The sequence below is a fragment of the Hyperolius riggenbachi genome, chromosome 11 (genome assembly GCF_040937935.1).
Source record: "Hyperolius riggenbachi isolate aHypRig1 chromosome 11, aHypRig1.pri, whole genome shotgun sequence".
Lineage (NCBI taxonomy): Eukaryota > Metazoa > Chordata > Amphibia > Anura > Hyperoliidae > Hyperolius > Hyperolius riggenbachi.
The window spans coordinates 20211204-20499561 of NC_090656.1; the positions used below are offsets into that span (position 1 = coordinate 20211204).

At 45.4% G+C, this 288358-nt stretch overlaps 4 protein-coding genes across 30 annotated transcripts in view; 2 read left to right on the top strand and 2 right to left on the bottom strand.

Moving 5' to 3' along the window:
• LOC137538785 (neural-cadherin-like) overlaps positions 1 to 49469 on the top strand; it is a 242347-nt gene extending 192878 nt beyond the window's left edge. The window contains exons 23-33 of the mRNA XM_068261105.1: positions 5430 to 5635; positions 6831 to 6961; positions 9099 to 9226; positions 11082 to 11199; positions 13843 to 14020; positions 15829 to 15995; positions 22196 to 22454; positions 25316 to 25496; positions 29221 to 29459; positions 45249 to 45403; positions 48705 to 49469. Coding sequence (XP_068117206.1) covers positions 5430 to 5635; positions 6831 to 6961; positions 9099 to 9226; positions 11082 to 11199; positions 13843 to 14020; positions 15829 to 15995; positions 22196 to 22454; positions 25316 to 25496; positions 29221 to 29459; positions 45249 to 45403; positions 48705 to 49124 — 2182 coding nt within the window. The 3' untranslated portion in view covers positions 49125 to 49469. The remainder of the gene's footprint in view (positions 1 to 5429; positions 5636 to 6830; positions 6962 to 9098; positions 9227 to 11081; positions 11200 to 13842; positions 14021 to 15828; positions 15996 to 22195; positions 22455 to 25315; positions 25497 to 29220; positions 29460 to 45248; positions 45404 to 48704) is intronic.
• Positions 49470 to 86972: 37503 nt separating this feature from the next.
• DPY19L3 (dpy-19 like C-mannosyltransferase 3) lies at positions 86973 to 202636 on the bottom strand. 2 transcript variants are annotated; one of them, XM_068261281.1, is made up of 19 exons: positions 202355 to 202636; positions 198197 to 198336; positions 195029 to 195153; positions 185309 to 185399; positions 182943 to 183064; positions 181368 to 181513; positions 175558 to 175681; positions 172564 to 172698; positions 166089 to 166220; positions 165245 to 165343; positions 158513 to 158583; positions 155614 to 155772; positions 152258 to 152380; positions 152053 to 152164; positions 123718 to 123774; positions 117227 to 117309; positions 100651 to 100783; positions 94553 to 94711; positions 86973 to 90212 (listed from the first exon to the last, which is right to left on the bottom strand). In XM_068261281.1, the coding sequence occupies exons 2-19, from the start codon at positions 198309 to 198311 to the stop codon at positions 90042 to 90044; spliced, it is 2157 nt and encodes a 718-aa protein (XP_068117382.1). In that variant the 5' UTR covers positions 198312 to 198336; positions 202355 to 202636; the 3' UTR covers positions 86973 to 90041. The 2 variants fall into 2 exon arrangements, with proteins under 2 accessions (XP_068117382.1, XP_068117381.1); XM_068261280.1 differs by having other exon boundaries at positions 165245 to 165346; positions 202355 to 202635.
• Positions 202637 to 223339: 20703 nt separating this feature from the next.
• On the bottom strand, positions 223340 to 279711 carry ZNF507 (zinc finger protein 507). Of its 3 annotated transcripts, XR_011024941.1 has the most exons (7): positions 279639 to 279711; positions 246100 to 248093; positions 236810 to 236927; positions 235601 to 235715; positions 231135 to 231269; positions 224033 to 224439; positions 223340 to 223952 (listed from the first exon to the last, which is right to left on the bottom strand). XR_011024941.1 is itself a non-coding variant. In XM_068261673.1 (6 exons), exons 2-6 carry the CDS (start codon positions 248086 to 248088, stop codon positions 224115 to 224117), a joined length of 2682 nt encoding a protein of 893 aa, XP_068117774.1. In that variant the 5' UTR covers positions 248089 to 248093; positions 279639 to 279711; the 3' UTR covers positions 223340 to 224114. The 3 variants fall into 3 exon arrangements, 2 of the variants coding, with proteins under 2 accessions (XP_068117774.1, XP_068117775.1); XM_068261673.1 differs by having other exon boundaries at positions 223340 to 224439; XM_068261674.1 differs by having other exon boundaries at positions 223340 to 224439; positions 279620 to 279681.
• A 138-nt stretch (positions 279712 to 279849) lies between these two features.
• Positions 279850 to 288358, top strand: part of LOC137539170 (uncharacterized) — an 892710-nt gene continuing 884201 nt past the window's right edge. For 20 of the 24 annotated variants that reach the window (XR_011024946.1, XR_011024947.1, XR_011024948.1 and 17 more), the window contains exons 1-2: positions 279850 to 280176; positions 282276 to 282470. Coding sequence is in view for 4 of the 24 variants with exons in the window: in XM_068261677.1 (XP_068117778.1) it covers positions 282304 to 282470 (167 nt within the window). In the remaining 20 variants the exon portion in view is untranslated. Of the gene's footprint in view, positions 280177 to 280406; positions 280450 to 282275; positions 282471 to 288358 lie in introns of all 24 variants that reach the window. The other 4 variants (XR_011024945.1, XR_011024944.1, XR_011024943.1 and 1 more) reach the window with 4 other exon arrangements.

Sequence of the window (288358 nt, forward strand, 5' to 3'; positions counted from 1 at the left end):
GTTCGCGTCCGCCGCCGCAGGGACTTCGGAGGTCTTCGGGAGCACTCGGGCTTCCGAAGACGGGCCACTCCATACTACGTACGTGCGAGCGCATCATAGAGGGCGCTCGCGCATGCGTAGTATGGAGCGGCCCGTCTTCGGGAGCCCGAGTGCTCCCGAAGGCTTCCGAAAGCTCTCTTCGGCATGCGGAAGTGGCAGTATTTGACCGAACTGGTCGAATACTGCTACGGGGGATCCTGCGCGGGACCGGGCACCAGGAGGACCGAGCCTTCCCTCTCCTTAGGTGAGTATCTGACTTTTTTATTTTTAAAGCGGTACATTCACTTTAAAACCGCAAACGCATTTGCCGCATAAAACGATTTTGTGAGCGTTTAGCGCTCTTCCTATACCTTTCAATAGAGCAAAATCGCCCCAGAAATGGTACAGGCACCGCTCTGCGGAGCGCAAAGCGGAGGAAAGGCGCAGATATGAACCTTCTCACAGAGAATCATTGCACAAGCGTTTTGTGGGCGATTTTGAAAATGATATTTCCCACCTCCATGTAGTATGAGAGCTTGCCTGCACAATCTGTTCATAGTATTCTACATCTGCTTGCCTTGTGTGTACATGCACCTTTGCTCACAGACCTTATAGCATGACTGCAGAGTTCTCCCCCTCTCCATATAACAGAGCAGGCAGCTCACTACTAGAGATGGACAATAGGACACTACAGTATAATCTCGTTATAGTAAACTCTGATATAGTAAACATTCAGGTATAATAAACTAAGGGCTTGATTCATTAATCAGCGAATTGTAGCCTGCTGGCTATCAGCAGCACAATACTCTAGGCCTGCATGGATTACCTCAAAAGCACCAGCTGGTGAGACCACCTATGCTTCCTGTGTAAGCTGCTGCCTGACTATTGTCATTTGTGACTTGCTTGTGCATGGCTGCAATGCTACAGTATTATCCAGGCTACACAGAAATGTGGACAGAGGAGCTCACTATATGTACTGTACCTGCATTACCTGGTGAGACCTATGCTTCCTGTGTAAGCTGCTGCCTGATTACTGATGGAATTGTCTGTCATCCGTGACTTGCCTGTGCACGGCTGCAATGCTACAGAATTATACCTGTACTGTACTGTACCTGCATTAACTGGTGAGGCCCATGCTTCCTGTCTGTGCAAGCTGTTGCATGAATATTGCATGCAAATCCCTGCATATTGAGCCCTGTGCATTGTGATCTAGCTTAGATGCTGTCTGTGCTCACTTGCTGAAGCATTGAAAAGAATAAATGACTCCCAATTATTGACTGAATTAAGATCCACTACCATAGTATTACTTATGTGCTTGAGTATGACCATTTCTGTTATAGTAAACCTCTAATATAATAAACCACTTTTCTAAGTCCCTTGGAGTTTACTATAAAGGGATTCTACTGTAATAATTACAATCCACATGCAAATTGAATGCAGATTGTATGTGGCTTGGAACTGGGCCAATTAAATTCACCAGGAAATGCAATTGATTGGCCCAGTTCTAAGCCGAAAAAATTTGCATCCACCACTCCCTTTCTCTCTTGTCCCTCTACCACTGTCACACTCTCCCTCTAACTCTGATCTCCCTTCACCTCTCTTTCCTCTCTCTTCCACTCCCCCTCTCTCACATTCTCTCTCCTCTTCCTCTCCCTTTCCCACTCTTCCCGTCTCTCACATTCTCTCTCTCTCTCCTCTCCCTCTACAACTCTCCCTCTTTCACCTTCTCTCTCTTCCTCTTTTTCCTCTCTCTCACATTCTCTCTCCTCCTCCTCTCCCTCTACTACTCTCCTCCTCTCACATTCTCTCTCCTCTCCTTCTCCTCCTCTCCCTCTACCACTCTTATCCTCTCTCACATTCTCTCTCCTCCTCTTCTCCCTTTACCAGTCTCCCCCTCTTTAACATTCTCTCTCCTCTTCCTCTCCCTTTCCCACTCTTCCCGTCTCTCACATTCTCTTTCCTTCTCCTCTCCCTCTACTACTCTCCCCCTCTCTCACATTCTCTCTCTCTCTCTCTCTCTCCTCTCCCTCTACAACTCTCCCTCTCTCACCTTCTCTCTCTTCCTCTTCTCCCTCTCTCTCACATTCTCTTTCCTGCTCCTCTCCATCTACTACTCTCCTCCTCTCACATTCTCTCTCCTCTTCTTCTCCTCCTCTCCCTCTACCACTCTTAGCCTCTCTCATATTCTCTCTCCTCCTCTTCTCCCTTTACCAGTCTCCCCCTCTTTAAGATTCTCTCTCCTCCTCCTCTCCCTCTACCACTCTTCCCCTCTCTCACATTTTCTCTCCTCCTCCTCTGCATCTACTACTCCCCCCTCTCTCACCTCCCCCTCTACCACTCTCTCACATTCGCTTTCCTCCTCCTCTCCTTCTATCACTCTCCCTCTCTTCAACATTCTCTCTCCTCCCCCTCTCCCTCTACTATTTACTATTCTCCCTTTCCCCCACATTCTCTCTCCTCCTCCACTCTCCCTCCCATTCTCCCTCTCTCTCACATTCTCTCTCCTCCTCCTTCTCCCACTCTTCTCTCCAACCTCTCACATTCTCTCTCTCTCTCTCTCTCTCTCTCTCTCTCTCTCTCTCGCCTTTATTTACCACACTATCTTCCCTATTTCTCTCTCTCCTTTTTCTTCTCTTATCTCTCTCCACTTTTTCTTTCAAACTCTTTTCCGCACCTCCCTCTATTTCAACTCTTGCACTATTTCCAGGACCTCTTTCTCTGCCATTTGAATTCTCTCTCCACCACCTCCTCCTCCCCCTCACCTTTCTATACCCCTCTCTCTACCACATCTCTTTCCCCACACTTGACTCCATTACCGCTCTCTCTCTCTCTCCCCGCCGTTTCCATGACCTCTCTCTCCCCCTCTCCACTATCCCCCCCCCCCCCCCTTCTCTCTCTCTCTCTGCAACCCTTTATCTGTCTTCAGACAGTTATCTAGCTATCCAGCCTTGTTCATTAAAAACTAATTACAGCAATGATATCACATGATATCTGCCTTATGTTGTGAAATTTACCACGTAGGCATGATTGGGATTTCACGCAGCGGAAGGTATTTTATTTTTGATTTTTTTTTCTTCCTATCCTGGCAGCCAAATAGAATTTATTAATTTTATTTGATTCTCTTTCTTTGGTAAACCAGCTTGTGTCTCGGCTGCTGCCGCGGCCCGGACGGATTAGACCCCAGTTCGCCTCTTATCCCGCCAACCTGTAATATTCTTAGAAGCTCTTTAAATAATTTTCCCGCAGACGTCTTTTGTTCATTTTTTAGCGCGCCTTCCTCCCGGCCGCGGCTTAGCGATATATTTTATAGAAATCGGAGCGAGGAGAGCGGATTAGCGGAGAAGCCCCAGCAGATGGAGGAGTCATTTGTATTCATTAAACGCCGTGCTGCCGGAGAGAGATGTTTGTATGATGTATGCGTTGATGGTATTTATATAATCCCAGCCTAAATCTGATTACAGCTGCTTAACCGTGTTGTCAAAGTGTACCTGAGTGTCACGTGCGCAAAACTGACTAATCCTTCAGAGAATGAGGCCTATTACAGCCTGGCTGAATAATAGACCCTCTGACAGCTGTGTACGCTGTGGGTCCAAATGTTACCTTTTTTCGTGCCAATCAAGGCTTTCGCAGCTAAAAATCCTGTTTTAAAAATCTGGTCATGTGACCAGGAGCAGCCCAGCTGAATGAGATCACAGCAGGCTCCATGGGCATGGATGTTGCTATTCAGCTTAGCATCATGTTGCTTAGGCTGCTAGAAGGCGGGGCATAGACAGGGCTGTCTGAGGGGACAACATCCTGGAGCTCTGGAAGTCTGTACTGCAGGAAACGTTTTAAGTACAACTAAACTCAGGATTTCCTCTGTGCTATAAAAGATTAGCTTCAGCATGATAGTCTTTAGGAAGAAAAAAAATTCATAACAATTTATGAAAATCCTAAAAAAACTGAAGTTTTAACTTGGTTTAACATTCCTGAGAGCACTGAAAGAGTTAAGCCTCAGTATTTACTTATGAGCTGAGAGCCTTGGCAGAGCTCATGGCTAGGATTCACAGCTGCTGATGAGATCAGATTGGAAACTGATCTGGCCAAATAAGAACAGTTACAAAGTAGTGAATTTCTTAAGCCCCATCTACACTATACAATTTTTTGTCCGATTCATTGATTCGATTCGTTCAATCTGACATGTCCGATCGGGATTCGATTCAATTTGCCATTGTTTTGCAATGGCAAATTGAATCGAATCAAATCCCAATAGGACATGTCAGATGAATCGAATCAATGAATCAAATCAGACAAAAAATTGTATGGTGTAGATGGGGCTTTAAGAAGCCAACTAAATGTGGAATAAAAACTTTTCATTGTGAGCTGTGCTAAAGTTCTGGTCCGATTTTAAGGCACATACACACACTTGACAAATGTGGCCGATAATGACCAACGCTGATAACTGAGCGTGTGCCTGGTGGATCAACTCGACCCTGCAACAGCTGATCGTATTGTCTGCACCGCTCCCCCGCCCACCACATGACATCATGCAGGCGCCGCTCCGTCGTCCCTCCCCCTCCTTACCCCGTATAGCAACAGTACATGTCGCCAGCTGCATAGCTGACACGCATCTGTACACAATGGCCAGTGATCTCGCCCTAGGGGATCGTGCCCGGATACCAAACCGGCGTCATAAAATCAAGAGGTGTGTACCTTTAGAGGTTACCTCCCAGTCACTTTAAAATTGATTTATATGACATCAGTTAATAAAGAAAAGAAAAGAAATAGAAAGCTGCCACTGAGTGCTTACATGAGAATAGAGAAAGAATAGAGAAAGAAAATGTTTGTGTTGGAGTTGGAATGTGATGTGACAGACATAAAAGTGTAAAAAGATTAATATGAATACTAATAAGAGCCATAGTTTCTTACAGACTCTCACAAAAGTTGTACTAAAAGTTGTACTAAAACAGATCTGAACAAAGAGTTCATCTTTTTGTAAAGCAGGTGGGCGGGGTTAGGTGAACTGCTCTGTGTTCACAAGAAAATACGGAATGATGATGATGGGATAGAGTAGGAGTTTGGACAGCAACCAGAGATTTATTCTGTTGTTCATTATACAGTTATTTAGTCTTCTTACTAGGAAAAAGGACCCAGTCAGTCGGTTATTTTTAATGTATTTATTTAATTGATGCAAATTCACTATGATATGCACTGAGAAAATGGGATGCCAAACTAAGGCTTTAACATAGAATGGGTGGGGCTAACACAGAGAAGGGAGTGGCTTAGCTGAATACAAGACCTATATGTGTTGTGCACCTTATAATAATTGGAAATCTAGTCTTCCTTATCAGTTTAGAAAGTATTTTTAATCTGCACAAAATCAGTAAAAATTATATGGATAATAATATTTTGTTTTCTTGTCTACACATCAGGTGCCAGTGCCTGTCACTGTTCCATGGACCACTCTGTCAGCTGACCCTCCGTAGTTTCCATGGCGATGGATACACGCGGTTCCCACCAATGCGATTCTGCTCTGAGAACCATCTGTCTCTAGAGTTTATCAGCAACCGACCTAACGGGACTTTACTGTACCACGGGCCTGCGTCCAATCAGCATTCAGGGAATTTCATATATATAGGTGAGTGCATCAGAAAAGTGGCGGGAAGATGGAATCTTGCTGTGTGCATGCTGATCTTGCCGGGAGTAAGCGGTAAACTCCTGGGAGTATGGATACCATATGCATATTTTCCATATTTTCCATATACTTATGCCTGCTAATTGGCAATGACGAGAGCTCCACTCGTCCTGCCCTGAGCCCCAGCGGGTCCAATCACTTTAAAGGACATTATCCCCGCACTTTGATTGGCCCAAAAGGCTGCCTGTCACTTGGCAGGAAACTTAACAGGCAGCGCAGAGCGTACTCGAACATACGCAGTACGGCACCACTGGTACAAGGAAAGGGGCTTGGCTGCGAGAAACCTATCTGACAATATTTTTCAAAATTGCTTAAAGGATACCCAAACTGACATGTGACATGATGAGATAGACATGGGTATGTACAGTGCCAAGCACACAAATAACTAGGCTGTGTTCCTTTTTTTCTTTCTCTGCCTGAAATAGTTAAATATCAGGTATGCAAGTGGCTGACTCAGTCCTGACTCAAACAGGAAGTGACTACAGCGTGACCCTCACTGATAGTCACTTCCTGTCTGAGTCAGGACTGAGTCAGCCACTTACATGCCTGATATTTAACTCTTTCAGGCAGAGAAAGAAAAAAAGGAACACAGCCTAGTTATTTGTGTGCTAGGCACTGTACATACACATGTCTATCTCATTATGTCACATGTCAGTTCGGGTATCCTTTAATGGGACCCAGCGCTGAAAGGGGTGTAATAAGATTGTGAGTACTTTGGACTATCCTATTTCAACTTGGCCACTTCCCACTTGACTGGGCCACCCCCCCAGATTTATGTGTGGCATGCTGAATGTGCCTCTCCCCACCTCACACTTCCCCACCCACCCCATACACACCTTGTGTTTGGCTTTCTACAAAAGTACCCAGGTATGCCATTGACTGCATCCAGAGAGGAGAGGAAGCAAGCTTTTCTAGTTGGCCAAGCATTTTTGACATGCATGACAGTTGTTCTGTTTGCGTTCTTCATTTTTAGATTCACTTATTATCATCCTGATAGCAATTACAATTTGCTCTGTTCAATTTGGGCGTTTCGTTGTGCTTTATTCGGTCTGTGGTATAGTGCTCTGCCTGCTGGTCAAGAAGGGTACTACAAGCGTTTATGCCAGCTGGTAGTAATGACCTCTTTTCACCTATACAGACATCGTGCAGGGCGCACCAGGGGTGAGGATCGGACAAGCCAACGACAGCATGTTACATCTACGGCTACCCGAGGGGCAGAACGTGACAGACGGCAGGTGGCATCGACTTGACGTTCGGCTGAAAAACAAGGTGATTTTTTTTGTTTTAATTTCACTTGGGTTAACATGTAAATATCCGGGGAAGTCACGTAAAATACACAACAACCAGAGTGATTTATGCACCAAGCAGACACGGCCGATAACAACCAATCTATGCAGATTGCGCCCGTGTCTGGCTTGACATGTTTGTTCTCCATGGTAAATGTTTGCAGTTCATGGTTTGAATAAATTTCACTTCCTACGCTGAAAGAGAACCGGTCACAAATGTATAACTTCAGGCGAACTCTACTGCGCATTAAATGAAATATTTCTTCAAATAATATGAATTTTTGCTGTTTATTTTTAAAGGATACCCGAGTTAACGTGACATGATGAGATAGACATAGGTATGTACAGTGACAAGCACACAAATAACTAGGCTGTGTTCTTTTTTTTCTTTCTCTGCCTGAAAGAGTTAAACTTCAGGTATGTAAGTGGCAGTTCCTGTCTGGGTCAGGACTGGGCCAGACTACAGTGTGACCCTCCATTAGGAAGTTACAAGTATGTAACACTTTTCTATCAGAAAATGGCTTCTTAGAGCAGGAAAGAGATAAAAAGTGTCAACAGTTCAAAGGTTTTAGCTCTGGCATACTTCAATGAATGTGTCATTGAGCAAAAACAATAAAACAGTAAAAACGTAAAAAGCAGATGCAAATATAAAATCAAACCGTGGAATATCTTTAAAAAGTCATTTTTTAGGAGGAGGAGGATAGATACAATTGTTTATTTCATTCTTTTATTTTCACCTCGGGTGTCCTTTAAAGAGAATCTGTATTCACAAAATGAAGTATAAGCAAACATCCCTGCCTGTTTGGGGTCATCTCCTAGCCCCCTCTGTAATATTTTTGCTGCTCTCTGCTGCAATAAAGAGGGTAAAAAAAACTGTTTTATAAACTGTTTTGTAAACAGAAAAGATGGCCACCAAAACAGGAAGTACATCAGCAGAGCAGTGAACTCAGTTAATACACAGTAAGTACACAGAGAATTCAGTGAGTTACACATTGAATTCAGTCTCCAGAGGTTATGTGCAAGTTTTGAAAGAGCTCTGTGTCAATGTAGCATGACAAGCTGTGTCTTTAGAGCCTGGAGTCTTGGCTCTGCACTGACAGGCAGCTTCCTCCTCAGCCAGCTATTCTTTGTTCAGTTTATCAGTCTGTGTTTATCAGCCTCACAGATAGCAGACAAGCTGACAGTGTGAGCAGGGACATTGTCTGTGAGGAATAATCATCACAGGAGCACTGGAGGGGCTTGGAAGGGGTTAACTTGTTCACATTACTGAAGAGTTGGCAGCCTTCCAGACTCAGCCGATAAGTTAAGGGAAAGATAAGTTGATTTATTACAGAGATGGTGCAAGTAGAAAGTGCTGCAGTAAGCCAGAGCATAATGGAACAGCCTTAGGAACTTGTAGGATAGGAGAAATACTGCTAAAATTTTTGTTACAGAGTCTCTTTAAATACCTTTTCCCTATTGGTCATTGAAGCCAAATGTCGTATCAGGATCAACAGAGGAGGGTGGAGCCATGTGCAATTTTTAAGGGAAGGAATGAAAATGAGCACATTGCTATAGAATCTCTGACCTCTGGAACTGCTGATGATGCTAACACTTTCTCCATCATATGCTCAGTTTCTATTGCTCAGGGTTGTGAAAGATGTTGCTGTCAACGTTCTCAGGATTCCTTTTTGGCATTTAGATCTCCAAATAATATTTTTGTCCAATGACTTTGCTGTTACCTGGTCCAACCAACCAGACTTATGACACACTGAATACTACAGTGGCATCAGAGTAGCTGTTGTAAAGCATGATGGGAGGTGAGACGCAGGAGACGAGAGATCAGTGCTGTGATTGGTAGTATGCAGCAGACTTAAAATTCTGTCCAGCACCCAGCCTAAAGCAGATGCTGGACCTGCCAGTTAGCTGCAAACACAATCTCTTCTACTTGGCATTTGGCAGCATCATATGAATTAAAGTCAGGAGAGCGTATAATGCATCACTATAAGGCATAGCGGCTGTTTTATTGTATCTGATATAGATGAGCTGCATGAAGAGTTTTTTCTTACTTGGCTGGACTAAAACATTCAGTTTTACAACACAAGCCATATTTAAGCAATTGAAACAATTATCTGTTTTAGGTGTTGATGATGACCCTGGACCACTGCAGTACTGCCGTTATTTCTGAGAAGGAGGGAGTCGGCAAGCGATTGCTGTCAGAGGATCGTACGGACTGCGAGGTTCAGGGACCGATGGAACAGGAGTGGAGGTAATGAGGATCATTGTCACTTCTGGACTTCAGAATATCAATTAACCGACAGACTGGCCATGTCTCCTACAGAGGTGTATCTAGAGGGGTGCAGACATGGCTCATGCCATGGGCGCCACAGTGCAGCACCCCCTGGCTGCTTAGTTTATGTATATAAGATGCATCTGGCTAATTAATTATTTTTATTGGGGGGGGGGGGGTAGTGACTACTTGATTATATTATCTGAAGGCATAGAAATATTTGATTCTTTTATCTGGAATCGGATTATTCCAGTGACTATTTAATTGTTAGGGACATGGCTACTTAATTCTAATCTCAAGGGGACCATGGCTTCTCAATGTATGTACTCGGGGGCATTGGGAAGTCCGGCTGGCTTATTCTGGTACCTTGGGACAACACAATTGGTTTACAACAGTAGTGCAGCCTACAGTTAAAAGTTAAACTGTCTCTCTGGCAGTATTGAATTGTGGTCTCCATTTCTTGCTGGACTGAGATATTCCAACTTGCCTTAAAGAGGAACTCCAGTGAAAATAATGTAATAAAAAAGTGCTTCATTTTTACAATAATTATGCATAAATGATTTAGTCAGTGTTTGCCCATTGTAAAAGCTTTTAAATCCCTGATTTACATTCTGACATTTATTACATGGTTACATTTTTACTGTTGGCAGGTGATGTAGCTGCTACATGCTTTTTTGGCAGTTGGAAACAGCTGTAAACAGCTATTTCCCACAATGCAGCAAGGTTCCCAGACCGGAAACTGCCAAGAGTACCTACTTTTCTTGTTTGTTGTGGGAGGGGTTTCACCACAATATCAGCCATACAGCGCCCTCTGATGGTCTGTTTGTGAAAGGAATAGATTTCTCATGTAAAAGGGGATATCAGCTACTGATTGGGATAAAGTTTAATTCTTGGTCGGAGTTTCTCTTTAACACCCTCTCAACCAATACACAAGGAGGGCGGGGAAAAGGAGGGGACACATATTAATTGGTCTTCCTGGCCCTGTATGGTCTTAATTCGTATGTGATGCTCAAACAAAATAGCTGTAATGGTGAGGGAGGTGGGAGGTTAGTGTTAGGAGTCAAGAGGGGAAGGTTAGAACCGAAGTAGGAGGTTAGTGTTAGGTGTTAAGAGGGGAAGGTTAGTGTTAGAATCAGTGTTGTTGCTATTTTTGATTTGGAGAAAATTTGGAGAAAAATTAGCTTGCATAGCTTCTAAAATCGATATTTTACCATGAAAAGAGCCAAAACTTGGAAAAACAATAATTTTTACAGCACACATTTTAACTGCGAAAATGCCGAAAAAATCTATATTTTTACCGCAAAAATTCATGAAAAACGCGAAAAATGTGCCTCAGAGGCGCTAAGCTTGATACCAGACTTGCATGAGTTATATGCTCCGTTCATAGCCTGAGGAAGCTGGATGTGCCTGTGAAACGTGTTGCACTTTCTGGAGTATGTAAATATTTTCGTTGAATAATATCAACAGTATCTTGTGTCTGCTCGGATTTTTATCCTTTTGGCGGCTCTTTTTTGCCTATATATTACTGTTGCTGTTTTTGGAGGGTAAGGGGGCTCTGACTGGGGGGAAGGGGGGGAGCATAGGTGCTATATTACCCAGACACACTCCTGGTCCCCTCTTCAACATCAGCCTAACTTTCACTAAAATGACGTTTTCAAAACCGATGGATAATGAGATGCTAATAATATGGAGCTTATGTAAATTTTACGATAATTTTACTTTTAAAGCTTTTCTTACCTAGGAAGATTACAGATTCAAGTTTTTATGCATGGCTTTCCCCCCCTAAATTTGTGTCCAAAGTTTCTTCCTTAATCCTAGTGATTTGTCTTTGAAGGAACTGGGATCCCCATCATGTCCTGCAGCTTGGAGGGATGAAAGATTCACTTTCTCATCCGCATCTACAGTCCAGTCCTTTCAAAGGATGCCTGAGGAATCTCGTCGTCAATCGGCAGGTGAGTATCGGAAACCGAACAGAAGTTGTGGCAGAGTTTGGATATCTGTGGCTCCCTTTTAAATAAATACACAACATAAAACACTGTGGACTCAATTAGCCCAACCAGCCAAGGAGTGTAGCTGAACTGTGTGGATGAAAGGGTTTCCTAATGGCTTCAGACTAGGAATATGTTTTCCTCTGAAGCATAATGAGCTACATACCTTTACTTTGTCTCAGTGACTTCCCATTCTTCCCACATTGCCCGCAGAGTTCCAACAAGTCTGTAGGCTGGAAGGGGGATGTCTGAGGAATGGGGTTTCCAATAGTGTAAACGTGTGATCCTATTCCTAATTGTATTTCAGAGAAGAACAATAAAATTGCCTTATTTTCTTTTAAAAATTCATCCTGCTTAAGGCACTTCTGCAGTTGCTCAACATATTTTCATCTAGGTTTTAAGCAGTCCTCACTGTGATTAGTTATGACCCAAATGATGGTTTCAAATTCATGCTGAATCCAGATTTTTTTTTTTTTTTACAGAGCAGTATTTGAAATTTATTATGCGCAAAAAGTAATAAATAAATAATAGCAGTTTTTGCAGCTGCCTGCTCAGTATACCCAGTGGTGTGCCTACCATAGGGCTGCAGGTGCTCACATCCCCGGGTGTATCCATGGCTAGGGGTGCCGCTGTGGTGCTCAGTCACTGTGTTCTTCCATCTGGGACCTTTTTTCATAGTTCGGGCAACATTCAGGAAAACAGCAGCAGGCAGTGCAGGTACTGTACTACTTCCTGCACTAGATGTAGCACCGCTTCCTGTCCCGTGGGCAATGTGTCTCCTCCTCTCTCTACACACAACCTGCAGTGAGTGAATGTGCAGAGCAGCAGGGTGAGTAGAGAGAATGATTGCTGTGCTGCAGCTGAGACATTAGCCGGGAGAGGCAGCAGGATGTGGTTAGTGCTTCAGAAGTTGTCTGTCATTAGTAGCCATGGGCACTGGCTGCTGTAAGACCAGAGTGTCCTAGACTATTGATTATTTATCCTGATCAGAGTAATTAATCAGCAGGGCAGTCTGTTGCTGAGTACAGAGTTTCATAAGAGTTAGCTCGGTCCACATCCTGATGATCATCCTCTTCCCAAAAAATGTGCAGCAACATGCTTGGTGCCCCTACCCGTCAACCTTCCCATCCCAAAAAAATTGGGGGGGGGGGAGCCTTCATGTAGATTTGGGAAATGTTGTTACCAAAAAACATTGTATCAAAAATAATTGTAAAAAACACGTTTAAATCTGTTTCTAGGGGAAGGTGAGGCGGGTGTCCACCCGGGGTGCGGTGAGGGTGGGGGGAGCAGCAGGCACAGAAGGACTCAGCTGTAGAGAAGAGGGCCCGACTGCTATCTCCTTGGGAGCCCATCAATGCTCCCTCCTCTATTGCAGGAATTTATGGGCAGCAGTAGCAGTCTTTTACTCACTTTCCTGGCTCCATGCGAAGATCACGTGCCACCGGGCTGCTCTGTCTCCAGCACCGCTCACTGCTTCCTGATTAGTGGAACTAGTGAGCGGCGCTGAAGACAGACAAGACCTGTGGCACGTGATCTTCGCATGTACCCACTGCTCCCTCCCCCCCCCCCCCACACCTATACCTGGCTAACCTATACTGGGGCACCTATACCTGGCTAACCATACTGACGACACTTATACCTGGCTAACCTATACTGGGGACACCTATACCTAGCTAACCTATACTGGGGACACCTATACCTGACTAACCTATACTGGGGACACCTATACATAGCTAATCTATACTGGGGGCACATATACCTGGCTAACGTATACTGTGGGCACCTATACCTGGCTAATCTATACTGGGGGCACTTATACCTAGCTAACCTATTCTGGGGACACTTATACCTGGCTAACCTATACTGATGACACTTATACTTGGCTAACCTATACTGGGGACACCTATACCTAGCTAATCTATACTGGGGTCACCTATACTTGGGTAACGTATACTGGAGGCACCTATACCTGGGTAACGTATACTGGAGGCACCTATACCTGGCTAATCTATACTGGGGGCACTTATACCTAGCTAACCTATACTGGGGACACCTATACCTAGCTAATCTATACTGGGGTCACCTATACTTGGGTAACGTATACTGGAGGCACCTATACCTGGGTAACGTATACTGGAGGCACCTATACCTGGCTAATCTATACTGGGGGCACTTATACCTAGCTAACCTATACTGGGGGCACCTATACCGGAGGCACATATACCTGGCTATCCTATACTGGGGTGCCTATACCTGGCTAATCTATACTGGGGCACCTATACCTTGGCTAACCTATACTGGGGGCACCCATACCTAGGAAACCTATACTGGGGACACCTATACTTGGCTAACCTATAGTGGGGGCACCTATATCTGGCTAACCTACACTGTGGGCATGATCACCTGGCTAACCTATACTGGGGTCTCCTTTACCTGTCTACCTATACTGGGGGGCTAAATACCATATCGCAAATGACGTTCTCAAGCCCATGGGGGAACAATTTATACTTTAGTCTAGAAACTGCCCTGTACTCTGTTGTATTGGAGACAAACTGGAAAAACCTTAAACTCTCTTCTTATGTATTTTTATGTGTTCCCCTAATAAAGATTGCGGATTTTGGAACCCAGCTGGAATCCATTAACAGCTCGGCTGGTTGCGGCCTCTGTGATGTCATCAGTGCCCAGTCTGCTGCGTGCGAGACGCCATCGAGGTGTATGGGAGATCTGGGGGGCACCCCAGGCTGTGGCTGTCTACCTGGCGATAACAGGCATGAGTGCCAGAGAGGTAATACTTGATGAGGCTCCTAATGGCCAGACTTCAAACCCGAGGTGGTTAATTAGGTGCTAATAATTCTGGCTTGCATTCTTATTGGCCAATGAAATACATTTGCACTTTCTGCTGAGTTTGACTGGCCTAATTCAAAGCCGTATCCAGTTTGTATTAAATTTGCATGCAAATAAGAATTATTAGCATCTTGTTGACCATTGGTGCTGTAATCCTTGCCCAGATGTAACTTGCCCTGGTATAACTAAGGGTTTCAGTTGCTAAGTGCTGAAAAGTAATTTTTTTAGATAAGATGAAAAATTACCTCCTGTAAGAAAATTTAGGAGAAAGGTTGATTAAATAAGGGCCAATGGGGTTGATTAAAGTGTAACATCACAGCCTGTGTGAAGGAAATACTTTGTTTATAAACTGTTGTAACAACTTATGTCAGCGACGGGGGAGAGGGGCAGAGCTGTACTATGTAGATAGGTGTCACTTTTCGTCACTATTCACAGAGGAATGATTTACTGTTTGTTTCTGCCCTGCTTACACACACACTGCTTTCTCACAGATCATGTGAGAACAGCTGGGTGATTTTTTTTAGATACAGAGAAGGATCTGAAGAGAAGGAGGCTTACTCTATTCCTGTTCTTGGATGGTTCATTTAAAATGAGCTGTTTCTGGCTCTGTTTACTTTTCCACTGCCAGGCTCAGAGAGAGAGAGAGAGAGAGAGAGAGAGAGAGAGAGAGACAGAAATACACAGAGCTGCAGCTGATGAGTTATGTACACTCTATTTGAAGCTATGTTTCTGCTTTCTATCATTCTAAAGAGTTTCCAGTCACAGTTTTACTTCTAGTGAGGACTGTTTCTGTATGCAGGAGGTGCTGGACATCCATAGTAATGCCCACAGTGAAAACTGTTCTTCGTAAATGTCATATTTTCACATAAAAATGAAAAGATGAAAAAAAAAAGCCTTTGTATTGCTATTTGCTAGTAATGACTGGAAAATATGTGACATTTAGAATTTTAGTTAACTTTGATAGTTGTCCTTTAAAGGACCGTTATCGTGAAAATCATAAAATGTAAAATACATGTAAACACATACACACATAAGAGGAACATTTCTTCCAGAGTAAAATGAGCCATAAATTACTTATCTCCTGTGCTGCCGTCACTTACAGTAGGTAGTAAAAATCTGAAAGAACCGACAGGACTAGCCCATCTCCTTATGGGGGATTCTCAGGGTTTTCTTTATTTTCAAAAGCACTTAGTGAATGGCAGTTGATCCGCCAAACTGCCAAACTAATGTGCAGCGAGCAGGGAGGCTGGGCAGCATCTTTGTATAAATCGTTTTTTGGGGAGTGCCTTTATTAAGACTAAAGGCCATGGTGAGAATCCACCATAAAGAGATGAACTAGTCCAAAACCTGTGTAATGTCAGATTTCTCCTATCTACTGTAAGTGACAGCAACATGGGAGAGAAGTAATTTATAGCTCATTTTACTCTGGAAGAAACATATTTCTTATTCACATGTATTTTAAATTTTATTATTTTCGCGATAGTGTTCCTTTAAGGAGAGAACAATTGTGAGTTATTGAGAAAGGTGAGATTATTCAACAGAAAAGCTCTGTGAATCAGCCTCAATATGTGACATTGGTGCTCTCGGTATATCTTCATTTACATCAATTCCCAGGTGGGAGGATGCACTATTTTATCCTTATGTGTAGAGTAACACCACACCAGACCCATCACCCAGTACATGGATATTCTTGTTCCTGTGTTTATGTTAGGAGGTGGCCTTTTCAGTGATGTTGAGTGTATTCCACAGACAATACAGAACATCTCTTCCAGTCGGGCGGCCTCATCAGGTACAGGTTCACCCAAGCGTTCCACCCTCAGAGGACTCACTTCCAAGCTATGGTGAGGACACGTCAGTCTCACAGCACCATCCTCAGCCTGTTCTCCAGTGACAGAACGGAATACATCTTCCTGCAGGTAACTGGGGGCGCCGCTGATCCTCTACACACTGACATGGCTCCATGCATAACCATCTGCACCATCCCGGGATCAGGCCAGGAGTTTGGCAGTTTTGTCATTTGACCGGTACTCTTATTGGGCCACCTAATATTGCTTAATTTTGAGTTAAAGGACTACTGTAGCGGGGTAGGGGAAAAAAGAGTTGAACTTACCCGGGACTTCTAATGGTCCCCCGCAGACATCCTGTGCCCGCGCAGCCACTCACCGATGCTCCGGCCCCGCCTCCGGTTCACTTCTGGAATTTCCCATTTTAAAGTCGGAAAACCACTGCGCCTGCATTGCCGTGTCCTCGCTCCCGCTGATGTCACCAGGAGCGTACTGCGCAGACGCAGAACATACTGCGCCTGCGCAATGCGCTCCTGGTGACATCAGTGGGAGGGAGGGCGCGGCCGCGCAGGTGCAGTGGTTTTCCGACTTCAAAGTCTGAAATTCCAGAAGTAAACCGGAGGCGGGGCCGGAGCAATGGTGAGTGGCTGCACGAGCACAGGATGTCTGCAGGGGACCATTCGAAGCCCCGGGTAAGTTCAACTCATTTTCCCTCGACTCCCTAAAGTATTATTTCAAAGGACCACTCCAGCGGAAAAAGAAAGCAGTTAAAATCTGACAGAACCGACAGGTTTTGGACTAAGGCCTCTTTCACAGTAGGACGTTGCGTTTCAGTGCGACGTTAAGGTCGCACAACACAGCCCTAATGCAACGCATATAGACTTTAACGTGGACGTTATTGTACGTTCTTTAACACTACGTTAAGACGTCTTTCTTTATGTGTCTGTTGGTGCGCAGTTTTCGTCGCACAGTGATGACTATAAACTTTTTTTGGCTTAGTATTGCGCATGCGTTACATAAAAAAAAACATTACTGAGCATGTGCAACACAAATAAAGCAGCAGATTCATTGCTAAACGCACAGCATGCAGCACTTACTAATAACGCTACACGTTACACACAAACGCAACGTGTGCACTGTGAATGTCGCACAAACTTAGTATTGCTGTGCGTTAGTCTGCGTTGAAACATTTTCTAACGTGCGACTTTAACATTGCTCTGTGAAAGAGGCCTTAGTCCCTCTCCTCATGGGGGAATTTTTTTTTGTTTGTTTTCAAAGGCATTTCCTGAACCTCAGATTAACTGCCAAAATAGCAAGATACCAGCCCTACTCACTTGCACACTATTTTAGCAGTTAGGCCACGTTTATATTACCAAACGCAGATGGCCGTGCGATCGGAACGCAAAGTGTACAAACGCACGCCATTTGCGTTTGCATGCGTTGCGTGGCTGATACCCATTTACTGAAGTGAATGGGTCAGCCGCGCGTTTCGGGAAAAAATGTGTGCAGCATGCGTTCACGGACCACACTGATCCAGAACGTATGCAGTGTGAACATCAGACAGTGCAGTCTATGCACTTTCTGATATCGTGCTTGTCGGCCTCCTGCACGCGTTGCGGACGGAAACGCGTGCAATGTGAACAGGGCCTTAGACTTAGCAACTGATGCTCAGGAAATGCTTTTGAAACCAAAATACATCCGGAGAATCCCCCATGAGGACATGAGAAATAAAGAAATGTGTTGTGCCTGATGAACCACACCTTATCTCATTCAGTCTCAACAGTTTGAGCTGTGCCAAAAATGTGTGAGGACCTCGGCCCCTGAGGACCGGTGTTTGACACCTGTGGCCAAGGGTATTTAGCTATGCTGGATTCTCCTCCCAGAGCATTCTGAGAGACCAGGCATGTTTTCTATTGGCTTCAGAACTCTCAGTGGACAAACATTCCACTGAGATCACCTGACAGGACTAAAGTTATTGCCACCTGAGATAGATTTAAGAATGTGAATCAGGGAGAGGAAAGATTTTACAGTGAGCAACCACTGACTACATCATTTATAAATTAATACTGTAAAAAATTTTAATTTTATTCATTGAGGCTAAAATCAAAATCATAAACGCAAACGGTTTTCAATTTTTTTGCGCGTTTTTGTTTTACCCCCTCCTGGCACTCCACGCTACGCTTTTGTACAAAGTGCTTTTATAAGAGCTTTTGCAGAGCGATTCCGATTTTTCATTTCCTGACATCAGCCAGGAAGTGAACTCTTTCACCCGGAAATGAATAAATACAATGTATTTATTCATAAAAAGCAATTGACACATAAAGCGATTTTGTGAGCGTTTTTCGCTCTTCCTATACCTTTCATCAGAGCAAAATCACCACAAAAATGGTACAGGCACCGCTTTGCGGCAAAGCGGACGAAACGCGATGTTATGAACCTTCTCGTAGAGATGTATTGCACAAGCGTTTTGTGTGCGATTTTGAAAATCACCTGCATTTGAAAAAAGGACGGAAACGCCCTTAGTGTGAACAAGCCCTCAGTTCGTCTTTAAAGAGAACCCGAGGTGGGGTGCTGACAATGCTATCAGCATACAGAGGCCGTGTCTGCTTATATTGCCCAGCCTCTGTTGCTATACAGTTCCCCCCTAAGTTCCCCCTGCGCTCTGCTATCCCCCATAAATCACAGCCGCACTGTCACGCAGTGTGTCACAGCAGGCTGTGTTTACCTCTGTAGTGTCACTCTCACCGCTCCCCGGCCTCCTGCATAGCTCCGGTCCCCGCCCGTGTCCCTTCCCTCCAATCAGCGGCAGCGGGGAGGGAAGGGACACGGGCGGGGACCGGAACTATGCAGGAGGCCGGGGAGCGGCGAGACTGAAAATACAGAGGTAAACACAGCCTGCTGTGACACACTGCGTGACAGTGCGGCTGTGATTTATGGGTGAGCGCAGGGGGGGGGGGGGGGCTTAGGGGGGAACTGTATAGCAACAGAGGCTGGGCAATATAAGCGGACCCAGCCTCTGTGTGCTGATAGCATTGTCAGAACCCCACCTTGGGTTCTCTTTAAGGCATACGGTACTTCATGTGCCATTGGTTGCATCTAGAAGTAAGAGATGTTTCCTCCACTGGTTATTTCTCAATACTTATTTCCCATGGTTTATTTCTGCTGTCTGATTTTATTTTTTTTAAACCCGTGTGGGAGCTGCCATCTTCCTGGTAGTGATATCACTATGTACAGAACAGGGAGACTTCACAGCATGTTTTTAAAGGGAACCTGAAGTGAGAGGGAAATGGAGGCTGCCATATTTATTTCCTTTTAAGCAATACCAGTTGCCTGGCTGTCCTGCTAATATCTTTAGCTGCAGTATTGTCTGGATCACAGAACTGAAACAAGCATGCAGCTAATCCAGTCAGACTTCAGTCAGAGCAGCTGATCTGCTGCATGCTTGTTCAAGGCCTATGGCTTAATATAATAGAGACAGAAGATCAGCAGGGCTGTCAGGTAACTGGTATTGTTTTAAAGGAAATAAATATGGCAGCCTCCATATACCTCTCACTTTAGGTGTACTGTAACCTTTTCTGCACAGTCTCATCGGCCTAAAGATAGCCATACGTCTAGTAATGTTTGGCAGATTCGGCCAAGAGACAAATCTCTTGGGAAGCTTCTGAACAAGCATGCAGCAGATCAGGTGTTTCTGACAATTTTGACAGACATGACAAGACTAGCTGCATGCTTGTTTCTGGTGTGATTCAGACACTACTGCAGCCAAGTAGATCAGCAGGGTTGCCAGGCAACTGGTATAGTTTAAAAGGAAATAAATATGGTAGCCTCAAGGTCCCTCTCATTACAGTTGTCCTTTAAAGAGACTCCGTAACAAAAATTACATCCTGTTTTTTATCATCCTACAAGTTCCAAAAGCTATTCTAATGTGTTCTGGCTTACTGCAGCACTTTCCACTATCACAGTCTCTGTAATAAATCAACTTATCTCTCTCTTGTCAGACTTGTCAGCCTGTGTCTGGAAGGCTGCCAAGTTCTTCAGTGTTGTGGTTCTGTGATGCATCTCCCCTTTCCTGGCCCCTCTATGCACACTGCCTGTGTATAATGATCTCTTGAGATACAAAAGGAAGGCTGTATACAGCCTGCTTGTGTATGGATGTATTTTCTATGTGTGGACATACTGTACATCAACCTACTTCCTGTTTTGGTGGCCATTTTGTTTGTTTATAAACAAACTTTTTAAAACTGTTTTTAACCACTTTTAATGCGGCGAGGAGCGGCGAAATTGTGACAGAGGGTAATAGGAGATGTCCCCTAACGCACTGGTATGTTTACTTTTGTGCGATTTTAACAATACAGATTCTCTTTAAAGAGGAACTGTAGTAAAAATAACATAATAAATAAAACTGCTTATGTTTACGGTAGTCATTTATAAATGATTTAGTCAGTGTTTGCCCATTGTAATATCTTTTCTCACCCAGATTGACATTCTGAAATGTATCGCCGATGGCAACATGTTGTCGTGTCAGGTGGTCTCTGTGGAATGTTGTTTTTACTGAGAGTTTTAGCTATGCACAGAGGGAGCTACGGCTTGCTTGGCAGGTGGAAAAAGCCGTTATTTCCCACAATGCAATGGGGTTCACAGACAGCAAACTGTTTAAGAACCATGGTTATGACATCACATTGTGGGAGGGGTTCACCTATTTAAAGGGGCACTACAGCAAAAATTGTAAAATGTAAAATATGTGCAAACATATACAAATAGGAAGTATGTTTCTTCCAGAGTAAAATGAGCCATAAATTACTTTTCTCCTATAATGCTGTCACTTACAGTAGGTAGTAGAAATCTGACAGAAGTGACAGGTTTTGGACTAGTCCATCTCTTCATAGGGGATTCTCAGCAAGGCTTTTATTCTTTATAAAGATATTCCCTAAAAAGGATTTAAACAATGATGCTGGCCAGCTTCCCTGCTCACTACACAGTTTTTTGGCAGTTGAACAGAGCAACTGCCATTCACTAAGCGCTTTTGAAAATAAATATATCCCTGAGAATCCCCTATGAAGAGATAGACTAGTCCAAAGCCTGTCACTTCTGTCAGATTTCTACTACTTATTGTAAGTGACAGCAACATAGGAGAGCAGTAATTTATGGCTCATTTTACTCTGGAAGATACATACTACTTATTTGTATATGTTTGCACAAATTTTAAAATTTACAGTTTTTTGTTGTAGTGCCTCTATAAAGGGAAGGCTCTTGATGCCATAAAACCTTCCTGGTCCTCTCTCCGTCCCCTCGTTCCACTGCTGACCCCTGGAAGGCTTAGGAAGCACTCATGACCCGAATGGTTCTGAAGATGGGCACATTTGTACAAATTCCCTCGTCTTCAGAAGTAAATGGGGACACGAAAGCTTCTAAAGCCTTCCAAGAAGGGCCAAAGATGTATTTGACCTGCTGGCTAATTTCACTTGGTGGACAGTGGTGGGAACGAGGGGATAGAGCGAGGACTGGGTACGCTGCCGGTGAGCTGTGGGCAGAGTGAGTCTAATAACTGCTCTCCCTGCTGCCGCTCAAATTCCCAGCAGCATATAATGCTATTCCCCCTCCGAGTAGTCACAACTCAAAGGGACGGGTAATTCGGGGTCTGGCCACCACCGGAGCCCCAAATTACCCTTATGTAGGGATGGGATTTTGAGTAGCACACTACTCCAATTCGGAATTCAGATGAAGTCTAATGACTTCACGTGTGACCGCGGGATGGGGGGTTAACTTACCCAGAAGTCTTCGGGCTGTCTGTGTTCTATTGCGTATCATAGGCGTAATGAAAGCCACGTTCCAGGACTCACTTCCGTGCTTCCTCTTTCAAGTCGGAAGGAGGAAGCGTGGAGGTGAGTGGTGGAACGCGGCGTTCATTACGCCTATCACGCGTAATAGAATGCAGACAGCCCGAAGAATTCTGGGTAAGTTAACCCCCCCATCCCGCAGTCACACGTGAAGTCATTAGACTTCATTTGAATTCCAAATTCGAGTAGTACGCTACTCAAAAGCCCCTCCCTGCCCTTATGCGCCCCATGCTGTATAACTCTACTGCAATAGGGTGCCTAGTTTCAGCGCTTGCTGCTGAGTGCCATGCACCGAAACCACCTGCTTCGCCAGGGACTTCCCTCTAAATAGGTATCTAACTTTTTTTTACAGCTCGCTTGAGGTACACATGCCAAATGACCAGCATTTTGGGGTCTGCATTGATGTTGGCTATTCTGTGTGGTGGGCTGGGCAGCTGATGGGCGTGTCGGTTGTTGAGTTATGGACTACAATGCAATGTGCTTGTACCTGAACAGGTGGTAGAGGGCGCTCTCACTGTTTCCTATAACATCGGTGATGGTGACTATGTGGTGAAGCTGGCCGGCCACAGACTGGACTCCGGGGAGTGGAATGAAGTTGCTCTGGAGAGGATGCAGAATGAATTCACTCTGCGCATGAACGGCGTGGCAGATCACGGAGAGGTCACCGCGGCTCAGGGAACTTACAAGGAGATAAGAATGGACAGCAGCGGCGTTATTCTGGGGGGCAGCATTACTGAAGAGCCGAGCTTCCAAGGTGAGATACAACCATCAGTGATGCTGAGCTGTCCACCTGTAACTCGCAACGCAGAGGGGGGATAGTCGGGTGAAGCCGTTAATTAGGGCGCATAGCCCGATTGGTAAATAGGGCACTGCCATAGACCACAATGTACGTTGCAGCAATGGGCTTTAGTGTAGTACTTACCTGAACTAGTGTTGTAAAAAAATGAAAAACCGAGAGCCCAATATAGTGTAGTATGTCAAAAATTGTTTGATGAAATGGTAAAGTGAGAAAGATTATACTCACAAACATGGGTTACCCTCCAGGTAACCACTATAAAGGCAGGTGAGGAGATAAGCCTGTCCTCACTCAGGGCTAAGAAGTCGCTCTCTGTAGATTCGAGAAAAGGAGGTAGCACTCCCATCCACCAGGAGTGGACGCAATGGATTTGTGTGTAGTACAGAGGCGCCAGCAGGATAAAAATTCATAAAAATTTTAAAATTGTCTGGAGGAAGTGGTGGGCTTGCCTCCGAAAACAAACAGACGTCCTGTTATTATATAGATAAACACATTTATTATACGATACCCCAAAAAGGAAATGCAACGCGTTTCGCAGGTCAAGCCTGCTTCATCAGGCAAACAGGGGGTTAACTGTTGGTGTTGTAGTTCTCCTCCATGCTTCACAGCAGCAAACTCTCTGATGCCGTTCACTGACTCCCAATCACATGACCAGTGCAAGTCAGGTGATCGGGAGTCGGTGAATAATATCAAAGAGTGTGTGGCTGTGATGCATGAAGGAGACCCGTAACGATATAAGCAGGCAAATATGACTCTGCTCCCTGCACTACTCTGTCTGCAGTGGTTTTTGGGCGTGGAAAGGATCGGGTGTAGTGGGGAGGAGTTCGGATCCCACTAGGCCCCAATGCAATTTTGCAGTAAAAATATTTTTTAAATATTGTTAATGTCCCATTTCCCCTGATGTGGCTATCAGAATAGGTGTGGAGGAGGTTAGTGGTATTGGTTGGGGAGGAGGGTGTAGCATTTGGTGTAGGTAGGGGAACGTTAGTGTGAGGTGTAGTTTAGGTGAGGCTGCTGATTGCGGCCCCACCGATTTGGGTGCTGCACAAATGAGTAAAGAAAAGGGTCATTCTGCCGGTTGCAATAGCCAGTGTCTGAATTACGTGTCCCTCCGAGTTGCTACAACTCAGAGGGGTAAAACTATTCAAAGCGTCCTGGAGTTTGTGCAGGAGCAGGGCGAGACATTTTTTGGCTTTACACTGAGCCGAAATGGCCCGCACTGATAATAAATGGACTCTAGTTTAAAGAAGTGTGGAAAGTAGAATATCTGTAACATTAGCTATATAACAATATTCTAACTCTCCGGCGCCCAAATAACGGATGCCTTTTTCAAATGTACCCCATAGTTGGGTTAGTCAAAATTAAATCTGGGCAAACATATTTTAGCTTCTAATTTAGAAATCGACCATCAAACATCTGGGCTGCTCATGTCTGAGTTTCCCGACCTCAAAATACAAAAAGTACAGTCTGTTTACAAGTGGCAAGCAGAAAATGTCTTTAAAGTAAAACAGATGTCGTGTCACACACTGCCTAACGTCTCAGACTAACATATGTCCTCCTCAACCATACCCTTCTCAGGATAGAGAATTAGGCAGTAGTGCTACAGGCCAATTTATTTAATCACATTTTTTTATTTATTTGTTACATTTTCTTGCTTCTAATTAGTACAGCTGTAATGTGTATTTATGGCCATTTGTCACTAGGGGGCAGTGTGAGATAATAACAGAGGACTTCTGCTTTCAGCTTCTATATTTTCTGCTAGCAGAGAGAGATCAAAGCATTACTGAAAATGTACAACTCAAGTTCTACCAACTGAGGTCAAAATCAGAGCACCTATCTCAAACGAGATAAGTTTATTGAAGCTTCTAATGGGTTAAATTAACAGCATAGTCAGAACCATTAAATGACACAAAGCAGCAATACAGAGCATGTGCCCCAGGTGCCAGGCCTTAGCATCACCACGGTGGGCTGCATGCTTGTGACTCAAAGTACTAAAGCCAGATGATGAACATGGTAGCCAGGCACGCTTTTTTAATAATATAACAGGCACAGAACATTTATATCATATCAGACTTAAAGCGCCAGAGCTGCAGACACTAGGGCGCGTTCTATAGGCAGTAGCAGTGTTAGGGAGTCTTGTCCAAGGTCTCCTACTGAATAGCTGCTGGTTTACTGAACAAGCAGAGCTTAGATTCAAACCCAGGTTGCCTGTGTCAGAGGCAGAGTCCTTCAAGAATAGCCGAAGGATACCCGAGGTGACGTGACATGATGAGATAGACATGGGTATGTACAGTGCCCAGCACACAAATAACTAGGGTGTGTTCCTTTTTTTCTTTCTCTGCCTGAAAGAGTTAAACATCAGGTGTGTAAGTGGCAGTTCCTGTCTGAGTCAGGAACAGGTCAGACTACAGTGTGAACCTCACTGATGAGAAATTACAACTATAAAACACTCTCCTAGCAGAAAATGGCTTCTAAGAGCAGGAGAGAGATAAAAAGGGCCAATAGTTCATAGGTTTAGCTCTGCCATACTTCAGTGAATGTGTCATTGAGCAAAAACAATAAAACAGTAAAAACTTCAAAAGTAGATTTAAATATAAAATGAAACTGGAATATTTTTTATTCATTTTTAGGAGAAGGAGGATAGATGCAATTGTTTATTTCATTAGTTTATTTTCACCTTGGGTGTCTAACCAGTACACTATCCAGCAGTGGCAGCTTCTGTCCTTCTCTCAGAAAAAGGTGATCTATAAGCCAGCTAATCACCTTCAGTGTTACTTGCCGGGTGACGGTAATGGCTGATTGGTGCTCTGTGTCTATAGGCTGCATGAAGGATGTGAGGCTGAATAACTACAGGCTGCCGATGGAGAACCAGTCCAGCTCTCCGGTGACCATAGTGAAGAAGCACGGAATCACCAGGGGGTGCACATCTGACGTCTGCAGGAGTCACCCGTGTAGCCGAGGCTTTGTCTGCACCGACCTCTGGATGATCCACGAATGCAGGTACCACTTCCTCTCCACGAGTGCCATTTACACCCTACTGCAAAATATTTGTCCTCCAAAAGTTGGGAAAACTTCTGAATATTCCTCAGACACTTCACTGGGGATGGTCAGCTGCTGCATTGGATCCATTTCCATTTGTGACCATTTCAGCTGATGAGCAGTGAAAGTCATGTATGCCCACTTGTAGTGTTCTATGGAGAGGGAACGGGGAGAAGACACAGGAGATTCCTGTTGAACCCACAGACAAATTTCAACTGTGGCCAGTCGCTCGTCTCCTATATTTTGATGTACTAGACGTGAAATGCCGGTAGAGACATAAAACAAACAGCTGAGCTGAACAGATCATGAACAATCTTGTTTGGCCCAGTCACAGATTCAATCTCCAAAGTGGCTCCTGCTGTCCCAGATCCTGTGTGCCAGAGGCGGCCTTAGATTACGCAGAGTCTGGGGTGAGTGTCATATGCGGGGCTTAGAGCCATAAGTGTAGGCCATATACCGTACCGCCACGCTCACGGGCTTGTCCACCTCTAACGCAGTATGCCTTATTATTGTTTAAAAGATTGTTAAAGGCCACTAAGCCAACCAATATAGGAACAATTACAATACCTAATGTAATTAAACAGCCAATGGTACTACCATTCGCCATTTGATTACATTACGTATTGTAATTATTCTTATATTGGTTTAGTGGGCTTTAACCAACTGATGGGTTCTAGGCTGGCTGGGGATGGGAGCTAGGCAGAATGGGAAGTCCAAAGATTGTATTTCTATCCAGACACACTTCCAGACAGTCTAGTACCCATCCCCAGCCAGCCCAGCACCCATCCCTACCTCCTCAAGCAGCCTTGTACCCATTCCCAGCTCCTCAGCAAGCTTAGAACTCATTCCTTGCTCCCCAACCAGCCTGTCACCAATCCGCAGCTCTCCAAGGCAGCCTAGCACCCACCCCCAGCTCCTCAGCCAGCCTAGTACCCATCCCAATCTCCTGAGCCAGCCTAGCACCCACCGCTAGACAGCCTAGCACCCATCCCCAGCTCATCAAACCATCTAGTACCCATCCACATCTCCCCAGCCAGCCTAGCACCCATCCCCAGCTCTCCAGCCAGCCTAGTTTCCATCCCCATCCAGCCTAGCACCCAACCCCAGCTCCCCAGTCAGCCTAGTACCCATCTCCAGCTCCCCAGACAGCCGAGTACCCATCCCCAGCTCTTCAGCCAGTTTAGAACCCATTCCTTTCTCCCCAGCCACCCAAGCACCCATCTCCAGCTCTCCAAGGCAGCATAGCACCCATCTCCAGCTCCCCAGCCAGCCTAGAACCCATCCACAGTTCCCCATTCAGCCTAACACCCATTCCCAGCCAGACTGGGTACACACCCCAAGCTCCCCAGCCAGCCTGTACCTACCCCTAGCTCCCAATCAAACTTGCCACCAATCCCTAGCCAGTCTGGAGGCTCCAGCATGAACCCCCTCCGGCTCCAGTCCATGCTCAACTGACCTAAATGCCCCTGGGCCCCTCGGGCTGAGGCTCTTGTATGTTACCTGAATCTGACATTTGGCAAGCTTCACGTCAGTGCAGAAATTCATTACAAAAATGCAAACAGCATAGAACAGTAAAGCATGCTGAAGACAAAAACCTAAGCAATAAATGGGGGTGGGGGGTGCAAAATATAAGGTGTGTAAAACAAAACAGGAAGATCTGGGTATTTGTTAATGACACACTGATCAGAACACAAACAGCTAGACTTCTGTAGACCTTTCCTTCACCACCACCAAAATGAGCATGGCATGGAGGGCATGACATGCGGGGCCCCCTTCAGGTGCAGGGCCCGGGGGGCGATCACCCCACTTGCTTCATGCATGTGCAGAAGGATTAAGTCTACTTTGGACTAGGTATGGTCAATGAGATGCTAATAACTCCAAGTGGATGTAAATATAATACTAATTTATGCAAATCTATGCATCTGATAGGTCCATTACCAAACTGCATACATTATAAAACATTTGCACCAACTTGGAATGGTTACCTTCTCACTAATCACCACTAGTTTGAACCAAGGTACTAGGTTGGTTCAGTTGCTAACAGGTTGCATATATTTTCCATACAGGCAGTGGTGTCGTTAAAGATGTCGCTCCCAGAAGCTGACATTAAAGAGGCCCTGTAGTGACATTGTGAGAAAACGCGGAAAAGCCGCCGCGTGTACTCAGAACAAGGCGGCTGATTCCGCGTCCAACGCGGCGGTTTGCACGCGTAGGCCTACATCCAGTAATATGGCCGAACGCGGAGAAACCACCGCATGCCTTGATAGCGGTGCGGCGGATTCCGCGTCCAGCGTGGCGGGTGACTTGCAACACATGTCTGGTGTGGCTGGGACTGATAGTCCACACAGGTTCAGAAGGACGCGCGCACGCGCTGAGAGGTAGAACTTTTATGACAGCCAGAAGGAAGTCAGCTGACCATGCCGGTCAGCAGACGATTCAACCAGTTCCCATCGGTCCAGCACTTAGGGGAGGCGCTGGTGAGCGATTTACTATATATACTGGGTGCTGGTCAGTCTCTGGTTGTCTGCCGTTGCGATCACTACGTGGAAGCACTCAGACCTTTTGTCAGATTCTCTGTTATATTTCAGACTAGTTCCAGGGTGTTGATGATCAAGGACCTCACACCCAGATTAGGGACTTGTATAACCATTCTGTTATACTTCAGACTAGTTCCAGGGTGTTGATGATCAAGGACCTCACATCCAGATTAGGGACTTGTGTTACCAACCTGTTATACTTCAGACTAGTTCCAGGGTGGTGATGATCACGGACCTCACACCCAGACTAGGGAATTGTATTATCATTCTGTTATACTTCAGACTAGTTCCAGGGTGTTGATGATCATGGAGCTCACACCAAGACTAGGCATTGTTTATTATCTGTTATGACCTTCTGCTTTCCTGACCTCACTTCTGATTACTGATTTTGTACTTCGCTATATCTGATACTCCGTTGCCAAACCTTGCCTGTCTTAGGATTCCGTATCAGTCTTTTCCTCTGTATCTGATCTGTCTGTCTGTTGCCGACCTGGCTTGTCCGACCTCGAGAACTATCTCCTCTGTTTAGAGATAGTTCACAGATCTGTCAGTAACACTCCACCATTGGTGTCACTCACACTCTGGTCCTTCCCACACTCTGCCTGACTCCTCCCCTTGGGGAGCTTCAGGCCTTGGAAGGAGCCTGTTCTTTGGGCAGTATCCCATACTGCCTGGTACCCCCTTTACGGGGGCCCTCCTCAAAGTATTACTGTTGCACCGAACACTCATATTACTCAGGTGTCCAGAGGTTAGTAATATATCTGATTATCGGTGATACTGCAGATCATCAATAATCGGGTATATTCTGTATTCTCGGTGATACTGCAGATCACCGGTAATCAGATCCTCTCTGTGTTACACCGATCGTTACAGACATATTGTAGAATGCAGTATATTACTCAGGATAGCCACTTTTATGGGAACTTTCCTGGTTTCAGCATCAGAAACACCTCCCATTGCTATATATTGCTTCATATTGGTATGTAGCCCCTCCCTCCCCATGATATTTAGCCTACGCTGATTAGATATATGGAATTCTCCTCTCCCCTAGAACATTCTGGGAGACCAGTTATATTTTGTACTGTCTTTAGAACTCTAATTCTACACTGTGTTAACCTTAACTCTCTCCTCTCCCACCTGTGGTATAGATGCCCCCCGGGGTACCTGCTGATGGAAAACGCCACGGGCCAGTGGTGTCTGTATACCATCTGCGCCCAGAGCCCGTGTAAGTACGGAACCTGCATCCCACGGTCGGACGCTGAATTCTCCTGCCTCTGCTCCCAGGGATTCGCCGGCAGTAACTGTGATGTCATTCTTCATGCCCTCGATCCGGAGTTCACGCTCAGCACTTTCCTGATCACGTGCATCGGATCCGCCGCCCTGATTGGTAATTTGTACATCTGTAAAGTTATATTTCTGCAGTTTGCCTCGAACCTGCAATTTTGTCTCCATCACCTTGTGACCACCTGTCTTCCTATAATTAAAGGAACACTGTCGATTAAAGGATACCAGAACTGAACGGTTCTGGTAATAATGATAGCTGCACTGTGAACAAGTGAAGAGGGAGGGACATACTGCGCACACAGGGCGCAATATGTCCAGATCAAAGTTCAATCAAGTTGCCGGACACCGGGATGTATACACTGAGAACGGCGGCAGACGGAGGGGGGCAGAAGGAGCGGCTGGTATGTGCTATTTGTTCCCTACACAGTGCAGCTATCATTATTACCAGAACCGTTCAGTTCTGGTATCCTTTAACCTCCTTAACGGTATGCCCGACACTGTGTCGGGCATACCGCTCTGTGGCCCCAGGAGGCCCCATCATAATTTTTTTTAACCAAATGACTTTAAAGCCTTTAGCTAGCACTAGGCTAGCTAGTTCAAGTGTCGGGCACTCGCCGCTCCTCTGCGATTTCCCCCCCCCCCCTGATCAACAGCTTCGGTCTCTCTATGGGAAGCAGAGCCGGGACAAGGTCCTTCAGCACCCAAGGCTCAGACACCAAAGTGCGCCCCTCCATCCATCCCACCCCAGCCGTCACACACTGATTGCTATTAGACTAAGAGGTGTCCCAGGGCCCCCAACACCTTAATCTCTAGTTATCTGGCTTGCAGTCACTGCCATGTATCCCCTTTTCTTATTTCTTTCTGCTTCAAATACAATTAGGAATGACAGCTGAATGAATTAGAATTAGAATTAGAGTAGCGTGGAACGGGGAGGGAGGCCCTAGAGCTGCGCAGCCGCACTCGCGGCGGTGCGGACTGCGCAGCCGCGGCCTCCTCCGGCGGCCATATTTGTGGAGGAAGGAGCGCCCGACCCGGGCTGTGGGGTCGGGGTCCGGCCGGGGGGGACAAAAGCAGCGGGGACCCGGCGGAGCTGCACGGAGGGCGCGGATGGCGTCCTCCGTGCGTTACAAATTCACAAAGGTAAAGACATTTTTTTCCTCTTTTGGGCTCGTAAGTCCTTTAACCCACCTCATCACTGCATATACCTAGCTTTGTGTTGAGTGAACCCAGCTCACTGCATCTAACTACCTGTTGTGTTCTGTGAACCCAGCTCACTGCATCTAACTACCTGTTGTGTTCTGTGAACCCACCTCACTGCATATACCTAGCTGTTGTGTTGAGTGAATCCACCTCACTGCATATAACTACCTTTAATGTTGAGTGAACCCAGCTCACTGCATCTAAGTACCTTTATTGTTCAGTGAACCCAGCTCACTGCATCTTACTACCTGTTGTGTTCAGTGAACCCAGCTCACTGCATCTAAGTACCTTTATTGTTCAGTGAACCCAGCTCACTGCATCTTACTACCTGTTGTGTTCAGTGAACCCAGCTCACTGCATCTAAGTACCTTTATTGTTCAGTGAACCCAGCTCACTGCATCTTACTACCTGTTGTGTTCAGTGAACCCCGCTCACTGCATCTAAGTACCTTTATTGTCCATTGAACCCAGCTCACTGCATATAACTACCTTTAATGTTCAGTGAACCCACCTCACTGCATCTAACTACCTGTTATGTTGAGTGAACCCAGCTCACTGCATCTAAGTACCTTTATTGTTCAGTGAACCCAGCTCACTGCATCTTACTACCTGTTGTGTTCAGTGAACCCCGCTCACTGCATCTAAGTACCTTTATTGTCCATTGAACCCAGCTCACTGCATATAACTACCTTTAATGTTCAGTGAACCCACCTCACTGCATCTAACTACCTGTTATGTTGAGTGAACCCAGCTCACTGCATCTAACTACCTGTTGTGTTCCTTGAACCCACCTCACTGCATATACCTAGCTGTTGTGTTGAGTGAACCCACCTCACTGCATATAACTACCTTTACTGTTGAGTGAACCCAGCTCACTGCATCTAACTACCTGTTGTGTTGAGTGAACCCAGCTCACTGCATCTAAGTACCTTTATTGTTCAGTGAACCCAGCTCACTGCATCTTACTACCTGTTGTGTTCAGTGAACCCAGCTCACTGCATCTAAGTACCTTTATTGTCCATTGAACCCAGCTCACTGCATATAACTACCTTTAATGTTCAGTGAACCCACCTCACTGCATCTAACTACCTGTTATGTTGAGTGAACCCAGCTCACTGCATCTAACTACCTGTTGTGTTCCTTGAACCCACCTCACTGCATATACCTAGCTGTTGTGTTGAGTGAACCCACCTCACTGCATATAACTACCTTTACTGTTGAGTGAACCCAGCTCACTGCATCTAACTACCTGTTGTGTTGAGTGAACCCAGCTCACTGCATCTAAGTACCTTTATTGTTCAGTGAACCCAGCTCACTGCATCTTACTACCTGTTGTGTTCAGTGAACCCAGCTCACTGCATCTAAGTACCTTTATTGTTCAGTGAACCCACCTCACTGCATCTAAGTACCTTTATTGTTCAGTGAACCCACCTCACTGCATCTAAGTACCTTTACTGTTCAGTGAACACAGCTCACTGCATCTAACTACCTGTTGTGTTGAGTGAACCCAGCTTACTGCATATACCTAGCATCCCCCCGAGATGGACAAAATGGACAAACCAGGTAGAGGAAGAGGTAGAGGCAGACCCAGAGGAAGGCCACCAGGCACCGGCAGGTCTGTGCGAGGTGGTGTTGCTGTGATTTCGTGCGGACCTGGCCCAAAATACAGTGCTCAGAAGAAGGCACGTGCCATCACTTCCCAAGATCAGGACGTGCTTGACTATTTAACACAGAACACCTCATCTCCCGCAGCCACCAGCGCTACAACAAGCACCACATCTGCTGCATTTGACACTTCGCAGGAGTTATTTGGTGGTGGTGGTGAAATCACTGATTCACACCCACTACTGCAACAACAAGAAGAAGGCGCAGGTACATCACCTCATACGTCTGAGTTAGGTGGCGATAGTATGGACGTAATGTGTGAGGAGGGGGATGATGAACCACCTGAAGTTGGTGCAGTTGAGGAGGTGTCTGAGGAAAGCGAAGCTGGCCAGGAGGATTATGATGACGATTATATGGATACCACATATGTTCCTGGTAGAGGAGATGACCATGGTGACAGTTCAGAGGAGGAGTCAGAGAGGAGTAGGAGGAGACGACTCCATGATAGAAGCAGAGGGAGCTCGTCCTCAGAAACAGCTGGGGGCAGTGTCTGGCACCATGTATCGCCAGCTATGGCCAGCCAGCCAACCTGCCCTTCAACGTCAGCTGCTGATGCCACTGTAGCGCCATCACCCTAGGGGAGCTCAGTGGTTTGGAAATTTTTTCACGTGTGTGTCTCAGATCGGAGCAAAGCCATCTGTTGTCTCTGCCAGCAAAAATTGAGCCGTGGAAAGGCCAACTCTCACGTAGGGACAAGTGCCTTACGAAGGCACCTGGAGAGAAGGCACAAACAGCTATGTGCTGAATCTGGTCGTGCAAAGATTTGTGTCCAAGTACCCAGGCTTAGAGGACGTCCTGAAGCAGGCCAGGAAGTTGTGTGGGCATTTCAGGCACTCTTACAAGGCCATGGCACGCTTTGCAGTGCTGGGCCGAAATTACGCATTAGCGTAATTACGCATCGTAATTCACTACAAATGCACCGTAAGCGTTACGTGTAAGGTTACGGTATTACGCGTAATTAATTACGCGTAGACCGTAGGGTTACGTTTTACGCGTAACAAATTACGCGTAAGACAGTAAACTCCCATTGAAATTACACAGTCTGCCGTAATCGCGTAATATTACGCTCCCGTATAATATAAAAAAGCCGCCGACTTTAAGGGTTAATAGCAAAGCCCCCTTAAGTGCTAAGAGCCTCAAATTTGGAGAATATATTAAGGAGATCAGAAGGAATAAGAGGAAAAAATTTTTTTTCAAAAAGACCTTATAGTTTTTGAGAAAATCGATGTTAAAGTTTCAAAGGAAAAATATATACATTTAAAAACCCACCGACTTTAACGGTTAATAGCAAAGCCTGCTTAAAATTTAGGAACACCAAATTCACAGGGTATATTAAGGGGATCAGTGGGAATAAGAGAAAATTTTTTTTTTTCAAAAAGACCTTATAGTTTTTGAGAAAATCGATTTTTAAGTTTCAAGGGCGAAAATGTCTTTTAAATGCGGAAAATGTCAATTACAATGTAACAACTTTGTTACATTGTAACTACGCCGCACCCGACGTCACTCACCGCCGCCGCCGCGTCTGTGCTGCAGGACCCGACAGAGCTCTGAGCTATAGCTCAGAGCTCTCTAAGCATCTTTGTATTTGGGCTCCAAGGAGCCCCATTGGTCCTTAGCAGACCAATGGGGTTCCTTCTGATTTGAAGGAACCCCATTGGTCTGCTAAGGACCAATGGGGCTCCTTGGAGCCCAAATACAAAGATGCTTTCGAGAGCTCTGAGCTAATATAGCTCAGAGCTCTGTCGGGTGAAGGGACGCTAAGTCCCCGCCGGCTCCGCTGCCCTCCCCGCCTCTCCCACATGTCACCTATATACATGCTGGCACCCATGGGTGCCAGCATGTATATGAGTGACAGGTGTGGGCGGAGTGGACGGCGGGAGCCGGCGGGGACTAGCGTGTATGCGGCGGCCGGCGGGTGAGCGGCGAGTGACGTCGGGTGCGGTGGTGTTACAAAGTAACAAAGTTGTTACATTGTAATAACTTTGTTACATTGTAACTGATTTGATTAGTATATTTCCGAGGATATTGCGTGGGAACTGGCTTTTAAAGGGACAGGTAAGTATTAATGGTTAATTAAGAATATTAAAGGACTTTTTTCGTGGTTATGTTTTTTGTTCAATTAAAATACTTTTTCTATGTGTTTGTGTGTTTATTTACTTTTAACTCTTAAAGGAAATGGGTAAGGGGTACTACAAGTACCTCTATACTCATTTCTCCTGGGAGGGGGGTGGGCATCTGGGGGACCCCTTTTTAAAGGGGACTCCCAGATGCCACCATGAACCCCTCCCCAGGAAATCGCGGCCTCCACCTCCACCGCCCATCGGAGGTGGAGAAGAGCCCCTTGTCCTTGGATTGGACAAGGGCTCGGAGGGGGAGGGGAAAGCTTGGCTGCCCCTCCCCTTCCGAGACCCCCCAATCCATGGACCATGCGGGCTGGTATAGTCAGGGTGCGGAGCCCCACGCGGCCGGTGCTCCGCATTCTGGCTATCCCAGTCTGCATGGGGGACAAGGGGTTAAAGAGGTCTGGGAGGGGGGACCCCACGTCGTTTTTTTTTTATATTTCCCACACTCAGAACGAAGTAAGTAAAACTCTTCCCACTTGGGGGAATCTATGAAAATAAAACACTATTGTTACCTGTGCAAAAAAAACTGACATTTTCCGCATTTAAAAGACATTTTCGCCCTTGAAACTTAAAAATCGAATTTCTCAAAAACTATAAGGTCTTTTTGAAAAAAATTTTTTTCCTCTTATTCCCACTGATCCCCTTAATATACCCTGTGAATTTGGTGTTCCTAAATTTTAAGCAGGCTTTGCTATTAACCGTTAAAGTCGGCGGGTTTTTAAATGTATATATTTTTCCTTTGAAACTTTAACATCGATTTTCTCAAAAACTATAAGGTCTTTTTGAAAAAAAAAATTTTCCTCTTATTCCTTCTGATCTCCTTAATATATTCTCCAAATTTGAGGCTCTTAGCACTTAAGGGGGCTTTGCTATTAACCCTTAAAGTCGGCGGCTACCTAACATTGATCCATGCGTCAACTTTTCCGCTTGGCAGCATGACCTTACGCATTAATTGCTAGTAGGATTTTACGTGTAAGCCTATAACGTAATAACCTGAATTACGGTATACTTACGCGTAATTGCGTAAGTGCTATGCGTAATTATAGACATGTACCGAAATTGAATGTCTATGCCGTAAGCGTAATTTCGTAATGCGTAATAGCGTAAAATTACGCGTAATGATCCGTAAGCGTAGCTTTCTCCACTACGACCAGCACTGACGCTTTGCGGACATTCAGCGTAGAAACTAGTGTTGGGCGAACAGTGTTCGCCACTGTTCGGGTTCTGCAGAACATCACCCTGTTCGGGTGATGTTCGAGTTCGGCCGAACACCTGACGGTGCTCGGCCAAACCGTTCGGCCACATGGCCGAACTAAGAGCGCATGGCCGAACGTTCCCCGAACGTTCAGCTAGCGCTGTGATTGGCCGAACGGGTCACGTGGTTCGGACCCGAACGCGCTCTGATTGGCCGAACTGTCACGTGGTTCGGGTAAATAAATACCCGAACCACGTCATATCTCCGCCATTTGTCTGTGGGTTTAGCTTTGGGTAGGCAGGCAGGGTAGTTCGCGCTCCAGCCACGCTAGCCAGGGTCCCCCCTGTCATTGTGTCGCTGCTGGGAACAGTAGTACACCGCTCGCTCAGCCACACTATATAGCATTCTGTTTACTGCCACTCTGTGTACCTCGCTCAGCCACATTATATAGCATTCTGTTCACTGTTCTGTGTCTGCTGGGAATAGTGGTACACCGCTCGCTCAGCCACACTATATAGCATTCTGTTTACTGTTCTGTGTCTGCTGGGAATAGTGGTACACCGCTCGCTCAGCCACACTATATAGCATTCTGTTTACTGTTCTGTGTCTGCTGGGAATAGTGGTACACCGCTCGCTCAGCCACACTATATAGCATTCTGTTTACTGTTCTGTGTCTGCTGGGAATAGTGGTACACCGCTCGCTCAGCCACACTATATAGCATTCTGTTCACTGTTCTGTGTCTGCTGGGAATAGTGGTACACCGCTCGCTCAGCCACACTATATAGCATTCTGTTTACTGTTCTGTGTCTGCTGGGAATAGTGGTACACCGCTCGCTCAGCCACACTATATAGCATTCTGTTTACTGTTCTGTGTCTGCTGGGAATAGTAGTACACCGCTCGCTCAGCCACACTATATAGCATTCTGTTTACTGCCACTCTGTGTACCTCGCTCAGCCACATTATTTAGCATTCTGTTCACTGTTCTGTGTCTGCTGGGAATAGTGGTACACCGCTCGCTCAGCCACACTATATAGCATTCTGTTTACTGTTCTGTGTCTGCTGGGAATAGTGGTACACCACTCGCTCAGCCACACTATATAGCATTCTGTTTACTGCCACTCTGTGTACCTCGCTCAGCCACATTATATAGCATTCTGTTCACTGTTCTGTGTCTGCTGGGAATAGTGGTACACCGCTCGCTCAGCCACACTATATAGCATTCTGTTTACTGTTCTGTGTCTGCTGGGAATAGTGGTACACCGCTCGCTCAGCCACACTATATAGCATTCTGTTTACTGTTCTGTGTCTGCTGGGAATAGTGGTACACCGCTCGCTCAGCCACACTATATAGCATTCTGTTTACTGTTCTGTGTCTGCTGGGAATAGTAGTACACCGCTCGCTCAGCCACACTATATAGCATTCTGTTTACTGCCACTCTGTGTACCTCGCTCAGCCACATTATATAGCATTCTGTTCACTGTTCTGTGTCTGCTGGGAATAGTGGTACACCGCTCGCTCAGCCACACTATATAGCATTCTGTTTACTGTTCTGTGTCTGCTGGGAATAGTGGTACACCACTCGCTCAGCCACACTATATAGCATTCTGTTTACTGCCACTCTGTGTACCTCGCTCAGCCACATTATATAGCATTCTGTTCACTGTTCTGTGTCTGCTGGGAATAGTGGTACACCGCTCGCTCAGCCACACTATATAGCATTCTGTTTACTGTTCTGTGTCTGCTGGGAATAGTGGTACACCGCTCGCTCAGCCACACTATATAGCATTCTGTTTACTGTTCTGTGTCTGCTGGGAATAGTGGTACACCGCTCGCTCAGCCACACTATATAGCATTCTGTTTACTGTTCTGTGTCTGCTGGGAATAGTAGTACACCGCTCACCCGCCACTGTATAGCATTGTGCTCTGTGTCGCTGCTGGGAATAGTGGTACACCGCTCACCCGTCACTGTATAGCATTGTGCTCTGTGTCGCTGCTGGGAATAGTGGTACTGTATAGCATTTCTGTACTGCCACTGTACTGCTGCCAGTCAGCGTGTACTGTAAGGATAAGTGAAATGAGGAAGAAATCCGGTGAAAGAGGGAGGGGCAAGGGAAGAGGTGTTTCCCCTGACGGTTCACGTACAGGCCACAGGGGAGCACCCAAGAAAACCCACTCAATACCGCCCATGTTGTCCAGGACAACAACCCTCACAAATCCAAAAGAACAGGACCAGATAATTACTTGGATGACCTCTCAAGCGTCCAGCAGTGGGTTAAGCAGCACCAGCACATCACGCACGAGGTCCGAGTCCTCAGCCAGTTACAAGGAGCCAGTGGGCACAAAGCTGACACAACCGGCAGCGACACCACGCACACAACTGCCAGATAACCAGTCCGATGAATTACCTCAGGACACAATGGGGTATTCGCAGGAGCTATTCCCAGCCCAACAAACTTCCACCTTTCAAAGGTCAATGGAGGAACAGCCAGAAATGTTGTGCCTGGATTCACAACCGTTAACTGTGGGAAATGCACCGCGCACTGAAATACAAGGCGAGTCCGAGGAGGACTCGGAAACCCAAATCCCAGAGCAATTTGGGCAGGAGGGGTTGCAATTGCAGGAGGTCGGCCGACAAGATCTGGAAGACGACGTTGGAGTGAGCTGCGCAGAGGTTGTTCTGGGGAGCTCTACTCCACGGCGGCGGCCCACAATGACATATGACGAGTTTGAGGAGATGGAAGAGGAGGGTATGGACAATGTGGACAGAGACCCAGATTTTGTTTGTGAACGAGAACATCGCCGTCGTAGCAGCAGCACAGATGAGTCTGTTGAAGAACCCACTGCTGCACGAGTTCGCCTTGTGCCACAAGGTAGGCGGCGCGCAATTTCAGGCACCACAAGCGTGGAAGTTCAAGTGAGAGGCAAAAGAGGAGCAAACAGAAATCGCCAGCAAGGAGGCAGGTGCTCCAAAGTCTGGGCTTTCTTTGAAGACTGCACTGAGGATGTTACCATGGCGATTTGCAAGGTGTGCAAGACCCGCCTGAGCAGGGGGAAAAGTATTAACAACCTCTCCACCACCAGCATGAGCCGTCACATGCTATCCAAACATCCCACTCTGTGGGCAAACGCGTCAGGACAGGGTACCAGCAACAACACTGCCTCCCTTGGGTTCACCAGACTCACCACCAGACCCGCCTCAGCAGCAGCAGTAGCCCAGCCATTGCGTGGTTCACAACATTCACAAACATCAGACGACGCTGACACTGTCACTTTCCGGAGTAGTGCTCTTGAGGTCTCCCAGTGTTCATCAAACACAACAACCAACAGCCCTTCCGTGTGCAGCGCTACGGTTCAGTTGTCTGTGTCGGAGATGTTTGAGCGCAAGAGGAAATTGCCAGCAAATGACCCCCGGGCCGTGGCAGTAACAGCCAGCATAGCCAAGCTTCTGGCCTGCGAAATGCTGCCATATCGAGTGGTGGAGACAAACAGCTTCAAGGGCATGATGTCAGTGGCCATCCCACGTTACGTGGTTCCCAGCCGCTACCACTTTGCGCGCTCTGCAGTGCCTGAGTTGCATGAGCACGTGGTCAGCAAAATAACCCGAAGCTTGAAGAATGCCGTTGCCTGCAAGGTTCACCTCACCACTGACACCTGGACGAGTGCGTTCGGCCAGGGTCGATACATCTCCCTTACCGCGCACTGGGTGAACCTTGTGGAGCCTGGCAGCGATTCCTCACCTGCTACGGCACGGGTGTTGCCCACGCCACAAACAGCTGCACCGCCGTCCCTCCCACTGGATAACAACAGCAGCACCTACCTCTCTGACTCCTTCTCCTCCAACGCATCTCAAAGCTGTACCTCATCCGGAAACGCTAACCCAGCAGCAGTAGGATCGTGGAAGCAGTGCAGCACAGCTGTTGGCATGCGTCAGCAAGCGTTGCTGAAGCTAATCTGCCTTGGGGATAAGCAGCACACAGGGGAGGAAATTTGGAGGGGAATAAAGGAACAGACGGATTTGTGGCTGGCACCGCTGGACCTGAAACCGGGCATGGTTGTGTGTGATAATGGGAGTAATCTCATTCGCGCTTTAAGGTTGGCTAAGCTGACACACATCCCTTGCCTGGCGCACGTGATGAACCTAGTAGTTCAGCGGTTCCTGAGGACATACCCAGGCGTGGACGATCTTCTGTTGAAGGTGCGTCGAGTGGCCAAACATTGTAGAAATTCCAGTACTGCTTCGAGGGCACTCGCCAAGATGCAGGAGCGCTTCAATCTCCCCCACCATCGCTTGCTGTGTGATGTCCCTACGCGCTGGACATCTACGCTGCAGATGCTAGCCCGATTTTGCGAGCAGAAGAGTGCAGTGGTCCAGTACATGACGGCGCAGTACCGAGGCGCATCCGGCCAGCTGCCAAGCTTCTGTGGATCCGATTGGGCCAACATGTTGGACCTCTGCCAAGTCCTCCAAAATTTTGAGCAATCCACGTTGCTTGTGAGCAGTGACAACTCTTCAGTCAGCATTACCATACCACTGCTGTGTTTACTGAAGAGGTCGATGTTAAAAATCAAGGAAACAGCTGTCATGATGCAACTGGGGGAATCTGAAGGAGAAAACGATCAGCGTGATGGTACCAACATCAGGCCATCCGCCTCAGGGAACGCTGGCCCCAGCAGCTATGACGAAGAAGAGGAGGAACAGCTGGAGTTGGAGCAGGAATTTCATGCCACCACTGACGAGGGCCAGAGCGGTGCACGTTGGACTTCCACAATTCAACGCGAATGGTCAGCAGAAGCAGACCAGGAGGAAGGTGACGACTATGATGCATCACAACAACTATCACAACGCTCACAAGAGGATGATGAGGATTCTGGTAGGACTCTGGCACACATGGCTCAATTCATGCTAGACTGCATTGAACGTGACCCACGCATTGTGCGCATTCTGGACAACACCAATTACTGGGTTTATACCCTTCTGGATCCACGGTACAAACACAATGTTCCAAAACTGCTTGAAGAAAGAGTCAGACAGGTCAAAATGGAAGAATACCAGCAGGCCCTTGTGGAGACTTTAGAGAGGAGATTGACATCCTCCCCCTCCTCTAGCCAGTTGTACGCAGACAGACTGACTTCCGCAAACCCAGGACGACCAGGAGGGCAGCAAACAACGCAAGCCGCAGCTAGTACCCAAAAGGGAACGGTATCGGCAGTGTCCTTGGAGTGGGAAAATTTTCTGACACCCATGCAGCAGCAGCCCACTGAACAGCAAGCGTGCAGATCCACCTCCAACACCGATCGCCTGGAGAAGATGGTCAAGGACTACATGTCAGATGACGTAGCTGTGTCGAACAATCCATCTGCACCCTTCAACTATTGGGTATCGAAGCTAGACACCTGGCACGAACTGGCAATGTACGCAATAGAGGTGCTGGCTTGCCCGGCAGCCAGCGTTATGTCGGAACGCTGTTTCAGTGCTGCCGGAGGCATCGTCACAGATCGGCGTATCCGCCTCTCTACAGAAAATGCAGACCGTCTGACTCAAATTAAAATGAATCAATCCTGGATTGGAAATGACTACGCAACACTCCAGGACCCCAACCAAGTAACATGACCAATGAACATCTGGGATGGTGTAGCGTTTCCGGTCCCTGTTTATTGAACCTCTCATCTGTATTACATTTATGACTGCATGGCGGCAAAAAGCATTGCTGCTATATCCGCACGCTTTTTGTCCTCATGCAAGGCCTGGGTTGTTGTGTCTCAAAAACCGTGGCCTTCTCCTCCTGCGCCTGCTCCTGTTCCATCACGTCTGCTGCTGCTGGGTTAGCGTTGCCGCGTGGTCCCTGTTTATTGAACCACTTATCTTTATTACATTTATGACTGCATGGCGGTACAAAGCATGCTATCCGCACGCTTCTTGCCCTCATGCAAGCCCTTTGTTGTTTGTGTCTCACAAAGCGTGGCCTTCTCCTCCTGCGCCTCCTCCTGTTCCATCACGTCTGCTGCTGCTGGGTTAGCGTTGCCGCGTGGTCCCTGTTTATTGAACCACTTATCTTTATTACATTTATGACTGCATGGCGGTACAAAGCATGCTATCCGCACGCTTCTTGCCCTCATGCAAGGCCTGGGTTGTTGTGTCTCACAAAGCGTGGCCTTCTCCTCCTGCGCCTCCTCCTGTTCCATCACGTCTGCTGCTGCTGGGTTAGCGTTGCCGCGTGGTCCCTGTTTATTGAACCACTTATCTTTATTACATTTATGACTGCATGGCGGTAAAAAGCATGCTATCCGCACACTTTTTGTCCTCATGCAAGGCCTGGGTTGTTGTGTCTCACAAAGCGTGGCCTTCTCCTCCTGCGCCTCCTCCTGTTCCATCACGTGTGCTGCTGCTGCTGCTGCTGGGTTAGCGTTGCCGGTCCCTGTTTATGGAACCTCTTATCTTTATTACATTTATGACTGCATGGCGGTACAAAGCATGCTATCCGCACGCTTCTTGCCCTCATGCAAGGCCGGGGTTGTTGTGTCTCACAAAGCGTGGCCTTCTCCTCCTGCGCCTCCTCCTGTTCCATCACGTGTGCTGCTGCTGGGTTAGCGTTACCGGTCCCTTTTCCTGGAACCTCTTATATGTATTACATTTATGACTGCATGCCGACAAAAAACATGTTACCTGTGCAAAGAAAACAGACATTTCCCGCATTTAAAAGACAGTTTTCCCTTTGAAACTTTAAAATCGATTTTCTCAAAAACTATAAGCTCTTTTTGCTAATTTTTTTTTCCTCTTGTACCCACTCCCAAGGTTCACATACCCTGTAAATTTGGGGTATGTAGCATGTAAGGAGGCTTTACAAACCACAAAAGTTCGGGTCCCCATTGACTTCCATTATGTTCGGAGTTCGGGTCGAACACCCGAACATCGCGGCCATGTTCTGCCTGTTCAGCCCGAACCCGAACATCTAGATGTTCGCCCAACACTAGTAGAAACAACTTGCCGGTGAGACGCCTGATTTGCGATACCCCGACTAGCTGGAATTCCACCCTGCTGATGTTCTCTCGCCTGCTAGACCAGGGGAAAGCCGTCACCCAGTACCTGTATCATTACAGTACAAGGACACAATCTGGGAGGATCGGGATATTGTGGCCCAACAACTGGACACTGATGCGAAATGCATACAGGGTCATGGAGCCCTTTGAGGAGGTGACCAAACTGGTGAGTCGCGGTGAGGGTACCATCAGCGACTTGATCCCCTACGCCTACTTCCTGGAGCGTGCCGTGCGTAGAGTGGTGGATACAGCTGTGGTGGAGCGTGAACGAGAAGAGTTACGGCAGCAGGAGTCGTGGGAGCCATTTTCACCCGAACCCGATGTTCCCACAACACCTGCGGCAGCACAGAGGGGGGAGGAGGAGGAAGAAGAGGAGTCGTGTGGTGAAGGAGAGGAGTCAGACTCTGATGATGGCGATGATGAGGAAGGTGTTTCTGTGGAGGAGGAAGAGGCGGCGGAAGAAGAACAACCGCGGCAGCCGTCACAGGGGGCTTTTGCTGCTCCACGTTCCCGTGGTATTGTTCGTGGTTGGGGGGAGGAAGAGGAGTTGCATCCCGTCACTAAGGAAGAGCAAGAGGAGATGGAGTGTACGTCTGCATCCAGCTTTGTGCAGATGTCCTCTTTCATGTTGTCCAGCCTGTTGAGGGACCCCCGTATCAAAAAACTCAAGGGGAATAACCTGTACTCGGTTGCCACGCTACTAGACCCTCGGTACAGGCACAAAGTGGCGGACCTGTTACCAACTCAACACAAGGCGGAAAGGATGCAGAACAAGCTGTCGATGATGCTTTACAATGCGTTTAAGGGTGATGTGGCTGCACAACGCAATCAAGGTACCACTGGCAGTAACCCTCCTCCTCCCAAGTCCACGCAGGCAAGGACAGGATGCTCCAGCGATCTCAGGGTGATGTCGGACATGCGGACGTTCTTTAGTCCAACTCCTCGCCATAGTCCTTCCGGATCCACCCTCCACCAACACCTGGACCGGCAGGTAGCCGACTACCTGGCCTTGAGTGTGGATGTAGACACTGCGAAAAGCGACGATGAACCCTTGGACTACTGGTTGCGCAGGCTTGACCTGTGGCCAGAGCTGTCCCAATTTGCCATACAACTTCTCTCTTGCCCTGCCGCAAGCGTCCTGTCAGAAAGGACCTTCAGTGCAGCTGGAGGCATAGTTACTGGGAAGAGAAGTCGCCTAAGTCACGACAGTGTTCAGTACCTGACCTTTATCAAAATGAATGAGGAATGGATCACGGAGGGCTACTGCACGACCGAAGACTAAGTCAGTCCCCACACACAGCATCTCTGCCTGCAGGCCGCTTGCCTTCTCCGCCACCACCAACAGGGTCCAGGACTCTAGGCGGATTCCTGAACTTTTAAGGCCGCTGCTAGCAGCGGCCGCTACACTAATTTTTCTGGTGCGTGTACATGCCTGGCTAATTTTTCTGGCTGCACTGCGGGCGGCTGCAAAAAACAAAAGGCATGTACATGTGCCCATCCCCCTTCGTGATCATTACCTTGCCGCGGTGAAGGGGCTTGCGTATCACAATGAAGCAATGACTGCCGGCTATTTGAGTGTCTCGGGTGGGGGTGGCACACAAAAGATAATAAGGTCGTTGCTTCATTGTGGTCAGACCAAATTTGAACAGCTGGACAGTCACTGTTGTTCTATCATTGAGCTACCACAGCCCGGCGACCATATGGGCTTGAAAAACGCCACAGCCTACACTTTGGCCATGTTGCGCACCAGTCCAGCACGGCCGTCACTACGCAAACAGCTGTTTGCGGTGAGTTACACAGTGAGTTTGGTGTGTCAGTGTGAAGCAGAACTCTAATTACACTCCCTGATTGATGTATACCCATGCAAGATGTTTAAAAAGCTCTTTAGGCCTGCAATTTAGCATTCAATGTGATTTCTGCCCTTAAAATGCTGCTTTGCGTCAAATCCAGATTTTTCCCCGGGAGTTTTGGCGTGTATCCCACTCCGCCATGCCCCCCTCCAGGTGTTAGACCCCTTGAAACATCTTTGCCATCACTTTTGTGGCCAGCATAATTTTTTCTATTTTTCAAAGTTCGCCTCCCCATTGAAGTCTATTGCGGTTCGCGAACTTTTACGCGAACCGAACTGAAAATCGGAGGTTCGCGACATCTCTACTTGCATGCTCCGCTCCACAAGCCAGGGGACACAGGTAGTCTTGAGCAGTGCATTCTACACACCATCTTGCAGGGGATGCGTGGCATGGACACAGCAGGGAGCCAGCTGGCAAGAGTAGGATCCATCCGCTCTGCTACACTGATTCGCATATAAGCCAAGGGGGTAACATTTCAGCACATTTTTTGTGCTGAAAAATTAGGCTTATACGCGAGTATATAAGGTATGTATTTTTCAACTGAAATATGTATTTAATATACTCTAAATGTTATTTATCGCCTTTAAATTGACATATTTCTCATTTTCAAATGTAAATATGAAGGAAAATGATCCATGATAGAAAGGACCAGTGTGGTTTGAGTTATAAAACAACACATTTTTCCAATGAAAACTTTATGGTTTGCTTGGCTAGGGGTGTGTCAGGGGTGTGGCCTAAGTGTCCCTCTTTCTTATCTCAAAATGTTGGGAGGTATGATGCCACGCTGTGTCACATGACCTCCATCCATCTCTCTCCTAGCGGTGCTTGCCGGAGCCGTGCTGCTCACCCGCTGCAGGAAGAAGAGGCGGCTGAATGAGGGGGTCTACCACGTGTCGGCTTATCACGATGAACCAGAAGACACCAGGCAGAACATCTTCCATTACAACGAGGAGGGGGGCGGAGAGGAGGATCAGGTGAGATCACATGTCTTTCTTGCTGAACAGACAAGTAACTCTGTTGTATAGAAGTCAGGCTCAATTTGGAAAATGTTTATAAAAAAATATCGGGGCTCTGATAAAAAAATCTTCTCCTTTTAGTTTTAGAGAAAAATCTCAGCCACAAGGGCTTGATTGGGGAATATATCATGACTCACCGTGAGTGCCTGCTCCATGTGACACTGGCGTCTGCTGTGACATCACTACACGCTACGAGTCAGGTGGTACAGGCTCTCGTGGTGACGATGAACAATGGAGGAGACAGGAAACGTGCCAGAGAGGGGAGACTTTAACACGGAGTAGGGAGGGGGTGTAGGAGGTGTGGAGAACGGGATGGTACAGGTATAAACTTGAAGGGGGGGAGGATCCAGGTGGCGGACCATTTCAAATTGCTGTGTAGTGTGTGGCTGGGTAATAGAATGCTAAATTGCGCTCCTGTAGAGGGGGGCGTTCTACGCTTGCGCACAAAATATCTAACTGTGCAGATCGCTCCCGGCAACGGAAATGTGATTGAGGAGGCCACGCATGCGCATCGGGGCTGACAGCGGCAGAACGGAGGAGAACAGACGCACAACAAGAGAGCTGAGGGGTCTACAGGTGGCTGGGAGAAGCCCCAGGTAAGTAAAGTAAACCTGAGATAGGGGTGATAAGAAGACTTGTAAAGGACAACTGTAGTGAGAATAATACGGTGGCTGCCAGGGCCGTGCAGAGGGTCCTTAAGTGGGGGGTGCTCGAATTTAAGGGGGCCTCACCCCCCTCACCCTAAAATGCATAGTAGTACTTACAAATGCTGGGAGACCTTCCGCCAAGCCCCCTTGCCCTGCAGTGACATGTGACCTGCACCCCCGGCTCTCAACTGTCCCAAACCATCCCCCTGAGCCCATCTGCTTGACACATACATTCAGTCACAGAAGCGCTGGCTGCATTCAATGATGTAGAGTCGGTCGGACCGGTCACCGGTGGCCACACGTTTCCCCCTCCTTGTTTCTGGCTAGGGGGTACTGGTTGTCATGTGGGTGCTGAATGCAGATGCTGGGTGCCATGTGGGTTCTGGTTGCAGGTACAGGTGCCATGTGGGTTCTGGTTGCAGGTACAGGTGCCATGTGGGTTCTGGTTGCAGGTACAGGTGTCATGTGGGTTCTGGTTGCAGGTACAGGTGTCATGTGGGTTCTGGTTGCAGGTACAGGTGTCATGTGGGTTCTGGTTGCAGGTACAGGTGTCATGTGGGTTCTGGTTGCAGGTACAGGTGTCATGTGGGTCCTGGTTGCAGGTACAGGTGTCATGTGGGTCCTGGTTGCAGGTACAGGTGTCATGTGGGTTCTGGTTGCAGGTACAGGTGTCATGTGGGTTCTGGTTGCAGGTACAGGTGTCATGTGGGTCCTGGTTGCAGGTACAGGTGCCATGTGGGTTCTGGTTGCAGGTACAGGTGTCATGTGGGTTCTGGTTGCAGGTACAGGTGTCATGTGGGTTCTGGTTGCAGGTACAGGTGTCATGTGGGTTCTGGTTGCAGGTACAGGTGTCATGTGGGTCCTGGTTGCAGGTACAGGTGTCATGTGGGTCCTGGTTGCAGGTACAGGTGTCATGTGGGTTCTGGTTGCAGGTACAGGTGTCATGTGGGTCCTGGTTGCAGGTACTGGTGTCATGTGGGTTCTGGTTGCAGGTACAGGTGTCATGTGGGTTCTGGTTGCAGGTACAGGTGTCATGTGGGTTCTGGTTGCAGGTACAGGTGTCATGTGGGTTCTGGCTATGGGTGGGTATCAAGTGTCATGCAGGTGCTGATTGCAGGTACTTAGTGCCATGTGAGATCTGGATGTATGCACTGGATGTCATGTGGGTGCAGGTACTGGGTGTGACATGGGTGCGAATACTTGGTGCCATGCCTGTACTAGGTGCTGGCTAAGGGTGGGCATTGAGTGTCACGTGGGTTTTAAATGCAGGTATTTTGGGTGTGGGTACTGGTTAAGTGGGTGCTTGGTGCAGATAGTGGGTGCTATGTGGAGGCTGTATGTAGGTGTGAGTACTGGGTGCAATGTAAGGCTTGGGTGCAGGTACTTGGTGTCATGTGACTACTGGGTGCCAAATATGGGGGAAAGGGGCGTGGGTGGATGTTGGGAGAAGTAGAGGTCAGTAGATGTCAGTGTGGGTGCTGCAGGAAGTGCAAATAATTGGGGGTCCTGGGGGAAGGAGATGTCACTGCGGGTGCTGGGGGAGGTCACTATGGATGGATGCTGCTGTGGACAAGAAGGGTGCCATTGGGGGAGGGAGAGGTCACTGTGGGTGGTGGGGGAGGCAGGATCACTGCAGTGCTAATGCTAGGAAGGGAGAGGTCAGTATGGGTCCTAGGTGAAGGGAGAGGTCACTGTGGGTGGTGGGGGAGGCAGGCTCACTGCAGTGCTAATGCTAGGAAGGGAGAGGTCAGTATGGGTCCTAGGTGAAGGGAGAGGTCACTGTGGGTGGTGGGGGAGGCAGGATCACTGCAGTGCTAATGCTAGGGAGGGAGAGGCCAGTATGGGTCCTAGGTGAAGGGAGAGGTCACTGCTGTCAGGTAGACACCATTTTACCTGCTCCCACACAGCTGCAGGGATGGTTACACTAGGAATCCTGTATAGAACCTCTATACTCCAAAGTATCCCAGATGGGGAGGAGCTTCCCATGGGTGGTGGGTGGAGTTTTTCATGGCTGGGGTGGGGCTTATTATACACCACCAAAGGGGCCTTTTTATGAGTATATTAAAAGGAGGTAGTGCTTGGGCACCCAGAGCCCCCTCCCCCTCTGCATGTGCCTGGAGGCTGCCATATTTATTTCCTTTTAAAAACAACACCAATTGTCTGGCAGCCCTGCTGGTTTATTGGGCTGCAGTATTGTCTGAATAACACCAAAAATAAGCATGCAGCTAATCTTGTCAGATCCGACAATAATGTCAGAAACACCTCATCTGCTGCATGCTTGTTCAGGGTCTATGGCTAAAAGTATTAGAGGCAGAGGATCAGCAGGATAGCCAGGCAACTAGTATTGCTTAAAAGGAAATAAATATGGCAGCTCCTATATCCCTCTCACTACAGTTGTCCTTTAAAACTTAAAAAAAAAATGTAACAGCAATCAAGGACCTTCCAGTGACTGGCGGTTACGGTCATTAGCCCGCTATGGAATTCTCTTGTGACGTTGAGGATCTTTGCTCTGATCAGGCAATGGGTTAAAATGTAAAATCACATTTCTTCCATGCAGGATAAAGCTATGTGACTTGCCAATCAGGTTTAATTACTGTGATTATTTACCGCAGGACGCATTCAACATGACAGATCTCCAGCTGTCTCTGCGGAGCAGCCCGGCGCTCTCTCTCGGCAGGAGAAGCAAGGATCGGCACGTCGGCAGTCCTCTGAGCTGCGACTATGATCCGTCTGACAGCCAGAAGGCTCCGTCAAAACCGCCGGCGTCAAGGCTGAGCTGTTCTTTTACCAGCGGAGATTTCGGGCAGTACTTCTACGACGTGTGTCAGGACGCTGCCTACATGCACTCGTCTTGCGACAGCTTAAAGGTGTACGACACGGAGGGGGCCGGCTCGGCCGCCGGCAGCCTCAGCACGCTGGCCTCTTCCGGAATGGACTCCGACTTGGAGTACGAGGACGTGAGAGCGTGGGGGCCCAAATTCTACTATCTCAGTAAACTCTACTCTTACACGGAGGACGATGATTCGCAGTGAAAGACATGGCGAGCGGGGAAGGGCCGCGGCCTCGCAAGTCACACAAATGCAACGCTTGTCTGCACCGATTTATTTACAAGACATCACCACTGGCACTCGCGAGATATTGCTAATGAAAAAAATACAACTTTATTGACATAGCACAAACTTCAGTGCTGGCGAGGACAAACTTTGTTTTTTTTTAAATGTACAGCAGCAGCAATACTCACTTGACCACAGAGCTGACACTCAGAAGAAGAGTGCGGGCTCAATGTTTACGATCACAAAATGAGCACTGTGAGAATCTTCAGGAACTTTGTAAGTTGTGAAGACCTTTTCAATGAACCCCCTTTTGAGACAATTTTATTTATTTATTTTTTGTAGTAACCATTTTATGTGTGACTTGAACTTTTGAGAATTCCGACAGGTCCAAAGTGTCCCGCGATCATGAAATGTTGTCCCTGGATAATGTAATGCTGTATTAATGTGTTTGGGGGTGTGGTTAAGTTTTAGGGCATTGGAAAGTCAGTTTTGAATTTAGAGGGGGACACAGGTCAGTTTTGGGTAAATGCAGAGAGAATAAACTCTGGCGGGTATTCCAGGGATGAGCGTTTCGTACAGGAGCCTGAAGCTCCGCCCACATGCCGCTGTCATTCTAAAGGTGCCCATTAAAGAGACACTGAAGCGGAAAAAAATGATGATATGAATTGGTTGTGTAGTACAGATAATTACTAGAACATTAGAGAAAGAAAATATTCTCATTTTTAATTTTCAGTTATATAGTTGGTTTTTTTTTCATCGCATCATTCTTTAATATTTGCAGTTTACACACTACTCAGCATGATGATTTTACAGAGCAGGCTAGTGAACTTTTGAACCCTTCTCTGCAGAGAAAAAGAAAATACAGTGACAGACAGTTGAGCTAATAAGCTTCAGAAGACAGAGCTCTCTGCATCTTTGAAAGTCAAGGAGCTCAATGGCTCTTTTGCATAGATAACAACTGGAGTTTCTTAACTCTTCCTGTACTGGAATGAAATATTAGACTTATGTCTCTGCTCCTAATGTTTTATTTCTTAGCTGTACTAGACATACAAATCATTATATCATAATTTTTTATTTCGCTTCAGTGTCTCTTTAATGATTCAGTATTCCGAACCATCCGATGTGATCATTACAATTGATAGGGCCCACCAACGGAAGGAAAATTATAAGCAATCTGATCAGACTTGAGAATCAATGAAATGATCGATAGAACGATCGTTCATCGTCGATCAGGACCATTAACTCTACCCGATCCGATCGATCATATGGTCAACTGTTTGGGAGACTGTACCCTTTACGAGAGAGAGAATATGTTAAACAAGGTGCAAGTTGCTCCATGATCCAAGGTCATTAAATTGATTTTGTCCTGAGGCAGTAGACACACTGTGAGCACTTTCTGAGAGCTTTTCTGACCCCCAGCACCTTCTGAGCGTTTTTGTTTTTTTTAACGATCCCATTGACTTCCATTAAAATTGTGGTAAATTTATTTTTTTAGAAAAATCACGTTTGCTGCGATTTTAGCAAGATTTTACTGCGATTTTAATGTAAGTCAGGGCTGGTGCACACCTAAAAGCGCAAGCATCGTTGCAAACGCTGGGCGTTTTTTGAAGCTACTTCTCAAAGCGATTTCAGGCATGTCTAGGGATTTTCTAGGTATCCCTAGCGGTTTTGGTGGAGCATTTTTTGAAGGTTTTTTGTTAGAGTTTGACGTAAAAGTTAACAACTGTACCAAAAAAGCGCTTGGAAAATCGCTCTGTTCATCGCTTTTCAGAGCGATTTTCCTATACTTAAAGTGATAGGGCCGGTTTCACAATTGCTTTAAAAAACGTACCAGGTTGGATCTGAGTGTTAAAAATAGGATCCACCTCCACTTGTTAATAAAACAGATCGGCTTGCCGTATTGCGCTAAGCGTAACGCAGTGTCCGTACTACGCACATATTCCCGGGCTGGACAGGAAAATGTATGCAATAAAAGCCTATGAGAACAGACAGTGTCCATTCTCACCAGGCTAGTTGCCGTGTACACTCGATTCGATTGCCGCCATGACGTAAATACTCACGCGACTCCATGCTGCCGACTCCTCCCCTTGGTCGCGGGACACAGATAGAGGCTGGACAGAAGCATCAGGATGTCCACAGGGCTGCAAAAGACAAATGGGAATCCTCAGCAATAGGGAGGATTCTCATTGGTTCTTAGTAGATTAATGAAAAGTCTCCCTGTTGCTAGGGAGAATTGGTCTATTGTCTCCTATGGGAAACCCCATGGCCCTACCGGCCTCTGGGCTGTGTACCGAGGGACTGAGCGGGATACACAAGTGGTGATGCGTACAGGCGGACGCAAGACAAGTGATTGAAGAGGACATGGAGTGGACAAGTGAAGATTGCTGCAGCGGATGTAAAACGGACTGAACGCATCCGCCTAGTGGATGCACTTATTGAACCTGCTTTGCACCCAATCTAGTGTGAACCGGCTCTGTACTGTGCTTATAAAGTGGCGCAGATCAATTATTCAGTGTACTTGAATCATTGATGTTGTCCCCATTTTACAATACTGACATGTCATCTCCAGTATGTACAGCATACGCTTTCAGTTTGTGCTTACAGTATACTAATAGTAAACTAGCTGCAGCTAGTACTGGTATGTTACCTGAAGTATATATAGCACAAGTTATTGTGCGGCTACACTGACAGTAAACTAGTTCCAGTGTTTGCAGATACATGTCACCCCAGATATGTGCAGTATAAGCTGATGCTCTATGCCTGTACTGATAGTAAATTAGCTGCAGTGTGTGCTGAACTCTACCCAAAGTATGTACAGTGTAAGCTGTTACTCTGTGCCAATACTGATCATAAACTAGCTGCAGTGTGTGCTGATTACTGCTTGAAAGTGGTTTTGTAAAATGTTTTTACCACTTCTGGGCTATTCCCTTCCTGCTCTCTTGTTCTTAATTGTCCCTCTGCACTCCTTATCATCCCTGTGCAGAGCCTATTAGTACATTAGCAAGCACACTCCAAGTATGGAGTATTGTCTTAGTAGGCGATCACCGTACTATAAACAATTGCCATGAAAGCCTTGTGTCTTTTCAGGATATACGGATTGTGAATGAGTAAAGTCTAGAGATGAACCATTTCTTAATGTAAACAAAAAGAGTGACATGTTTGTACTTGAAAACAGGGCTAAAACAAGCAATGCAGGTATGTTGCATGATTGATCAGAGCTCCCTTTAAAGGACAACTGAAGCGAGAGTGATTCAAAAGCTACATATTTATTTCCTTATAAACAATCCCAGCTGCCTGGCAGTCCTGCTGATCCTCTGCCTCTAATACTTTTAGCCATAGACCCTGAACAAGCATGCAGCAGATCAGGTGTTTCTGCCATTATTGAGAGATCTGACAAGATTAGCTGCATGCTTGTTTGTGGTGTAATTCAGACTCTACTGCAGCCAAATAGATAAGCAGGCCTGCCAGGCAACTGGTATTGTTTAAAGCGATCGCAAGCCTAAGCTCGGGATCAAAGTAAGATACTCACCTGAAGAGAGGGAAGCCTCAGGATCCTGTTGAGGCTTTCCTCGGTGGTCCGATGTCCCCCACATCGGGGCCTCGCAGTTCCTCTTCTTATAGCAGGGCTGGGCAGTAGACATGGGAGCACGGCCGCGCCTGCGGTTCCAGCTTACTGCGCATATGCAAGATGGGCTCTCGCAGCTACACTGCAAAAAGGGGAGCTGCGCGGCCCGATATGATTACTGACAATGAGGTTGATTCACAAAGGTTAATTATTTTTTACCTTAACTGTGAGGCCTGGAACCCACTACAACGCTAACGCTAATCGCAAGCGCTACCGTTTTTAATGAGCGTAAAAGTTTTTTTCTGGTGATTTTAAAAAGTGTAAGCGTTTTGCCAGCGATTGTGTAGCAATTTGCGATTAGCAATTTTAATTCTGATCCTTTCAATTAATTTAAAGGAATACTGTAGGGGGGTCGGGGGAAAATGAGCTGAACTTACCCGGGGTTTCTAATGGTCCCCCGCAGATATCCTGTGCCCGCGCAGCCACTCACCGATGCTCCAGTCCCGCCTCCTGTTCACAGCGGGATCGAGGACACGGCAACGCAGGCTCAGTGGTTTTCCGACTTTAAAGTCTGAAATTCCAGAAGTGAACCGGAGGCGGGTCCGGAGCATCAGTGAGTGGCTGCACGGGCACAGGATGTCTGCGGGGGACCATTAGAAGCCCCGGGTTAGTTCAACTTATTTTCCTCCAACCCCCCTACAGTATTCCTTTAAAAAATTTTTATAGTGTGCAGTATTTTAAAAACGCTAGCAAAATCGTTCTGTATAGCGATTCATAAGCGATTACGCCAGCGTTTATATACTTTACATTGCAGCAACGCTAACACAAATGCTAACGCTCAAAAATGCTGCCTGCCCTGCGTTTGTGATTTTGCTAATCGCTCCAGTGTAATTTGGCCCATCCATTAGCAGAGCTTTTAGGGAAATCGCTAGCGTTTTGAATCGCTCCCTAAATGCTCAAAAAATTGCTCTAGTGGGTTCCAGCCCTGAGGAGTGCTAATGCATGAGAGAAACAAATAAGGAGAGATAATTCATGAGATAAATAGATAAGGAGAGCTAAACCAGGAGTTATGCCAAATAAGGAGAGCTAAACCATGAGATATGTCAAATAAGGAGAGCTAAACCATGAGTCATGTCACATAAGGAGAGCTAAACCATGAGATATGTCAGATAAGCAGAGGTAAATCATGAGTTAAGTCAAGGAGAGATAAATTGTGAGTTAATAAATAAGGTGAGCTAATTTAACAGAAAGGCTTTGTGAATCAGGCCCATTGTCTTTTCGCTAATCTTACGGGGGGGGGGTGTTGCTGCGCTCAGCAACAGGAGACCACAGAGTAGCGAAGGAAGCCTCAATAGGGTCCTGAGGCTTCCCTGTTTCTCAATTGTACCTGAGCTTCGGCTCGGTTACACTTTAAGAGGAAATAAATATGGCAGCCTCCATATTCTTCTCACGTCAGTTATCCTTTAACTCACTTTCTCCAGTAGAAGTTCACTAACACTTAGGCCTTGTTCACATTATAAATCGCCAGGGTTATCGCAAGCGCTGAGCGATTTATTTAGCGATTTTGAAAGCGCTTTTGTGTAGCAATGTTTTTTTCACTTCCTGACGTCAGTCAGGAAGTGAACTCTTCCCCAGAAATGAATAAATACAATGTATTTAATTATTAAAAGTGCTCAGGAAATTGTTTTTCAAAGCGATTTTTCGAGCACTTTGCAATTCAGTAGACAGGATAGGAAAATCACTAACGCTCAGGAAATGGTGCAGGAGCCACGTTTGCGATTGGATAGAAAGCTCATCGCTTATGTGAGAACACTCACATAGAGCAACATTGCACTAGCGCTTTAAAAGCGCTAAAAAAACGAAACCGCCCCTAATGTGAACAAGCCCTGAAGCGGGCAGGAGAGGGCGAGGCTTTGTAGTATGAAGCTACGGACAATGAAACAAGGCACTAATAGCAGTGAGGGGCATATGAGTTGTGGGTTCAGCTGGACTTGTGTAGGCTCAGCCTCTCTATGCATGTAACAGTCATTGTATTACAGGATTTCTGTAAAAACAAAATGTTTTCTAAGGAAAAAATAAAAATTCAGTTTTTAAGAAATAAAAAAGGAAAATATCTGTGTCACCGGTTCATTTCGGATGGTCAATGGGATGCTAATAATTCAGAGAGGATTAAAGGACACCCGAGGCGAAAATACACTAATGAAATAAACGATTGTATCTTTCTTCCTTCTCCTAAAAATGACTTTTTAAGATATCCCACAGCTTTATTTTATGTTTAAATCTACTTTTTAAGTTTTCAACTGTTTTATTGTTTTTAGACAAAAAACAGAGAATAGCGCTCGTATCCAAGTTTGTAATTGATAGTTTATTTATCTATACATAAAAAATATCTAGCCTTTGGAGTTAAAACCATATAAGCATAAAGGGTTTCATATACAAGATCACTTCAAAAGTTCTCCACTATATCCCCTCCTGCATATGTCTTGGAACAATATAACTTCATTCATGCCATGCACACTGTCATGCATACCATGGAGCCACCTGAATCTCTAATAAAAATTCCCCATAAAAAATTCTCCAGTAAAATCCGTGTAGATAAGTGTATTGGCCCAATCCGCCTATGCGTTTATAGCAGTCCCCTCCGTTATCTCAGAGTGTCTATCCACCTGCCGCAAAGGACGCTTTCAATCACTTGTGCGTTCAGTCACTTACGCGTCTTGCAGCTTTTCTAATTTTCACATGCGGGCTCCGGCCGGTAGCCTCGCAAGCAGGACTCCTCTCTCTTTCCGTATCGCCGCTCCCCCGGTATGGCGTCCGTTTGCAAGCTCCTTACAGCTCCGTGCGCTCCGGCTGCACAGCTTTCCGGGTGATTGGCCAGTTGGGAGTGACGTCACTTCCCTTTCCGGGCTCCTGCGTTCCAATGCGATTTCCTGCTTTCAGAACTCCCATATGCAACCATGCACCTTGTACTGTACGTGCTTTTGTTGCAGAATGTAGGAACACTGCGTGGATGCTCCTAGAGCCCTTCACATCGACATGTTTTGATAGTATACGACTATCTTCATCAGGATGAGGGATACCCACTGGCCACCACTTCCTGCTTTTTATAGACATCCAATCTATCAAATCTCCACCTTTCCTTAAAGGGGAACTCCATTCATTACTCATAGTTGCCCTCAATTCTCTAAGTCTCAATTTTTCACCCTCCATAGATTATTTTTACATTTTCTAAGCGTTTTTAGGCATTTATTGGGCATTTTTTGAGCGTTTTTAGGCATTTATTGGGCATTTTTTGAGCGTTTTTAGGCATTTATTGGGCATTTTTCAAGCATTTTCTGGACATTTTCTGATCATTTTTCAGTCATTTTTTGAAAACATCCTCCTAAAAGCTTCCTCCTAAAAGCTGTATATGGGTGTGAGGGACCGGGCGCGGACCTGGCCCTCTGGAAGAGATTTATAGATGACGTCCTGCTCGTCTGGAGGGGCTCGACAGATGCTTTGGGGAAGTTTGTGGATAAAATAAACAATAATGATTGGGGGCTGAAGCTTACAGCAGAGATAAGTGAGAGGGAAGTTAATTTTCTAGATGTATCTATTTATATAGAGGGAGCGGAACTGAAAACTAGAACCTATAGGAAAGCCACAGATGTGAATGGATACATCTTGGCCAACAGCTGCCATTTACCGGCATGGTTGGAGAACATTCCCAAAGGTCAATTCATGAGACTTAAACGGAATTGTACAGAGGAGGAGCAATATAAAAAAGAAGCCGATATAATGTCGGGACAATTTATGGAGAAGGGATATGAGAAGGATGCTCTGGAACAAGTGAAAGGGGAGGTGGGGATAATGGAGAGGAAAACATTGTTAGAAAAAAAACAAAAGCAGGATACTGCAGATTTTTCAATGAGATTGAATTTGAAATACAACTCACAAATAGGATGTGTAAAGGGGATTATTAGAAAGCACTGGGGGATTCTGAAAGGCGATAAAATTTTGAGGGAAATATTGCCAGAGTACCCTTCTTTTGTGTTTAGAAAAGTAAGCAATATAGGCCTGAAAATAGCTACGGCGAATCATAATCGAGGGGACCTACAAAGGATTCAGGGGGAGGGGTTTGTAAGATGTGGGAGGTGTCAGAACTGTCATAGAACTAAGGGATATGCCAAAATTTTACAAGTAAAGGAGGGGAAGGAAATATACAGTATTGATGAATTAATAACATGTGACACCAGGGGGGTTATATATTGCCTTATATGCCCGTGTGGCAAAAGGTATATAGGACGTACAAAAAGGGAAATGCATAAACGTATAGGGGAACATTTTAATAATATTTTGAAGGGTTGGGAGGGGCATCCCCTCTCCAAACACTTTAGACAGCACCATGGAAGCAAATTGAATAATGTGATATTTTTTGGATTGGAAATAATCCGGAGAGACCCCAGAGGGGGAAACTACATAGCAAAAATGTCAAGAAAAGAAAGCCAATGGATTTTTAATTTAAACACTATGGTACCTAATGGCTTAAATGAAGAATGGGAGATGTTTGGTTTCTTGCAATGAGATGAATGGGAGCCACCTGAGTGCATGGATCACCTGGGTCTCTATGGAGGGAGAGGGGGAGCTTTTAGGAGGAAGCTTTTAGGAGGATGTTTTCAAAAAATGACTGAAAAATGATCAGAAAATGTCCAGAAAATGCTTGAAAAATGCCCAATAAATGCCTAAAAACGCTCAAAAAATGCCCAATAAATGCCTAAAACGCTCAAAAATGCCCAATAAATGCCTAAAAACGCTTAGAAAATGTAAAAATAATCTATGGAGGGTGAAAAATTGAGACTTAGAGAATTGAGGGCAACTATGAGTAATGAATGGAGTTCCCCTTTAAGGAAAGGTGGAGATTTGATAGATTGGATGTCTATAAAAAGCAGGAAGTGGTGGCCAGTGGGTATCCCTCATCCTGATGAAGATAGTCGTATACTATCGAAACATGTCGATGTGAAGGGCTCTAGGAGCATCCACGCAGTGTTCCTACATTCTGCAACAAAAGCACGTACAGTACAAGGTGCATGGTTGCATATGGGAGTTCTGAAAGCAGGAAATCGCATTGGAACGCTGGTTGGAACGCAGGAGCCCGGAAAGGGAAGTGACGTCACTCCCAACTGGCCAATCACTCGGAAAGCTGTGCAGCCGGAGCGCACGGAGCTGTAAGGAGCTTGCAAACGGACGCCATACCGGGGGAGCGGCGATACGGAAAGAGAGAGGAGTCCTGCTTGCGAGGCTACCGGCCGGAGCCCGCATGTGAAAATTAGAAAAGCTGCAAGACGCGTAAGTGACTGAACGCACAAGTGATTGAAAGCGTCCTTTGCGGCAGGTGGATAGACACTCTGAGATAACGGAGGGGACTGCTATAAACGCATAGGCGGATTGACCCAATACACTTATCTACACGGATTTTATTGGAGAATTTTTTATGGGGAATTTTTATTAGAGATTCAGGTGGCTCCATGGTATGCATGACAGTGTGCATGGCATGAATGAAGTTATATTGTTCCAAGACATATGCAGGAGGGGATATAGTGGAGAACTTTTGAAGTGATCTTGTATATGAAACCCTTTATGCTTATATGGTTTTAACTCCAAAGGCTAGATATTTTTTATGTATAGATAAATAAACTATCAATTACAAACTTGGATACGAGCGCTATTCTCTGTTTTTTGTCTATTTTTATGTTTGGTGGGGATTAAAGGGATACCCACACCTTGAGAATTAAGCAGCTGATTGATTGGGAGGATAGGGAGACAGAGTAGCGCCTTTTTACTTCTCCTTCTTGTTTTATTGTTTTTGCTCAATGACACAATCATTGAAGTATGCCAGAGCTAAAATCTATTAACTATTGACCCCTTTTATCCCTTTCCTGCTCTCAGAAGCCATTTACTGCTAGGAAAGTGTTTTATAGTAGGAATTTCTTATCAGTGATGGTCACACTGTAGTCACTTCCTGTCTGAGTCAGGAATGAGTCAGCCACTTACATACCTGATGTTTAACTCCTTCAGGCAGAGAATGAAAAAAGGAACACAGCCTAGTTATTTGTGTGCTAGGCACTGTACATACACATGTCTATCTCATCATGTCACATGTCACCTCGGGTGTCCTTTAAATGATTATGGAAGTGTATTGAGCTTGGAAACAGAGCAATTACAGGCAGCAGCTTACATCCAAACTGCATACATTACATACAACTGGCGTCAGCTCAAAATTACCAGCTATGCCTGTAATGTGTACATTCTCATTTGCTCCTCCACAACCACCAACCTGCTCACTCCCCGCACAGTTAGGCCAGGGGCACACTAGAAGTCACAAACGCCATCACAATCGCCTTGTGGCGCTTTGTGCTGCGTTTTCTGGTGATTAAAACGGAACTGAAGATAAAAAAAAGTTTCACTTACCTGGAGGTTCTGCCAGCCCCTTGCAGCTGTCCTGTCCCACGCCGATCCTCCATTCCCCCGCCACCAGCTAGTTTCGGTTTTACTGACAGGCCACTGCGCCTGCGCAGCTCTGGCCACACGTATCTTTGCTCACATTCCCGTGCGCAATAGTGTCCTGCTCCTGATGGGAACGCGAACAAGGCTACACGTGGCAGGGTTGTCCAGACACAGGGCCCATCGACTTACAATAGCCTCTAGGGGACGGGAACTTGAACAAGGCTATGCAAGGCCAGACATGTGCAGACACAGTAGCCCATCGACTTACAAGTCGACCGAACCAAAACTAACTGGCGGCGGGAGAACGGAGGATCGTGGAGGGACAGGGCGGCTGTAGGGGGCTGGTACAAGCCCCAGGTAAGTGAAACTCTGTTTGTTTTTATTATTTTTAGTTCCGCTTTTAAGTTAACTCACTTTCCAAAATCGCAAGCGCTCTAGTGGGCTTATCACCATTGACTTACACTAGCAAAGCAGTTTTGAAAGCGCTGGCAATTGTTGGAGCTTCAAAAACGTGTCCAAAATCTAGTGTGCCCAGCCCTTAAGCCTGGTACACACCTTCAATGGGCCAATGACTGGTCAGTTTTACCTCTTCCATGTAGTATGAGAGCTGATCTACTCTACACAATCTGGTCAATTATGGAGAAAAGAAAAGAAAAAAACCGCAGGGGTACCAGGAGCCCTTATGGTGTATTACCTTCAGATAAAGGAATAAAAATTACGAGTAAATATACTCACAAGTGTAGGTTGCTTGGAGGCAACCACTTGTACAGGCATGTGGGGAAGTCCCGTCCCCACTCGGTCTTTATAGTGATCGGTCGCTGCTCCTTAGAAAAAGGCTTCACTTCTCGTCGGTCGTGAAGGACCCCACGCGTGGGGTGGGGTAATACAGGATTGTTTTTCGAAGGGGGTAGGAGGCGCCCGTATAATGTATTGAGTGTTCCCTTATGAGAGAGCCCGGAGAGCCAAAGCGTCAAAACGCTTTGGCTCTCCGGGCTCTCTCATAAGGGAACACTCAATACATTATACGGGCGCCTCCTACCCCCTTCGAAAAACAACTCTACACAATCTGTTCACAGTATTCAAAATCTGCTGGCCCTCAGGCCGGTTTTACACTTATTTTTTGTGCTGTGGTGGGGGATGTGATGCTTCTTCCGTATCCCACCACCACCCACAAAAATGACAATCACATGGCCCTGCAGCAGAGTGAGCCGATAGCGTCATATGCATAGCCCCACCCCCGCTCAGTGACGTATTCCCGGCTAGGCAGGACGTACGTCACTGTGTTTCCCTGGGATTCCTGTCGGTCCGCTCATGTGTGCCATAATGCACCGCACTCCTGTCAAATAAATTCCTGTGTCACCCATGGACTCCAAAGGCTTCCGCTGCCGTAAAAGTCATACAGTAACTCGCTGCTGAATTTGCGTCGGCTCGGCGGTGATTTTGAAATCTCTAGTGCACAATATAATTTTGATGAATTGGGATATTTTTTTGTAAGCTCACCAATCATAGGAAATATCGAGTCAAACGCCAGGTTAGCTTGTGCAATCGGCTACAATGTTGCTTCATTTCAAAGCAGCAAATGAAAGCAGCGTCTCTCCCACTGTAAATGCGAGTCTCAGTGCATGCTGTGCGTTACCTGGGCAATGCGCGCATTTACAGTGGGAAGTAAGGGATACTTTCATTGCACTGTATGCCTCATAGTATGGCTGCACTGCAATGTGATTGAAGCACAGCATACTCTGTGTGACTCTTTTCACATGGTTTTAAGCAAAAGTTTCAGGCCCCTTTTACAATTGTTTTTTGCATTGCAGTGTGTTGCTCCTGCCGCATCCCACTGCAACGCAAAAAAAGACATTCTTATGACGCAGCGGCAGGGTCATATGTATAGCCCCCAGTCAGTGCTTGGCAGGAAGTATGTCACGGGGAATCCCGTCAGTCTGTGCATGTGCACCTCGATGCAGACAGGGTCATATGCATAGCACCGCCCCCTGCTCAGTGCTGGGCAGGAAGTATGTCACGGGGAATCCCGTCAGTCCGTGCATGCGCGCCTCGGCGCAGACAGGGTCATATGCATAGCACCGCCCCCAATCAGTGCTGGGCAAGAAGTATGTCACTGGGAATCCCGTCAGTCCGTGCATGCGCGCCTCGATGCAGACAGGGTCATATGCATAGCACCGCCCCCTGCTCAGTGCTGGGTAGGAAGTACATCACTGGAATTTCCGTCAGTTTGCGTTCCATCATTTACACTACGTGTTGCACATAGACTTGCATTATAGCAGGCTCCGTGCATTAAGCGTGGTGCCTGCAGTAACCCACTGCAGCCCTTGCACCAGATCGGTAGCTTTTGGCGCACCACAACGGACCGTTAATTGTGCGAGACTGCATTGCTTTTGCGGCCCTTTGCAGTAAAAAAAAGGGTAATGCAAAGCAGGTTTACCCTGCAAGTTTACAAGGGGCCCTAAAGTGTACCAGGGCTGTTAAAAAAACGAAGATTTGATACTCACCCATAGCTTCCTCCTGCAGCATAAACCCATCAGAGTCCCATGCCGTCCTCCCGTGGTTTGCCGTTCAGCCGCGATCAGCCCCGGTAATAAGTTTAGTCGGGTTCAGTCTGAGTCTTCTGCACATGCAGGGACCTCCTGCGCCTTCGCAGTAGACCAGGACTGTTGTGGCTGAGCCAGTTACCGGTGCTGATCGCAGCTGAATGGCAAACCACGGGAGGACAGCGCTGGACTCAGATGGGTTTATGCTGCAGGAGGAAGCTATGGGTGAGTATTAATTCTTTGTTTTTTTTAACAGCGCTGGTCAGGCTCAGATTTACATCACTGGAGCCTATCCTGTCACCCTAGACTTCACCCTCCATGAACCTTCAAAACACCCCCCCCCCCCCCCCCCCCCCCGTCAGGGCTGCTACACATTGGGCTTTCTGGTAATTGTGTTTGGGTCAGCGATCGCAATTCTGCGGCAAAATCTTGAAATTTCAATGCAATTTGCGTTTGTGATTCATGTCAATAGAACCAGAATCACAGAGTGCTGCATGCAGTGTATTTGCGATTGATCGAAATCGCAAACACCGCAGTGTGATATTATTCATAGAGATACATTATTAGCAGTGCTTTGCTGATCACCGGCAATCAGCAAAACACTGAAAAAGCGCCAAATGTGAACCAGCCCTCACTTCTCCCTTAGTTTTCTTGTCCGTCACAGGTAGCTATAGGTGGCCCTTAGTATTAGGTAGCCAGAGCTATCCTTTAGTATTAAGTAGCTTGTGGTGCTCCCGATTGAAGAGAGATCCGGTCAGTGGAATGACCCGGGTGAGAAACCTCTCATTTCAAGGAGACACTTGGGGAGGGGAGTGAGCCGCCTTTCCATCATCAGGTGCCTCTAGGCATGCGCCTACAGTGCCTTATGGTAAATCCAGCCATGGCTCTGGTACACTTTAAAGTAAAAAAAATGGACATGGAAGAGTCCATAACTAACACCATTGTGATAAAGGCCCACAACAAATATGCTGCTTGATACTTAACCACATAGAGACCCATCAACATCATAACCTGTTGATTAAAGGACCATTATCGCAAAAAAAAATTTCATTTACAAATACATGTAAATACATACAAATAAGAAGTACATTTCTCCCAGAGTAAAATGAGCCATAAATGACTTCTCTCCTATGTTGCTGTTACTTACCGTAGGTAGTAGAAATCTGGCATTACCGACAGGTTTTGGGCTAGTCCATCTCTCCATGGGGATTCTCATCTTGGCCTTTATTCTGCACAAAGACACTCCCTGAAAAAGATTTATACAAAGATGCTGACTGGCCTCCCTGCCTGCTGCACACTATTTTGGCAGTTGGTCGGAGCAACTGCCATTTACTAAGTGCTTGAGAAAATGAAGAAACCCCTGAGAACCACACAGGAGATGGGCTAGTCCAAAACAGTGGTTTCTGTCAGATTTATACTACTTACTGTAAGTAGCAGCAACATAGGAGAAAAGTAATGTATGGCTCATTTTACTCTGGAAGAAATGGACTTCTTATGAAAGAATATGAAAGTGTTCAGAAGTATTTTAAATGTTACGATTTTCGTGATAGTGGTCCTTTAGGCTGGTTTTACAGTGGGACGTTACAGGTGCACGCTAGAGCAGCCTGTAACACACCCCACCGCACAGCAATGAAAAATCAATGGGCTGTTCACAGTGCCCACATTGCGTTACTTAGTAACGCTGCGCCATTAGACAACGTAGTGCATGCAGTACTTTATAAGCGGCAGAGCCGCGTTAGACTGCTTGCACATGCTCAGTCATGTTGGGGAGGAGCGGAGAGCGGCCAGGCACATGGCTAGTTAATATTCACTGCACTCAGTGACGTGCAGTGTTTACTTCCTGGAGCGGCCGCTCTGTGCGGCGATTGGCCGGGTGGGACCACGTGATGCCGCATGCGCACAAGAGTACGCATCACGGACGCCAGAGTGAGCTACACAACGCGGCTCACTCTGACGTCCACATTAGAGAGCACCAGGCGTTGCGTTAGGGGCACGTTATGCGACCATAACGCCCCCTAAAACGCAACGTCCTGGTGTGAAACCAGACTTTATCATCACCTGCACATCATCTTCCCACTACATTGAACTAATTTCAGGAACATGTAATGTTTTCATATCACTTTGTACATATGGCAGCAATATCAATGAGAACTGCAGAGCATAGAAGGAGAAAGCTGGTCTATGATCTTGTTTCTGGGATCTTTAAAGGGAAACTGAAGTGAAAATAAACTTATGAGAGAATGATTTGTATGTGTAGTACAGCTAAGATATAGAACATTAGCAGCACAGATATGAGTCTCATATTGTTTCCAGTACAGGAAGAGTTAAGAAACTCCACTTGTTATCTATGCAAAAGAGCTTCACTGAGCTCTCTGACTAATTTAGTCAGAGCAGTGCTATTTTCTGAAGCACTTGCACATCAAAGAAGCAATGAAAGATAACTTCAGATAAGATTTTACTGCAGGGAAGTTCAAAAGGTCATTAGTGCTGCTCTGCTTCATAGCTTCCCCCCCCCCCCCCCCCCCCCGGCGGTATGATTGGGATTACCGCCAGGGAGGTTAAAATACAGAGTGCAGTTTGTAAACTGCAAATATTAGAGAATTATGCAATGTTATAAAAAAAAAAAAAAGATACATAACTGAAAATAAAAATGAGACTTTTCTTTGCTACTTATATTCTATTAATTATCTGTAGTACACATACAATTCGTTATATCGTAAGTTTTTTCCAGCTTCGGTGTTATTTTAAACCATACATGTCAAACTCTGGCCCGTGGACCAAATCTGGCCCTCAGAGCCATCACTTTTGGCCCCCAGGTGGTTTCCCCACTTTGCATGTTTGGCCCTCTTAAGACCACCAGAGAAGCTATGTTGGAGGCTATGCCCTAGATCCCCAGGAAAGCCAAATAGGGAGGGGGAAAGCACAAGACACCAGGGAACTGTATAGGAGAGGGAGGGGGCCACCAGACACCAGGGAACTGTATAGGGAAAGGAGGGAGCCGCCACCAGGAAACTGTATGGGGAGGAGGGAGGACCACTAAACATCAGGGAACTGTATAAGGGAAGGAGGGAGAACCACTAAAACACCAGGGAACTGTATAGATGGAGGAGGGCCACTAGACACCATGAAATCGTATAGGGGAAGGAGGGGAGCACTAGACACTAGGGAACTGTATAGGGAATGGAGGGGGGCTATTAGATACCAGGGAATTTTATAAGGGAGAGAGGTGACCACTGGGCATTGAAGTTGGCCCACAACTTGGCCCCAGAGCTCAATATTGGCCCACTTCAATTTTGAGTTTGACACCCCTGCTTTAAAGTGAGTGTCCAAGAAAAAAAAAAAATAGATCCACTTACTTGGGGCTTCCTCCAGCCCATGGCAGCTGCCCTGTGCCCTCGCCGCAGCTCCGGAGGCTCCCGGTCTTCTCCGCTGCAGAACCCGACCTTGCCAGGTCGAGTTCCGGGTCGGCGTCTTCTTCGCTCCACCGCGTGGGTCACGTGGTCCGGCTGACGTCATCAGGTCTGTACTGTACAGTAGTAGCAGTAGTTCTGCGCCTGCACAGTACCGTCCTTATGACGTCGGCCGGACCACGTGACCCGCACCATGGAGCGCAGACGACGCCGACCTGGAAAGGTCGGCTTCAGCAGCAGAGAAGACCTGGAGCCTCCGGAGCTGCGGCGAGGGCACAGGACGGCTGCCACGGGCTGGAGGAAGCCCCAGGTAAGTGGATTTTGATTTTATTATTTTCTTGGATGTTTTCTTTAAAGTATATCTTTGGGCACAAAACATGTAAGGTGAGTGGCCCTGTGAATCTTAGCTGCTCTCCTTACCTTCCTATGGTGTTTATAAACACAAGGGGCGGGATATATTGGCCATGTTGGAGGACGCCTCTGTTAAATTTTCACCAACACCACAGAAAACACTAAAGATGAAGAAACCTGTTAAGAGGACTGGATCCAGCAAGAGACTTCTCAGAGGGTATCTTTCTCCCTGCCGGATCATTATTCTTTCACATGTCTAGAGGTACAGATACATGGATCAGAAGTGAGATATCCCCGTATGAGACCAGATATTAGGAAGGTCTCATATATCACCAATAACCCCATAACTAGGCATCCAGTATGTAGGAGGAGTCTTCTGAGGGGAAATCCCACCACTGAGGACAAGAGATATCACAACCAATAACCCCATAACTAGGCATCCAGCATGTAGGAGGAGTCTTCTGAGGGGAAGTCTCACCACTGTGGACAAGAGATATCACAACTAATAACCCCATAACTAGGCATCCAGCATGTAGGGGGAGTCTTCTGAGGAGAAATCCCACCACTGAGGACAAGAGAGATCACAACCAGTAACCCCATAACTAAGCATCTAGCATGTAGGAGGAGTCTTCTGAGGGGAAGTCTCACCACTGAGGACAAGAGATATCACAACCAATAACCCCATAACTAGGCATCCAGCATGTAGGAGGAGTCTTCTGAGGGGAAGTCTCACCACTGAGGACAAGAGAGATCACAACCAATAACCCCATAACTAGGCATCCAGCATGTAGAAGGAGTCTTATGAAGGGAAGTCTCACCACTGAGGACAAGAGATATCACAACCAGTAACCCCATAACTAGACATCCAGCATGTAGGAGGAGTCTTCTGAGGGGAAGTCTCACCACTGAGGACAAGAGAGATCACAACCAATAACCCCATAACTAGGCATCCAGCATGTAGGAGGAGTCTTCTGAGGGGATGTCTCACCACTGAGGACAAGAGATATCACAACCAGTAACCCCATAACTAGGCATCCAGCATGTAGGAGGAGTCTTCTGAGGGGAAGTCTCACCACTGAGGACAAGAGAGATCACAACCAATAACCCCATAACTAGGCATCCAGCATGTAGGAGGAGTCTTCTGAGGGGAAGTCTCACCACTGAGGACAAGAGAGATCACAACCAATAACCCCATAACTATGCATCCAGCATGTAGGAGGAGTCTTCTGAGGAGAAATCCCACCACTGAGGACAAGAGATATCACAACCAATAACCCCATAACTAGGCATCCAGCATGTAGGAGGAGTCTTCTGAGGAGAAATCCCACCACTAAGGACAAGAGATATCACAACCAATAACCCCATAACTAGGCATCCAGCATGTAGGAGGAGTCTTCTGAGGGGAAATCCCACCACTGAGGACAAGAGATATCACAACCAATAACCCCATAACTAGGCATCCAGCATGTAGGAGGAGTCTTCTGAGGGGAAATCCCACCACTGAGGACAAGAGATATCACAACCAATAACCCCATAACTAGGCATCCAGCATGTAGGAGGAGTCTTCTGAGGAGAAATCTCACCAGTGAGGACAAGAGATATCACAACCAATAACCCCATAACTAGGCATCCAGTATGTAGGAGGAGTCTTCTGAGGGGAAATCCCACCACTGAGGACAAGAGATATCACAACCAATAACCCCATAACTAGGCATCCAGCATGTAGGAAGAGTCTTCTGAGGGGAAGTCTCACCACTGAGGACAAGAGATATCACAACCAGTAACCCCATAACTAGGCATCCAGCATGTAGGAGGAGTCTTCTGAGGGGAAGTCTCACCACTGAGGACAAGAGATATCACAACCAGTAACCCCATAACTAGGCATCCAGCATGTAGGAGGAGTCTTCTGAGGGGAAGTCTCACCACTGAGGACAAGAGATATCACAACCAATAACCCCATAACTAGGCATCCAGCATGTAGGAGGAGTCTTCTGAGGGAAAATCCCACCACTGAGGACAAGATATATCACAACCAATAACCCCATAACTAGGCATCCAGCATGTAGCAGGAGTCTTCTGAGGAGGAATCTCACCAGTGAGGACAAGAGATATCACAACCAATAACCCCATAACTAGGCATCCAGCATGTAGGAGGAGTCTTCTGAGGGGAAGTCTCACCACTGTGGACAAGAGATATCACAACTAATAACCCCATAACTAGGCATCCAGCATGTAGGAGGAGTCTTCTGAGGGGAAGTCTCACCACTGAGGACAAGAGATATCACAACCAGTAACCCCATAACTAGGCATCCAGCATGTAGGAGGAGTCTTCTGAGGGGAAGTCTCACCACTGTGGACAAGAGATATCACAACCAATAACCCCATAACTAGGCATCCAGCATGTAGGAGGAGTCTTCTGAGGGGAAGTCTCACCACTGTGGACAAGAGATATCACAACTAATAACCCCATAACTAGGCATCCAGCATGTAGGAGGAGTCTTCTGAGGGGAAGTCTCACCACTGAGGACAAGAGATATCACAACCAATAACCCCATAACTAGGCATCCAGCATGTAGGAGGAGTCTTCTGAGGGAAAATCCCACCACTGAGGACAAGATATATCACAACCAATAACCCCATAACTAGGCATCCAGCATGTAGGAGGAGTCTTCTGAGGAGGAATCTCACCAGTGAGGACAAGAGATATCACAACCAATAACCCCATAACTAGGCATCCAGCATGTAGGAGGAGTCTTCTGAGGGGAAGTCTCACCACTGTGGACAAGAGATATCACAACTAATAACCCCATAACTAGGCATCCAGCATGTAGGAGGAGTCTTCTGAGGGGAAGTCTCACCACTGAGGACAAGAGATATCACAACCAGTAACCCCATAACTAGGCATCCAGCATGTAGGAGGAGTCTTCTGAGGGGAAGTCTCACCACTGTGGACAAGAGATATCACAACCAATAACCCCATAACTAGGCATCCAGCATGTAGGAGGAGTCTTCTGAGGGGAAGTCTCACCACTGTGGACAAGAGATATCACAACTAATAACCCCATAACTAGGCATCCAGCATGTAGGAGGAGTCTTCTGAGGGGAAGTCTCACCACTGAGGACAAGAGAGATCACAACCAATAACCCCATAACTATGCATCCAGCATGTAGGAGGAGTCTTCTGAGGAGAAATCCCACCACTGAGGACAAGAGATATCACAACTAATAACCCCATAACTAGGCATCCAGCATGTAGGAGGAGTCTTCTGAGGAGGAATCTCACCAGTGAGGACAAGAGATATCACAACCAATAACCCCATAACTAGGCATCCAGCATGTAGGAGGAGTCTTCTGAGGGGAAGTCTCACCACTGTGGACAAGAGATATCACAACTAATAACCCCATAACTAGGCATCCAGCATGTAGGAGGAGTCTTCTGAGGGGAAGTCTCACCACTGAGGACAAGAGATATCACAACCAGTAACCCCATAACTAGGCATCCAGCATGTAGGAGGAGTCTTCTGAGGGGAAGTCTCACCACTGTGGACAAGAGATATCACAACCAATAACCCCATAACTAGGCATCCAGCATGTAGGAGGAGTCTTCTGAGGGGAAGTCTCACCACTGTGGACAAGAGATATCACAACTAATAACCCCATAACTAGGCATCCAGCATGTAGGAGGAGTCTTCTGAGGGGAAGTCTCACCACTGAGGACAAGAGAGATCACAACCAATAACCCCATAACTATGCATCCAGCATGTAGGAGGAGTCTTCTGAGGAGAAATCCCACCACTGAGGACAAGAGATATCACAACTAATAACCCCATAACTAGGCATCCAGCATGTAGGAGGAGTCTTCTGAGGAGAAATCTCACCAGTGAGGACAAGAGATATCACAACCAATAACCCCATAACTAGGCATCCAGCATGTAGGAGGAGTCTTCTGAGGGGAAATCTCACCACTGAGGACAAGATATATCACCACCAATTACCCCATAACTAGGCATCCAGCATGTAGGAGGAGTCTTCTGAGGGGAAGTCTCACCACTGAGGACAAGAGATATCACAACCAATAACCCCATAACTTGGCATCCAGCATGTAGGAGGAGTCTTCTGAGGAGAAATCTCACCAGTGAGGACAAGAGATATCACAAATAACCCCATAACTAGGCATCCAGCATGTAGGAGGAGTCTTCTGAGGGGAAGTCTCACCACTGAGGACAAGATATATCACAACCAATAACCCCATAACTAGGCATCCAGCATGTAGGAGGAGTCTTCTGAGGAGAAATCTCACCAGTGAGGACAAGAGATATCACAAATAACCCCATAACTAGGCATCCAGCATGTAGGAGGAGTCTTCTGAGGAGAAATCTCACCAGTGAGGACAAGCGATATCACAAATAACTCCATAACTAGGCATCCAGCATGTAGGAGGAGTCTTCTGAGGAGAAATCTCACCAGTGAGGACAAGAGATATCACAAATAACCCCATAACTAGGCATCCAGCATGTAGGAGGAGTCTTCTGAAGGGAAATCCCACCACTGAGGACAAGATATATCACAACCAGTAACCCCATAACTAGGCATCCAGCATGTAGGAGGAGTCTTCTGAGGGGAAGTCTCACCACTGAGGACAAGAGATATCACAACCAATAACCCCATAACTAGGCATCCAGCATGTAGGAGGAGTCTTCTGAGGGGAAATCCCACCACTGAGGACAAGAGATATCACCACCAATTACTTCATAACTAGGCATCCAGCATGTAGGAGGAGTCTTCTGAGGAGAAATCTCACCACTGAGGACAAGAGATATCACAACCAGTAACCTCATAACTAGGCATCCAGCATGTAGGAGGAGTCTTCTGAGGAGAAATCTCACCACTGAGGACAAGAGATATCACAACCAGTAACCTCATAACTAGGCATCCAGCATGTAGGAGGAGTCTTCTGAGGGGAAGTCTCACCACTGAGGACAAGAGATATCACAACCAGTAACCCAATAACTAGGCATCCAGCATGTAGGAGGAGTCTTCTGAGGGGAAATCTCATCACTGAGGACAAGAGACGGTCTATCAGATATAAGCACAGCTTGCATGAAAATGTAATGCCATTTGTTTGCAGATAAGCCAATCCCGAGCTGCAGGAAGTGGATTTGATTGGCTTAGTTTCAAGCTACATAAAGTTTGTAAGCAAGCTGGAATTTTTTTTGCATCTCATTGGGCCCTATACACAAAGGGCAGTTTGGTAAAATCCTTTTGGTCAGTAAAATAACTCATTCGGTATTTTACACTTTTTTTTCCAAATTCACTAACTATTGTCCGCATGAGGCCGAAGTTTGGTAATTTACCGAACAAACATGCCTCAATTCACTAAGCCCTGCTCGGTAAGTGTTACTTACCAGCGTGTAGCAGGTCAGCGATGAGGCAGGGAGCTGTGTGTATCAGTTGGGGTTTTCTGTCCAGTGCATCTTTGCCATCCCTTTAGATGTGCTCCAGCCACCAGAGGGAGCTCTTCTGCATGCCAGAATACAGATTTGCACATCTAAAGGGATGCAGAAAAGCCTCAAAAAATGTCACTTTCCTCTGCTCTGTGAGAGTGAAGACCTGACTGATACCCCTTCGCTTCAAATCAGGGTGAGAAGCTGGGCTATGTGGCTCTCCCTATTGACTGCCTGGCTCTCCCCACAGGTTGTCTGTCAAAGTTACCGCACAGAGAGAGCATGGGAAGTGTGAGCTATCGGCTGCTATGAGCTGGCCAAACATATCAAACACTTTTGCCTGATTTACCGAATGTGTAAATCTTCGTGAATTGCAATTTCTTGACATTTCCTGAGGCAATTACCGCACAAGTCGATAATTTACCTCACTAGTCAGTGACTCTAAATTTCAGTGCAGTAATAGGTTTAGTGAATTGTAATTTGGGAGGGTGATCGGTAAAATCATGAAATCAGCTGTTTTCAGCAGTACCGAATGCGGTAAAGCTTTGTGAATAGAGTCCATTGCTGTCGGTAGGGGTGACTGCAAGTTTTGGGTGGAACCAAACTGGTGGAGGGATCCAGATATTCCCATCTTTATACTCTAGTTGCCTCACTGTTATGCTGATCCTCTGCCTCTAATATAAATGCATACTAATGATAGTTTTAGAAAGCTCAGCAGGACTGCCAGGCAACTGGTGTTGTTTAAAAGAAAATAAATACTGCAGCCTCCATAGGTTTCACACCTCAGGTTCCTTTTAAAAAGGGAATAAAGATGGAACCCTCCATGCATCTGTCACTATTCCTGTAGAGGAATACTTTATATATGGCTTAAAAAAGGTGACATTTCAAGCAGAAGGTAGGTGTCTACCAACTCCTTATCAAGCACATAGTTATCACAATCCTTCCTCACTTTTAACCAGTACTGGAAGCTGCTATTGTGCATAATTATGTACTATCCAGTTTAATCTGTAAGCACTACACTGCTATTTGCATGAATGTACAGCTTTCTGTCAGTTTTGATTGCACACAGAAACTGCACACTATAAAAAATCCTTACTTAATGCAGTCAGAAATAAAACACACACTACACAGCCTGGAGAGCGAAGTTATAGATTGTACCCTTACAACATGCTTTTTTTGAGCTTTAATAAAGAACATTTACTGTATGGCCTAGTGCACACCAGAGCGGTTCTGCTGCTGTTTGAGATCCGCTTGCGGGTGCAGATCCGCTAGGGTAATGTATTTCAATGGGCTGGTGCACACCAGAGCGGGAGGCGTTTTGCAGAAACGCATACTCCTGGGCTGCTGCAGATTTTGGATTGCGGATGCGTTTCTGCCTCAATGTTAAGTATAGGAAAAACGCAAACCGCTCTGAAAAACGGCACTTCAGAGCGGTTTGCCAGGCGTTTTTTGTTACAGTAGCTGTTCAGTAACAGCTTTACTGTAACAATACATGAAATCTACTACACCAAAAACGCTTCACAAAACCGCAAAATGCTAGCTGAAACGCTACAGAAAAAGAAGAAAAAGCGTTTCAAAATCTGCTAGCATTTTGCGGATCTGCTAGCGTTTTTTGGTGTGCACCAGGCCTAAAGGTGCGTACACACATGCGACTATAGTCGTTTCGATCGTTTAAAAAAAAGGCAGCCAACGACTATTACGTCTAACGACGGACGAGCTAGATCGTTAAAAACGAACGAACGATCTAGCTTGGCGGATTTTTTCCAACGACGATCGTTTGCAAAAGTAGTACATCGTTGGAAACGGTCGTTCGTACTAGGCTTGACATGCGCATTTCACTATTTCTCCATGGAACTTTTCATTTTTATGCGCAGGCGCAATAGGTGCTTTTACGTGATGTAACGTTCGTTCTAACGATCTGATCGTTACACACCTTTTAAAACTAACTTTACTTAGGTCGTTCTTTCATCAATTAAAAGTTCGTTCGTCGTTGACAACGAACGATTGTTGTCGCATGTGTGTACGTAGCATTAATCTGAGATTGCAAATCTTATGCAGTAGTGGATGAAGCCAATATAACCCAATCAATAAATTAGAAGGAATGTCCATTAGGGATGTCAATAAGATGCAAATCATTCCAAGTTCATACGGGATTATGCAAATTTTCAGCACACATTTAGACCTTGTTTCCATGAACTGTTGAGCTGTGTGCTCAGCAAGCAGTTGCCAGGCAGCAGTGAGCAGTTACCAGGCAGCAGTGAGCAGTTGTGAGAGTTTGAGAGGCATTTCACTGCCTAGAAACAGTTCGTGGAAAAGAGGCCATATGCAGCTTGAAAATGGACCAATCAAATCCTGTCAAGGTGGAATTGGATTGGTCCATTAACAAGCTGCATACACTTGCATTGAAAATATAAATAATCCTGTGTGAACAATTTGCATCTCATTGACCATCCCTAATGTCCACCACCTCTAGAGGCTGGGTTCATATATGACAAAGGGCTCTATTCATAAACCATTTGCGGTAAAAAAAATCTTGGAGGGAAAACACAGCAGCGGTATTTTAGACTTTTGTGTGCTAATTCATAAAAATGTTTACACTTGCGATAATAGGTTGGGGAATTCCCTCCCTAAACTTGCAGTACTGCTGAGTTGTTACATTTGCTGGCTGAGTTGATACATTTTCTCCTGCAGAGACAGCTAGTAAAAAGGAGGCAGCCCCAGCATCCCTTTACATGTGCATTTTTCTGCCTCTCCTCCTGAATCTGCGCTGAATCTGTCTATTAGTCTTCCTAAACAATCTATTTAATTGCTGCAGCTTAGAACTTCAATAATTGTTACACATGCAGGCTTTCTGGTGTGAAATTTATCTGAAAACAGGTACCCAAGGGGTTAAAAAACACAGCCTGGGTATTCTGGGATGCCTTGTCTGCTGTCCTCTCACTGCAGCTGCCCGGGAGGTCTGTCTCTCTATTAGCTTGCCTGTTATTGCTGGCTTATCGCCTTATCTAAACAATAAAAAATAAATATAACAGCGCTCGCTCTACAATGATTCACAGTTTAAAAATGACAATGTGGTATCAATTTGTTTAAAGTCCACATATGTTTCCACCAAGTGCTGCAGTCAAAGTTCTGGGTTATATCCAGCTTTATGCAATGAAATTCAGTATGATTGCGCTCTCAGTATAAATCTCATACATCCACCTCTCCCCCCTTCATGGACTCACTCACCAAATGTTGTGGTCTATTAGAAGACCAAGCAGCGCTTTCGGGGTATATGGCCCCCCGTTGCCTCACGATCTCACTGGTTCCACTCCTCAGTAGGTGCAGACTTTCCCAGTCCGTGTTGAGTAAGGTCCTTGGGTTGTAGAGTATGTGAAAAAAAAGGGGAAAATGGGAAGACCAGCTTCCTATCGTGTAATCCAGTTTATTTTAAAAAAAGTTAAAAACTTAATCAAAAGTTCATAAGAGCCAGCATCGAAAAAATACACCTCTCGGCATGAGTAGGAATCAGTTACAGGCGGCCGCCTATAGCCCGCTTTACCCTTCAGTGTATAAATGTCTGCTGCTCAAATGCCGCTGAGACGCCAGACCGCCAAGCCGGTGGCCAGCGCTCGTTCTGCTCTGCGTGATTGCGTCACTCCGTGGCTCCGCCCTACGCGTTTCGTTGCCTAGCAACTCATCAGGGGCTACACGGAGTGACGTGTGAGCCCTTGTTTTAAAGCCTATCAGGCCGCCAGCCCGGAAGTGACTCCTCCTTTACAATTTATTACATAGAAAATACACATACGTATAAAACGTATCCCTCTTATAGTTCAAGACCCTCCATAGAATCCGTAACTGAACGGAAATCAATGATATTGAAAAGTACGTCGCCTTTCATCTCTGAACGCGTTTTAAACGCAATATTCCACCTAAAGTGCAAATGCAGAATACGATTGTTCAAACAAAGTTGTGAACTAAATAGTCCACATATTAAGGACATTGACATCTGACTGGCAGTTCATAACCCACCCACACATGACAACATTCCGCCTCCCCTGGATTATATCAGATGGTACTAATCAAGGGTGACAGATTTCCCATGCTTTAGTTTTTTGGCCAAGTTCTCTGGTCCCAAACCAGAAGAAAAATGTATTAACATAGAACTTATAAGCCATAAGTATGTGATGTGATGCCTTATGGTTAATGAATGATCGCATGACACTAACGACATTAATATTTGGGTCCGCAGCTATATCCACCATACCCTGTAAGTGCTTTAGTCACCATAACACCCCCAGCCCCCAAGACCATATATATATATATCCCCAGGCACGTGTTAGGAATTGTTCAAAAAGCAATTTAAATCTATTTCTATGTTCAAGCCTGCAGGTTCAAGTGTTTCAAGCTCATAAATATATTTAGTTTCCAATTTCGATAGCTCACGGATTTTATTACTTCCCCGCCAAGAGGGTTGTAATTTCTCTATACCTACCATAGACAGCTGGCTAAGACTACAGATGTGGTTACCAACAAAATGCCTTGGGACACTATGATTGGTGTGTCCTTTCCCAATTTTATAGAAATGCTCACCCAATCTCTCCTTTAGCTCTCTACTTGTCCTACCTATATATTGCTTACCACACATACATGTTAAACAATAAACAACATATTTTGTGGAACATGTGATGAACCCCCTTATCTTAAATTCACGACCATTGGTGCTGGAGGTGACACTAGAGGCCTTCTTGGTAAGCCCGTTCTGACATAATCTGCAAGACCTGCATGGATAAAATCCATCAGTTTGCCAGAGATTTTTTTGTTTCTTTGGGGGGTTTACACAACTCGGGGCCAGCAAGGATTTTAGATTGTTGGCCTTCCTATAGATAAATTGTGGCCTATCAGTTAGGATAGATCCCAGTTGAGCATCAGCTTTAAGAACTTTCCAATGTCTTTTGATAATTCTCTCCATTTCCCTATACTGTTGACTGAACGCAGTGATAAAAGGTATGTTGTTTGGGTCCCTGTCTTTACTGTTTCTTACAAATGTCTGTCTTCTATCCAATTGTGCCACCTGATTAATCTGCTCATCAATGAAGGCAGCATCGTACCCTTTTTGCAAAAACCGGCCCTTTAGCATGTCAGATTGTTCCATAAAATCCTCATGCCGGGAACAGTTCCTCTTCAACCTCAGGAACTGTCCCTTGGGGACCGCCCTTACCCAATTAGGGTGGTGGCAGCTGTCATAACCTATATATCCGTTTCGGTCCGTCGTTTTAAAAAACGTGCGTGTCCATATCTTATGGTCCCCTTTATTAACTTCCAAATCTAAAAATTGTACCTTGGTACTACTAGCCTCCATTGTGAGCCAGATGTCCAGGTCATTCTTATTTAGGTTTTGGACATATTGCTGCAAAGATTCCTCTGTGGAGTTCCAAACTATAATCAGGTCATCTATGTACCTAGACCAGGAGACGACCTCCCCGGAGGCGGGGACCTCCTCCCAAACCGCCATGAATAGATTGGCGAAGCTGGGAGCGAACCCCGCCCCCATGGCACATCCCCTGGTCTGGACATAAAAGTTCCCACCGTACCAGAAGTAATTTCTCTCCAGGGCAAACTTCAGCAGCTGAACAATGAATTCTATTTGTCTATCTACCATGCCCACTCTCACCAGATACAGTCTAACTGCTTCTATCCCAGCTGAATGTGGTATGACCGTGTAAAGAGATGCGACATCAGCTGTCGCTAATATCATATGAGGCATTATATCAATCTGGTCCAACACCTGTAGAGCATGCTTGGTGTCTTTTAGTAAATGAGGCACCATTGCCACTGCCGGCTGCAGCATGTCATCCAGGTATTGGCCCAGTCGGTGAGTGACCGAACCAATGCCACTGATAATGGGCCTACCTGGTGGGCAAATGGGTTCCTTATGTACCTTTAGTACTTGATAAATTACAGGGATCCTGGGAGCAGATGGTATTAGATAGTCAAATTCATGGTCATTAAGCAAATTCTCGCTCAAGCCCTGTTTCAAAATTTGTCTAAGTTCTTCTAGGTATGTCTTTGTAGGGTCTCCTGGTAATTTTTTGTATGTGGTGGTATCTAGCACTAATTTAGATAATTCAGTGTCATACTGAACATTGGTCATGATGACCACCCCACCACCCTTATCAGCTGGTCGAATGACCAGCTGTTTTTCTGTTAAGGTCTTTTTTTATCTTGGTAATGGATTGGTCTGATTGTTTCTGTGTCATTTCTCGCAAATCTTTGCAAACCAGCCTTTTAAAGGTTTCCACAGTACTACCCACGGGGGCACCCGCTGGGTTGAAAGTGGAATTGTTTCGCAAATGGGTGTGTCTAAATTGGTCAGTCAAAGGTTTTGCATTTGTCATAACATTTTTTCCTAAGAAGTATTTCTTAATGTTGAGGCGTCTTACAAATTTTTGTAAATCGATATAAGTATCAAACTTATTAAGTCCCTGTGTGGGTGCATGTTTGAGCCCCCTACTTAATATTTGCAATTCTTTATTGTCAAGTTCAGTACCGCTGATGTTGAAGATGCCGTCACTATTTAATACTTCCTTCTTTTTTCCTCCCCCTCCTCTGCATCCTCTTCTGCACCTCGTTTTTGCTGCCTTCTGGGCGAGAGGTACATACTCAGGTCCTCCTCCTCCTCCCAGGGTTTGTATCTGGGTTTGAACAATTCCTAACACGTGCCTGGGGATATATATATGGTCTTGGGGGCTGGGGGTGTTATGGTGATTAAAGCACTTACAGGGTATGGTGGATATAGCTGCGGACCCAAATATTAATGTCAGTAGTGTCATGCGATCATTCATTAACCATAAGGCATCACATCACATGCTTATGGCTTATAAGTTCTAAGTTCTATGTTAATACATTTTTCTTCTGGTTTGGGACCAGAGAACTTGGCCAAAAAACTAAAGCATGGGAAATCTGTCACCCTTGATTAGTACCATCTGATATAATCCAGGGGAGGCGGAATGTTGTCATGTGTGGGTGGGTTATGAACTGCCAGTCAGATGTCAATGTCCTTAATATGTGGACTATTTAGTTCACAACTTTGTTTGAACAATCGTATTCTGCATTTGCACTTTAGGTGGAATATTGCGTTTAAAACGCGTTCAGAGATGAAAGGCGACGTACTTTTCAATATCATTGATTTCCGTTCAGTTACGGATTCTATGGAGGGTCTTGAACTATAAGAGGGATACGTTTTATACGTATGTGTATTTTCTATGTAATAAATTGTAAAGGAGGAGTCACTTCCGGGCTGGCGGCCTGATAGGCTTTAAAACAAGGGCTCACACGTCACTCCGTGTAGCCCCTGATGAGTTGCTAGGCAACGAAACGCGTAGGGCGGAGCCACGGAGTGACGCAATCACGCAGAGCAGAACGAGCGCTGGCCACCGGCTTGGCGGTCTGGCGTCTCAGCGGCATTTGAGCAGCAGACATTTATACACTGAAGGGTAAAGCGGGCTATAGGCGGCCGCCTGTAACTGATTCCTACTCATGCCGAGAGGTGTATTTTTTCGATGCTGGCTCTTATGAACTTTTGATTAAGTTTTTAACTTTTTTAAAATAAACTGGATTACACGATAGGAAGCTGGTCTTCCCATTTTCCCCTTTTTTTTCACATACTCTACAACCCAAGGACCTTACTCAACACGGACTGGGAAAGTCTGCACCTACTGAGGAGTGGAACCAGTGAGATCGTGAGGCAACGGGGGGCCATATACCCCGAAAGCGCTGCTTGGTCTTCTAGACCACAACATCTGGTGAGTGAGTCCATGAAGGGGGGAGAGGTGGATGTATGAGATTTATACTGAGAGCGCAATCATACTGAATTTCCTTATCTAAACAGCCGGGTTTCTCAGCTCACATTCCGCCTGCTCTAATCTTTATGAATTAACCTTCAGTGACATGTGTTGTGATAATCTCAGCACAAGGCGGTAATTTCCCGCACTGTACAGGAATGTCAGATTTTCATGCGGAAACAGCCTTTATGAATGCCCATTTTGCTAAATGGTCGGGAAAGTCAGCTGTTTTGAGCGGAAAACTTGCGGTAAAGTTTTATGAATAGAGCCCATAGTGTAAAAGGCTGCGTTTTATGTAATGTTTTATGTTAATGTTGTGTGCGTTTTTTACTGGGTTTTTGATGCGCTTTGCGTGCATTTTAATGTATTTGCGGTTCGCATATACAAAACGCATATGCGTTTTCCATGCGTTTTTGTATTTACATTTATGCAAGTCACTTGGAAAACAACAGGAAGCGAAAATACAGCAAAAAATGTTTTTGGGAAAAAACGCAAGGAAAATGCAAGAAAAACGCATATCATTGCATTCCCATTTGATTCCAGCATAATATGCAACAAAACCAGCGTTTTTGAAAACGCAGGTTTGAAAACGCATAGAAAACGTTTCATATGCGTTTTTTCACTGTGGCCTATAGACTTCTAATAGCGGCAAAACGCAGCGTTTTCTGCAACGCTAGCGTTTCTGCTATGTGTGCACCCATAATACACAAATCTGATTTATTAAATTCAACACACTTAGCAGACCTTGTATGAGACCTTCCTAAAATATAACTTTTATTTGTTACAGTAAAAACTTTCCATATTTAAGAGTTTGATTTGTATTTTAGATATTAATATTTTGATTTAATTCACATTAACCTAGTAGGGTGGTAGAAAACATATTAATATATCTTAGAAAAGACCTTCTGTATTTTATAGTCAATTCTTATCAAGCCCCCTACCAGGCACTAAATTAGTACATATGCTGAGTTACTTCAAATAGTACAGAACCCTCCACCTAAAACCGACATGTTTCGGCTCCTTAAAAATAGAGCCGTCGTCAGGGCTATAATGAAAAAGTGCTTAGGGTGCAAAGTGCATAATAGAAGAAAAACGCAGCTATGTACAAATACATAATCACAAAACACAATCAGTGAGAGCTGTGCTCTCTAGTAGGTCAGCAAACGTTTGCTGACCTACTAGAGAGCACAGCTCTCACAAAGGCCTGGAACCCACTGAAATCAGCAAACGCAAAACGCAACCGCTAGCGTTTTGTCTGAGTGGTTTGCAAGCGGATTTATGCGCGTTTTTGGTCGTGTTTTGCAACATTGTATTTTTTTGCCCAGCGGGTGCGTAGCGTTTTGCGTTTTGATCCTGATTGGTCCTGTGAATAATTTTTCATTTTGTTACAGTGTGCTGAACCGCAAAACGCTAGCAAAACCGCTCAGTTTAGGTTTTGCTGAGCGTTTCTGCTAGCGTTTCAATACTTTACATTGAAGCGCTAACGCTCCCAAAATGCTGCAGGTCCTGCGTTTGCGTTTCTGGGAAACGCAAACGCTCCTGTGGAAGTTGCCCCATCCATTAACATTAGCCCAGCGTTTTGGCAAACTGCTAGCGTATCGCAGTGCTGCCAAAAGCGCTCCTGTGGGTTCCAGCCCTGACTGTGTTTTGTGATTATGTATTTGTAGATAGCTGCGTTTTTCTTCTATTATGCACTTTGCACCCTAAGCACTTTTTCATTATAGCCCTGACGACGGCTCTATTTTTAAGGAGCCGAAACATGTCGGTTTTAGGTGGAGGGTTCTGTACTATTTGAAGTAACTCAGCATATGTACTAATTTAGTGCCTGGTAGGGGGCTTGATAAGAATTGACTATAAAATACAGAAGGTCTTTTCTAAGATATATTAATATGTTTTCTACCACCCTACTAGGTTAATGTGAATTAAATCAAAATATTAATATCTAAAATACAAATCAAACTCTTAAATATGGAAAGTTTTTACTGTAACAAATAAAAGTTATATTTTAGGAAGGTCTCATACAATGTGTGCATCCAGCCAGAGTACTAAAGTTGGCGATAATTTGACTTGCTTGCCAATTGTACGCAATTTGGAACTGAGTTTATCAAAAACGATAGTTAATTTATATTGACCTTATATAAAAACACAGTTACAACAATCACCACAGTTAATAAAAGCTTTACTCTTACATTTATCATCACAACATGATCAGCACTGAACAATCAACCAATGAGCACAGTGATTCCCTGCCCCTCAGAGCTTACACTCTAAAGAACCTGTAACATAGCTGCCAATACCATACTGAAATGACTGGGAAATATAGCGTTGAACTGGCAGCAGACACAACTTCGCTCTTCCGATACGATGAGAGAACACTGAGCCGTGTAAGAACTGACGCTCCGCAAATGGGATTGTGGGTGATCCGACCGTGGCATGTCTGGCCCAGTTTAGTGCCAGTGCCCATCTGCTGGGCAACCCCTGAACAGCTGCCAATCGCTAAGATATCACCGGCTGTAACTGGGAGCTGCATTCAAGTGTATCAATCGATTCCTTCATGTTTTCATGTTAAATTAACCCTGGAAGTGACCCAGAAGTGCTGTATTTTTTGGACTATAAGACGCTCCTGACCATAAGACGCACCTAGGTTTAGTGGCCAAAAAACAGAGGAAAAAATATATATACTAAACCTGGTGCATCCATGGTGAAGGGGCATCTTGTGGATTATGCCCCCTCTGTACCTCGTGTCTACCTGTGTCCTCCTCTGTCCCCCTTGTGTCCTACTCTATGCCCCCCCATGTGTCCACCTCTGCCCTCCTCTATGCCCCCCATGTGACCGTCTCTGTCCTCCTCTATGCCCCTTTGTGTCCCCCTTGTGTTCTCCTCTATGCCCCCCCTATGTGTCCGCCTCTGTCCTCCTCTATGCTCCTGTGTGTCCCCCGTGTTCTCGTCTATGCCCCCCATGTGTCCGCCTCTGTCCTCCTCTATGCCCCTTTGTGTCCCCCTTGTGTTCTCCTCTACCCCCCCATGTGTCCACCTCTATGCCCCTTTGTGTCCGCCTCTGTCCTCCTCTATGCCCCTTTGTGTCCCCGTGTCCTCCATTTGTCCCGTGTCCTCCTCTGCATGGGCACAGTACAGCGAGTCCCCGGCATTGCAGCGGGTTGGAGGTTGGTATTGGCAGGCGTTCACAAGTCAGGAACTCCCTGCATTTGGACTATAGGATGCAGTGACTTTTCCTCCCACTTTTGGGGGAGAAAAAGTGAGTCTTCTAGTCCAAAAAATACAGTCATTCTGAAAATAAAATACGTATGCCCAGGTCGCTTATAGCAACACTGAAGGGTAAAAATATTTTGATAGCAAGTAGAAATATTGTGGCTAAAGCTTCCTACACACCTCCAATTACTGTCACACCACAGGGATCCGGAAACGATCCCTCATACACGTGTCACTAGCCTTCAGGCTAACGATGCATTCAGGGGCTATGGAGAAGGGGGGCCTATAGGGACGATGAGCTGTTTCCAGCAGGAGTGGCAAAAACAATTTGATCAGGGCTGCTCAAGGAACCTTCATGCTGACATCGGGTGACCGCTGTACACACACTGGATGGACGGACGATCCTCGGCTGAATCAGTAATCATCAGCCAACTTTTGTCTAGTGTGTGTACATAGCTTAAAGGACACCCGGGGCGAAAATAAACTAATGAAATAAATGATTGTATCTATCTTCCTTTTCCTAAAAAAATGACTTTTTAAGATATTCCAGTTTTATTTTATGTTTAAATCTACTTTTAAAGTTGTTACTGTTTTATTGTTTTTGCTCAATGACACATTCATTGAAGCATGTCAGAGATAAAATCTATGAACTATTGAACCTTTTTATCTCTTTCCTGCTCTCAGAAGCCATTTTCTGATAGAAAAGTGTTTTATAGTTGGAATTGATAGTGTCATGTTACCATATTTTTAGAAAATAAATAGATTTGGTCAGGTTCCTATTCAATTAACTTTTCTTTTTAGTTTTTTCCTGGGGGATAATTTTTCTTCTCCGTTACAAAACAACTTGTCAGCACCTAGCAATTTTAAAAGTACTGAAAAGTCATGTCACACTTATTTTGAGAGTTCCCTTGCTTTTTTGGGGTCTTCAAAAGAATTTTATTAATGAGGTGTAAAAACATCTACTGGAGAAAAGTTAATTGAATAGGGTGTCAATGAGCAATGAACCCATCACTTCTATTCTACAATGATCCTGGTCCATTGTGAAGACAGAGGGTGGGCAATGTCACTAGCTTCGCCCACTAATGCACTTTACATGTTAGGCTATTCTCTAGGACTTTCTAAATCACCAGACAAAAGTATAAAACGCAAGGAAAATTACACAGACAGATGACAAGTTATATATATAAAAAAAGAACGAATTACAGGAACGAACAGACTAAAGAAATCTCCTTTTTCATAATTCCAGGCCAGGTAACCGGAGGTAATACATCTAGAATTTTGTTAAGTGCAAAATCATTGTTAGAGCAAACAGGTCATTTCTACGGCAAAAGCTAATTTGTGTGAAACGCTAATTAACCTTGCTAAATACATGACCGAAAACTGATCGATGTATGTAGAAGCATGGAAACACAGAGAGAAATACAAAGAAACTGAAGCTATGTTCATTTCTGCTCCATTCAGTTCATACTGCGGTGTTGAGTCGCTCAGACTACATAAATAATACTGATAACACCTTTAGGCTACTTGCACACCAAGACGTTGCGTTAGGTGCTACGTTAAGGTCGCATAACGTGCACCTAACACAACGTATGGTGCTGCAAGTGAGGACGGTAGAGTGAGCCGCGTTAGGCGGCTCGATTCCTATAATGTCTCCCAGAGTGGCGCTGATTGGCCAGCGGGACCACGTGATGCGGAGCGAGACACTCCACATCACGTGGTCCCGCCGCCCAATCAGCGGCCGCCAGTGCAGTGAATATTAAGTAGCCATGTGCGCGGCTACTGTAGCTGGCTCTCCCCGCCTCCTCTCCACCCCCACTGCGCATGTGCAGACAGTCTAACGCGGCTATAGCCGCTGTAACGCCGTAGCATGCTGCACCTTCCAGAGAACGTGCAGCGTTACATGTAACGCAACGTGGGCTGTCTGAACAGCCCACTTGTGTTACATTGCTGTGCGTTGGGGGAGCGTTACAGGCGCACTAACGTGCGCCTGTAACGTCTTAGTGTGTAAGCAGCCTAAAGGGAACCTTAACTGAGAGGGATATGGATGTTTCCTTTAAAACAATACCAGTTGCTTGACAGTCCTGCTGATCTTTTTGGCTGCAGTAATGACTGAATCACACACCTGAAACAAGCATGCAGCTAATCCAGTCTGACTTTAGTCAGAGCACCTGATCTGCATGCTTGTTCAGGGGCTGTGGCTAAAACTATTAGAGACACAGGATCAGCAGGAGAGGCAGGCAACTGGTATTATTTTAAAACGAAAAATCCACATCCTTTTCAGTTTAGGTTCCCTTTAAAAAGCTTTAAAGGGGAACTGAAGTAAGAGGTATACGGAGGCTGCCATATTTATTTCCTTTTAATCAATACCAGTTGCCTGGCAGCCCTGCTGGTCTATTTCTCTGCAGTAGTATCTGAATAAAACCAGAAACAAGCATGCAGCTAGTCTTGTCAGATCTGACTTTAAATTCTGAAACACCTGATCTGCTGCATGCTTGTTCAGGGTCTATGGCTAATAGTATTAGAGGCAGAGGATCAGCAGGGCTGCCAGGCAACTGGTATTGCTTAAAAGGAAATAAACATGGCAGCCTCCATATACCTCTCAGTTCCCCTTTAAACTTCCACTTTAACTTTCAGATACTAAAGAAGACTTAAAACCAAAAACTGTACAATTCCAGCAAAACTCTATTAAGGATTAGGACTATAGTTACAATAGTTTTTCTTTTTCAGTCTGCTATTGTTCCATAAGATGGCGCTAGCCCTGAAAAAAGACACAAAGCACGTTGTGCTGGGCCCCTCAACCGCTCGCTGTTTCTAGGTAACGGCTATTGACAGCCAATAGACGGTAACAGATGACCTGACGGTTCTTTACACCTACACGCAACTATCTGAGCCTCAGGGACTTTCTCACTGACGACTCCTCTGAACAATACACAAGCACAAGGCTTGACTACACAATGAGGGCTGACCCTCTGTAGGAGGACACAATAAAACATAGCTTTTCATAAATTATTAAAATATTGAACACAGAGGTAATCATTATTTATACAGCGTCGGAGTGAGTTCCTAATCAGTTTTATGGAGGTTTCTAAAAGGCAACATTTGGGCTACCGTTATACAGTAGCTGTCCCCTCCCTATCATCAAGCTAACAAACTACCGCAGTGATCCTACATGTTTCGCCTCCATATAGGAGGCTTCATAAGGGGTGATGTAAAGAGCAAGGTGCCACTGTGGAAAGTGCATGAAGAAATTAACATAAGGCTTCCTTTCTGGCTAAAATGCTGTAGTATTGTGATTGAATTGTATAGTTATATTTTTTATTGCACTTTCCACAATTTCCCCACTTTTAGTTCTTATGGCAGAAAACGTTACGTTTTTCACATGCAATTTTTTGCGCATTAAAATTTGTGTTCATGTGCAAATTTTTGCATGGAGGTTTCCTGAGCATGCGAAAATTTGCATACGAACATGAATTTTAGTGCTGAAAACACCTGCAAAATATCAGAACCCTGACTTAGAACTGCTGGGCGAGCCTGAGTCGTCCATACCATTTTCAGCTACTTTCCCTGGATGAGTTAGGTTCGTCCATACTGCCATGGAGGCTATACATTGTGTTTTATTATGTTCTCAGTGGGTCAGCACTTCTCTGAGACAAAACAGCAATCATAAGTCAAGTAAAACAACTTCTTTAATATAAAAGAAGAAAGAGAAGCAAAAAAAAAAACAAAACCCAAAAACCTTCTTTTGTGCATCTACAATACACTACCCATAAATTGATTGGATAATGGATCAAGCCATTAACTGGCATCCTAAATAATAGGAGTTGGGGCACTAAGTATATTCCCTTTTTTATGGACATTTTTGACAAGGCTAACCTTCCATCATTATAGTGAATTGGGGTCAAGCCATGACTGAGCTAATAATGTCCAGAGGTACTACCCCTGTCTGTGAAGCAGGAGGTTGTGAGTTTGACTCATGGGTCAGCGAAAAAAACAAGCCATGACTGACCTTACCACGTGGTCCCACTCTCTGAAAAGTGGCGAGTCCTGGAACTTTGGCTGGTGGGCGGATGGCTCAGATGCTTAAGGAGACACAGTCTCCATCCGTGGCCCCCATGATTCAGTACCTCCAATGAGGAGGAGGGAGAGACCTCAGTCATTCGCTACGCACAGTGACACGGATTCCGAAAACGATTTGGCACAAATGTCCATCATGGCTATTGAGCTGTAGCCTCTTGGACCCCAGTAGCCTAAAATGGTAAGTATGGTGGTTCTTAAAGAGGCCTCCTGGTTATAATACTGACCGTCTGCATCTAACACCGTCTAAGTCCCTGCCCTGGAACAAGCATGCAGGTCATAAAGGTCAGAGAAAAATTGGATCACCTGATCTCTGCAGCTATTCTGGGAACAGAGGATCAGAATTACAACTGGGAAACTTTTTTTTTTTTTTTTTTTTTTTTTACAGCAAGCAAGATGGCAGACTCAGTTTCTCTCCAATGCAATGTGTATACGACAGTTATGTTCAGTACTAAAATGTTTTAGAAATTTTAGTTCTAATAAAACAAACAAAAATGAAATATTGCATGTAAATATTTCATATGTACCCTGGCTGAACTTTCTATCGCTATAATTCAGAGATAAGTGAACAAACACCGCAATGTGCAGTCAGAACTGGCCTATCCCTCCCTCCTTTCTGGCCTGGAGCCGTTTACTGCAGTCAGGGCCGGCGCTACCATAGAGGCAAAAGGGGCATTTGCCCCGGGGCCCCAACCTTTGCTCGGGCCCCAGCAGCGCCGACCCTGCAATATTTTCTTCTGCCAGCCTGCCCACTCGCACTGCTCCTCGGGGCTCTGCTGCAATTACATTAGCGGCGATAATTACTTTATCCCCGTTGGGTGAGTGAGCGGGCAGCGGCTGCACTAGGAGACATGCTGTCTCCCTCCCACTCTATGACCCAGTGCGTGTTTACACATGACGCGCTGGGTCATAGAGTGGGAGGGAGACAGCATGTCTCCTAGTACAGCCGCTGCCCGCTCACTCACACGCTGGGTCATAGAGTGGGAGGGAGACAGCATGTCTCCTAGTGCAGCTGCTGCCCGCTCGCTCACGCGCTGGATCATACAGTGGGAGGGAGACAGCGTGTCTCCTAGTGCAGCCGCTGCCTGCTCGCTCACCCGACGGGGATAAGGTAATTATCGCTGCTAATGTAATTGCAGCAGGGCCCCGGGGAGCAAAGGGGTAATGGGGGGGGGCCCAACACTGAAGTTTGCCCCGGGCCACAGGGCCCCTTGAACCGGTCCTGACTGCAGTACTTAGAACTTTAACTTGCTAACTGTAGGGGGAACATATAAGATATTTGTAAAAAAAACACAACATAAACAAGATAAAATTTTAAAAAACACAATCTGTTGCCACAGTGTAAATTGCTCTTGGAGCTGTAGTGTAGGATCCACAAGCTGCCCAGATGCCCTCAGCCTCTTCTCAGAGCTCCGTGAGGTTCTCCAATCTCCACAGTCATTCCTCAGACAGTCATGTGTAACATCACCTTCTCTGTCCTTCCCATTGGTCCACTTCTGTGAAGAGCCACACCTTTGAGTGGTCAGGAGCTGGGAGGGGCGGGGTCAGGTAAGACCTTTTCAAGACAGTACTTTATACTGTATATTACAGTGCTCAGGATAACTAAAGGCTAATGCAAACAGTATTTTTTGTCTGACAATCTTGACCATTCTTGGTCATTTTGCCAGATGCTTGGCCCCACAGCTGGTGACATTTCATGCATGTTCAGGGGCAAGTTCAGTCCTGAGGGCAGGAGCCTGGGAACTGAACTAGAAGACTTCTTGCTGGGGGGTGAAGCCAAGTAATCCATTATGGCCATAACAGCTTTCTTGTATGGAGCGATTCCCTGCAGATTCAGTCACTCTGATCAAATCTGTTGGAAATTGATACCCCAACTCGCTGGCCCGATCGATAATTAGATTTCAGCTGAAAATCGATCAAATGGATAGAACGCCTCGGACGGAAACTATCAATTGGCAGCAGGTCGAGAGCTGCGGTAGATGGACAGCCAACAGCGTCGCACCACATCGAGCAGTGCAACGCAGTTCAAGGTTTTTAATAGATATCATGCTGAAATCTATAAACTATGAATATCTAGTGCGTGGAATGATTCAATCGCTCTCTGATCGAAGTTTGATCTGAAAGGAATCAATGTTTCGTTCACATCTGGTGCAAATCTATCATGGCCCGTTTCCACCAATGCAAATTCGCATTCATTTTCTGCATGCAGATTTGCATGACAATACAAGTCAATGGGCCTGTTTCCACTACAAACAGAATCTGCGCTCAGGACTGTGCAGAAAAATTCTGCACAGCAGAGCCATCAGAATTCGCACAATGCAAGCTTAGTGTGCGATGCGCATGTAATGTAATGAATAGGAAAGACGCCTGCGTTTTCGCCATGCGAATATTCCATGCAAATTTGCATCCGTTTTCGCGCAAATTTTAATTAAAAAACACGGCATGGTTAAGATTGCATATTTGGAAAAATATGCAAATTTTTTGCATAAAAATACACATACATATGCATACGAATTTGCATGCAAATTCGTTTACATGTTTTCCGCAAAGAAATCGCAACGCACTAATGGAAACATAGCCTCAGTGTATGGGCACCTTAACAGTATTTTCGGGTACCTGGAGTTGGAGTCGGTGGTTTCATAAACTGAGGAGTTGGATTTGGAGTACTTTTCTATCCATTCCATAGCCCTGCAAGGGCTGTGGAGTCGGAGTGAAAGAGTTTTCGGGATATATGGAGTCGGTGGTTTCATAAACTAAGGAGTCGGATGATTTTTGTACCGACTGCATAGCCCTGGCTGAAACGATCATGAATGAAAATTTTGTCCATCAAACCTCTTACTGTGCTCTCCAGTAATTCCAACACTACAGCCCCAGTAACATTCTGCACTGTGACTAGAGTCCACAGGTTCTCTTTAATCAATAAGGCGCTGCAAAGAACAACAAAGTGTGGTTACCGACAGGAACCAAAATGCTAATTCGGGCTTGCTTGCAAATTGTATGCAGCTTGGTATTAGTGTACACACAGCCAAGTAGTAATTGTTGACCACAGGGAGTGGGACACAATCCCTCTGGCGACAGTTTGGGGTTGAGTACCTTACAGAGGCGTTGCCAAGTTTCAGCCTCCCGACGCATCCTGTTGCCATGGCAGAGGCATGGCTGGTGCAGCGCACAATGAAGCAGTGTCCGGTGGGAGGGGTAAGTTGGAGTTGGCTGAGATGACTTGGCACTCTGGCTCTTTCAGTGACGCATCAGGGCAACTATATTCAGGCTAGAGTTGGCCAAGACTGGCCACCTCAGCTGAGAACAATCTAGCAAGTGTACCAGTCTTCAGGCCAATCCAAATCTACAGGAGGTGCAATTGACTGGCGTAATTCCAAGCTGCAATCTGTATGCAAGCCAGAATTATAGCATTTCGCTGGCGATCTAGTTATCAAGCAGCGTTCTAAATCTTACTAAAGGTCAAGTATCGAATGTAACTTTTTTTTTCTTTGAAATTGAGCCAATACTGTGAAAGGTTTTGTTTTCCTGACGAAGGACAGGATGACTCCCGAAAGCAAATCCTAAAACACAATTTGTTTGTGTATTACATTCTGTATTCTAAATTGTATGATGCTACGTGGGCACTAATATGGCTACAGTCATATTATTCATGATGGATCCTATTAAAAAATCTAAACTATATAACTAGCAAAGCATGATGGGAGACGCTATGGCACTGCCTGGTTTTGGCAAAACAAGGCTAAAACTGTGCAAGTCTGTCCGGAAGGTGTAATTGTCCAACTCCATCCTCCATTACAATTACTGCAATGTACAATGGATCCTACCTTCAAGTCAAAAACACTATAGAAACGCACAATAAGAAAACACTTGGTCTGGCCGAGGTGAGTACGTCTGGAGGCAAGGAGAATCCGGATCCCTCCTCTCTGGGAGGCGGAGTCCGTGCTGACCAATGAAAAGGAGCTCTGGACGACGTACTCCATCCTTCCTGTCCTCTTACTTGGGGTTGGATTTCCGGGACAGTCTGTAAACATGGAATGTTCTGTTCTTGAAGACCCTGGTGAAGTACTTTGTGTAGTCCGGGGAATCTCGTTTTATTTCATCGCAGAAGCGGGGGTGGGGGGACGGTCGTAGATCGGGGTCATTGTCCCCATCCCCATCCATTGTCTAAGGCAAACAAGAAAACAAGATACGGATGAACAGTGATGTGGCCCACTATTAACGATATCTGGTAAATGTATTGCTCCTTCATACAGTATAATGCAGTACTACATGCCTCTGAGTTGCTATGGTGACAGGGTGGAGCGCACCATGGTGACACAATATGTATTGCGTGCCACTGTATAACACCATATAACATGCACAGCTTGAAAAGGGACCTGAACTCTTGCACAGCAGACAAGGAAAACACATAGGGCTTGATTCACAAAGCGGTGCTAACTGCTAGCACGCTTGTGAAAAGCCCCTTAGCACGCCTAAAGATACTTTGCGCGCGCTAATTAGCGCTTGTGCGTAAAGTTTCACACTCGTGCGCTAAGTTTAGCGCTTCCCAGTGCGCGAAACCGGTGCATTGGATGCGCCCTAAACGTTTTGGGCGCATCGGGTGCGCCGTTTCACACGCACCGGGCAGTGCTAAACCTAGTGCGTGAACGCGAAACTTAACGCGCGAACTGATTTAGCTTGGTGCGTGCTAACTACTTAGCACCCTAGTTAGCACGCCCCAAGTCTTTAGGCGTGCTAACTAGGTTAGCACCACTTTGTGAATCAGGCCCATATAGTTGCTAAGAAATTGACTCTGTGCGTGTTTAGAGAGATCAGCCTGTGTAATCAGCTGATATCAGCAAGTAATCAGCAAGTGTAAATCAGGGCTGTCAGCTGTGCCTGAACTGTGTGAGGCCTCTTTTCCACGGACTGTTGAACTGTGTGCTCAGGAAGCAGTGACCAGGCAGCATCGAGTAGTTGTGAGAGTTTGAGAGGCTTTTCACTGACTATCAACAGTCCGTGGAAAAGAGGCCTGAAAGTGTGCAGGTGTTCTGGGCTAATATGTAAACACTGGAGGTTAACCCTTTCTGTGCTCCCAGGAATTCCAGGACGTAAACACTGCAGGATTTCTGTTGGAATTCTATAAGTTGTAACAAAGATTTTTTTTTCTGTAAAATTTATTATGCTGTCGCTTGTCTTTTAAAGCAGAGAGAAAGTTCTAAGTTTAGGTCCGCTTTAAAATAGAAACGTCCGACTGAAGCCTCCTACCTGAATGCTGCTAAATGTACGGTATGCAATTCCTGCTAGATTTGATACGGCAGACAAATGGTGTATTCCATTGCACCTGATTGGCTGATAGGCGGCCTGCTGATCAGATAAAGGTAGCTGGGAGTGTGCATTTGTTTTTTTTGTGTTTTGCAATCACTTGTGCAGGTAGTCAATTCAGGTGCAGCGTCTGTTTGGAAGCTTCTATTGTATCCCTGAGGCCTAGTGCACACCAGAGCGGTTCGGCTGCAGTTTGCGATCCGCTTGCGGGTGCGGATCTGCTAGGGTAATGTATTTCAATGGGCTGGTGCACACCAGAGCGGGAGGCGTTTTGCAGAAACGCATACTCCCGGGCTGCTGCAGATTTTGGATTGCGGATGCGTTTCTGCCTCAATGTTAAGTATAGGAAAAACGCAAACCGCTCTGAAAAACGGCACTTCAGAGCGGTTTGCCAGGCGTTTTTTGTTACAGTAGCTGTTCAGTAACAGCTTTACTGTAACAATACATGAAATCTACTATACCAAAACCGCTACACAAAACCGCAAAACGCTAGCTGAAACGCTGCAGAAAAAGAAGAAAAAGCGTTTCAAAATCTGCTAGCATTTTGCGGATCTGCTAGCGGTTTTTGGTGTGCACCGGGCCTCATTGCTTATTGTCTGTTGTGTATTGACTGTCACCCCATTGTCAGTTTTTGTAACCTTACTTATTGTACAGCGCTGCGTAATACGCTGACACTGTATAAATCTAAATAGTAATACAAATTCTCTGAAAAAATACTAAATAAAAATTTGCATTTAAATGCAAACAAAAACTGCACAACCGCTCATAAAAATTCAATCAAAAGAATTGCGCACGCAGATTTTCACATGCAGAAAATGCCTTGACAAATACGAAAGGCCCCTTTAATCAATACCTAATCCTAACCACTAATCATCTAGCATTGTCTTCTTCCCTGGCATCTAATCTAAGCACGGGGACCGAAGTCTTAAGAGGGTTGGTGCTAAATCTATTACTATCTGAACATCAGATGATGCAGCCAAATGATGCATTCCCAGCCAAAAACTCACTTGTGGCCATTAACCCCTATATGAGTGTCGTCATCACCTAAATGAATGCTGCTGAATCCAATGTGGTTGCCAAACTGCTTCCTGCCCTAATATCATCTTTTAAATTAATTTGTGACTTAAGGTGGCCATACATCAGGTGACTTGGTGTCCGATTGACCATCCAATTCGATTATTATAATCAAATTGTATGAAAATTGGTGCTGCCAATTGCATGCCCGACCGACAAACCGACCAATTTCAGGGCGGAAATTGGGCGCATGGTCGATCGCGCATGCCGCAGGATGTCGGGCCGAAGTTGGAGGGTTGGGTGTGCGGCGGCGATTTCCAGAAGGAGCGACAAGACAACGAAACCCCCGTCGCAATGTATAAATGTGCCCGGTGTGTGCATTTATACGTTACCTGTCCTGTTGCATTCTCTGTGCGATGTTCCGTAACCTCCGGGCAGCTCACCGTTCACGCTACTGGCACTTAGCGTCTGATGGCGTCGCATAGTGTCTGACGTCAGACACTATGCGCCAGTAGCGTGTACGGATAGCCGCCCAGAGGATTATGGACATTGCGTGGAGGCTGCTACAGGACAGGTAATTTATAAATGTACACATGGGGGGCACATTATACATTGGGGGCAGCGGTGGTGCGGACTTAGCCGATTGCCTGAAGATTTCATGCTGAAATGGGACGGGAATCGGCCTGTAGTGTATGGGCAGAATCCACAAAAAACAAATTTATCTCTATATCAGATTCGATTAGAGATAAATTTGTCAAAGCTGCCCATATCATCAGGTTATGGGTACCTTAAAGCCCCTGTACCTTCCCCCACTCTAATCTGTCAAGAAACGCTTCCCAATTACCAGCAGTCTGTACACTGTATACTATTATTTTCACTTAGCATTTTTTCTGATAATACAAATGAAGTTAAAGCTAATGTAAACCCACAAAGAAAACAAAAAACAGATACTTACCTAAGAAGAGGGAAGGCTCTGAGTCCTATAGAGCCTTCCAATTCCTCCTACGGTCCCCCTGTTCCAGCGATGTCATCCCGTTTGTATCCCCTGCCGCGGGAAACTTGAAAAGTCTTCAGGAGCACGAATGTGCCAAAAGACAGGCGGCTCTGTACTGCGCGTGCGTGAGCGCACAAGACAGGAGCAGTACAGAGCCCAAGACGGCACAGAGCAGTATTCGACCGATCGGTCAGAGACTGCTACATGGGTGACCGCCCAGGAACAACCAGAGCGTGAGAGGAGCGGGAAGACTCTATAAGGATCCAGAGCCTTCTCTCTCCATAGGTAAGTGTTTTTTTTAAATTAAATATAAAAATAATTATATATAAAATAATTATATAAAAATATTTTTTATTAATTAATGTTGAAATCGCATTCAATTATTTTGTGCTAAACACGATTTCTCTGCAATTTTTCTGCATTCCCGCTGACTTGCATTAAAACATGAGTCCTACACGAAAAAAAAGAGCTGCTGTCAGATTTTAAAATGCAGAGAAATCGCATACGAATGCATGCAAAATGCAAGGCCACTGAATAATACAGCTGTGCTGTGGCTGCTAGAAGCTTCCTCTCTCCGCAATGTGTGCCTCATTGTTACTCACCCATCTGCAATGCCGTAACTGTGATCTTCTCATCAGCCTGATCTGTGCTCTCTGTAATCCACTTTCGTCGTGTCTATTTTTAGATCAGACCTGACGTGCAGAGAGCAGATCACAGGGATTCAGCTCACAGACAGGCGAGTAATGCTGAGACACACAGTGCTGTGGAGTCTGGAGGGCAGAGGGGGAAGCAGGGGAAGAGGGCTGCAGCAATGCTACTTGAGGGTAGGAACATTTTATGCAAATCACTAGGAAGTCAACAGGAAACAAAAATACAAACTTTTTTTTTAAATGCATAAAAAAACAAACGCACTAAAATGCAGTACTTCTGACTCTCCATTGACTTTCATTATGTGTGTTTTAGATGCGTTTTTAGAAAACATGCAGCAAGACCAGCGTTTTTAAAAACCCACATTACAGAACGCAAACATATGCGTTTTTTCATGCAGCCCATTGACTTACATTATGTGCATTTTCCACAACGCTAGCGTTTCTGCCTAGTGTGTTTCTACCCTCATACTTGCCGGGAAAGGCTATGAACTGTCCCTTGTGAAGTAGGATGTAGAAAGTGTTACTCTATTGGTTGTCCTTACATGACCATTGTTGACATCCAGCAGATCTCGCAAGCGGCATCCTCTCCCGTGTCTCCTCTCGTAACATATACTGTCCTCTAATATGACGTAATCGGTGCCGAACGACCTCAGTATAGTGTGAACTTCCTCCCCAGACCTCTTGGCGTACACTTGGTAGACCTTGTAAGAGAGAAGTCAGGCACAACATAGTGATTATGGAGAAAAAACAGGCAAAATGAGAGAAAGAAAGAAGAACAAGAAAAAAAAAAAGGTTCTCATTAAAGAGAATGTAAAACAAAGGAACATAAGGATTTATACTTACCTGGGGCTTCTTCCAGCGTTGATCCCCGTCCTCCTGACCTCCTCTGCTGCAGTGGAGCCCATGATCCAGCCGGGTTGTGGGCCACTGCACATGCGTGGTCTTGCATGCAAATTGTCCCCAATCAGATAAATCTTATACGATTTTTTTGCAGGCGAAAATGTCACGCTACAGTGGAAACGTAGCCTTACAGTCCTTGTAAACTGTGCATGCGCAGAACGATCAGGGGTGCGCGCTGCCAGGACCACACATGCGCAGGGAATCTACTGGCCCACACTGCGGGAGAACGAGGGGGGGGGGGGGGGGAATCGGGAGTACACCGACAGAGCAGATGGACTATATGAGGCTGGAGGAAGCCCCAGATAAGTGTAAATAAATGCTTATGTTCTATTTGTCTCAGGTACTCTTTAAAGAAAATCTGTAATAAAGAAACCCTCTGGGGGATACTTACCTTGGGAGGGGGAAGCTTCTAGATCCTAATGAGGCTTCCCCGGTCCTCCGGTGTCCCAGCAATCCAGCGCCCCAAACCGCGGCGAGGTAAATATTTACCTACCGCGATCCTGCGCAGGCACATGAGCCGCTTTCTGTTCGGGTAAGGCGGAAATAGCTGACCTGATTGGATCCACTGTACTGCCTAGACGCGGTCCTTTTGCGCCTGCGCAGTAGAGTGGATACAATCAGGCTCGGCTATTTCCGTCTAGCCTAAACAGGAAGCCGCTATTGCGCCTGCGCAGGATCCCGGAGAGGTAAACTTATCACAACTTGTCGGGGGAGGCTTCAGGGGAGCCAGCGCTGGATTCCCCACAGCTACAGGGGAGGGGGAAGCCTCATTGGGATCCTGAGGCTTTCCCCTCCCAAGGTAAGTATACCTGCGTCATCTATAATAGGTGTATTTATGCTCACCTGAGGCTTCCTCCAGCCCCATGAGGTGTGTGGACTCCCTTGCCGTCCTCTTTGTACGCTCCGTTGTCTTGTAATCCACCCCAGTAATCTGGCCAGTCGCAGCCAGGCGTACACTTCTGCGCACGCTCCTGCCACGCTCCCGTGCCTGGAAGCGTTACTACCGTGCATAATGCTCCTGGCTGCCTGCATGCTTTTACCTACAGATGGGCAGTAAGAGTCTCCGGATTCCACCTTGTATACTAGGCCTGAACGATTTTGGGAAAAGATTGAATCACACGATTTCTGTCAGAAATTGCGATTTCGATTCACGATTTTCTTCAAATCAAGCTTTATCACTAATTTAACAATGTGCACAGTAACTAAGGAACAGCTAAGGAATAGCACCTTAGTTTCACAGTATCCCCACTGCAGCTTTGCAGAATGCAGAAAGAACACCAGTCAGTCACACAGCAGTCATTATCACGCTGACACACTGTGCAGCGTAGCAGAGGCTTGAATGACAGGAGTTTGGGCGGAGTCTGCTGCCCATGTTACAGTTTGATTGGCATGTGGGCGGAGTCTGCTGCCCGCCTAGCAAATGATGTTTAAGCACAGGGGAGGAGGGAGTTGCCTAGTGAGAGCCAGTCTGCTGCCCATCACACCACTTAAGTGACACAAATCACAAAAGGTGATTGTCAACAATCAGAAGACTCAGCCTGCCACCTCCCCAGCTTATGATGTGGAGGTCTGGGTGGGAGCGAGGAGTGAGACGTGGGGACAGAGTGTGAGAGCAGATGTGGGCGGAGTCAGCCGCTCGTAATACAAGGTGATTGACAGCCTTGTGGGCGGGGTCTGCCGCACGCCCAGCTAATGCTCCGGAGATGTTGGGAGGAGTGAGCCGCACGAGTGAGAGCCTGTGGGCGGCGACTGTTTGCCGCCCACTGCACTGATTGGTTACACACTCGGCGGAAGTTAGGGGAGAGAGTGAGCCAGCTGCACTCGGAAAACGAGTGACGAACGCTGGTGCTGAGCCGCCGCAAACCGCCGCTAAACAGACTGGGACAGTGGACTGCTGGCCTGAATGCAGAGGGGGTAAAAATCGTTGCCATGGCGATCACGGAATCGTCATTTCCGTGATCGCGATTTCGATCGAAAAACGATTTATCGTTCAGCCCTATTGTATGCTTATTTCATGCAAACTCTATGCAGCTTAGAAAGGGGCCACATGTACCTGCTGATTATGATTGGCCCTATTCTAAGCCGTATACAATTTGCATTACATTTGCATGTGAGCGGGAATACTTAGCAATTTATTGATCATCTCTAGGGAACACCAGACTTACAAGATGCTCCATTTTGCGTGTCATGCTGGGATCACACGATGCAATTTTCCGACCAATCGGCGGGTATCGGACGATTATTTCTGACATGTCTGATCTGTTTCCGATTTGAGAAAGGGATCGATTTTGCAAAGTTATCATTGGAAAATTGATTCCTCAAACGATCGGGAGCAGTTTGGACAGGAAGTTGTGCTGCGTGTACATGTCCGATCACCCGTCGATCGGGGGGGAAATTGCATCATGTGTTCCCAGCATCAGGGTTGGTGAATGAGATGCAAATATTCCGGGTTGATGCAGGAGTATGCAAATCATGTACACAAATGTATAAAGCTTGAAAACGGACTGATCTTAATCTCAGCAGGATATGACTGGCCAATTTTAATGCTGCATACATTTTAATGCTGCATACATTTTGCAACTATGATCATCTCATTGACCATACCTAGTGGCGACATTTCATAAGGAGTCCCCTCCCCTCCTGTAGCTAAATTATGACATGTAAGTAAAGCTAAAAGGGCGTCCTTCAAAACTGCAGCACTCAGAAGTAACAGTGATGCTCAGAAAGCAGAACACAAGAGTCTTTGCACAACAACAAGGTGCTACAATGAAAACTATGCTTGCATGTAATATTCAATATGAATATTCAGATCATATTAATAAAGCCTGCTTACACTAAAAGTTGGCTAATTAATTTAAAGGGAATCTGAAGTGAAAAAAAAACTTATGATATAATGATTTACATTGGTAGTACAGCTAAGAAATAAAACATTAATAGCAGAGATATGAGTCTAATATTGTTTCCAGTACAGGAAGAGTTAAGAAACTCCAGTTGTTATCTATGCAAAAGAGCCACTGATCTCTCCGACTTTCAAAGTTGCAGAGAGCTCTGTCTTCTGAAGCTTATTATCTCAAGTTTCTGTCTGTTTTTTTTTCTGCTGAGGAAAGTTCAAAAGTTCACCGGCCTGCTCTGTGAAATCATTTAAAATAATGAGTGTAGTGTGTAAACTGCAAATATTAGAGAATGATGCAATGTTATATCTGCCATGTACTGATGAGGGCCAAAAGCCCGAAACAGGCTGTCTACATGTGGGGTTGGTGTGGCTGTGTAATATTTAAAGCTATAAGCTTGCTATACACCAGCGGTTCTGGATGCTTGCTTTGCTTACAGGGGCGAAAGGGGATAATTTGCATATTCAGTAGTGGTGCATTGTGGGTAACCACAAATGTTCACTTATAGCTGAGTTATTGCAAATTACCTTCTGTTTTAAGAAGGCAAATTTCACCAAGCTTTGCTTATTAGTAGGAGGACTTTTCTGTCTCTTTTCTCCCCCTATACATTCCTAGTGGTTTGGGTCACCCCGAGCTGCTTGGTTACTCTGTTAAAAAAAACAAAAACTATATAATATGATGAAATATAAAAATAAAAATATGAGAATATGTTCTTTTCTACAAAAGTTCTAGTAATTATCAGTACTACACAACCAATTCATTATATAATAATTTATTTTTTTCGCTTCAGTGCCACTTTAAATTAAGTAATTTAAAAAAAACTGAATGCACAAGTTCAGATTAACACTAGCTGACATAACTAATGATAATTTGACCATAAAATAATATGACTATTTCCCCTTTACACTTAAAGCTGGTGCACAGGCTAGCGTGTTCTCAGCCGCTTAGGACAGTCTCTGCTTGGAACCTAATGAGACATCTGGAGTGCCGGATCCTCTAGGCCAGAGGTGTCAAACTCAAATAGAAAGTGGGCCAAAATTAAAGACAGTGACCAAGTCGTGGGTCAACTTCAATGTCTAGTGGCCACCTCCCTGCCTTATTAAGCTCCCTAGTGTCTAATGGCCCCTTCTGCTAGTCAGTTCCCTGGTGTCTATTGACCCCCTACCCTTTACAGTTTCCTGGTGTCTAGTGGCTTCCCTCCCTTCCATATACGGTTCCCTGGTATCTAGTGGCTCCCCTCCCTCCCATATACAGTTCCTTGGAGTCTAGTGCCTTCCTCCTCCCTCCCTTAGACAGTTCCCTGGTTTCTAGTGGCTTCTCTCCCTCCCATATGCAGTTCCCTGGTGTCAAGTGCCCCTCCCTCATATGGCTTCCCTGGTGAACTAGAGCTTTACTCCTAATATAGCTTCTCTGGTGGTCTAGAGTGGGCCAAACATAATGCAAAGTGGGGAAACCCCTTGTGGGCCAAATTTGATGGTTCTGCAGGCCAGATCTGGCCCCAGATTTTAACATGCATGCTCCAGGCTGAGCTCATTGTTCCTCCCCTTACCCCTCCCACTGGAATCATGCGCCCTGTCATTGTCCCACCTCAATCACCCATAGCAACAGAACTATGACACTTTTCTTTGATCTGACACCCAAGAGATCGATGCTTGGGGAAAATAATCTTCACACGTGTGTCTACGTACCTTAAAGGAAACCTGAGAGAGGGAGGAATATTCAGGCTGACATACTTCTTTAAAATGTAAACACTTCTCGTTACCCATCTGCCCTGCTGATAATCTGACTCTTGTACTTTTAGCCATAGACCCTGAACAAGCATGCAGATCAGATGTTTTTGCTAAAAAAGCTACATGCTTGTTTCAGGTGTGTGATTTAGCCCCTACTAATCAGCAGGACTGCCAGGTAACTGGTATTTTTTTAAGAGGAAATAAATATGGCAGCCTCTGTATCCCTCTCGCTGAAGGATCCCTTTAAAGCGGACCTGTACTCTTGCACAGGAGAGAAGAAAAAACACAGAGAAATCTCTCTTGTGTGTTTATAAAGAACAGCCTGTCTAATTCTCTCTTATCAGCAATTAATGAGCCAGTGTAATTTGAGCAAGCTTTCTGCAGAGGTTTGAACTAATATGTAAGCAGGAGGTTAACCCTTTCTATGCTCTCAGGATACCAGGAAGTAACCACAATGCAGCATCTCTGTAGGTGCCCTATAAGCTGTAACAAAGGAATGTTTTTTCTTTAAAGGTCATTATGCTGCTGCTTATCTTTTAGAGCAGAGAAGGTGTTCTGAGTTCAGGTCCGCTTTAAAGGACACCCGAGGCGAAAATAAACTAATGAAATAAACAATTGTATCTATTTTCCTTCTCCTAAAAATGACTTTTTAAGATATTCCCCAGTATTATTTTATGTTTAAAACTAATTTTTAAGTTTTAACTGTTTTATTGTTTTTGCTCAATGACACATTCATGTATGTATGCAAGAGCTAAAATCTAGGAACTATTGACCCTTTTGATCTCTTTCCTGCTCTCAGAAGCCATTTTCTGCTAGGAAAGTGTTTTATAGTTGGAATTTCTTATCAGTGAGGGTCACACTGTACTCACTTCCTGTCTGAGTCAGGACTGAGTCAGCCACTTACATACCTGATATTTAACTCTTTGAGGCAGAGAAAGAAAAAAAGGAACACAGCATAGTTATTTGTGTGCTTGTCACTGTACATACACATGTCTATCTCATTATGTCACATGTCACTTTGGGTATCCTTTAAGTACACGTTTACATTAACAATGTGAGGCTGATGATAATCCCGATACCCCCAAACCGTTAGCTATGAGTTGCCCCCAAATATCTCACCTCCATGGTCCTGTCCCGCAGGGTCTTGTCCTCATAATGCGGGTGATTAGTCAGCACTCTCCCAGTGCAGAGTTTAACCCCGGCCAGAAGCTGCATGCTCCCCGCAAACACAGCATTCTTAGGGGTGTCTGACCTTTACCAAGAAGAGAAATAATGGTCACTGTTAAAAATGCGAGGCTGAAAATTACACACTGTTTTACAACCTCCTATTTATCATAGAACAAATAAGATCACACAGCAAATTGCAAATGTAAAGACTGTGAGCAGTTCTATGACCCCCTAGTTATTATTTATTATCAATAAAGTAACAAGAAATCTAATTGTGCCATACAATGTAAAACATTAGGAAAGCCTATAAAACACATTATTAGTAAGCTGTATATGAGGTGTGTGTATAATGTCAGGTAGTGGAGGAGGAAGCAGTGCTGGATCAGTAAGCTGTGTATGAGGTGACAGCGTGCGTCTTGTCAGATAGTGGAGGAGGAAGCAGCGCTGGATCAGTAAGCTGTATATAAGGTGACAGTGTGTGTCTTGTCAGATAGTGGAGGAGGAAGCAGTGCTGGATCAGTGAGCTGTATATAAGGTGACAGTGTGTGTCTTGTCAGATAGTGGAGGAGGAAGCAGTGCTGGATCAGTAAGCTGTATATAAGGTGACAGTGTGTGTTGTCAGATAGTGGAGGAGGAAGCAGCGCTGGATCAGTAAGCTGTATATAAGGTGACAGTGTGTGTCTTGTCAGATAGTGGAGGAGGAAGCAGCGCTGGATCAGTAAGCTGTATATAAGGGGACAGTGTGCGTCTTGTCAGATAGTGGAGGAGGAAGCAGCGCTGGATCAGTAAGCTGTATATAAGGTGACAGTGTGTCTTGTCAGATAGTGGAGGAGGAATCAGCGCTGGATCAGTAAGCTGTATATAAGGTGACAGTATGTGTCTTGTCAGGTAGTGGAGGAGGAAGCAGTGCTGGATCAGTAAGCTGTATATGAGGTGACAGTGCTGTGTCTTGTCAGATAGTGGAGGAGGAAGCAGCGCTGGGCCAGTAAGTTGTATATAAGGGGACAGTGTGCGTCTTGTCAGATAGTGGAGGAGGAAGCAGCGCTGGATCAGTAAGCTGTATATAAGGGGACAGTGTGCGTCTTGTCAGATAGTGGAGGAGGAAGCAGCACTGGATCAGTAAGCTGTATATAAGGTGACAGTGTGTGTCTTGTCAGATAGTGGAGGAGGAAGCAGCGCTGGATCAGTAAGCTGTATATAAGGTGACAGTGTGTGTCTTGTCAGATAGTGGAGGAGGAAGCAGCGCTGGGCCAGTAAGCTGTATATAAGGTGGCAGTGTGTGTACTGTCAGATAGTGGAGGAGGAAGCAGCGCTGGATCAGTAAGCTGTATATAAGGTGGCAGTGTGTGTACTGTCAGATAGTGGAGGAGGAAGCAGCGCTGGATCAGTAAGCTGTATATAAGGTGACAGTGTGTGTCTTGTCAGATAGCGGAGGAGGAAGCAGCGCTGGATCAGTGAGCTGTATATAAGGTGACAGTGTGTGTCTTGTCAGATAGTGGAGGAGGAAGCAGCACTGGGTCAGTAAGCTGTATATAAGGTGACAGTGTGTGTCTTGTCAGGTAGTGGAGGAGGAAGCAGTGCTGGATCAGTAAGCTGTATATGAGGTGACAGTGCTGTGTCTTGTCAGATAGTGGAGGAGGAATAAGCGCTGGATCAGTAAGCTGTATATAAGGTGACAGTGTGTGTCTTGTCAGATAGCGGAGGAGGAAGCAGCGCTGGATCAGTGAGCTGTATATAAGGTGACAGTGTGTGTCTTGTCAGATAGTGGAGGAGGAAGCAGCGCTGGATCAGTAAGCTGTATATAAGGTGACAGTGTGTCTTGTCAGATAGTGGAAGAGGAAGCAGCGCTGGATCAGTAAGCTGTATATAAGGCGACAGTATGTGTCTTGTCAGATAGCGGAGGAGGAAGCAGCGCTGGATCAGTAAGCTGTATATAAGGTGACAGCGTGTGTCTTGTCAGATAGTGGAGGAGGAAGCAGCGCTGAATCAGTTAGCTGTATATAAGGTGACAGTGTGTGTCTTGTCAGATAGTGGAGGAGGAAGCAGCGCTGGATCAGTAAGCTGTATATAAGGTGACAGTGTGTCTTGTCAGATAGTGGAAGAAGAAGCAGCGCTGGATCAGTAAGCTGTATATAAGGCGACAGTATGTGTCTTGTCAGATAGCGGAGGAGGAAGCAGCGCTGGATCAGTAAGCTGTATATAAGGTGACAGTATGTGTCTTGTCAGAGAGTGGAGGAGGAAGCAGTGCTGGATCAGTAAGCTGTATATAAGGTGACAGTGTGTCTTGTCAGATAGAGGAGGAGGAAGCAGCGCTGGATCAGTAAGCTGTATATAAGGTGACAGTTTGTGTCTTGTCAGCTACTGGAGGAGGAAGCAGCACTGGATCAGTAAGCTGTATATGAGGTGATAGTGCTGTGTCTTGTCAGACAGTGGAGGAGGAAGCAGCGCTGGATCAGTAAGCTGTATATAAAATGATAGTGTGTGTCTTGTCAGATAGTGGAGGAGGAAGCAGCGCTGGGTCAGTAAGCTGTATATAAGGTGACACCGTGTGTCTTGTCAGATAGTGGAGGAGGAATCAGCGCTGGATCAGTAAGCTGTATATAAGGCGACAGTATGTGTCTTGTCAGATAGCGGAGGAGGAAGCAGCGCTGGTTCAGTAAGCTGTATATAAGGTGACAGCGTGTGTCTTGTCAGATAGTGGAAGAGGAAGCAGCGCTGGATCAGTAAGCTGTATATAAGGTGAAAGTGTGTGTCTTGTCAGATAGTGGAGGAGGAAGCAGCGCTGGATCAGTAAGCTGTATATAAGGTGACAGTGTGTCTTGTCAGATAGTGGAGGAGGAAGCAACGCTGGATCAGTAAGCTGTATATAAAGTGGCAGCGTGTGTCTTGTCAGATAGTGGAGGAGGAAGTAGCGCTGGATCAGTAAGCTGTATATAAGGTGACAGTGTGTCTTGTCAGATAGTGGAGGAGGAAGCAGTGCTGGGTCAGTAAGCTGTATATAAGGAGACACTGTGTCTTGTCAGATAGTGGAGGAGGAAGCAGCGCTGGATCAGTAAGCTGTATATAAGGTGACAGTGTGTGTCTTGTCAGATAGTGGAGGAGGAAGCAGCGCTGGATCAGTAAGCTGTATATAAGGTGACAGTGTGTGTGTCTTGTCAGGTAGTGGAGGAGGAAGCAGCGCTGGATCAGTAAGCTGTATACAAGGTGACAGTGTGCGTCTTGTCAGATAGTGGAGGAGGAAGCAGCGCTGGATCAGTAAGCTGTATATAAGGTGACAGTGTGTGTCTTGTCAGATAGTGGAGGAGGAAGCAGCGCTGGATCAGTAAGCTGTATATAAGGTGACCGTGTGTCTTGTTAGATAGTGGAGGAGGAAGCAGTGCTGGATCAGTAAGCTGTATATAAGGTGACAGTATGTGTCTTGTCAGATAGCGGAGGAGGAAGCAGCGCTGGATCAGTAAGCTGTATATAAGGTGACAGCGTGTGTCTTGTCAGATAGTGGAGGAGGAAGCAGCGCTGGATCAGTAAGCTGTATATAAGGTGACAGCGTGTGTCTTGTCAGATAGTGGAGGAGGAAGCAGCGCTGGATCAGTAAGCTGTATATAAGGTGACAGTGTGTGTCTTGTCAGATAGTGGAGGAGGAAGCAGTGCTGGATCAGTAAGCTGTATATAAGGTGACAGTGTGTGTCTTGTCGAATAGTGGAGGACGACGCAGGGCTGGGTCAGTAAGCTGTATAGAAGGTGACAGTGTGTGTCTTGTGAGATAGTGGAGGAGGAAGCAGTGCTGGATCAGTAGCTGTATATAAGGTGACAGTGTGTGTCTTGTCAGATAGTGGAGGAGGAAGCAGTGCTGGATCAGTAAGCTGTATATAAGGTGACAGTGTGTGTCTTGTCAGATAGCGGAGGAGGAAGCAGCGCTGGATCAGTAAGCTGTATATAAGGTGACAGCGTGTGTCTTGTCAGATAGTGGAGGAGGAAGCAGTGCTGGGTCAGTAAGCTGTATATGAGGGGACACTGTGTGTCTTGTCAGATAGTGGAGGAGGAAGCAGTGCTGGATCAGTAAGCTGTATATAAGGTGGCAGTGTGTGTGTTTTGTCAGACAGTGGAGGAGGAAGCAGCGCTGGATCAGTAAGCTGTATATAAGGTGACAGTGTGTGTCTTGTCAGATAGTGGAGGAGGAAGCAGCACTGGATCAGTAAGCTGTATATAAGGTGACAGTGTGTGTCTTGTCAGATAGTGGAGGAGGAAGCAGTGCTGGATCAATAGCTGTATATAAGGTGACAGTGTGTGTCTTGTCAGATAGCGGAGGAGGAAGCAGCGCTGGATCAGTAAGCTGTATATAAGGTGACAGCGTGTGTCTTGTCAGATAGTGGAGGAGGAAGCAGTGCTGGGTCAGTAAGCTGTATATGAGGGGACACTGTGTGTCTTGTCAGGTAGTGGAGGAGGAAGCAGCACTGGATCAGTGAGCTGTATATAAGGTGACAGTGTGTCTTGTCAGACAGTGGAGGAGGAAGCAGTGCTGGATCAGTAAGCTGTATATAAGGTGACAGTGTGTTGTCAGATAGTGGAGGAGGAAGCAGCGCTGGATCAGTAAGCTGTATATAGGGTGGCAGTGTGCGTCTTGTCAGATAGTGGAGGAGGAAGCAGCGCTGGATCAGTAAGCTGTATATAAGGTGACAGTGTGTGTCTTGTCAGATAGTGGAGGAGGAAGCAGCGCTGGATCAGTGAGCTGTATATAAGGTGGCAGTGTGTGTCTTGTCAGGTAGTGGAGGAGGAAGCAGCGCTGGATCAGTAAGCTGTATATAAGGTGACACCGTGTGTCTTGTCAGATCGTGGAGGAGGAAGCAGCGCTGGATCAGTGAGCTGTATATAAGGTGGCAGTGTGTGTCTTGTCAGGTAGTGGAGGAGGAAGCAGCGCTGGATCAGTAAGCTGTATATAAGGTGACAGCGTGTGTCTTGTCAGATAGTGGAGGAGGAAGCAGTGCTGGGTCAGTAAGCTGTATATGAGGGGACACTGTGTGTCTTGTCAGGTAGTGGAGGAGGAAGCAGCACTGGATCAGTGAGCTGTATATAAGGTGACAGTGTGTCTTGTCAGACAGTGGAGGAGGAAGCAGTGCTGGATCAGTAAGCTGTATATAGGGTGGCAGTGTGCGTCTTGTCAGATAGTGGAGGAGGAAGCAGCGCTGGATCAGTAAGCTGTATATAAGGTGACAGTGTGTGTCTTGTCAGATAGTGGAGGAGGAAGCAGTGCTGGATCAGTAAGCTGTATATAAGGTGGCAGTGTGTGTGTTTTGTCAGACAGTGGAGGAGGAAGCAGCGCTGGATCAGTAAGCTGTATATAAGGTGACAGTGTGTGTCTTGTCAGATAGTGGAGGAGGAAGCAGCACTGGATCAGTAAGCTGTATATAAGGTGACAGTGTGTGTCTTGTCAGATAGTGGAGGAGGAAGCAGTGCTGGATCAATAGCTGTATATAAGGTGACAGTGTGTGTCTTGTCAGATAGCGGAGGAGGAAGCAGCGCTGGATCAGTAAGCTGTATATAAGGTGACAGCGTGTGTCTTGTCAGATAGTGGAGGAGGAAGCAGTGCTGGGTCAGTAAGCTGTATATGAGGGGACACTGTGTGTCTTGTCAGGTAGTGGAGGAGGAAGCAGCACTGGATCAGTGAGCTGTATATAAGGTGACAGTGTGTCTTGTCAGACAGTGGAGGAGGAAGCAGTGCTGGATCAGTAAGCTGTATATAAGGTGACAGTGTGTTGTCAGATAGTGGAGGAGGAAGCAGCGCTGGATCAGTAAGCTGTATATAGGGTGGCAGTGTGCGTCTTGTCAGATAGTGGAGGAGGAAGCAGCGCTGGATCAGTAAGCTGTATATAAGGTGACAGTGTGTGTCTTGTCAGATAGTGGAGGAGGAAGCAGTGCTGGATCAGTAAGCTGTATATAAGGTGGCAGTGTGTGTGTTTTGTCAGACAGTGGAGGAGGAAGCAGCGCTGGATCAGTAAGCTGTATATAAGGTGACAGTGTGTGTCTTGTCAGATAGTGGAGGAGGAAGCAGCACTGGATCAGTAAGCTGTATATAAGGTGACAGTGTGTGTCTTGTCAGATAGTGGAGGAGGAAGCAGTGCTGGATCAGTAAGCTGTACATAAAATGATAGTGTGTGTCTTGTCAGATAGTGGAGGAGGAAGCAGTGCAGGATCAGTAAGCTGTATATAAGGTGACAATGTGTGTCTTGTCAGATAGTGGAGGAGGGAGCAGCGCTGGGTCAGTAAGCTGTATATAAGGTGACAGTGTGTGTCTTGTCAGACAGTGGAGGAGGAAGCAGTGCTGGATCAGTAAGCTGTATATAAGGTGGCAGTGTGTGTCTTGTCAGATAGTGGAGGAGGAAGCAGTGCTGGATCAGTAAGCTGTATACAAGGTGACAGTGTGTGTCTTGTCAGACAGTGGAGGAGGAAGCAGCACAGGATCAGTAAGCTGTATATGAGGTGACAGTGTGTGTCTTGTCAGATTGTGGAGGAGGAAGCAGCGCAGGATCAGTAAGCTGTATATGAGGTGACAGTGTGTGTCTTGTCAGATAGTGGAGGAGGAAGCAGCGCTGGATCAGTAAGCTGTATATAAGGTGGCAGTGTGTGTCTTGACAGATAGTGGAGGAGGAAGCAGCGCTGGATCAGTAAGCTGTATATAAGGTGGCAGTGTGTGTCTTGTCAGATAGTGGAGGAGGAAGCAGCGCTGGATCAGTAAGCTGTATATAAGGTGACAGTGTGTGTCTTGTCAGATAGTGGAGGAGGAAGCAGTGCTGGATCAGTAAGCTGTATATAAGGTGACACCGTGTGTCTTGTCAGATAGTGGAGGAGGAAGCAGCGCTGGATCAGTGAGCTGTATATAAGGTGGCAGTGTGTGTCTTGTCAGGTAGTGGAGGAGGAAGCAGCGCTGGATCAGTAAGCTGTATATAAGGTGACACCGTGTGTCTTGTCAGATCGTGGAGGAGGAAGCAGCGCTGGATCAGTGAGCTGTATATAAGGTGGCAGTGTGTGTCTTGTCAGGTAGTGGAGGAGGAAGCAGCGCTGGATCAGTAAGCTGTATATAAGGTGACAGCGCGTCTTGTCAGATAGTGGAGGAGGAAGCAGCGCTGGATCAGTAAGCTGTATATAAGGGGACAGTGTGTGTCTTGTCAGATAGTGGAGGAGGAAGCAGCGCTGGATCAGTAAGCTGTATATAAGGTGACAGTGTGTGTCTTGTCAGATAGTGGAGGAGGAAGCAGCGCTGGATCAGTAAGCTGTATATAAGGTGACAGTGTGTGTCTTGTCAGATAGTGGAGGAGGAAGCAGCGCTGAATTAGTAAGCTGTATATAAGGTGACAGTGTGTCTTGTCAGATAGTGGAGGAGGAAGCAGTGCTGGATGCATTATATAAGCACCTCAATGGGTAGCAGAGCTCATATATATGCATTTCAAAGGCGCTGTTTGTCTGTATGGCAGAGTTCTGCTATAAGCTGATCTCAATCATATATAAAGTTAAGAACCCATAAAACGGAAGTCTATAGATTGTGTTGAAGCGACCTGTTTGTCTTTGTCAGCGGCGCTATGAATGGCTCGCTCATAAATTTCCAGCGGGTACCATAAACACGGCTGGCGCTTCTCCAGATACCTGCCATCTGATCCCAGGCGCCGATTGTTCGCGAGACAAATATCTGCAGGTTTCCAGGGCAGATTTACATCGGGAAGAGCAGCGTGGACATCCTGCCGAGTCAGCAGTTCCTCCCGGACGAGGACGATATAAAACACATATTACAGTTTTATACCAGTTACATCCACTCCAACATCAACTGCTCTCCAGAGGGCGGGACGCGGCAGGCATTAGCCGGCTTTAAATAGGATGATGGCTTTAAACATCTTGTCACCAGAACAGTTCATCATAAAAAACATCAATAGTTATTTCAGAAATCGCCGACAGCGGCTTTTTCACGTTTTCAAGGACGCTGCATCCTCTGGCGAGGCGCCTGTGGATTAGCATTAAGCAGATGTGGTGCCATTCTTCAAGTTCGCAAAGAGCTGGCGAGCCGGGGGATAGGCGGCAATAACATTACCCACAACCGGCGAGGAAGGCTGAGGATGGGCTGTGCAAATGAGATTTTAGCTTCTGGAATAGCTCGGCAGCTGTAGTGGGAAGGAATGTTGTATTCTGCGCTATAAAACTAAACTGGAAAAAAAAAAAGTACTAGGTCCACCGTGTTTATTCTTAAAGTGCACCCGAACTCAGAACTTCCTCTCTGATCTAAAAGATAAGCAACAGCATAATAACCTTTAAAAATATTTCTTTGTTACAGCTTACAGAACTCCTGCAATAAATCTGCAGTGCATTTACTTCCTGCTTTCATGGAAACAGACATCGGGTTAGCAGCCTGTGTTTATATATTAGCTGCTCTGCTGAGGGAGCCAGCTGACACTGCTAAGAGATCAAATTACACTTGTGATTAGCCACAGATGAGGGGGGAATTAGACAGACGTTTCACTCTAAATACATGGAGGGTGCATTTCTCTAGGTTTTCCTTCTGTCCTGTGCAAGAGTTCAGGTCCACTTTAACCACTTCGGGACCATAGGCTTACACCCCCTAGTGACCGGGCAATTTTTTTTACAATTCAGGCCACTGCAGCTTTAAGTGCTCGCTGCAGGGCTGTACAACTCAGCACACAAGTGATTTCCCCCCCCCCCCCCACCCACCTTCCTTTGGCGGGCTCTGATCTCTGCTGCCTTGTTTATTTATTTTATTAGGTTGTTTTTGTTTTTTTAAATAAATGTTGCCATTTTTACTTATCCCCTCCCTCCCCCGCCCGCCAGTCAATCAAATTGATCAGCTCTCATAGGCATTTAGCCTATGAGAGCCGATTGCCTTTGTGCCTCCCCAGGGGACAGCCAAGTGACATGGCCTTTTCCCAGTACAGCGCTGCCGTAGATCGCAGCGCTGGATGGCCCCCACGACTTATCGCCAATTGGCGTTACACGGTCCTGGGGGAGCTGCCGTGTTCACGCCAATTGGCGTGAGGCAATCTTTAGGTAGTTAAACTTAGAGCTTCCTCTCTGCTCTAAAAGGTTAGACACAGATTGATAACCTTTTTTGAAAACAAATGTATTCATTACAATTTATGGAAGATTCTATTAAAAAAAAATAAAAATAAATAAAAAACCCACAACCCTGCAGTTTCACATTTTTCAGAAGGCACTAAAAGGGTTAAGCCTCTGTGTTTACTATAAAGGCCCATACACACGTCGGATACACACGCCCGGTGGATCGCTCAAGACCAGTCTTATCACCCGAACGACAGTCTGTACACACGCCCGATTTGGCGTGCGGACGACTGAACGACGGGACGTTCAAACGACCCGTCGTTCGGAAAAATCCGACGTGTGTATGGGCCTTAAGGAGAGCTGCCTTGGCAGAGCTCTCCTGCAATCTACTCACAGTTGCTGATTACAACTAATTAGACAGGTTTATCTGCCTAAAGAGAAGTGATCATCTTCAATAACTATATGTGTAATAAACACTTTTCATTGTGTGCTGTGCAAGAGTTCGGTCTGCTTTACAGAACTATGGGAAAATAGTAAAATAAACTAAAATAAAAGGACATGCTCATGCGTGTTATGTTACAAGACACCTGAACTGAGGGGGTTATGGAGGCTGCCATATTGATTTCCTTTTAAGTAATACCAGTTGCCTGGCTGTCCTGCTGATCCTCTGCCTCTAATACTTTTAGCCATAGCCCCTGAACAAGCACGCAGCAGTTCAGGTGCTTGTGTAGACCATTTATGGCTAGCAGCCTCAGATTTACATTATGTTTTAATTGTTAGCTAGTGGTTAGGTCTCTTCCGTGGGGGTACATCATCGTCGTGAAAGAGTCTAGTACTGAACGCGCAAACTGTTTTGGAAGCGAACATCCTCCAGTTGCTGCATCTTTTTTGAATGCAAGTTGTGTAATCTGTCCGTGTTTGGGCTCTGCACACCTATGCAACTTGGGTGCAGCTTGCATTTGTAAGCGCTGCCCATATCTCCTGTTGAACAGATTGGGTGATCTGACTGAAGCGTGACTGGATTAGCTGCATGCTATTTTCAGGTGTGTGATTCAGCCACTATTGCAGCCAAAGAGAACAGCAGGACATCCTTCTAGATCGGTCATCAGCATTCGACACCGTCGACCACACTCTACTCCTACAGATCCTTTCATCTATAGGAATAAAGGACCTCGCTCTCTCCTGGATATCTTCCTACCTCTCTGGAAGGTCTTTCACTGTTTCCTATTCAGATCAGGCCTCCTCTTCACATCCTCTGTCTGTAGGGGTACCTCAAGGCTCTGTCCTTGGTCCCCTCCTCTTCTCCATCTGCATGCATGGTCTTGGTAACTTAATCAGCTCATTTGGTTTCCAATACCACCTATATGCATACGATACACAACTGTACTCTCGGCCCCAGACCTTAACTCCCTCCTCACACGGGTTCCCGACTGCCTGTCCGCTATTTCCTCTTTCATGTCTTCTCGCTTCTTAAAGCTTAATATGAATAAAATTGAACTAATAGTCTTTCCACCATCCCTGTCCACCCCTTTGCCTGATATTACAATAAATGTTAACACGTCTATAACATCAGTTCCCAAAGCACGGTGCTTGGGGGTAATATTTGATTCTTCTCTCTCATTTACTCCTCACATTAACTCCCTAACCAGCATCTGCCATTTCCAACTGAAAAACATAGCACGTATCCGACCTTTTCTCTCCCATGGCACAACCAAAATGTTAGTACATGCTCTGATTATATCTCGATTGGACTATTGCAATATATTGCTTGGTGGACTTCCAACTAACAGACTAGCACCGCTCAATTCTGTACTGAACTCTGCTGCTCGATTCATTCATCTCTCCTCTCGTTCTTCCTCTGCTGCTCCTCTCTGTCAAGCTCTTCACTGGCTACCAATTAATGAGAGGATTCAGTTCAAACTCTGAACCTTAACCTACAAAGCCCTCCACAGCCTCTCTCCCCTCTACATCTCCTCACTAGTCTCCAGATACCAACCCAACCACAATCTCAGATCTGCACCCAAGCTTTTTCTATCCTCTTCTACAATTACCTCCTTACATTCACGTGAACAAGACGTCTCAGGTGCCTCACCCCTCCTCTGGAATGCCCTTCCACAACACATCCGCCACTCTCCCACCTTTGAAATCTTGAAACGCTCCCTCAAAACCCACCTTTTCCGACAAGCATATTCTCTAGCTTAGGCCATGCACCCACTAAATCACCTAATTACGCACTGCCTGTACATATACTGTATACTTCCCCACCTCTTGTTTCCACCCCATTCCTTTAGATTGTAAGCTCGCAAGGGCAGGGCGCTCACCCTTTTGTGTCATGGAATGTTATTAATTTAATTGCTTGCACTCTGTTAGACATTTATACATTTTAGTCATCATGTTAAATCAAATTGTAATCAGCAGTTCTGTATTTTGTATCAGTGTTCATAGTTGATGTATATCATTGTCTGTATCATTATGTATCCCTTGTTTGTTTTCTTACATTGTACAGCGCCACGGAATATGTTGGCGCTTTATAAAGAAATAATAATAATAATACATACCTGGGGCTTCCTCCAGGCCCATACGCACGGATCGCTCTCACGCCGCCGTCCTCGGTCATCTCCCTCTTCGGCACCGGGTCCCGTAACTTCAGCCAGTCGCAGCTGGTCTGCGCAAAAGAAGTGCGCCCTCTACGTACCTCTCCTACGGCTGCTGGAGAGATACGTAAAGAGCGCACTTCTCTGACGTCAGACTGGCTGAAGTTACGGGACCCGGTGCCGAAGAGGGAGAAGACCGAGGACGGCGGCGTGAGAGCGATCCGTGCGTATGGGGCCGGAGGAAGCCCCAGGTATGTATAAAACGTTTATATCGTTTCAGCTCTGGTTTCCTTTAAGGATCCTGTGTCTGTTTCAATAATGATATAAAATTTTGCATGTGTTTTTCTGTAAGGAGAATTTTTGCATGTGTCTAGCCTCCAGTGTAATTGATCAATACATGGTTAACCACTTCACAACTGAGGGGTTTTACCCCTGAAACACCGGAGCAATTTTCACCTTTCAGCGCTCCTTCCATTCATTCGTCTATATCTTTATTATTACTTATCGCAATGAAATGAACTATATGTTGTTTTTTTTGCCACCAATTAGGCTTTCTTTAGGTGGGACATTATGCCAAGAATTATTTTATTCTAAATGTGTTTTAATGGGAAAATAGGAAAAAATGTTGGAAAAAAATTATTATTTTTCAGTTTTCGACCATTATAGTTTTTAAATAATGCATGCTACTGTAATTAAAATCCATGAAATGTATTTGCCCATTTGTCCTGGTTATTACACCGTTTAAATTATGTCCCTATCACAATGTTTGCCGCTAATATTTTATTTGGAAATAAAGGTCCATCCCTAATTACAAGCCCATAGTTTATTAAGTAACAGTGTTATACCCTCTGGACATAAATATTTAAAGAGTTCAGTCCCTAATGTAACTATTTATGTATTTTTTTTTTATTACAAAAAAAATAAATAAATTGGAGTGTGGGAGGTACTGAGTTAATTTATAGTGTAAAACAATAAAAAAAAAGGAATATCAGCAGCACCGCTATAGTGAAAAAGATAGCTCTTTTATTTGTGCAATAAAATCACATAGCAAAGATAGAGCTGGAGGCAACTACAGCCCGCTGTTTCGAAGCGACATGCTTCTTCTTCAAGTTGCAAGCACATACAGATTATGAGCTTGCAACTTGAAGAAGAAGCATGTCGCTTCGAAACAGCGGGCTGTAGTTGCCTCCAGCTCTATCTTTGCTATGTGATTTTATTGCACAAATAAGAGCTATCTTTTTCACTATAGCGGTGCTGCTGATATTCCTTTTTTTGCTATTTTTGAACTTGATGAGCAACAAGTTCTGATCAGCTATAGCACGCTTGTCTCCATTGAGAGTGCTGGGTCAAACTACTAGTGTAAAACAATGTATTTGTATATGAAAAATGCTTTTGGGTGTAGTTTTACTATTTGGCCACAAGATGGCCACAGTACTTTTTTGTTTATGCGACCTGTAAGCGTCGGAAGGATGCTTACAGGAAGTTCAGTGAGGCTGGGAAACTTTTTTTTTTCACAATGATCGCACTGCTTCTCATAGAAGCAGACGATCATTGCTGGGGGGCTCAGATCAACGAAGAGGAACGTTTTCTCCCATTCACTGATCTCCAGGCGAGCGGCCGGCGGAGTGCACAAGTGCGGGAGAGCACGCACGAGCGAGCGGGAGGTGCGGATATCTATGCCCCTGGTGGGGAAGGGGTGGAAAAAGGGGCGTAGATATCCGCACCTGCGGTGATAGTGGTTAAACAGGATAAATGGTGCAACAGAAACGGACAACGTAAAACATTCAATGATAACTATTGTATTGAAATTGCATTGCTTCAGTATCAATGCGATTTCGCACTCAGTAACCATGGGCCCTAATGGTTAAGTATGGGGGTGGGGGAGGGTTGGGGGCATGGCCAGTAATAAGGGAGGGGGGTGGAGTAAAAATAAAGTTAAAGTGAACCTTAAGAGTAAAAAAAAAATTGAGTTTTACTCACCTGGGGCTTACCTCAGCCCCCTGCAGCTGATCGGTGCCCACGACGACTCGCTCTGATGCTCCGGGTCCCGCTGGCGGCCACTTCCGGTTTCGCCGTCAGGACCAGTCAGGCTGGGGAACGCGGCTGATACTACGCGTTCCCAGCCAAAATAGCACCCCTATGCGGCCATATGGCCGCATAGGGGTGCTATTTTGGCTGGGAATGCGTAGAAACGGCCGCCTTCCCAGCCTGATGGCGAAACCGGAAGTGGCCGCCAGCGGGACCCGGAGCATCAGAGCGACTCGTCGTGGGCACCGATCAGCTGCAGGGGGCTGAGGTAAGCCCCAGGTGAGTAAAACTCAATTTATTTTTTACTCTTAAGGTTCACTTTAATGGGCCATAATGCTTTAAGAGAAACCATAACCAAGAATTGAACTTCATCCCAATCAGTAGCTGATACCCCCTTTTCTCATGAGAAATATTTTCCTTTTCACAAACTGATCACAAGGGGGCTCTGTATGGCTGATATTGTGGTGAAATCCCCCCCACAGTGTGAGGTTAGGACCATGGTGCTGACATCACACTGTTGTTGCATTGTGGGAAATAACAGCTGTTTCCAACTGCCAAAAAAGCAAGCAGCATCTCCTTCCAGCAGCAAAAATGTCACCATGCGATAAATGTCAGAATGTATATCAGGGAGAGGAAAGATTTCATTATAATTATTGTAAAAATGAAGCCCCCCTTTTTTTTAAATTACATTATTTTCCCTGTAATAAGGTGGGGGGGGGGGGGGGGGGGAGTGTTAGTAGAAAAAGTTATGAACATGAGGTTTGATTTCCACTTTTCGAGAAAGAATTCAGCTCCTTTAGGCTTTCCATACTGGTTAGATCAGTCTGAAGGATTTGAGCATGCTGAGTAGAACATTTATATGTGAGAAGGTTGCTTTGTACTTTCAGCAAAGCGATTCATAAGAGGCTGACCCCGAGGGCGCTAGAATTGTATCTGATACGTTTTATGCTGGATGAATGAGCTCTTTGCACGCTTAAAGGGATATGGTCGCTTTTTTGTACCGACTCTACTGAACTGAGATTCTTCAAAGACAGCTTAAGGGAACACTCCGGCGAGGGTCATCGGATCGGATATTCAATAGGAGTAACATCTGTGACTTGCGCCAGCTAAAGATGTTGCGTCCTACAAAAGAGACGAGATCTCTCCAGCCAGCAGGCAGAGTCTCCTCTCTCTGAACAGGTCTGAGGATGACTTGAAGCGCTCTGCGTACTTTACTTACCTGTGGCTGAAATGGATTAAAAGCAGGCACTAATAAACCATAATGCCATAAACATGTGTACAGATTTTAGCAATGTTTTAAAAGAGCTGACAATGGAGGAGTAGAGCGGCTAATACAGCAAAAGACCAGTGTTTGGGAAGAGATCAACACATACTGCAGCTAGTTTACTATCAGCACAGAGTAACAGCTTATACTGTACATACTGGAGGTAGCAGAGATCAGCACACACTGCAGCTAGTTTACTATCAGTACCGGCATAGAGTAACAGCTTATACTGTACATACTGGAGGTAGCAGAGATCACACACTGCAGCTAGTTTACTATCAGTACAGGGACAGAGTAACAGCTTATACTGGAGGTTGCTGTTCCCTGTGATTCAGACGCCACTGCTACCACTCAGGCGCCACTGCTACGGGTGCCACTCTGGCGCCACTGCTACGGGTGCCACTCAGGCGCCACTGCTACCTGTGTCACTCAGGCGCCACTGCTACGGGTGCCACTCAGGCGCCACTGCTACCTGTGTCACTCAGGCGCCACTGCTACTGGTGCCACTCAGGCGCCACTGTAACGGGTGCCACTCAGGCGCCACTGCTACTGGTGCCACTCAGGCGCCACTGTTACGGGTGCCACTCAGGCGCCACTGCTACGGGTGCCACTGCTACGGGTGCCACTCAGAGGCCACTGCTACGGGTGCCACTCAGGCGCCACTGCTACGGGTGTCACTCAGGCGCCACTGCTACGGGTGCCACTCAGGCGCCACTGCTACGGGTGCCACTCAGGCGCTACTGCTACTGGTGCCACTCAGGCGCCACTGTTACGGGGCCACTCAGGCGCCACTGCTACGGGTGCCACTCAGGCGCCACTGCTACGGGTGCCACTCAGGCGCCACTGCTACGGGTGCCACTCAGGCGCCACTGCTACGGGTGCCACTCAGGCGCCACTGCTACAGGTGCCACTCAGGTGCCACTGCTACGGGTGCCACTCAGGCGCCACTGCTACGGGTGCCACTCAGGCGCCACTGCTACGGGTGCCACTCAGGCGCCACTGCTACGGGCGCCACTCAGGCTCCACTGCTACGGGTGCCACTCAGGCTCCACTGCCACGGGCGCCACTCAGGCTCCACTGCCACGGGTGCCACTCAGGCGCCACTGCTACGGGCGCCACTCAGGCTCCACTGCCACGGGTGCCACTCAGGCGCCACTGCTACGGGTGCCACTCAGGCGCCACTGCTACGGGTGCCACTGCTACGGGCGCCACTGCTACGGGCGCCACTCAGGCTCCAATGCTACGGGTGCCACTCAGACATGACTGCTCCGGGTGGGACTCAGGCGCCACTGCCCATGTGACTCAGACACAACCACTGCTATGGATGCGACTCATACACGACACAGCCATACACAATGCAGGATAGACACCTAACTGGCATTTTTGTCTCTATATTCATCTCTGGTTCCACTTTAATAATAACAAGAGAGCTGAACAGAAACCCTCCTCCCCTTCCTTCCTCAACCTGCCAAATTTCAGAGTTTAGTCTGGCTTGGGGGAAGGGGGGGTGTAATAACCAGAGGAGGATGGGGGAAGCCATTACGCTGTGGGTAATTTAAGAGAGAGGAAGACAGAGACTGCTACTTACTTGATCCAGCTCATTAACTGCACGGTGTCAGGATCATAAAACTCCCTCAGTTCAGAGAGCTCCTGCGTTATTCTTGGCCAGAACTGAAACACATGATATATGGCAGGATTTCAGAAGATCTACAGAACATTTATTAAATAAAACTTTCTCCCTCTGACCTACACAAACTGCGGCAGCCTCACCGCGGCTCTGCTTATTAACTACCTCTTCCCAAGCAGCTAATGGAGAGTAAACGCTGCGCTCCGGGGCCCGGCTGCCCTGGCTCAGCTCTGCTTTATGTGAGACACAAAGGATCTGACTCCTGCCAGCCTTTCTACAAAGGGAAGGTGCCCCACTGCTCTGCACTCACAGCTCTTATTTAGAATCTTCAAACTCATAGTGTGTACAGAGAGCTCCCCTAATTCTATCCCTGCTCCCCTCCCTCACCGCATCAGGTCTGATACACAATTGGCCATTTCCTGTGAAAGTGGGACTTTACTCCCAAAACTAACATTTCAGTAACTACTCTTAGTTGCATAAAAGAACATTTGAAAGCATTCCCAAAGTATGCCCTGTGTAAAATCATTAATTTTCACTGCAGAGAGCTGTAGAAGCTGGCTTATCTCTGGTCATCAGCAAAGGCAAAAATCTCCCTGTGCCTTCACTCTGTCCCCCACTCTCCCTCTGCTGAATAGACACATTGTCACTTCAGCAGAGGGAGTGAGGGAGAGGACAGAATGAAGATGCGGGCATAGGGAGATTCTTCCCTTTGCCGATGAACAGAGGTAAGCAAGCTTCTACTGCTCTCTGCAGTAAAAATAAACAATTGTACACACAGGAAATGCTCTCAAATGTTCTTTTATGTAACTAAAGCCTCATACACATGCTCAACAGCGGTCTTTTATGCAGCACAATTATCAAACAACTTCTGTTGTGAAACAAGTTGAAACAACTTAAAAAAAAAGTTGCTTGCTATTGTTCAAACAACTGAAACCAAATGTTGGATTGACTTTTAGCACTTACCTGGGGCTTTAACTAGCCCCCTGCAGCCATCCTGTGCCCTTGACGTCACTCCTGGATCCGGTCCCTCGTCGGCAGCTAGCTTTTTGCGGGCCGCCATGTGCGTCATTACGCGCGTTACCACGGCAACAGGACGCTATAGCGGGTGTCAACACGTATCTTTGTACGTATTGACACCCGCTGTAGCATCCTTTTGCCACGGTAACGCGCGTAATGACGCACATGGCGGCCCGCAAACTCCAAGTTGGCAAAAACAAAACTAGCTTCCCACGAGGGACCGGAGGATCCAGGAGTGACGCCAAGGGCACAGGATGGCTGCAGAGGGCTGGTAAAAGTCCCAGGTAAGTGAAACTCCATTTTTTTTTTACTGTGGGTTTAGCTTCTCTTTAAGAGTAGTTACTACAAATGATCTCTCAGAAGAAATGTTAATAGGATACAGCCCTTTATCTCAGTTTCAACACACATCTTAATTCTGTTCCAAATGCACATTTGTATAATCTTAGCAGGGTTTAAAATACATCTGTTTGGGGGAGTGTACAATTTCCTTTCTGCCCCTCTAAACCTGACAGCTGCCCCCCCCCCCCCATTTATCCCAAGAGGCAATGGTAAAGCTTACAGTGTGCCTCCCTAACATCAGTTCACAGGAAATACAGGCGTAAACCGGTGACAGTGGAAATACGAGCAAACAATAAACACCATTTCTAATAATGACAACAGTCCACCTACATAGAAAGCAACACTGTCCTGTTTCTGTGACCAGAGCTTCACTTTAAGCCTTCATTTTTATTAATGCATAAAATAGGATGTTTGCATTATTTAGCAATGTGCACGGTTTTGCACATTGCACATCAGTACTTAACGCACTAAATATATAAAAAAAAATATCTGTTTGGCTGGCTGCCACCTCAAGCTTTTCCCTGTAGAGGTAACAGTGCACTTATTGGACAGATGTCCAAACTCCTCCCCTTATCGCATCAGAGGTGCTCAGAGGCAAAGTAGGAGGGGCAGCTGCCAGTAGGCAGTATTTCACAGATCACCTGACTCCACCCTCTTCTGAGAGTTTAACTCTTTGTGGTCAAATAGGCAGAACTCAGCCCAGCAAAGTCTTATGTTCCAGTTCTTACTCAGCATGTAAAAAAGCATTTACCCCTCCTTTATATCTTTATAAAAGGTTTACCTATAAGAGCAGAAAGAAATGGCTTTTCCTGCAATCAGGATAGGACGATGACAGGTACAGAAGTCTTTTATAAATGCACAGAAGACTGTTTGAAAAGGTGAAATGCTTTATTGTGCACTGAACAGGGAGGACCTATAGCTGCAGTGCTGGCTACAAAGAGTTAATTTCTTTCAGGAGAGGAGGATAAAGGAACTCCCAGCCCGCTGGCAAGAATGCTTTACAGGAGTCAGCCACCAGGTATTTTTCACATATTTATTGCTAAAAGTTTATACATGAAATGCGCAATAAAACTGTGCCTATTATTGCAGATTTGCTTTTACATATTATAAATGAATGAATCCTATTACATTACTAATGTGTTTAACCTAAAAAATTCATTTTTTTTTTTTTTGCAATAGAAACCGTAAAATACCTAGTGCAGAGGTTCACTGGTTCTGATCTTCTCCGTCACCATTCAGATTCTACTTTCTTTTTTTGCTCCTTGATGTAAATCGACTTTAGTGACCTTTAGTCACATGCAGTGGCGTAGCTAAGGAGCTGTGGGCCCCGATGCAAGTTTTACAATGGGGCCCCCCAAGCATTTTATACATAACAATAGATACAGCGCATCAAAACCTGCCAATGGCAACTACAGTGTCTGAGGTGCAAGATGGGGATGGGGAATAGTGTGTTTATGATTACCACTATTCAAAGCATCTATAGAAGTGATTATTATAAACACAGGACCAATAGAGAGCTAATACTGTAGTTGAGGGAGGGCCCTTCGGGGCCCCTCTGGCCCAAGGGACCCGATGCGGTGGCTACCTCTGCAACCCCTATTGCTATGCCCCTGGCCACATGGCCACTGCAGTGATGCACTCCACATAGCAGGGGAGAGGGTGAGACTGCTCTGCTCCCCCATGACAACCTTTGCAATAAACTTCAGACTGCAGTCACACCCCTTCTCCCTGCTACAGGACCGGATCAGTGCAGTGGTCACATGACCAACAAAGTATGGACTGATTCGGAAGGAGAGTTGACTGGAGTGTCAGCAATAGACATCAGCACTGGTGAACTGCTGCATCGGGTATTTTATTTAAAATAAAGCTTTAATATTTTATACGAAATAGATACATGTGTTTCCAGCAATAATTCACCGCTGACTTTGTTCCATCTCGAGAGATATAAGCACATAGCTGTTAATGGTTTAAAAACAGTTCCCTGGTACAGCAAACTGTACACTGCACTGCTTTGTCCCCCATCTGCCTCTCCCAGCAAATCCTGGCTGTGTCTGTTCAATTACACACATCTGTGATCTGTTATCTGCTCATTAGGTCTGATGACTAGTGGCCTGAGAGCGGACAAGAGGACAAATGAGTTCTAGACCTAATGTACAGAAAATGGATAGGTGATAATCCTGCTGAAAACAACCATGAGGGTTTCCAGGGAAAGGCAGCGGAAGTGATCAAAGCAATAGTGAGGAGTAATCTTGGAATATGTATTTAGCAACAACAGTCTATTATGCATATATCTATGCATTACCAGCTATAACCACAGGGTGGCATTGTGTTCTAGTAAGAAAGGGGTTTCTATATCCTGTGTCTGCAAAAGGAAGTTGGGAATAAAACTTATTTGTTATTAAAGAGGTGTGTTAGCAAAGAGCCATTACTATGAGGCTGATTAATATCTGTTTCTTAATATCAGTTTTATTATTCCACACTTAAATCTATTTGGTCAGCAAAAACTCGGTATACAGAGGTGCCAGAGTAGAGTAAAACATTTTAAAAACTGCTTAAAAGCAGAGAGGGATGTTAAGGTGGACTCACCCCCCTCTTACAAAAAAGAAAACTCGCTTGAGTCTCGATTAAAACAGAATTGACAAATAATTTATTCAACTCCACAAATGCAACACGTTTCGCTGGCGTGACCCCGCTTCCTTAGGGAAAAATGGAAGCACAACTCAGTGGGTCAAGCAATAGGTTTGAGCGCCTCTCTGTAATAAATTATTTGTCAATTCTGTTTTATCGAGACTGAAGTGAGTTTTCTTTTTTTGTAAGAGGGGGGGTAAGTCCACCCTAACATCCCCCTCTGCTTTTAAGCGGTTTGCTGATCTTCTAGTCCACCCTGGGTGGAGGGGTGCATCCCCATCTACAGGGAGTGCAGAATTATTAGGCAAGTTGTATTTTTGAGGAATAATTTTATTACTGAACAACAACCATGTTCTCAATAAACCCAAAAAACTCATTAATATCAAAGCTGAATATTTTTGAAAGTAGTTTTTAGTTTGTTTTTAGTTTTAGCTATTTTATGGCGATATCTGTGTGTGCAGGTGACTATTACTGTGCATAATTATTAGGCATCTTAACAAAAAACAAATATATACCCATTTCAATTATTTATTTTTACCAGTGAAACCAATATAACATCTCAACATTCACAAATATACATTTCTGACATTCAAAAACAAAACAAAAACAAATCAGTGACCAATATAGCCACCTTTCTTCACAAGGACACTCAAAAGCCTTCCATCCATGGATTCTGTAAGTGTTTTGATCTGTTCACCATCAACATTGCGTGCAGCAGCAACCACAGCCTCTCAGACACTGTTCAGAGAGGTGTACTGTTTTCCCTCCTTGTAAATCTCACATTTTATGATGGACCACAGGTTCTCAATGGGGTTCAGATCAGGTGAACAAGGAGGCCATGTCATTAGTTTTTCTTCTTTTATACCCTTTCTTGTCAGCCACGCTGTGGAGTACTTGGACGCGTGAGATGGAGCATTGTCCTGCATGAAAATCATGTTTTTCTTGAAGGATGCAGACTGCTTCCAGTACCACTACTTGAAGAAGGTGTCTTCCAGAAACGGGCAATAGGACTGGGAGTTGAGCTTGACTCCATCCTCAACCCGAAAAGGCCCCACAAGCTCATATTTGATGATACCAGCCCAAACCAGTACTCCACCTCCACCTTGCTGGCGTCTGAGTCGGACTGGAGCTCTCTGCCCTTTACCAATCCAGCCACTGGCCCATCCATCTGGCCCATCAAGACTCACTCTCATTTCATCAGTCCATAAAACCTTAGAAAAATCAGTCTTGAGATATTTCTTGGCCCAGTCTTGACGTTTCAGCTTGTGTGTCTTGTTCAGTGGTGGTCGTCTTTCAGCCTTTCTTACCTTGGCCATGTCTCTGAGTATTGCAACACCTTGTGCTTTTGGGCACTCCAGTGATGTTGCAGCTCTGAAATATGGCCAAACTGGTGGCAAGTGGCATCTTGGCAGCTGCACGCTTGACTTTTCTCAGTTCATGGGCAGTTATTTTGCGCCTTGGTTTTTCCACACGCTTCTTGCAACCCTGTTGACTATTTTAATTGAAACGCTTGATTGTTCGATGATCACGCTTCAGAAGCTTTGCAATTTTAAGAGTTATGCATGCCTCTGCAAGATATCTCACTATTTTTGACTTTTCTGAGCCTGTCAAGTCCTTCTTTTGACCCATTTTGCCAAAGGAAAGAAAGTTGCCTAATAATTATGCACACCTGATATAGGGTGTTGATGTCATTAGACCACACCCCTTCTCATTACAGAGATGCACCACCTAATATGCATAATTGGTAGTAGCCTTTCGAGCCTATACAGCTTGGAGTAAGACAACATGCATAAAGAGGATGATGTGGTCAAAATACTAATTTGCCTAATAATTCTGCACTCCCTGTACTTTCTACAGAGAGCGACTTCTTAACCTGAGTGGGGTCAGGTCCTAATGCTCCCCACCTGCATTTAAAGTGGTTGCCTATGGGTAACCCATGTTTGTGAGTATATATACATAAAATTGTATTGAACTCTTCATTTTACCTGACAATACTGCACCATATTGGGCTCTCGATTCTCTTCTTGTTTTTAAGCACACTATTTAAGTTTTTATTCTTTTATTGTTTTTGCTCATTGACACATTCATTGAAGTATGCCAGAGCTAAAATCTATAAACGATTGATCCTTTTTATCTCTTTCCTGCTCTCAGAAGCCATTTTCTGCTCGGAAAATGTTTTATAGTTGGAATTGCTTATCAGTGAGGGTCACACTGTAGTCTGACTCAGACAGGAACTGGCCATTACATACCTGATGTTTAATTCTTTTAGGCAGAGAAAAAAAAACCAGGAACACAGCCTAGTTATTTGTGTGCTTGGCACCGTACTTACACATGTCTATCTCATCATGTCACATGTCAGCTCAGGTATCCTTTAAGGAAGGCTTGTTTATATATACTAAGCCTACTATAAAAACCTTTATTAGCCCCCTGTCTGGTAAGTCACAATTGAAAGAAAAATAATTGCTTACCTTAAAAATCACTGAAAAGATTACAACCAGTGACAGTAAATATCCAATAACATTGGCCTGCAAAACAAAATGTAAGAAAATGTTTTGGACACAAACTTGTAGAACATATCATTACTCCTACACACAAGTATAGCTATTTGCTTGGTATCCCCCGAAAGTGCCTGAAAAACTGGACCTCCTTCCCAGACTGTTCAGATGGCAGTCATAAAGAATAGTAGCGCAATCTTCTGTCTATGTGTGAAGTTAGCTAGGAGGATGACAGGAGGCGGAGCATCTGCTAGACAAGAGGTGGAGCATCTGCTAGACAAGAGGTGGAGCATCTGCTAGACAAGAGGTGGAGCATCTGCTACACAGGAGGCAGAGCATCTGCTAGACAAGAGGTGGAGCTTCTGCTAGACAGGAGGTGGAGCATCTGCTAGTCAGAGTGCCAGGAAATTGTAGTTATTTGCTGTGAGAAGCCCTGTCTACCTCTTGGATACATTGAGTAGACAAAACATGCCATCGCTATTACTTACAGCTGCTGATATGGATGGAGAGGCACTAGGTCGCATCGGCCTGATCTATGTATCTGGACATCCTACATTTTTTAATTAAATTTTTCAGTGCACTTTGGGAGAGTAAACAGATAACTGCACTTGAATGTGAGTACAGTTATCCTTTAAAGCAGTGAATCTCAATTTTAAAACATTGCACAGTCCTTAAAAAGTAACTGTAGTGAAAATAATGTAATTAATACATAGTTGCATGCTTATTTTTCTTTTTTTTACAATAATTATTTAGTCAGTGTTTGCACATTGTAAAATCTTTCCTCACCCTTTCCTTACATTGTGAAATGCATTACATGACGACATCGCTACTGCTGGCAGGTGACGTCTGTGGAATGTCGGCTTACTGAGAGTTCTGTATAAAATATACCTGGGCTCGTATGCAATTCATTTTTTTCACCTGCTTTTTCTCCCAGGTGATATTTTCAAAATGGTCAATAAAATACATTTAAAACCACCAGCAAGCAAGAAAATACCCAAAATTTTGATAATACATTTTCACCAACCGTTTGGTACTTTTTGAGTTGCAAAGCGCTAAATTTTTTTTATTTTAAATAGAAAATGAAAAATGATCTCCTAGGAGAAAACTCAGGTGAAAAAGTGAATTGCTTATGGTCCCTGGTCTCCCAGAATGCTCTAAGAGGAGAATTCCGCATAGCATAGGATGTGACATCACTGGGTGGGCGGGGCTACATACCAATATGCAGATATAGAGAGCATTTCTGATGCTACAACCAGAAAAATGATCGTAAAAGTGAGTATCCTCAATAATTTACTGCATTCTACTATAGGTCACTACAGGGTCTCTATAATGAATAGCAGAGTTTACCAAGTACCGCTTTTTGTAGGTAATATCTCATGTACCCCATAATTCATGTGGTTTTTGGTTTTTTTGCCTTAAAGGGCAACTGAAGCAAGAGGGATATGGAGACTGCCATATTTATTTCCTTTTAAGCAATACCAGTTACCTGGCTATCCTGCTGATCCTCTTCCTCTGTCTCAATTCACTAAGCAGTTTAGACTAGATGGTTTTTAGTCTACCGATGGTTTGGTGTAATGTTTTAGACCTGTTTTTAGACCTGGTCTAACATTCAGTAATTACACAATTCACAAAGGCAAACAAGGAGTAACCACGCCCACTTTTTCTGACAGAGATTAGACTAGCTGATTTCTTGGTGGTAAAGTAATTCTGTGAGGTATTTTAGATGTGAGGATTGAATTCATTATGCAGGAGTTTACTGCAGAGGAGAGCTCATCAAAGGAGAAGGATGTCAGTCATAGCCAGGGGCGTACCTAGAAAGCCCCGGGACCCCCTGAAAAAAAAATTTCCGCTAGGGGACTTTTGGGGGCAGGAGGGGTCGCAGCATAAGAGGAGAGCTGTGGCCGCAGACCGGTGGGGAGGGGAGAAATTCCCCCCCCCCTCCCTCACCTCGGGCTCTCCTCTTAGCGCTCCCCTCCTGCAATCAATCATTGGTGGTGCTCGTGGCAGCCGCGGCGGCATGCAAGCTGAGCACAGCACATACCTCCTTCTGGCTGGTCTCCGATCACAGTGCTTTATGGAACTTCCTGCGTAAACAGGAAGTTCTATGAAGCTCTTAGTAATCGGAGGCCAGAAGGAGGTATGTGCTGTGCTCAGCTTGCCTGCCGCCGCGGCTGCCACGAGCACCACCAATGATTGATTGCAGGAGGGGAGCACTAAGAGGAGAGCCCGAGGTGAGGGAGGGGGGGGGGGGGGGGAATTTCCTCCCTCCCCACCGATCTGCGGCCACAGCTCTCCTCTAATGCTGCGACCCCTCCTGCCCCCAAAAAGTCCCCGAGCGGGCCCTAGGCCCCCCCCCCCCCCCCCCGCGGCGGCAGGGGTCGCATCCCCTATTGGTACGCCAGTGGTTATAGCTACTTGTTTGTGAATTGCATCTTTTGATCATTTCCCCTGCTTGACCCACCTAATTACCAAATGGTTTAGACCAGGTCTAAAAACAGGTCTAAAACATTTGGTAATAGTAAATTCCCCTCTGATGCAACTGACCAAACCATCAGTAGATTAAAAAGTGGTGGCTGGATGGTGTAATGGTTAAGGGCTCTGCCTCTGACACAGGAGACCTGGGTTCGAATCTCGGCTCTGCCAGCACCTATTTCAGTAGGAGACCTTTGGCAAGTCTCCCTAACACTGCTACTGCCTATAGAGCGCACCCTAGTGGCTGCTGCTCTGGCGCTTTGAGTCCGCCAGGAGAAAAGCGCAATATAAATGTTATTTGTCTTGTCTTGTCTAAAAACCATCAGTTGACTAGTCTAAACTGCTTAGTGAATTGAGGCCATAGACGCTGAACAAGCATGCAGCAGATTAGGCGTTTCTGACAAGATTAGCTTCATGCTTGTTTCTGGCATTATTCAGACACTACTGCATTTTAATGCTGGGAATACTCGGGTCGATCCGGCGGCCGATTAGCCACCGGATCGAGCACAGCCGCATCCCCGCGGATCGATTACCGCACGCGGATCGAGCGTGCGTGGGTCGAGCAGCGTGATCGGACCAGCTGAATATCATCAGCTGGCCGGATCAGCTGCTCGATACACGGTACAGAAACGTACTGTGTATCCCCAGAATAAAAGACCAGCAGGACTGCCAGTCAACTGGTATTGTATAAAAGGAAACAAATACAGGAAGTGCAGAATTATTAGGCAAGTTGTATTTTTGAGGAATAATTTTATTATTGAACAACAACCATGTTCTCAATGAACCCAAAAAACTCATTAAAGAGACTCTGTAACAACAAAAACCTCCCCTGGGGGGTACTCACCTCGGGTGGGGGAAGCCTCCGGATCCTAATGAGGCTTCCCACGCCGTCCTCTGTCCCACGGGGGTCTCGCCGCAGCCCTCCGAACAGCCGGCGACTGTGCCGACTGTCAGTTCAATATTTACCTTTGCTGGCTCCAGCGGGGGCGCTGTGGCGACTTTCGGCACGGAAATAGACGGAAATACCCGATCTCCGTCGGGTCCGCTCTACTGCGCAGGCGTCGGAAACTTGCGCCTGCGCAGTAGAGCAGACCCGACGGCGATCGGGTATTTCCGCCTACTTCGGCGCCGAGAGGCATCAGAGCGCCTGCGCAGGAGCCAGGAAGGTAAATATTGCGTCACGGCTGTACGGAGGGCTACAGCGAGACCCCCGAGGGACGCAGGACGGCGTGGGAAGCCTCATTAGGATCCTGAGGCTTCCCCCACCCGAGGTGAGTACCCCCCAGGGGCCGTTTTGTCGTTACAGTTCCTCTTTAATATCAAAGCTGAATATTTTTGAAAGTAGTTTTTAGTTTTAGCTATTTTAGGGGGATATCTGTGTGTGCAGGTGACTATTACTGTGCATAATTATTAAGCAACTTAACAAAAAACAAATATATAGCCCTTTCAATTATTTATTTTTACCAGTGAAACCAATATAACATCTCAACATTCACAAATATACATTTCTGACATTCAAAAACAAAACAAAAACAAATCAGTGACCAATATAGCCACCTTTCTTTGCAAGGACACTCAAAAGCCTGCCATCCATGGAGTCTGTCAGGGTTTTCATCTGTTCACCATCAACATTGCGTGCAGCAGCAACCTCAGCCTCCCAGACACTGTTCAGAGAGGAGTACTGTTTTCCCTCCTTGTAAATCTCACATTTTATGATGGACCACAGGTTCTCCATGGGGTTCAGATCTGGTGAACAAGGAGGCCATGTCATTAGTTTTTCTTCTTTTATACCCTTTCTTGCCAGCCACGCTGTGGAGTACTTGGGCGCGTGTGATGGAGCATTGTCCTGCATGAAAATCGTGTTTTTCTTGAAGGATGCAGACTTCTTCCTGTACCACTGCTTGAAGAAGGTGTCTTCCAGAAACTGGCAGTAGGACTGGGAGTTGAGCTTGACTCCATTCTCAACCCGAAAAGGCCCCACAAGCTCATCTTTGATGATACCAGCCCAAACCAGTACTCCACCTCCAGCTTGGTGGCGTCCGAGTCGGACTGGAGCTCTCTGCCCTTTACCAATCCCGCCACGGGCCCATCCATCTGGCCCATCAAGACTCACTCTCATGTCATCAGTCCATAAAACCTTAGAAGACACCTTGAGATATTTCTTGGCCCAGTCTTGACTTTTCAGCTTGTGTGTCTTGTTCAGTGGTGGTCGTCTTTCAGCCTTTCTTACCTTGGCCATGTCTCTGAGTATTGCACACCTTGTGCTTTTGGGCACTCCAGTGATGTTGCAGCTCTGAAATATGGCTAAACTGGTGGCAAATGGCATCTTGGCAGCTGCACGCTTGACTTTTCTCAGTTCATGGGCAGTTATTTTGCGCCTTGGTTTTTCCACACGCTTCTTGCGACCCTGTTGACTATTTTAAATGAAACGCTTGATTGTTCGATGATCACGCTTCAGAAGCTTTGCAATTTTAAGAGTGCTGCATCCCTCTGCAAGATATCTCACTATTTTTGACTTTTCTGAGCCTGTCAAGTCCTTCTTTTGACCCATTTTGCCAAAGGAAAGGAAGTTGCCTAATAATTATGCACATCTGATATAGGGTGTTGATGTCATTAGACCACACCCCTTCTCATTACAGAGATGCACATCACCTAATATGCTTAATTGGTAGTAGGCTTTCGAGCCTATACAGCTTGGAGTAAGACAACATGCATAAAGAGGATGATGTGGTCAAAATACTAATTTGCCTAATAATTCTGCACACCCTGTATGGCAGCCTCCATATATTTCTCTCTTCAGTTGTCCTTTAATTGTGTATGAATTCAGTCCAAATATTAATACTTTTAATGAACTAAAAATGTATATCCAGAATGTGCTGCTATGTGATACAGACACCCCCTACTTACTAACAGCTCAACTTACAGCGTTTCATACAAAGTTGACTTCATGTACAAAATATATGGTACTGTTTTTATTATTACATATTTTTGCTAATGCATGCTACCGTAATTAAAACCCACACATTTTATTTGCCCATTTGTCACGGTTATTGCAACGGTTAAAATATTTCCCTAGTACAATGCATGGCGCCAATATTTTATTTGGAAACAAAGGTACATTTTTTCAGTGTTGCGTCCGTCACTATTTACAAGCGCCTAGCCTAAAATTAATAATATAATCTCTTAACATACATATTAAAAAAGTTCAGTCCCTAAGGTAACTATTTATGTATTTTGTTTCATTTGTAATTTTTGAAATTTTTTATTTTTTTAAATGCAAACAAAAAAAATTTGAGTGATTATGGGATAGTGTGGGAGGTAAAGTGTTTATTTTAAATTTATTTGTGGGTCCTTTTAAAAAAAAAAAATAATTCTGTGTAGTTGTAATTTTACGAATACAAGATGCCCTCGTGGATTATTTTCTATTGCGTACCTATAGTACGCTAAATAGGAAGTAATGCGTGCATGGATTCAGTCGGAAGTAACCAAATGATCGTGCCTGCGAGCATTCACACAGGGACAGAGATTAATGCATGGGAACTGCGTTTTCATTCATCCATCTCCCGTCTAATGATCAGCAATTAGGAGGGCGGGAGCGCGCACGGGCCGAGCAGGAGTGCGCGGCGGTAAGAGACGTAGTAGCTACTGCAAGGGAAAGAGGGAATTTGCAGGGACGTAGTTACTTGTCCCGGGGGAGGGGAAGTAGTTAAACCACATTTAAAAACAAACAAAACAAAACACCTCATTGTTGATAGCATGGGCTCAGTTCACAAAGCCCTGGGCCCATATGCAATTCACTTTTTCTCCCGAGTTTTCTCCTAGGTGATATTTCTAACTACTTCAGCCCTCAGTCGTTTTCACTTTATGCATCCGAGCAATGTTCACCTCCCATTCATTAGCCTATAACTTTATCACTACTTATCACAATGAACTGATCTATATCTTGTTTTTTCCACCACCAATTAGGCTTTCTTTGGGTGGTACATTTTGCTAAGAGCTACCTTACTGTAAATGCATTTTAACAGCAAGAATAAGAAAAAAACGGAAAATAATCATTATTTCTCAGTTTTCGGGCATTATTGTTTTAAAATAATACATGCCTCCATAATTAAAACCCACATATTGTATTTGTCCATTTGTCCCGGTTATTACACCGTTTAAATTATGTCCCTATCACAATGTATGGCGACAATATTTTATTTGGAAATAAAAGTGCATTTTTTCCGTTTTGCATCCATCACTATTTACAAGCTTATAATAAAAAAAAAAAATAGAAATATTTCATCTTTACATGCATATTTAAAAAGTTTAGACCCTTAGGTAAATATTTATGTGTTGTTTTTTTTATTGTAATGTTTTTTTGTTTTTTTTTATTATTAAACATTTTATTTGGGTATTTTTTTTTTTGGGGGGGGGGGGGGGGGGATGGGTGTAAATAGTAATTTTTTTAATGTAAATATATGTTTATTTATTTATTTTATGTAGATGTAGTTTTACTTTTTGGCCACAAGATGGAAACCTTAGGTTTGTTTACATGATGTCACTCTAAGCGTAACGTACGCTTAGAGGGACATAGGGGGACGTAGGAGGCAAAAAAAGCGAGGCTTCCGAGAGAATCTGTCGCTTTTTCTGCGGGAAGAGGAATCAGTGATGGGGCACCATGTCCCAATTTATCGATTCCTGGGCTAACGATCCGCGGCCGGGAGCGCGCGTGCGATCGGCCCCGGGAGCGCACATGGCCTCCTGGACGTAGGTTCTACGTCCACGAGGTGATAGTTAAACTTGTCAATAAAATGTGTTTTAAGACACCAGCAAGAAAGAAAATACTAAAAATAATTCTGATATTAACGTTTCACCTACTTTTTGGTGCTTTTTCAGTTGATAAGTGCCAGAAAATTATTTTAAACAGAAAATTAAAAATGTTCTCTTAAGAGAAAACTCAGGTGAAAAAGTTAATTGCATATGGGCCAAGGACTCATTTCCATTATGCAATGCAGAGACGTGCGCTCAGCGTTGCACATGACTCCCCGGGGTGGGGCGATTGCGATCCCATTCATTATACCGAATGGGATTGCGGGCGCAATAACCCCCAAATGCAGGCAACCATGCGCTGTGATTCAGTGGTGAATGCAGCACATGTATGGAGACAGCAGACAGTGCAGTCTATGCACTCTCTGATGTCCCTGCATTCGCGTTTCAATAAGCGCAGCTGAAAGCACACATCTGGAAATAAGCCCTTACTATGCAGTAAAGCAGAAAATAGCTGATTCTACTGAACATTTTGTGAAACGTCAATTCACTTAGGCCAAAAGGATCCGGTGAGTGGAGTCGGTTTCCGCTTCACCGGATCAGGATGGCTCTGTTCGTGGCCCGGTTCACATTAAAAATGGAAAGTGAAAACGGATCTGATCAATGATTGATCGGATCCGTTTTCACTCAATTTCCCCAACAAATATATACCTAATCTTCTGCAGCAGCCGGCGGTAGAGGCTTCCTCTTCTTCCGATTTGACTAGTCACATGACGCGGAAGAAGATGGAAGCCTCTTCCGCCGGATGCTACGGAAGATCAGGGTATGTATAAACCCTCCCTCACCCACCCGCCCGGCTGCTGCACCCTCTCTCACCCTCTTGTCGCTCAGGTTCGCGTCGGCATATGCCCCCATACCCCGTGGAACGGTCCGTTTCTTCACTAGTGTGAAGAAACCTTCCATTTTACTTTGCCCCATTGCTGCAGGGCCTGTAGCAATTTTTAGATCCGGACGCATGTGAATGGATCCATAGGTTAACATTGGATCCTTTTACATCCGTTCCGTTTGTACAGTATACGTTCCAGTTCCGATCCGCAAAAAAATGCTAATGTGAACCGGGCCTAAGGCTTTCACTGCATGGAAACCTGAAATAACCAACTAGTGAGATAAATACCTCAATAAATGGCAATTCATAAAGATTAGAGCATCGGTAAAACAAGTCATATGTGAGTATTTTATCTCTAGCCTGGAGCTGTTGGTAGCTAACAAACAGCTATTCGATAAATTGATAGAAGGGAGGAAACAAATGAAAGAAAAGGTGAGAAATTAAACTATTCAGGAAAAAAAGAGAAAGCTAATGATAAAAAACATGTTTCCCTTATTTAACAACATTATTATGTAGAGATTAAAAATAGTTAATAAGATACTATAATGGATTTGAGCTGATACAAATTCGTACTAACACTTGTCAGTGAAATAAAAAAAAGAAATGCTGTCGGTGTCACATCTTTCATCCATTCCTTAACCACTTCAGCCTTCAGTGTTGTTTCACCTTATGCATCCGAGCAACTTTCACCTCCCATTCATTTGCCAATAACTTTATCACTACTTATCAAACTGAAATAATCTAGATCTTGTTTTTTTATGCCATCATTTAGGCCTCTTTCACATCTATCAACGCGTGCGGGAGCCGTTTCCTGCACGCGTTATATGCCCTGCGGCGTGTCGTCGGGAATCTGCGGTGAAACGCAATCAGCGGCGGTAGCTACAGGTATTAATTGGACTCGACGGAAAACGCCGGCTCCCGGCGGATCGACGCTCCCGGATGCGTCGAACCGCAACGCACCAAAACGCAGCGTCGGGTGTGAAAGGTAAAATGAAAGTCTATGAACTTTCATTTTATCTTGGTTAACGCAAAGAACTGCCTTTGTGTTACAACGCAGTAAAGGGCTCTGGTGTGAAAGAACCCTTAGGCTTTCTTTGGGTGATACATTTTGCTAAGAATTATTTTATTCTAAATCCATTTTAACAGTAAGGATTAAGAAGGAAATGGAAAAAAAAAATCATTATTTCTCAGTTTTCAGCCATTATAATTTGAAATTAATACATGCTAGCGTAATTAAAACCTATGTATTTTATTTGCCCATTTGTCCTGGTTATTACACCGTTTAAATTATGTCCCTATCACAATGCAGGGCGACAATATTTTATTTGAAAATAAAGGTGCATTTTTCAGTTTTACGTCCATCATTTTTTCAAGCCCATAATTAAAAAATTAACAGTAATATACCTTACTACATACATATTAAAAAAAAAGTTCAGTCCCTAAGATAACTATTTATGTATTTTTTTAATTGTATTTTTTTTTCTTTTTGCAAACATTTTTTTGTGTAGCTATTGGGAAGTGTGGGAGTGAAGGGGCTAATTTTAACTGTAAAAAAATGTCATGATCTGGAAATTTTTATTTTAAGATGTAATTTTACTATTTAGCCACAAGATGCCTTCGGAGCTTACTTCTGCATGCGTAGTATTACAACGCAAGCTAAAGTAAAGCGTGGATGGGGCAGAAGGGGATTTATGAAAGACAGAGCTGTCTCGCTGACAGCGTCGTTCTTTTATACGGGGACTTAGATCAATGAATGGAAACTGTGTTCCCATTCATTGATCTCTGGGCTAACGGAAAGCGGCAGGAGCATGCACGATCGCTGTCAGGCTCAGCGGCAGCAGGGCAGGCTATCTGGATGGAAATATCCATCCAGATAGAATTAAGTGGTTAAAATACTGAATGAAAGCGCAAGAGGTAAAATTCTTAGTGAATGGTCATCCAGCCAACCAACATTCATGTAGTATAACAGCAATAGATTCACTGTGACATGTGTATATGTATATATATATATATATATATATATATATATATATATATATATATATATATATATATATATATATATATATATGACTTATAATATATTTTTCAGTTAGTCTCGTATACTACATGAAAGTGGTAAAATTGGTGATTGATTGTACAGTTAGATTGAATGGTGTGTGGCCACCTTTAGAACCCCCATGAGGAGATGGACTAGTCTAAAACCGATCGGTTCTGTCAGATTTTATTTACTTACTTTTTTCACTATAATGGTCCTTTAAACTTGGTGGGGATGTATCACTTCTGAACAGTCTCAGAAGTACTGAAATAATAGCACGAAAAATGACAGACCAGTTTGGAATGTAAAAACATTTATTATATTTTTGAGTGATAACAACAGGCAAAACACTTAAAAAAATAAATAAAATACATTTGTGACACAATATAATGAACAAGTACATAGCGCTCTCCAAACAGAGTACACAGAGTACGGATGTCAAGGCCACTGCATAGAACGCAGTTACAGCTTCCTGTCACTTTTTTATATTCTCGCTCTTTACAGTAATATAAAGCTATTGAATAACAATGGATTACATAAGGCTACACCCATCACGATACAGACCCCTGGAACAAGAGGGGGAGGAAAATCGACAGGAGGCAACAATGGTAAAATCAGCTCGAGGTGATAAAAAAAAACAAAACACAAGATCTTCTGTGCCTGTACTACTAGGCTGAGCACAATTTGCAAGTGAGTCACTGCTCTACATAATTTCCAGTGATTTAAAAGACTCTGAAGTGAAAAAAGTGCCCATAGGAGGTACTAACTTTGGGTGGGGTAAATCTCTGGATCCTAAAGAGTCTCCCCTCCTCCTCTGCAAGGCCTGTTCCAGTGCTGGGACCGCCAAAGGAGTTTTTCACAGCTGGTTGAGGTAAATACCCAATTGTGGCCTTCGCCAACTTTACAGATTTGCTTCAACCACATACAATTAATGATAAATTGCCCCAAAAAAAGGACTCCTACAGCTCACAGAGAAAGCGCTTTACGCTGCCTGAATAGTGACTAATTAAGAACAATTATCTCATCTATACCCAACTCTTGAGTTAAAGAGAGCCCGAGGTGGGCTCAAAAAATGATATAAAAAAAGGTAGGCTATCTGATCTGCGAGGCTGAGCGGATCAGGTAGCCGCAAAAACCGCCGCTCCCGTGGGCCACAATGGCCCACTTTCACTTTGGTGACCTCTAGGTAACGGCGCTGCACTGAGAGACTGTGTGTCTTTCACAGCGCACAGGGAGGCGGGGGAGCGTCAGGAGGTGTGGCCAGGGAGAGCTGCCCAATGGCAGTTCAGGAAACCCTGTAGGAACGCCCCTGGTGGGCGTTTTGAACAGGGAATTCCTCTCCCGTGTTTACCTCTGAGTTAGCAACAAATATTGTCGCTAATCTTGGGAGGCTATAGCGCGGCAGTGCGGGGGGACAGAGAGCAGCGGTTGAGGGACACAGAGGCATGTCATGAGGCAGAGAACATGCCACTGTGTCCCATCTGCCCCCCAAGAACTACCTCGTGGTCTCTTTAAGAAAGAGGGACGCTTTAAGGCACGCCCCTTACATACCAGTAGTCACTCCCCCACCCAGAGGCGTATCTACAGGGGTGCAGGTATGGCAAGTGTCATGGGTGCCTCATACTGGGGACACTGCTCCCTAGCATCTCTCAAGTTCTCCATATAAATTCTATTTTTTATCTGGGCGGCATTCTTCTGCCTGATAACATTATTTAGGGAGACAAGTTGCCAGACTGTTATTTGAAATATGTACAGGCTGACACTATTACCATACTTCATTCTTACAGGTCATGCTTCACATCAACTTGGACACAACCATTTCAACTACACCTTATTTTTTTAGGATGGTGACCCCTCCCCTTCCTTTAGCGCTGGTTTCCCTAGATACCCCTTTGCCCCCACCACACCCCTAGTTACGCATATTAAAAAGAATTCATAAGCGAAAGATGTCATTTTATCACTAAAACTAGACTAGTCATTTCTATCACCATTAGTTTTATTTCATAACAACATCTGAAAGTAAAAAATATATATTGATTTAAAGGACTTCCGAGGCCAAAATGAAGAAAATGACACTATACCTTTTTATTAGCAGAATCCACGGAGGACGTCCTGCACGTCCCCCGCTCCGTTCCACCGAACGGGTCGCATCGATTCCACCTCTAAGATGGCCGCCGCTTTGATCCGCGGCTTCGCAGTACGCTTTGCCGCGAGTGCAACTGCGCAGCCTTTAGCCCGCCTCCCGCCGCGTAGTGGGTCCCGCCATGCTCCCCAAGTGTACGTCGGGCGCGCTCACATCACTGCACAGTCGCACTCGCGGCAAAGCGTACTGCGCAGCCGCGGATCAAGGCGGCGGCCATCTTAGAGGTGGAATCGATGCGACCCGTTCGGTGGGGTCGGGCCATGCCCTGGGGGAACGGAAAGGCCTGCAATGACGGCGGAACGGAGCGGTGGACGCGCAGGACGTCCTCCGTGGATTCTGCTAATAAAAAGGTATAGTGTCATTTTCTTCATTTTGGCCTCGGAAGTCCTTTATAGGATGGAAATAATGTTTAGAGTCCATTAAAAATATTTTAAGCAGAAAAATGTATATAGTTACACAGATCTGTACATCAGTCCTGAAAGAGGGACAAATGAGGAATAAAGAGGGACAGAAGGATTTGGTTCCCAAAGAGACTGTCCCTCTGGAAAAGGTACAGTTGGGAGCTATGTCTGTACCTGTGGCTGCAACTGCACGGCGCTTGATGAGCTCTATACAGCCTGAAAGGAATTCACTTCCTATCCTGGCCAGCAGACTCGAGTCGTGTCCAACAGGCATCAACAAATTCCGGACCCGCAGCTCCAGGATACGGTCTCACCTGAGTGTGGGTGTCGTGTGACTCGATACATATAAAAACGTTATCATTTGGATACGCATCTCTGTTCTAATGTTACAGTTATTTGCGCATGGCTGCGTGTAATTCTTCATGGAGTTGCGAAATCACTTGTGAGGAGTGTAGATTAAAGTATTGCTTATTCTACAAAAAAGTGGCCTGGACACATCTGTTGGTACACTGAGAAAAGGTCATAAATGATCATGTTATAATAATTTATCAAAGTAGCTGTTCTCTTTTAATTGGGATCAAAATTCCAGCAGTGCAATTAGCCATTCAGCCTTTGAGACGAGTAGACAGTTTGGTGTTTCGCACTTCTGTAATGGCCCATACTCACGAGGGACTTTTGTCGCCTCAACACGCGGCGCGCGCGTGTTGCGGCGACAGGTCGCCCGTGAGTATGGGCCGTTGCACGCGCGCGCACCCCGAACTGTCGCCCGCCGCTCATGTCGCCATGCGATTGAAAGTTTCAATCGCATGGCGACAGTCGCCGCCGCACCTCCGCCGCAACTGTCGCTAGTCCGCGTGAGTACACGGACTAGCGACAGCAACCTCCATTATAGTATATGGAGCTTCCGGCGGAGGGAGGAGGAACGTCGGCGACAGCTTCCGCCTCGCCGCTGGTCCCTCTTCCGCGTGTGTACGCGGGGGGACCTGGCGAGAAGCTGTCGCCGGCCTGTCGCCCACACGCTCACGTGTGCTGGCGACAGGCAACATTTGCAGCCCGTGAGTACGGGCCATTACACTGAACAAGGAGCAGAGGAACCAAAGGAGAGTTGTCTGATCAGAAAGGAAATTATAGACAAGCATGTTATCTTGTCTATAATAAAAGTGAAGGGTATAAGAATATCTCTAAGCAGCTTGATGTTCCTGTGACCACTGTTGCAAATAGTAATAAAATGTGTTAAGGTCTATGGGTCTATGTTGTTGTGTGACATGGGGTGCCTTGAGTCTGTACAGGGAACAAGGACATCTCCATACTATCAGGGTGTTCAGGAGTGACGCGTATGCCCAGTGTTAGAAAGCATAAGAGACAAGAAGGGAGGGAGCACCCAGATTGTGCATTAATTAGCAACTGGTCTCTAGGGTACACACTAGTCCATTTAACCATGCTGTCCTGCCGCTATCGTCACCAGAAGAAGGCGTGGTTATGAGCCGAAACGCATAGTGATGTCAGACGGCATTCTGTGCAACGTTCCCTGCCGGTTAGACGTCCCTCTTGCAGCTCCATCTGCATTGCCAGTCCTAGCCAGACTTAGGCAATAAGAGAGGACTCACTGGCGGCCGCCGAGATGCGCTTTTAACACTACCTAAATGTAAGTGCAAATTTTATTGCGTGTTTTATCCTTAATAAAGTTAATGCACCATCGGAGTGCTCCCTCCCTTCTTGCCTTTTCTGCATAATCTCTAGCACCACCCAATACTGGGAGCGACTCTGGGAGCAGAGGACTTCATTTAAAGGGCCAAAATTGTTTAGCTAAGTGCAAGTTACTTTTTCTTTTGCTACTAAGAAAGCATAAGCTCTGCCTCAGTGGCAGTTCATAGATCCTGTAAAAGGCCACAGTTCACCAGGATCATGCTAGTGGTAATAAGGAAAGTAAAAACTTTTCACCACACATTGAGCTTGATTCATGACCACTACTGCAGCGAAACAGCACGAGTAAACTCCTGTTACTTGTGCTAATAAATCAGTTTGACTTCTTGATAACTCTGTGCATGCTACGTGAGCTAGTGGCAGCGTAGCGTGCGTTACAATGCTTTATCTCACTGTGTGGTAGTGATGTATCGCTCTCTGTCTTTAAGCTTAGGATTCAGTCATTAATTGAAGGATTAAATCGTTAACTTTAGGAATCACTCGCAATTTAAGGACAGAATCCTTATTTTAAAAAATGCATGAGGTAAATTGTTTAGTAAACACTAAAGGATATATCACCAAAGTGATAACAGTAAAATAAGCTAAGATAAGATAGTCAATTGTGGCCAATGTCCCAACACATACGCTAATAAAGGTAGCCATACACTGGTCGATTTGCCATCAGATTCGACCAACAGATAGATCCCACTGTGATCGAATCTGATCAGAGAGGGATCGTATGGCTGCCTTTACTGCAAACAGATTGTGAATCGATTTCAGCCTGAAACCTTTACAATCTGTTGTGGAGGTGGTGGTGCTGCCGCCACTCCCCCTGCCCGCATGCCCGCATACATTACCTGCTCCGCCGGCACGACTCCGGTCCCCAGGTCTCCGCTGTCTTCTCCGCTCTGGTCTCCAGGTCCAGCATGCTTTACTTCTTCCTGCCCGGCAGGAAGTTTAAACAGTAGAGCGCCCTCTACTGTTTAAAGAGAATCTGTATTATTAAAATCGCACAAAAGTAAACATACCAGTGCGTTAGGGGACATCTCCTATTACCCTCTGTCCCAATTTCACCGCTCCTCGCCGCATTAAAAGTGGTTAAAAACGGTTTTAAAAAGTTTGTTTATAAACAAACAAAATGGCCACCAAAACAGGAAGTAGGTTGATGTACAGTATGTCCACACATAGAAAATACATCCATACACAAGCAGGCTGTATACACCCTTCCTTTTGAATCTCAAGAGATCATTTGTGTGTTTCTTTCCCCCTTCAGCTCTCATGCACTGAAGTTTCAGGCTGCTCCTTTCTTCCTGCAAACAGCTTTGCCCTTGTCTGAATTTCCTCAGTATATGAAAGCCCAGCCAGCTCAGAGGACGATTTATCCAGCTTGTAAAAGATAAGAGAGAAGAGAGAAGCTGCCCTAATCTAAATAATACACAGGCAGTGTGCATAGAGGGGCCTGGAAGGGGGAGTTCATAGCAGAACCACAACACTGAAGAACTTGGCAGCCTTCCAGACACAGGCCGACAAGTCTGACAGGGGAAAGAAACATTGATTTATTACAGAGACTGTGATAGTACAAAGTGCTGCAGTTAGCCAGAACACATTAGAATAGCTTTTGGAACTTGTAGGATGATAAAAAACAGGATGCAATTTTTGTTACGGAGTCTCTTTAAACTTCCTGCCGGGCAGGAGGAACTGAAGCATGCCGTAGACCAGCGCGGACACGGAGCAGCGGTGACCGGGGGTAGTCGTGCCGGCGGAGCAGGTAATGTATGCGGCTCTATTGCGTCGGTCGTCGGGTACTCGAACGCCGCTAGCGACGCGCTACCTACCCGCGGGCGATCGGCGGTAATTTTCCGCACGGAGCGATCGACGGGATCGGACGAAATGGATCGAAATTCAGCGTGTAGCGCGAACGATTGGCAGCAGATTCGATCCCAGTGATCGAATCTGCTGTCGAAACGGCGGCAAATCGGGCCAGTGTATGGCCAGCTTAAGAACATCCAATAACTTAACAAAGGACAATACTGACAGCAGTGGACCAAGGGCACTGAAAGAGAGGCCCAGGAAGGCCATATGGCATACAGAGCCTTCCCACAGGCAAGTCTCTAAAATTGTTTTTTTTTTTTTTTTTTTTTTTTTTTTTTTAGATGGCTTCAGGTGAGGTACTTTGGGTGTTTTCAGGCTATATTGCTCATGTGGTCTTCTATGATAAGAGTGCCAAGAGATGTATCGGGGCTGGTTACTGTAGTAGCTTCCAGTGATGATGCAATAAAGGGAGCACAGGCTTCATCTGCAGGTAGTCAATGTGTATTGTCATATATTTTCTGACAGTGATCAAGAGATCGATATGTAAATCATGGTGGTGCTTAAGCTTTACTTTATCAATAAAGGGGCAATGGAGTTGGCCATTTTGAACCCCTGTGTCTTATCTTCCTAGATTTTTTGCTCTCTCTCTTTGTTGTCTTCAAGGTAGCCCATCAATCTCATGGACCACATAGGTTATTTCATTATCTGCCTACTGTTTTCTGAGGTTTCCTCTTGCCTCTTCTGGTTGGCAGATGTCTTTATGGTACCCTTCATCTGTTCGGGAGTGGTTCTCTGTGGTTCCCTCGACCTCTTATGTTTGACTGATGTCTTCTGTGGTTCCCTCTGCTTCTTCTGCTTGACGGATGTGTTCTGTGGTTCCCTTTGCCTCATCTGTTTGGGAGAGGATATCTGTGGTTTCCTTTACCTCGTTTGGCTGATGTCTTCTGTGGTTCCATGTTTGGCTGATGTCTTCTGTGGTTCCTTTGCCTCATCTGTTCAGGAGAGAATCTGTGGTTTCCTTGACCTCTTCTGTTTGGCTAAAGTATTCTGTGGTTCCCTTTGTCTCATCTGTTCAGGAGAGGTTTTCTGTGGTTCCCTTGGCCTCTTCGGTTTGGCAGATGTCTTCTGTGGTTCCCTCTGCCTTTTCTTTTATTAGTGTCTGTGGATTCAGCAGCAGAAGATGTAGGAACAGCGGTAAAGTCCACATCTTCCACAACTGCAAGCTGCCTCGACATCCTGCTGACTTTCTGATCTTCTTCATGACTGGATAACTCAAACATATCCTCTGCTGTTAAATAAAAAAAATACATTTATATGTATTTTACTTAAATAAATAATTGATTTTAACGTTGTTTATCAGTACAAACCTTTGGCTCCAAAAGCATGGCTTTCAAAAGGATAGAAGTTTGTAGTGGTGGGGGCAGAAGCTGGTAGTGGTGAAAGTTAGGCTCACACATGAGGGCATTTGCAATTCTTTCTGCTTTCTTCATCTTCTTTCCGAATGTGCCCTTCATTGATTTTTTCTTCAGTTAATCAACTGCAATACATAAAATACATTTTTTTGCCTTTACAGGTTCCTAGCAACAGGACAATCAGTGACATCTCAACATTTTGCCTTCATACAGAGTAAATTGACAGCCTCTCTAACTGTAAAGGGTGCTTGCAAGGCTATCTGCCACCCACACATATATGTGCCCAGTTCTTACAGGAAGAAGTGGGAGGAGAGAGAGCGGACATGTTCTGGAGTGGCTGCAATTTTCCCAATTATGTGGGAGCCATAGATGGATTAAGGAGCCTCCATCGAGTGGCAGCAGATACGTTAATGACAATATTTTCTCAATAGTACTTTTGGTAGTAGCAGATGCAGACCGTAAGTCACATATAAATGCTAAATAATAAAAAGTGCCAAGAACTCCTATGTCTTTGGGCATGGCAGTTTCTCCCATCTACTGGAAGTCTAAAGACTAAATCTAATTTCAATGGAAGGTTCTGCACACAGACTTGCTTGAACTTGTGTCAATTTATTGTCCTATTACATACACACGTGAGAAGACATCTGACCGTAAGTCAGATGATCGTTTTAAAGCCCCCTTTGTCATGGCTTAGGTCAGATTAACATGTAACCCCAACGTTCTTCTACCCTATGTCTTGACAAAGGGAAACGTATTGGCCTCGAAACGAGCGTCGGACTTCCTTAGTTTGTGTGCTGACCCTTCCTTTGAAATTGGATTGTAAGTATGCCTAAGGATCCAGCACCAGCATCCACTATAACTAGGTGTGCGGTATATTAATCATAAAGACTCAATCTACCACCTCCTTCCCTTAACCAGGAATAGATTCCCCACAGCAGGTTCATGGGGGATGAGGCCTTGTAAGTCCACGGTACTTCTTCAAGATCCGCACCATCAAATAAATCAATTTAAAGATAAAATTTAAAACATGATAAAAAGCATGGGTCACACAAGATAATCTTGTGTGACCCATGCTTTTTATCATGTTTTAAATTTTATCTTTAAATAAAGTGATTTATTTGATGGTACGGATCTTGAAGAAGTACCGTTGATTACTCTCACTCCAGAGTGGATCCTTGCACGTCATTTTGATACATTGGTGCATGAACATTTCTACTATTGCCTTGTAAGGCTCAACACACACCATACAATCTTGATTGTTCAATCTTACCACTTTCATGTAGTATAAGAGCTTATTCAATCAATCAGTCAAGGTATTTTCAATCTGTTGGCCCTTATACTACATAGATTTGGTAAATCTGTACAACCAAGATTGTATGGTGTGTGTTGAGCTTAAGTCCACAACAAATCTGACCAGAGGCTCAACTATTCAAGGTGAATTTCCTTTTAGTTGTATTTCTGTGTGGGTTTCTGGTGCTCCCTTCACAATGGAGAGAGTTGTCCTTGACCTATGGAAAGGGTGAGACCGGGAGCCCTTATGGTGCAATATTGTTAGTATAATTGGAGATGTGAATTTGTGCAACCACCGCAAATGCCTGCGGAAAGATAACCGTCTCCGCTCGGTATCCCGGACCCTCTGGATCTGAGTGGTCGCTCTCCTCCTGTAGTCCTGTTCCCCGGTGGATCGTGTTGCCCATAGATCAAAAGAAAAGTTTTTGATCTATGCGCCCGAGGTCTGCACGGCTATTATTGAGGTTATCTGCTTTATTGACCTGAGGAAGCGGGCTGAGTCCCGTGAAACGTGTTGTCTACAGGTTAACCGTTATTTTAATAAAGACTCCTTTTTCTATCTACGTAAGTCTTCTTTGGAGGTAAGAGACCTCCTTATTATACCATATATTTTTTATTTTTATGAGTAAAATTGCTTAGTGGCTGTCACAATATACTCTTGGGCGCCTCCACCGACGTGCTTCATTTGTGTTCCTTTTATTTGCTCATGGCAGAATACATAGGATAAGGCTGACACAATGTATCAGGGTCTAGACTGAGCCAAACCAGTCGGAAGGTCAAAATGTTGATTGGCGCGTTTGGCATACACACATATGTAACTGGTGTCTGACAATACCATCACGGTAGAATGCTGCGGGCACCCTGCACCCTTAGATGCGGAGAGCTACAGAGGTTAAAAAAGAAAATGGGGTGTTCCATCATGCATGGTGTCTCTACCCGACCTCAATGTGGAACTGCAGACACAATAAAGAGGCCGAATTTATTTGTCCTATATGTTCTAACTTCCAAATGACTAGATGTCCTTGCAGCATAACTTTATCTGAATTTGGTGGTTTATTACGGATGTTTATTCTTACTGTTTAACACTTTAGCAGCCAATTTATTTAGAGGCTTGCAAGTGCTCCAGACCAATTTATTTTAGCACTTTTTTTTTTCTTATTTGTTACATTTCCTTGCTTCTAATTAGTACTTCTAATTAGTAGAAGCTGTCAGCCATACTATCTCAGAAAAAAAACACATCTAGAAGTAGATAAATACTTGCTCTACTTACATATGTATTGCACTGTACATGTTTTGATTTTTGTGATTTTTCTACAGTTTAAAAAAAAGGAAAATCGTTCTTAGGATTCTCCATTTTAACTGTGTATTTTGAAGCCAATCCTAATGTCATTTCCTCCCTTACTCTCCTCTGCCTGATTGGGCATGCCTTGCCTGCCCTCCTACCAGTCATCAGGCACTCCCACCCAGCTCTGCAATAGAAAGTGCATTGTCTCAGCGTGAGAAATATTGGCCAATCAGAGAGGAACAGAGGTGTGGGAGGGGAAAACAGGAGGGAAAGAGGCTTCAGCCAATCAGGCTGCATTAGTTAAGTCTGAGAGGAAAGTAAAGAAGCAAAAAAGACAAACCAGCATGCCCTGCAACTTCCTTTGTGCGGCAGATGTACCAAATAAGATTCAGGTAAACTGGGGAATGATGTTATACCAACAAGAAAAGTAATAGTGATTTTAACTTTTAGATTGCCCGATTAGCATCCTTATTACTTGTTTACCAGATAAAAATAAAGAATTGATTTTTGATTTTATGGCCAACATTTACACTTCTAAAATTGTGTTCACTGTCACTTCTTCTAATTAGTTCTTTTTTTTGCCAGTGTTGTCTTGGGTGTTTGGAATAAAGGGATTGATCCCCTACCCCACAGGAAAAAATACAGTGCACTGTCTGCATTTTTACCAATACTACCACTATTACAGTAGCGCATGTTGCGCAATCAGTGCAACCCATGATACATGGATAATACATGGATAAAGCGTGTGTTGCTGCAGAAGCATGTGTTACTATAGCATCGTGAAAGTTATCCATGTACCACTGGTTGCACAACCGGTGCTATTGTAGCGGTGTTGGTACCGGTAAAAATACAATGCGCTGTCTGCACATGACACTTTTACTGTAGGATACAGTAGTAAATGACCTCCAGTATATCTTACTTACTGCATTTTTTTTTTTACCAGATTTTAAAGTATACCAGAGACGAAATAAAAAAAAAAAGTTGTATACATACTTGGGGCTTCCTCCAGCCCCATGTGCACGGATCGCTCCCACACCACCGTCCTCAGACTTCTCCAGCTCCGGTATCGGGCCCCGTAACTTCAGCCAGTCACGGCCAGTCCGCACAAGACGAAATCCAGTCAGCTGACGGAGAAACACGTAGAGGGCACACTTCTCTTGTGCAGACTAGCCACGACTGGCAGAACTAACGAGACCCGATACCGGAGCTACAGAAGACTGAGGATGGCGGTGTGGGAGCAATCTGTGCAGATGGGGCTTTTTTTTTAATTTGATCTCTGGTATACTTTAAAGTTACCCAAACTCCACGAGGCTTCTGACCATATACCACAGAGTATGACATTTCATGAATATAACCCACCATAAAAAAAAAAAAACCCCTCTCAACAAACCCCCAACAACTCCTCACCATTTGTTTGAATTGTCTTGCTGTCATTTCTTCTCGGAGTCCATGGAGGTCGGCTGTGATGTCCTTGAAAGCGATTCGCATGAGGCACGCAGAAAGAAAATAATGGTGCAGTCGTACGGTTATTTACAAACACGAATGGTTGTAAACAATCCCATACATTAATATTGTGGCACAATTGTCTTTCCATGTATGTGGTAAAATGTGCAATCGAACATTGTGTGAACAATTTTCAATTTTTTTCACCTTTCTTTCTTACCTGGCATGCAGTGCACAGATTAAGTTTGCTAATGCTGCATTTAAAATGATCCCACTTTCACTGTGGCCTCTCTAGGACTGACATTTACATACAGTGGCTTGCCTCCTAGTGCTGTCTGCAGTTTTTTTTGCATTGTAGGTTGACATCAGTGGGAGTATTGGAAGATAGCATGGGCTGGCTCCCTGATGTGGATTTGAGTGACGGGGATTGGCCGGCCCGCGCTCCACCCACTGCTTTGATTGGTCAGCAAAATCTATGCTGTGTGGGCTGCAGGAGGCAGCCGATTGGAGTGACAAGCCGCTGTGTTTGATGGGAGGGGTAGCTGATGACGTCAATCTGTACAAATCAGAGTTGGCAGACAGCACAGTCACCGGCCTCCCTGCACCCTCCATGCACCTCTGGTCGTGAAACAGCCTGTCAGGTGGGGGGGGGGGGGGGGGAGGTTTCTCCTCTGGTTTTTACATCTGCTGCATAAAATAGAACTTATGAAGTGAGATGACATCAGTGCCTTCCTTATCTTCTTGAAATTGCATATTGTGAACAATACCTCAGGCACCTGATTAACAACCCTCAATGTGATCCAGTGCTTCAAAAAGACCACAGTGGTTTCTATAGTGCTGCACCATTTCTGCCTGCGGGTATTTTTCACCTTATGCATCCGAGTAATTTTCTCCTTCCATTCATTCACCAATAACTTTAGCACTACTTATCACAATGAATTGATCTATATCTTGTTTTTTCCGCCACCAATTAAGCTTTCTCTGGGTGGTACATTTTGCTAAGAATTAATCTAAATGCATTTTAACAGGAATATTAAGAAAAAAATTGAAAAAATGCATTGTTTCTCAGTTTTCGGCCATTATAGCTTCAAAATAATACATGCTACCATAAATAAAACCCACGTATTTTATTTGCCCATTTGTCCCGGTTATTACACCATTTAAATTATGTCCCTGTCACAATGTATGGCGCCAATATTTTATTTGGAAATAAAGGTGCATTCTTTCAGTTTTGCGCCTGTCACTATTTACAAGCAGCCCTGCTCATCAGGATTCCAGATATCCGGGTAACCCGGATATCCAAACTTTTTTCCACTATCCGATTCGGATTCTGGATTTTTTTTTAAATCCGGCTACCTAGCTGCAAATATTTGGGCGCATAACGCGGATATCCAGATCCGAAATACTGTAACTAAGGAGATGACGTCATGGAGCCAATCAGAGGGCTCCCAGCAGAAGCCCTAGCAACCAATCACAGAGGGGAGCCCTGGCCAGCCCCACCTGACCTCATTGAGCTAATCAGAGGGCTCCCAGCCTAAACCCTGGCACCCAATCACAGAAAGGAACACTGGCCAGCCCCCCTGTATAATAAGGAGGGCTGCCATGATGAGACATATCGTCCTAGCTTGCTGAATGCTCACTGAGAGACATGCTCCAGTGCTGGTGGCCTAGCAAGGGCTGTACACAGTTATAAACCTAAAGCTGTTCAGTGATTAACCCCTTCACTACTATCACTCCAATATTTGTAAATCGTTAATTAGCTTGATTGATGTCATTGTATGACAGTCACAGTGTGTGCTCCAGTGCTGCTGGGCCTAGCAAGGGCTGTACACAGTGATAAGCTGTTCAGTGATTAACCCCTTCATTACTATCACTACACTATTGTTAAATCGTTAATTAGCTTGATTGATGTCATAGTGTGACAGTCAGAGTGTGTGCTCCAGTGCTGCTGGCCTAGCAAGGGCTGTACACAGTGATAAACTGAAAGCTTTTCAGTGATTAACCCCTTCACTATCACTACCCTATTGTTAAATCATTAATTAGCTTGATGTCATTTGTGTGACAGTCAGGGTTTGTGCTGCAGGCAGCTACTATGTGTCTATCTGTGCCAGCTGCTGCTGCCTGCTGGCCAGCTATTAGCCTTTGGTATAGATTAGGTTAGGGATTAGGGGATAGGATTACTGTGTTATTGTGTAGTTAGTGCAGTCAGTGCTAGTAGTTGTTAGAGTAGTAGTACTACTGTGTTAGCTTTCTACAGAACTGCTGTGCTGTGAGCAGTGCCAGTTAGTGTGCACTAGTGTCTTCTCCTCTGCTGTCTGACTGTCACTCGGCACTTGTCACATGACGTGACACATGCCAAGTGCCACGTGCTGAGTGCCAATTGCCACGTGCCATGTCCGGCATGCTCCTGGCACACCTTACACCTGCTGCTGCTGCAACATTGCACTGCTCCTGCTACCTGTGCAGCTCCCACCGCCAGGCCAGGGTGCCACAGGCCACTGATACCACCTATATTTAACCCAAAACACAATTGCTGTGTAATTTTTTGGAGGTGTCTTGGCTGAAAACTGTCATGTCCCAGTTGTGCGGTTGGACTTTGAGCACAATGTGGGCTGCACGACCGCTGTCTGGAACCTAGGCCTAATGTTAATTGACAGCCATTTATTTTGGGTGGGTGGGGGGGGGGGGGGGAGGTATTTTAAGTCCCCACATCATCAATTAGTGTTCCCCTTTACAAAATAATGATGCTACATGCCTCATATACCCTAAAAAATGTCTTTAAAGCAATTTAAAGGCCACTTCCGATTTTTCTATCCGGATATCCCGGATACTAGGGTCGGATATCCGATTCGGATCGGAAAATTTTGAACTCGGATATCCGACCCAGATCGGATATCGGGGTATCCGGATCCGAATCGGATCCGGATTTTGAAAAGGGATATCCGAGCAGCACTGTTTACAAGCTTATAATTTAAAAAAAATGTTCATAATATACCATCTTCACATGCATATTAAAAAAGTTCAGACCCTTAGGTAACTATTTATGTTTTTTTCAAACATGTTTGTTACTGGTATGGGAATAGAGTGTCTAGGTGTTCCTAAGTGCTGCTGTATATCTCCCTCTACTTATCTCTTCTTCAAAGTGCTGTTACATTTTAAATAAAATGGAATCACCTCTGCTAATGGATGCAGCTAAAAATCTACACAAAACAGTACAGCGTTTGGCTCCGATTTTTAACATGGAAAGCAGTAACATGCTTTCACAGCTATTAAATAATACGTTGTGTCTCTTTCCACTACACGTGCATTCTGAATGCAGAAAAACTCCTATGAATGCCTGTGGGCCTGTTTCCACTAAATGCGATTTTTCTGATGCAGATTTCTGCAACATGCATCTGTTTTCCCATGCAATTAAAACGTTAAAGGGATACTGTAGGGGGGGGGGGGGTCGGGGGAAAATGAGTTGAACTTACCCGGGGCTTCTAATGATCCCCCGCAGACATCCTGTGCCCCCGCAGCTGCTCACCGATGCTCCGGCCCCGCCTCCAGTTCACTTCTGGAATTTCTGACTTTGAAGTCAGAAAACCACTGCGCCTGTACGCCCGTGTCCTCGCTCCCGCTGATGTCACCAGGAGTGTACTGCGCAGACACAGACCATACTGGGCCTGCGCTGTGCGCTCTTGATGACATCAGCGGGATCGAGGACACGGCAACGCAGGCGCAGTGGTTTTCAGACTTTAAAGTCTGAAATTCCAGAAGTGAACCGGAGGCAGGGCCGGAGCATTGGTGAGTGGCTGCGCGGGCACAGGATGTCTGCGGGGGACCGTTAGAAGCCCCGGGTAAGTTCAACTCATTTTCCACTGACCCCCCTACAGTATCCCTTTAACGTAAAAAGGCCCATAGGCATTCATTGGAGTCAGTTCTGCATCCAGAAGCCGCGTGTAGTGGAAAAAGTGGTAGACGAATATGTACATTGTAATTTTGTAACACTTGCTTATTGATAGTTGTCCTTTAAAGGGTCACTAAGGCTACAAAAAAATGAGTTTTACTCACCTGGGGCTTCCAGCAGCCCCCTGCAGCTGTCCGGTGCCCACGCAGTCTCGCTCGGATCCTCCTGTCCCCGCCGGCAGCTACTTCCGTTTTTTGGCGACAGGTCTGGGAACGCGAGTGATGCTTCGTGTTCCTGGCCACAATAGCGCAATAGCGCCCTCTATACTGCTATTGCGGGCAGGAACGCAAAGAATCACTCGCGTTCCCAGACCTGTCGCCGAAAACAGAAGTAGCTGATGTGAGTAAAACTCTATTTTTTTTGTAGCCTTAAGTGTCCCTTTAAGCCATTAGTGTTAGCAGTGCCTCACCACACTACACTGGTGTTACACTTGAAGAGCCGCAGTGTAGCTCAGAAAACTCGCTACTGATTAAATAAATGCATTTATAAACAAGCTTATCTTTCGGCTTTCAGGAGGATTAATAGTAGTGACTTCATATTAAAATGTCCTTTTCTTGCAATGCATAAGAAAATAGTGCTATACTGCCATCTAGTGGGCAGAACTCATCACTGCCTGATGAATGACGCAGCCTAATCTGAAGTGTTACTCAGCGGTGGCGTTTAGTACATCTAAACTCAGTACACACATCTCACTATTGCTGTGTGTACATCAAAAGATGAAAGCCTCTCCCTGTTTTTTAAGAGAAAAAGACAGGGACATCGAGAGCCCAATATGGTGTAGTATGTACTAGGTTAGGGGAGGAAGATCATTAAGGTAAGTATGATATACTCACAAGCCAGGGTTACCTAGTAGGCAACCACTGTAACAGCAGGTGGGGAGAATAAACCTGTCCCCACTCAGGATTAAGAAGTCGCTAGGAAGAAAGGTAGAACTTTCCGCCCTTCCATCAAGGGTGGACTGGTATATGATGCAGGAAAACAGAGGCGCCAAAAGGATAAAATGATTTAAAAAGTTTAAAACATCTGACACAACCGCAGACCCGTATTAAACGTATAGCACAAAACAGAGAGGCGCTTGGTACAGACCCGGACAACAATCGCTGTATACTTCCGCTTTAACTGCCAGAGGAAGCGGGGTCACGCCCGTGAAATGCGTTGCAATATTTGTGGAGTGTATGAATTAAACATTTCTGTGCTATACGTTTAATACGTGTCTACGGTTGTGTCCTTTGGAGTGGTCAAGAATCCACCACGACCACGTCCGTGTTTTAAACTTTTTATATACATTTTATCCTTTTGGCGCCTATGTTCTCCTGAATCATCCCCCTACTTCTCCCACCTCCACCCCTGGGACCAAGACTGGAATAAAAACCCAAACCATATGCAGAGGTTCTAACCCTTACCATAATACACAATTAGGAGCCTATATCCTCCTTTCCCACAAGAAATCTTTACATTTTCTCGAATAGAGAGCATCAGGGGGCTCTGTACGGCTGGTATTGTGGTGAAACCCCTCCCACAGTGTGATGTCATGACCTCGGTCCTGACAGTTTGCTGTCTGTGAACCTCATTGCATTGTGGGAAATAAAAGCTTTTTCCAACTGCCAAGCAAGCAGCATCTCCCTCTGTGTATAGAACTCTCAGTAACGAACATTCTGTACAGATCACCTGGCAGAACTAAGGGCTCTTTTCCACTATGAAATGCGATCGCGATTCCAATCGCGTTTCAATTTCCACCATGCGATTGAGCTACTATACTCATTATAGTTCAGCTCAATCGCATACAAAACGCGGCAGGACAACGATTGCGCTTTGACCAAAATCGCATCGCAATCGGATCGCACTAATGGAAATTGCTGCTGCAGTTTCCATTAGTTTAATGTACCTTGCGATTTGCGATCAGAAGCAAATCGCAAATCGCAGGCTAGTGGAAAAAGGCCCTAAAGATGTGATACATTTCAGGAAATACCGGTAAATCAGGGAAAGGAAAGATTTTACAATGGGCAAACACTGACAAATTGATCTATAAATGAATATTGTAAAAAAATAAGCAATTGTATTCATTATGGAACTCCGAACCTGCACCCATTAGGGGAACCCCCTCCTTCAACATCTTCAAGAAAGCCGTCAAAACTCACCTTTTCACTCTTGCCTACCACCCCTCACAAGTGCTCTAAACCCGCAGCTGAACTCTGGTCCCCTACCGTTCGTGTCCCTACCTCTCCCTCTAGATTGTAAGCCTTTGGGCAGGGTCCTCCTCCTTCTGTGTCCTACCTGATCACACACCTCCATTACTGTGAACCCATGCTATGCATCTGAGTGAACTCCACTTGCCTAATCTCCATGCTCCCCTCCAGTGACTGACTAAGCATTACCTTGTACTCATACTGTGCTGTGTGATCTGGTTTTCTTGTATTCTTGTATTGTCATATTGCTGTATGTCACCCCTAAATATTGTCTGTAACCTAAACTAATGTCCAGCGCTGCGTAATATGTTGGCGCTTTATAAATACAATAAATGAATAATAAATAAAAAATAATTATGTTATTTTCACTACAGTTCTTCTTTAAAATACTTTTAGCCCATGAAAAATACTTATTTACTGACTGTCATGCCGACTCTACTTCCTGATACTTACTGGGACAAAACAGGAAGCAATCGTTGGCCACTTGCTGCTATGTTTAAAAAAATCCCATTCACTTATCAAAACAACACATTGCACATTTTGAGAAAGTCACACTAACCCTCTGAGGTGTGTAGAGACGAATCAGCCTTAGCAGAGTTCCCCAAATATTCGAGCTGGCCAATCCGAAGGAAGCCAAGACGCACATGTGGGGAGTCCAGAGGTATTTCATTCTGCAATGAGAGGACATTCCGTCATCACCAGTGTCATGTGACTTGTAGCCAGAGGGCGGCCATGACAGATACCTCCCCGGGACACAAACTTACCGCATTGTGCTGACTGCCAGGCAGCCGAACACCACGTTATGCACCAGGTTGTACGCCACGTCCGCTCGCACAAAGCAGGGCCTGTTCTCAGTCTGATTCTTCTGCTTGTTTCCTGGAGGAGTGCTGCAAAACCAGAGTACATCTCACACACTGCAGGGCTTATACACTAAAGTACACCTTCAAATAGGATGCCAGACTGAGCACACCACAAGTCCGGATTAATAATAGTCAAGGTCCTGTGCGAAAGTCAACCGTGAATAAGATTTATAGGCACTTCCTGTTTACTGATTACAGGAAATCTTCCAAGATACACTAATGGGGTCCTCAGTACAAACCACTAATGAGGAACCGCCTTTGTGAGACAGTTAAAGCCATCAGGTGACAGGGAGAGGTGACTGTGCAAAGAAAAGTATTAGCCAATGCCCATTACATGGATTTCCAAGGAGTCTTTTCTGTGGTACATTTCTGCATTCTCTGATTGACCAAATACTTCTGAGTTGTGACTGGGCTAAAACTACAGAGTTGCGGTAATTGTGGCATTTCCGCGGAAATACGATTTCCGTTTGGAAATGTGGAAATTTTAATTCCGCAGAATCCGAACGGGCATCTCTACCAGTCGTACCGCAGTGGTTAAAGGGACACTTAAGTCAAACAAAAAAAATGAGTTTTACTCACCTAGGGCTTCCAATAGCCCCCTGCAGCTGTCCGGTGCCCTCGCTGTCTCCCTCCGATCCTCCTGGCGAGTGATTCTTCGCGTTCCCAGACACATTAGCACCCTCTATGCTGCTATATGGTATATGCTATAGCAGCATAGATGGCGCTATTATGGCCAGGAACGCGAAGAATCACTCGCGTCCCCAGCCTGTCAGCTCCTGTCACCGAAACAGGAAGTGGCTGCCGGCGGGGTCAGGAGGATCGGAGGGAGACGGCGAGGGCACCGGACAGCTGCAGGGGGCTATTGGAAGCCCCAGGTGAGTAAAACTCATTTTTTTTTACTTAAGTGTCCCTTTAACCTCCCTGGCGGTAAGCCCGTGCTGAGCACGGGCTATGCCGCCGGGAGGCACCGCTCAGGCCCCGCTGGGCCGATTTGCATAATTTTTTTTTTGCTGCACGCAGCTAGCACTTTGCTAGCTGCGTGCAGTGCCCGATCGCCGCCGCTACCCGCCGATCCGCCGCTATACGCGTCGCCGCAGCCGCCCCCCCCCCCCCCAGACCCCGTGCGCTGCCTGGCCAATCAGTGCCAGGCAGTGCCGTGGGGTGGATCGGAGTCCCCTTTGACGTCACGACGTCGATGACGTCGGTGACGTCATCCCGCCCCGTCGCCATGGCGACGGGGGAAGCCCTCCAGGAGATCCCGTTCTTTGAACGGGATCTCCTGATCTCCGATCGCCGGCGGCGATCGGAGGGGCTGGGGGGATGCCGCTGAGCAGCGGCTATCATGTAGCGAGACCTCGTCTCGCTACATGAAAAAAAAAAAAAAAAAAAAAAAAAAACGTATTTGCTGCCCCCTGGCGGATTTTGCCAAACCGCCAGGAGGGTTAAGGAGCAGATGGGTACAACACACCACACAAAGGGCTCCAGGAGCGATTCAGAAGAAAAAGAAATTGGTGGGTTGTAATACTTTTATATTAAAAGAGTTTGCTCTTTAACTACTTGCCGACTGCTCCAGCGGCAGCCCCAGGACCACTCCACGGCGATTGGCGTGATCTCGGAGCGGAGCTCAGCTCCACCTTCAGTCTCCGTGCGGCGATTGCCGCTCGGGAGACTGTTGACGGTGAAACCGCCTTCTATTAGGGTAGTACATCGCTGCGATCTGCAGCAGCGCTGTAATGGGGACAGCCGTGTGACACAGTTGTCCCCCTGGGACACGGAAGCGATCCGCTGTGATAGGCTGAAGCCTAACACAGCCGATCGCGCTGATAGGCTGCTCAGGGGAGGGTACTAAAAATATTTTTTAAAAAAACCCCAACATTTTATTTTAAAATAATATAATAAATATTTATAAAACAAACAAACAAACAAACATTGGGGGAGCGATCAGACCCCACCAACAGAGAGCTCTGTTGGTGGGGAGAAAAGGGGGGCGTGGGGGTCACTTGTGTGCTGAGTTTTATGGCCCTGCAGCTTGGCCTTAAAGCTGCAGTGGCCTATTTAACTAAAATGGCCTGGTCTTTAGGGGGGTTAACACTGCGGTCCTCCAGTGGTTAACCACCTTACGACCACCTAACGTCGATAGGTGGCCGCAAGGTGGCTCTCCCAGGACTGTGTAACGCCATTGGGCATCAAGTCCTGGGAGATTTTAGGAATTAAAGAGACTCCGTAACAAAAATTGCATCCTGTTTTTTATCATCCTACAAGTTCCAAAAGCTATTCTAATGTGTTCTAGCTTACTGCAGCACTTTCTACTATCACAGTCTCTGTAATAAATCAATGTATCTTTCCCCTGTCAGACTTGTCGGCCTGTGTCTGGAAGGCTGCCAAGTTCTTCAGTGTTGTGGTTCTGCTATGAACTCCCCCTTCCAGGCCCCTCTATGCACACTGCCTGTGTATTATTTAGATTAGGGCAGCTTCTCTCTTATCTTTTACAAGCTGGATAAATCGTCCTCTGAGCTGTCTGGGCTTTCACATACTGAGGAATAACAGACAAGGGCAAAGCTGTTTGCAGGAAGAAACGAGCAGCCTGAAACTTCAGTGCATGAGAACTGCAGGGGGAAAGAAACACACAATGATCTCTTGAGATTCAAAAGGAAGGCTGTATACAGCCTGCTTGTGTATGGATGTATTTTCTATGTGTGGACATACTGTACATCAACCTACTTCCTGTTTTGGTGGCCATTTTGTTTGTTTATAAACAAACTTTTTAAAACTGTTTTTAACCACTTTTAATGCGGCGAAATTGTGACAGAGGGTAATAGGAGATGTCCCCTAACGCACTGGTATGTTTACTTTTGTGCGATTTTAACAATACAGATTCTCTTTAAATCAGCTCCTGACCGGCTCACACAGCTCTGCCGCCTTTAGAGACGGCAGAGAGAGGGGCCAGCGGCGGGTGCAGAGCGGCGCAATCCTCAGTAGCGTCGGGGGTGCGCGGCAAAGAAGTTGAAATCTACGTCCTGTCAGAGCCGCACAGCCACCTGCAGGAATTAGATTTTAACCAATGCGGTCTGCAAGCACTTAAATCACTGACAGCAGCATGTGACCTAGTTCATGAACTTTTATGTTATCAACATTATCTGGAAGCAGCCATGATCTGTTATGACCATGGCCACTCACATGCAGACCCTTCATTTATCCTGCACAGGGGCCCACTGTTGGCTTTGTCTGCCTCTGAAGTTACTGATATATAAAGGGCTGACCTTAGTCTGCGGAGAGCAGTGACGGCCGCGGCGATCAGCAGGATGGACAATGTGAATACATAAGGGTAGAGCAGCAACGTGTCCGCAAATCTGCCAAACGTATCGAGTCGCATCACCTGGAACGGCTCCTCACACAGGTACAGGCTGGCATCGAAATCTCTGCGGAGAGGAAGAGGAGATATTCTATTATACTAGACCGCTGGACTTCAGAAGTCCTTAAAGAGGAACGGTCGCGAAAATCTTAAAATGTAAACAAACAAACAAACAAACAACAAACAAACACAGAACATTTATATCGCGCTTTTCTCCTGGCGGACTCAAAGCGCCAGAGCTGCAGCCACTAGGACGCGCTCTATAGGCAGCAGCAGTGTTAGGGAGTCTTGCCCAAGGTCTCCTACTGAATAGGTGCTGGCTTACTGAACAGGCAGAGCCGAGATTCGAACCCAGGTCTCCTGTGTCAGAGGCAGAGCCCTTAACCATTACACTATCCAGCCACTATCCAGCCACAAAACATATACAAATAAGATATAATACATTTCTCCTAGAGTGAAATGAGGCCATACATTACTTTTCTTCTATATTGCTGTCACTTACAGTAGGTAGCAGAAATCTGACATTACCGACAGGTTTCGGGCTAACCCCATCTTCTCATGGGGGGGGGGGGGTGTCTAAGGGTTTTCTTTATTTTTACAAGCACTTAGTAAATGGCAGTTGCTCCGTCCAACTGCCAAAAAAATGTGCAGCAAGCAGGGAAGCTGGTCAGTATCTTTGTATTAATCATTTTCAGGGAATGTCTTCATAAAGAATAAAGGCCATGCTGAGAATCCCCTATAGAGAGACGGACTAGCCCAAAATCTGTCGGTAATGTCAGATTTCTACTGCCTACTGTAAGTGACAGCAACATAGGAGAGAAGTAATTTATGGCTCATTTTACTCTGGGAGAAATTTACTTCTTATTTGTATGTGTTTAAAATTTTAAGATTTTCGCGATGGTTCCTCTTTAACCACTTCAGCCTTCTGTGTTGTTTCACCTTATGCATCCGAGCAACTTTCACCTCCCATACATGCGCCAATAACTTTATCACAATCAAATGATCTATAAATTGTTTTTTCCGCCACCATTTAGGCTTTCTATGGGTGGTACATTTTGCTAAAAATTATTTTATCATAAATTAATTTTAACAGGAAGATTTTGAAGAAAATGGAAAAAATTCATTATTTTTCCGTTTTCGGCCATTATAGTTTTAAAATGATACTTGCTACCGTAATTAAAATCCATGTATTTTATTTGCCCCGGTTATTATACCGTTTATGTCATGTCCCTATCACAATGTATGGCGCCGATATTTTATTTGGAAATAAAGGTACATTTTTTCAGTTTTGTGTCCATCACTTACAAGCCCACAACAGGAATATACAGGTAAAGTGCTAATTTTAAAAGTAAAAAAAAAAAAAAAGTCCTTTTCAACAATACCAGTTGCCTGGCAGTCCCACGGATCTCTTTGGATGCAGTACTGTGCCGGGCCGTCCCACCTATGACGCCAAGTGAGGCGTCTTCCTCAGGCGGTGGAAGTTTGGGGGCGGCGCCAGGCAGGACCAGGAAGCCTGCTGCCACCCAGTTTACAAACGCCCGCCTGGCCGTGGGGGGGCCTGCCGTGAAGTGAGCTGGAGGGGATAGCAGCCAGGAAGGAAGGGGGGGGCAGCAGTCCCCCGTCCCTACCCCTTTCCAGCTGTACTTGTGCAAGTACAGTGGGCGGCACTGAGGAGGAGACAGGCTGTGGTACGCATCGCTTGGAACGCGGAAGTAAGAGGTGAGTAATTACTTACCTGTCTGCTGCTGACACACTCACTGCGCTCATAGCTGGAGGGGGATAGCGGACAGCAGGACCCAAATGAGGGAGGGGAGGTCCGACCCCCCTTCCCACCTCTGTGCCCGCTGACCCCCTTCCTGTCTTCTACCCCCTCCAGGTTACCTTTAGTGGGGTAATTATACTACCTATATGGGGGCAACTAGACTACCTGAACTGGGGCAACTATACTAGCTATCTATATCGGGGGGCAATTATACTACCTATAATTTGGCAACTATACTACCAATAAGGTGGGGCAACTATACTAGCTACCTATACTGGGAGAATTATACTACCTATACAGGGGGCAACTATACTGGATGCAACTATACTAGCTACCTATAATGGGACAACTATACCTGGTTACCCTATACAGAGGGTAATGGCTACCTACCTATAGTGAGGGTAAACATTTTTTGGGTGCTGTGCGATATTTCGAATTTTGGGGTGTGGGATGTGTGTTTGTGGGGGAGGGGGATGGGAGGGGGGTTGTGGGTATTGGGGATATCCTGAAAAGTTTTCCTCCAGCTGCAAAAAGGTCTAGAACCGGCCCTGGTACTGTGTGAATCACACACCCGGAAGGAGCATATGGCTAATCCAGGCAGACTTCAAGCAGAAACATCTGATCTGCATGCTTGTTCAGGGTCTATGGTTAAAAGTACTAGGCAGTGGATCAGCAGGACAGCCAGGCTATGTGCATTGTTTAAAGTGAACCAGAGACGAAGCACCCTCATGTATTTTACCATATATATCAGTGGGAACATTAGAGAAAACGCCTACCCTGCTCTCTGCTTCATCCTTCACTGCTCCGCCTGTTTGTTATCAGCCCTGATAAAATCCACGACCGAGCATTCAGTCTGGCTTTGCTCAGGAATCATTATAGCTGAGTCAGAAGGGGGCAAGCTTGGGCTTGAACAGACATCAGAGAAGACAGACTCAGCTATAATGTTTCCACAAGGATGCAATGACTTGCACGTTGATGTGCTGTTCTTTCTCCTGAACTGGAATTCAGACAACAGGAGCAGTAACACACTCTGCACAGCCCTTACCTGGTCTTATAGCCCAGCTTTGCTTGTATGAATTTAAATATGTGCTCATCTGATTGAAGATTCAAATCCATCTGTCAAGAATAAACAGGAAATGAAAGAATAAACCGTTACAAAAGTTCTGCTTCCCAAAAAAGAAAAAGCAATAACATTTTAGCCCCAATTCCACAATTTGTTAGGTAACCCCGAGGCCCCTTTAACACTAGTGCATTTTCATTGCACTGTGCTACCTGTTTTTACCACAGGGTAACGGTAAAGCAAAGAAAGTCTATGGAACATTTCGCACTTGATGCAGTGCAATGACCTGGAAGCATCGTACCTAGCGGGAAAGCATCGATGCGTCATGGATCAACATCCGTGGTGACGTGCGGCTCAGGTTTCATACTCACCTGGGGCTTCCTTAAAGTGGATCCGAGATAAACTTTTACTCATTGCATAATTGTGTTCCTTTCATATAGTTTATAGGGCATGCCTCAAGCCAAAAACCTTTTTTTTTTCATTTTAACACTCTAATTCCCTGTAAACTAAACAAGCCTCGCCCACAGCTTTTCCAGTGCCTTGGCACTGTAGCAAGGGCTTATGGGAGCTCAGTCTGGGCAGGAGGAATAGGAGGTTACTAGCCAGATATTTCAGAGGCAGAGGGGAGTAGGGAGGAGGAGAGGGGGGTGAATTTACACACAGGCAAGCTGATAGCATCTCCAGGCCTCAGCCTGTGGCAAACAGAACATGGCTGCCCTCATTGTATCACAGGAATAAATAATCATAAACTGTTAAAGCTGTTTGCAGCTAGATTTGCTGTGTAAGCTATCTAAACTTTAGATATATAGACAAGTTACTTGTTATAGTTAGTTTTTTTTATCTCGGATCCGCTTTAAGGCCACTCGCCATTTGTCGTCTCCCTGGGTGGCTCCGGTCCCCCGGAATTAAACCTAAAATCCTGGCCGCATTGCGCTTCATCACGCATGCGTCTAGTGGCACTCCCCTCATCTTGCTCCCGCAGCTGGGAGCATTCTGCGCTTGCGGAGTACTACCGACATCTGCCTTGATTTTGACTGCTCTCTGCCTGCCGCCTGCACCGACCTCTGTCTGGATTTTAGTTTCAAACGATTTCTTTATTGAAAAAGTAATTTTCAAAACATACAGTCATGCTTTTGAGAAAAACCCTTGCAAAGGGCAAGTCATAAAGATATGCACAACATATTTATCTGACTGAAGAATAACAAAAATAACAATTAACAACAAACAATAGAGCACATGGATTTTGCCTACTCTCTGCCTGCCACCTGTATCGACATCTGCTTGGATTATGCCTACTCTCTGCCTGCCGCCTGCACCGACCTCTGCCTGGATTTTGCCTACTCTCTGTCGGCCGCCTGCACTGACCTCTGCCTGGATTTTGACTACTCTCTGCCTGCCGCCTGCACCGACCTCTGCCTGGATTTTGACTACTCTCTGCCTGCACCGACCTCTGCCTGGGGTTTGACTACTCTCGGCCTGCCGACTGCACCGACCTCTGCCTATATTTTGACTACTTTCTGCCTGCACTGACCCCTGCCTAGATTTTGACTACTTTCTGCCTGCCGCCTAAGGCCCCATACACACATCAGACCATAGTCTTTTGAAAATGAAAGATCACAGACCAATCTTACCACCCTTCATGTAGTATGAGAGCCATACTCTACACAGTCTTTTCTATGGAGCTGAACTCCACATCAGAAAAAAATCTTTGCAAGATGTTGCACACACAGATGCTGTACAGACACAAAAGATCAGTATCTGCAAAAGATCAGTATCTGCAAAAGATCTGTTCCTGCCAAAAATCCATTTCTGCAAATTGCAATGATAGTCTATGAGATCTGCAGATCATCATACACACATGATTTAACTGACATTCATCAGATCAGATCCTGCAGATCAGATCCACCAGGATGGATTTTCAGATCTGCAGATGATTGCTTGATCTGCAGATGAATGTCAGTTAAATCATGTGTGTATGATGATCTGCAGATCTCATAGACTATCATTGCAATTTGCAGGAATGGATTTTTGGCAGGAACAGATCTTTTGCAGATACTGATCTTTTGTGTCTGTACAGCATCTGTGTGTGCAGCATCTTGCAAAGATTTTTTTCTGATGTGGAGTTCAGCTCCATAGAATAGACTGTGTAGAGTATGGCTCTCATACTACATGAAGGGTGGTAAGATTGGTCTGTGGTCTTTCATTTTCCAAAGACTATAGTCTGATGTGTATATGAGCCTTAAGACTGATAGCAAAGGGAATAAAGTCAAAAAGGAATCACGCTTCTACTGCACCCATTGTGATGTTTACCTCTTTGCCATTCCCTGTTTCAAAATATACCACACGCGAGGTGTATTAGGTATACATGTGCATACTGTTTAATAATCTGCTGCCTTATTTGTGCAGTTTCGCAATTTTTTCAGTTTATTGATAAATTTAATTTTAACAATTTTGTGCTCCAGTCTTTTATTTATATGCAGAATGTCTACCAGGCCTTTATTCTGATATATTTTGGTGAGTTAAAGAGGAACTCCAGTGAAAATAATGTAATAAAAAGTGCTTCATTTTTACAATAATTATGTATAAATGATTTAGTCGGCCGGTGTGGTGACGACGTAACGTCATCTTTCAGGAAGAGGGAGCCAGACACTCGGCCCCGGTGTCGCTGGGTGCCATTTCTGCGGAGGGACTGGGAGAGGAGCCAGAAGGATGCTGAGGGACCTCCCGACCTACGGTGGGCTGGAGAAAGCCCCAGGTAAGTTCAGATTTTGTTTTTAATCACTGCTTGGAGTACCTTTAAATGTTAATTAATGTTATGTCTCATATGAAATTATAATTATGATATTGCACTAGCCTGTGTGCAATTGCACACAATATATATATATATATATATATATATATATATATATATATATATATATGTGTGTGTGTATATATATTGTAATGGCGTGCATAAAGGCATATATGTTGGGAATTTGTTTTCATATATGTTCATTTTATAGTTAGATTGATGCAGATCCAAATGTATGATTATTATGATTTAATAGAAGTGAATTAATGAGAATTATTATTATAATTTAGGTATGATTTATAGACATTCGAATACACTTTATAGCAGAAGTAATATGTTTTCAGCCTGAACAGACAATTTGGTTACACAAGATAGAGAGACAGAATGTTAATTTGAGATATTTATCCTAGGTTTAAAGTGAATGGGAACAGATATATACATAAAAAAATCAGATACTCACATAAGGAGATGGAGGCTCTGGGTCCCATTAAGCATTCCCTCTCCTCACCCGGTCCCCGCTGTTGCGCTGGCTCCCCTGTAGTGGTATTCAACCTTTTCGGTCAAATACCGCTGTTTCCCCGCCGAAGGGAGGCTTCGGAAATGCTTCGGGAGCCCGAGTGCTCCCGAAGATGGTCCGCTCTACACTGCGCACGTGCGAGCGCCCTCCATGACGCACTCGCATGTGCGCAGTATGGAGCCGCCTGTCTTCAGAAGGACTCAGCTCCCGAAGGCTTCCAAAGTACCTGCGGCGGGGGATTTAACCGGGCGAACCAGTGCAGCACGGAGGGCACCGGGAGAGGAGAGGGGAGGCTCATTAGGACCCGAGCCTTCCCTCTCCTTAGGTGAGTATCTGACTTTTTTTTATTTAATTATGCGTTCCCATTAACTTTAACCACTTCTCCTCTAAGGCTTTTTCCCCTTAAAAAACCAGAGCAATTTTCACCTGTCAGTGCTCCTTCCATTCATTTGCCTATAACTTTATTGCTACATATCATAACGAAACAATCTATATCATGTTTTTTTTCGCCACCAATTAGGCTTTATTTGGGGGGTACTTTTTGCTAAGAATTATTTTATTCTAAAAATGTTTTATCAGGAAAATAAGAACAAAAAATTTAAAAAATTCATTATTTCTCAGTTTGTATAGTTTTAAAATAATACATGCTAACAGACTTAAAACTGACATTTTATTTGCCCATTTGTCCCGGTTATTGCAACATTTAAAATTTTTCCCTAGTACAATGTATGGCACCAATATTTTATTTAGAAATAAAGGTGCAATTTTTCAGTTTTGCGTCCATCCCCGATTACAAGCCCATGATTAAAAAGTTATAGTAGTATACCCGACTGACGTACATATTAACAAAGTTCAGTCCTTAAGGTAACTATTTATATAATTTTTATTTTTTTAATTTTTTTTCAAAAAAACATGCACTAACTGTGCGTTAGTGCAAGTTTTTCCATAGCAGTGCATTGTGAAAAAGATTTTGGTTAAAACGCGTTGTGTGAAAGGTGCCATAAGGAAACATGGGCATTACTTTGAAAGTCAGTTTTCTTTCAGTTATAATGGAGAGCAACTGAATAAGTGTAAAAGGGCCCTTAGTCGGCTGAAAATGAAACTAACCCGCGTCGGGAACCGGACACTCGAAATGCTGCAAGGGCACAGGACGGCTGCAGGGGCCTTGGGGACGCCCCAGGTAAGTGAAATTTTTTTCCTCGATAGTTAAGGTTCCCTTTAAGTCTTAAAGAGAAACTGTAACCAAGAATTGAACTTCATCCCAATCAGTAGGTGATCCCCCTTTCCCATGAGAAATCTTTTCCTTTTCACAAACGGATCATCAGAACACTAACACATACCAACTGAAGTGTAAATGGGAGCTAACAGTCGGCTCCCGGCAAACTTTTTTTCCCCTCGACCGGTAAGGTTACCCTTAAGAATTGGAGGCCTAAAATTCTTGTAAAAAAAATGTACCGCTTTTAGATCCATAAATCCAGACAGAAATGAACCGCCAGGGAGGTTAAGGAAGCCCCAGGTAAGTACGGAACCTGAGGCGCTTCTCATCTTCCCTTTAAGATGTAAATCGCTGCCAGGAATTACATAAGGGCTCATTACCGCGCATTAGCGCAGGTAAATACACAGCCTCTTTTTAGCGTTGCGATGCGATCGTCCAATTGACGTGCAACTCAAATGCTAGCTGCTAGTGTGAAACCGGCCTAATGCTTAAACAACTCCCAATCCCCCCCCCCGCCGAACTTCCCTGGTGCAGCACGACATCTCCTCCCCCACACTCTCTCTATGGAGGTGGTTTTTCTTCTCCAGAGGTTACAGGATTGCATTGTCCGAGGGGAGAGCTACAGTGAGCTCCAATGGCGCTGTAACAACTCCACTCTCTCTTGCATTCCGGAAACCCCTATGCTGATCCCGTCATACACTAGCATTATTGATTTTACCCCTTAACCACTTCCGGATACCGGGTGGTTTTGCTGATCGGTGCTGCGTGGGCTCTCCAGCCCGCAGCACCGATCAGCTAGCAGCCAGGCCGATCAGACTTCCCCCCCTTTTTTCCCCACTAGGGGGATGTCCTGCTGGGGGGGTCTGATCGCCGCCGGCTGCTTGCGGGGGGGCTCTCTTCAAAGCCCCCCTCCGCAGCGCTTCCTGGCCGCCTTCCCCTTCCCTCCCTCTACCTCCCCCTGTGAGCGGCGCAGGACGGAATTCCGTCCTGCGCCTGATGGGATAGGCTTCAGCCTATCAGGTGCCAGCGGTCCCCGGCCAATCAGAGGCCGGGGATCGCCGATCTCCGCCACGGCGCTGCTGCGCAGCAGCGCCGTATACATGTAAACACCGGGGAAGATCTTCCCCGTGTGTTTACATTTACCCTGCGAGCCACGATCGGCGGCTCGCAGGGTGTTCACGGAGACACCCTCCGTGAACTGACATGGAAAGGCCGCTCATACGAGCGGCCGTTTCCATGCAATCCACTTCAGGATTCAGGGGCGTAGTTAAGCGTACGCCGAATCCTGAAGTGGTTAAAGGACGCCAGAGGCGAAAATAAACGAATGAAATAAACAATTGTATCTATCTTCCTTCTCCTAAAAATGACTTTTTAAGATATCCCAGTTTTATTTTAGGTTTAAATCTACGTCTTAAGTTTTAACTGTTTTATTGTTTTTGCTCCGACACATTCATTGACGTATGTCAGAGCTAAAATGTATGAACTATTGACCCGTTTTATCTCTTTCCTGGTCTTAGAAGCCATTTTCTGCTAGGAAAGTGTTTTATAGCTGCAATTTCTTATCAGTGAAGGTCAGGAATGAGTCAGCCACTTACGTACCTGATATTTAACACTTTCAGGCAGAGAAAGAAAAAAAGGAAGATAGCATAGTTATTAGTGTGCTTGGCACTGTACATACACATGTCTATCTCATCATGTCACTTCGGGTATCCTTTAAACCCCAACCCCTTGTACAGCATAAACTGTTAGGCTATTGTCATCGTTGGCAAACGCCTGTGAAAACGCACATAATGCTTCCCAATGCACTGGGAGAATTGTGCGGTTTTCTGCAGTGGGGCGGAAAAAAAAACAGATACTGCTGCTTTTTATCGCACAACACGTGCCATTCCCTATTTTCAAGACACAAAACTATTCTATTGCGCTTTTCTCCTAGCGGACTCAGAACACCAGAGCTGCAGGCACTAGGGCATGCCCAGTAGGCAGTAGCAGTGTTAGGGAGTGTTGCCCAAGGTTTCCTTACTGAATAGGTACAGGCTTACTGAACAGGAAGGACCAAGACTGCGTACCAGGCTTTACTGTTACAGTAATGTAACGTTCGCTTTTGTACACGCCCCACTGGGTGGGGCCGCAGAAAAAGCATCCAAAGAAATGAGAGGTTTATTTGTGATATAATTCACATTTGTAGTCACTTACCTTGACGCCCTTATTGAAGACTGCGGTGAGACACAGAACTATCACTACATGAAGGCAGAGGTTCCAGAGTCTTCTGACAACAGAGCCGGTTTTAAGATTCTTCTTTAAGAAAGAAAAAAAATGAAAAATCATAATGAAATACGGTAAGTAAAACAACAGACTGAGAATGTGAGTATATATTTATTCACCGGGAGTTAAACTCGGGACTCTGCTCCCATTCCCCCACACGCGGGACCCTGCTCCCATTCCCCCACACGCGGGACCCTGCTCCCATTCCCCCACACGCGGGACCCTGCTCCCATTCCCCCACACGCGGGACCCTGCTCCCATTCCCCCACACCCGGGACCCTGCTCCCATTCCCCCACACCCGGGACCCTGCTCCCATTCCCCCACACGCGGGACCCTGCTCCCATTCCCCCACACGCGGGACCCTGCTCCCATTCCCCCACGCTCCGGACTCTGCTCCCATTCCCCCACACTCCGGACTCCGCTCCCATTCCCCCACACTCCGGACTCCGCTCCCATTCCCCCAGACTCCGGACTCGACCCCAATGACAAAACGAATAAATGGGAGATCGGACATGTCGGAAATGATCTATCGAACCATCTATCTGCCTCAAAAACGACTCGTGTATTCCCAGCATTTGTACTGTATTCCGTGTTTCTTTTTATAATGAATACAATTGTCTGTGGTTTTTATGAAGCTGGTCTAGTGAAATGAAACCTAGCTACTAATGTCACCATAGTCTCCATAAACCTCTCGCTAGTCCCGATTGTTTTTCTTTAGATGTAACATGTTCTTACGATCCCACACAGCTGAGCTGAGAAGAGATGAGGATTTACCTGCAAGCTCCCAGTAATGACGGCTGCCAGGATGAAGCTGAGGAGTAGCGAGCCCAGGATCATGGTGTTGATGAACTGTAGGAGACACACCAAGAGAAGACTGCCGCCTTGAAGCGCATAGAGGGTCCTCACCTACAGACAGCAGGACATCACTTCATAAGCATTACAGATTTTATAGCAATCGATGAAAAGCACAAATGGTGGCCCTATCCACTCTAAAACACTTTACTCCCTTTCCTGCGAGTGACAGAAATGTCCAGCACAATGAAAAGGGGTTCTGGCACTCCCAAACCTCCCTTAAAGTGTACCAGAGCTCAGGGACCTAAAAAGATTTATACATACCTGTGGCTTCCTCCAGCCCCATAAGCTCCGATCGCTCCCACGCCACCGTCCTCAGTCTTCTGCAGCGCCGGTACCCGCACTTCCGTCAGTTGGAGCCAGCCTAGCGTAAGAGAAGTGCTCGCTCTGCATATCTCTTCAGCAGCTGCTGGAGAGATACACAAAGTGCGCACTTCTCCTGCGTAGACTGGCTGCGACTGACATAAGTGCGGGGTCCCGGTACCGGCGCTGCAGAAGACTGAGGACAGCAGCGTGGGAGCAATCGGAGCTTATGGGGCTGGAGGAAGCCTCAGGTATGTAAAAATCTTTTTTAGGTCCTTGAGCTCTGAGTCCATTTAAAGAGAAACCGTGACCAAGAATTGAACTTCATCCCAATATCCATACCCCCTTTCCCATGAAAAATCTTTTTCTTTTCTCAAGCGGATTATCAGGGGGCTCTGAATTGCTGATACTGTAGTGAAAACCCTCCCACAGTGTGATGTCAGGACCATGGTCCTGACAGTTTCCGGTCTGTGAACCTTGTTGCATTGTGGGAAATAACAGCTGTTTCCAACTGCCAAAAATGCATCATCTCCTTCCACTGGCATCGCCTGCCAGCAGTAAAAATGTCACCATATGATAAATGTCACAATGTAAATCATGGAGAAGAAAGATTTTACACTGACTAAATCATTCATGCACAATTATTGCAAAAATTAAGCACTTTTGTTCATTCGGTTATTTTCAATGGAGTTCCGCTTTAAAGAGGAACTGTTGCGAAAATCTTAAAATTTAAAACACATACAAATAGGAAGTACATTTCTCCCAGAATAAAATGAGCCATAAATTACTTTTCTCCTATGTTCCTGTCACTTACAGTAGGCAGTAGAAATCTGTCATTAGCTACAGATTTGGACTAGTTCATCTTCTCATAGGAGGGTTTTCTTTATTTTTAAGTGCACTTAGTGAATGGCAGTTCTCCATCTAACTGCCAAAATAGTGTGCAGCGAGCAGGGAGGCTGGCCAGCATCATTGTATAAATCTTTTCCAGGGAATGTCTTTATAAAGAATAAAGGCCATGCTGAGAATCCCCTATGGAGAGATGGACTAGCCCAAAACCTGTCGGTAATGTCAGATTTCTACTACCTACTGTAAGTGACAGCAACAAAGGAGAAAAGAAAATTATGGCTCATTTTACTCTGGGAGAAATGTACTTCTTATTTGTATGTGTTTTAAATTTTAAGATTTTCGCAACAGTTCCTCTTTAAGGAGAACAAGAGAGGGAAGGATCTGGATCCTAATGAGGCTTCCTTCACTGTCCTCTGGTCCTCTATTGCCCCTTGGTGACCCTCCAGCTGATTGGAGCGCCACCTTGTGAGCACAGCAGTGCCTGCACAGAAGTATGCACTCCAGCTTGAGGAGAATTACCTACAAGGTATTGTCCATAATCTTTAGAGTGTCCGCTGCTCAGCAACGGGGAACCAGAGGACAACGAGGGAAGCTTCATTAGGATCCAGTCGTTTCCCATTTCTTAGGTAAATGTGTGATTTTGCATCCGAGCTTCAGGTAGGGTAAACTCCAGTGAAAAGTTAAATCCTTGGTTACGGTTTCTCTTTAAAGGGAACCTAAACTGAGAAGGATATGAATTTCTCCTTTTAAAATAATACCAGTTGCCTGACTCTCCTGCTGATCCTGTGCCTCTAATACTTTTAGCCACAGCCCCTGAACAAGCATGCAGATCAGGTGCTCTGACTGAAGTCAGACTGGATTAGATGTATGCTTGTTTCAGGTGTGTGATTCAGAAACAGCTGCAGCCAAAGAGTTCAGCAGGACTGCCAAGCAACTGGTATTGTTTAAAAGGAAACATCCATAGCCCTCTCAGCATTACACATTTTATACTAGTGTAAACAACAATATTGTTTCTCTCCTCCTGTCTAACAAAGAGAAAGTACTCACACCCCTCACAATTACCCCGTCAGAGTAAATGATTTGGAGGTTCCTGCAATGAGGTCATCCTGGGTGCCCCAATGGTGACTGGAGGGGGCTACAGCATCAGATTCTCATTTTTTGCCAGCATTTACGGGGCTGGATAAGGGCTCTGCCTCTGACACAAGAGACTTGGGATCAAATCCTGGCTCTTCCTGTTCAGTAAGCAAGCATCTATGCAGTAAGGAGTTCTTGGGCGAGACTCCCTAACACTGCTACTGCCCAGGGCTGTGGAGTCGGTCCAAATAAAAGTATGTAACGTGAAATTCGACTCTTAACTGCCAACGCTTAGGAATTTTACAAGACAACTGAAGTGAGAAGAATATGTAGACTACTATATTTATTCCCTTTAGACTAAAACTAGTCCTTGGTAAGAGTACTTGTAAAAGGTACAAACTGGAACAAAGAACATCTACATTGCCTTAGGCAATGTAAGTGTGGGTACATGTAAGAATGATGTGCAGGTATTCTGCAGGGGAATGAGGAGATTCTTCCTCTATTACACATTCTTCATGCACAATCTGAACCAGGTTTATGGGTGACAGACAACACCTCTGTGTTCAATGTGCACAGCATTCTCAGTGGATTCCCTGCAGCTCTGTGGGGAGTGCATATGTAGAGTATAGTACTACTGGGTAACAAAGTAAACCTGAGACAGATGAAATTAAAGTTTTATACATACCTGGGGCTTCCTCCAGCCGCCTTCAGGATAATCAGTCCCTCGTTGTCCTCCTCCACCACCTGGATCTTCTGCTATGAGTCCAGGTACTTGAGCCAGTCGGGCGTAGTGCGCATGCACACACTCCGCCGCCAGGAGCATACTACACCTGTGCAGCACTATTGCGCAGGTGCAGAATGTTCCTGGCTGTGGGAGCGGCATGCGGCCGGACAGCGCTGACTGGCTGAATTACCAGGACTCATAGCAGAAGATCCGGGTGGTGGAGAACAGCGAGGGACTGATTGGCCTGAAGGGGGCTGGAGGAAGCCCCAGATATGTATAAAACTTTACTTTTCATCCGTCTGTTACCCTTTAATTTGTAGTCACCAAACCAAATTTTAACATCATATCAAATGATTTGATTTCATGAGCAAAGAGAGTGCATAAATTTGCATAAATCAGCATCAATGCAGAATTATTTCCATCTCATTGACCATCTCTATTAGTGACACAGCTACACATCAGGCTTTATACTTACAGCATAGATGTTATTTAGTATATATAAGAGATTCCTGTGTACACATCATATATACAGTCACAATCAGATATGTATATCTGACTTTAAAAATACGGGGACTGCTTTACTGAAGCAGCACAAGTAACTAATTTTGATTGGTTTATTTCATTTTTGTAGACTGAGCACAGCTATTACTGTATATATACTGTATAAATACATTATTTTTAATGACCATTATGTGAGAAATAGAACATTTTATCATATTTTCCATTTTAATTACAGTTACAAATTCATTAGGAGTCGGAGCATTTTTTCCCGACTCCGCCTCCAGGCACCCAAAATTGCTCCGACTCCGACTCCACAGCCCTGCTACTGCCTACTGAGTGTCCTCTAGTGGCTGCCTCCAAGCGCTTCGAGTCCAACAGAAGAAAAAGAGCTATACAAATACTGTAATTATTATTATGTGGTCATTTTCTTTACTTTTATGGCAAAAAAAAAGCCAAATGCTTCCATTTAGACCAGGCATGGGCAAATTTGGCCCTCCAGCTGATATGGAGCTACCAATCCCACATTGCATTTGCCTTTATGAGTCACGACTGTGGCTGTCAGACCCCTGCAATGCATTGTGGGACTTGTAGTTCCTCAACAGCTGGAGGGCCAAGTTTGCGAGTATGCAAATAAAATTGGTTTACTTTAATCGACAGCATTGCGTCTGTGTTGGGTGAGCTGGGCCTCCACCGCCTCCCAATCATTTTTAACAATTTTAGCAAATGTTATCCTTTTGGCGCCTCTGTACATCTCTTCAAGAATACAAGTCCACCCATGGTGGAGGGGTGTCACACCCACTTCTTTCTTCTATACACAGAGAGCGACTTCTTAGTCCTGAGTGGGGACAGGCCTAAACTCCCCACCTGCCTTAACAGTGGTTGCCTTTGAGGTAAACCAGGTTTGTAAGTATAAATACTTACGTTTCATATTTCTCCTACTCTTCCAATACATACTACACTATATTGGGCTCTCGGTTTTCTGTGTTATACTTTTCTGCAATGTTGCTGTCGCTTACAGTAGGTAGTAGAAATCTGACAGAAGCGACAGGTTTTGGACTAGTCCATCTCTTCATAGGGGATTCTCAGCAAGGCTTTTATTCTTTATAAAGATATTCCCTAAAAAGCATTTAAACAATGATGCTGGCCAGCTTCCCTGCTTGCTACACAGTTTTTTGGCAGTTGGACAGAGCAACTGCCATTCACTAAGTGCTTTTGAAAATAAATAAATCCCTGAGAATCTCCTATAAAGAGATGGACCAGTCCAAAACCTGTCGCTTCTGTCAGATTTCTACTACCTACTGTACGTGACAGAAACATGGGAGAAAAGTAATTTATGGCTCATTTTACTCTGGAAAAAAAAATGTACTTTTTTTGAGTATGTTTGCACATATTTTATATTTTTTACAATTTTTCGCCATTGTGCCCCTTTAAATTGAAAAGAACAATGTAAGGAACGAGAGAAGTTTATATACCACTGCTGCTACACATACAAATAATTTCCTTTAAGGCCTGGTGCACACCAAAAACCGCTAGCAGATCCGCAAAATACTAGCAGATTTTGAAACGCTTTTTTTTATTTTTCTATGGCGTTTTGCGGATTGCTGCTGCGGTTTTCAGTATAGTAGATTTCATATATTGTTACAGTAAAGCTGTTACTGAACAGCTTCTGTAACAAAAACGCCGGCAAAACCGCTCTGAAGTGCCGTTTTTCAGAGCGGTTTGCGTTTTTCCTATACTTAACATTGAGGCAGAAAAGCACCCGCAATCCAAAAAATGCCTCACCCTGGGAGTATGCGTTTCTGCAAAACGCCTCCTGCTCTGGTGTGAACCACCCCATTGAGATACATTGACCAAGCGAATCCGCAGCCGCAAGCGGCTGCAGAAACGCTGAAAAAGCCGCTCGGTGTGCACCAGCCCTTAGTTTAGGTTTGCTTTAAGTGGCTCCCACAATTTCCTTAAGGGGCCCATACGCCTAACGATTTTCCCACCGATATACAGCAGATTCGATCACTGTGATCGAATCTGCTGTGAAATCATTGCGCAAATGCTGACAGAACGATCGATTTATGTCAATCAATCGTTCCCGTCGATTCCCGTTGATCCTTCCATGCGGAAGATTTTGCTCAATAGCCGGCGGGTCGGGAGTGCGCCGATAGCGGCGCTCGAATGCCCGACGACCGAGGCAATACATTACCTGTTCCGGCCGGCGCGACTCCCCCGGTCTCCGCTGTCTTTTTCTCCGCTGGGCTCCGAGTCCGGCAGGCTTCACTGAACTTCCTGTCCCAGCAAGAAGTTTAAACAGTAGAGCGCTCTCTACTGTTTAAACTTCCCCGGACGTGAAGCCAGCCGGTCCGGAACCCAGCGGAGAAGTAGACAGCGGAGACCAGGGGACTTGCGCCGGCCGGATCAGGTAATGTATAGCTGGCGGGGGGCGGCGGCAGCTTCACAGAATGTGATCGGTTTCATGCTGAAATCGATTCACAATCTGTTTGCAGTAAAGGCAGCCATACGATCCCTCTCTGATCAGATTCGATCAGAGAGGGATCTATCTGTTGGTCGATCTGATGGCAAATCGACCAGTGTATGGCCACCTTAACAGGACTGTAAGTCTTGTGTGCCCATATTATTATTATTTATATAGTGTTAACATCTTCTAAAGCACTATACAGAGTATATAGTCTTGTCACTCACTGCCCCTCAGGGAGGCTCACAACCTAATCCCTACCATAGCAATTTGTCATTCGTAATCTAGGGCAAATTTATGGGGAAGCCAATCGCCTCATCTGGATGTCTAGTGATGTGGGAGGAAACTAGAATGCCCAGAGGAAACTCGCACAGACACAGGGAGAACATATAAACACCTTGCTGATAGTGCCCTGGCTAGGATTTGAACTGGAGACCAGAGTGCTATCCGCTACCCATATGACATGAATCCGCACACTGACCCACCTTGTGGCTCGAAACCAAGTCCAAGCAGTCCAGTGTGAACAGCACCAATCCTTGGAGAAGTAACACAAACTGGTTGAATTGCCAGGTGAGGCTGAAGAGGAACGTGGAGAGGAACACGACAATGAGGGACATTCGCTGCAGAGGGACAAGAAAACAGGTCAATATATAGAAATCTTAACTAAGAACAAAGAAAAACGTTTCCAGATATTACAGAACAATTGCAGTGAATATTCTGCTACTGGAGGTGTGTACGAGGGTCCAGGTGATGCGACTAGAGATGATGTAGGGATGTCACTGGAGGTCCATCTCTAGTGGACGAGTCCATCTCTTAATGGAGGGTTCTCTAAGTTTCCTGTATTATTTTTGAAAGTACTCCCTGGAAAGGACCATGTGCCTACTTGCTGAACACGATTCTGGCAGGGTGGCTGTGCCACTGCCATCAGGTGTGTGCTTTTAAAAACAAAATAATTTTTGAGAATCCTCCATAAGGAGTTGGACTAGTCGAAAACCTGTTCAATAAATATTAGATACTGTAAGTGACATAGGGAAAGAGTAATGTATAGTGTATTTTATTCTGGGACATATGTTCCTCAAATATGTATGATGTATGTGTACACAGACATGTATTATAAATTCTACAAGATCCTTTAATTCTTAAAGTGAACCTAAACCGATCCCACCAAAAAAAAAAAAGAGTTTCACTTACCTTGGTCTTCTACTAGCCCCCTGCAGCTGCCCTCCTGTGCCCGCGTCGGGACAAACCGATCCTCCGGTTCCCTGCTGTGAGTCAGTTTTTGGGTGACTGGCCAGTCGATAGTCACTGCACCTGTGCCGCCCTCGATCACGCCCCTGGCGCTGGGAGCGTTCTGCGCAGAGTGACAGGAGCGTGATTGAAGATGCGCACGGCTAGAGCTACGCAGGCGCAGTGGCCATTCACAGGCCAGACGCCCTAAACCTAAACTGACTTGCTGTGGGTGACCAGAGGATCGGTTTGTCCTGGTGCGGACACAATTTGCACATTTTGTTAAAATTTCCTTACGCCGCTATCAATCTTATAGCAAGACAAACAGGAAATTGTTGTTTATCTATTAGAAATGTTGTCAGTTTAAATAATTCTTGTGCTACTTACAATATAACACGAAATTGACTGGCAGCACTGTTACTCCATACTGCTTGCAGCATCATTACATTGTACAGTATTTGTATATTCTATCATGGTATATTATCTGCATGTATACCATAAGCTATTCACAAAAAAACTATGTACACAGTATATTATTTTCTTACAAGTCTGGACTTGTGGCTTACCGTCCAACTAAATCCAAAATGGAACAAGGAAAATACTCAAAGCAATCATGTACGGTACATTATCGTAAATTCCAAGTATTACCTTTAGGAAAAGGACCGGGTTATATTTCAGAAATCTGTGCTGCGTGGGCTCTCCAGCCCACAGCACAGATCAGCAGGCACACAGGGCGATCAGACTTCCCCCCTTTTTTCCCCACTAGGGGGATGTCCTGCTGGGGGGGATGTCTGATCGTCGCCGGCTGTATGTGTTTAGTGGGGGGCCTCCTCAAAGCCCCCCTCCGCAGCGATTCCCAGGCTCCCTCTCTTTCTTTCCCTCCCTCCTCTCCTCTCTCTGGGCGGTCCGTCCTGCGCCACCTCTGATAGGCTTCAGCCTATCAGATGCCGGCGATCCCCGGCCAATCAGAGGCCGGGGATCGCCGATCTCCTTTACGGCGCTGCTGTTCAGCAGCGCTGGATATTGTAAACACCGGGGATTTCTTCCCCGCGTGTTTACATTTCGCCTGCGAGCCGCGATCGGACTCCCTCCGTGAACTGACATGGAAAGACCGGCTGTTTCCATGTAAAACCACTTACGACCTGCCGCCGCCTATCGGCATTAGGCGGTCGTTAAGTGGTTAATTTTTTCACCTAAACACAGTAGCGCTGCTGTGCGCCCATACAGGCTTGAAGAGTACTACTGTTAGAATGCTCTCAGGGTAAAGGTGTACCAGAGCTGATTAAAAGGAAAAGTTTTATACATACCTCGGTCTTCCTCAAGCCCTATCCGCTCGGATCGCACCCACGTCGCCGTCCTCAGTCTTCTGCAGCGCCGGTACACGTCACTTCAGCCAGTCGGGGCCAGTCTATGCAGGAGAGGTGCACCCTCTACGTGTCTCTCCGGCGGCTTCTGGAGAGATACACAAACAGTGCACTTCTCTTATGTCAGACTGGCTCCGACTGACAGAAGTGACGAGACCTGGTTCCCGAAGCTGCAGAAGACTGAGGACGGCGGCGTGGGAGCGATCAGAGTGGATGGGGCTGGAGGAAGACCCAGGTATATATAAATCTTTTTCTTTTAATCAGTTCTGGTTTCCTTTAATAGTTCACCGTAATACATTAGACAGTTGATGATACGCCCCCTTTTGCAAAAGCTGCCGCGGTGGTTTTTTTCAAAGGTCTTCTAAAGCTCTGGCCACTCCCAACTGTATTGCCGTGGCTGCCTCTAGCTCTGCGGCAGCGGCCAAATTATTGGCTGCGGAAAACTTTGGAAAACTTCGTAAAAATGGCTGTGGCTGTCTTGCTGCTGGAAGGGCAGGAGCTTTACCTGTCAAATTACAGGTGAGCAAGTAAGTCATTAATGCCTAGACCCCCTCGATCCTGCAGCAATAAAACAGACCCTTACATGACAGGTTCTGTCTTTTACACTGGCAGTACTCTTTGAGAAATCCAGTACCTGGCTTCGGTATACTGAGGTTTTATAATAGCTCACAACCTACTTCCTGTGAACTACAAGTTCCGCCTCCTCATGTAGACTTGCTGTTTCTACTGTAATTTAACAATGGCCTCAATTCACTAAGCAGTTTAGACTAGTCTACAGATGGTTTTTAGTCTACTGATGGTTTTTAGTCTACTGATGGTTTTTAGTCTACTGATGGTTTTTAGTCTACTGATGGTTTAGTCAGTTGCATCAAAAGGGAATTCACTCACCTCCTTCACTCTGGACAAGTCAGGCCTCAGAAAACAGGTAATTGCGGCGATCTGTACAGCAAAGAACGGCAGAGACCAGTTTTCTCTGAGAGGAATGGTGAAGTCAACCCGTGTGGTGTCCAGTCTGAGGAAACAAGGGTCATCAACTAAATAAGGTGGGGCAGTAGATAGGTAAAGGTGCCAGCTAATGATACAATCTTTTTTTGTCCAATTCTCCTATGTTGCTGTCACTGAGGACCCGTTTCCACTAGCGCGGAAACTGGGCCGAATCCGCAGAGTTTCCCTACAGGCAAATCGCTCAGGGAAACTCTGCCATAGGAAATAATGGCGCCGCCGGCCGAATCGCTTGCTCTAGTGATTCGGCCAGAATTGCCCACAGTTTTCGCGCGGGAGGAAGCGAATCCTTTAGCCGTGCATGGCATGGCTTCTGGGATTAGTCTGCGTACCCGCAGACCCGGAAGTGCCGTTGCATGTCTCACAGCCGCGCGCAGTGACTAGTGGAAACGGGCCCTTACAGTAAGTAGTAGAAATTTGACATTACTAAAAGGTTTTGGGCTAGTCCATCTCTTCATGGGGGATTCTCAGCATGGCCTTTATTCTTTATAAAGACATTTCCTGAAAAAGATTTATACAATGATGCGGACCAGCCTTACTGCTCACCGACACGTACACTTCTTTGGCAGTAAGACGGAGCAACTGCCATTCACTAAGTGCTTTCAAAGGACAACTGTAGAGAGAGATATGGAGGCTGCCATATCTATATCCTTTTAAGCAATACCAGTTGCCTGGCAGCCCTGCTGATCCTCTGCCTCTAATGCATTTAGCCATAGATCCTGAACAAGCATGCAGCATATCAGGCGTTTCTGACATTATTGTCAGATCTGACAGGATTAGCTGCATGCTAGTTTCTGGTGTTATGCAGACTCTACTGCAGTCACATAGATCAGCAGGGCTACCAGGCAAATGGTATTGTTTAAAAGAAAATAAATATGGCTGCCACCATATACTTGCTACAGCTGTCCTTTAAAAATAAAGAAAACCCTGAGAATCCTCCATTAGAAGGATAGTGGGCTAGTCCAAAATCTGTCGGTAATGTCAGATTTCTACTACTTACTGTAAGTGACAGCAACATAGGAGAAAAGTAATGTATGGCTCATTTTACTCTGGAAGAAACATACTTCTTATTTGTATGTGTTTACATGTATTTTAAATTTTAAGATTTTCGCAACAGAGGTCCTTTAAGTGTTCTTTTATAAAACCACATTTTATTGAAGTAAATGTCATGTTGAAATTTAAATACAACTCACATGTAACAGAAGAAATTATAAATAGCCAGTTGGAGGCATGGGACATCCATTTAACGCAGTTTAAAAAGTGTACCAGAGACTTCAGAAAATAAAGATTTGATAATTAACTGGGGCTTCATCCAGCCCCATAAACACGTGAGTTCCACGCCGTCATCCCGTGGTCTGCCGTTCAGCTGCGATCAGCCCCGGTAACTGGCTCAGTCGCATCAGTCCGGGTCTACATCACATGCGCGGGAGGTCCGCCCATGTGCAGAAGACCCAGACTAGACCCAGTTCACGGCGGAATGGCAGACCGCGGGATGACGGCGTGGAACCCATATGTGTTTATGGGGCTGAAGGAAGCCCCGGGTAATTATCAAATCTTTACTTTCTGAAGTCTCTGGTACACTTTAAGGCCTTGTTCCCACTGGAGTCATACTCCAGTGGCTAGAAGGAGCAGACAGTGTAGTGCTTGCTCTGATAGTCAGTTTGTGGTCCGTTTGAAAGCCGGGGTAGATGCGTTTCCACCATAGACTATATGGGAAACGCGTCCGCTCTCTGGGAATGCAGTGCATTCCGCTTATCACACTGGATCCAGTGCAGACTCCTAAAATAGGATCCGTTCATTGCCAGTTTGTCCTTTCTGTTAAACGAACATAAAAATGTTGCTTTTCCTCTGTAGTGGGAACCAAGCGTTAAGGTGGCCACACACCATACAATTAAAAGATCCAATTTTTCCCTAATTCGATCATTTCGATCTTTGTCCCAAAAAAGCGAGAGCTTTTGTTTTCGATTTACAAATCCCATCGAATTTCCTGTTTGTTTTTTTGTTTGTTTTTTTCAATTTTTGGAGATTGGACATGTTGGAAATTTCAGACCAACTTTATCAAGCATTGCATGGTGTGTGTGAGATGGATTGTCAATTACTTGGTGTACAGATCCAATCAATTTTTTTCTGAGCTTCCATTTTTTTTATTCATGATTGTGGAAATATTAGGTGTGCGGTACATCGGTCAGATTTTTTAACTGTTACAATCTGTCAGAAAAATTGATTGCTGTTCTTGAACTGAACAGATATTTTAAACATTGTATGGTGTGTGGCCACCTTAAAGAGAACCTGTACTGAGTAAAAAAATGTAAAATAAACACATGAGGTAACTTCAAATGAACATTACATACTTGCCTTGCCATCAGTTCCTATTAGATGCAATAATCCCTTCAAGTTCTGACAATATTTTGTCAGATCTGAAATATATCAGTTACTGTCAGTTATAGCTGAGAGGAAAACTGATGTACCAGGTAATGTCCATGTTTCCCTATTGCTCAAGTGGGCGATGTTACAGTTTAACTGTGTGCTGACCAGAAAGCTGTTATGGGTAATGGCCATTTTCAAAATGGAGGACGGAAAATTCCCTTGATCACAGTGAACAAACAGGACGCGGGAGAGGAGAAAGACATTGAGGAGTAGGCTACATGGAAGGTAAGCATGACATGTGTATGCTTATTTTGACTTTTAATTTTCGGTTCAGGTTTTCTTTAACTTAAAGAAAACCTGAACTGAAATTTAAAAGTCAAAATAAGCATACACATGTCATGCTTACCTCCTGTGTAGTCTACTCCTCAATCTCTTTCTCCTCTCCTTCGTCCTGTTTCTCCACTGTGATCAAGGGAATTTTCCTTCCTCCATTTTGAAAATGGCCGTTACCCCATAACAGCTTCCTGGTCAGCACACAGTTAAACTGAAACATCGCCCACTTGAGCCATAGGGAAACATGGACACATCAGTTTTCCTCTCAGCTGTAACTGACAGCAACTAATATATAACTGGCAGCAACTGATATATTTCAGTTCTGACAAAATGTTGTCAGAACTGGAAGGGATTATTGTCAGAAGAAAATGGTGAGCTTCTGAGAGGAACTGATGGTGAGGTATGTATGTAACATTCATTTGAAGTTACCTCATGTGTTTATTTTAAATAAATTTACTCAGTACAGGTTCTCTTTAAGCTAAAAAAGGTACAGGATGCTATTGCAGGCGTCAACACATATCTTTGTACGCGTTGCAGGTAGAAGCCCCAGGTAAGTGAAACTCTCTCTCTTTTTTTTTTTTTTTTTTTTTTTTACTAGAGTCAGGGCCTGTTTCCACTTGTGCGGCACGAATCGCCGCGGTAAAAATTCGCATGCGGATGCGAATTTCGCATGCGGTTGTATGCGAATTCGCATGATGACGGCGTACGCGAATTTGATCATGGCAGTGCCTGTGTGCTTTTCCATTGATTCCAAGCGAATTCGCATACCAAAACCACATGCGAATTCCCTATTAAATACATTGTATGCGAATCGCATAGCGGTGTGCGGTATGCAAATTCTGATGGCTCTGCCGTGCAGATTTTTTCTGCACAGAAAAACGCTCAGAAATCCTGACAAGTGGAAACAATCCCAACCACTTGTATTGTCTATGCGAATCTGCATGCAGGAAATGCATGCAGATTCACTCTAGTGGAAACGGGCCCTCAAGGTTTCCTTTAAAGAAAACCTGAACTGAAAATTAAAAGTCAAAATAAGCATACACAAGTCATACTTACCTCCCATGTAGTCTACTCCTCAGTGTCTTTCTCCTCTCCCGCGTCCTGTTTGTTCACTGTGATCAAGGGAATTTTCCGTCCTCCATTTTGAAAATGGCCATTACCCATAACAGCTTTCTGGTCAGCACACAGTTAAACTGTAACATCGCCCACTTGAGCCATAGGGAAACATGAACATTACCTGGTACATCCGTTTTCCTCTCAGCTATAACTAACAGCAACTGATATATTTCAGATCTGACAAAATATTGTCAGAACTGGAAGGGATTATTGTCGGAAGAAAATGGTGAGCTTCTGAGAGGAACTGATGGCAAGGTAACTATGTAATGTTCATTTGAAGTTACCTCACGTGTTTATTTTAAATATTTTTACTCAGTACAGGTTCTCTTTAAGTAGACAAGGGCATCTAGAGAACAATAAAGGTTCGGTTCCTACTACAGCTGAAAAGTAACATTTTGTATGTCCTGGAATGCGGATCTCTTGCAGACTGAGTCTGCAAGAGATCCGCTGCGGTAAGCAGAACGCACTCTTGTGCTGCCCATGATATTTTTTTTTTCGGAGATCGGAGGCGCTTCTCATATAGACTGTGTTGGAATCACGTGTGACCCGGGCTCCAAACGGATCACAAACTGACCATCAGAGCGAACGTTACTCCCTCTGGTCATTGAAATCTGGCTCAAGTAGGAACCTAGTCTGAGGCAAGAATACACTTCAGCAATCGCAAGTTTGATATATTAGGATACAGATGTCCTAGCTTCAAGGTCATACTTTTATAGGATGACCACTGTTTAATTCCAGGGACCACACACCTCATGGAGTGCTCTCAGCATGTAATAAACTCACAGTTTTTTCCAGGTGTCCCAAATTAAATGGAATTTCTTAGAAGACTAGTTAATACAGTACAATCCCCGACTCTGTATAGATACCATGAACTTTGTATTAAATATTAAAATACAGTAATTTAAAGTATATTAAGCTTTAGAGAGCCATGGAATCCAGCCTTTAAGCACAGCAGAGCCTACAAATAGCCTGAAAAGTTGGCCTTCACCACTGTGAGTACTGCCGGGGATTTGTTCTGGTTGGTTGAGACTTCTGGTTAGTTGAGTTCTGGATAACTGGGACTCTGCTGAATTGGCTGCCGAGCAGGCGCCCAACTGCAGCAAAGTAAGTGGGAGTAGCCACAGAAATTTGGGGGACTTGGTAAAAACGTCTGCGGCTGTTTTAACGCTGGAAGGTCAGGAGCTTTACCTGTCAAATTACAGGTGAGCAGGTAAGTCATTACCGCCGAGACCCCCTCGATCCTGCAGCAATAAAACACAGCCTTACATGACAGGTTCTGTGTTTTACACTGGCACATGTTCTCCACATGTTCAGCCCTCCTTGGGCAATCTTCAGAAGTACGGACATCCCTGAGTACTTCTAAAGAGGAACATTTCTGTACTGGGCTCGTGAAGGTGCAGGACGGACACATCCATCTTTGGAAGTACTTGGGGACACGAGTACTTCTACCGAGAAGCCCTGTAGGCGTAGAAATGACTGGGTTGGCAGTCAGGCCCGGATTTACATCACAGGAGCCTATAGGCACAGATGTCCTGGCACCTTCACCCTCCATGAACTTACAAACCCCGGTCAGTGGTATCATAAACTGAGGAGTTGGATGATATTTGTACCGACTCCACAATCCTAATAAGCAGGAGAGCACCTATAAGCCACACAAGGGATGCAATAGTTTACATTTCTTAATATCCAGTCCAGGTTTTTGGGATTACTTATGACATCCCCACTAGGGAGCCTCAGGGGGTATCGGTGGACATTCTATAGTAAATCCTGTACAGCCGTTATACGCCGGAGCTAAACACTGTCACTGTAATCTGCACAGATCCCACCATCACCCGCCTGTCAGTTGCCATACGGAGATATGGATCCTCATTGGACGTTACCTGTTAACAATGTACCATAGAGCCGCTAATGATCCAGAAAGCCAGGTCCCGCTGAGCAGCCAGCTGTTAATGTACAGCGCGATGATGTAGAGAGCCTGGAGACCGAACAGCGTGTAGATGTAGAAGTAGATGGGCTCCAGGAGGCTCTGCAGAAATGACAGATAAAAGCCACAATAAAGCCTGCCGAAGGTGTAATCGTAGCATGATGGATCATTAATGAACGGTGGTGGAAGACTGCCTGAAAACTCCCAGAATCCCCTGCCAGATTCCAGCACAAAAGGACGTCACAAGGAACGCTTGTCCACAGCATGTAATTCAAACATGTGACAGACGGGATCAGCATAGTATGTCTCCACTGTTCATGCACTTTCCTGTGGGTATTTCCTACCGCTGTCTATTCTCTTGCCTACATGGGCGCCACCATTGTGCTTGAGATGTGGGCATGATGCACTGTGGCTTGGTAAATCCTGTGTACATTATCTGTGCCTCCCTTGTTATCTGAAGTTTCCTAGTCACACAGAAGTGCTTTCTTATCAGTTCAGTGCTTGCAGAGGGGAGAGAACTGTCAATCCTACAGCTACTTACACACAAAGTATAGTTGCTTCAGAAAACAGGACTGTATTTTGTGGGTCGGAGAGCTCAGAGAAGCTCTTTTGCATAGCTAACAATGAAGTTTCTTAAAGGGAACCTGAGATGAAAAGAAAACAAAAAAAATCATACATACCTGGGGATTCCTCCAGACCCCTCTGGCCCCCCGCTCACTCTGCGCCGTTATCCGCCTTCTGTATCCTCCGCAAGGGCCCCCGGTATCTTGGCCAGTCTGGGCTTACTGCGCATGCACAGCCCGATAGAGCGTGCCTGCCCCGCCGCACTCCCGTTGTCAGGAGCTTTGTGCGTAGAACTCTCCTGGCCACGGAAGCGAGACGGGGGGGGGGGGGGGGGGGGGGGCATGCGCCGACTGGCCCAAGATACCAGGAGCCCTTATGGAGGATACAGAAGGTGGAGGATGGCGGCGAGGAAACGATCAGGCCGGAGTGGGCTGGAGGAAGCCCCAGGTATGTATGATTTTTTGTTTTCTTTTCATCTCTGGTACACTTTAACTCTTCCTGTACTGGAAAACAATATGAGACTCATATCTGTGCTATTAATGGTCTATTGCTTAGCTGTACTACACATACAATTAATTCTCTCATAAGTTTATTTTTGCTTCCGGTTTGCTTTAAAGGGGAACTGAAGAGAGAGGTATATGGAGGCTGCCATGTTTATTTCCTTTTAAGCAATACCAGTTGCCTGGCAGCCCTGCTGATCCTCTGCCTCTAATACTAATAGCCATAGACCCTGAGCATGCAGCAGATCAGGTGTTTCTGACATTATTGTCAGATCTGGCAGGATTAGCTGCATGCTTGTTCCTGGTGTTATTCAAACACTACTGCATCCAAATAGACCAGCAGGGCTGCCAGGCAACTGGTTTTGTTTTAAAGATAATGAATATGGCAGCCTCCGTATACCTCTTACTTCAGTTCCCCTTTAAACATATTCCGTCACACAGTGCGGGGAAAGACAAAAGCTGCTCACCCAGAAGTTGAAGGTTCTGTAGATGACGGCCAGGAGGAGCTCCTGATATACATTCATCCTCTCCAGAATGTTGATGGTCCTCATAGACTCGGTTTTATTGTCATGGATTAAATCAGTGATGCCTGCAGGAAATGGCAACAAATGACAGCATCTGATAAATGCAGAGGATACTCTCTGACCAATCACATTCTCAGCCAGACACACTAAATTAAAGGGAACCAGAGACAAAGCACCCTTGTGTATTTTACCATGTATATCAGTAAGAACATTAGAGAAAACACTTACCATGCTCTCTGTTTCCTCCTCACTGCTAAAAGTGTCTGTTAACAGCAGTCACAAGAATCCCAGACTGAGCAATTAAATCTGGCTTTGCTGGGAATGATTATAGCTGAGTCATTATAGCAAAGCCACAAGGGGGCAGGCTTGGGCTTGAAATAACACCACAGAATACAGACTTAGCTATAATCTTTCTGTAGCAAAGCTAGACGGAGCAGCCTGACTTCTCAGTCGGGGATTCTTATCAGACGTGATAACAGTCAGATTACACAGAGAACAATGAAACAAAGGGCAGATTAGGTGTTTACTGTCATGTTCCCACTGATTTATAAGGTAAAATACAAGAGGGTGCTTCATCTCTGGTTCTCTTGAAGTGCTGGCCCCTTCATGGAATAGTGTGAGCAAGCAGCCCTCCCTGTACCTCTAAGTGTGTAGAAGAGATGTCTATGCAGTGATTGTACAACAAAATGTGTATAACTGATGGGAACACACAGACTGTACAACTTAGTTTTCACTCCAGTGAAAATAATTTAAAGGAAATAAATATAGCAGCTTCCATATCCCTGTCACTTCAGGTGTGATTTAAAGGGATACTTAAAGAGGAACTCCAGTGAAAATAATATAATAAAAAAAGTGCTTCATTTTTACAATATTTATGTATAAATGATTTAGTCAGTGTTTGTCCATTGTAAAAGCTTTCCTCTCCCCGATTTACATTCTGACATTTATCACATGGTGACATTTTTACTGCTGGCAGGTGATGTCAGTGGAAGGAGATGCTGCTTGCTTTTTTGGCAGTTGGAAACAGCTGTTATTTCCCACAATGCAACAAGGCTCCCACAGTGTGATGTCAGAACCATGGTCCTGACATCACACTGTGGGAGGGGTTTCACCCCAATATCAGCCATGCAGCGTCCCCTGATGGTCTGTTTGTAAAAAGGAATAGATTTCTCATGGGAAAGGGGGTATCAGCTACTGATTGGGATGAAGTTCAGTTCTTGGTTACGGTTTCTCTTTAAGGCCCGTACCTACTACGCAATTTTTCAGACAGTTGTTTTCAACGACCAACAATTTTTGAGCGATGAGCGATCGTTTCTGCAACCTCGCAATGTGGGTACAGGCAAACAACATAAACAACGTTTGACGACGCGGGGTGATAACGACTGTCAAAGTACTCCAATTGATTGAATTCCTTTTTGTGCCTGACGTGTGTCGTCGCATGGCGTCGTGTGTACCCGCCCGCAGGAAGATGGATCGGGGAGCGCTCGTCGTCGACGGAGGTTGCTGGGATCCGTCTTCCTGGGTTGTCAGGTGAGTATTCAGCTTTAAAGAGAAACTCCGAGCAAAAATTGAACTTTATCCCAATCAGTAGCTGATACCACCTTTTTCATGAGAAATCTATTCCTTTTCACAAACAGACCATCAGGGGGCGCTGTATGACTGATATTGTGGTGAAACTCCTCCCACAAGAAAAGTTCGAACTTTTGGCAGTTTCCTGTCTGTGAACCTTGTTGCATTGTGGAAAATAGCGGTTTACAGCTGTTTCCAATTGCCAAAAACCATGCCGCAGCTACATCACCTGCCAACAGTAAAATGTTCACTGGAGTTCCTCTTTAAGCTGGCCATACACTGTATCATTCGACTGATATTGTGATCCCCATTACCATACATTATTTTCAGCCTATTAAAAACCCTCCATGAAGTATGAGCTCGCATCCACAATCTGTTCATAGTGTTCAAAATCATGGGAGTGGTAAAATTGGCCAATCCAAATTGGATGTGTGTATGCAGCCTAAATGTGTATTCAGCCCAAGTCCTTCATGCGATATGGCCCTATTGTATGAAGAGATGCCTTTACAGACACTGTACCCCTAAGTCTGTACAACTGAAGCATTTGCAGAGACTGTACCACAAAAGTGTAGATGGCCAATGAGAGGCTGATAATTACAGTCTGCATGCAAATTAGAAATGGGCGGATTTCCATTGGCCCAGTTCCAAGCATCCCATTTGCAGGCAGGCTGTACTCCTTATCACGTCATTCCCCATCTCTGCCATAAAGGTATATAGGAGAGAACTGCTCATAGACATACCTTGCATGATGGTGGGGGCGTGGAGCATCTGTTTGTAGTACGAATAGTACAGGCCACACTCCGTCCTGAAGGAGATCTCTCGCTCCACCTCCTGAACAGTGAGTTAAAGAGAGGGGGGGGGGGGGGGGGGGCGGTTACCAGGATCAGCTGAGCACTTTCTGAAGGGGTGGATGGAAAGACAATTAATAATCATGTTAACATTTGTATAGCCCTTTTCTCTTGTCGGACTCAAAGCACTTGACAGCTGCAGCCACTAGGGGCACCCTCAGTGGGCCACCCTGCAGTGTGTCTGGCCCAAGGACTCCTTACTGAAGACTTGTTGGCATAGGCTTGGTTCCCAGTGTAGTGACCCATCTTCCTTAGTCTTGAGGTGAGTATTCAGCTTTAAAGCGGAACTGAAACCTGAAATAAGAGTTTCACTTACCTGGGGCTTCTGCCAGCCCCCTGCAGCCAACCTGCGCCCACGCCGTCCTGGACTGATCCTCCGTTCCCATGCTATGGCTCACTTTTTTTTCCCGTACTGGAAGCCAGCTTCTAAGTCGACCTCCACTTCACCCTGGCCACGCGTATCCTAGTATGCGTTCCTGTAGCCAGGAGTGCCCTGCACAGGCACAGTATGAGAAAATCTCTACTGTTCCTGCGCAGTACGCATCCGGCTATGGGAGCACAAGTGAAAGTGAGCCGTGGTGTGGGACCAGAGCATCAGTGAGTGGCTGCGTGGGAACAGGAAGGCTGCAGGGGGCTGGCAGAAGCCCCAGGTAAGTGAAATGCTTATTTTCTAAACAGGTTTCAGTTCTGCTTTAACTTGGTTCACACATAAATCTGTACATTGCCGGTACAGTCCAGTCCTGTCAGTTTTGCATCAGTTTTCTATCAGTTGTACTTGATAGATGCAAAACTGTCAGGACAGGACTGGACTAGACCGGACTCATTCATACCTGTGAAGAGCCAAGATTCGAACCCTGGATAATTACGTTATCTTAGCTTGAACAAGCACTCATTCCTGAAGCTTTCATAGAATTTTTTTTCTTATTTATTCTTAAAGGATACCCGAACTGAAATGTGACATAATGAGATAGACATGTGTATGTACAGTGCCTAGCACACAAATAACTATGCTGTGTTCCTTTTTTTTCTTTCTCTGCCTGAAAGAGTTAAATATAAGGTATGCAAGTGGCTGACTCAGTCCTGACTCAGACAGGAAGTGACTACAGTGTGACCCTCACTGATAAGAAATTCCAACTATAAAACACTTTCCTAGCAGAAAATGGCTTCTGAGAGCAAGAAAGAGGTAAAAAAAGGGGAATTTCTTATCAGTGAGGGTCACACTATAGTCACTTCCTGTATGAGTCAGGACTGAGTCAGCCACTTACATACCTTATATTTAACTCTTTCAGGCAGAGAAAAAAAAAAAAAGGACACAGCCTAGTTATTTGTGTGCTAGGCACTGTACATACACATGTCTATCTCATTATGTCACATTTCAGTTCGGGTATCCTTTAAATATGCCTTTTAGAGAAACCCTGATGTGGCTATCCAGTGTCTTCCCACTGCTGAAGTAAATATCTAACGGGTTTTTTTTTTTGTCACATCAGGTTTACTCTAAAAGGCATATTTTAGAATAAATGTAAAAAAAAAAATCTCTGGCGTTCAGAAAGAACCGGTGTGAGAAATCTATGAAATCGTCTGGAATGAGTGCTTGTTCAAGCTAAGAGGACGTATTTGACCAGGGTTCAAATCACACACAGGCGCAATCCCGATGTACGGACCATAACCTCACAAGCGAAATTCCGATGTATGGACCTTACCCGCACATTCCCAGTCCGGATGTACGGACCTTACCCGCACATGCCCAATCCCGATTTGTGGACCATAACCGCACATGCCGTCACTTTAGGTATACTTTAAATGGTTACTTAAAGTGAACCTCCAGACTAAAAATTGACTCAGCAGCACTGGAAAGGCCTGGTGTTTCTTTAACTGTTTCACAGCATCAGAACTTTTTTTCTCTTATACAAGCTTCATTTTTAGTTGCACAGGAAAAAACTGCCCGGGCATTTTTCCCCTAATGCTGTGCAAAGCATGATGGGATTTCTGATGTTGTTGTTCTCGTTCTGCTGTTTTGGTGCATTTTTTTTTTTTTTTTACATTTTGAATTTGACATTTGAAGCCTAGCGTGTGCAGCTGGGAGGGGGTTATCAGGACACAGGACAGTTGGAACTGTGTCTCCTGCTCCCTGTCACCTCCTTTCAACCAAAAAGATGGCTGCCCCCATGACAAAGATGGCAGCCCCCATGAATCACAAACATTTGCCTGTTCTTTTAAAATGGGGTGGGTAAGAGATTATATTACCAATCTATTCTAATTAACATAACTAATGTAACTTAATGACAGTATGTTTGTGTAGGCTGAAGTTCCCCTTTAAGTCAACATAAAAAAAAAATCAGTTTAACTTATCTGGGGCTTCTTGCAGCCTCTTGAAGTCATCCTGTGCTCATATCGTCCTCCTGATTCCCCCCAGCCAGCAGCAGAGACCCCCGCAAAGCTGGCCAGCTACTGGCTACTGCCCATGCGTGCCCCCAAGCCATGCGCACCCTGATCTCGCTCCCGCTGCTGGGAACATTCTGCGCATGCACAGTAACGAGTTTCACGTACCGCACATGCACAGAACTCTCCTGGCCACAGGAGCGCATAGCCGGCCAGCTTTGTGGGGGTCGCCACGGCTTGCCGGAAGAACTAGAACGGACATCGTGAGCCCAGGATGACTCCATGGGGCTGCAAGAAGCCCCGGGTACATTAAACTGATTTGTTTATGTTGACTTTAGATTTCCTGTAAGCAGAGTTTCTCAGTGGCTCTATTATGTGCTGTGTTTTCTTTATTTGATTTTTTATTTGTTCTACTTTAATGTATAGTGTTGTGTAATATGCTGGCACTTTAGCATAACAGTGACATAATAATAACAGCAATAGAAGAAATCTACTGGGGGATTTCTTGGTTTAAAACATTTTTGGAATCAGCCACTAGGTGGCTCTGTTTGCTTAGCTATTGCAGTACCTGCATGAATTTATGCTGGGGCATCTTCCTTTGTTGTGAGCGGTAGGAGTTATTTTACTGCTGCGCACCATAAAGAAAACACACTAGCTTATACTATATGTGGTTTTGCCTGCATTCCTTTTAAAGCCTGGTACACACCATCAATTTTGGCTGTTCAATGATTGGCCAATTTCACCACCTCCCTGTAGTATGAAGATCAACAGATTTTTAAACACTATGAGCAGATTGTGTAGGGAAGCAATCATTCTACATGGAAGTGGCAAAATTGGTAAGTGATTAACCAATCAAAAGTGAAAGTGTGTACCAGGCCTGGTACATACTTTCAATTATGGATTGGCCAATCAGAGCAGCGTGTACTTTTCAATGGCAAGGGAAGGGGGGAAGACAGGGTGAAAACAAACAGTGTTGCGACGAAAAGACTATAAAACGCCCCAAGAAGATTACCATCAGTGGAGTAACAATATGCAGCAGCAGGGGGGCCCAGAAGCTGCAGGGGCCCCTGGGGGAGGGGGGGAGTAAGGGGGATGTTATTTTCCCTGTCCTGAGAGACTGAAAACTAATGGCACAGAGAGAAAACGCTTTCTGCTCTCTGCACAATTGTTCTAATGACTGCATCTGCTCAGCCACTGATAAGAAATCATGCATTCTTAAAGAGACCCAGAGATGAATAAAAAAAAAAAAGAAGAATCGATACTTACCCGGGGCTTCCTCCCGCCCCATAAACACGTCTAAGTCCCAAGCCGTCCTCAGTCGATGCCAGTCAAGGTCTACTGCGCATGGTTTTGGATGAGACTCTAGCATGCGTACAAGTGTCTCCAACATCGGCAGCCTCCCTTAAGTGACCCACTAACTCAATAATATTATACCTGGCCCCTATATTGTAGTTTGTAGGACCCCTCCTTCGTCTGAATCATATGATGTGCTGCAGCCTCACCTTCCCTTGTGCTGTACATGAGCCAAACCAGACAGCCGGTGACATGATGACAGCAGAATCAAGCTGTACCATTAGTCTTCGTGGTTGGCTGAAATGTGTGAGCTGCCTCAGGCAGTACATCCTCTGCTGGCCTTCTTGGTAATAGAGACAGTATTAGCTTCCTGTTAGAGATCTTTGGGGATTGTGGATCCAGGGAGTTTAAATGACTCTACCTGGGTAACAGCGGATAGGATAACAATTAAAGTAGACCTAAAATGAAAAAATAAGGATGCTTCCTCTTCCAGAATCATCCCAGATCTCACCGTTCCCCTGCAGGGTCCCTCTGAACACATACAACTAGAGCTTGTCGTATATGTCGTCATGGCCTTCTGTGCTAATTGCTGGCAACGTAGGTCTTTGGAAGGCCTGTATAGAGTACATTGCAGAATTCACAACAGCTGAGATTTGATTTATTAAGCTTAATTCCCCATTAGTAAGTACACCCAGGCTGCATGCAAAGTCTGAGTTGTTCAGGTCTGAGCTCCCTATCCTTAGTGGTGCTGGCTGGGACTGGAGCTGCTTTGCTGTCGAGCGCTGACCTTCCATAACAAGAACCTCAGTTTTGTCAGCATTTAGTTTTAACCAATTATTATTCATCCACTCCTGAAGCTCAGCTAAGCAAGTGTTTATTTGTGGAGTACGGTCTTTGACGCCAGGTTTAAATGATAAATGTAGCTTGGTGTCATCAGCGGAGCAATATGTCAGGCCATGTTTTTGTATGATTTCTCCAAGTGGCAGCATGTATATGGTGAAAAGTAAAGGAGATAAAATCCCGCCCTGAGGTACATCGTATTTTAGTGGTACAGGGTTGCAGAGGAAAGGCCCCAAGGCTAACCTTTGTGTTCTGCCAGCTGGGAAGTAGTTGAACCACTGGAGAAGTAAGCCATCTATGCCACAGTACTCTTGTAACCTGTTAAGCAAGATTTCATGATCAACTGTGTCAAAAACCGCTGAGAGGTCGAGCAAAACCAGGATGGAACATTGGCCTCTGTCTCTTGCCATGAACAGATCATTGCAGATCTGGGTGAGGGATGTTTCACAGCTGTGATATTTCTTGGATGCTGTTTCTGGAGAGCCAGACTTCAGGTAGACAGCATTTTCTATAACTTTCCCCAGAAAGGGGAGGTTGGAGACAGGTCTGTAGGTCTGGGTCTAAGGATGGTTTCTTGAGTAGCGGCCTGATGATTGCTTCTTTCAGACGGGTGGGAAACCACTCTTCTTGTAAGGAACCGCCAACTATTTTGTGGAATGCCGGTGTAAATAGCTCAGGGAATTTCAACATGAACTTAGTGGGGCCAGTGTCCAGATCCCAGGTAGTCTGGTGAAGGTTTGAGAGGATATCCAAGATCAGCAATGGGCTTTCGAGTCCAGAAGGACTCGAATTCGGAATTCAAATGAATTTGGAATTCAAATGAATTCGAATTCCCCTGCTTACACCTCTCTGACACTGCGGCTGTTCCCCTCCCCTGCTTACCTCATCTTTGACACTGCAGCTGTCGCCTCCCCTGCTTACAACTCTCTGACACTGCAGCTGTCCCCTCCATACTTACACCTCTCTGGCACTGCAGCTGCCCCTCCCCTGCTTACACCTCTCTGACACTGCAGCTGTCCCCTCCATACTTACACCTCTCTGGCACTGCAGCTGCCCCTCCCCTGCTTACACCTCTCTGGCACTGCAGCTGTCCACTCCCATGCTTACAACTCTCTGACACTGCAGCTGTCCCCTCCCCTGCATACACCTCTCTGACATTGCAGCTGTCCCCTCCCCTGCATACACCTCTCTGACACTGCAGCTGTCCCTTGCCCTGCACACACCTCTCTGACACTGCAGCTGTCCCCTCCCCAGCTTATACCTCTCTGACACTGCAGCTGTCGCCTCCCCTTCTTACACCTCTCTGACACTGCAGCTGTCCCCTCCCCTGCATACACCTCTCTGACACTGCAGCTGTCCCCTCCCCTGCATACACCTCTCTGACACTGCAGCTGTCCCTTGCCCTGCACACACCTCTCTGACACTGCAGCTGTCCCCTCCCCAGCTTATACCTCTCTGACACTGCAGCTGTCCCCTCCCCTTCTTACACCTCTCTGACACTGCAGCTGTCCCCTCCCTGCTTACACCTCTCTGACACTGCAGCTGTCCACTCCCCTGCTTACACCTCTCTGACACTGCAGCTGTCCCCTCCCCTGCTTACACCTCTCTGACACTGCAGCTGTCCCCTCCCCTGCTTACACCTCTCTGACACTGCAGCTGTCCCCTCCCCTGCATACACCTGACACTGCAGCTGTCCCTTGCCCTGCACACACCTCTCTGACACTGCAGTTGTCCCCTCCCCTTCTTACACCTCTCTGACACTGCAGCTGTCCCCTCCCCTTCTTACACCTTTCTGACACTGCAGCTGTCCCCTCCCCTTCTTACACCTCTCTGACACTGCAGCTGTCCCCTCCCCAGCTTATACCTCTCTGACACTGCAGCTGTCCCCTCCCCTGCATACACCTCTCTGACACTGCAGCTGTCCCCTCCCCAGCTTACACCTCTCTGACACTGCGGTTGTTCCCCTCCCTGCTTACACCTCTCTGGCACTGCAGCTTTCCCCTCCCCTGCCTACACCTCTCTGACACCGCAGGTGTCTCCTCCCTGCTTACACCTCTCTGACACAGCAGCTGTCTCCTCCCTGCTTACACCTCTCTGGCGCTGCAGCTGTGCTTGGCAGGCTCCATATCAATTGTTATATATCAATTGCATGAGGGGGCCCAATGTAAAACTCACACTGAGGCCCAGAGCTTCTAACCTACGCCACTGCCTAGCACAGGGAGAGCAGTCTTGTGGCTGCTCCCTACACCCAAATAATCACAGCCGAGTACATACATCTATACATTCTCAGAAATAAAGACAGAGCTTTCTTTTGGGAATGGGGAGATTTTTTTTTAATTTAAACTTAGAGGACTGAAACATGGGGTCAGCCATTGCTGACTTGCTCTTCCGCTGTACCTGAGCTTTCAGTGCTACAAAAATACAATCGATACGGACAGCAAGCTTTAGTTACCTGTAGTCTTATCGCTCAGCTCCATTTACCTAATCCGCTATAAAATGGTGTCCAGAATAATCAGTGTGTTCTAAGCAAACCCCAAGTGACTGTGCTCTAAGTGACCTCTGTACTGCTGCAGAGGCCAGAGTCCGACTTCTGAATTCACCCTCTAGGGTTCAGATTATAAGCATAGACCCTGAACAAGCATGCTGCAGATAAGGTGTTTCTGACATTATTTTCAGATCTGACAGGATTAGCTGAATGCTTGTTTCTGGTGAGATTCAGACACTACGGATAGTGTAATGGTTAAGGGCTCTGCCTCTGGCACAGGAGACCTGGGTTCGAATCTCGGCTCTGCCTGTTCAGTAAGCCAGCACCAATTCAGTAGGAGACCTTGGGCAAATCTCCCTAACACTGCTACTACCATGCCACTGGTATTATTTTAATAAATATGGCCGCCTCCATATCCCTCTCATTACCGTTGTCCTTAAATAAGAAAGGGTTGGGGGATGAGGTGGGTGAGTTTTAATCAGGGCTGTGGAGTCTGTCCAAAAATCCACCGACTCCGACTCCTCAGTTTAGGATTCCACCGACTCCGACTCCACGACTCCGACTCCTCTAATTTGCATATTACAATTTTGTTGATTAAAAGTATGTAACATGAAATTCGTCTCTTAACTGCCAACGCTTAGGAATTTTACAAGACAACTGAAGTGAGAAGGATATGTAGACTACTATATTTATTCCCTTTAGAGTAAAACTAGTCCTTGGTAAGAGTACTTGTAAAAAGGTACAAACCGGAACAAAGAACATCTATCAAGCCCTAGGCAATGTAAGTGTGGGTACATGTAAGAATGATGTGCAGGTACTCTGCAGGGGAATGAGGAGATTGTAAACAGACAACACCTCTGTGTTCAATGTGCACAGCATTCTCAGTGGATTCCCTGCAGCTCTGTGGGGAGTGCATATGTAGAGTATAGTACTACTGTGTAACAAAGTAAACCTGAGACAGATGAAATTAAAGTTTTATACATACCTGGGGCTTCCTCCAGCCGCCTTCAGGATAATCAGTCCCTCGTTGTCCTCCTCCACCACCTGGATCTTCTGCTATGAGTCCAGGTACTTGAGCCAGTCAGGCGTAGTGCGCATGCACACACTCCGCCGCCAGGAGCATACTACACCTGTGCAGCACTATTGCGCAGGTACAGAATGTTCCTGGCTGTGGGAGCGGCATGCGGCCGGACAGCGCTGACAGGCTGAATTACCAGGACTCATAGCAGAAGATCCGGGTGGTGGAAGACAGTGAGGGACGGATTAGCCTGAAGGGGGCTGGAGGAAGCCCCAGGTATGTATAAAACTTTACTTTTCATCCGTCTCAGTTTCCCTTTAATTTGTAGTCACCAAACCAAATTTTAATAACATATCAAATTATTTGATTTCATCAGCAAAGGGAGTGCATACATTTGCATAAATCAGCATCAATGCAGAATTATTTCTATCTCGTTGACCATCTCTATTAGTGACACGGCTACACATCAGGCTTTATACTTACAGCATAGATGTTATTTAGTATATATAAGAGATTCCTGTGTACACATCATATATACAGTCACAATCAGATATGTATATCTGACTTTAAAAATACGGGGACTGCTTTATTGAAGCAGCACAAGTAACTAATTTTGATTGGTTTATTTCATTTTGTAGACTAAGCACAGCTATTACTGTATATATACTGTATATATACATTATTTTTAATGACTTTTATCTGAGAAATAGAACATTTTATCATATTTTCTATTTGAATTACAGTTACAAATTCATTAGGAGTCGGAGTCGGTGCATTTTTCCCCGACTCCGACTCCAGGCACCCAAAATTGCCCGACTCCACGACTCCGACTCCACAGCCCTGGTTTTAATTGCCAAATTCTATTGAAAAATATGTCCACAGCGTTGAGGGATTCCATTAGATTCTTCTATGATCCCATAATGATCTGAGAGAGATCTGTCTGTCGGCCACCTAATCAGGGAGGGGAGTGACCGATACAAAGAGGGATCAGCTCTAGAGGAGTCTTGAGGGCATGCTATTTCACTGGCCCTTTTACACTTAATCAGTTGCTCTCAGTTAAACGGAAAGAAAACTGATTTTCAAAGTAATGCCCATGTTTTCCTATGGCACCTTTCACACTTTACGCGTTTTAACTGAAATCTTCTTCCCAATGCACTGCTATGGAAATAAACGCGTAACAACGTGCACTAACGCATATGAACTGATTAAGGCCCCTTTTACACTTAATCAGTTGGTGTGCGTTAGTACGCGTTGGTGCACGTTGGTATGCATTTTTTCCATAGCAGTGCACTGGGAAGAAGATTTCAGTTAAAATGCGTTAAGTGTAAAAGGTGCCATAGGAAAACATGGCCATTACTTTGAAAATCAGTTTTCTTTCCGTTTTAACTGAGAGCAACTGATTAAGTGTAAAAGGGCCCTAAGCTTTCTGTGACTCACAACCCAGGTGAGGCTTCCAAAAGACTCCCACCTTATAAGAGGATATTTGTAATGAATCCAGGCCAGCTTTGTAAGGTGATTTATGATCTCTGATGGTCTGTGGCATGGAGATGTTTTAGCAAATCTGGCCCAATATGTTGTGAACACCACCAAACTTTACCTTAATATTGGAGAACCACAGGTCATTCTCATGGAGGGTGGCGAGATAATAGGAGGTGAGAAGTCCCAGAAATAAGGCCAGCGTCCCTCCGACGGCGCAACTGAGCATGCTCCATGCTGCACGCCCTAAAAAGGAAGAATGAACAATCCATCATCATCACAGCGCTTTCAGTGGGGTTCTGAGAGAACGAGGGGCTTAATTCACCAAGCCAAACAGCCTTATCAAGGCTAACACGCCTTATCAGAGTAGCATAGCGAACTTATGCCTGCTACTTGGCAATGACGAGAGCTCCACTCGTCCTGCCCTGAGCCCCATGTGGGTTCGTAGCACTCCCTGTGCTACTCTGATAAGGCGTGTTAATTTTGATAAGGCGTGCTAACTTTCATAAGGCATGCTATTTGTCTTAGTGACTTAAGCCCAAGATGTGTTGCTGGTGATTAAATTAATGAACTTATGAAAATATAAGTTAAAGGATACCCGAAGTGACATGATGAGATAGACATGTGTATGGACAGTGTCTAGCATACACATCACTATGCTGTGTTCCTTTTTTTATTTCTCTGCCTGAAAGAGTTAAATATCAGGTATGTAAGTGGCTGACTCAGTCCTGACTCAGACAGGAAGTGACTACAGTGTGACCCTTACTGATAAGAAATTCCAACTATAAAATGTTTCCTAGCAAAAAATGGCTTCTGAGAGCAGGAAAGAGATAAAAAGGGGAATTTCTTATCAGTGAGATAAGGAACACAGCCTAGTTATTTGTGTGCTCGGCACTGTACATACACACGTCTATCTCATCATGTCACTTCGGGTATCCTTTAAAGCAGGGGTCTCAAACTCAATTTACCTGGGGGCCACAGGAGGCAAAGTCAGGATGAGGCTGGGCCGCATAAGGAATTTCACAATCGCGGCGCATCGCTGCCTCTGCCCGCCCCTCTCACTCTTCGTTCACAGAGAGGGGCAGGGAGAGGCGGCGATTGACGTCAGGAGGGGCAGAGCTGAAGCTGAAAGCTCTGCCCCTTCCAGGAAATGCCGGCGGATTGCCTCCCGGGCGATTTAGGGGCTCTGCAGCCCTCGTTTAGCGGCGGGGAAGCAGTGGATTACTTGGGAGCACTGAAGCGAACTATAAGGAAGCTTTTGCAGGCGAGGGCCACCAAATATTGTATCGAGGGCCGCAAATGGCCCGCGGGCCGCGAGTTTGAGACCCCTGCTTTAAAGGATACCAGATGTGAAATATGCTAGAGAAATGATGGGAGCAGGCATATATCTGTCCTGATGCCTGTCGCTCCCCCCGTTCTCCAATCTGCCCCCGCATTATAGCTAAATGCCCCTACGGCAGCCTCTTCCGGGTCGCCGGGCACTACAGCTCAGGCGCTGGCCGGGCTGTGCGTGTCCTACAGCACACACCTATGGCCAGGAGCAAACTGCGCATGCGTATGACGTTACATACATGCGCAGTGTGCTCCCGGCCACGGGCGTGTGCTGTAGAACGCATGCAGCCCGGCCAGTGCCTGTGAAGTAGTGCCCGACTCCGGCGACCAGGAAAAGGCTGCCTGAGGGGCATATAGGTAGTCTCTCTACCTTGTTTCACATCTGGTATCCTTTAAAGAGGCACTTTAGTGAAAAAAAATGAATAAAATTGCTTATTGTTTTCAATATTTAGTTATAGATTATTTAGTCAGTGTTTGTCCATTGTAAAATCTCTCCTCTCCCTGATTTACATTCCGAAATGTATCACTTGTGGTGACATCTTTAGTTCTGCCAGGTGATCTGTACGGATTGTTCGTTACTGAGGGTTCTACGCACAGAGGGAGATACTGCTTGCTTGGCAGTTGGAAAAAGCCGTTATTTCCCACAATGCAATGAGGTTCACAGACAGCAAACTGTCAGGACCATGGTCATGACATCACACTGTGGGAGGGGTTTCACCACAATATCAGCCACACAGACCCCCGATGATTGATTCGAGAAAAGGAATAGATTTCTCATGGAAAAGGGGGTATCAGCTACTGATTGGAATGAAGTTCAATTCTTGGTTAAAGTTCCTCTTTTTACCGAACATCTGATTGTTAGTTACCAACAGTGCCAAGCTGGAGATAAATAGCAAATACCGTATCTTGTTTCACGGAACGCGCTTATCTCTGTGAATTGACATTTATTGCTGCACACCTCACAAGTCTGCAATTTGCCTCACTAGTTTGTTAATTTCAATTTTTAAAGAGGAACTTCAGCCTAAACAAACATACTGTCATTAAGTTACATTAGTTAGTTATGTTAATAAAAATAGATAGGTAATATTATCTCCTACCCACCTTGTTTTAAAAGAAAAGGGAAATGTTTGATTTCATGAGGGCAGCCATCTTTTTGGTTGAAAGGAGGCGACAGGGAGCATGAGACACAGTTCCAACTGTCCTGTGTCCTGATCACCCCTCCCAGTTGCTAGGCAACGTGAATAACATAGGAAATCCCATCATGCTTTGCACAGCACCAGGGAAAAAAAGCCTGGGCAGTTTTCTTTGATGGGGCAGAGCTTAGCTTTTGTGCAGCTAAAAATAAGGCTTATGTAAGACAAAGTTCTGATGCTGTGAAACTGTTAAAGAAACACCAAGCCTTTTCAGTGCTGCTGAGTAGATTTTTAGTCTGGAGGTACCGGTAACCCTCCATTTCAACTTTGCTCTAAAACATTATTTACAGTATATTATATGCAACCAGCATTTTTTATTTACTAGACCAGCATTGGAAGGGTTACACAGGTTACAGTTCCTGGAGATTTCTGCAGACGCATCCGAAGCTGAAATAGATACATTTTGTTTACATAAATGTATCTAAGTGTTGAATGTGACTCATCTCTCTGACTGAGAAGGAGCTTGGAGGACAGCCAAAGAGTGTGTAACATTTATCAATAGATACATATAACTAAATAGAATGTAACAATCTGAACTTCTGCATATCTCTCCACTGAACTTTAAACCTCTGTGTTTAACCCTTCCAATGCTGGTCTAGTAAAAAAAATGCTTTTTGCATATAATATGCTGTACATAATATTTTAGAGCAAAGTTGAAATGCAGGGTTATATTCCGCTTTAAGCGGTTTTCTGCTTTACCGTTAGAAGTAATGCTAAGTAAATGGAAGCCAAAATCCCAAAAGTCCAGTCCTCACCCTACCTACCAGAAACCCCTTTCACATTTTGCTTGGAACTCTTCTCCTCCTGCAAGTTGCTGGGAGCTGCCTCGGTGGCATTGATCCGCTTTCTCTGACGCATGGCAGTCATTGACTCAGTCATTCTTGCATTCTTCTCAAGAGGGTCTCTGGAAGGCAGATTGAACAAGCTACAATGGACAATAGTCACACAGAAATAAAATTCTCTACAGGAAGACAACAGGGATATGTGAGGGAGCGGGCTGGTGTTGTACTTTGTCCCCTGGTTGAACTCGATGGACGTATGTCTTTTTTCAACCAAAATAAATATGTAACTATGTAAGACCGCATCTCTACATGTAACCAGAGGTGACCCTAAGGTGAAAAGACTAGATACTTCCCTAACAGGGAAGACTCTGAATACTACAGAGGCTGTGTCCTCCTGGAGACCACCGGAGCTGCCCGGGACCCGCCTGAAGATCCTGACCGCGCTCCATGCACAAGCTGCACCCGCACTTGTGCAGGCACAGTACGGCCACGCTTGTGCATGAAGATGAATGCGGCCACAATTGTAAATCCAACAAGCTTGTAACATTTCTTTCCGGGGTCCATGCACAGCTAAGGTGGGGGTGAGGTGGACTTGGGAAGCCTCTGCGGGATCCAGAGGCTTCTAATTCTCAGACAACTTAAAAAACACAAAGCGAGACGAGAGCCCAATATAGTGTAGTACCTTAGTATCAGATGATAAAGTGTGTAATCAAGCAATGGTTATACTCACAAGTATAGGTTGCCACAAAAAGCAACCACTGGATAGGCAGGTGGGGAGAGTTATAACCTGACCCCACTCAGGTATAAGAAGTCACTCTCTGTAGATAGGAAAAAGGGGATACACCCCTCCACCAGGGGTGGACTAGATGATTTGCAAAAGAGTATAACAGTGGCACCAACAAGAGTAAAAGCAATTAAAAACTGTTTAAAAGGGGGAAGTTGGTGGACTCAACTCCCTCGTAGAAAAAAAACAGACAATGGGACGTCACTCGCATAGGCCTGGTGCACACCAAAATCCGCTAGCAGATCCGCAAAATGCTAGCAGATTTTTAAACGCTTTTTGTTATTCTTCTGTAGCGTTTCAGCTAGCATTTTGCGGTTTTGTGAAGCGTTTTTGGTGTAGCAGATTTCAGATATTGTTACAGTAAAGCTGTTACTGAACAGCTTCTGTAACAAAAACGCCTGGCAAACCGCTCTGAACTGCCGTTTTTCAGAACGGTTTGCGTTTTTCCTATACTTAACATTGAGGCAGAAATGCCTCCACAATCTAAAATCTGCAGCAGCCCGGGAGTATGCGTTTCTGCAAAACGCCTCCCGCTCTGGTGTGACCCACCCCATTGAGATACATTGACCAAGCGGATCCGCAGCCGCAAGCGGCTGCAGAAACGCTGAAAAAGCCGCTCGGTGTGCACCAGCCCATACAAAGTAACTTTTATTAAAAGCTCCAAGATTTGCAACGCATTTCACAGGTCAATATCCCGCTTCATCAGGCAGTAGTTTGGAGGGTACACAGTCGGATCAATATCCTGGCTAAGCGCCTCTATTACAAATTCCTCTTCTTAGGTAAGTATATAGGTTTTTTTTTCATTATTCTCACCTCAGGTACACTTTAAAGCAACACAATGGGCACAGAAGGTTTTCCAGACCTCTAGAGCAGTGTTCCCTAACCCTGTCCTCAGGGCCCACCAACAGTGCATGTTTTGTGGAATTCCACAGAGGTAGATAATTAGCTAATTACCTCACTAATTACCTCACCTTTGCATGTTTGTGGTTTTCTGCAAAACATGTACTGTTGGTGGGCCTTGAGGACAGGGCTGAGGAACTAGGCTCTAGAGTGCTCGGTTATAATTCGCTTCCATGCGTGTAGAAGCTCCATGTTTCACTCATTACAAATGAATCACTTATAAAACACCTGTGTGGTGTTCATACATCTGTGGCCTGTAGATGGCACTCTGCTACTTGTAAAACTGTATAAGACTATCTAGACTGTTGTGGGGTGTTGGTTCCTGTTCTGTCTGGTTAGGGACAAGAGTGAAGACACTGCTTATTGCAGAGTTGGCAAATCCTGTAATTAAAGGCATACTTAAGTCAAGGGGCAAAAATGAGTTTAACTCACCTGGGGCTTTCCTCAACCCCCTGCAAGCCCCAGGTGAGTTAAACTCATTTTTGCCCCTTGACTTAGGTATCCCTTTAAACCTAGTTTCAGTTATCCTGTCTCCATGACTACTGAACACAACAACCTGGCCACTTCCTGTACCCCAGACGGCTTGTGCTATTTAGGCTGCAAACTTCTCATTGCCTGTGCCCCGCCCCCTTGCAGTGTGAACAGCAGGATGCTGCAATCCCAGCAGCTTCAGCCACAGGATCTTTTAACTCAGCCACTTCTGATCATGTCATCATTTTTTTTATAACATAGAACATGTGGCTGAAGATGTTGCTGCAGTCAGTAAACACAACACAATCATCCCCAATGTGAACCAGAGCTTTTCTGGTTGCAAGCGCTTTCCAGGGATTTGAAAAGTGCGTGGACAATTAAATCTTATGGACTATTTTACACCAAATCACATGGACTTTAATTTTACTATTCATAGTACAGTGTGCATTCCCGCGTGTAATGCCTGGTACACAATTCGATTTTCTGGAAGATTTACTGGCACATTGATTATTTCTTACATGTCCAATCTGATTTCCAATCAATTTTCCATTTACTTCTATGGAAAAATCGATCGGAAATCAGATTAGACATGTTGGAAATAATCTATTTGGCAGTAGATCTGCCAGAAAATCTTTTTGTGCGTACCAGGCATAAAGATGGCCACTAACAATCCAATTTCTTGCGAAAAGTCGTTTGAGCGATCAGAAATTCTGATCGGATTGGTTGTAAATAATTTCCATTGATGGGCACAATCGATTACGAACAATTACATAAACAGTTGTTCGATTGGATTTTCGTTTAAGCAAACTATGGATTTTCTTGTTGGTTGCAATAGATAGGAAGCAAATATTAGTTTGTTGATGGTGCAGTGAACGATTTCACATCCGATCACAATTATCTGATTGATCAAACGATTTTTCGTAAGAAATTGGATCCTTAGTAGCCACCATGGATGCGTCCCTTGCCGCCCTCCCGCAGTCTTCACGGAATCCTCTGTTCAGCCCCAATCAAACCGCGATACGCGGCTCAGTCTGACTGAGTGACATCAGCCTGGGCCCTGTGCGCTTGCGCAGAAGGTCCGCACATGCGCAGAAGGCCCCCTGCTGACGTCACTGAGCCGAATACCAGAGAAGATAGTGGCTTCACGGAGGACGGCGAGGGATGCATCCATGCTTATGCGGCTGGAGAAAGTTAAAAAAAAAAAAAGCCCCTTTCTTCATCTCTGGGTCTCTTTAAGACAGCCGGGAACATTGTATTGCACAACACACGTGTCTTCCTGTTGGGTTCTATTGTGTCGAGGCTGCCAACATCTGCTTTAAACGCACTGTGACAAGCAGTCCGTACGCCGGAAACATAAGCATGAAATCGCGTTTGCGCATGCGTTGTGTAGCGTGAATGAGCCCGTAACGCAGGTGCAATAATTTGACTGTGAGACCACTGGGGGAATTGTTGGATCCTCTCTGGAAAGAATGAGGGGCATGTTGTCACTAGTGAGAAGAAGACCCCCCCCCATTCTTCACCACATCACCATCACACACTGAATTGCCCCCCCCCCCCCTCAAGTCTCATCACCAATGAATGATCCCATCAGGCATAATGTTGGGGTCACACCAGTCATGAAGGTGCCCCCCCCCAATCCCCTGTGCCCCCCTCAAGTCTCATCACCAATGAATGACCCCATCAGACAATGTTGGGGGGTCACACCGGTCATGCAGGAGCCCCTCCCCCCCCCATACCCCCTCCCCACAATCCCCCCACCCCATACCCCCTCCCCACAATCCCCCCACCAGTGAATGACCCCATCAGACATAATGTTCGGGGTCACACCAGTCATGCAGGTGCCCCCCATATACCCCTCCCCACAATCCCCTGTGCCCCCTCAAGTCTCATCACCAGTGAATGACCCCATCAGACATAATGTTGGGGTCACACCAGTCATGGAGGAGACCCCATACCCCTCCACACAATATCACCCCCCTAGTTACCCGGCTCAAGTCCGTGCGGCCTCGCTTCAATCCCACCCGAGAAAGAGGGGAGCTAATGTCCGCGGCGCCGTCCAGTTGCCCAGGCAACCCAGCTAGGCCAGTTTCCCCCCCTGCAGACGAGGTGGTACGATCTCCCCCCGTGCCTGAGAGCCAGCAGTGGAAGCTGCCAACATGCTACAGAGGGGGGATCTGGGGCTTGTAGTCCGCGCGCTTTTCAGCTAGGGGTCGCAGCGCTGGTAAACGGACTACAACTCCCAGAAACCTTTGCGACACAGGCTTATAGCATCTAGCCAACCAGAGCGCTTGCTTTGGTTCCAGCTGTGCATAAAATCTGAAAGGACTCTAGCCAATCAGAAAGCGGAGCGGCAGCAGCTGCAGCTGGGGGAGAGGAGAGTCTCAGCCCGGCGTGTGTGCAGACAGCCCCGCCCCCCTGGTGAGGTCACGACTGTATGTGATGCCATTGCCTAGCAGGCGTCTGGTTAGCTGCAGTGGGGAGTTTGAGAGAAATATGCTCTGCTGCTTCAGCTTCCAGGAACAGCTGGGCCCATTCACACTTAAAGGATACCACAACTGAAATGTGACATTATGAGATAGACATGTGTATGTACAGTGCCTAGCACACAGATAACTGTGCTGTGTTCCTTTTTTTCTTTCTCTGCCTGAAAGAGTTAAATATCAGGTATGTAAGTGGCTGACTCAGTCCTGACTCAGACAGGAAGTGACTACAGTGTGACCCTCACTGATAAGAAATTCCAACTATAAAACACTTTCCTAGCAGAAAATGGCTTCTGAGAGCAAGAAAGAGGTAAAAAAGGGGAATTTCTTATCAGTGAGGGTCACACTGTAGTCACTTTCTGTCTTAGTCAGGACTGAGTCAGCCACTTACATACCTGATATTTAACTCTTTCAGGCAGAGAAAGAAAAAAGGAACACAGCATAGTTATCTGTGTTCTAGGCACTGTACATACACATGTCTATCTCATTATGTCACATTTCAGTTGTGGTATCCTTTAAAGGACAACTGTAGTGAGAAGAATATAGAGGCTGCCATGTTTATTGAAATTTATTGCAATACCAGTGGCATGGCAGCCGTGCAGATCTAGTTGGCTGCAGTAGTGCCTTTACTAACACTAGAACCATGGATGCAGTCAATCTAGTCATATCTGACAATAATGTCGGAAACATCTGATGCTTGTTCAGGGTCTATGGCTAAAAGTATTAGAGGCAGAGGGTCAGCAGGACAGTCAGGCAACTGGTATTGCTTAAAAGGAAATTAATATGGCAGCCTCCATATCCCTCTCTCTCGCTTCAGTTGTCTTTTAAGCGATTAGTAGGCGATTCCTGCTAATTGCTAAAGCGTCAGTGCTTTTTGAAGTGGTGGTGGAGGGGGGGGGGGGGTTGAAAATAAAAACTGACACTTACCGGGGGCTTCTACTGGCCCCCTGCAGCTGTAATGTTACGCCCCGTCCTCTAACGATCCGCCGTTCTCTGGCTAATTCCGCATCTAATCCAACTGTAGCCACGTGCACACACTTGCTCCCGTCATTTAGACCAGCACTATTCGTCTCGTTAGACGAATATCAGACCCGCGGCGGAGATCTGAGGATTAGTGATGGGAATTCCGGCTCTTCTTGGAGAATCGGCTCCCATTAAAGAGCCGGCTCTTACGGCTCTCAATCGGCTCTTCATTAAAGAGAACCTGTACTGAGTACAATTATTTAAAATAAACACTCGAGGTAACTTCAAATGAACATTACATAGTTACCTTGCCATCAATTCCTCTCAGAAGCTCACCATTTTCTTCTGACAATAATCCCTTCCAGTTCTGACAACATTTTGTCAGAACTGAAATATATCAGTTGCTCTCAGTTATATATCAGTTGCTGTCAGTTACAGCTGAGAGGAGTACTGATGTGTCCATGTTTGCCTACGGCTCAAGTGGGCGATGTTACAGTGTGTGCTGACCAGAAAGCTGTTATGGTGCAATGGCCATTTTCAAAATGGAGGACAGAGAATTCCATTGATCACAGTGGACAAACAGGATGCAGGAGAGGAAAAAAAAGATTAAGGAGTAGACTACACAGGAGGTAAGTATGACTTGTGTATGCTTATTTTGACTTTTAATTCTCAGTTCAGGTTTTCTTTAAGTATCACTAGACACCACTCAGAATCGGAGTAAAAGCCCCGCCCCCATCTCCATGACAACTCCAGACTGCTTCTCTGGCTGGGACAATCCCTCCTGCTACTGCTCCACCCCATACACTCCTACAAGCTGCAAGAGAAGGACTACATCTCCCAGCATGCCTCAGCGCCCTTTATTACACAGCAAAGCAGAGCTGTGTGGGGCGGCTGAGGCATCGGCTCTTTCAAAACTGAGAGCCGGCTCTTGTCGTTCGCAGCAAAGAGACGGCTCGTTCGCGAACGACCCATCACTACTGAGGATCGTAGAAGGACGGCGTGGGACACGACAGCTGTAGGGAGCCAGTAGAAGCTACAAGTAAGTATCCGTTTTTATTTTCAAACCCCCTCCACACAGAACCCCTTTAAAGTGGTAGTGCCATGTTACCCTATGGCAGTGTTCTCACCTGCCTCTCTCTGCTGTGATTGGCGCCGGTCACGGCCGTTTTGCGATTAGCTCCAATCGCAAACGTGTTACCTGCAGCATTTTTGGAGAGATGCAGAAGCGATCTCAGTACAGTGCTTATAAAGCGCTGACCATGATCGCTCTGAATTCACGGAAGTGTCCAGTGATTATACCACACTAATGGCAGTAAAATCACTTGCGCAAAACTTTTCAGATGTGAACGGGTGCAGGTGCTGCAGATCTTGAGACTTCCCTCTCTTTATGGAAGGATCTGATTTTGTGTACCCAAGCTTCGGCTTGGGTACACTTTAAAGAGAACCCAAGGTGTGTTTAAAGAGTGTTATCTGCATACAGAGGCTGGATCTGCCTATACAGCCCAGCCTCTGTTGCTATCCCAAACCCCATTAAGGTCCCCCTGCACTCTGCAATCCCTCATAAATCACAGCCGTGCTGTGAGTCTGTGTCTACATCTGTAGTTTCAGTCTCAGCTGCTCCCCCGCCTCCTGCATAGCTCCTGCATAGCTCCGGTCCCTGCCCTTGTCCCTTCCCTCCAATCAGCAGGGAGGGAAGGGATGCAGGCAGGGACTGGAGCTCTGCAGGAGGCGGGGAGAGCAGCAGACTGACACTATAGAGAACAACACAGCCAGCTCTGACAAGCTGTGTGTCAGCAGCACGGCTGTGATTTATGAGGGATTGCAGAGTGCAGGGGGACCTTGGGGGGGTTTGGGATAGCAACAGAGGCTGGGCTGTATAGGCAGATCCAGCCTCTGTATGCAGATAATATTCTTCAAACCCACCTCGGGTTCTCTTTAAACAAAGACACATATGAATTATACAGGTGTTGTGGTTTGTTGGATGCTGTTGCCTCTGTACTGTCACTCTCCGTGCTCCCCCCGCCTCCTGCATAACTCCAGTCCCCACCCGCGTCCCTTACCTCCAATCAGCGGGGAGGGACGCGGACCGGAACTATGCAGGAGGCAGGGGTGCAGCGAGAGTAACAGTACATAGGCAAAGACAGCCCGCTGCGACACGCTGCATGGCGACAGCGCAGCTGTGATTTATGGGGGACAGCAGAGCGCAGGGGGAACTTAAGGGGATTGAGATAGCAAGAGGCTGGGCAGTATAAGCAGACCCAGCCTCTGTGTGCAGATATTCTTAGAACCCACCTCGGGTTCTCTTTAATCCTCCCAGGCGGCAGCAGCAGAGATTGGAACAAAACAGGCATCCTCTGAATACCTTAGGCTGTGTGTCTGTTTAACCTCTTGGATACCTGTTAGGAGCTAGAGGGGAAAATCAATCAAGCAGGGCATGTGTAAAGTTTCTTGGAAGTTAATCTAAGCGGTGGCAATTAAATAGAATGTTAAGAAAGACTAATAGACAGATTCAGAGCAAGCAGAGGCAGTATAACAAAGCGTGTACATCTAACGTCGAGATGCCTCGCAATGCCCTCACTTGAACAGCTTGTAACAAGCCGCTACCGCAAAGGTTTTAGTCAATGGACACCTGTGAAAATGTTTTATGAATTAGCACACAAAAGTGTAAGATACCGAATGCGGTATTTTTCTTTTGCACAGCCTTTTTATGAATTGACCCCTTAATAGAAACCAGTCGCAAGTCTTCATTGTGAGCAGCAACACCTGATTACTGCTGCTTGGCCAACAAGTAGATTTCCTCAGCTCTCCCACCTCCCAGTCCAACACGGGATACTTTTATTTTTCTGGCGCCTCGGTACACTTCTAGCACTTTACAGAAATGGCACATTTTTTTTTAAAGAAGACTTTTAACCCAGGACTGAACTTCTCCCCAGTCCGTAAGCAATACCCCCTTTCTTTACCATTTCTCAAATAGATCATCCAGGACGTCTGTATCGCTGATATTGTGGCAAAACCCCTCCCACAGTGTGATGTCAGAGCCATGGTCCTGACAGTTTGCAGTCTGTGAACCTCATAGCATTGTGGGAAATAGCCATTTCCCCTCGTACATGGAGGGGAGTGCGGGCGTGAGCAGTTTTCAACAATGTTTAAAGCGGAACTGAAAAAAAAAAAAAAAAGTTTAACTTATCTGGGGCATCTGCCAGCGAGCGCAGATCTGGGCGCAGCCGGCGCCACCATAGGCCGTAATAGGAATTACGGCTAGAGGCACACAGGGAATAACTTCGGCGCGGTCAGAATACGGAGCTGAAGTTACTTTTAAAGAGAATCTGTACTCTAATATTCTTACAATAAAAAGCATACCATTCTATTCCTTATTTTCTCCTGTGCCCCTCTGTGCTGTTTCTGCCACTCTCTGCTGCAATCCTGGCTTGTAATTAACAGTTTTAGGCAGTGTTTACAAACAAATGACTGGCTTCTAACCAGAGTATCATAGGCTGTGAACAGCTATCTGGTGTGACTCATGCAGAGCTTGGAGGGGGTGTGTAAAGCTTCTGCCAATGACAAGCAGTGCTGCACATTCCAGCCTCTTGCCGACAGACATGACAGAGGAAAGAAGATAAGATTTATTACAGAGACAGTGCAACTAGAAAAGGTTGCAGTAAGACAGACCACATCAGAACAGGTATAGGAACGTATAGAATAGAAAAAATAAGGCTCAAAATTTTGTTACAGAGTCTCTTTAAAACACTGTAATTCGGCCGCCAGCAATAGCTGGAAGCTGAATTACATCATTCCCCACCATCCATGGCGGCCTGGAGGGGGAATAGTACTTAACATCGCCGGGGCTTGTGCAGCAGCAGGATAAGCCATATACCGGTTGTATCCTGCGCCCAAATCTCCCGGCGGAGATTTCATATGTATGCTCTGCCAGCCCCTTGCAGCCTTCCTGTTCCGTGCCGGTCATCCACGATCAGCGATGGGCTCAAATTCGGATTCGGGGGATCTGGATAGTTGCTATCCGGATTTCACCCAGTAATGCTGTGTGGGCGGGGCGGGGGGTGTCAAGCTTACCTGTCTGACGTCTTCTTCAGTCCGTCCCTCGGTGCCTCCCACAATGCGGTCCACGCGCGTCACGTGATTACAAACACTTCCTCCTTCAACCCGGAAGGAGGAAGTGTTCGTAATCACGTGACCGCCGCTTGGAGCGCATCGTGGGAGGCGCCGAGGGGCGGACCGAAGAAGACGTCAGACAGGTAAGCTTGACCCCCCCCCCGGCATTACTGGGTGAAATCCAGATAGCAACTATCCGGATCACCAGAATCCAGATTTGAGCCCATGGCTGTCCACGATCCTCCTTCCCCCCGACGCAGCAACTGCACCTGCGCGCCCTGGGCCATGTGTATCTTTCTTCACGCCCCCACCCACAATAGCTACCTGTGCGGTTAACGCAGGACGCTATTGCAGGTGGGAACGCAAAGAAAGATACGTGTGGCTCAGGGCGCGCAGTTGCTGTTGACTTTCAAGTCGATGGTAGGACAGTAACAAACCTAGCTGGCGGCAGGAGAATGGAGGATCATGGAGTACCGGCGCGGAACAGGAACGCTGCAAGGGGCTGGCAGAAGCCCCAGGTAAGGGAAACCCTTTTTTCCTCTTTCAGCTCCGCTTTAATATTGCAAAAGGGGACCCAGCACAGTAATGGAAGGACTATGAAAGACGGAGGCATTCTAAGCATCACAGCGGTTACTGAAAATAATAGGGGAACAGAAGCAGATTTTCTTTCCACTCAGGAAAAAGAACACACGGTAACACACGTTAATTTATTTAAAATGTGTTTATTACCAAAATACAATATGAAAGTCTGTATGTGACAAACGTTTGTAAAGCAAAATAAATTATTCTAACATTTTACAGTATCTGTAAAAGGTAGTTGAAATACTAAAGGATCTGCCTTCGTCGCACCGCCATCTCTCTGCGCAGAGCACATTCCTAGGGCGTTAAGGCATGCACAGCTGAAGTATTTTAGGTGGGGTACGATATATACGCCGCCGTCAGACCGCGAGAGGCCATTACTCACCTCCGCGCTTGTCAGTTTTATTTCAAAGAGGAGAACTTTGGCTTTACAAAAAAAAAAAAAAAATAATAATATGTTAGTGTTGCATAATTTCACTACAAAATAACCGAACCGTAGACAAACTACCGAGCGACCAATTTCAGAGACGCATCGCTGGATTCCTGAAACTCAAACAACTAAAGTCAAATAAAAGAGAAAAATAAAGCAGCCAAGCATAAAGCAATGTCGCTATAAAAACAATTAGCTCGCCGTTTATAGAAACATTGCCTATTATACATTTACCAGATGCTGACAACTTCTGCAGCACTTTACAAAGAATATTAAACAATCTGCTAACTGTCCCTCAGAGGGGCTCACAATCTAAGGTCCCTAATAACACAAGCTATGGCCAGTATAGCGGGGGAAGAGAAATGACCTACCCGTTTGGTTTTTGGAATGTGGGAGGAAACTGGAGCACCTGGAGAAAACCCACACACACACAACCATGGATGAACATACACACCTCCTGCTGATAATGTCCTGGCAAAGACTCAAATCCAGGACTCTTGCGAACGCTGCTAACCACCAGGGATGCGTGAGAGCGCTCTCTCGCGAACAGTTCCGGCTCTGAACGCCGATGGAACGCACCGGAATGCATGTGGTAGCCAGGTCAGTTAATCCCGCATATCCTGCTCTCGCCTCCCGCACTCTGCAGGACGCTATCGCTTTTCACAAGAGCAGTCTCCCTCATCCCTACTAGCCAATGAGCCACCTTGCCACTCTAAACTGCTAAAATGCTTACTTAGTCCATGTAAACGTTGGAAAAATATCAACTTGGTCATGAATGTAATTGCTGGGAACACACAAGGAGTTTTTTTGGCAGATTTAATGGCTGATCGATTTTCCGATTGTTTTCCATTCACTTCTATGAGAAAAATCGATAAAAAAAACGATCAAAATCAGATTGGACCCGTATGAAATTATCTATCGAGCCATCTGTCTGCCAAAAAAAAAAAACCTCATGGTGTAATTCCGGCATAAAGCACGCTAGATGGAAGGACACTATGTAAACACAGACACACAGACAATGGGCGATAGATCTATGGCCATAGGAAAGCAGGATTTAAAATAGGTTTCAAACTGGGGCACTGCGTTGCACATCCTGAAAAGAGAATTGCAACAGATGGGAAAAGTTACATTGTGCATTACAGGGGAGGGGAGGGCACTAAAAGGATGGGCTTGACAGAGGTCCGGAAAGGGTCCATACTGTCCAGAGCCTTCCCTCTACTTAGGCAGGTATCAAACCTGACTTCAGGTGTACTGTAACTGTATGCCTGGTGAAGCAGGGTGCACTTTCTATATCCCACCTCTTAAACTGTAAACCTGATACGGCAGGTCCTATTCCCAACTATTGTATCCTATGTGCCCCTCTTAGATTGATAATTACAGTGCTTGTATAGCGCTTTGCTCCTGTCAGACTCAAAGTGCTTGTGAGGCAACTACGACAGCGCACTCAGTAGGCAGTAGCAGTGTTAGGCAGTCTCGCCCAAGAACTCCTTACTGAACAGGTGCTGTATTATGGTCGAGTCCACGTCCTGTCCTACTGTATGCTTTGTTCCCCACCTCTTACATTTAAGGCCTGATGACTGGTCCCCTTACCCAGCTGTGTCATGTTTTCCGCTCATTTGTCTCACAAATGATTGAAAACCGTGAAGGGGAGGGGCATCATTTGTTTGTTGTGTGTGGTTAATTTTTAGAGCACCTGGATCACATGACCAAAGATCATGCCATCCTAAGGTATTAAGACAAGTTATTTCATTCTAAATGACTAATATAGGGGGCATTTAGCTGTTTATGTGTTTGCATGTCTGCCAATGATTCAGCTTAGGATGTTTCCAAAGAAGGGGGGGGGGGGTGTAGATACCTAGGTAGAGTGAAGCCCCTGGATAGCTTAGGTGCCCCGTGTCTTCCTTGGTCGCACCGTTGCCATGCACACACCCTAACATATTCAACAAGAGCTGGTCGGATATATTCTCGTCCACAAGCTGGTCAGTTGCAGCATGGCCCCGCTCGTACATTAAAGGACAACTGAATTGAGAAGAATATGGAAGGCTGCCACATTTATTTCCTTTTAAACAATACCAATTGCCTGGCAGCCCTTCTGATCTATTTGGCTGCAGCAGTCTCTGAATAACGCCAGAATCAAGCACAGGGCTTATCCAGTCATATCTGACAAGAATGTCGGACACACCTGCATGCTTCTTCAGGGTCTATGGCTAAACGTATTAGAGGCAGAGGATCAGCCTCTATCTACACGGTACAGTCCTGGTATAGACGCCGACTCATGAAGCAGGGCTCTGATAAACAAGGCATTTCCTTCACACAGGTTGTGCTGAAAGACCTCTGAAAACCCCTCTTTTGTTACTGGCTAATAGCTCTACAGGTAAGTGAGGTTTACAGAATGACAGTTTCTTTGATAGTTGTCCTTTAATTACTGTGACCCTAACTGCAACCCGTGACGGGAATCATGTTACAACATTAAAACCCATTTCAAATGTATAATGTTATTGGTGTCCCTTACATGGAGCTCATTCATCAAATCTCGCCCAACTATAAGTGGCCAATTAGAGAGCGATGACCTACACAAGGGGGACAGAGGAGCATATTAATATTATTACACATTTCTAGACTACTGAATTCTTCTGCAAACCTTTCCACTAAACATCGACTGATGCACATCACCAAAGGAGGGAATACATGAGAAGAACTTTCTAGCTAGCTTAACACAACAAACTTAAATGCAGTATTCGTGGATTGCATCGTCGGAACAGGCTTGACGATGGATTCAGGGCCAGGGAGGGTTCCCTTCTTCAAAAAGTGCACCTTCTGAAGGAGACCCTCCGTGACACAAACAATTGTCAAAAGATACCCGAGGTGACATGAAGAGATAGACGTGTACGTACAGTGCAAAGCACACAAATAACTATGTTGTGTTTCTTTTTTCTTTCTCTTCCTGCAAGAGTTAATCATCAGGTATGTAAGTGGCAGTTCATGTCTGAGTCAGGACTGGGTCAGACTACAGTGTGACCATCACTGATAAGAAATTACAACTATAAAACACTTTCCTAGCAGAAAATGGCTTCTGAGAGCAGGAAAGAGATATAAAGGGTCAATAGTTCATAGATTTTAGCTCTGGCATACTCCAATTATTGTGTCATTGAGCAAAAATAATAAAAGTAAAAACATAAAACGTAGATTTAAATATACAATAAAACTGGAATATCTTAAAAAAGTCATTTTTAGGAGAAGGAGGATAGATACAATTGTTTATTTCATTAGTTTATTTTCAACTTGGGTGTCCTTCAAGCCTGTGCTGATCGTGCAATAAACAAATACTGCATTGAAACGTTTAGTGTGCTAACCTAACTTCGCACTCTACTACTGATATACTTGGGTGACGTGGCTAAGCTTTAGATGAGCGGATGAGCTTTTTGTCCCTAAGCCTTCTCAAACGACCAGAGAACATGAACTGCACATGGAGGAAAAACGTTTTAGCCATTTATTTAGGAAAGGGTTCTTTACAGTAAGAGGTACAGACTAACCAGCAAGCTCATGGTGACCCAGAACTCATTGGAGTGTGTAAGGGACTACAATGGTCCTAAAAGCCCCCTTACTAAGATGTTAAGAAAAACAAAAATTTGCTTTCCTAAAACAGAAAGAATTTGCGATAATTCAGGTTGGAGTGAGCTCGAGATGTCTCCCAGAGCACCACTGCTGAATATATGCAAATTAACCATTGTACCCTTAGAAGCTAAACACACCTCCAGAACCGCTGGAATGCAATGATGTGTCAGCTTGTTAAATTGTACAGAGCCATAATAATCCAACATGCATACAGACTGTTGCATGTTGGATTATTATGGCTCTGTACAATTTAACAAGCTGACACATCATTGCATTCCAGCGGTTCTGGAGGTGTGTTAAGCTTCTAAGGGTACAATGGTTAATTTGCATATATTCAGCAGTGGTGCTCTGGGAGACATCTCAAGCTCACTCCAACCTGAATTATCGCAAATTCTTTCTGTTTTAGGAAAGCAAATTTTTGTTTTTCTTAACATCTTAGTAAGGGGGCTTTTAGGACCATTGTAGTCCCTTACACACTCCAATGAGTTCTGGGTCACCATGAGCTTGCTGGTTAGTCTGTACCTCTCGGTTTACAAGCCCTACTCCATAGAGCCAAATTAATCCATGCCATGCACTGATGAGGATCAAACAATCCGAAACAGTCTGTATGCATGTTGGATTATTATGGCTCTGTACAATTTAACAAGCTGACACATCATTGCATTCCAGCGGTTCTGGAGGGGTGTTTAGCTTCTAAGGTTAATGGTTAATTTGCATATATTCAGCAGTGGTGCTCTGGGAGACATCTCGAGCTCACTCCAACCTGAATTATCGCAAATTCTTTCTGTTTTAGGAAAGCAAATTTTTGTTTTTCTTTACAGTAAGAGTGATTAAGATGTGGAATGCATTGCCACAGGAAGTAGTTGTGGCAAATTCTATACCTGCATTTAAAGGGGGCTTAGATGCTTTCCTTGCTTTGAAAGACATCCATAGCTACAATTACTAGGTAATGTCTGATGATGTTGATCCAGGGATTTTATCTGATTGCCATCTGGAGTCGGGAAGGAATTTTTTCCCCTTTTGGGGCCAATTGGACCATGCCTTATAAGGCTTTTTCACCTTCCTCTGGATCAACAGGGATATGTGAGGGAGCAGGCTGGTGTTGTACTTTGTTCTCTGGTTGAACTCGATGGACGTATGTCTTTTTTCAACCCAAATAACTGTAACTATGAGTATGCACCCATATCTTAGGTAAGGTGTGCCACTCCTGAAACCCTTCTGCACTATTACTGTGTAAGGCAACAGGCCTGGTTCTAAATGACTGATACTGTACAGTGTATGCCCAACCTTACCGTCCCTCCGTCATGCTCTTAGGTTGTAAAAGGAATCAAACGCATCTGCATACAACCCTCAAACAATCTCCATGCAGGTGGTGTCCTTCATGCGTTGTAGTGCTGGAACTCTAGCCCTGCAAGGACCCTGCTAACCACCGAGCCAGCAACCAAACATTCCAGCCCTGCCACACTCTATAAACATTGTACAGTTCTACTTTAATACAAGTGCACATTAAACGTGATAAAACTAAGCACAGAAGAGAAAGGGTAAGTAACCACCAGAAACGCATGGTCACTACACCGTGCCACTGACTAGTGATGGTCGTGTCTAGGAGAAGCTATGGAGAAGCATGTGATCTGTTTGGTCAGTTGACAGATATGCAAGTCTCTGATTTGCTAGTCATGATCATGTGCTTAAGCAGGATGTGATCACAGCAAATCAGAGCTTTGCAAATCTATTAGCTGATCAAACCAATCACATGCTTCATGATGAATTCTCCTAGACATGACCATCACTACTAATGACAACTAGAGAAAGTTAACGAGATGCTAATATTTCCACCGGTGATGCAAATTGTATACGGCTTGGAAATAGGCTTCTGCTTTTACATAAAATCGGCATACAATTTGCACGATTATTAGCCTATCACTGAACCATCCCTGCCGACTATCTAGTTGGTGATGTATTTTATTGCCCTTCGTGCTATACTGTAGAGAAAATACATAACATGCAACATGAAAATATGAGGGAAAAAAAACAAACAAACACTAATCATAAATGGGAATCCCAGGTTCTCTTTGTCTAAAGGTGTCCACTAACGGTCCAATTTCTAGCGAAAAATCGTTGGAGCGATCAGAAATTCTGATCGGACGAAAAATCGTTCACTACACCATCAACTAACCAATCTTTGCTTCCTATCTATCACGACCAGCAAGAAAATCCAAATTTTCGTTCGACGAAAATTCATTCGGACGACATTTTTTTTCACTCGTTCATAATCGATTGTGTCCACCAATGGAGATTTACAACCAATCCGATCAGAATTTCTGATCGCTTGAACGATTTTTCGCTAGAAATCGGACCGTTCGTGGCCAGCTTTAAGGTGACCACACACACACACACACAATACAATACAAAAAAGCCCAATTTTATGGCAATTTGATAAAAACAAATGGTTGTACAGAAAAAAATGAAAGTTTTTTTTTAATCAAACAGGAAATGTGATCAAATTTCCAGTTTTTTGCTTTTTTTCCCGATAAAACTTGTTTGGGAGGGGAGGACATTCCCGTACAATTTTTCAGAAAGTTGAATGGTGTAGGTTAGCTTGTCAATTCCTCAATTTTTAGTCCCAATCAATTTTTTTTTTCAGCTTTTGCAATTTTTTTTCATAATTGGGGAAAAATTGAACACACGTGTGTGATGATACATTGGTTGTAACACTTGAAAATTTTGACCAATCAGAAAAATTGATTGTAGTTCTTGAATTGAAAAGAAATATAAAAAAAAAAAAAAAGTTTCGTGTGCAGTGTTCTCCCCAGAATTTTTTCCAGCCAGGTGGCATGATAAAGTAGCTGGGTGGGGTGCGAGGGGGTAATGCAGGGCTGGTGCAACTCAGTTTACAGCATTGGAGAAAGTGATCCAATGACAGCCGGGTGCTCACCAAAATTAGCCGGGTGGAGCACACTGGTGTGGGGTCACCTTTACTTTCCAGGACCTTCCATGAACTGGCACTATGGGCACGTAAGGGGAGGAGCTTTAACTGACAGACACCGCCCACTTACCTATCCCACACCAGAAGCAGAGGGCCGGCCAGCTCTGGAGACACGAGAGATGGTAAAAGAGTCGCAAATAATTCCGGGCTGCATGTAACTTTTACGCAGCTTAGAAGTGGGCTTGTCAGATGTTGTTCTTGTTAAATCTGATTGGCCGGATTCCAAGCTGCGTACAATTCACATGCGAACTGGAATTAATGGCCTCTAAGCGACCATCACAACAAGACACTGTGACATAGGGACATAGGGATGGTCAATGAGATGCAAATAATTTCGAGTTGATGCAGCATTATGCAAATGTATGCAGCTAGAAAATTAACCAATCAAATCCTTCTGAGGTAAAATTTGATTGGTCCATTTTCAAGCTACATGTTTGCATACACAATTTGCATAATCCTAAATAATTTGCATCCCCTTGACTATCCCTTACTGTGACACCCACAGCTGCGCAGGTGGAGAAAAGGCCGAAAAATGAAGGACGAGGACCGGGAAATATGGGGGGCTTCCTCTCATGGAGTGTGCGTTCCCCCTCCTGACCCCCCGTATAATTTTAGGTTATCCCGGGAATTCCCCTAACTGTGCAAATAAAAAACAGTGCAAGCCTAAGCTATTGGTCAGTTGTAAAATGAGCAAGTAAACGAGTTTGAGAATCTGCAGAGACAAAATATCGCACAATCTGAGGTGTGATGACCATACTGCCATCATTGCCTTTCTAGAAGGTTAGCAATAGGCCATTGGCATAAAGGACACCAGAACTAAGTGATATGGAGGCTGCCATATTTATCTCCTATTAAACAATACCAGTTGCCTGGCTGTCCTCACAGTTTTTTTTGGCTGCAATAGTATCTGCAAACAAACTAGCATGAAAGCTAATCTAGTCAGACTTCAGTCAGAAACACCCGATCAGTATACCGGTTTAGGGTCTATGGTGAAAGTATTAGAGGTAGAGGCTCGGCAGGACAGCAAGAATCTGTATTGTCCCTTTAAATGTTCTGAGCAGACCAGTAGCCCGTTCCAGCAGCTCTCAGCATCTGGGGAGGTCTGAAGTACTCGGGAGACGGCCAGGGTCACAACTACCAAACTTCTATAATCTGACCACTATATATACACATCGCCTGGATTATTCCTGCACTCTGATCTCAAATTATTTCTGAAATGCTAGAGACACTTTCCAGAGTATTTACTATCTCACACTTATAAAGCATCATGTAAAAAAAGAGGACCTGTAGCGTCACAAAACAAGACCGAGTAATGCGTCTGAAACAGCGCAGCCCCTCGGGAAATCTACAAGTACCGAAAATAATCCTCAATGGGATTTCTGGGGGTCTTCGGGAACCCCGGCTGCACCAGAACAGGAGTTTATAAATTGCTCCAGGAATTTGGGAAGCTCTGCAGGCACCACAGAGGTCTCTGCACCTGGACAGAAGTATTAAACCACATGGGTCCATTTTAAAGAATAAGGGTACTTATACCTAAGAAATCAAACAAACTTCTACCTGACCAATAAATTCATCATAATGCATTACAGGGTTTTGTTTGCCCCCTGGAAAGATCTGGGAACCCACTCGCTGTCTGTTCACATACACTGCAACTTTCCCAGCAGTCTGTAAATGTATACCTAGAGCAGTGTGCAATAGTTTTACTTCCATATCTGTCATCAGTTATCTGTAGATTAGGTCTGATAGTGCTGGACAGGGAGGAGGTGGATTACAGAGTGGAACAACAAGACCTGACAAGATATCACAGATGTCTAATGCTGGATACACACCATGTGTTTCCGCGTCGAATGCGCCCGTCGATACGCGTTGATTCGATTATTTCCGAGCATTTCCGAACGAATTTCGGTGATTTTTAGGTCGATTGCCATGTAAAGTATGGCAAATCGACCTAACGATCCATCGAAGCTTGAATCGGACATGTCGGAAATAATGGAATCTATGCGTATCGACGGACGCATCGAACGCGGAAATGCATGGTGTGTATCCAGCATAAGTCACACTGCAAGTATTAAAGCAAAGGTAGAGTGCACGGTAGCAGTACGGGTCGGACAAACTTACTTTCGACATCCTCAATGATCATCTGTGATAACTTTGGGTACTTCTGCTGATTGTGCACAGTGCAGTTATCCTGTAATGCGATCCAATTAGACTGACCAATCAAGCACACTGCTGCCAGCTACTGCTTATTCTACAAACCTTGCCCTCTCCATACAGCAAAACATGCTGCCTGGCCAATAGCTTAAAGCCCTTTCGTTCAGGGAAAGGTCACCCTAAATGTTCACGAATGACTTGCTTTGGGTGATCATTATTCAAGGACTGTACTGGGACTTGTTTACACTCCTGTGATGCAATACCTGCAGATCCGATTGGATAAGGCAGAACAGAAAGGGCGTGGCCTACAGAGATAAGTTACCAGACATGATGTGCAGATAGTCCGATGTCGGATATTTATACTCGGTGCTTTCCAGGCAACACAGTATAATATGCATCACTTATGCTTCCTTGATAGAGGTTCAAAATCCAAAGGCTTCTATAACGGTCTAGCCAACCAATTCGGAGGGTAGTCAAGTAACCATTCACTACATAGTTGTGGGAAAAGGCCGATGTACCAGGAGGAAAAGAACATACAAACAACATGCAGATAGGAGATTGAAACTGGGACTGCTCTGTAATGTGGAAGTGCTAGCTATGGTCGCACCCCGATACGCCCACATAATGCAAATGTCAGGAGCTCGAAGGAAGAGACAGCGAGAAACAAAATTGCATCTCTGATCACAGAAAGAGAGTATTGCAATTGCATGGGCTAATGTTAAATCCAGCTGGCTATTATTACTACTAGAAACGGTTTTCATTATATCCCGCATTTCTGTTCCTGTCAAGAGTTTGCCCTTTCCTCCTGCTTGATGTCAAGTTTTGGCTTTGTTTTATTTTATTTTAAAGGATACCCGAGGTGACACGTGACATGATGACATAGACATGTGTATGTACAGTGCCTAGCACACAAATAACTATGCTGTGTTCCTCTTTTTCTTTCTCTGCCTGAAAGAGTTAAATATCAGGTATGTAAGTGGCTGACTCAATCCTTACTCAGACAGGAAGTGACTACAGTGTGACCCTCACTGATAAGCTATAAAACACTTTCCTAGCAGAAAATGGCTTCTGAGAGCAAGAAAGAGATAAACATGGGAATTTGTTATCAGTGAGGGTCACACTGTTAGTCACTTCCTGTCTGAGTCAGGACTGAGTCAGCCACTTACATACCTGATATTTAAATCTTTCAGGCAGAGAAAGAAAAAAAGGAACACAGCCTAGTTATTTGTGTACTAGGCACTGTACATACTCATGTCTATCTCATTATGTCACAGGTCACTTCGGGTATCCTTTAAGATCAAGACAGAACAATGTACTGAATGGTGCAGGTAACACACCATTAACAATATACCTGATCAAAAACGATTAGCTGTTCCTATGAACGGCCGAATTCCCAATCTGATCAGATTAATGGAATCAATCTGACGGCAGAGGTTAGCTGGGATTCGGCAGTTATTGGCCACGACTGATTAATTACTACAGCTATCGGAAATGAAAGATCGGCCGTAGGATTGCATCATTAATGGCCACCCTTAGGGCTCTTTTCCACTATGAAACGCAACTGCGATCGCATTTTAAACCAATTTCCACTAAGTGATTGCGTTTGAGCTACTATACTCACTATTGCAGAGCTCAATGGCATCCAGGATGACGACTGAGCTTGTGCCAAGATCGCAACGCAAATCGGATGGACCGCTGCGGTTCCCATTAGTTTTACTGTACCCTGCGTTCTGCGATTCGCTAGCCTTCGGAATCAGATCGCAAAACGCAGGGTAGTGGAAAAAGGCCCTTAGACGTCACCAAAAGCACAGTCAGATTACCCTTATGCCGTTGGGTGGGCACCATCACAATGTATTATAACTCTATTATAGGTCAGGCCTCGCTATACACATTTCTATAAGTACACTTACAAGTCAATCTGCCGTCAGCAGTCAGCCAATATTTCATTAGACTACAGAGACTAGTCACCAAACCAGCTCTCGCCCGCATCGCATCCCTTACATCACGGACGAGCCAAGAGCCGCTCGTTAGGAAATAGCACCAGCGACACAAAACGCCGGCAAGTAACTGCCGACAACTTTGCTTTGAAATGGCATAAATACTCAATAAATACGTAACAAAACTACACACTTTGCCAGAAGCTACAAAGAAATATAGATATCTTTAAAAAACAAAACAAGGATTATGAAACAAAAATAAATGCTATAAATGCATAAATATACACGCCAGGCAGTTTGCAATGTCCAAACGGTGAAACTTTTTCTTGAACACCAATCGCCTGCATTATCTATAAATACGGGGCATACAGGTGTAAATAGGCACAACGCTGCCGCTTCTCTAAGCAGGACTGTGCAGAGGGAAGACTTTCTGGAGACGTTCGCTGGGTAAACGGCAGAAAGAGCAACGACAGTCGGTAACCGGATGACAAGTTAGGGATCTCTGAGCGATGAATTGTGATTGGCTGCCGTACTCGGCTTGCTCTGAGCCTTACTGAAAAGACTATTGTTATTGTTATTGTTATTTAGTAAAAGGCTTCATTATTATTGTTACTTATTATTTATACAGCGCCAACATCATCTTCAGCGCTGTACAGAGTATTGTCAATGTCTTGTCACCAAGCTGTCACTCAGAGAGGCTCAAAATCTAATCCCTACCATAGTCTATGTATGTATTGTGTAGTGCATGTATCATAGTCTAGAGCAGGGGTCTCAAACTCAATTTACCTGGGGGCCGCAGGAGGCAAAGTCAGGATGAGGCTGGGCCACATAAGGGATTTCACAATCAGCAGCTCCCGCACCGGCCACCCCTGCCTCCCCCCCCGGGACAATCCAGACAGCATTTCCTGGAAGGGCAGAGCTTTCAGCTTCAGCTCTGCCCCTCCTGACGTCAATCGCCGCACGGATCGCCGCCTCTGCCCGCCCCTCTCACTCTTCCTTCACAGAGAGGGTCGAGGCGGCGATCCGTGCGGCGATTGACGTCAGGAGGGGCAGAGCTGAAGCTGAAAGCTCTGCCCCTTCCAGGAAATGCCGGTGGATTGCCCCCCGGGCGATGTGGAGGCTCTGCAGCCCTCGTTTAGCGGCGGGGATGCGGCGGATTACTTGGGAGCACTGAAGCGAACTATAAGGAAGCTTTTGCTGGCGAGGGCCACAAAATATCGTATCGAGGGACGCAAATAGCCCGCGGGCCGCGAGTTTGAGACCCCTGGTCTAGAGCCAAATTAGAGGGAAGCCAATTAACTTATCTGTATGTTTTTGGGAAGGGGAGGAAATCGGAGAGCCCGGAGGAAACCCACGTAGACATAGGGAGAACCTACAAACTCCTGGCTGATGTTGACCTGGCTGGGATTCGAACCAGGGACTCAGTGCTGCAAGGCGAGAGCCCTAACCACTACCCCACCGTGCTGCAGCGAGCATAGCCAGAAGTTTTCATACATCAGGAAGCATAATTTCTGGCATTAGCACTGGTTCACTGCACTGTCCCACTTGTAACCTACTGGTGAGGGTGCCGCGGATACACTACATTTCCTTAAACCCTTACTTCCTGCTAGGAAGTTATTCCAGTGCATTGCACAGAGCACAGCAGGTCTGTCAATGTAACACAGCTTGCAAATAATTCCAGTGTAACACTGATGTAGCAAGGACTTTTTTTGATCTCATGAAAGTGGAGTTACTCTTCTAAAAGTTGATGATCCAACTATCTGTGCTGTACCACCACCAGCCCTTCAGGTGTGTTCAATACCAAACTCTAATATCTTTGTAACACAGCTAATAGTTGTGGATTTTCAGAAACAAAACAGGTACAGCACAAGGTGCAGTAAAACAGAACCAATCATAACCCTTCGTTCAGAGACCTATTCCGGTACACCTGACACCTGATTGGCTACAAAGAGGATTGTTGCACGGTTCATATTGTCTCTCTGCTGCCGTAAAGTGACACTGCAGTAAACGTGCGCAGCACAAACTCAGCATATGGCAATGAGCTGCACAGTCAGAGGTTATCTTCAGTGTAAACTGTACAGTACACCTACATTTTCAGTAATTCTACAGATCAGAGCAGATGTGAGTGTAATGCTGGCTCCCTCGATAATCCATTGTGCCATCAGTCATATTAAAAGACCAATAGGGAGGCTTGAGAGATTAAGGACTCCCTCCCGGCACTGGGGAGATTGCTCCCGACACTCTAGGCAACCTTGGTACCCCTATCAAGTGTAGCTGTAGCCAGGGGCGTAACTAGAAATCACTACCCCCCCCCCTGCAACACTTTAGATGAGGCATCCCCCCCCCCCCCCCTGCACAAGTAAACTGAGAACCAGAGACGAAGCACCCTCATGTATTTTACCATATATATCAGTGGGAACATTAGAGAAAACACCTATACTGCTCTCCATTTCATCCTCACTGCTAAAAGCATCTGTTATCAGCTGTGATAAGAATCCCCGACTGAGCATTCAGTCTGGCTTTGCCACAAATGATTATAGCTGAGTCATTATAGCAGAGCCACAAGGGGGCAGGCTTGGGCTTGAAAAGACACCAGAGAAGACAGACTCTGCTATAATCATTCCGTAGCAAAGCTAGACTGAACGCTCAGTCGGGGATTCTTATCAGAGGTGATAACAGTCAGATTAAACAGAGAACAATAAAACAAAGAGCAGATTAGGTGTTTACTGTCATGTTCCCACTGATTTATAAGGTAAAATACATTAAGGTGCTTCGTCTCTGGTTCTCTTTAAATGTGTTTTTCCCACGCCGATAAATACAGAGAGCAGTGAAGCACTGCACGCATTTTCTCTATCAATTACATTAGCTTCTGTGAAAAAAACTTGCATGTTTTCACACATACAGACACACACGGTGTGCAGAAAACGCATACAGAAAACCGACAGACAAGTGTGCTCCCAGCCTCAGCTTATTACACTCACTCTGTCCATCTCTGATGGAGCAGATCTGGCTCTCCAGACTCCTCCAACATAATTTCAGTACAGAGCACCTGGGGAGGGTAGAGAGGCTGGGGGCATGACACTGTACAGAAGAGCCTGCTGAACACAGAATAGGGACTCTACAAATCTTTGTCTAGAAAACTTTGTAGGATTTATTTTCAGTAGCTGAGCAGATGCATTCATAAGAACAATTGTGCAGAGAGCCGAAAGTGTTTTCTCTTGCCCTTAGCTGTCAGTCTACTTCTCCCCCACGGGGCCCCCTTGTGGCTACATCCCTTGCAGGGTCTACTGTTACGCCCCTGGCAGTGGCATTGTCGCTCTTATCACGGACGGTAACCAACTCTGTACATCATCGCCCTATGCTGAGTTTATAGCGGCCGAACATATTTCATGGTCACTTTCAGGTTGCCACACATAAAAAGACCTCCAATATGATTGACTGATATAGCAATGAAAACAGATTCACCGTCTGAACATCACAAACATTCACACGTTTGTTCACGATTTGATCATAATATGGCCCTGCCATCAGTCTTAAGATCATTTCAGTCATAATAATCAAATCGCTAAACTCCTCGCCACCAGTTTTCTATACACAGGATTATTTTTTTAAATCAACTTTATAGCGTTCGTTTGGAAATAAGTGCATGTGGACACCTTTACCAAAGCCGGATGTGATGAGATAAAGTGATTGAAAGAAAATACGGCGCAGAGTCTCGATATTTTTCCGCTATAAGCGTTTCAGGTTTTACTTGCCATAGCATTTGCCATGTGTACTAAAATGAAAAAAAGAAAAAACTATGCCCATCAAACTAGAGTCTACTAAGCAGCATAACAAAATAAAAAATATATAATTCCCTTGCTTGAAAGTAAAACTTGTCCAGAACTAACGGAAACCAGGATTGATTTTTCCAACCCATCCTAAGGTTTAAAAGCACTAATAGAGAAGTCTAAAGGACTGCTGCAGGCGCAAATTATTATTGCGGTAAACTAGCTCGGTGAAAACTCAGCAGCTCAGTCTTGCTTGTAGGACCTCTTGCCAACATTTGCTCTTTCTGCAAATCTCTGCAGCCGCCGGTATCCTCAACTTCGTTCCAGCCCTAAAACCGGGCCGTTGTATTCAACTTCCTGCCCGCTGAAGCCTCACCTCACCGGATACCACAGAAACGTAGAGTCATGTGACAAGAAACCACAGTCCCGTCTAGAAGTCTGATGAGTTTGGCTGCACCAGATCTTCTGAAAACTCAAACTGAGGTAAGCTAAGTAGAGGTTTGTGCAGTCACAACGTGAATTAGGTCAGCAAATCAGCAGATTCTTCATACCTGGAACTTCTCTGTAGACAAAGTTTTGGTTGGTGAAATAAAAAATACAAACTAAGTGCTTACACATTCTCTCTGTTACGAATAATGGTACCTTTTTCTCTATAGTGCGTGCCCTTTAACTGAAGAAAGATAAGAATAAATTATAGACCACAGCGGTGGTCGGAGCGCCATGCTCAGGACGCCGGCTCGGACTTGTTCAGTATGATGTTAATGATTTCCCCCTCGTGTGCTTTCATGTGTTCCATAAGGAGTTCTTTACTGGTGGACTCGAAGCCGCAGATGCAGCAGCAGAAAAGCAGGACGCACAGTTCCGTCTCGGGCCTCACCGGGGGGTTCTGAAGTTTTTCGGAGCTGGAAGGGCTGCCCTGCGGCAAGCTGACCTTCGGGTTGTCGACTGTTACTTCTGCCACAGATCGGCTGCTGGAGGTAAGCGTGTCGCTGTCTGATGAGGTGGCGGCATCGTCCGATGTCTGCTTCTTCTGGGGGTCTTGCTGAACCCTGAAAGATAATGCACTGGTCAAAGCAAAGGAAAAAATATGAGCTGCAATAAGAAAATATGGACCTATATATACATGATTTATAGTGTAAATATAGATCTGTAGCATTAGCACTGACTGGGGTAATGTCCACCTACAAATGTGTACTTACCTGCGATAAATCTTTTCTTAAAGAAACCCTGTAACGAAGAAAAAGCTCCCCTGGGGGGTACTCGCCTCGGGTGAGGGAAGCCTCCAGATCCTATTGAGGCTTCCCCGTCCTCCTGTGTCCAACTGTGGTGGCGATAAAGCTCCTCAAACAGCTGGGATGTAAATATTTACCTTCCCGGCTCCAGCGCAGGCGCAGCATTGGTTCTCTCCTCTTGGAGATAGGCAGAAATAGCCGAGTAGAGCGGATCCCGACAGATTGGCTATTTCCGCCTATCTCCGTGCTGAAAGACGCAACAGCGCCCCCGCTGGAGCCAGGGAAGGTAAATATATAAGCAAGCCTTGTCAGGCTTGTCGAGCACAGATTGTGGGACGCTTCGGGGGAGCCAGCGCTGGACTGCTTGCAGCTACAGGGGAGGGGGAAGCTTCATTGGTACCCAGAGGCTTCCCCCTCCTGAGGTGAGTACCCCCCAGGGGAACTTTTTTTGTTACAGAGTCTCTTTAAAGGAACTCTACTGATTAACATGTTTTTTTCAATTGAGATAGGAATAGTTTGGAAAGTGCTGCTGAGTACTAGTGTATACATTTGAATGCTTATCTCTTTGTTTATCCATCTCTAATTACAAGCCCGTAGTTTATAAAGTAACAGTGTTATACCCTCTTGACATAAATATTTAAAAAGTTCAGTCCCCAAGGTAACTATTTATGTTTTTTTTTTTTATAGTATTTTTTCTTATATTACAAAAATAAATAAATAAATAAATTGGGGAGTGTGGGAGGTAATTAATTAATTTATTGTGTAAAACTAATGTGTTTGTATATGTAAAATGCTTTAGGGTGTAGTTTTACTATTTGGCCACAGTATGTGTTTACATGCGACCTGTAAGAGTCCGGAAGGACGCTTACAGGAAGCAGTACGAGGCTGGATAAATCACAATGATCGCGCGGTGTCTAATAGAAGCAGTGGATCATTGCGGGGGCTTAGATCAACGAACGGGAATGGATTTTCCCGTTCATTGATCTCCGGGCGAGCGGGCGGCGGGGTGCACGAGCGGCGGGAGCGCGCGCACGAGCAGCGGTAGTGCGGAAGGTACGGATTTCTCCGTCCCTTGTTTTTTTAGGGGGAAAAAAAAGGACGGAGAAATTCGTACCGCGGGGGGTAAAGTGGTTAAAAACACAAAAAACGCTTTCTTCTTTCTTCCCGTCTGCACTCTCTACACGTACTCCTACCAAGGGTCAATTCTGATTTCTATTTCACAGCTACTCTACATCTATATCGTAAAGGTGGCCATACATCAGGTGATCTATATCCTAAAGGCGGCTGATCGACCAATCAATTCGAATTGGGTGAAAATCAGTGCCGCCAAGTGCATGCGCAACAGACAATGCGACCAAATTCGGGATGAAAATTGGTCACATTCTCAATCGTGCATGCTGCCAGATGTTGGGCCGACTTACTCAATCAGGTGCGCGGCAGGAACGGTGTGCAATTTCACGACGATTGACGAACGCGACAAAAAACCCCGACGCTGTCCCCTTGTGACCAGTGTAAAATACACATTACCTGTCCGCGGCCTCCGCTGCTCCAGGCGCAATCCCCTTTCCACATACACACCCCACGTGGTTTCCTAATAAGGGCAAGCGCGTGACGTCACATACGCGCCCTTACTATGAAGCCACGTGAGGAGCGTGTGTATGCAGGAGGAATCCTATAAGCCAACGGGGGGGGGGGGGGGGGACAAGCGCAGGCCGTGGACAGGTAATGTATACTTTACTTGTTAGGGGGGTCATTTTACATTAGGGGACAGCGTCGGTGTGGCGAGGCGGACGGATGCAGCGCACAAGGCCGATTCCAGCATGAAACTGACCGGTAATCGGCCTGTGGTGTGTGGGCAGCTAACCGATCTCTCTCTTATCAGATTCCATTAGAGAGATTTATCCGTCTGTTGAATCTGCCCATCGTTGCTAGATATATGCATACTTTAAACAACGACAACCTGAACTGAAAATAAAGTCAAAATAACCATACACAGGTCATACTTACCTCCTGTGTAATCTACTCAATCTCTTTCTCCTCTCCTGCTGCCCATTTGTCCACTGTGATCAATGGAATTCTCCGTCCTCCATTTTAAAAATGGCCATTACCCCCTGACAGCTTCCTGGTCAGCACACTGTTAAACTGTAATATCACCCACTTGAGCCACAGGGAAACATGGACATTACCTTGCACATTCAGTTGTAACTGACAGCAGCTGATATATAACTGACAGCAACTGGTACATTTCAGTTCTGACAAAATATTTTCAGAACTGGAAGGGATCACTGTAAGAAGAAAATGGTGATCTTCTGAGAGGAACTGACGGCGAGGTAAGTATGTAATATTAATTTGCAGCTATGTCATGTGTTTATTTTAAATAAATTTTTTCTCACTTCAGGTTCCCTTTAAGTTTAGTTAATCATCTCTGGTGTACATAAAAAAAAAAAAAAGGTACACTAATACTGAAAAGTTAGATTGGCCCAATGCGATGGCCCGTATGCAATTATCCCATTAAAACACATTTCGAATAAAATAATTCTTGGCATAATGTCCCACCTAAAGAAAGCCTAATTGGTGGCGAAAAAAAACAAGATATAGTTCATTTCATTGTGATAAGTAATGATAAAGTTATAGACGAATGAATGGAAGGAGCGCTGAAAGGTGAAAATTGCTCTGGTGCTCAAGGGGTAAAGCCCCTCAGTGGTGAAGTGGTTAAAGAGGATCTGTACTCTAATATTCTTACAATAAAAAGCATACCATTCTATTCATTATTTTCTCCTGTGCCCCTCTGTGCTGTTTCTGCCACTCTCTGCTGCAATCCTGGCTTGTAATTAACAGTTTTAGGCAGTGTTTACAAACAAACTAACCAGCTTCTAATAGGCTCAGCTAAGCATAGTGTGTGAGTCATTCATAGTATGCAGGGGGCCTGCAGAGGGTGTGTATCGCTTCTACCAATCACAAGCAGCCCTGCACATTCCACACAATCAATCCTTAGCCCGACAAACAGGACAGAGGAAAGATACATTGATTTATTACAGAGACAGTGCAGTTAGGAAAGACTGCAGTAAGCCAGAGCAGATTAGAACAGGCATAGGAACGTATAGGATAGAAGAACTAAGGCTGAAAAATTTGTTACAGAGTCTCTTTAAAGGACAACCGAAGTGAAAATATAGAGATTGCCATATGCCTGGCAGCCCTGTTGGTCTATGTGGCTGCAATAGTGTCTAAATCACACCAGGAACAAGCATGCAGCTAATCTGGTCAGCCCAGGGTTGAAGTCTGCAGCGAGTATCTCCATCCAGTAATGTCCATCCATCCCTACTCCATCCATACACACACAGCACTGCTGACTAAGTAACAGTCAATCAAATCTGTGCTACAGAGCCTAGTACTGGAAAGGGGAGGACTGGCAGCAATCTTGAAGGATGAAGCCCTCTTCCGTAAAGGACAACTGAAGAGAGAAGAATATGGAGAATGACATTTTCTTTTTAACAATACCAGTTGCCTGGCAACCCTGCTGATCTATTTGGTTGAAGTAGTGTCTGAATAACACCAGAAACAAGCATGCAGCCAATCTTGTCAGATCTGCCAATAATGTCGAAAAGACCTGATCTGCTGCATGCTTGTTCAGGGTCTATGGCTAAAAGTGTTACAGGCAGAGAATCAACAGGGTAGCCAGAAAACTAGTATTGCTTAAAAGGAAATAAATATGGCAGCCTCCATATCCCTCTTGCTTCAGTTGTCATTTAATGGGACAAGGACCTAGAAGGGAAAAGAGCAGAGGGAACCACCCTCCCCATAGGGAAAAGGCTAAGAACAGAAGAGAAGAAGAGCAGAGGGGACTGGAGGGAACCCTCCTGCCCACAATGCAAGGACCTAAAGCAGAGGAAGAGCAGAAAGGACTGGAGGGAACCCTCCTCCCCACAATGCAAGGACCTAGAACAGACGAGCAGAGGGGACTGGGGGAACCCTCTTCATCACAATGCAAGGACCTAGAGCAGAAGAAGAGCAAAGGGGACTGGAGGGAACCCTCCTCTCCACAATGCAAGGACCTAGAAGAGAAGAGCAGAGAGGACTGGAGGGAACCCTCTTGCCCACAATGCAAGGAGCTAGAGCAGAAGAAGAGCAAAGGGGACTGGAGGGAACCCTCCTCCCCACAATGCAAGGACCTAGAGCAGAAGAAGAGCAAAGGGGACCAGAGGGAACCCTCCTCCCCACAATGCAAGGACCTAGAAGAGAAGAGCAGAGGACTGGGGGGGACCCTTCTCCCCACAATGCAAGGACCTAGAGCAGAAGAAGAGCAGAGAGGACTGGAGGGAACCCTCCTCCCCACAATGCAAGGACCTAGAGCAGAAGAAGAGCAGAGAGGACTGGAGGGAACCCTCCTCCCCACAATGCAAAGACCTAGAGCAGAAGAAGAGCAGAGAGGACTGGAGGGAACCCTCCTCCCCACAATGCAAGGACCTAGAGCAGAAGAAGAGCAGAGAGGACTGGAGGGAACCCTCCTCCCCACAATGCAAGGACCTAGAGCAGAAGAAGAGCAGAGAGGACTGGAGGGAACCCTCCTGCCCACAATGCAAGGACCTAGAGCAGAAGAAGAGCAGAAAGGACTGGAGGGAACCCTCCTCCCCACAATGCAAGGACCTAGAGCAGAAGAAGAGCAGAGAGGACTGGAGGGAACCCTCCTCCCCACAATGTAAGGACCTAGAGCAGAAGAAGAGCAGAGAGGACTGGAGGGAACCCTCCTCCCCACAATGTAAGGACCTAGAGCAGAAGAAGAGCAGAAAGGACTGGAGGGAACCATCCTCCCCACAATGCAAGGACCTAGAGCAGAAGAAGAGCAGAGAGGACTGGAGGGAACCCTCCTCCCCACACTGCAAGGACCTAGAGCAGAACATGAGAAGAGGGGACTGAAGAGAACTCTCCTTCCTCACAATGCAAGGACCTAGAACAGAAAAGCAGAGAGGACTGGGGGCCAGGGGGAACCCTCTTCATCACAATGCAAGGACCTAGAGCAGAAGAAAAGCAGAGGGGACTGGAGGGAACCCTCCTCCCCACAATGCAAGGACCTAGAGCAGAAGAAGAGCAGAGAGGACTGGAGGGAACCCTCCTCCCCACAATGCAAAGACCTAGAGCAGAAGAAGAGCAGAGAGGACTGGAGGGAACCCTCCTCCCCACAATGCAAGGACCTAGAGCAGAAGAAGAGCAGAGAGGACTGGAGGGAACCCTCCTCCCCACAATGCAAGGACCTAGAGCAGAAGAAGAGCAGAGAGGACTGGAGGGAACCCTCCTGCCCACAATGCAAGGACCTAGAGCAGAAGAAGAGCAGAAAGGACTGGAGGGAACCCTCCTCCCCACAATGCAAGGACCTAGAGCAGAAGAAGAGCAGAGAGGACTGGAGGGAACCCTCCTCCCCACAATGTAAGGACCTAGAGCAGAAGAAGAGCAGAGAGGACTGGAGGGAACCCTCCTCCCCACAATGTAAGGACCTAGAGCAGAAGAAGAGCAGAAAGGACTGGAGGGAACCCTCCTCCCCACAATGCAAGGACCTAGAGCAGAAGAAGAGCAGAGAGGACTGGAGGGAACCCTCCTCCCCACACTGCAAGGACCTAGAGCAGAACATGAGAAGAGGGGACTGAAGAGAACTCTCCTTCCTCACAATGCAAGGACCTAGAACAGAAAAGCAGAGAGGACTGGGGGCCGGGGGGAACCCTCTTCATCACAATGCAAGGACCTAGAGCAGAAGAAAAGCAGAGGGGACTGGAGGGAACCATCCTTCCCACAATGTAAGGACCTAGAAGAGCAGAGGGAAATGGAGGAAGCCCTTCTCCCCAGGAATCAGACTGTAAAATTATTGTAGGAGAGCTGGCAGGCACTCGGGGAAAAAACTGTAAATAGCCGGCCAACAATACATGTATATACACACTCCGCAAACCATGTGCTCAAGACAAAAAAACAAAAAGAATGCAAAAAAATCTGTGAGGCAAGAAGTGTTTGGCACTATGGTTTATTAGTGCAGCAAAATGGCAAACATCGTCAAGTGATGAATACATAAAGTGCATTGCGTGCAGATCAATAGCATAGATTCAAACATGTCACAATGACAAGGTCGCTGTACCTGAGTGTGTGGGAGGTGGCAGGTGTGGGCGCCAAAAGGTGCACGGTCCCTTACGACCGTTACGCAAGGCGGCTGCCAAGCTTCATCCGAGGTGTGCACACCTTGGATGAAGCTTGGGAAACGGTCGTAAGGGACCGTGCACCTTTTGGCGCCCACACCTGCCACCTCCCACACACTCAGGTACAGCGACCACGTCATTGTGACATGTTTGAATCTATGCTATTGATCTGCACGCAATGCACTTTATGTATTCATCACTTGACGATGTTTGCCATTTTGCTGCACTAATAAACCATAGTGCCAGACACTTCTTGCCTCACAGACTGTAAAATTAGCCTGGAACTCCATTTTAACACCAGCCACCGTATCTCAGGCTCCCTATTGGGTTACATACCGGGTGCTCTGCGACATGGCCTCATTGATGGCTTTGTTGACTTGCTCGTAATTGTAGTTCTGGTCGCTGGCATGCTTCCACATGTGTGATTTCAGAGAAGGTGGGTGACTGCAGACATAGCCACACAGCGAACACCTGCCAAAATACAGGACAGACAGCGTTAGAACACCGAGAAATGGCAAAACCACCAGCCTTATATTCTTTGCCTTTGTGGCACAGTTTACAAACCCTGTACTGATCACCTGATCGATACAGGATTGATAAGCACATCACACAAAGTAAAGGAAGCAATACTGGTAAGCAAATGCAAGGGCACAATTAAGATATTAGAGGAAAGCTCAGCAGCAGCATCAATATTAAAAGGACTACGATCGCAAAAAAAAGTTAAGCAGTTAAAATCTTCTTTTATGCTGCAATTCACTGAATGCTAATAAATAACACTAGAAGAAAACCGTTGAAAAAACTCAGCAAGCAGGAGTTTTTTCAATTGCATCAAAAGTTGCATTTGCATGTAAAATCGCAATTGCTTGTAGTGTAAAAGAGCCCAAAATCTGACAGAGCCGAAAGGTTTTGGACTAGTCCATCTCCCGATGGTAGGATTCTCAAGGCTTTCTTTATTTTAACTACCTAACGACCGCCTCACGCCAATGGGTGTGAACGCAGCAGCAGCCTTAGGATCGCCTAACACTGATTGGCGTAAAGTCCTGGAGCTGCAGTTTAGCAAGGAACACGCGTGTGCATGCGCAATCGTTCCCTACCAATTCAGGAAGCTCCGCTCCATGATCAGCCTGCTAGCCGCGATCGCAGCCAGCAGACCGTTTTTAACGAAAGGGGTATAGAAACCCCTTTGTTTACCTTTGTACAGCGCTGCAATCTCCTGCAGCACTCTACGGGGGACATTCAGCTGTCAGAGCGGCTGGGGAATGAAGCCCTCTCATTGGCTGATGCCTATCAGAGGCAGGGAAGAGGAAGGATCGCCATTCTGGGCTAGTTTAGGAAGGGGAAGGAGAGAGGGAAAAACCTGTCTTTTTTAATAAAGAAAAAAAAAAAAAAAAAAATAAGGTCGCAGCAGTGATCAGAGACCTCCTAAAGAGTGTCCTATTAAGGACAAGAAAAGGAGGAGAAATGAATTTGTGTGGTAAGTGTTATGGCTGTGCAGCACGCTGACAAATCTGCACAGCCCTGTATTGTGAAAAATGGCCTCATCACTAAGGGGGTGCAAGCCTGTGGTCCTGAAGCCGGCAAAGACGGGTCCCCCGGACCCTCTGTCGGTGGACTGATAAGGCTGTTTCTGAACAATCCATTGAGAGGGATGTTCAGGAACAGCCTTATCAGTCCACCGACAGCGCGTACACATGTGCTACTGTCTGTTGAATGTCCGCCCAGCGGGAGGGTCCTGCAGACCCGTCGTTGCCGGCGGTAGTGCGTGTGTACGCACCTTAACCTCCCTGGCGTTCAATTTTCCCAGGATTTCTGTGCAAACAGTGATAAAATTTATTTTTAAAACTTTTTTTTTTCTGTAGCTTGCCAAAATGTGTCCAGCAAGGGTCTAGTATACAGTGCAGGAGAGTATTGATGTGTATGCACGTTTTCACTCTTCACAGCATGTTTTTTTGGAAGGACATTTCTGTCCATACCGCTAGGGAGGTTAAAGAGAAACCCCGACCAAGCATTGAACTTTATCCCAATCAGTAGCTGATACCCATGATACTTGATTTTACATGAGAAAAATATTCCTTTTCACAAACAGACCATCAGGGGGCGCTGTATGGCTGATAAGGTGAAACCTCTCCCACAAGAAACTCTAAGGACCGTGGTACTCCTGGCAGTTTCCTGTCTGTGAACCTTGTTGCCTTGTGGGAAATAGCTGTTTCCAACTGCCAAAAAAGCAAGCAGCAGCTACATCACCTGCCAACAGTAAAAATGTCACCATGTAATAAATGTCAGAATGTAAATCAGGGATTTTAAAGACTTTACAATGGGCAAACACTGACTAAATCATTTATACATAATTATTGTAAAAATGAAGGACTTTTTATTACATTATTTTCACTGGAGTTCCTCTAAGTCCAACTGGCAAAATAGTATGCAAGTGAGTAGGGAGGCTGGCTGGTATTTTACTATTTTAGCAGTTAGACTTACCAACTCCCATTCAGAAATTGCTTTTAAAACAGTCTAACTGCCAAAATAGTAAGAGCCAGCCTCCCTTACTCACTATTTTGCCAGTTAGACTTAGCAACTGCCATCTAGGAAATGCTTTTAAAAACAAAAGAACACCCTTAGAATTCCCCAAGAGGAAAGGGACTAGTACAAAAACTATCGGTTCTGTCAGATTTTAACTATTTACTTTTTTTTGCTGTAGTGGTCCATTCAACAAAGAATTCGAATGCAGATTAAAAAAGGAAAATGAAACCTTTTCAGGTGATTCAAATGGCAATCATGTGACTACTACAGTGCTCCTTTAGAATTCTGAGCTGCCAGGCATTAAGTCCTTGTTTTTGCATAGGCTGTCAGCAAAGAGTAGGGCTTGATGTCTCTCTCCTTGGTCTGTCTCCCGATTAGCCAAGTTTTCTTTCACATGAAATCATAGAGGTAAAGGATCTGCCTTTGATACAGGAGGCTGTGAGTTCTATTCTGGGGCTTTATAATTTAGCTGCCCGATTTACACGTCTCAGGATTTCAACAACAATTACACACAACAGCACACGTTTAGAGCTCTGTGTCCATACATTTTTTTATTTTTTTTAAAGAAAGCTTTGCTTGAAAATTGATATCTCCCCTAGTATGTACATGTTAAGAGTAATCAGAATAACAGTTTTTCACCACTGTCCCCCATAATTATTAGGGAATAACATGAACATGGCTGTAGTCCAACTATGCCCCAATTTCTAGGTGCTTTACCAGAACTGGATATTACATTATTTTGCAAGATAACATTACTTCAGGCCACAGGCTGCAGTGAAAAAAATTTAATAAGGTTCATCGAGCAACAAAATTGAGGTTAGATAAACTGGGTTTATTTAGTCTAGAGAAAAGACGCCTTGGAGGAAAACCGTTTTAGCCATGTATTCAGGAAAGTGTTCTTTACAGTAAGAGTGATTAAGACGTGGAATGCATTGCCACAGGATACAACTGTGATAGGATAGAGAAAAGGACGGGAGGAGAGAGCCAGGAGCCCAATCTGGTGTAGTATTGCGGGTTGTAGGGTGATGGTATAGATTAAATCTTATATAATTATACTCACAAAAGTGGGTTGCAAGACAGGCAACCACTTAAATCGCATGCGGGGAAGTACCGTCACCCGCTCGGCCTTGTCCTTGGATGGTCGCAGCTCCTTCAAAAAAGTTCCACTTGCCAAAGTGGTAGCCCCGAATCGGGGTAAGACATCAGATAGAGCAGGGTGGGAGGCGCCCGTACCGGACAAATGTATTTGTGTATTTTAACGAATAATTTTAACTTTAGTAATCAGCCAATGTGGTAGTAAAACAAGGGATGGTCCTACCTTAATAAGAGCAGTCTATCCACTTACTGATTTAATGATTTAGTAGCTTTATTGGGTACTTTGAAATTTTGACAACGCGTTTCGCGGAAAAACCGCTTCCTCAGGTCGAGTGATGTACCCTTCGGGTAATGGAGAGACTATCTCGGGCGCCTGTAAAACTATCTAGAGATAGTCTCTCCATTACCCGAAGGGTACATCACTCGACCTGAGGAAGCGGTTTTTCCGCGAAACGCGTTGTCAAAATTTCAAAGTACCCAATAAAGCTACTAAATCATTAAATCAGTAAGTGGATAGACTGCTCTTATTAAGGTAGGACCATCCCTTGTTTTACTGCCACATTGGCTGATTACTAAAGTTAAAATTATTCGTTAAAATACACAAATACATTTGTCCGGTACGGGCGCCTCCCACCCTGCTCTATCTGACGCATTGCCACAGGAAGTTGTTATGGCAAACTCTATAACTGCATTTAAAGGGGGCTTAGATACTTTCCTTGCGTTGAAAGACATCCACAGCTACAATTACTAGGTAATGCCCAACTATGTTGATCCAGGGATTTTATCTGATTGCCATCTGGAGTCGGGAAGGATTTTTTTTCCCTTTTGGGGCTTATTGGAACATGCCTTGTAAGGGTTTTTTCGCCTTCCTCTGGATCAACAGGGATGTGTGAGGGAGCAGGCTGGTGTTGTACTTTGTTCTCTGGTTGAACTCAATGGACGTATGTCTTTTTTTTAACCAAAATAACTATGTAACTGTGGTACAAAGCGGTCATGGTGATTATCAGGAGGCAATTGATGGGGCTAGCAAATCTTTGAACAACTGACACGGCTAGTTTTATATAGCACAGGTGTTAGCAGATTTGCTCATCTCAAAGCCAGCCTCCTGGGTGGGACTTAGCCTATTAGGAGAACAGTTTGCTTATCAGTAAGCACAATGCAGTAAAGGAAGAGAGTGGACCACATACCTATATGGCTTGTCAGACGAGTGGATTCTTCTGTGGTTCCGAACACCGACATAAGTGGAACTAGTATAGTTGCAGATGTCGCATCGGTACAGCTTGGAGATGCTGGATTTGTTACCTAGAAATTACAAAGCAGAACATCACAACAGGAAAGCAACAATCCAAGTGTCTGAATTTTAAAACAAATACGAGAATCACATGACTGAAAACTGGTGGCAAGTTTGTGCATTATACAGGCCTTGTCAGGTGGTGTGAGCCAACAGGCCTCTACACCAATGAATGCCAAGGCAAGGCTGCTGTCAGGTGGGGCGGGGGTGATGGAGAGGTGAAACTCAAAGGCCTCTGCACAATTGCCAATACCAGGTTGCTTGCACATGGGGTGATGGCTAAACACAGTGACCCCCATAGGTCTTTGCACTAATACCAAGGCCAGGCAGCTGTCAGGTCTCTCAGATGGGGTAGGGTGATGGAGAGGCATAGTAAAACCCATAGGCCTTAGAATAGAGCTCGTAGATTGAACCAGCCCTTACACATTACTTTTATCACCCCTCCAACTCGCTTGCAGTGATTCGGAATGGCATCACCCCACCCACCAGATCTAAGCACATATGACTATGTACACTGACTTGGCCCCTAGATTGGGGGTACAGTTGGGTTTATCAATGAGATGCTTGTAATTCTGGGGAGATGCATATTTTATGTTAATTGGCGTAACTTGGACCAACCAAGGCCAGCAGTTATCAGCATCCCACTGACCATGCCTAGCATACAGAGGTGTGTGTTTCTCAATGTAAGCCCTGCAGAGGCATGGATAAGGCCTGGTGCCCGGCCTCGGCTAGTCTGGCCACTGGACATTGCTGGTGGGTGCTGGTGGAGGTAATGTTCAACACCTATTTTTATACAATACTCGGGGAAAAGGAGTGCCTAGCAGTTGCTGAAATGTTTACAATTCCAACTGTCGCTCAAATGAACTTCCTGTCATTTATGAATTCCAATTTTTTTTGCATTTCATGGACCATCGCTAGTTTGTATGGCTAGCTGCAGCCCGCAGTCTCAGCCAAAGAGTGATCAGTGTGGTCTACAATCATGTGACCACCAGGATCACCACAACTGGACAATCAGAGTGACCGAAGGGAAAGCTTGTTCTGCAAATCAACCTTTTCTTTTTACTCCTACGCAAAGCTTTAGAGATACTTCAAGTGCACACGGTACCTTCTGGGGAGGATTTCTCCTCCGTCTCCTCAATACAGAGCGGGCTGTCCCCATTGGTGGCGGCAGTCTCTGGGTCCAGGATGTTACGATGTTCTCTCTCGTGAATCCTTAGCTGGCTCTATGAAACATTAGGCTGAATTAGAACATAGAAAAGCAATGCTTGGAGTGGATTTACCGAGGCACCTTCAGTAGCGATTGAGCATTACAAGGTGGGGGCTAAGTGATCCAATAAACCTACACTGAATTATGCTAAACAGTTGCAGTGAGCTGTAAAGGATACCACAACCGAAAAAAGTGATAGCTGCAGTGTGTGGGGGGGTTAAACGTACATACCATCTGCTCCTCCTGCCCCCCTCCGTCCGCTGCCGTTAGTCTAATATACATCCCGGTGTCCGGCGACTTGCTTGACCCCTCACCCAGACATAATGCGCCCTGTGTGAAGAGGGGAGGACATACTGCGCACACAGGGCGCAGTATGTCCGGGTGAGGGGGTAAAGCAAGTCGCCGGACACCGGGATGCATTTTAGATTAACGGCAGCAGACGGAGGGGGGCAGGAGGAGCAGATGGTATGTACTTTTAACCCCCCACACACTGTAGCTATCATTTTTTTCTGTTGTGGTATCCTTTAACCTGCTGAGCGGTCTGGATGAGCTCAGCTCGTCCAACACCGCCGGAGGCTGCCGCTCAGGCCCTGCTGGGCCGATTTTAATGAAATAAAAAGCAGCACACGCAGCCGGCACTTTGCCAGCCACGTGTGCTGCCTGATCGCCGCTGCAGCGCGGCGATCCCCCACGTGCAGCGGCGATCCGCCGCGTGCAGCGGCGAAAGAGGGTCCCCCCAGCCGCCCGAGCCCAGCGTAGCCGGAACAAACAGTTCCGGCCAGCGGTAAGGGCTGGATCGGAGGCGGCTGACGTCAGGATGTCGGCTGACGTCCATGACGTCACTCCGTTCGTCGCCATGGCGACGAGGTAAGCGAAACACGGAAGGCCGCTTATTGCGGCCTTCCGTGTTACTTCTGGCCGCCGGAGGCGATCGGAAGAACGCCTCCGGAGCGCCCTCTAGTGGGCTTTCATGCAGCCAACTTTCAGTTGGCTGCATGGAATAGTTTTTTTTTTATTTAAAAAAAACCCTCCCGCAGCCACCCTGGCGATTTTATCAGAACGCCAGGGTGGTTAATGCAACGCACAACAGATGAGCAGCGCAGGTGAAGGAAGCTTCCATGTTTCCCTATGGAACTCATGCATGTATGACAATGTGTTCGTTAAAGAATGCGTTTTCAGTGTAAACTAGCCCCTTAAAGCGGTATAAAACTGCCATAATATTCAATAAAAACATTTTTCTACATTTTATATCCAATACAGTTATCATATTTGCTTTTGTGCATAAGTATTATTATTCATTTAGAAATTACAAGTTCCCAAAGTATAATTTTTTGCTCTGAGAGCTGACTTTGCATTTTATTCATAACTGGTGTATTCATATTGAAATGTGCGCAGACATGCTTTCTGAGTTTCTGTCTGTGTTCTGGAGTGTCTGAATTGCCAGAGAATACTTAATTGTATCAAGTGAGGAATGTAAACAAACACAAGATAATATCTCCAGTTCGGTTGCGTCCAGCGTAAAGTCATATGTTTAACTAGTTGAATGCTGTTCTAGTAAAAAAAAAAAAAAAATGGTGGTAGTATATGATATGCTGTAAATAATCTTTTAGAGCAAAGAAGAAATGCAGGGTTTCATATCACTTTAAAATGTACCTGAGGCAACATGATGAGATTAATGTGCATGTAGAGTACAAAACATTAATAACCTGACTTAACTTTTTCTGCATGAAAGAGATAATTTCTAAGAATTTCTAGGCATGGTAGTGGCAATTCCTGTCTGGTCAGTACCTTGTCATATATAGAGCTTGTTCACACTATGAACGTTTGTGGATTTTTTCTTGTGCAATGAATTCCTATGCGAGTATTCACATCAGAGCGTTTCAATTGCTTTCCGATGACAAAAGCACTGCCTGTACCATTTTCTGAGCGCTTTGGCTCAATGGAAGGTATAGGGAAATCACAAAGTGCTTGAAAATCTCAATCGGTCAGCAAAACCTTTTTTCTAAGCTCAAAGCGCAGGGAAAAGCGCTTTGAAAAAAGCTCTATAAATCGCTCAGCGCTTGCAATAGCGCTGGCGATTTACAGTATAATGTGAACAAGACGTTACTTTTTTGTGGTACAAGCTTTTTTTTTTTTAGGTGTGCACAGGGGTATCCCTAGGATGGTTTGATCAGTCTTTGTAACGCTACACTAAGGCTAGTTAACACATCAGGACGTTGCGTTTAGGGGACGTTATAGGGCACATAACGTGCCCCTAACGCAACACCTCCTGCTCTCTGATGTGGACGTCAGAGTGAGCCGCGTTGTGCAGCTCACTCTGGCGTCCGTGATGCCGTGATGCTTACTCTTGGACGCATGCGGCATCACGTGGTCCCGCCGGCCAATCGCCGCACAGAGCGGCCGCTCCAGGAAGTAAACACTGCACGTCACTGAGTGCAGTGCATATTAATTAGCCATGTGCCCGGCCGCTCTGCCCTCCTCCCCAACATGACTGAGCATGTGCAAGCAGTCTAACGTGGCTTAGGCCCAGTGCACACCGAGCGGTTTTTGGAGCGATCCGCCGGCCGCATCCGCCTCTAAAAACGCTTGTCTAATGTATTGCAATGGGATGGTGCACACCGGCGGTTTGCGGTTTTTGCCAAGCCGCAAACGCGCCTCCTGCTGCGCGTTTGCGGTTTTCGGAAGCGTTTCGTCCTCAATGTAAAGTATAGGAAAACCGCAAACCGCTCTGAAAAACGCTCAGAGCGGTTTGCCAGGCATTTTTGTTACAGTAGCTGTTCAGTAACAGCTTTTACTGTAACAATATGTGTAATCTGCTACACAAAAACGCACCCAAAACCGCTAGGTATGTTTAGAAAACCTCTCTAAACATACCTTGAATCGCTCTGAAATCAGCTCCCAAAACCGCTAGCGTATTGCGGATCTGCTAGCGGTTTTGGTGTGCACTGGGCCTGAGCCACGGAGAACGCACAGCATGCAGCACTTTGCTGAGTTACAATGTAACGCAACGTGGGCAGTGTGAACAGCCCACTTGTGTTACAGTGCTGTGCGTTGGGGGAGCGTTACAGGCTGCACTAACGTGCGCCTGTAACGTCGCCTGTGTGCAAGAAGCCTAAACCTAAATAATGGTCATGCCATACAAATGAAGATTTTTCTATTTTTTTTTTATTTGCATGTGTTGGATTGGATGTTGAGGTCAGCCTGTTTATACATGTGCTTATATTAGTCTCTCTGGAAGTGCACATCATTGCAGTTACAGTAGAATCTTGTTTTAGTAAACCTCTGGCTATAGTAAAGGCCAGGCCCCAGCAAATGCGCCTGTATTGATATACATACAATGCATAACAGTCTGATAATGTAAACTTCTGGTATAGTAAACTACTGGTACTTTGTCTGGTCCCTTCAAGCTTACTATAAAGGGATCCTACTGTATATACTACTTAGCTGATTTTTTTTCCCCCACTACTGTCCACTGACATGCTGCTTCCTCCAGATGAAGTGTGGCATAGCCACCAAATTGAGGTAACTCTTCGAAAAAAGATAAGTGATTTGATATATGGTGTCTATACATACAGTACGTGGCCACTTCAAAGTCTACGCAGGCTACAGCAGTGTTCTCCCCAGAATTTTTTTCCAGCCGGGTGGCAAGAAAAGGTAGTCGGGTGGCATGAAAAAGTAGCCAGGTGGGACGAGTCAAAAGAATGCAGGGCTGGCGTTTCTCTGCATAACTCTGCATACAGCAGAGGAGGAGGTGAGCCGATGACAGCCGGGTGCTCACCAAAACTAGCCGGTTGGAGTGCCCGGCTAAAAGAGCCTGGGGAGAACACTGTCCAGTATTAACAGAGTAGGCGGCACCCAAATTAGGATATAACTAAAATTCAGTTGGAATGGGATGAGAACCATAGGGGGATAATAGCACACAAAAAAACAAGGTCTTAAAGTGCTCATATTGCTTCTACCTACACGGACGTGAGGCCTTACTTGGGAGGCAAGTCAGATCTTGCCACAGAATTTGAAATGTATTTTAACTATTTCATCCTTTTTTGGCACCTTCAACACTGCGTTAACACCCGGTAATATACTGATGATTTTCTTATGAATCAGTAACCTGTGTACAGATATGTGTAGATGACTGATCAGGGTACCTCATTTGAGAAACAACTAAACCAATACCTTTCTACATTGAAGGACAATACCAGTTGCCTGGCAGTCATCCTGATCTTCCCAGCATGAGTTGCGTCAGAACCACACACACACCAGAAACAAGCATGCGACTAAACTTGTAATGTCAGATACACCTGACCTGCTGCATGCTTGTTCAGGGGCTGTGGCTAAAAGCATTAGAGGCAGAGAATCCGCAGGACAACCAGGTAACTGGTATTGCTTAAAGGGACTCCGAACAGCGCAGAAACTATGGAAAGATGCATATCTTTTTAAAGCTCTCTATCTCCTCTTTCCATTGATATATAAACCGCTGCCCTACGCCTTTTAGTTTTCGCTATTTTCGCGATTGAAATTGCCGCGGTCGCGTTTTCGATCGCGAAAATAGAGAAAACTAAAAGGCGTAGGGCAACGATTTAGGGGTCGTCAGAAAGAGGAGAAAGAGAGCTTTAAAATGATATCCATCTTTCCATAGTTACATTGTATTACACAGGGCGACTTTTTCTACTGAATGCAGCTGCTGACTTTGAGAAAAAGTCGCCCTGTGTAATACAATATAACTATGGAAAGATAGATATCATTTTAAAGCTCTCTTTCTCCTCTTTCTGGCGACACCTAAATCGTCGCCCTACGCCTTTTAGTTTTCTCTATTTTCATGATCGAAATCGCGGCCACGGCAATTTCAATCGCGAAAATAGCGAAAACTAAAAGGCGTAGGGCGGCGGTTTATATATCATTGGAAAGAGGAGAAAGAGCTTTAAAAGGATATGCATCTTTCCATAGTTTCTGCATTGTTCGGAGTCCCTTTAAAAGGAAATAAATATGGCAGCCTCCATATCCCTCTCACTTCAGTTGCCCTTTAATTAATAGCATATGCCTGGCATTCCTAGCAAACCACTGGAAACAAGGATGCAGCTAATGCAGTCATACTACAGCCAGAAACTTCTGATCTGCATACTGGTTCAGGGTGTGTGGCTAAAAGTTTTGGAAGCAGAGGTTTAGCAAGACAGCCAGGCAACTGGTACCGTTTAAGGGCCCCGATACACCGCAGAGCATTTTGTGGGTCGTTTTCGCTTTTAAAAAAAAACACTTTCACTGATATATTAAAATAGCGGCTAAATAGCCATGATCGCTATTATACGGAAAAAACACAATCGCGCCAATTTTGCCATGATTAATACAAGTCAATGGAAGCGGGTTTTGTTTCTTTTTTAAATGAAAAATGACACGCAAAACGCTCTATGGTGTGTCAGGGACCTATGGGATAATAAATATAGCAGCTCCCATATCCAGCTAAAATAGGTCTCTGGTCAGCTATGCCATTTATTTGCATTATTGAAAATAGGCCTATGTTATGATTCTGTCACATCACCACACAGTATGTACACTATTGGCTGGTACGCAGCGCCAACATCGATCCTAGGAAAGAGTGTGATAATCCTTATTTGAAATATCAGCTACAAACATATCTTATAAACTGAGCTAAAAATTAATAATATAGAAGTATATACCACTCACTCACTGTTTCTCAAACCTGTCCTCGTGACTCCCCAATAGTGCATGTTTTGCAGGCAACCTCACCTATGCACAGGTGGGGTAATTAGTGTCTCAGCTTGGTGGATTCCATTTAGCGGAGGGGGACATTTATAAAAAGAGTCTGAGACAAAATATTAGTAGGTTTTTAGAAAGCAGTGCAGAATTGCCTAAGAAATCACTAAATAGTGCAGAATCCTTCTTAAACTGTAAGGAATGGGAGGAGTTAGGAAGGTCTCTCAGGCAGTGCAGTGTGTGAGGGGAATGGCTGTTGCGGAGGTAACCAACACATCTGCTGCCAGAAGAGTGAGAGGGAGGAGCTCTTCAGAGATCACAATTAGCCTGCACTGCATCTGGAGAACTGCTATGAAGCACTCCTCTACAGCAGTTTAGGGATGGATTTGCACTTTTCTTAGTTGTAGTGCAGCTCTAGAAATCCAAGCTAAACTGCCACTATTACGTAGGATTTGAGAAGTTTCTTATCATGCAGAACAGTTCCTCTGCTGTTTAGAACTGTTTTAAAAGAAAAAACTGTCGGTAATGCTTTGATAAATCTGGCTCAGAGACACTAATATCCCACCTGTGCATAAGTAAGGTTGCCTGCAAAACATGCACTATTGGGGGAGTCACGAGGACAGGTTTGAGAAACACTGTACCACATTATGACATATTAGTAATTGATTTGAGCTTATTTTAATTGTGCTCAAATATATGGATACAAACGTTTATTGTGAGCTTCCATCTGAGGACAAGAGATAACTACAAAAAAAAACAGCTCAAGGCAGCACAGTGGTGTAGTGGTTAGCACTCTCACCTAGCAGCACTGGATCCCTGGTTTGTATCCCAGCCAGATAAACATTTGCAAGGAGTTTGTATGGTCTCCCTATGTCTGCATGGGTTTCCTCCAGGCACTCAGGTTTCCTCCCACATCCCTAGAACATACAGATAAGTGAATTGGCTTCCCGCAAAATAGGCTCTATAGGATCCAGAGCCTTCCCTCTCCCGAATTAAGTATCTAAATTTTGACTTAAGGATCTCCCAGGTTCCTTAAAATAAAAATGTCAGCCTCCATATCCCTCACTTCAGGGACCCTTTAACCACTTGAGGACCGCAGTGTTAAACCCCCCTAAAGACCACACCATTTTTCACTAAATTGGCCACTGCAGCTTTAGAGCGGTATAAAACCCTGACATAACATTCAATAAAAACAGGTTTTCCTACTTTATATGCCATACAGTTATCATATTTGCTTTTGTGCATAACTATTATTATTATTCATTTAGAAATTACAAGTTCCCAAAGTACACTTTTTTGGCTCTGAGAGCTGCCTTTGCATTTTATACATAACTGGTTTTATTCATCTTGTATTGAAGGCAGAAATGCTTTCTGAGTGTCTGTCTGTGTTCAGGAGAGTCTGCAGTGTCAGAGCATGTGTCACATTCCTCACTTGATACAATTAAGCAAACACAAGATAACATTATCTCCAGTTCAGATGCGTCCAGATGTCTCTGCACTGAGCTTGTAACTCCTGTGTTTAATTAAATGCTGTTCTAGTAAAAAAAAAAAAAAAAAAAAAAAAAAATTGGTGGTAGTATACAATATGCTGTAAATAATATTTTAGAGCAAAGAAGAAATGCTGGGTTTCATTCTGCTTTAAGGGCTCGCTGCAGGGCCGGACAACTTCGCACACAAGAGATTCCTAGCCCCCCTTTTCTCCACACCAACAGAGCTTTCTGTTGGTAGGGTCTGATCGCTCCCCAATGTTTATTTTATTTTTTTACAATTTTTTTTTATTTTTAAATATATTTACAGGTAGTCCCCGGGTTACCAACGCCCAACTTAGAAACGACCTGTCGATATGAAGGCCGCGACCATAGCTCCGCCCCGTCGCATGACATCACGCCCGCCGAGGACTACCTGTTCTGCCCCATTGAAAAGGAAGAATGTGGGCACCGGAAGGTAAATAGAGCCCTACTCACCTGATCCTCGGCGGTAGAAGGTCCCCTCGTGGTGCCCGGAAGGTCCGCAGCCCGTCCTCTCGCTTCCTCCATTGTTCCCCGGCGGCTCCTGGCTTCACATGAGGCGCATAATGACGCAATTAGGAAGCGCTGCCACTAGGGGGCTCTTCCTGATTACGTCATTATGCGCCTAATGTGAAGCCAGGAGCCGCCTGGGAACAATGGAGGAAGCAAGAGGACGGGCTGCGGACCTTCCGGGCACCATGAGGGGACCTTCTACCGCCGAGGATCAGGTGAGTAGGCCTCCATTTACCTTCCGCTGCCCATATTCTTCCTTTTCAACGGGCCAGAACAGGTAGTCCCGACTTACAGACAGATTCAGGTTAAGAACGAGTGGGCAGTCTCTATCTCGTTCGTTAACCGAGGACTACCTGTACTTTATTTCCCCCCCCCCCCCATACCCCCGTCAGCGCGATCGGCTGTGATAGCTTCAGCCTATCACAGTGGATCGCTTTTGTGCCTCTGGAGGGGAGAGCCGAGTGACACGGCTGTCCCCTGTACAGCGCTGCCTTAGATTGCAGCGCTGTACCTAGTAAACAGATGGTGGTTTCGCCGTCTAACAGTCTCCTATCGGCGATCGCCGATGGGAGACTGAAGGCGGAGCTTGGTCATTCAAGCGGGGATGCGCAGGCATGATCCCTATCAAACTCCGCCCCCAGGACTGCACGATGACTGCGTTAGACGGTCCTGGGGCTGCCACCGCGTCCACACCAATTGCCTGTCCTTATGGCTCACCAACACTACATGTTTTGTATACATCCACAGAGGTAGTTAAAGAGACACTGAAGCGAGACTAAATCTCGCTTCAGGTCTTATATATAGCAGGGGCACGTGTGCCCCTGCTAAAACGCCGCTATCCCGCGGCTTAACGGGGGTCCCTTCAGCCCCAACCCCCCCCAGCAAATGTTGGTCGGAAAATGGTCGCTGGAGATATCCTTCCTGGAGGCAAGGGCTAACGGCTGCAGCCCTGCCTCCCAGCGCGTCTATCAGACGCGCATCGCCGCCTCTCCCCTGCCCCTCTCAGTGAAGGAAGACTGAGAGGGGCGGGGGAGAGGCGGAGATACGCGTCTGACAGACGCGCATGGGGCAGGGCTGCGGCGGTTAGCCCTGCCCCAACCAGGAAGCGCTCCCCCGCTGCACGGAGGGGGTTTGGGGGGACAGGGACCCCCGTTAAGCAGCGCTATAGCGGCGTTTTAGCAGGGGCACGCATGCCCCTGCTAGCTATGAGGTCTGAAGCGAGATCTATTCTCGCTTCAGACTCTCTTTAATGAGCATCTGCTGAGACACTAATTACCTCACCTGTGAATGTTTGTGGTTTTCTGCAAAACATGTACTGTTGGTGAGCCTTGAGGACAGGGCTGGGGAGCTCTGCTTTAAGGGGAATAGCTCTGTTAAACTGCAAGAAGAGGAACAACATTTTTTACTAACGACCAATCATAAAGGAACAGTTTATCAGAATGAAATAAGATGGCTTACCTTGTAAAAAAACGTCTCCTTACAGTGTTTGCACTCGTACTTCATTGTTTTGCAATGGTTGATCATGTGGTTCTCCAGATCGCAGCTGTTTTCCGCTATGTGCTCACAGATCGGGCACTGGTATGGCTGCCTCTGCCTGTGAACACGCAAGTGCTGTTTGATGTAGCCCTTATTGTCGCTAGTGTAATGGCACAGGCGGCATCGGAAGGGCCGATCGGAACCAGGCAGATATTCAACCAGACTGCTGCCAGGGCCGAGGTCACTGGCAAACTCGCTCTGGGCATTGTCTTGCAACTCTTTCAGAATATCATCATCGCTAGCATTCTGATCTGTTCTCTCCCTCAGTTTCTCGATAACTTTGAGTAACGAAGTGCTTATCCCAGCCTTCATTGGGGTCTGTGCCAGCTCGGTTTTATCTTTTGCGTCCTTTTGGCTAATAGCATCAGAGTCCTTTTGGCTGAGAGCACCGGAGTCCTTTTGGCTAAGAGCATTTGATTCCTCAGGAACCTTTGATAATTCCGCCTTAGGACAAGTAACCTGAGTCTTTCCACCATCTCTCTGCCCAGTATCGGGATCAGCCGAATTTGGATCACGGATAATCCGCAAGCTGGCCTTGGGACATTCCACGACTTGGATGGGCATGGTTACCAGCGCCTCGGCGGCCAAAGAGTGCAGCCGCAAGCACTCTGAATTTGTCCTCCTTCGCGCCGGAGGGTAATTCTCATCGGAGACTACCAAGTCTGAGCTGTTAGTCACAGTATTGCTCCATCCGATGAGAATTTCTTCACTTTCCACTACATTTCTATCGGGATGGCAAAGTTCAACAGGCTCACCAAGTTGGGAATCTGGCTTATTTTTACCTTCACCCTCTGTGCTGATTACAAAAGGTTTCTGAGGACTGGTCTCTTCAGCACCTGGCAAGCGTTCTACAATAACATTGACGTGACCCTTTGTATTTTCACTACAACTGATGATCTTTTGAGCGGACGACAACAGACTCTCTCTGATCAAAATGTCTTGATCAGCATCGGAAACGGCTTCATCGATTACCACAACTTCTGTCAAGGGCAGTGGAGCAGCGATCTGACTTGGGGTTTCTCCTTTCTTCGCAGGGACCTCCTTTGGCACCGCACAGTGTTCATAAGTGCCAGAACCATGAGGCTGCTGCTTGTCCTCAGCATTTTCCGAAAGCACCGACTCGCTCCCCTGCGGTGTGTGCGCGACCGTGGAATCCGGCAAGCTTGCAGACTCATTCTCTTCTTCGAATATGGGATAGGAGCAGTCCACCTCGCCGGCGTGTTTCCACGCGTGCGTTTTCAACATTCGCTGTTGGCCACAGGTGTAGTGGCAGATCAGGCAGCGGTAAAGTCCGTAAGCTTCGTAGACATACCACTTTTTCCTGGCGGGTTCAGGCAAGTTTGGACAGAGTGGCTTCTCTTCCTGCAGCTGGTCTTTGAACTGCAAGGGCACAGCTACCTCATTTTCGCAGTGTGTTTTAATGTGAGCTTCGAGCTCACTGTGGGATTTAAAAGTCAAATGGCACTCAGAGCACATCAGGATGATTTCGTTATTCTGCCCATGGTTCTTCACGTGGGTCGTCAGGGTCTCGAAAACCGGAGACATAAACTTACAAAGACTACACTGGTAAAACATGACCTTCCTGCTGCTGGCCGCCAGGCTTTCCATTGCACTTTGAGTGGCCGCAGCGTCCTCCTTGATCCGCTTCGGGCTATGTTCGGGAACGTTCGCCATCTTGGACGCAGACGGTAAACTTTCATCTGCTGGGCAAGAACGCTTCTTCCCCTCAATGGTCCTAGTGGTGTCCTCGCCCTTCACCATGGCTGGCAGCTTCTTGATCTCGTTAATTAGGGGTTCCTCACACTCTTGTTTCAGCGCCGGCGTAGGGACAAACACAACATCTGGAGTCACCGGATCGGCAACAACTTCCGCTTCTGGCATCTGATCTCCATCACCTTGCTCGTTTTCCATCACACCTAAAAGGTAAAAATAATGGAATTAAAGTCAGAATGCAAATGAAAATTAAGAGCTGGTGGAAACTTTTTAATAATATATCCTACAATGGAAAACACTTAATTCTAAACAGATTTCATTTCTTTTAAAATAAAGGACTTGAAAGGCAAAAATAAAAAGAATACTAGTTCATCTGGCAATGCCATTTCTGTGACCCATCAGAATAAGTACACATGCTAGATTAAATCTGGCTGGGGAAGACAATAACAACCACCTCTGCTGATAAACCACCATGTCTACAACAGCCTCGACTGCTGCCCAGACAAGTGGATCAACTTGGGCTGAAGGCTTTGTTCTCCCCACTTGCCCTGTGACGTCACATCTGCGCCGCATTGTCTGCCCTTCACTACCCTCCCTGCATTTCAGCAGAATGAGTTGTTAGCCCTACAGGCTAACTACAGTATTCTCCCCAGGCTCTTTTAGCCGGGTGCTCCACCCGGCTAATTTTGGCGAGCACCCGGCTGTCATTGGCTCACCTCCGCCTCCTCCTCCTATGCTGTAAGCAGACCTGCACCAGCCCTGCATTCCCCCATAGTGCCCCACTGGGCTACCTTTTCATGCCACCCGGCTGAAAAAAATTTCTGGGGAGAACACTGAACTATGCATATGTACAGTATCAGCCCAGCGATGTCACCTATGGGATGATATCCTGCCCATCAGACAACATCCATCTAGCGTGTGTATGGGCCTTAAATGGAACCTAAAGTGAAATAAAAGTAGTAAGTTTAATTCAAACCTTCCAAAAACTACTCCTGTGCCCTTGCAGTCATTTCATGCTCCCCCAATAAGCAGCAGTGCCCTTCTGACAGAAGCACCTGTGGCCTTGGGCAGATATGTGGCAGATTCAATCTGAGAGGGATCTAGCTGATGAGTGACTTTGCTGCCCCATCTGCCAATGTATGGACACCTCAGTGTTCTCCCCAGAATTTTTTTCCAGCTGGGTGGCATGAAAAAGTAGCCGGGTGGGATGCGAGGGGAAAATGCAGAGCCTGTGTAACTGTTTACAGCATAGGAGGCGAATGAGGAGGCAAGCAGAGGACAGCCGGGTGTAGGCCTGAACGATTTATCGTTTTTAGACCGAAATCGCGATCACGGAAACGACGATTCCGTGATCGCGAACGTGCCGATTTCTCACGATTTTCCCCCCCTGCTGTGCAGCAGTGTACCATTTCAGGCCGGCAGTCTATCTCCCGCTTGCCGCTCCGTAGCGGCGACTTAGCGGCTCTCACTATCTCCTTCGTTGTGGCAACCTCCCACCGGCGCCCACGTCATCACCCTCCACCTTGCCTAGCATGTCATTGGCTGGGAGGGCGGGCGGCCGCAGCAGGCTCACACTCTTTCGCTCCGCCCAGCCTAATACCTCATCAGCTGGGCGGACGGCAAACTCCCCCCACAGGCTCTTTCCCTCCGTCTAGCGCGTCATCAGCTGGGCGGGCGGCAGTACTGTCAGGCAAGAGTTCGTACATCAGATCAGACAGATCACGCTGACACCCTGTATGTACCTGTACCTGTGTGTATGCAAGATGATGTGTGCTTGGCAGTGTGGGCACTGTGCACTTGCGCTGAGATGACTGTGAGCTGGACTTTGTGATTAGAGAATAATATATATATATATATATACATATATATATATATATATATATATATATATATATATATATATATATATATATATATATATATACACATATATACATACATACACATATATACATACATACACATATATACATACACATATATACATACACATATATACATACATACATATATACATACATACACATACATACATACATACATATACATACATATACATACATACATACTCACTCAAGTGCACAGTGCCCACACTGCCAAGCACACATCTTGCATACACACAGAATATGCATAATAAATTCTATCTCAGAAGCCAAATTGTGGTTCTGTTGTGTTAGGGCCTACTGCCAGTAGTCTTGCAGCAATCGCGTTGTGATCACGCGTTCCCTAATCTCCACCTTTTTTCTCTAGTCTCTCACCTAAATTCACATAATGCAGTAAGGTTTACAAACATGACACTGTGACATTATACCATTAATTTGATAGTATGATGTTATTTTCTGTCACTGCATGTTTGTAAATGTTACTGTGTACATTGTGAATTTAGTGCTAAAGCTGGATTTGAAGAAAATCGAGAATCAAATCGAAATCGCAATTTTTGACAGAAATCGTGCGATTCAATCTTTTCCTAAAATCGTTCAGGCCTAGCCGGGTGCTCACCAAAATTAGCCAGGTGGAGCACCCGACTAAAAGAGCCTGGCGAGTACACTGCACAGCTAGCTTTACAATGTATAGGTCACAACTAAGACTACAGATTGCAGGGAAGTCCTCATTATCACTCACATCTGTACATGCAACTTACGGAGGACATTCTTGGCACAGGTTTGCTTTAAATATCCTCCCTTCCTACAAAACCTGCCACATTTTCCCCTCCTCTAATGATTTACTTAACTGAGCGGAAAAGAAAGCAAACAATGGAGGAGCTTTTTATAGGTTACAGGTCACTGGTTCCCTCAGCGCCACGTGGGAAATGAACCTGGTCACAGATCGTTGCTTCACATGATGACAAAGTTACTGAGTAAACTTTGTAAGGAAGCCAGAAGCGGCTCATACAGATGCCACTCACCAAGCCACAGAACACACGCAGGCTTCACAATGGCACCCCTGTCACATTATAACAACATTGCTACAAGAAAGGACATAGGAATTTATATATTATAAAACAGCAGCACTCACTGTACACAAATGTGAGCGTCGCAGCCTAGCATTACCTGCCCACCTCTGCGCACTACCCAGTGTTTCCGAAATTAAGACACCCCCAAATATAAACTCAAGCAGGAATTTTGAGCATGCTCGAAATGTATGCCCTACCCGGAAAATAAGCCCTAGCCATAGTAAGGGGAAAAAAGCATGGCAACTTGTGTTATTACTGGAGCCCATACAATAACATTTGTAAAGCGCTTTTTCCCATAGGACTCAAAGCGCACAGCCCATGCTCTCGCGAGCAGGACCATGGCTCATTCTTTGGGCCAATCACTGCACTCGCTACTACTCGAGTGCAGTGATTGGCCCAACAACGGAGCCATGGTCCCACCTGTGAGACCATCAGCTCCAGTAGAAACACTTCTTCCCCATAGGCTGAAGCTTGGGGACACAGCGGCATGGAACAGACGAAAAGAAGAGGATGCAGGGGGACATCAGAGGACACGAGGGACAGTGTGGCATGGAGCTGGGGGTAAGAGGAGGATGCAGGGTGATATTGGAGAACATCAGAAGGACATGGGGGCCAGCAGAAGAGACAGCATGACAGACGAGGGTACCGAGGTATAAGGGGGATACAGGGGCACAGGAACTTGTGAGTTCATAGAAATAGAAGACATCCCCTGAAAATAAGTCCTAGCACAACAAAAAATTAATATAAAAGACGCTGTCTTGTTTTTGGGGAAACCCGTATGAAAAAAACTGATGCACCAGTTTATGGGTCCTCATGTTCTCCTTGGCAGCCCTGGGGCTCTTTTCCACTACCGGGAGTGTTTCCTAGTGGAAAAGAGCCCTGAAGCTGCCCGCTTACCCCCAACCTGACAGCCCCTCCACCTTGTCACATGGGCATGCAGAGGGAGAAATTTCTCTGTCAACTAAAGGCACGCCTCCCTGCTGTATGACATCCTATCAAGGTGTGACTTCATACTAACAGGAGAGAGAAGAAGAGTAAGCAGGCAGGGTGGAGTTGCTAAGGATATATGATCTAATGTGATGGGTTATAACTACGCTAGCGTTTCAGAGATTAGCAGGAATCGCCCGCTAATCGCCGTAGTGTGAATAGACCCTCAGAGTTTAGCCCATTTAATTCCCCCTCATGCATGTCTAATCACAAGTTGTAATCTGAACTCTCTCCAGGGTCACATGACTGTCACGGGAGATAAGCCCATTTGAAAGCATAGGCTGTAAACAATATGTCTGCTTCCATGAATCAGGAAGTAGAAACTGCAGATTTATTTTAGGATTTGTATCAGCTGTAACAAAAGAAATGTTTTTTGTTTAAAGAAGTACTGTAGGGTGCTAGGGGGAAAAGGAGTTGAACTTACCCGGGGCTTCTAATAGTCCCCTGCAGACATCCTGTGACCGCACAGCCACTCACCGATGCTCCGGCCCCGCCTCTGATTTACGTCTTGAATTTCCGACATTAAAGTCGGAAAACCACTGCGCCTGCGCAGCTGCACCCTCCCTCCCGCTGACGTCACCAGCAGCGTACTGGGCAGGCACAGACCATATTGGGCCTGCGCAATACACTCCTGGTGACATCAGCGGGAGGGAGGGTGCAGCTGCGCAGGCGCAGTGGTTTTCTGACTTTAGTGTAGGAAACTTTAGAAGTGAAATCGTAGGCGGGACCGGAGCATCGGTAAGTGGTGCGCGGGCACAGGATGTCTGCGGGGGACCATTAGAAGCTCCGGGTAAGTTCTCATTTTCCCCCGACCCCCTACAGTATTCCTTTAAAGGTTACTATGCTGTTGTGCATATTTTAGAGCAGAGAGGACGTTCTGTGTTGAGGTCCACTTTAAAGAGAATCTGTATTGTTAAAATCACACAAAAGTAAACATACCAGTGCGTTAGGGGACATCTCCTATTACCCTCTGTCGCAATTTCGCCGCTCCTCGACGCATTAAAAGTGGTTAAAAACAGTTTTAAAAAGTTTGTTTATAAACAAACAAAATGGCCACCAAAACAGGAAGTAGGTTGATGTACAGTATGTCCACACATAGAAAATACATCCATACACAAGCAGGCTGTATACACCCTTCCTTTTGAATCTCAAGAGATCATTTGTGTTTTTCTTTCCCCCTTCTGCTCTCATGCACTGAAGTTTCAGGCTGCTCTTTTCTTCCTGCAAACAGCTTTGCCCTTGTCTGTAATTCCTCAGTATGTGAAAGCCCAGCCAGCTCAGAGGACGATTTATCCAGCTTGTAAAAGATAAGAGAGAAGAGAGAAGCTGCTCTAATCTAAATAACACACAGGCAGTGTGCAGAGAGGGGCCTGAAAGGGGGAGTTCATAGCAGAACCACAACACTGGAGAACTTGGCAGCCTTCCAGACACAGGCCGACAAGTCTGACAAGAGAGAGAGAAGTTGATTTATTACAGAGATGGTGATAGTAGAACGTGCTGCAGTAAGCTAGAACACATTAGAATAGCTTTTGGAACTTGTAGGATGATAAAAAACAGGATGCAATTTTTGTTACGGAGTCTCTTTAAGACACGACTGTACATGTGCAGTAACATGTCTGCAGAACTTCTCAAACACACACACACACACACTGTACACACACACACTGTACACACACACACTGTACACACACACACTGTACACACACACACTGTTCCGACACACTCTCGTAAGACACAAATCTACACGAATTGCTCAATAGAAACAGGAATAAGGAACGGAAAAACCTCTGAGAAAGTACTTCCCCTTTTCCTGGCTCTAATAGCCTCAGCGGAGTAACCACTAACAATACTGTGGTATGCGAGGCTGGCTGGAGGTCAGGCCCAGACGCTTTATCACCTCCTGGAATGTTAATTCCTTAAAAGGCTATAGGGCTGTGCTGGCGATTCACTCGCATCTCCAGGAACTCGCCATGGCGACGGACACTCACAGCAGCCAGGGCTTTTAATCCGCTGGATCTCGTGATTCAATATACATCAAAATGAACAAACATTGATTAAAAATCAGGGCCTCAATAGATCAAATCACCAAGTGATAGCTGTCCAGGTTAGGCAGTCATTTTTATGGCCGGGTTCACAATGGGCATTGCATTTACTGTAAAAGCAGGAAAACAACGGAGTGTAAAAATGTTCCACGCGTTACAGTTAACGCGTAGTTTTTTGCAATAACGCACTGCCTTAGGATGCCGCACTGCACACGTTGCTATAGGTGGTGCATTGCAGTGAGACGTCCTGCGGAAAGATGGGGTAATTGCGCCACCCCACTGTGAATATAGCTTTAGGCCCGGTTCACATTGGCCTAAAAGACCAACGGTTTACTTTCCTGGCAGTAAATGGCTTCTGAGAACAGGAAAGAAATAAAAAGGGCCAATAGATCATAGATTTTAGCTCTGGCATACGTTAATGAATATGCCAATGAGAAGAGACCATGAAACCGTAAAAACTTAAAAAGTAAATTTAAATATAAAATAAAACTGCGGGATAGCATTTTTAGAAGGAAGATAGATACAATTGTTTTTCTCAGTTAATTTTCACCTTGGATGTCCTTTAAAAGAGTGTTCTCGAGGTGGTTTTTACAATAGATAATAGGACACAGAAACGTGCTCTGCACAATGACATGTCTCTGTGTCCTTACTGTGCGCTGCTAGTCCCAAACCCCACCCATTGAAAATAGCGGCAGGCTAGCGACAGTCTGCTTGTCGCGAGCCTGCTATTTTCCTGGCATTTGTCAATCTGTGTGTCCTCTGACTCGAGGAAGCTGAAAGAGGTGGGGAGCAATGCGATGGAGGAGGCGGGGCAGACAATGCGCGGGGAGGAGGAGAGACAGATTGAGAAATGCCAGGTAAATAGCAGGCTAGCGACAAGCAGATTGTTGCTAGCCTGCCGCCATTTTGCTTCTGTGTCCTATTATCTTTTGTAAAAACCACCTCTTTAAGAACTAATACCATTATGCAATAATACAAGGCCATTTATTTCTCAGGGAAAGCCTACAAACAGTTCATCAAAACGCAAATGTGCTGCTTGCTGTATTTTGGTGCATTTACACTCAGCAGTAGATGTGTGAGTGCATAATGTGTTCAAACGTAGTCCAAACTATGACCGCGAGTGCTTTCCCCACCGATTGCTACAAGACGCACACAGAAGAAAAACGTGTAAACCAATCAAAAAAATAAATAAATGTGCACGGAAATACATATGGCAAGTTGGCAACGTATCAGGATTTTCCAAATTCAATTTCATTTGCTAGAGGGAACAAGCCCTAAAGGTCAGCAAATACAGTCAACAGGTCATGCGCACTCCCCCAAGCTACACAGCGCAACCTCCTACATCACAGACACACAAAGCAGGGTTACTGAACATTTTCACCGTCTCCGCAGTGAAACACATTCCACTAAAGTCACACTGCACAGTACACAGCAAGTGTCCTAAAAAGTAACACCTAGACTAGGCCTGGGAAAAGGTTACGTGGCCCAAGCCGCATTGTGTGAACCACGGGCTGCATTCCACCCCCGTACCTCCCTGCAGAGTTGCAAATGGGCGGGGAACTACCCTCGCTCATAGATGTCCCACGTCGCATCTCCATGGCTACTGGATAACACATGACGTGGCGCCAGGACGCGCCAGCTTATTACACACTGGCACGTCCTGACGTCACGTGACACTCCATTGCCATGGAGATGCGACGCGGGACATCAGTGAGCGAGGTTAGTTTCAAACCCCCGCAAAATCCCCCCCCCCCCCCCCGGTTCCGCTCGCAACTCTGCAGGGAGGAAGGAGGAGAATCCATCCACCTGTTGGCTGGCGAGCCGTAGTTCGCCCAGCGCTGACCTAGACCCCATCCAGCGCTCTAGAGGGACTTTAGTGTCTCTAGTACTTTTAGCCATAGACCCTGAACAAGCACATGAAGATCAGGTACTCTGACTCAGCTGACTCAGCTTTTACTGGATTAGCCATATGCTTATTCCAGGGATTTGACGCTGAAACTATGTGTGCCAGAAGATCAACAGGGCTGCCAAGCAACTGGCATTATTTACAAGGCTATAAATATGGCAGCTTCCATATCACTCTCACCTCTGGTTCCCTTTAAACTTCTCACTTCGCAGTGTCTTGCTTCATTTTTCCCTCCTACTTTCTTTTATGTTCCTCTTGTACAAAACCTCAGTTGTTCCAAACACAATTTGTGATTGGCTATGCAGTCACTCTGAAGCCACTAACAGCAATGCTCAATGGCCTTGGTCATGCTTCATGTATTGTGCTAGAAAATGCCAAACCGTGTGATCCAAAATAAACTCGGGAGGGGGGGGGGGGGGCAGAGAGATGAAACAGAAAAGACGACACTGGGAGCCTCTAAGCACAGTACATGTTGAACACCACAAAACCAATGTAAGTAATTATAATACTAACAAACCATGAAACTACTAAATATGGCCAATGTGATGCAAATAATTGCAGCTTGCATGCATATTTAACGCATATTCATGTGGCTTGGAACTGGACATTTGTTGTTTTTGATTAGCCAAATTCCAGGCGGTGTAGAACTTGCATTACATTTGTATGCAAGCAGGAATTACATGGATAATAACTGGAGGAGTAGGAGGAGCCTGACTGACACTACGGGTCCACTAAGAAATGTAATCGCACGTGCATGAAAAAAGGGCCCGGCTGGATAACGAAAGGACACCGGTGGATAACAAAATCTCAAAAACGATAAACATCGTTAACGAAATTTGTTAATGGTAAAAAAATGTTTGAAAACAGACGGGAGTTGATAACTAAAATATATTAACATTAAAAGTCGTTACGTAATTCAACAATACAGCTTAACCCGGTGATCTGCAAACTTGGCTCTCGAGCTGATAAGGAACTACAAGTCCCACAATGCATTTGCCTTTATGAATCATGACTGTGGCTGTCAGACTCCTGCAATGCATTGTGGGACTTGTAGTTCCTTAACAGCTGGAGAGCCAAATTTGCAGATCATTGGCTTAACCCAACCCTACTCTCATACAGAACCTCCCCCCCCCCACCCGGTGGTGCCTAAAACTAACCACCCCCCTGGTGGTGCCTAAAACTAACCACCCTCATTGGTGCCTAACCCTAACCACTCCCTCTGCAGAAACACCCTTTTACACATAGAAGTGATAAGATCTTTGATAAAGTAAAATGTGTACATACAAACAAAATAATATGACAACTATAACACTGCAAGCTTCTAAAACGATAACATACTTCGGCACTATTCCGTTAGCCGGGCGCAACCACTAGGTGGCGTTAATTACTATTCCCCCTCCAGGCCGCCATGGATAGTAGGGAAAGCTGTAACTCTGCTGGAGTTTTATCGCCACCTAGTGGTTGCGCCCGGCTAACGAAAAAGAACCCCATACTTCAAAAAACTTTAATGTTCTAATGTTAACGATATTTACTGGGCGCCCTTTTTCTGCCGTATTAACGATAATTGCATTAGAGTCTATGGCGGTTCCTTTTTTTTGTCCACTAGCCGCCAGCGCCCTTTTTTCCTGCTTCCGTAATTGCGATTCTATTATCTTCCACTGTTGCGATACTGCCGACATTTGTATACAGTAATACGTTTGAGGGGTTTTTACGATTTCTGAAGGGAGGTTTCAAAAAATTAAAAAAAAAAAAAAAAAAAAAAAAAAAAAAGAGGAAAATATTTTGAATCGCCAAAAAATTGCATAGTGATGCAATTGCTATAAGATTTCCATATACTTTGTATAGGAGGCCAATCACATGAGAAATGCAGCAGGCACAACAATTGTCACAAGTTACAACTAGAAGGCGAGATCCCCATTTACCTCGATATTTGTTGGCAAAGTGATGTCTTTACCTTTAAGTATTTCTGCACTAGATCTCCTACTAAAGCCTTTTTCAACACAGGTGGCCGTAGCAACGCGCAATAGTTGCACTGCTCTCCGATGCGCTGCAGATTCCTTTAAATAATGAATGGGTTTGAATTACATTTGCACAAAGTTGCATGCAGCCATGTGCTGAGTTACCTCGCAACACATGGATGGAAACATCTTGCCTGTTGCACACTGTGGGATGCTGAAAACACGACCACCAACATACAAGTGGAGAAGGGCCCTAGCAGTAAACCATTTATTCCATTACTGAAATCATTATCTTGCTGAGGTTTTTAACCCAGGAAAATAAAAAAAAACTGGTCAGTGCCTTCAATTTTTCTCCATCTGTTTTCAAAACATTAACTGCCATAGCTGCTGTTTTGTTCGTTTTTTTATGTTGAGCATGAGAAGTAAGCTTTTGCACTTTCTTCTTTAACCCTCATTAACATGCACATTCTCAAAGTCATCAGAGTTGTACCATCCCCTTATCAGGGGTTATGCACAGATTTTTGGGGGGGCAACTTCGGTTCAGGGCTGTGGAGTCGGTACAAAAATCATATGACGCCAACACCGACTTTTCAGTTTACCCAAAATTGTTCAGACTCCTCAGTGCAATATTTATTTCTTACAGTGTAAGCCGTATAAACTCCTGCCTGGCTTGGAAAGTGTCCAGGTTTTAGGAGAACATTTACTTTTCCTGACAGCCGTTCCCCAGGCTTTCAAAAAACCCCAACCTGTCCAATTGCTAGACCGCCCATAGCATCTGCTGCACAAAGAAATATCAAATTTACAGGATTCAGCTGAAAATCATACAGCTCCTGCCTACAGGCACCTAAGGAGTTAACGCTTGCTTTCTTGACGCTGTCTTTCTCTCGCTAAATATGCATCTTAACTAAACGCTCAAAGGCACAATCTATTTACTGGTCTTAATTACATCACGTTACCTGCTAAAAATTCCAAATGCAGAATTTTAATTAATCTAGCCTCCAGGCCTTGAGACTATACTTCCAAATCAAAATGTGTTTAGTGGCATTTAAGATTTGGTTTCAAATCCCACTAAGAGGTCCCACATGTGTAGCACTGTCTGCGCAGAATGTGACACCTGTACATTACGCATACCTAAGGGGCAGCCAAGCAGACATGATCCGCCAGGCTAATCAAGTGTCACTAAACACCTTGTAAGGAAAGCAGCAGACTAATTACTTACAGAGCCAATGTAACCTATATCTAACAAGGGTGTAAAATAAGGCAGGGTTATCCATTGTTTGCCCCAGACCCTTCAGTCACCAATCAGAACACTCTGAAATGTCAAACCTGGGCGTGTCAACAATATTGTAATAATAAACAAAAAACATTCTTTATTTAAAAAACAAACAATGGACAAACATGGCTTAGGGCTCTTTCACATTAGGGCAGATTTTCTGCGGTTCAACGCAAAGGATAAAGTTTGCGTTACCCAAGGTGAAATGAAAGTCCATAGACTTTCATTTTAGCTTTCACATATAACGCAGCCTTTTTGTGCGTTGCGTTACACTGCACCCAGGCGCAGTTTTTCGGCCAACGCTAGCTTTATGCGTTACAATGTTAGTCAATGTAAAACGCACACTATGCGCGTTTTTAATCTGTTAACGCAGGCAATCAGTCCCAGAATGCAACAGAGGAACAATGTAGAAATTTGAAAACTAAAAGAAAAAAAAATTACCTGCGTTTTCCTATGTCCTGTAACGCATTGAAAACGGATTAAAAACGCACACTCACTGCAGTGCAACGCATATCAAAACGCATTAAAAAAGCATACAACAAAAAGTATGCTTTGAGCGTTCTCCAACGCAGGCTCTGATGTGAAAGAGCCCTTAGAACTCTACTTGCAAACTGACTTGTACAGGGAAATCTCAAGGAATGCAATTATCACCAGATAATTGTTTCCAATCAAATTAAGGATCTAGTGGAACTTACTTACAGTATAAACACATTTAAAATCAATACATTATAATAAATAAGCGTATTGTTGAACTAACCTCGATTGGTTTCTATTTAAAAGGGACACTGAAGTGAAAAAAAAAAAAAAAAAAAGATAATGATTTGTATGTGTAGTACAGCTAAGAAATAAAACATTAGGAGCAGAGACATAAGTCTAATATTGTTTCCAGTACAGGAACTCCAGTTATCTATGCAAAAGAGCCACAGGAGCTCCACGAAAGCTCTGTCTTCTGAAGCTTATCTCAACTGTCAGTCACTGTATTTTCTTTTTCTCTCCAGAGGACAGGTCAATAGTTTACAAGACTGCTCTGTAAAATCATTTAGAATGCTGAGTAGTGTGTAAACTGCAAATATTAGAGAATGATGTTATAAAAAAAAAAAAAACTATATAACTGAAAATAAAAATATGACAATATTTGCTTTGCTACTAATCTTCTAGTAATTATCCGTAGTACACAACCAATTCATTATATCATCATTTCTTTTTTAGCTTCAGTTCCTCTTTAACATTGCCATCCCTTTGACTACCTGTAACTTGCCCTCGAAAGAAAACCTCCCCCACTAATGCCTTGTACACACACTAGGCGAAACTCTGCCGAGGTGGCTGACAAAGATTGCACTTTTTATTTATAAGCTGGAATTGGTAAAACTGAGAAAACATGTTTTTTTTTTCCCCATTTTAAAATGCATAGAAAACAATTGTTCAAGGGATAAAATGCCATACAATGAACGCCTAGTTATTCTTGGAAAAAAAAACATTTATTTCATTTAGGTGTCGTAAGTAGGGATAAAGTTATTGCTGATTAAATTAGGACATAGCTAAAATGTCAAAACTGCTCTGGTCCATAACTGGAGAAATAAGTTCTGGATGTGAAGTGGTTAATATATGCTCTCTCACAGAGTTATGCAATGCTCTGGGATACCCGTTGCTGTGCGGCGGACCCAATATTATAATTACATGCAGCTAGTTGTAATAAGCGCTTTTATAACCCCTGGAAGCAGGAAAACACTCTTGTAGGCTTGGAAAGCTGCCAGTAATTATGTCTCCCTTCAGAGATCCTGGGCTGGGTAGGACAATCTCTATTCTCAGCCGGTGAGATGTTGGAGCTGCTGATGCTGTTCGGCATGCAGGCAGAACTTGTGTCCGGGAGAACAAGGAAGGAGCGATGTATATGTGTGCTCGGGACTGTGCCACGTGCTTAGCTACATTACACAAACTGTCACATCTTGAAGGCTGAGCAGCTGCTGAGAACCATCTACAGTGTGTTTCCGCAGAGATCGCAAGAACAAAAAAGAGGGAGGGGAGGAGGATGCTATTTTCGGCTGCTCGAAAGTTCCAATCCTGAAAGCGCCGCGGCAGAGACATACATAGGCGGATGCAGATTCCACGCATGCCACGCGCGCTGGCCGTTCTTGTACCACTAATATCACATAACAAGCCCCTGCAGGGCCACAGAGAGCCTTACCATTCTACTAGTTACAGCTCTATCCAGTACAGTTTTTATAGACCAGTGCACTGTTCTTCCTAACCCCCTTCTCAGCCCCCCCCCCCCCCCCATCTCTGGACACCATACCTGGACACGCTGTCCAGCCACTGAGGAAGTCTATAAGTCTCCAGCGATTGGACAGAGCACATCCCAGACAGCCCTGACCTACTAAGGCCTTGTTCACTATAGGGACATTTCTGTGCGCTTTCCACAGCGCACTGCCCTGTGCGTTCAGCAAGGTATTGACTTTCCCATGTAATTAAATGCAGCTGGTTCATATCTATGTGCCGCACTGAGCAGCGTTACAAAAACATAGGGTTGCATGCATTTGTGTTTAGAGCTGTAAAGTGCACATCAATGCAAGTGAATAGGTGCGCTTTTTAGCACATAGAAGCTTGTACAAGCAGGGCTGTGGAGTCGGTCCAAAAATCCACCGACTCAGACTCCGACTCCGTTTAGGATTCCACCGACTCCTCGACTCCGACTCCTCTAATTTGCATATTACAATCTTGTTGATTAAAAGTATGTAACATGAAATTCGTCTCTTAACTGCCAACGCTTAGGAATTTTACAAGACCACTGAAGTGAGAAGGATATGTAGACTACTATATTTATTCCCTTTAGACTAAAACTAGTCCTTGGTAAGAGTACTTGTAAAAAGGTACAAACCGGAACAAAGAACATCTATCAGGACCTAGGCAATGTAAGTGTGGGTACATGTAAGAATGATGTGCAGGTACTCTGCAGGGGAATGAGGAGATTCTTCCTCTATTACACATTCTTCATGCACAGTCTGAACAAGGTTTATGGGTGACAGACAACACCTCTGTGTTCAATGTGCACAGCATTCTCAGTGGATTCCCTGCAGCTCTGTGGGGAGTGCATATGTAGAGTATAGTACTACTGTGTAACAAAGTAAACCTGAGACAGATGAAATTAAAGTTTTATACATACCTGGGGCTTCCTCCAGCCGCCTTCAGGATAATCAGTCCCTCGTTGTCCTCCTCCACCACCTGGATCTTCTGCTATGAGTCCAGGTACTTGAGCCAGTCGGGCGTAGTGCGCATGCACACACTCCGCCGCCAGGAGCATACTACACCTGTGCAGCACTATTGCGCAGGTGCAGAATGTTCCTGGCTGTGGGAGCGGCATGCGGCCGGACAGCGCTGACTGGCTGAATTACCAGGACTCATAGCAGAAGATCCGGGTGGTGGAGGACAGCGAGGGACTGATTAGCCTGAAGGGGGCTGGAGGAAGCCCCAGGTATGTATAAAACTTTACTTTTCATCCGTCTCAGGTGCCCTTTAATTTGTAGTCATCAAACCAAATTTTAACAACATATCAAATTATTTGATTTCATCAGCAAAGGGAGTGCATACATTTGCATAAATCAGCATCAGTGCAGAATTATTTCCATCTCATTGACCATCTCTATTCGTGACACAGCTACACATCAGGCTTTATTCTTACAGCATAGATGTTATTTAGTATATATAAGAGATTCCTGTGTACACATCATATATACAGTCACAATCAGATATGTATATCTGACCTTAAAAATACGGGGACTGCTTTATTGAAGCAGCACAAGTAACTAATTTTGATTGGTTTATTTCATTTTTGTGGACTAAGCACAGCTATTACTGTATATATACATTATTTTTAATGACTATTATCTGAGAAATAGAACATTTTATCATATTTTCTATTTTAATTACAGTTAAAAATTCATTAGGAGTCGGAGTCGGTGCATTTTTTCCCGACTCCAACTCCAGGCACCCAAAATTGCCCGACTCCACGACTCCGACTCCACAGCCCTGTGTACAAGTGCACAAAAGAGCATGTGTTTTTTTACCCCTAATCGGAAAAAAACACACATTTACATATAAAAACAAAGCTTTATTGACAACTGCTACAATAAGCAAAACGTGTTTTAAAGAAGCGCAACGCACAGAAACGCGCACAAAGGCATGCATTTTTACTACACGCTTTCACACATTTCTCAGAGCAGCAGATGTGATTCAGCGCGGATGGCAGTGTGATCGGATCGCAACGCGTATGATCGCATGCCATCTGCGCTACAGATCCCATTCACTACAGTGATAGGGATCTGTGCTGCGATTCCCAAAAATGCATGCAGCAGTGCGATAACGCATTGTACTGCTGAGCAGCGCATATGATGGGAACGGTAAAAGGGCTGTCTATGCACTTCTACCATTCTTGTGTGTTGCACACTATGTGCGCTGCCAAAATGTGCACGTCAGCGCGCATAGTCTGAACAAGGCCTAACACACAATCCAACACCGACTGGACAGAGAATAGAAGTAGGTGGAGAAGAGAAGAAGCCCCGCCTTGTCGGAGAGAGAAGCAGATGTGTGTAGCCGATGTCGTTTCTGATTGCGCTGCCCCGTATGCGCAGTAAGAGACAGCGCGGCCACATTTCCTATTTAATTATGCTGCTGGTGGTAAAATACTAAATATCTCTGCTTCCACACATCCTACACTCCTAAAATTTTCAGGGTAGGGAGGGGACCCCCAGAACGACCTCTATGCCAAATTGCAGACCCAGAGCCCCGCTGGTTCCCGAGATAGATTACAGAAACCTATCTCGGGAACCAGCGGGGCTCTGGGTCTGCAATTTGGCATAGAGGTCGATCTGGGGGTCCCCTCCCTACCCTGAACATTTGGGGAGTGTAGGATGTGTGGAAGCGAAGATATTTAGTATTTTACCACCAGCAGCATACTTAACTTCACACTAAGCATGCGTGCTACTCAGTGTGGAAGGGAGCTTCCGGGCAGCACAATCAGACATTACACCGGCACGGATAGTGCAGTAGTACAGCATGGGATCGGATGACTACACTACAGTCCCCATCACAACAGATCAATTGCATCAAGGCACCCCTAAGGGAGAGGTATACGGGGGCTGCCAAATTTATTTCCATTTAGGGCCGATTTACACTAGGAGCAGCATCAGTTTCCGATTGACTGTGGCTCCAGTTATACTGTGCAGCCGCAGTCCAAATCACTAAGGGCCTGTTTCCACTACACGCAGTGCGAAGCTGCTACATAGCCACATCGCGGCCGAACAGTAACCAACGCACAGCAACGCATATAGCGATTCAGCTGCGTGCTGCAGAAATCTGCAGCATGCCATCCAGATTTGCCATCCAGTAAGTCCAAATCTGTGCTGAATCTGCTGCATTTCTCCGCATGTGATCTGCACAAGAAACGCTGCCCAGCTATTTAATTTCCTGCTGTATAGATTGCTCATCTATACAGCAGGAAATGAAATAGCTGGGCAGCGTTTCTTGTGCAGATCACATGCGGAGAAATGCAGCAGATTCAGCACAGATTTGGGCTTACTGGACAGACTCTTAGGGCCTATTTCCACTAGTTCTGCATCAGTTTTTCTGCATCCAGATTTCAAAGGTAGTCTGAAGTGAGAATAAAAATAAAAAGCCAAATACTTACCTAAGGCGAGGGACGGCTCTGGATGCTATAGAGCCTTCCTGCTCCTCTCCCGATCCCCGCATTCCAACACAGGCTCCATTGTTCGGCCGTAGACTGCTCTCTTCCGGGCTAGGCTGAGTTGGCTTCTGGAGCACTCAGGCTTCAAAAGACGGGCTGCTCCGCACTCTTGCAGTACAGAGCCGCTGGTCTTCTGGAGTCTAAGTGCTTCCGAAGACTCCCGCTGTGGGAGATTCAAATGGAGTAGCCCGCGGGGGAACAAGAACGCCGTGGAGACACCAGGAAGGCTCTATAGCACTGTTCCCCAACCCTGTCCTCAAGGCCCACCAACAGTGCATGTTGCGTGGAAACCCACAGAGGTAGTTAATCAGCTCTGCTGCGACACTAATTGCCTCACCTGCGCATGTTTGTGGTTTCCTGCAAAACATGCACTGTTGGTGGGCCTTGAGGACAGAGTTGGGGATGGTGGTGGACCTTGAGGACAGAGTTGGGGGAACTCTGCTCTATAGGGCCCAGAGGCTTCGCTCTTAGGTGAGTATCTGTTTTTATTCCCACTTCAGACTTGCTTTATACAATTACCAGTTGCCTGGCAACCCAGCTGAAGTTTCTGGCATCAGCAGTATACGGATCACAAACACCTGTAAGAAGCATGCAGCTAATCTAGCCAGACGTCATTCAGAAACATCCGATCTGCATATGCTTCTTCAGGGTCTATGGGTAAATGCACTAGGCCCCCATGAAGAGATGGACTAGTCCAAAACCTGTAGATAGTCAGATTTTAACTGCTTACTTGTTTTGCTGTAATGTTCCTTTAAATCCATTCAGTAGATACTTATGTTCCCACTTACTGTCAACGCCAACAATGCCAGCTATGCAGCTTTTAAGCCAATCAAATTCTCTAGGAGTTTGTTTAATTTGTCCAATGCTGAACAGCATACAACTTGCACTGCAGGGTGCTTGCAACCTTAGAAAGATCCTCTCCTCACTGATTAGCTCTACTCCCCTTCTACAAAGAAGCAATGCCTTTTGTAAGTTAAGGTTGTTGCATAGATAAGACAAGACACAGAACATTTATATGCGCTTTTCTCCTGGCGGACTCAAAGCGCCAGAGCTGCAGCCACTAGGACGCGCTCTATAGGCAGTAGCAGTGTTAGGGAGACTTGCCTAAGGTCTCCTACTGAATAAGTGCTGGCTTACTGAACAGGCAGAGCTGAGATTCGAACCCAGGTCTCCTGTGTCAGAGGCAGAGCCCTTAACCATTACACCATCCAGCATACAGCAGACTGAACTTGCAGTGAACTTTCCCTGTTCTACACACAGTAGAGACATCACCAGAAACACAGCTATGTGGGGGAGAGGAGGGTAGAACCAGGCAGGAAGCAGTAACAGTGGAAGTACACTGCAATCAGCAGGTCTCTTACTGCAAGATACAAACACTGTCACATTTATTTGAAGACTGCCTTGAGTAAAGATTTGCTTTAAAAATTAAAAACAGTCTTCCCTGGAGAGTAGGTTTTAGAACATTTTACAAAAGTTTTGTTACAGCAGCTTCAATCCTTGGAGTTCTGTGGGTGGAAACACTTACATGATGCGTTGTAACAGGCATTGCTTAGTGCACCTAAAATGTGGTGCGATTTAGGGCTGGTGCACAGCAAGAGCGCTACGGAGCACTTTTAAAAATGCTTGTGCTTTGAAAAGAGATTGGCTAATGTATTTGAACGGGTTGGATCACACCAGAGTGATGTGATTTTCTCTCAAAAGCAGACTTGGTCCTGCAGCATTTCTGAAGTGTAGGGAAGTGGAAAATTGCTCTGTAAAGCACTAGAACAGAGCAATTTTCCAAGCGTTTGTTACAGAAGCCGTTCAGTTCAGAAAATCGATCTGAAAAAAATAACTTCAAAAAGCGCTGAGAGTTTGCGAGTCAGCTAGCGCTTTTTGGTGTGCACTGGCACTTAAAGTCTGAGCAGTTCACACCTTATCAGTTACAGCAATATGAAACCGATTCCACGGTTACAACGCACGACATGCAGCACGTTGCTAGAATTTCTCACGTTGACGCACATCTGTCAACAATCAAGCACATTGGTCAGTTGCTTTTTTTGCCTGTTATATCGCATGCCACTGAACATGGTTTGGGTTGCACTGTGCGTAGGTCACCCCATTATGGAACTTGCCAAAGTAACCCCGCCCCAAGGTATTACCAAATGTGGCTTGGGGTTACTTCAAGTGCTGAATGTGGTAAGCCCGAGCCACACACAGGGAAACCGGCAAGCAGGGATGTGCAGAGTGTGGAACGCAACGCACGTTCTCAGGATCTGGCCACAAGCAGCACATCATGTCCTCTGTACAGTGAGATGCAAAAGTTTGGGCAACCTTGTTAATAGTCATGATTTTCCTGTACATACCGTTGGTTGTTATGATAAAAATGTCAGTTAAACATATCATATAGGAGACACACAGTGATATTTGAGAAGTGAAATGAAGTTTATTGGATTTACACAAAGTGTGCAATAAATGTTTAACATTAGGCAGGTGCATACATTTGGGCACTGTTATTTTATCGATTCCAAAACCTTTAAAACTAATTATTGGAACTCAAATTGGCTTGGTAAGCTCAGTGACCCCTGACCTGCATACACAGGTGAATCCAATTATGAGAGAGAGTATTTAACCTCTTGACGACCAGCTAACGCCGATTGGCGTAAACTGGTTGTCTGCGGGTTACCATGGAAACGGTCGAGCGGCCTTTCCATGTCAGTTCACGGAGGGTGTCTCCGTGAACAGCCGGAGAGCCGCCGATCGCGGCTCGCCGGCAAAATGTAAACAGGCGGGGAAGAAATCCCCGCTGTTTACATCATACGGCGCTGCTGCGCAGCAGCGCCATAAGGCAGATCGGCAATCCCCGGCCTCTGATTGGCCGGGGATCGCCGGCATATGATAGTCTGAAGCCTATCCTTCAATGCGCAGGACGGAAATCCGTCCTGCACAGCTCACAGGGGGAGGGAGAGGGAGGCAGCGGCGAGACGGCGGAGAACGCTGCGGAGGGGGGCTTTGAAGAGCCCCCCCGCTAAGCAAATGCAGACGGTGGCGATCAGACCCCCCCCCAGCAGGACATCCCCCTAGTGGGAAAAAAGGGGGGGTAGTCTGATCGCCATGCTGCACTCCTGATCTGTGCTGCGGGCTGTAGAGCCCACGCAGCACCGATCATTGAAAAATCCCCTGGTCGGCAAGTGGTTAAGGGGGTCAATTGTAAGTATCCCTCCCCTTTTAATTTTCTCTGAAGAGTAGCAACATGGGGGTCTCAAAACAACTCTCAATTGACCTGAAGACAAAGATTGTTTACCATCATGGTTTAGGGGAAGGATACAAAAAGCTGTCTCGGAGATATCAGCTGTTTTCACAGTTAGGAACATATTGAGGAAATGGAAGACCACAGGCTCGGTTCAAGTCTCGAAGTGGCAGACCAAGAAAAATCTCAGATAGACAGAAGCGACGAATGGTGAGAACAGTCAGAGTCGACCCACAAACTAGCACCAAAGAGCTACAACATCATCTTGCTGCAGATGGAGTCACTGTGCATCGTTTGGCGCACTTTACACAAGGAGATGCTGTATGCGAGAGTGATGCAGAGGAAGCCTTTTTTCCACCCACAGAACTAACAGAGCCACTTGAGGTATGCTAAAGTACATTTGGACAAAGCAGCTTCATTTTGGAATAAGGTGTTGTGGACTGATGAAACTAAAAATGTAGTTACTTGGGTATAACAAGGGGCATTATGCATAGAGGAAAAACACAGCATTCCAAGAAAAACACCTGCTACCTAAAGTAAAATATGGTGGTGGTTCCATCATGCTGTGGGGCTGTGTGGCCAGTGCAGGGACTGGGAATCTTGTCAAAGTTGAGGGACGCATGGATTCCACTCAGCATCAGCAGATTCTGGAGACCAACGTCCAGGAATCAGTGACAAAGCTAAAGCTGCGCTGGGGCTGGATCTTTCAACAAGACAACTACCCTAAACACTGCTCAAAATCCACTGATGCACTCATGCAGAGGAACAAGTACAACGTTCTGGAATGGCCATCTCAGTCCCCAGACCTGAATATAATTGAAAATCTGTGGTGTGAGTTAAAGGAGAACTGTAGTGAGAGGGATATGGAGGCTGCCATATTTATTTCCTTTTAAGCAATACCAGTTGCCTGGCAGCCCTGATGGTCTATTTGCCTAAAGAAGTGTCTGAATCACACCAGAAACAAGCATGCAGCTAATCTTGTCATATCTGTCTAAATTTGTCAGAAACACCTGATCTGCTGCACGCTTGTTCAGGGCCTATGGCTGAAAGTATTAGAGGCAGAGGATTAGCTGAATAGCCAGGCAACTGGTATTGCTTAAAAGGAAATAAATATGGCAGCCTCCATATACCTCTCACTACAGTTCTCCTTTAAAGAGAGCTGTCCATGCTCAGAAGCCATCAAACATGAATGAACTAGAGATGTTTTGTAAATAGGAATGGTCCAAAATACCTTCAACCAGAATTCAGACTCTCAATGGAACCTACAGGAAGCGTTTAGAGGCTGTTATTTCTGCAAAAGGAGGCTCTACTAAATCTTGATTTCATTTATTTTTTGTGGTGCCCAAATTTATGCACCTGCCTAATTTTGTTTAAACATTTATTGCACACTTTCTGTAAATCCCCAAAAAACTTTATTTCACGTCTCAAAAATCAATGTGTGTGTGTCTCCTATATAATATGTTTAACTGACATGTTTTATCGTAACAACCAATGATTTATACAGGAAAATCATGACGATTGACAAGGTTGCCCAAACTTTCACATCCCACTGTATGTATGCAGCAAAAATACATAATCAGACAGGGAGGTTATAAAATGTGCCTAAGCATGGACAGTGGTTTCTCGCTATAAACCATCCTTGCTAACTGCTTTCTATGCAGAAGTTATAACATTCCTGGACTTATCTGTTCCAGGTGTGAGAATGATTATAGCTAGAGGATGTTAATTATAGCCAAGTAATGAGCAATGGCAGGTGTGGGGTTAAAAACAAGGCTCTCATGACAGGAGGATTACATGCACGGCATCTTATTCTCAGCCATCATGTAAACATGTCGGTTAAGTGCTGAAGGTGGATTCTGGTTTAGATTCAGGATGTGGTTTGCCGGTGTCCTTTGATAGGCATCGTTTCAAACCTCCAATTAAAGGACACCTACATATTCAGGAAGTAGCATTTAGAACAGAATAACAGCTGTTTGGTCAGACCTGGACAACCTGCAGAAGCTCATCTGGCAGCCCCACAGAAATATGGCCTTCACTCAATATGCAATTTACAAAAAAACTGGACTAATCAGAAGAGAAACGCTATGTTGACAAAAGTTTTAGAATGGAATGAAAAAAATAAAATAAATAAAAAATGAGGGACCCTGAGCAGCGGCCTAAAATGAAAATCTGGACTTACCTGGGGATTCCTCCAGCACCCTGTAGCCAGCGAGGTCCCCCGGCATCCTCTTCCTACCCTCTGTGGTCCCGCTGGTGGCTCTGCGAATGCGCGGTTCAGTCTTTATAGAGACCTGGGAACTGCAGGACCCTTACGGCGACCGACGTGATGGTGCGCACATGCAACTTCAGCCCAAGCCACCGGATAACCAGAGCCGCCAGCTGGACCATGGAAGGGAGGAAGAGGATGCTGGGGACTTCACGGGCTACGGGGGAGGGTGCTGGATTTTCATTTTAGGCCACTGCTCAGAGTCCCCTTTAATCCTTAAGCCTCCTGCATGCAAACGCCTGACTTTAGTCCGCTGAGACCGCCTCAGCTAACTATTAGGCGTAAGTATAACACCTAACGACCCCCCGATGCCCAACCTGCCAGACGGAACCCCAGCGACGCCGATCCCACGGTTTGCGCCGCTAGACATCACGCATACAGCGTTCATTATCCTTCCACTTACACAGCTGACACGTGTTTTTGCAGCCCAGCAATATCACCCAGAGGGGATAAGCTCTCTAACAGGCGTGTGTACGGACCCTTACATATAATGAAAAATCTCCTGGGCTAAGAGATAAGCTAACTTGTACTGCTCTCTGCAGTGAAAGTGAACGTTTTTACACACAGGGGATGCTTGGGAATGCAATGCAGGGCTGTGGAGTCGAAGTCTGACCAATTTTGGGTACCTGGAGTCAGAGTTGGTGGTTTCATAAATGGGAGGAGTCGGATGATCTTTGTACCAACTCCACAGCCCTGGTCAAACATTCTTTTATCTAAGAGAAATGACTGAACATTTTAGTTTTAGGAGTATAATCCCACAAAGTGTAAAGCAGCTTGTTTAAAAACTTGAATCACATAGGAGGTGATCTAATAAGGTTTGTTTTTTACTCGTGGTGGAGTGGAGATCCGAGATACAATTATCTTCCCCATCCATTATTGTACTAAGCCAGGTCAGGTTTCCTTTTCTGCATTGATTTAGAGCACATGCTCTGAAACTGTCCTCATGTTTCACCAACAAGGGAATTAGTCGCTGACTGAAGGAAGCCTATAGAATTCCTTGCGCTCTCATGTTTACATCCACAGGCATGCTCTGTTCTTTAGGCCTGAGGGCCAGTGTGAGATTTACTGCAACTCTTATTCTCCCACAGTACACCAGACTGGTCAGCAGATGCCATTTACTGCAAAGTTCTGCCTCTAAACATGTGGTGTCACTATTCCTACAGCTTATCGATAAAGGTACACACATTACATGGCGCTCTGCAGAAAGATCAAAAGGCACTATGTCAATAACCTGCGTGCTGAAAGCAGGCTGGAGAGCTGGCCTGTAAATGGAAAGAACTTGATAAAAGCACCAGTCAGGCCTAAGCAACTCCCACCATGCTAGAGTTTTGTCAGTGCTTCCCTAGGACACAAGTCCTCAGGCCCCTTTCACACGGGCACTTTCCTGCACCGGCCGGGTGCTTGTTAGTGCTCAGTAGCGGTGCTGCAAAGGCGCCCTCTTCATAAAGTCAGATCTGAGTGCAGCCGCACTCAGAATTAACATGTCACAGCCCTCAGCTGCCCTTTAACGCCACTGTGTGCCAGCACCTCACACTAGTAGTGTTACTACCACTGCAATTCAGCTGCATTTAAATTGCCCCCAAATTGCACTGGCGGGTTGCAGATGGGAGACTGAGCTGCTCGGCAAGCGCAAAGTTCAGCCTCCCGTCTGAAAGAGGCCTAAAGCAAACCTGTAACGTCCAAAACAAACAAAAAAATGTTGAATGCTTACAAGTAAAGGGAAGTGTCTGAATGTTCTAGAGGCTTTTAAGTCCTCCTTGACTCCACCGCCGCTGGCTGGGACCCTCTTCTAGTTTGCGGCTGCTCTCCTCTATGTAGGAGCACGGCAGCTCATGTAGCACAAAGCCGCTTGTGAATATGCGCAGTACAGCCACACTCATACACTGAGAGAAGCGCAGCCACAAGGACATATCCCATATAACTTGCTGGATATGTTCAGAGGGTCCCTGCACAGCAACAGTGGGCTCCAAGGTGGATGGATTAGGAAGCCTCTGGAGCATCTTGACTCTTCCCTCTTTAAACTCCTTAGCAGTAACCATGAGCTACACTCTGGGTGGAAAAACCGCAGATCAGAGCGGTATCCCCGAGCTACATTTGTGGTAGCCGCCGGAAGGTCCATGCAGAGCAGAGCACGCAGCGGGCGTTCTCACTCACCTTCCTGGGTGACCCAGACGCTGGCAGCCGTTCCTCTTCCTGTCCACAGAGGCTCTGCATCCCCCTGGTGAGATCGCCGACTGCCGTCATGACGACAGCCAGCAATCTCACTATAGGGTTCACAGCGCCACCCGGAGGACTTGATTGAGAACTGCAGCTCTGGATCCCAGGGAGGTGAGTAAGTGCAGGGGCTGCTCCAGGCTCTCACCTGATATGATTTTTTTTTTCTTGCTTTTAGGATCTAAAAGCACAGCGCAGCCTCCCCGACATGTCCGATTCCCCTTTTCGATGGATCGTTAGGTCGATTTCGAATACTTTGCATGAGAATCGACCTAACAATCATTGAAATGCACTCGGAAATGCTCTAAGCACTCCTAATGGTGATTTGTCAAAATAAACCTCAGGGCTCTTCCACACTACAGGATTATCTCAGCAAAAACCCCAAATTTCCTTACAAACTTTTTTTTTTTTGCGCACGTAAGTATTATTTCCTACTTATAGCTATGGTTACCAAGAAATATGTATAACCAAAAACTCCACAAGAAGAAGTCAATGCAGCACACACAAATCAATGCCTCAATCTGAATGGACCCACTAAATACTTTGCACTGTGCCTTTTTTTAAAATCCCTTACGAATTGGCATAGTTTAAAGGGAACCAGAGGTGAGAGAGATATGGAGGCTGCCATATGTATTTCCTTGTTAACAATGCCAGTTGCCTGTAAGCCCTGTTGAACTTCATGCATAAGTAGGGTCTGTGTCAAAACCCTGGAACAAGCATATGACTAACAGTAAAACCTGAGTCAGAGTGCCTGATCTGCTGCATGCTTGTTCAGGGTCTATGGCTCAAAGTATTAGAGACAGAGGTTCAGCAGGACAGCCAGGCAACTGGTGTTTAAAAGGAAATAAATACGGCAGCCTCCACATCCCTCTCACCTCAGGTATCCTTTAAAGAGAACCTGTACTGAGTAAAAATATTTAAAATAAACACATGAGGTAACTTCAAATGAACATTGCATAGTTACCTTGCCATCAGTTCCTCTCAGAAGCGCTCCATTTTCTCCTGACAATAATCCCATCCAGCTCTGACAATATTTTGTCAGATCTGAAATATATCAGTTGCTGTCAGTAAAATATCAGCTGCTGTCAGTTACAGCTGAGAGGAAAACTGATGTACCAGGCAATGTTCATGTTCCCCTATGGCTCAAGTGGGCGATGTTACAGTTTAACTGTGTGCTGACCAGAAAGCTGTTATGGGTATTGGCTATTTTCAAAATGGAGGACGGAAAATTCCCTTGATCATAGTGAACGAATAGGACGCAGGACAGGAGAAAGACACTGAGGAGTAGACTACATGGATGGTAAGTATGACTTGTGTATGCCTATTTTGACTTTTATTTTCAGTACAGGTTTTCTTTAAGGCCTCTTTTTCTACGGCAGTTGAACTGTGTGCTCAGCAAGCAGTTACCAGGAAGCAGTGAGCAGTTGTGAGAGTTTGAGAGGCGTTTCACTGCCTATCAACTGCCCGTGGAAAAAGAGGCCAGAAAGACGTCTTGGGTGTTCAATGATATGCTAATAATTTAGAGTTGGTACAAATATTCTGATAATCTAAATGCAAATTTATGTGGCTTGGACTTGGGCTAAGGGTAGTCTGATTCCAAGATGCATAATGCAATTTGCCTCAACTCAAACGTATTAGCAACTTCTTGAACTTCTGCAGTTTATTGCAATAATGTATCAAAGTCTCTAGGATTGCTCGAACATGAAAGATAAAAGTATCCATTGCATAATTATTGCCAAAAACCAGAGCACACCAGTCACATACCGGAAACTGCTACAACACTTTCAGAAGTTTATGCCACTCGTGAAGAACTACTAGTCCCAACATTCCCTGTGATATAAAAATGCACTGCTGCTCAGAAATTAGAAATTCTTGTATGACAAGCGAAGGAAACTATGCATTCTTGTTGCAAAGACTTCACCTAGACATGACAGAGAAGTCCCATAATGAGCAGAATGTGATGCAAGTCTATCAAGAACACCACCTGACAAAAAGACAACATGGAAAAATACTCTGATCATAACTTGAATCAGTTAGTGGGACTAACGGAGCACTACAAATCCCAGCATGGGCTCACCCTGATGCAGAACCACAAAACCCAGCACAATGACTGGCAGAGTACTGCAAACTCCCAGCATGGCCTGACCCTGGCAGAGTACAAATGCCAGCATGGCCTGATCCTAGCAGAGTACTACAAATGCCAGCACGATCCAACACTGAATTCCAGCACGGTCTGACAGGGAACTACAAGTCCCAGCACGGTCTGACTGGCAATGAACTACAAGTCCCAGCACGGTGTGACAGTGAACTACAAGTCCCAGCATGGTGTGACAGTGAACTACAAGTCCCAGCACAGTCCAACAGTGAACTACAAGTCCCAGCATGGTCTAACAGTGAACTACAAGTCTCAGCATGGTCTGACTGACAATGAACTACAAGTCCCAGCATGGTCTGACTGACAATAAACTACAAGTCCCAGCATGGTCTGACTGACAGTGAACTACACGTCCCAGCATGGTCTGACAGTGAACTACACGTCCCAGCATGGTCTGACAGTGAACTACAAGTCCCAGCATGGTCTGACTGACAGTGAACTACAAGTCCCAGCATGGTCTGACTGACAGTGAACTACAAGTACCAGCACAGTCTGACAGTGAACTACAAGTCCCAGCACAGTCTGACTGACAGTGAACTACAAGTGCCAGCATGGGCTGACAGGGAACTACAAGTCCCAGCACAGTCTGACTGACAGTGAACTACAAGTCCCAGCACGGTCTGACAATGAACTACAAGTCCCAGCATGGTCTGACTGATAGTGAACTACAAGTCCCAGCATGTTCTGAATGACAGTGAACTACAAGCCCCAGCATGGTCTTACAGTGAACTACAAGTCCCAGCACAGTCTGACTGACAGTGAACTACAAGTGCCAGCATGGTCTGACAGGGAACTACAAGCCCCAGCACAGTCTGACAGTGAACTACAAGTCCCAACACAGTCTGACTGACAGTGAACTACAAGAACCAGCACAGTCTGACAGTGAACTACAAGTCCCAGCACAGTCTGACTGACAGTGAACTACAAGTGCCAGCATGGTCTGACAGGGAACTACAAGTCCCAGCACAGTCTGACTGACAGTGAACTACAAGTCCCAGCACGGTCTGACAATGAACTACAAGTCCCAGCATGGTCTGACTGACAGTGAACTACAAGTGCCAGCATGGTCTGACAGGGAACTACAAGTCCCAGCATGGTCTGACTGACAGTGAACTACAAGTGCCAGCATGGTCTGACAGTGAACTACAAGTCCCAGCATGGTCTGACTGACAATGAACTACAAGTCCCAGCATGGTCTGACTGACAGTAAACTACAAGTCCTAGCATGTTCTGAATGACAGTGAACTACAAGCCCCAGCATGGTCTTACAGTGAACTACAAGTCCCAGCACGGTCTGACTGACGAACTACAAGTCCCAGCATGGTCTGACTGACAATGAACTACAAGTCCCAGCATGGTCTGACTGACAGTAAACTACAAGTCCCAGCATGGTCTGACTGACAGTAAACTACAAGTCCCAGCATGTTCTGAATGACAGTGAACTACAAGCCCCAGCATGGTCTTACAGTGAACTACAAGTCCCAGCATGGTCTGACTGACAGTGAACTACAAGTCCCAGCATGGTCTGACTGACAATGAACTACAAGTCCCAGCATGGTCTGACTGACAATGAACTACAAGTCCCAGCATGGTCTTACTGACAATGAACTACAAGTCCCAGCATGGTCTTACTGACAATGAACTACAAGTGCCAGCATGGTCTGACCGACAATGAACTACAAGTGCCAGCATGGTCTGACTGCCAGTGGACTACAAGTGCCAGCAAGGTCCGACTGCCAGTGGACTACAAGTGCCAGCAAGGTCCGACTGACAATGAACTACAAGTGCCAGCATGGTCTGACTGCCAGTGGACTACAAGTGCCAGCATGGTCTGACTGACAATGAACTACAAGTGCCAGCATGGTCTGACTGACAATGAACTACAAGTGCCAGCATGGTCTGACTGCCAGTGGACTACAAGTGCCAGCAAGGTCCGACTGACAATGAACTACAAGTCCCAGCACGGCCTGACTGACAGTGAACTACAAGTGCCAGCATGGTCTGACTGCCAGTGAATTACAAGTGCCAGCATGGTCTGACTGCCAGTGAACTACAAGTGCCAGCATGGTCTGACTGCCAGTGAACTACAAGTGGCAGCATGGTCTGACTGCCAGTGAACTACAAGTGCCAGCATGGTCTGACTGACAATGAACTACAAGTGCCAGCATGGTCTTACTGACAATGAACTACAAGTCCCAGCACGGTCCGACTGACAATGAACTACAAGTCCCAGCACGGCCTGACTGACAATGAACTACAAGTGCCAGCACGGCCTGACTGACAATGAACTACAAGTGCCAGCATGGTCTGACTGACAGTAAACTACAAGTGCCAGCATGGTCTGACTGACAGTAAACTACAAGTGCCAGCATGGCCTGACTGACAGTGAACTACAAGTCTCAGCAAGGTCCAACTGACAATGAACTACAAGTCCCAGCACGGCCTGACAATGAACTACAAGTCCCAGCACGGCCTGACAATGAACTACAAGTCCCAGCACGGCCTGACTGACAATGAACTACAAGTCCCAGCACGGCCTGACTGACAATGAACTACAAGTCCCAGCACGGCCTGACTGACAATGAACTACAAGTGCCAGCATGGTCTGACCGACAGTGAACTTCAAGTCCCAGCATGGTCCAACAGTGAACTACAAGTCCCAGCACAGTCCGACAGTGAACTACAAGTCCCAGCACAGTCTGACAGAGTGAACTACAAGTCCCAGCATGTTCTGAATTACAGAGAACTACAAGTCCCAGCATGGTCTGACTGACAGTGAACTACAAGTCCCAGCACAGTCTGACAGGGAACTACAAGTCCCAGCATGGTCTGACTGACAGTGAACTACAAGTCCCAGCACAGTCTGACAGGGAACTACAAGTCCCAGCATGGTCTTACTGACAATGAACTACAAGTCCCAGCATGGTCTGACTGACAATGAACTACAAGTCCCAGCATGGTCTGACTGACAATGAACTACAAGTCCCAGCATGGTCTGACTGACAATGAACTACAAGTCCCAGCATGGTCTGACTGACAATGAACTACAAGTCCCAGCATGGTCTGACTGACAATGAACTACAAGTCCCAGCATGGTCTGACTGACAATGAACTACAAGTCCCAGCATGGTCTGACTGACAATGAACTACAAGTGCCAGCATGGTCTGACTGACAATGAACTACAAGTGCCAGCATGGTCTGACTGACAATGAACTACAAGTCCCAGCATGGTCTGACTGACAATGAACTACAAGTGCCAGCATGGTCTTACTGACAATGAACTACAAGTCCCAGCATGGTCTGACTGACAATGAACTACAAGTCCCAGCATGGTCTTACTGACAATGAACTACAAGTCCCAGCATGGTCTTACTGACAATGAACTACAAGTGCCAGCATGGTCTTACTGACAATGAACTACAAGTGGCAGCACAGTCTGACAGTGAACTACAAGTCCCAGCAAGGTCCGACTGACAATGAACTACAAGTCCCAGCACAGCCTGACAGACAATGAACTACAAGTCCCAGCACGGCCTGACTGACAATGAACTACAAGTCCCAGCACGGCCTGACAATGAACTACAAGTCCCAGCACGGCCTGACAATGAACTACAAGTCCCAGCACGGCCTGACAATGAACTACAAGTCCCAGCATGGTCTGACTGACAGTGAACTACAAGTACCAGCACGGTCCGACTGACAATGAACTACAAGTCCCAGCACAGCCTGACAGACAATGAACTACAAGTCCCAGCACGGCCTGACTGACAATGAACTACAAGTCCCAGCACGACCTAACAATGAACTACAAGTCCCAGCATGGTCTGACTGACAATGAACTACAAGTGCCAGCACGGCCTGACTGACAATGAACTACAAGTGCCAGCACGGCCTGACTGACAATGAACTACAAGTCCCAGCACGGCCTGACTGACAATGAACTACAAGTCCCAGCACGGTCTGACCGACAGTGAACTTCAAGTCCCAGCACGGTCCGACAGTGAACTACAAGCCCCAGCACAGTCCGACAGTGAACTACAAGCCCCAGCACACTCCGACAGTGAACTACAAGCCCCAGCACAGTCCGACAGTGAACTACAAGTCCCAGCACGGTCTGACTGGCAATGAACAACAAGTCCCAGCACATTCTGACTGACAATGAACTACAAGTGCCAGCATGGTCTGACCAACAGTGAACTACAAGTCCCAGCACAGTCCAACAGTGAACTACAAGTCCCAGCACGGTCCGACAGTGAACTACAAGTTCGAGCACAGTCCAACAGTGAACTACAAGTCCCAGCACAGTGTGACTGACAATGAACTACAAGTCCCAGCATGGTCTGACTGACGAACTACAAGTCCCAGCATGGTCTGACTGACAATGAACTACAAGTCCCAGCATGGTCTTACTGACAGTGAACTACAAGTCCCAGCATGGTCTGACTGACAGTGAACTACAAGTCCCAGCACAGTCTGACAGAGTGAACTACAAGTCCCAGCATGTTCTGAATGACAGTGAACTACAAGCCCCAGCATGGTCTTACAGAGTGAACTACAGATCCCAGCATGGTCTGACTGACAGTGAACTACAAATCCCAGCATGGTATGAGAGTGAACTACAGATCCCAGCATGGTCTGACACTGCTGATGAACCCCAACATCTGTCAAGGCCAATTACAACAAAACCCCTGTTGTCACCAGCAATCCCCTTGAACTTCATACTCAGACACTGAAGTTGTTGCCCATGGCAACCTCCCTGCCCCTCCTGGTTGCTATGAGCAACAGCTTCACCTCTTCCCCAGCACTCCGACCGCCTCCTCCTGCCTGTCTGGAAATGCTGGCACTTGTATTCCCCCTCATCAGTACAGCATGGCAGGGCCTTTGTTATGGCAGCAGGGGGGAGTCTCAGAGGGAGGGGGGGCATTTCCAAACGGGCTGCCAGCCCCTCCCCCAGAGACACCCCCACACTCACCCCGACACCCCCTCCGCAGGGAGACCCTCTGCTCACCCCGGCCCGCCACACTCACACTCTCCTCTCTGTCTGTCTCTTCTCACTCAGGCGTTTCAAAATGGCGGCTGCTGGAGTTCGGTCACGTGATCCGCCTTGACAGATCAGGTGGGAGCTGGCTGGCGTGACGTCACGGGGGCTCGGCGCTGGGAGGATTCGGCGGCGGCGCGGGAGAAGCGCGAGGAGGGGGGCGTGGCCGCCCGTTGCCGGGCTACCTGAGCTGTAGGTGAAGTGATGCGTGAGGCGGCTGCTGAGGGCTGAGGCAGCTATAGAGCAGAGACAGGGCCTATCATACCTATCATATACTGAATACTACACGTAAGAGGCATGCAAAGCACAGTCACAAAATCAATATTACATTCAGAGCACTGCTAGGGATCCCCACAGACCAGCCTGCCTCACCCCTCTAAGCTCAGCTGCTATGGCTGCCTGGGTCACCCTGTATATCTCTCCTATACAGCTTCAATCCCTTCCTGGAGGAGTTTTATTTTTTGATACGCTTTTGCTGAGCTTACATAACTTCAATTATAAGAAAAAAAAACATCAAAGATTAAAAAGTAAGACTGAAAAAAAAATCAGAATTGAGCAAGAGTGCGGCCATTTTGTTTTATTGTCAAAAAACACCTCCCGCTTTTCCCTGCCCTATCCCTTATTTGCCGTCCTTTATTAAAGACGGCGTAGTAAAATATTCCGTCAGAAGCTATTGTTAGACCGCAGGTTATTTTTTAGGATCATTCTATTGTTTGTCATGTCCACAAGACAATTTTTCTTTTTTTTTTAACCCAAGGTGTCACACCAGCGTATTCAATAAGCGGTATTTGGAATCGAAGGTGACTAAATAAATATAATTTTTTTTTATTTGTTTTTTTTTTTATTTATTTTATTCTTTATTTATTTATTATTATTTTTTCCCCTACAGCCAGACTTTCAAATACAATAAACCACAAAAATCTTTCCCATTTGAGGCGTTCGGCAACTTCCTGATTAAATTTTGATGGGGGTTGAAGACCCTACCCAAGCGGTGGATAACCTGAGTGACATTTGGCATAATTATTGCTGTTTAATTACGGTTTTTATGAGTGACACATCAGTGAGGCGAAGGGGGATAATTATTCCGTCGTGAGTGACAATTTTTTAAAAATGTATGCTTGTCAGTGACAATGATGGACACTTGCTAGGCGCGCGAATCGAAACCTGCCACGGTTTGTTGGCCGACGTGAGTGACATTAAGGGTTTTCGTACAAAAGCTGGAAGTCTAATGATTCGGTTATAATATTTATGAGTGACAATCTAGCAATGCATAGGGGTCTCAGTGTGGACATGAGTGATACTATTTAGATGTAAGTGAAATTCCCAGGCAATGAGGGATAGTAAAGTAGGTCTGCATACCCCGCACTTTATTACCACCTGTCAGGCTGCGCTAACGTTTTTCATTAAATGTCACCCAAATGGCAGTTATGACAGCGGAAAAGTGAATGTGGCCTAAAGGTTTGCTTCAAGACAATATGCATAATATATTTCACCATACATCCGTATTTTAAAAAGATGTAATTGCACCGCCTAGCAATATTCATGTCTTGCCAACCATTTGCTGCTGGGGAATGAGATTTTTTTTTATTATTATTATTATTTTAAGAACCAATGAGTTGGGAGAGTGGCTTCCTGACTAAAATCCTTAACTATTAAAACCCGAGACCATTTGAAAGTTCTACGCAACCGCCTCTGTCTCCCCCTTGCCGTTCATTAGCTCAAACACTGTTGCCGCTTCGCGTTGGCAAGGTGCAAGCAAGCAGCTAAATGAGCGGCTTTTACCATAAAGGTCCTCGCTTGCTGCTGGGGTAGGTGGGAGCGCACATTTTTCAAGTTCCCGGAAATTCCAGTCTTTCATTCCCTCGTAGTTTAAATCTTTAGCAGGCCCAAAATAAGGTTTCGGGGCCTGCCAAGCGGCAGTCAGAGTCGCTAACAGAATCTGGAATAAATTGGAAGCTGCAGAATCCTGGCAGGTTTTTGGACTGAGGATAGAGAAGTGCGTAGTACTTTTTTTTCAACTTTGCAGTGCACATTGTACAAAAATAAAGCTTTATTTTAGAACAACTTTTTATGTCTTAAGGGCCTGTCCACACTTGTCTGTATTTGTGCTATTAAACACTGAATAAGGCTGCTTTTTCGCATACAAATTCTGTTCATTTCTGTACTGCTAGGGCAGTATTGCTAGATGACATATAGAAGCATTGCAGGCTTATAAAATTGCAATAAATACACATTTGAAAAGTTGAGTAATTTTACCAAAGAAAGTTCACTGATCCTTCTGCCCCTTCTAACGGACAAAAACAAATAAGTAACCCCTAACTTTAATTAACAAAGTATTTCTGTAAGCAGGTAATTGTAAAAGGAGCCTAAAAGACATATTATTTTAAAATACAGGCTACGGTTTTGGCCAAGACCTTATGCTACTCGAATGTAAGAAGCATATCTATGTAAAATTGGTATTTTTGCCATTGCATTTAAACCTGTGTACAGAGGAACTGTAGTGAAAATAACAATGTATAAATTGCTTTTTTTTTTTTTACAATATTAATTTATAGATGATTTAGTCAGTGTTTGCCTATTGTAAAATGTTTCCTCTCCCTTAATTACATTTTTTAATTTCTCACAGGTGGCAGCATCTTTACTGCTGGCAGGTGATGTCTGCGGGAGGAGATACTGCTTGCTTCGCAGTTGGAAACAGCCCTTATTTCCCACAAAGTTTCACAGACAGCAAACTGTCAGGACCGGACCATGGTCATGACATCACGCTGTGGGAGGGGTTTCACCACAATATCAGCGATACAGATGATCTATTCGAGATAAGGTAAAGATTTCTTGTGGGAAAGGGGGTATCAGCTTTGGATTGGGATGAGGTTTAATCCTTGGATAAAGTGTCTCTTTAAGCATGTTAATGTGCTGTGAGAGATGTATAAGTTGCCATCACTTACCTCCTTTTAGTAAATGCTACCTGCCTGGGTAACATGCTGATCTTTTAGCTCCAGCTATTTTGGAGTCACGAGGAATCTTGCTTCGTATTCTGAAGGAGGCCAAAATGCCCTGTCTACATACTCATTTTGGGTCAGTCACACATGATATCAACCACTTCAGGCCCATAGGCTTTCACCCCCCCCCCCCCTCCCACCAGTGAACCGGCTATTTTTTTTACAATCACAATTCCTGCTAGATTTGGTAAAGCAGGCAAAGGGTGTATGACAGTACACCTGATTGGCTGACTGGCATTTGCTGGCCAGATAAAGGCAGGATATTGCTCTAGCTGGAAGTTAGCAATTGTGTTTTTATTTTTTTTACAATTCAGGCCACTGCAGCTTTAAGGGCTCGTTGCAGGGCCGTTGAACTCAGCACACAAGTGATTCACCCCCCCCCCCCCCCCGCCTTTTTCTGCCCACCAACAGAGATTTCTGTTGGTGGGCTCTGATCGCTCCTGAAATGTTTATTTGTTTTTTTAATTAATTTATTTGTTTGTTTGTTTCTATTTGAATAAAATTCCCTATTTTGTATTTATTTTTTCCCTCCTCTCCTCATACTGAGATGTGCGCGCATTGGCGCACGCAATCTTCTGCAGAACTGTGCCCCAGGACTTGACGCCAATTGGCGTTAGGCGGTCGGGAGGGGGTTAAAAGTAGTGGATGACTTGATGACGTGGGTGCTAGTGTTTGTTTTGTCAGGAGAGCTCAGAGAAGCTCTTTTGCATAGATAACAACTGAAGTTTCTTAACTCTTCCTGTACTGGAAACAATATGAGACTCATATCTATGCTACTAATGTTCTATTTCTTATTTGTACTACACATGCAATGCATTGTATCATAAGTTTATTTTCACTTCAGATTCACTTTAATCAGTTGTTGGATGCCAGCAATGCCCATTTGAAGGAAGTCCTCTGTGTCCAGGGAAATGCCTGGATTTAGGCCGGGTTCACAGTGGGTGTTGCGTTCCCTGCAGCAACAGCAACAAAACGGGCAATCAGCGCAGCATGTTTTCCGTGTATTGCGTCACATTTAGTGAGGCATGCAGTCAATGAAAATATGCTTCACTGTCACTGTTAACACGTACGTATTGAGGTGCAGTGCTTTGGTATGCCGCATGCCATTATACCACTCCTGCCACAGTGTGAGGTATAGTTGGTGCGTTGCAGTGTGACAAGCCACGTTACAATGCATCCATTACACCGCACTGCAACGCAGCAATGTGAACCTAGCCTGATAGTTGTTCTCGACTGTTATAGATTATAAGCCCTTTTATACCTATTGTTACATATCTGTTAAAGAGACTTTATAATTTAAAAAAAACCTCTGGGGGATACTTATCTCAGGAGGGGGAAGCCTCAGGGTCCCAATGAGGTTTCCCCCTCCCCTGTAGGTTCAGGGAATCCAGCGCTGGCTCCCCCGAATACGCCCCCAATCCTCCCCGACAAGCTTGACAAGCAATGACATATTTACCTCTCCGGGATCCAGCGCAGGCGTACTAGCCGCTCTTCATTCAGGCTAGGCGGAAATAGGCGAACCCGATTGTATCTGCTCTACTGCGCAGGCGCAAAAGGACTTGTGCCTGTGCGATAGAGTGGCTCGATCGGGTTTGGCTATTTCCGCCTAGCCTGAATGGAGAGCAGCTAGTGCGCCTGCGCTGGATCCCGGGAGGTAAATATTTACCTCGCTGCACTTCGGGGGACTTTGGCACTTGAACAGAGGGACGGAGGAGGACAAGGGAAGCCTCATTAGGATCCAGAGGCTTCCCCTTCCCGAGATACGTATCCCCCAGAGGGATTTTTTTCCCATTGCAGGTTTTCTTTAAGCCTCATACACACGTAATATAGTTGGTCAGTCATTATGGTGACATTTCTGGGAATGAGCACTGCACAGACACGCTGTACTGCTATAGCCAAACAGCATGCACTGTTGGCAAACCAGAGAGCAGCGCCCTGCTGCACAGGGGATATACAAACACAATGCATTTTGCAGCAGTAGCTCATCACTAAAAATAAGTGAAAGAGGCAACTACACACAAGCTGGAGTCTGACCGAGACCGTTTGGGAGCAATTGTCTCTGCCACATTTTCTTTAGTATGTGTACGAGACTTGGGAATAGGAACATAAACTAGCTTAAAACAAGTCTTGGATTCAAATTTTAGGCACATTTAGTTCAGTTAGCAGGTCTTAATGGGCATTTGTCTTATAAGGCTTAGATGTGATGTCCATGTAAGTTAGAAAGCAATGGTAAAAAAGAAGGTATTGTGTTAAATACATTAAGTCTGTCTCGTTTGGAGTGCTGTTTCTGTAGGGGGCTTTTTGGTTCCTCACTACAAAAACAAAAAACGTTGTAGAGATTCTGGTTCTCTTTAACTGAAATGGTTTTGCCTTTCTATTTTCCTCAACAAGTTCTTCCCATAGAGCCGTGTCCAGTCCAGAAGCTGGGATGCTGTAGAGTAGACCCAACAGCCTGAAGTTGGTGTGTGCAAGTTAGATTATATGGCTCTGTTCGGTATAAACTTACACCCACTCCAAATACTCTACCTTTTCTGGTCAAAACCATTGTTTGTGATCCTTTTGACCTAAATTCTGTAAGACAGTTCTTGCACATTTGAGTCGGCCTAGTGGCACATGATGCCTCTTGGGGATAACGGTGTGGGGAGTAGAGGCAGGAGGCACCTGGGGAGCATTGCCATCAACATACTTATCACCTACTAGCGTTTTGGCCTTTACAGGTTTAATGTCAGTACATACTTTGGCTGAAGGTATAATGGTAAAAACTAGTATTATTTTTTTGTTTATTGTTTAACCTTTGTACGGAGATCGTAGTGTCAGATCCCTTGCTCTGAAACCCCTGTGAATGTACTATGACCATATCTATACCCAAAAGACACATCAAATTTACATTGCTGGAGATATACCCCAAAATATCCTGGCGGTCTTTTCCCAAAGTTTCTCTCTAATTCATATAGAAATTACACCTCATATATGCAATTGTGATAAAGAATTATGTCTACCTTCAGTTACCTGCAGTCCCCAACCCTCCTCCGTTGTATATTCATCAAATATATGCCTTAGATCACAGGTTTCGAACTCCAGGCCTGGAGGGCCAGATCCATGCCAGTGTTTAGGATGGACTGAGAAAGAGAGGAATGTGTTCTACCTGATGGACCACACCTTTCCTGATTCAGACCCATCAATTCATTTGAGCTGTGTCAAAAATGTGTGAGGACCTCTGCCCTAGAAAGGCTGGTTTGACATACCTGATCTAGATGGTATTACAGCTTTACCGCTTACACAGGCTTCATTTGGGGGGGGGGGGGGGGGGTTACATGATTGTGTTTGGAAACCAGTTCAAATCCAATTACAGAAAAAAAAACATGAACACAACTAAAGGTAACTTAATGCATTTACAGTATTGCAATAAAGCCACGTTAGAGTTTGAATTCAACTTTAAATCTCCCCAAGTTATTTCTGTAAATAAAAAAAGTAAGTAAATTTTCAGTGTCAACGACATACATCAGAGACTCCAGTCTTGAAGACAATTTTTTCCTAAGAAGGTAAATTGCAAAATAATAAATAGAACGGTCTCACAATTACGGTATATTATACATCATGCACTATGCAGACTTCTAAATTTCATTATTACTGTTATTATTGAGTTATTTCATACCATCATCATTTTCATACTTCAAAGACAGTTTACTCTCAGTTTCCCCATCCACTTTTCCCTCTTCTGATTTTTTGTCAAACAACTACAGTATTTTACCATTCCACCTCAAACTGCTAGAAAGCGGTTCCTCCCTTCTTATGCCTAGGTAAGCAAAGTCTGGGGACCTGGTCACTACTGATACACAAACTGCCTCCAAGTGACGAAGTGCTGTTGTGCCTCTCATTGATGGGATACGCATCCTGTTTAATATATTAGGTAATAGGAAACATTCAATTCCAGAAAGAGTTACATAAAAATACATATTTTTTTATATGCCATTATCACAAAATTGAAAAAACTCTATACCATATATTTTTAAAAGGAACTTGATAGCACGGGTGCTGCTGTGAAGTATTTTTCTATATCCCTTCTTTCTGTCGACAACGAGTTAAGAAATGGTAGGGGGTTAAATTTACATGAGTGAAGAAGATTTTATTGTTCTTCAAAAATTTTCAAAAATTGTAACTAAAAAATAAAAAGATCTACAAACAAGCAATAAAATGAGCATAGTAATAATAATAATAATGTTATCATACTTTAATAGTTAACCATTAAAATATAACTCGATAAGCAACAGCAATAATATTAAATATAAATAAATAATGCAAAATTATACATTACAAAATGTGTGTACTTACGGTAACTACCAATCTACTTTAGTCATCCATTAGCTAATGACTAACTGATCACCTCCAGCCACTGACATCACCCATACCTGCTGTATCCTGTTTTCTCCACCATTTAGATTGTAAGCCATGTACAGCAAAGGGTCTCTTTTCTTCCAGTGTCATTATTTTGTGATAGTTTCATATCTTAATCTACACCTTTTGTTCATTTATTGCACAATGCTTTTCAATATAATGATGTTCATATCTAAAGGATATGATACTTTTTTTAAATTGGCATAATTGCATATTGATTACACTTTGTCTTAGTTAAGCGTCTCACATTTTAGGGCTTCACTGCTCAACTTAAATCTCACATTGTTATTGCGTCTGAATTTATGGTCACTTCAGAATTGCAGGTATAGATATTTTGATGCTATTGAGTATTTAGAAAATGTAAATGTAATTAATATTTACTAGTAATGCCTAATGCAGAATATTTTATAAACCTTATAAAAACACCACTCTCACTACCTCATTTATAAATAAAGAAATACAATATATATATATATATATATATATATATATATATATATATATATATATATATATATATATATATATATATATATATATATATAAATAAAAATAGACAATCTATTTAGTCATAAATCAAACCAGACAATGCAGATTCAAATATTAATTCCTTCTTGCAAATATATATATACTTTATATATATATATATATATCCATATATCTATATCTATATATATATATATATATATATATATATATATATATATATATATATATATATATATATATATATATATATATATATATATATATATATAGCATTCTATCTGGTGTGATAAGACAAGAAGACACCCAGAGGCAAAAATAGACCACCACTGACCTTGAGATGGCAGCAGAATATCAGGGAATTTTTTCCACAGCCCGCCACATATGTGACTGAATAATATGCATTACAAAAAAGCAAAGTAATGGTTGTTATAATTTCATTACTCGGCCATTCAGTCAATAAAATATATTTGGGATGACATCTGCACTATACACAAGTTTAATAGCCGGAATGTGCATACCAAATTCACACTTAACCCTGGCCTGGTGCAGAAAATGTAGCGTACAAAAACGCCACATTATGTCGATAACACGCAGTAGCCAATTTAAGCCTCTTCTAAGTCCTCTGCACCAATATGAAGCCTGATGGACTTTAATAGCATACATAATATGCTACTGTTTCTTAACCACAGTGGTTGGACGTAGAAAGACCTAAGTGGTTTGCAAACAATCTAATACTGCTCATAAACAGGGATATAAATTTACAGTAGTCACTTGAACTAAATTTATATTATGTATTCTAAATTACAGGCAATTTTATTGTCTCTGT

What these genes read in the sequence shown, in the direction of transcription:
- DPY19L3 (XM_068261280.1), bottom strand. Translation starts at nt 198,311, where the DNA reads ATGACTGAGTCAATGACTGCCATGCGTCAGAGAAAGCGGATCAATGCC. An exon ending in AAATGTGAAAGGGGTTTCTG is followed by an intron (nt 195,154 to 198,196) that starts GTAGGTAGGGTG and finishes CTTCCTTTTTAG; the next exon opens with GGCGTGCAGCATGGAGCATG. An exon ending in ACTTGGTTTCGAGCCACAAG is followed by an intron (nt 166,221 to 172,563) that starts GTGGGTCAGTGT and finishes TGCTGTCTGTAG; the next exon opens with GTGAGGACCCTCTATGCGCT.
- ZNF507 (XM_068261673.1), bottom strand. Translation starts at nt 248,088, where the DNA reads ATGGAAAACGAGCAAGGTGATGGAGATCAGATGCCAGAAGCGGAAGTT. An exon ending in AGGAGACGTTTTTTTACAAG is followed by an intron (nt 236,928 to 246,099) that starts GTAAGCCATCTT and finishes AATGTTTCATAG; the next exon opens with AGCCAGCTAAGGATTCACGA. An exon ending in GCCATGTCGCAGAGCACCCG is followed by an intron (nt 224,440 to 231,134) that starts GTATGTAACCCA and finishes ATTATCTTTCAG; the next exon opens with GGTTCAGCAAGACCCCCAGA.